At 53.2% G+C, this 219,043-nt stretch overlaps 2 protein-coding genes across 2 annotated transcripts; both read left to right on the forward strand.

Moving 5' to 3' along the window:
* Positions 1-6,768: 6,768 nt before the first annotated feature.
* GAS7 (growth arrest specific 7) lies at positions 6,769-199,794 on the forward strand (the record flags this gene model as incomplete). The annotated part of the gene is made up of 14 exons (XM_080827220.1): positions 6,769-6,951; positions 121,954-122,074; positions 145,653-145,733; positions 158,990-159,075; positions 168,083-168,136; positions 174,353-174,442; positions 177,340-177,455; positions 179,854-179,928; positions 184,973-185,051; positions 190,336-190,464; positions 190,807-190,930; positions 195,334-195,413; positions 197,141-197,239; positions 197,825-199,794. The coding sequence occupies 14 exons, from the start codon at positions 6,769-6,771 to the stop codon at positions 197,936-197,938; spliced, it is 1,431 nt and encodes a 476-aa protein (XP_080683346.1). The 3' UTR covers positions 197,939-199,794.
* Positions 199,795-207,914: 8,120 nt separating this feature from the next.
* RCVRN (recoverin) lies at positions 207,915-213,869 on the forward strand (the record flags this gene model as incomplete). Its single annotated transcript, XM_080826609.1, has 3 exons — positions 207,915-208,295; positions 211,045-211,156; positions 213,754-213,869. The coding sequence occupies 3 exons, from the start codon at positions 207,915-207,917 to the stop codon at positions 213,867-213,869; spliced, it is 609 nt and encodes a 202-aa protein (XP_080682735.1).
* Between the last annotated feature and the right edge of the window lie 5,174 nt (positions 213,870-219,043).

Raw genomic sequence — 219,043 nt, forward strand, 5'->3', positions numbered from 1 at the left:
AATAGACATCGTTTTCTGACAACAGCCTTGAGTGATTCTAAGACTCGCTGTCAAAAACCGAAGTCTGCATACAGAATAAAACAACGCAGAAAGCGGTTTACTGCAGTACTTGTGAGGGCAAGTTAGGGAGCTCGGGAATGAGCTCAGTGTTGCTCACAGACTAAGGGGTTTTTAGGGGTAAATGGACAAGCCATTTGATCTTTTCCAGCTCTTTTTTTTTTTTAAGATTTTTATTTATTTATTTGACAGAGAGAGATCACAAGTAGGCAGAGAGGCAGGCAGAGAGAGAGAGGAGGAAGCAGGCTCCCCGCTGAGCAGTGAGCCCGATGTAGGGCTCGATCCCAGGACCCTGAGATCATGACCCAAGCCGAAGGCAGAGGCTTAACCCACTGAGCCACCCAGGCGCCCCTGCCTGGTGATCTTCTGTCTTGTTTGGGTGAGGGTAGCAGAGTCAGGTGAGAATAGCAGCCCAGAGATGGTGTGAACAGACTTGGCATTTGGGGATTGGCTGGTGTTCTCAAAGAGCCATGAATTCTTGGAAGGTCAGGTTGAGTTTTCCTTTACGTGCCTACGTGGACCGTTTCCATCTGGTCCCTGACAGAAGTGACTCCATTTTAGCTTGGTTCTACGACACTGACGTTTCCGAGTCTTTGGCTGGGCCTGTCTCAGCTTCCAGATGGGAGAACTGGGGAGGAGAGGAACAGATCCGTCAGGCCCTGCGCCAGGTTCCTCCTAGACTCCAGGAGGAGAACTGGACCCAGTTCTTTTCTCCAAAGTCATGATTCCAAAAAAGCTTATTTCCAGTACACTAAATTCCTTCTCCAGCTCACTGTCTCTTCAAAGTTGACTCTCAACGTCCCTGATTCCCAGGACATACAAAAAACATCCACTATCATACAGGAAGACAATATAGAAAAACCTCTTTTTTTTTAGATTTTAATGCAACCCTTTTAACATTTTAATTTTGTGTGTGATGTACCTATTTATTTAGTGGTTCATGTATTAAATTATAAATAACAGAAGTACACCCATTTGGGGAGTTTTCCTGAGGGAGATCTATACCCAAGGAAGTTTAGAGAACCGTACTCTAGAATCTAGAATCTAGATTATATGTTCATTGAGGTCAGGGACTATAATATTTTCTTTCCTTTAATTTTTTTAAATTTCTTTTAAAAGATTTTATTTATTTATTTATTTGACAGACAGATCACAAGCAGGCAGAGAGGGAGGCAGAGAGAGAGAGAGAGAGAGAGAGAGAGGAGGAAGCAGGCTCCCCACTGAGCAGGGAGCCCGATGTGGGGCTCGATCCCAGGACGCTGGGATCATGACTGGAGCTGAAGGCAGAGGCCTTAACCCACTGAGCCACCTAGGCGCTCCTAATTTTTTTTTTTTTTTTTAAGTAAGCTCTGGACCCAATGTGGGGCTTGGATCCAGGACTGAAAGATCAGGAGTTGTACACTCTACTGACTGAGCCTGCCAGGCGTCTCTTATCCACTCTACCGTTGGTGGACTGGGCTGTTTTCAGCTTTGGGCTATCATACGTATTGCTGCTATGAACATTGTATATGTCTCTTGGTGAACAGAGGAACACATCTCGGTTGGGCGTACACCTACAAGGGGGACTGATGAGTCATAGGGAATGCTATGAATCAGATTTGCTGACTATCTCGTTTTCCAGCGGGCTCCGGCCAGCCCTGGAGGAGAGCTCCAATGGCCTTGGGTCCTCCTCAGTGTGTGGTATTTTCTCTTTTGTTTTGATATTTACCATCCATTTTGTAAATTTCCATTTTTATTTATAAATACACCCATATTTTATTCTTTTTCTTTTCTTTTCTCTTTTTTTAAAAAGATTTTATTTATTTATTTATTTGACACAGAGAGAGACAGCGAGAGAGGGAACACAAGCAGGGGGAGTGGGAGAGGGAGAAGCAGGCCTCCTGCCGAGCAGGGAGCCTGATGCGGGGCTTGATCCCAGGACCCTGGGATCATGTCCTGAGCCGAAGGCAGAGGCTTAACCGACAGAGCCACCCAGGCGCCCTCCTTATTTCATTTTCCATTTCTTTTTTTTTTTTTAATATTTTCATGGGTGTATATTGCAACCTGCTTAGGATTTGGATTTGCTTTTCTTGATGATTCACAAGGTTGAGAACCTTTTGAGGTGTTGTTATTATTGGCCCTTTGGGTATCTTTTTTGGGGAAATGTCTGTTCAAGTCCTTCACCTTTTGTTTTTTAAGGACTCACCCCTATCTTTTCTGCTGACCTACAGGAATTCCTTATTTACAGCGCGGTGGGCTATGTTTGTGTCTCTGCCACCAAGCCCAGCCTCTTGTCCCGCTCCTAGTCTGTGCTTAATGGTTCTGCTGTTTAGGTTGTTGTTGAATGAAGGGACAGGGAAAGGGAGGTGGAGACCCTTGACGCATGAATGAGGCCTTTATAGAGACTTGTTTACATTTTGGTTTATGTAACAGCTTTTTTGAGGTATAATTTACATACCAAAACCTTCCCTTGTTTTATGTGTCCAATTCAGTGATTTCCTGAGTCGTGCAACCATCACCACATTATATTCTCAAGCATTGTCCTCATCCCAGAAAGAAACCTCGGGACCATTTACTTATTCCCTCTTCTTACCCCCAGCCCCGGGGCAACCGCAAATCTATTTACCGTCTCTTATAGATTGGTCTTTTCCGGAATTTTCTTATAAAGGCAATTGTACATTTTTTTTTAATTAATTAATTTTTGGTAATCTCTACACCCAACGTGGGGCTCGAACTCACAACCTTGAGATCGAGCGTCCCGTGCTCCTCCAACTGAGCCGGCCAGGCGCCCCGCAGTAGGTAGCTGTTTTTTATCTGGCCTTTTTCCACTCTGTGGTGTCTCTGTGGTTCCTGCATGCTGTAGTCTGTGTCAGTGCTCCAGTCCTTTCTGGGCTGAGTGAATGTTCCACTGAAGGAGGGGCGCCCGGGTGGCTCAGTCGGTTAAGAGTCTGCCTTCGGCTCAGGTCAAGATCTCAGGATCTCAGGGTCCTGGGATCGAGTCCTGCTCCCCAACAGGGAGTTGGGATCCCTGCTCAGCGGGGAAGCTGCTTCTCCCTTTCCCTCCCCCCTTCCACCCTGCTCATGCTCTCTCTCTCTCTCCTGCTCTCTCTCTCAAATAAATAAATAAAATGTTAAAAAAGAAAAAGAATATTCTACTGTCTAGGTCTACCATGTCTTGTCGCTGTGTTCATTAATAGATGGACAGTTGTGTTATTTCCACTTTTTGGCTCTTCTAAATAGTGCTGCTGTGAACACTACAAGCCTCTGTGTGGCTATGTGTTTTCATTTCTCTTAGGTAGATACCTAGGAGGGAATTGGTGGGGTCAGATGGCAAATTTATATGTAGCTTTTTTTAAGAAACTGAAACCGTGATATTTCTCTGCCATCCATAGGCTGATGATGGAAAGGCATCGACGACTGTCTTGGATAGAAAAGAAATCCCCGCCAGCCCATAGTTAACAAATAAATGCACAGTGTCGAGAGAAAGCTAAGAAAGAGAGACGAAAGCCTGCTTTTAGGAGTTTATAGTCTAATCCAGATGTTCTAACACGTGTTTATGGAGTAACTTGGCAATATGGAAAATCTGAAAACGAGCAGGAGTTCAGACCTGTTCATACTGCAAAATGAATTCAGGAAGTACCAAATGCCTACTTTTTTTTTTTTTTTTTTGCAAGACTCCATGTTAGCCTTTAAGAGGGAAAGAGAGAAATTAAAACAAACGTGCTTGCCTTCCCCTGAGTTACTAAGAGACCACTCAGTAAAATACCTTAGTTTCAAAGAAGTTAAATAATTAAAGATTTCAAATAGAATTTTAAGAGTGTACTAGAAGATCAGGGAAGGGGCGCCGGGGTGGCTCAGTAGGTTAAGCATCTGACTTTGGCTCAGGTCATGATCTCCGGGTCCTGGGATCGAGTCTCACATCGAGGGGGTCCCTGCTCGGTGGGGAGTCTGCTTCTCCCTCTGCCTGCCACTCCCCCTGCTTGTGCTCTCTCTGACAAATAAATAAAATCTTAAAAAAAAAAAAAAAGATTGGGGAAGAGGAAAGCAAGGGAGGGGGTAATAGATAAGAAACTCATCTTTCCTTTAAGATCCTATGAGAAAACAGAAACTCAGAGTATGTTTCTTTAACATTTTTGGCATCCCAAAGATACAGCTTCCCACTTATTATTGTCTTGGAAATCTTCACTCGAAATAGGTGTTAGACAATAAACAGCCAGGACCATTGGACTAGAGCGATAACAATTGCTAATATTTGAGAACTTAATATGCCAGGTATTGGCATAGTTTACATTTTTACTGATTTAATCCTCTTAATAACGATGATATAGAACTACTACCATCTTCTACAGATGTGTAAAATGAGGCTCAGAGAGGTTGAGTCCGTTGCCTAAGGGCTCACAGCTAGCAAGTGGCAAAGCTAAGGTTTGAATACAGGGAGGCCAGAGAGGCCTCACTGAGCCACTAACTGGGTTTAATCATCTCAAGGCCCAAGTTCCAGCTACTGGATTCAGACGCCAATCACAGATGGGAAAATAGACCCGAAGGTGTTGTCCAAGTTCCTTCATGCATAAGACATCGGGGACAGGAGTTCCACTGACTGCTAGGACGGTCAGTTCTGTCCAGACTGACCTTGGGTATTGACCAGAGAGCGATTATCAATCTTGCTGTTGCAGAATCATCTGGGGCAGGTTGCTTGGAGCGGGAGTGTTTGGGATGTCCTGTACGCTGAGATTTCTCAAAGGCCAGACTGGGTCGCCGGTGGTTTGCAGGCACCGTGGAGGATTTGAGGTTGCAGGAAGGCTCTGGACCGGCTGTCCTAAATCGAGTTGGGCCTTATCATCAGATGTGAAAGCTGGGGTCGGTCTGCTGACACTCACGTATCCGCTCCGATACAGGGAATTTGAGGTCCTTGTAACTGATCAGGTCCGTTACTTTTAGTGACTGCTTCCTATATCAAATTTTGCAGCTTTGCCTTAAGCGATGGACGCCCCGTGGTGACTGTGTCCAGAGTTTGTTCCCCACCCCCTCCGTTTCGAGCCAAGTGAAGGGTTCGTGCATTTGCAATCGATGGGGTATGATAAGCAATCTCTGTCAGCTTGCCCGTGGCCAGAGGCCAGGCTGAGGCAGCTGAAGGTAAAATGGTTTCAGTGCAGACTATGGCTTAAAGTGTATTTTCCAAAGCTAGGGTGGGCCTGGGCATAAGCATCTAAAGAAGTTACTCAGGTGATTCTAACGGGCAGCCAGGATTGAAAACCACTGAGAGATCTTAAGGCTCAGCCCATCCTTAAAACAAGATGGTTTCGTAAGAAGGTATCCAAGCAAACATCCTGAGAGATGAGGCTAGGGGAGGTGTTGTGGAGAGTCTGAAGGGCACAGGCTGAGAAGTCTGTACTTAATTTAATAGGCAACAGGGAGCCAAGGAAGATTACTGAGCAGAATCTAAGGGGAGGCCATTAGAAGCATGCAGGGAGATTAAAGGGCCGGGTTATTTACAGCTTAGGAAATAGGACTTGAAGTTTTCCTTTAGCGTAGGCCAAAGAAGAAATCCACTTTCTTTTACTTCTAAACCCTCTGTTCAAGGTCGTTTCTTCAGCATCTCGGTCCTCTGGTCCCTGGAGAGCTGTCCAGATGATGGTCGTAGCTACCCGGCTCCTTGCAGGGAAGGTGTGGCAGCCTTCCACAGTTTGTCGACCGAGCAAATGAGTATAGAGCTCTAGAGCCTGGCCCGCCTGGACAGCAGGAGGACTGGTACCCTAGGGCCGGCCTCCCCTTTGCATGCACCTTGGTGGGGGCTGCTCCTCTCACCTTTCCCCCTTCCTCCATCTGTCCTCATCGGGAGGCTCCCAACTCCGTCGCCTCCCCGCCCCGTCCCTCCAGTGTAACACACTGCCACCCGGCCTCCCGGCTCTGGCGCCAGGCTTCAAACCTGTCCTTCACCCATTGTTCAGTTTCCGGTGAGTCAAGTTCAACCCCAGGTCCAACCCCGACAGGGGCGGCCGCAGACGCCTTCCCTCGCAGGCACCCCGGAGGAGGCGCCCGCCGCCCGCGGGCTGCCACCGGACCCACAAAGCCCGCACGGAAGGGCGTTTCTGTTCCAGCGGCTTTCGGAGGCGGGGGTGTGAGCGCCGAGACCCCTCCCCAGCGACCTGCCCCCTCGGCGAGGGAGCGCCCAGCCTTCCGCGGGCGTGGCCGCCCTGGTCCAGCCCCCGCCCCGCCCCCTCGCCTCCGCACGAGCCCCCGCTCGGCCACCCGGCCGCCAGCCCCTCTCCGCGGACACCCGGCCGCTCCCTCGCCGCCGAGCCGGGCCCCCGGCGATGCTCTGGATCCCGCCTCCCCCGGGAGCTGCGCCTTTCCGCGCGCCCGGGCGGCTCCGGCTCCGGCCGGCCCTCGCGGCCGCAGCCCGCGCTTCGCGTCCCCGGGAAGTTGTCTCCGGAGCCCGCGGCGCCTGGGTCTCCTCCCCCTGAGCCCCGCCCCCCCGCCCAGAGCTGGATCTGCGAGCTGCCCGGCCCGGGGGCGTCGCCGCTTGCTCCGCGAAGCCTGCGAGTCTGCGCTGCCCTGCGCGGAGCGCGCGTCCCCCGCCTGGCCGGGGACCCCCCGCGCACCCCCGAGACGGCGCGCGCCCAGAGCGCGGGAGCCCGGAGCGCCGGGCGCCTGGGACCCCGCGGAGCCGCTGCCCAGCCCGCGGGACTCGTCAGGGATGCAGGCTGCGCTGTGAGCCCGGGCGCCAAGGCCATGTCCGGCGCCCGCTGCCGGACCCTGTACCCCTTCTCCGGGGAGCGGCACGGCCAGGGGCTGCGCTTCGCCGCGGGTGAGCTGATCACGCTGCTGCAGGTCCCGGACGGCGGCTGGTGGGAAGGCGAGAAGGAGGACGGGCTCCGCGGCTGGTTCCCGGCGAGCTACGTGCAGTTGCTGGAGGTAAGGGGCGAGGGCCGGGGGCCGGGAGACCCGGGGCTGCGCTGCTCGGCGCGCCCGCGTACCTGTTGCCCGCACCCGGGGACGCCGGAGCCGCCCCTGTCCGAGGGGCGCCGCGGGACCGACCCGGGGCAGCCGCTGCGCGCCGGACACTGCGGGCGGCGGAGGCAGCCGGCGCCCCTCGGGGCTGGGCAGCGCGGGGATCGCCCCCGGAGCCCCCCCCGTGCCGGGCCTCCCGAGCACATCGTGGCCGCCCTGAGGAAGGACAACTTGTTGCCTGTCTGAGTTCTGGAGCTAGCGGGCGGCCGGGCGCGCTCCCGGCGGTGGCAGGGGCCGGCCGAGGGCTGCGGAGTCCCGCGCTCTACGGAAGACGCGCGGAGGATCGGGATCGGTTTAAAAAAAAAAAAAAAAAAAAAGTGCTATCGATCGGGCCCCGGAGCCCGGAGCCTGCCACCGGTGGACGGTCGTGGTGCCCCGGGTCAGGCTGCCTGACCGCCTGCGAGACACCCAGTTGCTGGTCAGCTGAGCCTGGCTGGCCACTGGCCCCAGCCACCCGCCCGATCAGGGGTGCCGCAGCGCCCCTCTCCTGGTCCGGCTTCCCGGGGCTAAGTGGCCTGTTCCTGGGGGTTCTGGCCTGCCCCCAGGACTGCAAAGGACCTGCTGAGCCAAGTCGGCTGGCTGTTTATTGTCTGGGTGACAGTTGGGAGGCCTCCCTGTCCTCTAATCGCTGAGCTCATGGTCACAGCCTGAATGGGCTCTGAAGTTTCAAAAGTCCTTTGGTGGGGGCAGAGTGGGGGAGAGGAGTGACCTCATAGGACATCCTCTTTCGTAAAAAACTGCCCAACCCCAGGATTGTTGTACAGACTTCAATAGGCGGTTATCCACAACTGTGTTAAGGATAGACCAAATGTTCTGCAGAAACACCTCCCAAATCACGGAGTCTGAATTTATTTATAATTTGACCCTTGACCTACTTCGCAAAGAACAGGGTAGCAAGTTTGGAGAGAAATTGCTGGGTGGGACTTAAAGACAAAAAAAATAAAAAGGACAGAGAGAAAGAAAGAATGATGGATGGGGCTAAGTGATTTTGGGTGAGTTTGCTGGGAAATAGCCTGTGAAAATATTACCAGAACGAGAGCGTGGCCTCCTAGAGGTACAAAATCCCCCCTAAAGGGATTAGTAGCATTCGAACAAAATTGAGCCTGAAAGAGATTTTCGTGGCCTGGCAGAAAAGTAGGTTCCAGAACCCTCCCGGTTGTGTATTTTGAGAAACCGGTGTGTGTCAGGCAGGCTCAGGTGTGTGTCCCTGGGCTTCCCTGGTTCCCTTCCCGGGATTCAGATGTGAGAGAAAGCACGTGTATCCCTTCTTAGGAAGACCCGCAGCCTTCTGGTTCCTGGTTTCAGAGTTCCTCTGGTGGCCACACTTTTTCCAGGAAATCCTGATGTGGAAATTTGGCCTTTGGAGGTCTCTCTGGTGAGGAGCGCCCCTGGCTGGACGCAGCCAGCTGTGTTGTGGGGTGGGGGTGCCCAAGGCTGGTGGGTTGATAGGCTGTGTTCACCGGAGGGGATGGGCTCTGCTTTTTTTTCCTCTGGGAAAAGGGAGGGCGGACCACCCCGGAGACACACACAGCCATCTGCTGGGACAGTCTTGGATGCCTCGGTCACAGCCCCTGGTGCTTAGTAAGGGTCTTTCAGACCCACTCCCAGTGGGGACATGCACGGGAAGTGCCCGTCTGTGGGAGCTGGACTGCTGGGAGGGGCTTCCGTTTCTTGAGCACCTACTAGGCCCCCGTTCCCCTGACAGCTCTGTGAAGGGGAGGCAACCTCCCCATTTCTCAGGCAAGCATGAGAGGTGAAGGCATTTGCCCCAGGGGAGACTTGCCTGAGCGCTCAGATGGTTGAACTTTCCCCTCTGTGGCTGCGTCTGTTTTAAATATGGCCCTGTGGGCTCAAGCGCTAAAAGGCAAGTGAGGGAAGGGTCTGGATCCTTGTGGGAGAGGCCACATGCAGCCCTCTAGGTCAGCGTGCTGATGACAGCAGTCCTAAGGGCAGGGGGCTGCCTTTGGGGGCCACGATGAGTGCAGGGGCTCCTTCCCACCTGGAGCATCTCTCCTGCTAAGTCTGAAGAGGGAGGCTGCTGGCTTTCCCACCGTGGGGGCAGGGCTGGGCCTGAGCCCTGGGACTTTTCAGAGTCAAGGCAAGTGCAGTTTCCAGAGGATCGGAGATCAGGCCCTCTGTGTCTGGGCACCTTGTGGGTGAGCAGGCTGGACCTCCAGGCTGAGGGCTGGAGGATATGTGGGTAGATGTCCCTTGGGATGGGGAGAGTCCTCAAAGCCAGACTCAGTGAGGTGACAATGGAGATCTCCCAAGGGAGTCACTGGCGGTGAACCGGCCAGTATATGAAATTGCGAGTCTGGAGAAGCAGCAGCCAGGTGTCCTTCAAGGCTGGAAGTTGGTGCAGCAGCCAGGAGCCTGGAGAGGGGAGTCTGGAGATGGACAAGCCCATGGGATGTCGGCCAGCAGGTGCCTGGCTCTGGGCCTGCTGGGGGCGCGGAGATCAGAAGACCAGGGGGGAGCTGTTGGGGAGACAGGTCCGGACAGAATGGAGGGCACCAGCCTCCTGGGGGAGGAGTGCGATGTGGGGGGCACAGCTGGGTGCAGCAGACCTTGGCTCTTTGGTGTAAAGAGTGATACCAAGAAGCCCCATCTTGTCGGAAGGGTACTATGGGTCAAGGGCAGTGTATGCAAAGCGGACACTCTCTGAGGATTTCTGTCTTGTTCATACGAAGAAAGGGGAACTGAGAGGCCCTGGCTTTGCCAGAAGTGTACCCCAAGGAGAGGAGCTGGGAGCTAACTCTGGCAGACTGAGATCTGCCTTGGAGGCCCGCCAGCCGGGGGAGATTCTGGTCCTGGCTCCCAGGGGAATCTTCTGGATCAGGCCTCCAGGGAAAGGGTAGAAGGGTGCAGGATATCCTTGGTTTCCAGAAAGCAGCCTCCAGGAAACTGTCAGCCCAAGCGAGGAAGTGGGGGCCGGGAGAGGTGCCACCCTGTGGGGTCAAGGGCTGGCCCCAAGGATCGGGGGTCCTTGGGATGGTGGAGCTTCCCAGAGGAGGAGAGCAGCAGGAGGAGGGAACCCTGTGGCTGGGTAGGTTCGGTGGGTGGAGGGCCGGGAATTCCCTGTGACCTGCTCTTAACCGAATGGAGAAAAATCTGGGACATGGAAGATAACAGGAAGATACTGGCAGGCATCCTCGGAAACCCCCCAGAGGTTCGGGGAAACAAGCGCCATCTGGCTGTGAGGTGTAGACCTCAGAGGTGCTAACGGTGGGGCCCTGTCTGCCAGCAGAACCAGGTGGCTGCAGGGGTCACCCTTGAACCCGGTCTCCTCCTCTCCGCCTTCTGTTCTCCCATTTTGGGCTCCCGGGATGTGCTGCTGGAACGTTCAAGGTGTGGCCCTGGGAGAGAGATGCAGAGATGGGGAGCTGGGCTGGGCTGTGGATATTGCCGTGGGACAGACCACCCCAAGACTTTGTGTCGCCAGACACCCATTTCCTATTACCTCACACGTCACCGTGGGTCGACAGGGCTCCGCTGGGTGGTTCTTCTGCCCTTCTGTCTTGGCGTCTGTCCTGCATTCACAGTCAGGTGGTGGCGGGGGTTGGGGTCCCCGAGGGAGAGCTGGCCTGGAACTCCAAAACGGCGTCTTCACACCCATGTCTGGTGCCTCGGTGTTCTTCCAAGGGGGTCTTTCTCTCCGAGTGTGTCTTACTCTCCAGGGCCTGTCCACATGGACTTCCTCTTTAGCGGGGAGTTTGGAGTCTTTCCCTGGGGGCTGGCTTCCAGGAATGCAAAATGCAAATTGCCAAGCCTCCTTAAGGCTTGGGCTCACCACCAGCACATCCCTTCTGGCCCATTTTATTGGCACAGTGAGTCACAGGACCCGTCCGGATTCTGTGTGGGAGGGAAGTGCCTGCAGGTGTGGATACAGGTGTGGCTACAGGTGCATCGAGGGCCGTTTTGCAGACTGGCAACTCCAGAAGGGTCAGGAGAGCCCAGCTGGGGACAGTGATCCATTAGAGAGGAAACAGCGCTAGCCCAGACATGAGAGAGAGAGAGCGAGCTCCCAGAGGGAAGTAAAGTGCAGGAGATCTGGCTGCTGTTCTGCTAGAAAATTCTCCATTGCTATCGTCAGGAGATTCTCTCTCTCCCGCTTTTTTTTTTTTCTTCTTAAGATGCCAGGAATTTCTCCATAAAGGCCACCTGATAAATGTTGCAGCTGAATTTGAAACCGGATTGTCCTGTCCCTAAAGCCTGGGTCTGTCCGCTGGGCCATTGGCATGGCAGTACAGCCTTTTTGGGTGGGGGGCGATCTTTGATGCTGGTGATTAGTAGACACAGTGTGTCTGAGCTGCCCGACATGTAGTAGCCACTTGCTGTGTTACACACACTGATTTTAATACCAGGCCTTGCATTCTGGAACGTGAGAATTACCTACAGTGGGTGTGACCTTGTCCCTCACAATAGGATTTTTCTGTAAGGCGGTTTTTAGCTCTGTTTGCAAAGCTGTGATGAGAGCTGGGGCTCCCAGTGGATGTGACCGTGACCGAGTATACCCAACAGGCTTTCTGCCATCGTCACTAAGTCATCCTGTCCTTTGATTTGGGGGCCGCTACCCGCCTTTGTAGCTCCTGCTGTTTGGAAATCTACCTTCAGCTCACCCCTCTGCTGGGGAGAGCCTCCCTCTCTCATCTCTGGTCAAGTAGCCACCCCACCAGACTTCAAAGCCATGGGCAGGGCTTATGGATTCTGCGGATTCAGGGCACCTTCACAAAAGTTCCCTTAGCAACAAGTCGGCAGGAATCCCCGACATGTGTTCACCACCACGTGAGTCCCTGCTGCCCGTTTACCACCTAGAAACATGAATGAGACGCTGACCTTCTTGGGCTCTCTCAGCTTGGGGTGGGGGGGAAGAACCCAGCTTTCATCTGACGGTCTGATTGTCCTCATCGGCGAGTCCGGGTGCTGGGACCCCCATTTCCTGGAGAAAGGAGAGGTTTGGTAGACCAGGAAGCCCTGTATCCAACATGAGGCGTCAGGATTTTTGTGCAGCTGCTTGGGTGGGGGAGGGGATGTGGTCCTCACCGTTGGCTCCCTGATTGCTCACAGCGGCAGGGCAGCCCACGACGGGCTTTCCAACAGAATGCCAGGACTGATCTCCCATCCCCGCTCCGAGCTTGTACTTAATTGCAAAATTAGTATATTCTTCTCTCCCTGCAGGGGTGAAATTTGTGGCTTGGTGTTTACACCTGTGAGAGAAATAGAAACAGTGGCCGGCAGGGGGTCCGGCTTGTCCTTTGGTGGGATCAGAGCACATGGTGACCGCGTGGTGGGGGGAAGTGCAACAGGTGTATGGCTTGTGAGGGGGTTTTTGTGGGTTCCTGGGGACTCACTACCTCCTCCCTGCACACTTTGTGTCTCCCCTGTCTACTCTCTGATGAAGATGTGTTTTATTGGGTGAACCTTCCTGGTTGAATGTATTTATTTCACTTCTTCAGCTGGTAGCTAGATTTGGTCCCCAGGGACTCAATGTCCTTTGTCCCAGCTAAGCTCATAATCTCTCTGTCCTCTTCTTCCCCTCCTACCCCTACCTGCCAAACCACAGGGAAACCACCATCTCTCTGTCCCCCACCTTGTCTGCCACTGTCCCCCTTAAGCTTTACTTCTTCTTTTTTTTAAAGGTTGTATTTATTTATTTGAGAGTAAGAGCAGGAGAGAGAGAGCATGAGCGGGGTGGGGGGGTGGAGAGGAAGAGGGAGGAGCAGACTCCCTGCTGAGCAGGGAGCCTGATGCGGGATGCAGGACTCAATCCTAGGATGCTGGGATCATGACCTGAGCCGGATGCTGGCGCCTAACCGACCGAGCCACCCAGGCGCCTGTAACCTTCTCTCCTCCCGTTCATTCGGTTAGTGAGCCTCGTCTGCTCTTCTGGGAAGATGTCTCTCAGAGACCTCCCCTCCTTCCCTTGCTCTGACATCTTTTCTGTCAAGGGCTAGGAAACATCTTCGGTTTTGCGGGCCAAGAGGCAAAGTGGAGTTACAGCTGCGTCTCTGGGATTCGCAGAGCGCCAGGGGCGGTGAGAAGCCATGAATGTGCCCCATATGGGCTCTGTCACAGCTTCTCGGCTCTGCTCTTGGAGTGTGAAGCCGCTATAGACGGGCTGGGAACCAATGGGTGTGGTTGAGTTCCAATAAAACTTTATTTATAGATACCGAGATTTGACTCTGTTCCAGTTTTTCTGGGCCCTTGCGGCGTCCTCCTTCTTCGACTTTGTTTTCAACCCTTTAGAGATGCAAAAGGCTTTCCTAGATCATGGGCTGTATGTAGTTGAGAAGTTCAGAAGTCGGTCACTCATTCATTCAACAAACCCTCAGTGTCTGGGATGGGCTGTGAGTTCTTGGGTTAGGTGCTGGATGGGAAGTAGTGAAAGACATTGAGGAGAAGCTTATACTTAGCTGGGGAGAGGGTACACTAGAAAAAAAAGAATTTTTAGGTATTGTGGGGCCAATAACATAGGGTACTGTGGTGGAGTGGGGTGTGGGGTGTGGGGGGGTTTGAGAAGACCCTCAGGGAAGCTTCTCTGAGCAGAGATCTTGGTGATGGAGGGCCATGGGAGTGGCTGGGGAGAAGCGATTTGAGGCAGAGAGCATCATGAATGCAAAGAACCCTGAAGAGGGGTGTATGGGTGATATATTTGCGAGAACCAGAATATTCTAGAATGGTTAAGAAAGCAGTGAGCGGGGGGACGAGAGGGGAGTGTGACAGGCAGAGAGGCAGGATATTTGGGTATTTATTGTTGTGCCCCCCACTATTACATATATACATATGTATATGTATATATGTATGACATATATATATATGACTTAATTTTTCTGTAAGAGTCCACATTGTGCACAGTAAAAGACATGTACTACAAAATCACTTGGATTTCTTGCCCTTTCCCCCAGGTTTGCATATCTGGGGTAGCGACCCTCCCACCATGGCTGACTTCAAGCCTCTAAGGTTTTTAAAAATAGAACCCATTTGACATATAACATTGTGTAAGGTTAAGGCGTTCAGCACGCTAATCCGATTTATTTCTGTATTGCAGTCTGATTGCCCTCGTAGCGATACCTTGTGGCACGTTGCATAATTATCTTTTCGTGGTTGGCGGGTAGTTCTCCAAGTGCCGCAGAAAGCCTGTGGTCCGATGGCAGGGGAGGGCGTGCTCCGGTTCGTCTTGGAAAGCTCTTCTGGGCTGTGGTGCAGAGACTGGCCATGTTGAGGGTAGGAAGGGAAGCTGGCCTGTAGCAGTGGAGATAGAGAGGCATGGGTGGGTCTGGGGTGTATGGGCAGGTTGAGTCAGAAGCACTTGCTGGTGGGTTGACTCTGGGGGGTGGGGTGGACCTTGTCTCTTGCAGGTTGATTGATACCCTTCTCCTACTCTCTTCTTCTTATCTGTGAATGGTCAGTCCCTTCTGCCACTGGAGACCTTTTCCTTAAAAACATGAGGCAAAGGCAAATATAGATTGGGAAAAAGTTAATATCCTTCATGCAGAAAGGGCTCTTATAAATGATTAAAAGAGAAACCAAGGATCACATCTGTATGAGAAGGGGCAAAGACCTTGGCTGGTCACTTGCTAATAAAAGGTAGAAAAAGTCATCAGTGTATTAGGTCTCCCTAGTCATTTCAGTCTTTGATGAAAGAATGGCACATTTTTAATTATTCAAAAAAATTTGAAAAGTTTTTTATTTATTTAAGCCCTGCCCGTACCCAACGTGGGGCTCAAACTCATGACCCTGCGATCAAGAGTCACGCACCTTTCCGACTGAGCCAGCCAGGTGCCCCAGGGTGGCACATTTTTTTCTAAAAAGGATACTTGCTTTAATGAAAACTGTCACAATTTAAAAAGAATGAGCATTGGCAAGGAATGGTGTAGGAAAATTGTCCTAGGCTCCCTGGAGGGTACTTTTTAAAAAGATTTTATTTATTTGTCAGAGGGAGAGAGCATAAGTAGAGCAGCAGGCAGAGGGAGAGGGAGAAGCAGGCTCCCTGCTGAACAAGGAGCCTGATGTTGGACTTGAACCTGGGACCCTGGGATCATGACCTGAGCCAAAGGCAGATTCCCAACCAACTGAGCCACCCAGGCGTCCCTCCCTGGAGGGTAGTTGGGCAGCATACTTTAAGAGCCTTCAGAATACACATGCCCTCTGATCTAGCAATTCCATTTCTAGAAATTTGGGCTCAGGAAGCATCTGATAGGCAAGCTGTGGGCGTCAGGAATCCCACGTTCCTAATACCTGAACATAAATTGGCTGCAACCTGTCCAGCCAGAAGGAACTGGATAAAATGAGGTTCCCTTGTGCTTAGCATGTGGTCCGACAGGCAGAAGGGGTGCGATAACTATATGGAGGCTAGATTTAAAAAAATAATTTGCTCAATGATGCTGAATGTTTCATGGAGTTAGCATACTTCAGATCTCGCCCTATGACAAGACAAAAAGAAATGGTGTGTCCAGGAAGGAATTGCTTTTTGAAAGCAGGGACTGTGTGTACTAGGCGTTCCGTAAGTATCCTTTCGTGGGGAGAACAGGTTGAAGGAATACTTGCTGGCCCAGGGCCATGTTCTTTTAAAATATCCTCAGTGACAGCAAATCTTTGTCTTTTGGGGGAGGAAGGGTGGTTTTGATTTCTTTCTTTCTTTCTTTTTCTTTTTGGAAACAACCAAAAGTCATTTGGAGCCAAGTCTGGTCTATCTGTACTTGTGATGATCTATTACCTTGTTGCAAGAAGGATTTAAAGCAGTTTATCGAAAAGCGTACGGCGCAATAAGATAAAAGCATAAATGGACAAGGCAACCTAGAAAGGAGAGAAGAAGACGTTGGCGGAGGGAAGTCTGAAGCGTGAAGAGGGTTGTTGAATGAAATGATGCTGTTCGGGGTTTGGGAGAAGTCCCACCCCCAGGTAATGATGCAGCTGAGTAGTTCTTAGTGGGCAGTTGCAGACACGTTCTGAGAAAGTACTGGCATCGTGGGTGATGCACTGTATCGGTCAGGACGGGTTAGGATGTGCTGCCGTAACAAACAGCCCCCAGGTCTTGGTGAGTAATACAGCCTAGGCTTGCTTCTTCTGCACGTTGGATGTTTGTGGCAAGTTGGTTTGGGGCCGCGAGACCCTCCAAGACCCAGGATGAAGGAACCACCACTGTCTGGAATCTTGCTGGTGATCACATTAAACAGCATTTGGTCCCTGAAACGTCAGCCTGGAAGCGACGTGGTACTTGTGCTCATATTTCGTTGACCAAAGCACACCTAATGTGGTGGGTAGCCGTCCTACTGTGTGCTCAGGAGGAAAGGGGCAAACTAAACATATGTGGATGTGCTCTCACTTGGGAAGGATGCCCTAGTTCTGCACTGTCTCAGGCTCAGTATTTTCTGGTCCTACCTTCAGCTGTGCTTCTCAAGACTGAATCCAGTGCTTCTAGAACAAGGTTCTCCCAATGCATTCCATTCCTGGGTCTGGTTGGTTGCAGATCCTGGCTCAGTAGGCCTGAGAGGGGGCCCGAGGTGCTGCGTGTCTGACCAGCTCCCACGGCTGCAAGGTCTTCTTCATATTGCAGACCTTATCAGGTCCTCCTAGCTCCTCAGAGCCAGGATGAACTCTTACTGTTCTGGCAAAGCCGCTGTCCCCTTTTCCAAGCCATCCTGTCCTGTAGCACTCTGCAGGGCCCAGGAATCAATACTTTGCCTATCTGTTTTGAACAAATGCGATCATTTCCTGACCCCCAGACTTCCTATGATTTTTTTTTCATTATGGTCAATACATTTGTCACAACATCTGGTTCACTAAAGCCCAAACATTTACATTTGAGCACCTACTGTGTGCCAGGTCTCCCCAGGGCTCTGCGAGCTCCAACGGAGACAGGGAGCTGAGGTCAGCGACTCGTTCTTGGGGAGCCCTTAGGAATATGCTCTCCCCCTAGGGTGACTCTGGCAAGTGACCTAAGAGAGTTAAGACTCACACGAGTTCTGTTGGAATGAAAACCCTTCTGGGTGAAAACCCTTCTGGGTGTTTGGCGTCCAAGCTTCTGTCTCCGATACCTTAATCCCTCCTTCCTTCTCATTTGCTTGTCAAAGGCACAGACAACTCCAGGATTAGTCAACAACAAAAGAAAGTAATTAGGTTGTAAAAACTCTTTAGAGCTGATATCTTAAAAATTCTACAGCAAGGAGCCCTGGTCCCAATTTAATCATGATAGAGGATCCTTATTTTAGGAGCGCTCAGGGAGGAGTGTCACCGAGTCCATTTGTTTTTGATTCGTAATGTAATTTAGAAATAGAAAGAGGAAGTTTGAGTCTACTGTTCTCATTTAGCATTTTTTTTTTTTTTGATAAAAAGCTGCTGCAAGCCTTTGTTGTGCTCGGAGTGAAAAATAAAACTAAATTGCATTGTTGATCACCAAGGACACCCTCAACACGGGATCTGCTTATCTGGTACTCCAGTCTGATATTTTCATGTATTTATTTGTTTTTAGAGATTTTACTTTTTTTAAGCCATCTTGACACCCAGTGGTGGGGGGCTTGAACTCACAGCCAAGAGTCACGTGTTTCACTGATTGAGCTGGCCAGGAGCCCCCTCCTAGCCTCGTACTATAAAGGGGTGGGGGGGGCACCTGGGGCTTGCTTCTTGTCAGCACATGCTTAGAACCTACCTGTCCAACGTCATCTCTGATTCGGTGGGTCTGGGGTCGGGCCCCAGACTAGCATTTTCTAACTATCTCTGATGTGATAATGGTGTTGTTGGTGTGGTGGGCCACAATTTGAGTAGCAACACATTTATTTTTTTTTAATATTTCATTTATTTTATTTGAGAGAGCAAGAGAGCACAAGTGGGGGTGAGGGGGGAGAGGGAGAGGGAGAAGCAGGCTCCCCGCTGAGCAGGAAGCCCGACCCGGGGCTCGATCCCAGGACCCAGAGATCATGACCTGAGCCGAAGACAGATGCTCAATTGACTGAGCCCCCCAGGCGCCCCGAGTAGCCAAGCATTTGAGCCACCAAGGGCGTGTTTAAGTTGGCCTGTGAGCCATGATGAAATCCTGGAATTAGAGTGGCTTTTGTTTACCTTTTTAAAAATTTTCTTATTGTAGTGGATTATAGGAGGCGACCCAGGGGAAGAGAAAGAACACAGGCTTTGGAATGAGACCCTGTCTTTGAGTCTGTGTAATCTGAGGACAGAGAGAGGGAGGTGGTAAGAAGGGGGGATGGGGAGGGTGGTAGCTGGCATTTCTGTTTGCCCAGAGGGGTCCCTCCATCTGTCGGTGGAGGGGGCGCTCAGGAACCCCGATGAGGGCCCTGCAGAATGCCGGGCAAGAGTGTGGCAGCTCTGGGTTCAAATCCTGGCTCAGCCCTTGCTGCCTGAGACCCCAGGCAAGCCTCAGGAGCTTTTTCAGTCTTAAGGGAGCTCCCGTGAGGGTCTGGGAGAGCCCTGATAACTCGTAGACACTCTGTAAATGGAGTTTACACCCCTTGAGCTCTGGGCATCATGCCAAGTTGAATGCCGCCTGTTCCCTGGGCCTTCTGCTGGGGGCGGAGTGGGGTGGGAGCAGCCTTTTCCCGTGGGCCCCTTGGAGGCCCGTGGGCCTCACAGTGCGGGACTGTCTGGTTGAATGAAGTGCTGAGGTCAAGGCCTTTGGGCCACGGCACAGAGCGCCCACCCGGGGATCTTATTACATGCAGATTCAGTTTCTGAAGGTCTATAGGGTGGAGTCTGAGATTCTCAGTAGTCGCTGGCTCCCGGGGGACGCTGTCGCTGCTGGACTGGGGCACACACTTGGAGTAGCAGGACACAGGTCCTACATGTGCAAGCAAGGAAGCCTGCAGACATGAGCCAGTTCAAGTGGATTTGAAACCGCCTCTAGATGGTTGCAGCTGCTGAGGCCGGGCTCATTAGTCGGAATTGCTCCTTACCTGGATCTGATGGTTCTCTGGCGCTGGATTCCAACCATTCCCCACCCACCCACCCAAGGGACCCTTCTTGCAATGAGGGAAAGGCGGAATGCAAGACACAAGACCTTTTGTAGGTTTCTCATTGCCTTTATGATATAATAGGCCTTAGCTTTGTTTACGAGGCCATTCAGGACTGGCCTCTCCTTGCCTCCCCAGCGGAGTTTTTAAGATTTTTTTTTCCCATGGGGGAATAATGCCACTTAATTCCGGGACGAAGCCTTGCTTCCTTTTTGCTGTGTCCTCCTGTGGGCCGGCTCTTTTCCTCGAGATCACCTTCCTCCCCACCCTTGCTCCATTCCCTTCTCTGTTTTATTTATTTAGTGTTTTTTTTTTTTTTAAAGATTTTATGTTAAGTCATCTCTACCCCGAGCCTGGGGCTCGAACTCACAACCCTGAGATCAAGAGTTGCACGATCTTCCTACAGAGCCACCCAGGCGCCCCTTAGCGGGTTTTTTTTTTTTTTTTTTTTTTTTTTTTAGCATATTCACAGCACGATACAACCATTGCCATGGTCAGTTTTGGGTCATTTCATCACTGTCCTTGCCCACCAGCACTCACTCGGGTCTCCGCATCTCTCCTGCCTTAGGCAGTCCCTGATTTACTCTCTTAGAGATTTGCTGGTTCGGGACAGATCGTAGACACGGAATGGAAGCGTGTAATGTGTGGGCCTTTTGTGTCTGGCTTCTTTCACTTAGCCTGATGTTTTCAAGTTTCCTCCATGTGACTCGAGACTTCGTTCCTTTTTATGGCTGAGTAATATTCCACGGTACAGACCTACCGTATTTTACTTACGCATTTTGGTCGGTGGACATTTGGGTTATTTCTCTTGTTTGGCTCTTAGGGATATCACTCCTATGAATGCTTGTGCACAGATTTTTGTATAGACGGGGGCGCTTGGCCGGCTCAGTCGGTAGAGCACACCACTCTTCATCTCGGGGCTGTAAGCTCGAGCCCCACATTGGGGGTAGAGACTACTTAAAAATAAAAATCTTTATTTGTTTAAATTGTTTGTATTTTTTAAAGATTTTATTCATTGACAGAGAGAGGGCGAGAGAGGGAACACAAGCAGGGAGAGTGGGAGAGGGAGAAGCAGGCTTCCTGCGGAGCAGGGAGCCCGATGCGGGGCTTGATCCCGGGACCCTAGGATCATGACCTGAGCTGAAGGCAGATGCTTAACAACTGAGCCATCCAGCGCCCCCCAAATGAAAATCTTTAAAACAAGTTACAAAGGAACATGGTTCAGTCATTTCCACTAATGTATACAAAATGCTGGGTTTGCTGCCTATGAGAGTTGTTTGGCTTCACACGGGGGAGAAAAAAATCATAAAGTGTTTGGAGAGGGACATTCTTACATAATCTCTGCTGTTCACCCACGCATCTCACGCCTGTGGAGTGTGGGTAACAAGACACTGGGGAACGTGGGGGGACGTGTGCACGACTCAGCTCAGCCTCCCCGCTGGGGAAGCAGGAAACCCCCGAGTCCATGAGCTAGGATTGTCACCTTGTATATGAAGGGCAGCAGACTTTTATTATTTCCTGGCGAGAGGAAACAGGTGTTGAGGAAATTAGCCTCCCTCCAGGCTGCTTTGATTCCTGAGGTGCTCCTAGAATCCCAGACTGGGAGAACCCCTCGGTTGGTGGTAAGTGGGGAGGTAGTCAGGTGTCACGCCTTCGAGGGGTGAACGGATCTGGTTTTGGGCGCACTGATCACCTGACCTAAGACCTCAGTTTCCCTGTCTTTGAAATGGGGACATTAAGGCTCTCATCCGAGCATCCTTGCCAGTTAGAACTGTCTTCTTTGGGGTAGATGTTCCACAGACGGCAGTGGTGTCCAGACTCCGTATGCCTTGGTGGCCGGTTCTGTTTCTTGCTTCCCATCACCCTGAGTGCTGGCCGTCGGTCTTTGCTTTTTCTTCATGAAAGAAATCCCTTGGTTACGCTTTTTGGTGACCTCGTCTTTCTGGTTTTTTCTGGCTTTTGGTCACTGTCACCTTAACTCGTTTTATTAAAAAATTTTTTTAAGAAAATTTATTTATTCGAGAGAGGGAGAGAGAGAGAAGCAGGCTTCCGCTGAGCAGGAAGCCTGATGTGGGGCTTGGTCCTGGGACCCTGAGATCATGACCTGAGCCGAAGGCAGGTGCTTCACTGACGGAGCCCCCCAGGCGTCCCTAACTCCCTTTATAACTTAGATCCTCCAAGTCCCTTTTTGCCAGGCCTAGCATCACCGAAGCTGTGCTTTCCAGAGACATCATGGCCCTTACAGGGAATGATCTTCAGGTCTGTCATAGTATATATTTTAGACTGCGGACTTAGGCAGAAATCCTAATTTTGCAGTGTTTTCTAAACCTCCTCGCAGGAGGACCCTCCCTAGAGACGATCAGCCTCCCTGGGTGTGACCAAGATTAGAATCTTAGCTCTGGGTCAGTTGTGAAGGGGAGTCTTATCCTAGAGCACCGGGCAGATAAAGTAGCCTGTAAACACAGAAGATTGCCTTAACAGTACCCAACGCCCCCCCCCCTCCCCCTCTGCAGACCTCTCCCTGACCAGTCGGGTTAGTTCCCAGAGCGAGGGTAAGTGCCCTCCTCTGGATATTTTAAAGTTGATGCCTTTCGTGACATTGCAGAGGGGACATGAAGTCCTCCTTTTGGCTGGCGAGCTGCAAGGGTTCAGCATCGTGTGGGTTCTTAGAAGGGGATAGAAGGCCGCTGCTATAGTGGGAAACTCTGCTATGCCCCAGTTCCTGTCAGCCCTGGGCCAATGATCTGGTCCTTCAAGGTGGCCCATTTGAGGCTTTGTGCCCATTCTCGGGCTCCGGAGGACAGAGGAAACATCTGGGCTCACAGCAGCCCACCCAGGGGAGAAGGCAGAATCTTCCTGTGTCTGACTCCCTGCTTTGAACAGAGGAGGCGCTCTTTGGTCTTTAGGACCAAAAATAATAATAATAATAATAATAATAATAATAATAATAATAGTGGTGTCGGCTTTGCCACTCTGACCAGTGATGGATGCCTGCTGATTGAAAGTTTGGGATCCAAGAGATGGTGAGCTGGGGTTTGCGGTGCTCTGGCGGGGAGCAGGATAGGACACCTGATCTGTATGTGCCCTCGAGGAACCCACTGGTAAGCAAGATCCAGATAAAGTTTGGAATTGCAGACCGGACCTCCTCAGCCTCGCCCAGGACAAAGTAGCCAGAAGGGAAGTAGAGCCAGGCGGCTTCCCCATTCCGTGTGTATTTGGTGGGTGGGGCGCCCAGCCCTCAGGGAGATGTGGAACTCGGGGTTTGGCCAAAACCAGACACTCCCGAGGGCCTGGAGAGGCTGCTGTGGCCCGAGTCCTTTGCCCTTGACCAGGACCATGGCCCCAAGAGACACCTAGGCTTGAGCATGAACGGGAGCTGGAAAGTCTGTTCCCAGACCTGGAGGTCTGTGTGCCAGGGCTGCTGTTCCGGCCCCACACCCCCTCAGTGGACTCCATCACTCCCTTTCCTCTTTGGGCGACTCCTCCAGGAAGCCTTCCGGGGTTCTGTGGAACTCTGTTGGAAAAAGCCTGGGATTTTGTGCCGTCAAATGCTCGCATTCCTCTCTGCCTGGCAGCATTGCTCTAGGAGTTCTAAACTCAAGTGCAGCTCTGGTTTGATTCCCAGAGGCTCCCTGGGGGCTGGTTGGGGTGCTTTGTTGCTCTAGGTGGCCGGTCCGTTTCATTCTCAGTCTTGGGGAAATGATTTCTCTGTGAAGCAGGAGAAGCTGTAAACTTTGCTTCACTGCGAATCATCGCGACTGTAGATCTGTATATTCCGGTCCAGCGGCGCGTCTTGCACATGAGGACCGATGTGAGATGCGGGAAAGCTGGAGAGGGTTGCCGTGTGGACCTGCGCCTCGGGCGGGATTGATAACCACAGAGTTGCCTGTCTTCGGGTTTCTCCTGTTGGAGGGAGGAGGGAAAGTCGCTCTGGGAGGGGTGGGCGTTCTGGGAAGTGAGAAGGGCGGAGGGAGGCGGTGTCAGCGTGCTGGACCTCCCCCTGGGACTGGGCAAGGCTTCCACGAACTGGATCCTTTGAAAGTATTTCTGAGCTCGGAACCCCCAGGGCTGGTGTTTGCACACTCGCACGGCCATCCTTGATGTTTGATGTTCTCGAAAGCCCGAGTGCTGCAGACTCCCATCCAGCGGCTCCCCATTGCCCTGAGTGCCCTGGCACCCCGGGGACGGCCCCTGACCTCCCTCCCCAGCCTCTTTGCTTGCTCTCCTGGCTCAGGGCCCTTTGCACCTGCCCCTTTGCAGAGCCCCTGCCTCTGGCCGGAGTCCCTCCGCTCCCTGGCCTTCCCACAGGGTTGAGCATCTCCGTCCAGACCCAGGACGGGCCATTCTTCCCTTGGCTTCCGCGGGGTGCCCTGCCCTGCCGTTCACTTAACCACATTGGGTCTCGGTGACTTGCCCCCACTGCACTGTGAGTTCCTGTGGGGCTGGACCGTCCCTGGGTAGTCACTGCTCCAGGCTGGCACAGTGCGTGGCCTCGTCGAGGTCTGGCTTAGGAAGCATTTGATGGCCGAGTGCATGGACAGGTGTCTGAAGAGTGTAGAGGGAGAGGATTGGGCGAGTCTTGCCCTGGTTTTGACCCAGGGCTTAAGCGCTCTTTCTCCTAAAGGTGTGAATGGCCTTGTCATCGGGTGAGGTTTGGGGTCGAGGAAGGCCAGGGTTGGAAGGGGTCGGGGAGGGTAGCCAGGTGGGCTCAGAATGGTGAACATGAAAGTAAGGCCGCTGGGTCCTGGCGAACACGGCATTTTGTTTTCCAAGAGTGAAGGATGGATGATGAGAGGCTGTCCCGTGAACGGCTCTTCTCCCCGCCGCCCCTCCTGCTTCTTAGCTGCAGGGACAGCTGGGTGTAGCCGAGGGGTCTGTGGACGGCCATCAGGAGCCCTGGAGTCTAATTGGAGGATCCCCTCCCCCCCAACACCTCTTGGCTCTCTGACCTTGCAAAATTCACCTAAAGTTTCTAACCAGCTTCTTCATCTAAGAGTGGTGACTCCCATCCCGCGGGCTCTTAGGTGGACCGGAAGGGTTTTCAAGGTGACCGTGGATGTGACCCTGGTTTGAAATTCCAGGGTGAACTGATGCCGGTGCATGACCTGCTTGGAGAGCATGTGCAGGAAGCGGGCAGGGACCTGGTGCCTGTGGACCCCCTGTCCGCACCCTCCCTGGTGGCCTTGTACCACCCGCTCAGCCCTCTGCTGGGTGGTCCGCCCCCCTCGGGCCTCCTGGAGCTTAGTTCTGAGGCTGCCGCCTGAGACCTCCTTGTCCTCTGCTCAGGCAATTAGAAAAGCTGTTGAAATTCTTGTCCCAGACAGACTTGAACTGTTGGTCCTAAGGGCTCTGTCCACCTTGTTGTTCTGTGAGGTCTTGGGATTGGAGGGCTCTTGGTGGGGGCGCTCTGGCTGCAGCCAGGGGCAGGACGAGGCGGTGGAGGCCCTCGGGGCTCGGGATGGGCTGAATCCCGTGGGCCCCCACTCTGCCCCCAAATTCATGTGCTGAGGCCTAACCCTTAGCACCCCAGAAGGGAACTCTTCGGAGGCAAATTCCTTCAAGTGGTAGTAAGTAGTTTAAAATGAGGTCCCGTGGGTGTTCCTATAGGAAGAGGAGGTCAGGACACAGACACACACGGAGGGAAGGCCACGTGAAGACATGGGGTGGGGAGGGGCAAGGGGGCCAAGGAGAGAGCCCTCAGGAGACCCCAGCCCTGCCCACACCCGTATCACCTACTTCTGGCCTCAGAAGGGGGAGACGATAGATTTCTCTTGCTTCCGCCTCAGTCCTGTGGTACTTCCTGATCTAAGTCCTGTGGGACCTTTAACCTGGATCTGCGTAGGACACTAGTTTTTTAAAATATTTTACTTATTTATTTATTTGACGCAGAGAGAGCACAAGCAGGCAGAGTAGCAGGCAGAAGGAAAGAGCAAAGCAGGCTCCCTGCTGAGCAAGGAGCCTGATGTAGGGCTCGATCCCAGGACCCTGGGATCCTGACCTGAGCCAAAGGCAACCATTTAACCGACTGAGCCACCCAGGTGTCCCTAGGACACTAATTTTTTAAAAAGATTTTATTTTATTTATTAGAGAGAGAGCAAGCAGGAGTGGGGGGAGGGGCAGAGGGAGAAGCAGGCTCCCCGCCGAGCAGGGAGCCTGATGCCGGGCTCGATCCCGGGCTCGATCCCGGGACCCTGGGATCATGACCTGAGCCAAAGGCAGTCACTTAACGCACTGAGCCATGCAGGTGCCCCTGGGTAGGAGACTTCTTTACGTGGTTGTGTGTGGGATCAAAACCTTGCAGTGACCAGGGGTACCATGCCTGTCCCCTTTTTCTCCTTCCATATGTCCCTCGTGGGTCTTCTGTATGTCTCCGTGTGTCCTTCATTAGCACGTGAGACCCACGAGGGTGGAGCTGTGTGTCCAGTTCCTTCCCGCAGGGTCCCCAACACGAGCACAAGAAAGACCCATCGAGGCCTGGGTGTGTGTCTTCTGGGAGAATTCTCTCAGAAACGGTGGCCTGAAGTTACATTCCTTACTCTGGCCCTAAATCCAGAATTTGTAGTGAAAATAGCTGGTTTTCTGCAGGCGGGTCTCTGCTTAGCGCTCCGTGGGGACCATGGGGACCGTGTCCCCTCTACTCCCTAAGCTCTGCTGAGCCACCCCATGTGACTCACATACATGAAAGTCAGGAAGAAAGCGTCGTTGATGAATTTCCGTTTGCCTTGGGTGGACTGAGCTGCTGGAGACATTCCTCTGGCCCCGAGGTCATACCAGCCGGTGAGTCTGAATGTGGCCAGCCTCCGGAAGGTGGACTCAGAGAGGCCGGGGGTTTGATCTCTGCGGTGACTGGTGACAGGGGCTGGCCCAGAGCTGGGGACTCAGTCCCGCTTGGGGGATGAATGATTCCGTCATTGCAAAGTGCAGATAAGTGAATGCTGAGTGCTTTCCTGGTGGGTCCGCCCCTCTGCCTCCATGTCCTGTCCCTCTCTCTGCCGGCCGCTCTGTTTTCCTCCCTAGGCTGCTGCGGGTTCTGTCTCTGTCTGCAACCCCGAGGAAGGCATCCTGTTATCCGTTCCCTGGGAGAGGAGAGGCCTCCTTCTTTATCCAGCAGAGCCCCCCTGCCGGCTTGACACGCAGACGGTCCCCGATCTGGGGAAATTCTTGTCTTGCCTGAGGATCTCTGGCTCCTTCCCATTTCTCCTCCTCTGTATCCAATTTTCTCTTCATTTGACTCTCTGTCCCCTCCCTCCTTCAGATTTGTGGTAAAACTCCTATAACAAAAGTCAGCAGGGTGACATGCTCAAGTTCACAGCTCAGGGACGTTTCGTGCACATGCTTCTCCCCAGAAGGGAACCGCAGGCCCAGGAAGCAGTCCCACCGCATTCCACTTCCTCCCCTCCCCCCCCACCCCTCCTCCCGGCCCACCACCCATCTGTGGATTTGACTGCTCCGGGCCTTTCGTGTCCCCTGGAGTCCCACAGTGTGTGTGGCCTTTTGTGTCTGGGATCTTTCACCTAACGTGTGTCCTGCCTTCACGCCTTGTTGCTTGGTTTCTGCCCAGCCTCGGTGGGCTCATCCCCGAAAAGGACATAAAAGCCTCGGACTCCCCCTGACTCAGTCCTGCGGGCCGTTCTGGAGGCCCCGCCCTAGGGCGTGAGTGCGAATCCTTCACCAGCCGGAAAGGCAGATGTCAAGCGGTTGCTCTCCCCGTTCCTCATTTTTTCCTTTGATTTTTTTCTCACTTTCTCCACTCCTTCCTTTTTTCCCCTCGGCTCCTGCACGGCTGCCTTTGAACTCCCCTTTCCCTGGCTCCTGCCATCCTGTCTCTTTAGCTGGGCCCGGGGATGTCTCGCCAACGGGGTGAGCGGGCGGGCATCCTTGTGGAGGGTCTCCATCCGGCTTGGCGTTAGAACATGCGTTGGCACGCAGCTCTGAGGCCCTTCGTGGGCCAGGAAGTGGCCAGACCGATGGGCAGATATTAGAATCCACATAAGCAGACCCTAGGGACACTTGGAGGAACGTGACGGAGGGAGGCGTGCACTTTTCCCAGGAGGTTGCCTCCCCGGGGCTGCATCTCCGGCCGTCAGGTGCACCTTATCCTGGGCTCAAACTTCTCGAAGGCAAGAGAGCAACAACGGCTGACTTCCGTTTCTCCCGCTTTGTGCTTCGGGGAGCCCTCCCTAGCGTTCCGAACATACGTGATCTCAGCTTCGCCTGCTTCGTCCGCTAGTGGTTACAGAGGGCTTTCGGGTATCTTCCCAATAGTCTGGCCCGGTGGAGTCCCAGCTTCTCAGAACTGCACACGGAAGGCTCAGAGACGTTAAGGAACCGGCCTAGAATACACAGCCAGCCAAAGCTCTCTGCTTGGAAACCAGCACTTCCCACCGCCTCCCCCGTCCCTTGCAGGGGGTTTGCATCAGATAAACCATGTGGTGGCCCTTCTTAGGGGAGATGGGAATGTGTGTCTGTGTGGTTGGACTTCCTTCATTTTGGCCATTTTTGTTTTTCAGCCTCTTAAAATTTTCAAGTCCGGGAGAGGCTGGATTGATTCATGGGGGACAGATTCCTCTTTTCGCAAGAGAAGCTTTAAGGAAAACCGACTTCCTGCTACGTTGGTGTGTTCCTCATTTGCTACCAGGGGGTCCTATGGAAGGAACTCTTGTCATTCGTCTGAGCCGGCTCAGAATGCCGTTGCCGCTCGGGCTCCGGGGTCTGGGTTCACGGCCGCAGCTCTGTGTTGGACAGAGTCACTGAAAAGTCTGGCTCTATCCAGCTGGGTCTGGCAGGAGGGGTGGGGGGTGTCGGAGGGAGTGAGCCCGGGGAAAGCTTGCCCGGAGGAAATTCGGTCAAGATGTTCCATTTTAGCCCCTCTGGTTTTCTTCCAGATCAGAAGAGGAAAAGATTCTGACTTAAGTTTTAGGGTTTGCCGTGCATGGAGCTCAGAGATGGACAGAGCCTGGCTCGCGGGGAGCTCCGGAGAGAAAAAACGGGTGCCCGGCGGGTAGGATGGGGCTCTTGCCCTTGGCTGGGCCTCCGCAAGTCGCTGGGTTTCAGAAACCTGTGACACGAGTGGTATTTGCTGGCTCAGCCACAGAAAGGGCCCACTAGCCTCTGAGCTGTTCGGGGACCTGTGGTGGTGGTTTGTGTGTAGGTGTTGGGGCGGGGGCGGGGCAGGAAAGTGGTGTTTTTAAGCCTAGAGAATTCTCTGAGGTGAGAGAATGGCTGGATAGAAGCTAGAAGGTTAAAAGGGCACTTTGCTCACGGTGGAAGCCTTGGGCACGTTAACGAGATGAGTTCATTCACTGAGAGAAAACTGAGCCCCTGCAGCTCGCGCCCTCCAAAGCCAGCGATCCAGTAGCAGACAGAGTTCACCTTCTCCGGTGAGGGCTGCAGATAGTCAACAAGACTGACTAAGCTGGGCGGAGATTAAGGAGATCTGTCACTTTAAATGGGATGGGCAGGGGAGGACCTCTGAACAAAGCCCGGGGAGATCTGTGGGAACAAGTGTGTGTAGGTTTCTGGCACAAGAGCATTCCAGCCAGAAAGTAGAAGGCAGAGCAAGTGCAAAGGCCCTGTGGCCTGGGCGGGAAGACTTTGGAGATCCTCAAGAGGATCTGAGTTCTTTTTATTTTTTATTTTTTTAAGATTATTTATTTATTTGACACAGAGAGAGAGAGAGAGCACAAGCAGGAGCGGCAGGCAGAAGGAGAGGGAGAAGCAAGCTTACCGCAGAGCCGGGAGCCGGATGCAGGACTTGATCCCAGGACCCTGTGAACGTGACCTGAGCCAAAGGCAGAGGCTTAACCGACTGAGCCCCCCAAGTACCCCAAGAGGACCTGACTTTTTCTCCGCATGCCGGGAAAGTCATTGGACGGGCCATTGAACAGAGGACCGTTACACTGACTTGGCATTTTCGAGGATCACTCTGCTTTGTTAAGAAGGGATCTGGGTGGGGGGTGCCTGGGTGGCTCAGTTGGTTGAGCGTCAGACTCTTGATCTCAGCTCAGGTCTCGGTCTCAGGGTCGTGAGTTCAAGCCCCACGGATTCAGGGGTTGCAGGCGGAGTGGGGAGCAAGGATGGAAAGAGGATGAGGAATGAGTACAGAGATGGTCACAGTAACACAAAGGAGAGATGATGGTGGCTTGGCCAGGGCAGTAGCTGTGGACGTGGTTGACGCAGTTGGGGTTTTGGATGCATTTTGAAGGTAAAACCCATGGGATTCGGTGATGGATTGGATGTGTACAGCTTGAGAGATAAATTGAAGATAATTCCAAGGGCTTTGGCTTGAGCAATTGGAAAGGAGGAGCTGGTATTAAATGAGAAAGTGTGGGACGCCTGGGTGGCTCAGTTGTTGAAGTGTCTGCCTTTGGCTCAGGTCATGAGCTTGGGGTCCTGGGATCGAGCCCAGTGTCTGGCTCCTTGCTCAGTGGGGAGTTTGCTTCTCCCTTTCCCTCTGCCCCTGCCTCCAGCTCCTGCTCACTCTTGCTCTCAATCTCACTCTCTCTCAAATAAATAAGTACAATCTTAAAAAAATTAAAAACAATAAATGGAAAAGTAAGGATCAGAAGGGATGGGCTTTGGAAAAAATATCCAGAGTTCGTGTTGGCATGCAAGGTTTGAAATTCTTCCCTCTCTTCAAGGAATGATACTGAGTAGGTGTTTAGAAAGGTGAGGCTTTGCCCAGGGAAGGGGGCTGCAGGTACAACTGAATTTGTCATGGTGGCTTCGTGTTGGTCTTTAGGCTGCCATATTGGATGACATCACCTAGGGAGTAGGGTGGACAGAGAAGAGAAGGTGGCCAGGGACGGGGCCCAGAGGCACCCCAAAGGGGGATGAGGGGAAAACCAGCTGCAACAGAGAAGGTTCAGCTACAAGGTGGGAGGGAAACCAGGATTCCAGAGCATTCTCCCTGGGGTCTCAGAAGGCGGCTCACAGTCCCTGGGACATGGGGGCCCTGGGGGCTTCGACACCAGGCACACCTCCAACAGTATAAGGCTTGCAGCCTTGGATGGATTCGAATTTTCTCCTGCAGTCCGTATCCTTTCAGTACAGATGCAAACATATCAGCATGGCGCACGTCCATGTTTGCATTTCTGCACGAAGTCCGTGTTTGCATTTCTCCATAATCCCACCCAGGCCTCACTGGTGGTCCCATCCGTGGATAGTTCGGGGCAGGAGACACGGTCTCACTGTCTCATGTGGTGCTGGGAGGGGGAGACTCTCTTAGTCACATAAATAACGTATGAATTAGACTACACATCTGCCATGGGGAGGGGTTGGTTCTTGGACAAAATATCCTCGCTCCGACCACTGATTGCTGGTGGGCCCCCGGAGGGTCACAGTACCCAAACAGATCAGAGATTTATCTGTGGCATTAATTAATTTTCACGGTGGTCTGCGAGGGATGAAGAAAGACCACTCTTCAGCGACCCTGCGATCGTGACCTGAGCCGAAATCAAGGGTCGAATGTTTAACCGAGCCACCCAGGCACCCAAATAATGTATTTTTTTTTAAGATTTTTATTTTTTTAAATTTATTTTTTATTTTTTAAAAGATTTTATTTATTTATTTTACACAGAGAGAGAGATCACAAGTAGGCAGAGAGGCAGGCAGAGAGAGAGAGAGGAGGGAAGCAGGCTCCCCACTGAGCAGAGAGCCTGATGTGGGGCTCGATCCCAGGACCCTGAGATCATGACCTGAGCCGAAGGCAGAGGCCCTAACCCACTGAGCCACCCAGGCACCCCTAAGATTTTTATTTTTAAGTCGTCTCTACACCCAGCATGGGGCTCGAACCCACAACCCCGAGACCAAGAGTCATGTGCTCTACTGACTGTGCCAGCCAGGCACACCCACAAGAAGGTATCATTTCTCAATTTCTTTTTTTTTTCACTCTATATCTTGAAGATAATTGCTTGTTAGCACTTGTCCCTCCGTGGTTGTTTGTAAAAACTGTGTGGTGTCCTGCAGAATGGATTGAATGTAGTGTATTTTGTAGTTCGTGTTGACCAATAGAGGATTTCTAAGGGTTTCTTTTGCTCCCCTGCCTCTACCCTTTGTTGCAATTAAAGATGCCATGTAGTAGTCATTTTGCACGTGTGTGTGTATGTGTGTGTGTGTGTGTGTTGACTGTTTCTTGAGGGTCATGGGGGGAGGGGACTCTCTGGGGGATGGGGCCCGCAGTCCTCTGAACGGACTGTAGTCTTAGGAGTAGGGGATGGTGGGGCGCCTGGGTGGCTCAGTGGGTTAAAGCCGCTGCCTTCGGCTCAGGTCATGATCCCAGTGTCCTGGGATCGCCTGCTTCCTCCCTTCTCTCTCTGCCTGCTTCTCTGCCTACTTGTGATCTGTCTGTCAAATAAATAAATAAAATTAAAAAAAAAAAAAGTAGGGGATGGGGGGCGGGGGGGGCAGGACAGGCGACCAGATTGCTTTAGGCTCTATGACAGGCCCCCGGGCCCCTTGTCTCCTTAATCTTTATGACAGCCACAGGACAAGAGTGTTTTTCGTGCTTTACGCTAGCTATGCAGAAGTCAGAGTTTTAAGAGTGGTGGAATGACTCGTGTAAGGCACGCAGCAGGTGGTGGAAAAGGGGGGACGTGGACCCGGGTCTCTGTCCACACCGCATGAGGTGGCAGGTGGGAATGACCGTGGGGGTCCTTCCGGACCGACTGAACCCCAGAGGGGCTGTTGGACGGAGCTCATGGTGAGCCGGCTCCTGGGTTTATCCGTCATAACTCGTTCTCTTTTATTCAGAGAAGCGTTCCTTATTTTTCGAATATTAGAGTGCACGAAGTTGCTTTTATCAGAATGTGCTTTCACTCACGAGGCAGGATGGGCGATAATTTTCTTTAAAAAAAAAAATCAGTTCATTGTGTATTAAGTAAAAAAGCAAGCCAGAAAACACGCACAATAACATTTCGGATTTGTGTAAAAACAGATGTGTGTGCTTGCGCGCGTGTGCGCATATAGAGGAAGGTCTGAGGGAGCTTGCGCTGGAATGCTGATGGCCGTTCTTGCTGAGTGAAGGGACTGTGGGTGCGCATCGTTGCTTTTTTGGGCTTTCTGTGGCTAGCCACTCTCCCCGCTTTCCTTCAGATAATATGTATGAGTATCGTAATTGGAGAAACAAAATGCATTGTGAAAGAGAAGTATTTCATTCACAAGTAAAAGGAAGCACCCCAGGGGCGCCTGGGTGGCTCAGTGGGTTAAGCCTCTGCCTTCGGCTCAGGTCATGATCCCAGGGTCCTGGGATCGAGCCCCGCATCGGGCTCTCTGCTCAGCGGGGAGCCTGCTTCCCCCTCTCTCTCTGCCTGCCTCTCTGCCTACTTGTGATCTCCTTCTCTGTCAAATAAATAAATAAAATCTTAAAAAAAAAAGATTCATTAAAAAAAAAAAAGGAAGCACCCTGTGTTCATTGCCGAATTATTCACAATAGCCAAGATGTGGCAGCAACATGAGGACTCATCAGTGGATAAAGAAGATGTGATTTACGTGTATTGTAAATGTATACATTTAAGTGTGTATATAAATATAAATATATATATATATGTTCTCTCTATATATAACCCCCCAAGTTCAGCTGTGAGAATGAAGGAAATCCTGCCATTTGCAACAACATGGATGACTTTTTTTTTTAAAGATTTTATTCATTTGAGAGAGAGGGAGCATGAGCTGAGGGAGAGGCGGACTCCCCACTGAGCAGGGAGCCCGATGCACGCAGGACTCGATCCCAGGACCCTGGGATCATAACCCGAGCAGAAGGCAGACGCTTAAGCGACTGAGCCACCCAGGTGCCTCTCTAAAGCCTTTTTCTATCTAGCTATTATTTCTCTGCACCTTGTTCTTACGTTGTCCTATCTGAAACATTTTCACTAGCTGAATAGACTAAGCTCTTCTTTTGTAACGAGTCGTGGATTCATAGAAAAATACGGATTGATGGGTGTGGGTCGGTTTTCCCTCACGTTACACCGACCTGCAAATGCATCATGACAAACGGTCAGCAATATAAAAAATTCGAATTCTTTAAAAAAAAAAAAATGACCCACAGAGCAAACTGGGCCTTTGGCAATTCCTAGAGTTTTTTTTTTTTTTTTCTTCCTACTTCTTTTTCCTTAAAAAATCCGACGATACGAACTCCCCCCAGAGAGCTTGTCAAGAGTGGCGTGATGGGGACCCCAGGTTGCTGGAAGGATAAATGAAGTTCCTTAGCTACATTCAGGAAGTGACAGCCAGAAATGGTTCACACCATTCATAAAATATGCAGCTCCCTGCTAGAGAGAGAGAGAGAGAGAGAGGATCCATGTGATTTTTCCCCCTCCTGTGAAACAAGTCCACCAGCCCCCCGAACACGGGCTGTGTGAGTCTAACGCTGGGGGCTCCCACTTGCTCAGACCTGGCTGCTAGAGCAGAGATGGTCCCAAGCCAAGTCCCTGCTCTCGAGAGGGGCCCAGCCTGTGCCTGGGGATGTTCGCGCCTTCAGCGCGAGAGCCCCTGGAAGCATTCCGCAAGGATGCTGGGAAGGCATTTTAGGGGGCAGGTTGGCAAATTTGACATTTTGTCTTAGCGTCTCTTTGTTTCTCGCTGGATGTTTCTGGCGGGGACCGGAGGGCACGGTTGATGTGTGTGTAATGCTTAATCATGGAGTGGAACGACGAAGATCTGTCCGGACTCACCGTTGGGCGGTCATAGAAATGTGTGGGAATGTGAGCTTGCAGGAAGCTCAAGGTCAAATTCTGCGACCTTCCTTCCCGGTGACATGGCGGCATTCTGTTGTAATGCAGAAGTTAGGGGACAGGGAAGAAATCTACTGCAGTAGATGTCTGTTATGTGTTGTCTCTTATTCTCCTTGTTTGGGTGATCCCTCAGATTTCTATGGAGGACTGAAGGTGTAGTCGATTCACAGACTGAATGGTTTGGTCGGAGCCAGTGCTACCCTTGAACTCGTACACACATGTCCCAGGCTTGACCTAACAACCCCCTCCCCCTGATCCAACCCCTGTCCCAGCCATCGTGATCCAGGAATGGGTATGTGACTGCAGCTGGTCCCCCTCCGTGGGACTTTTTGTTGTACATTAGGGAAAGACATGCTCCTCCCCTCCAACTCCGACATTGTTAAACGCTAGGTTATGAACTTGGAGCAGCCATGACTGCTTTTGCTAATACTTGGGGAGCATCTGAGAATGAAGGTAGCATTGGAAAAAAAAAAAAAAGCAGAACTGAGGTAACATTGTTTGAGCACCTAGATCCATCAGTACCTGAAGGCCATGCACACCTGAGCTCCCAAGTTATGTAGGCCGGTAAATACTGCCATTCCTCTATTGTGTGTGTTTATATGTGTGTGTGTGTCTAAAACAATTTGATTCTGGGGCGCCTGGGTGGCTCAGTCGTTTAAGCATCTGCCTTCCGCTCAGGTCATGATCCTGGGGTCTTGGGATGGAGCCTGTTAAGCAGAGGAGTCTGCTTCTCCCTCTCTCTCTGCCCCTCCCCCTGCTTGTGCGCTCTCTCTCAAATAAATAAATAAAATCTTAATAAAGACAATTTGGTTCAGGTTTTGAGGCTTACAACCCCTTGTGTCCTGTCTAAAACAGCTACATCGTGAACTTTCCACATAGTCGGGGCGGGGGGGATACCATACTGTGAACACTGATGGGCTTTGCCCAGTGACAAGGATGGACATGTGATGGGCAGTGGAGAGACTGCTAGAGGAGTTGGGGTTTAAGGTTCTGGGGTGCCCTTGGCCTCATTGGCTGGGTAACTTGGGTCAGTATCTCTCAACCTTTCTGAGGTTGAAGACCCAGTTGGGCTTTGAGGCATCTTTCAGCTCTATATGATCCTGTAACAGTTGTCGGTTTTATTTTTTATTCCTTTTTATTTTATTTTATTTTATTTTATTTTATTTTGGAGAGAGTGCATGTGTCGGGGTGGGGCGCAGACGGAGAGAACCTCAAGCAGTCTCCACGCTCAGTGCGGGAGCCCCATGCGGGGCTTGATCTCATGACCCTGAGATCGTGCCTTGAGCCGAAACTGAGAGTCAGACCCTTAACCGACTGAGCCATCCAGGCGCCTCTTAATGTCTGTTTTAAACAGACAGCTGGTTGCCAGAGGGGAGGTTGGAGAGGGGCCAAAATGGGTTAAGTCGGGGCGGGGGGAAGTACAGACTTCCAGTTACAGAATAGAAGCCATAGGAATAAAAGGCACAGGGTAAGGGTATAGTGATACCAGAGCGGTGACGTAATGATGTATTGGGACATACAGGTTAAAGAGTAGCTACCCTTGAACATAGTATACTGTGTAAACTTGTCTAGTCACTGAGTCATAAGCCTGAAACTAATGTAACATTGTGTGTCAACTATACGTAAAGAAAAAAAAAAAAAGAATCTTAAATCTTGCTCCTGGCATGAATGGATGGATGGACGGACGGACGGATGGACGGTCGACATAAGTAAAAAATCCCAGAGCAAACCAATAAAAATATCCCCAAACTCCAGAACTCTACAGATTGCTGGAAGAGCCATCCTTGATTTTTATTAGTATTTATTTATTTTTATTAAAGATTTTATTTATTTACCTGAGAGAGAGTGAGAGTGAGAGAGAGAGGAGAGAGGGTCAGAGGGAGAAGCAGACTCCCTGCTAAGCACAGAGCCTGATGCGGGACTCGATTTCAGGACTTCAGGATCCTGACCGGAGCCGAAGGCAGTTGCTTAACCAACTGAGCCCCCCGGGCGCCCCTCCTCTATTTTAATTTTTTACTGCAGTTCCAGTGCAGTGAACCTACAGTGGAGTTTCAGGGGTACAACATACTGATTTAGCAATTATACATCACCCCATGATCCTTTTTTTATTTTTTTATTAACGTATCCTATATCCTATATTATTGGTTTATCATATATATATATATATATATATATATATATATCCTATATTATTGGTTTCAGGGGTACAGAATAAGAGACAACACATAACAGTCTTACACAATTCACAGCACTCACCATAGCACATACTCTCCCCAGTGTCCATCCCCCAGCCACCCCATCCCTCCCACCTCCCTCCACTCCAGCAGCCCTCAGTTTGTTTCCTGAGATTAAGAATCTCTTAGAGTTTGTCTCCCTCTCTGGTTTCATCTTGTTTCATTTTCCCCTCCCTTCCCCTATGATCCTCTGTCTTGTTTCTCAAATTCCTCATATCAGGGAGATCATATGATAATTGTTTTTCTCTGATTGACTTATTTCGCTCAGCAGAATACCCTCTAGTTCCATCCACGTCATTGCAAATGGCAAGATTTCGCTTTTTGATGGCTGCATAGTATTCCATTGCGTGTGCACATGCGCACGCGTGTGTGTATACACACCACATCTTCCTTATCCATTCATCTGTTGATGGACATCTAGGTTCTTTCCATAGTTTGGCTCTTGTGGACATTGCTGCTATAAACATTGGGGTACAGGTGCCCCTTCGGATCACTACATTTGTATCTTTGGAGTAAATACCCAGTAGTGCAATTGCTGGGTCATAGGGTAGCTCTGTTTCATGATCCTTTTTTAAAAACATGAACTTTAGGGGCGCCTGGGTGGCTCAGTGGATTAAAGCCTCTGCCTTTGGCTCAGGTCATGATCCCAGGGTCCTGGGATCAAGCCCCACATCGGGCTCTCTGCTCAGCAGGGAGCCTGCTTCCCTTCCTCTCTCTCTGCCTACATCTCTGCCTGCTTGTGATCTCTGTCAAATAAATAAATAAAATCTTTAAAAAAATAAAAAATAAAAACATGAACTTTAATTAATCAGTCTATCGCTCAATTAATCTATTGAGAGAGAGTGTCAGGGGAGGGGCAGAGGGAGAGGGAGAATCTTAAGTAGGCTCCACGCCCAGTGCTGAGCCTGATGATGTGGGGTCGGCGTTGTTGATCACCGTTTAATATGCTTCTTGGCCCTTTGGGTTTCCCATCTTTGTAACCTGTCTAAGGATGCCTTTTAAAATTTTGGGGTGGGGAGGCATGAGGGAAATGGTCCGGTTGATTCGTGGGAGGGCCCAAGAGTGTATTCCTGTGTCACTATTATTCTGGGGTGCCTGCTCTTAGTTGGGGATGCGGGCTCACACCTTGAAAGGGCTTCCCAACAAGGAAGTGCTGATTTGTCTAGAAACTCATCCCCAGACTGGGTAGAGCAAGCGAACTTTTGAAGCCTGTCGGGTGAAGCCTTCTCTTTTCATCATTTCCGGTTTTGTAACTTTCTTTTCAATGAGTGTCAGTGGCGGAGGAGGACTCAGAATCGTTAAGCAGATTCGTAAGGGGATCTGGCCCGCCAGAGGACAGGACGCGTGGCTCCAGGCTCCCCGCGTTCCCATCCACCTGCCCTGTTACTGAGGAGTGAGGGGGGTCAGAGCAAGGGCGGGTTTTCTCGGGGGGCGGGAGGGGGGACGCAGGGATCTTGGAAACATGACTTCCCTGGTCAGTTACAAGGTTGGTGGGTCTTGAATTTCGGGACCCGTTCCCGGCCCCGTCAGAGGACTAGCCCTGTGGGGTTGCTGGCGTGACCAGGTACGCGTGGCCTTATCATAAAAAATGGACTCAAGGGAGGATGGGGGCGGGGGTGGGGTGGGGAGGGAGTGAGGTTGCCTATGGCTTCATTGAGCTGTTTCTTATCAGTTGTCACTTGGGAAGGGAGCTACTGGGTAGGGGGAGGTGGTCTCCAGGATGCGATGGCCCCCGGGCTCCCAAAGAGCCTGTCGGCCGGTCCCGGTGTCTGATTTCTGCCATTGGAGGGTGTATCCATAGGGTCCAGAGGGAAAAGAAACAGTTGGCGGAGGTAGTGGGGGATTTAAAGAGGGACTGTTTGCGGAGGTGTGGGCGGGATGGGGGATGGGAAGCAGGCCTTGGGGGGACATGATGGAGGAGCAACTACAGGAAACTGGGGAGAGAGATCGGTGGGGGGGAGGGTGGGATGGGGAGCAGCAGACTGGTGGGGACAAGTCACAGCCACCCCACAGCCCGCAGACAGCTTCCTGTAGAAGTGACCCGGCCTTGTTCCCCTGCTCTCATCTGTCTGTCTGCCCATTGGCTGAACTGCCCTTGGAAGCTGGTGGACAAGGGGGTCCTCAGATGTATTCCATACAGGACAGCCTCTGGTGCACAGAGCAGGCAGGAGAAGGGCCAAGTGTAGACCCCAAATATTCAGTCTGGAGGAATATGTTCTAAAACCCGCCGTCAGTTTGGAAGGGACCTTTGACCCAGGGGCTGAACTGAAAACAAGTGCAGAGCTGGTGGGGAGGGGGGCACACATTGCAAACATCGAGACCCTTCCTCTGCTGAGCCTAAGTCAGGAAGCTGGGACAGGGGTAGTCCTGGGTCTCGGCACCAAGCGGAGAGGGGGAACAGAAGCACCTTGGAGGAATTGTGGGTCCGGGAGGTGGGGAAGCCAGAATGAGCTCCAGAGGATGGAGGTACCCGAGAAGCGTGCTCGCGAGGGAAATATCATCGGAGATGGAGAGAGAGGGAGATTGGTGTAGAGCCAAGGATGAGCTGAACAAGGAGCATCCGCTCAGAGTTGGAGAAGAAGCCAGCCAGCTTGTGGGGCGAGAAAATTCCACAAGTGCAAGGCTGCGCAGTGGGCTGAGAGTAAGCCAGATGCCGGTGCCAGGAGACGGCATGCCCGTGGAAACTGACCTCTGGTGATGGATGGGGCACTCGCCCCTGACTTGTGAGGCCGTGGTTCAGAGTGTGGATGCTAGAGCCAGAGTGCTAGCTGGGAGACTGTGGGCAGATTACTTAACCTCTCTGTGTCTCGGATTTCCCATCTGGAAATGGTACCTCTATCATAGCTCTCTCATGGGGGTTGTATTTAGGTTCAAATGAAGAGACCAAGGGAAGCTTTAGAATAATGCTCAGCACAGAGGAGCTGGACAACCATGGTTATCTATTAATATGATTGTTAATTAACAAAATACCCATCAGTCCGGCCCCATATAAACCAGCATATCTTGGAGGCAGGGTGTAGACATCAGCATATTTTTAAAGCTCGCTATATGTTTCTAGAGTGCAGTTAAGAGTGGAGAACGGCTGCTTTAAGGCTCAACCTTCAGGCTCTCTGACGCTGGGAAGGACTTCGTGGAGCAGTTTTTGGGGGAAAGCGGGAGGGAGGCAAGACCGACCACCAGGGCAGGGAAAATGGGAGGGAAGCCGTGATCCCAAACCATCCTTGAGATAGCTGTGGGCAACGAGCCAAGGGAATTGGCTTGAGTTCGCTTCTATTTGGAGACTGGCCATTTGTCAGAGAGACAGCTGTTTGGAACTTACCATTTACACATTAGTATGAATAAGTTTATTAGGACCTGGGTGTTCTTAGTAGGGCAGAGTTGGACGAGAGCCTGAGGACATGGGTACCGGGAAGGAAGGGGGTTGGGGGCAGGGGAGTGGAGGGAGGAAAAGCCTGTTCATTTCAGTGTTTTGTTTCTGGTCTTGATAGACCTTTGGGAGTAGAGGGTCCCATGAAGCATTGTGGGGCTACTAGCTGTGTGTTCCTGTGAGCAGCCGAGGGAGGGTTGATGGTGGCTCTACCTTTTATGAAATGTTTCTCCAGGGCGGGTTTTCCTAGAACGATGCCCTGAGCATCTCTTTTCAACAGTCCTGAAGATGTTCTCTAGCTGGCTTGGAGCATCTCTGAGAGGCAGCAAGTGCAGTCATCAAACACACAGGGGACCCGAGGGGCTCAAACTGGGTTTGAATCCTCACTTGGTCCCTCTCCCCTGCAGCAAGCGACTCATGCCTCTCTGTGCCTCCGTTGTCTGATCTGTAAAATGGTCATAATAATGGGATTGACTTCATAGCATTATTGAAAGCATCAAAGGAGTTAATACACGTAAATAATTGAGAACCGTGGTTCATGGGCTTTCTTTGTCTTCTTTATAAAACTTAGTTAAAATTTTTTTATGTATGTGTGTAAGCTTTCGTTCAATGTGGGGCTTGAACATGTGACCCTGAGATAGAGGAGTCTGATGCTTTACCCACCAAGTCAGCCATGTGCTCTGGGTTTTCTTTCCCAGTGCCCTCCCCCACTCCCCCAGCTGATTTCTTATGGGAACGTCCTGTAGAACTCTGACACGTGGCCACTCACGTACTCTGGCCTGGCTTGTCTGGTCCTCCTCTTCCTGCCTCCTACAAGGTCCACCTCTTGGAAGTCCAACAGGCTGTCCAGCTCTTAACAGCCTGTCCTTCCATTGCTGGAAACACCTAAGAGGCACCTGTCGTATACCTCCCTGAGTTGGCCGTTGTAAATTGTCTTAGGTCTTAAGACAAAGAGGTCTTTGAAGGCAGAGATCAGATCTCTCTCTCCTGTGATCCCAGCATAATCTTTAACCTGGTCTCTTGGACCTCGAGCAGTGAAGTGTGAAGCGCCAAGAGATGGGGACCGGACCCCGGTTCCCATCTTGGCTGCGGGTCCTTGAGTGAGTCACTCCATGTGGGTGGGCCTTATTTCGTCCTGTGTAAAATTACGCTGTTAATACTGGGAGCTGTAGGGTTAAGAGATGAGTGTGTATGGGATCAATTCTTCACTTGGAAGTGATATTCTAGAAACTCAGGGCCCTGTTGTTAATCCTCCCCTAGTTCACCAGAATGCCTTAGCCAAGTGCCGAGCACGTAATAATGAGAGATCATCACTGCCTTCCAGGAGGGAAGGGAAAAGGGGCCAGGACTTTAAGTTGCAAGTGGCAGAAATCCAATCCATGAGTTTCAGCCAAAAGGAGAGGGGAGGGAAGGTTAATGTATGAGCTCACATTTTGGGGGTGGAGTTCAGGGATGACTGGCTCCAGGAGCTCACATAATGTCCACAGGGCACCATCTTTCACCTCTCATTGGCTCACCTCTGCGAGTGGACTCTCCCCAGTTACGAAACAACCAGTAACGTCCTCCCAGATGATTGACTTACCTTGGGGGGGTCCCCCTGCAAAATGAGAGGGTATATTACTCAGTAGGCTGATCAAAACAAAATCTGCAACAATTCACTTTAGAAAACCACCAGCTCCCCCCAAAGAAACCCCATACCCATGAATAGTCAACCCCATTCTCCCTCCCTTAACTTATCCCCACCCCAGGCACCCCAAAGCTTCTACTGTCCGTCTCTGTGGATTTACTTGCTCGGGACATTTTGTAGACACGGAATCCTACACTATGTGGACGGAACACATTTTAGTTACCGTTCCACCAGCCGACGGCCATTTGGGTTGTTCTCGGTTTTGGCTCTGATGGATAATGCTGCTGTGAATGTGTGTGTGCAGGTGTCTCTCTGGGTGTGCTTTCGTTTCAGTGACTCTATGCCGAACTGTTCCTAGGTTTTTATTTAACCTGTTATTCCTTTTTTTTTTTTTTTTAAGATTGCTTGATTTATTTGAGAGAGGGCGAGAGAGTGTGAGTGGGTGGAGAGAGGTGGGGAGAGAGGCAGAGGGAGAGACTCCCAGGCAGACTCCCTGCTGAGTGCAGAGCCCGACACGGGGCTCAATCTCATGACCCTGAGATCGTGACCTGAGCCGAAATCCAGGGCCGGATGCTTCACTGACGGAGCCACCCGGGTGCCCCTAACCCATAATTCTTTTTTTTTAAAGGTTTTATTTATTTATTTGACAGAGATCACAAGCAGGCAGAGAGGCAGGTAGAGGGGTGGCGGGGGGAAGCAGGCTCCCTGCTGAGCAGAGAGCCTGATTCGGGGCTTGATCCCAGGACCCTGAGATCATGACCTGAGCCGAAGGCAGAGGCCTTAACCCACTGAGCCATCCAGGTGCCCCCTTAAATGTCATTTATGGTAGTTGCAGAATTATACCTATGAAGAATGATTTCTTCATTCTTTGGCTGCAGTATACTAAAATGCTACCAGATGGGCTATGGTGTACCCCCTTAAAAATGGAGCCTCTTCTGTCGAACCTTCTGGAGCAGGAAGTTTGCTTGTGGGTTCCTGAGGGAGACCCCTGCCCCCCTCCATGGTGATTCTTGACATTGGAGGGATGGGGGGAGGAGCCCAGGTTAAGCGAAACCAGCAAAGCCACCTGCCCCCAGCACCAAAACACAGTCAAGAAATCAGGAAACACAAAAACCAAATGATTTTGACTCTTTCCCAAACTCCCTGGTCAAAAACTCCTGTTGTAGGTAAATTAAGGTTTTCGTGAGCTCCAGGGGGATGAGTGCTGGGCCTTCACAGGACGTCTGTGAGCTTGGACCGGCACTTGACTCCTTCCACTGTCTGGATTTTATGGCTGAGGACACGGGAGACTTGGGGTTTGGGATTTGCTCTGGGTTAGGAAGTGGCCGTCAGATCAGGACAGACTGAACATTCAGATCTTTTAACTCAGAGTTCTGTCCTGTTATGAGCTCTTGGCAGTGTTTACACTCATTTTAAAATCTAGATAAAGGTACTTTGATTTATTTTTAATTTTTATTTTTTTAAATTAAGAATCACATTAGAGAGTTGGAGCTCGTTTTCGAGATGCTTTGATAAAATCACAGTTGGATCTTTGGCACGAGAGTGTGTCACCCCACTCCCCATCCCATCCCATCCTGTGTGTACAAACACAATTATCCAATATATTTTCAGAAGTCTGTCATTCTGTGTTTATGCAGATGAGTTTTCTTACCCTGCTTGGCTGGTCTTAGAGTCTCACTTTAGGCTGTAAGAGGAAATATAAGGAGGTTTCCTGTTACTTTTAAGTAGCTAGTAAATTCCAGGGTTGCCTGGGTGGCCCAGTTGATTAAGCATCTGCCTTTGGCTCAGGTCATGATCCCAGGGTTCTGGGATCGAGTCCCGCATTGGGTTCAGTGGGGAGCCTGCTTCTCCCTCTCCCTTTGCTTCTGTTCCCTCTGCTTGTACTCTCCCCAACCAAATAAATAAATAAATAAATTTTTATTTAATTAAATAAAGAGCCAATAAATTCCAGACGGATAGATGGTCTCGGCTGTGTGATTGAAAACCATTCACATAAACTTTTGGGATGTTTCCTTCTGTTGGAGTGTTTTTAAAAACCAACTTATCTGAGGTTCTCTTGAGAGTTTTTGCAAGTTCAGGGAGGCCGTTGTCTACTTAAACTTCACTGAGATTAAACGCATGGACACATACATTTCTCCTCTACCAAAAAATAATACACACCAACCCCAGTGCTGTGTCTCTGCCTGGAAGTGTGGAAACAGCTGTTTATTCATAAGCCAAAATGCGTCTGCCCAGTGGATCTTGTGCAAGTTTGAGAAACTCTCCTGATGAAAATACTTTAGAAAATTTTCAGGTGAATTGGGTAGGTATGGATACGTGTTTTTGGCTTCCTCCGTGATTACGGAAATTCTTGACTTGATAGGTAAATCTCGGTTTTGCACGCCCACAGGAGCATGGATTCTAGAAGAGCTCAAGTCCTAAAATAAGGACGTTTTATTGTCTTGCTGCAGGAAAAGGAGCGGTCTTTGAGCCGTCGCCCCTCGGCAGTGCTGTGTCCAGGTGGTTCTGTACTGAGTGGTCGGTTTCCAGCCGCAGTGCGCTGAAGCCCAGCAGGCCTCAGAGGCACCCGGGGGCCTGGGAATCTGCATTTCTGGCAAGTTCCCAGGGACGCTGGTCTGTGGCCCCCTCTCTGAGGAGCCCCGTCTCTCTTGAGACGGTTTTGCTTTGTAAAGAAAGATAGGAGGATCCGTCCCGGTGCTGAAGACGTCCCTGAGGTCCCTTCCGTGATGAATGTCAGCTGGTTCAAAGGGCCTGGTGGGGCTCACGCCCTGGACCTTTCCCAGGAAGACCCTGGCTTGGGACCAGCAGGGGCAAGTTCTCATCCTCGAGGTGGCTCTTCTCGCTCTCCCACCGAGGTTGAATAAGGTGCCTGTCTGTCGCCTTCACTGAGCCCCAGGGCTTTGCTCTGGGATTTCTCCTCCTTCGAAGGCAAAGAGACGGCCCTCATTTCTGGGGGCTTAGAAGGCATAGCCAGGCGCTACCTCAGGCTGCCCGTCCCGACCCAGCCCCACCATCTGCTCAGCAAAGGTTGGGGGAGCAGTGTCCTGGCAGGAACAGAGGACCCGCAGATGCCCCTCTTCCTCAAGCCAGGATCAGGCCACCGATCGGGTTGGCATGCCCAGGTAGGAACTCAGATCGTGGTCCTGGGGCCCGTGGGCTCTGCTTAACCCCAGTGCTGACCCAGCAGCAGGCCTTAGGGTTCCTCCAAGCCTCTGCTGCCTCCCCCCTTAACTCACTTTATGAGCAAAGGGCTGCTGCCTGGGCTTCCCCGGGCACCTTTCGCTTGGGCGAACCTGGGCATGACTCGCTCCGAAGGACTACGGGAGTTCTCTTGTTCTTTGCACACATCCTTCCCAGTGCTTGTCTGATGCGTAGAGATGGTGTCTTTCCATTGGCCGCACATCGGAGCGTTCCTTCCCACTTCTGTCCCCGTGCCCCTGGCAGCACCCCAGACACCGGCGTGAGCACAGTGCCCGCAACGGGCGTCGGTTTCCTTTCGGTCTTCCACCCTCTGTCCGGGGGAGTCTGGCCTTTCTTGCGTCGTCTCAGTGGAAGGACCCGACCATACTCCTTTTCGGGAACTGCCTAATGCATTTCTAGAAAACACCCGTGATCTTTGACACCAAGTGGCTTCTGTTGTCTGCTTTCCCCACTTCCTCGCCCAGTTGGCTGTGTCCGTTGGGGACGGGGGTTGTTTCTAGAAGGTTCTGCTCAGGAGGCAGGCAGGAGGGATCCATCTGGCCGCTTGCGTCTGCCGTATAATTCTCTTCTCTTCCCACTTCAAGAAAGACTATTTTTTTTTTCTTAGACATGTAACCTCCATCACTATGCACATTTATTTCTAGGTCCTTTCTCATGCGGTGTGAGGGGTTGGGCAGAGATGGGCTGGCTGCTTTGGACCCATGTCTCAGTTCGACATACGATTCACTCTGGTCTGATAGACCCAGGCCCCCAGATGCATATCCCGGGGCTGGGATGTGATCAGAATCCTTCCCCCGCAACCCGGGGCTTTTTTCCTGGGTGCAGCCCCTAAGAGGTGGGGTCCCTCTGTCCTCCTGGGCACTTTTTGGTGGGCTCCTCAGCCACTGTGGGCAGGACACACTCCTGACTCTTGTTTTCGGAACAGCAGCAGATTTCCCAGCTTTGAACGGGACGCCGAAATGGGACCAGTCCCCTGTGTCCTGCGTCCTTGGTGTCACTGGTACTAGGAGAGTCTCCTGAGGTCACAGGCCAGGAGGGCCCTGGTCTGCTTCCCCTGTGCTGCTGTGGTGTGGAGCCTGCTGCCCCCGGGGGGCCCCCGACCCCCTCTGCCCCCGGCCGGGTCAGGGTCGGGATGGGCTGGCTCTGCCTGAGCCCCCGCTCCGTGGGCTCCTTTCCCTTCCAGACTCATCTGCTTGAACTGGGACACTGTGTCCATGGCACCCAGCAGACACCCTGTCCTTGTTTGCTCCGGCTGCCGGAACAAAGTGGCCCAGACTGGGGAGGCTTCCGCAAGGCTTTATCTCCTCTCACCTCTGGAGGGTGGAAGTTCAAGGTCAAAGTGTCAGCGGGGCTGGTGTCCTGGAGGCTTCTCTCCTTGGCCTGTGAGAAGTGGCTGCCTTCTCCTTGTGTCTTCCCCTCTGTACCCAGGAGTCCTAACCTCCTCTTCTCTTGAGGAAACCAGGCCTGTTGAAAGAGAGCCTGCTCTGATGACTTCATTTTGACCTAACCACCTCTTGGCAAGTATTTACTTAGCTAGCTAGCTAACTAGCTGTCTTTTGGGGGGAGAGCAAGAGAGCTGGGGGTGGGGGGAAAAGGCAGAAGGAGAAGGAGAGAGAGAGAATCTCAAGCAGACTCCGTGCTGAGTGCAGAGTCCGACACAGGGCTCGATCCCACGACCCTGAGATCACGACCTGAGCCGAAACCAAAAGTCAGACACTCAAGCAATGGACCCACCCAGGCGCCCCAACTTCATCCCCTTTTTAAAGGCCTGTCTCCGAATAGGGTCTCATCCTGAGGTCCTGGGGGTGAGGACTTCTGCATACACAAACTTTGTGGGGTTCACAGTTCAGCTCTTATTACCCACTCTGCTGTGCCTGTCTGCACCCCCGTGAATTCAGCCTGTGCCCGCACCCAGAACTGTAGCGCTTGATCAAGTTGGCCTGCAGATTTTAGAAAATAGGGAAACTCATACACGTTTGGAATGCACGGGGGACCTCCGAAAATCGTTTTCTGTAAGAATTACGATTGCTTCAGCGTTCTTATTTTATGTTGGGTTTTCTCATTTCAGTCTTTAAAACTACATAGTTAACTTGCCGTGTACTTACTATATAGTCTGTTTTATTGACTTCATTGTGTGTGTGTGTGTTTCTTCCGATAACTTGAAAGGTTTACAACCTGCTTTTAGTTCTAGCAGTTGTCTTGGTGACTGCTATACGACTTTATAATATACCCTGTCCCTGGTTCTTTCAGTATACTTACTCACAGACCACCGTGAGCTGTGAAAAAATTATTCTGAAGAGTGGTAATCTTAACAAAAATAACGCCTGTTTAGTATTATGCTTTATTTAAAACAATTTTTTAAAAAAAATTTTAGCCATCTCTACAGCACTGTGTTGGAAGGACTTCATTATACCCATTTTAAAGGAGAGGGATTCACAGAGAGCCTGCCCAAGACCACTTGGGATCGTACTTTTTTTTTTTTTTTAAGATTTTATTTATTTATTTGCGAGTGCAAGAGAGAACATGAGTGGGGAGGGGCAGAGGGAGAAGCAGACTCCCCGCTGATCGGGGAGTCTGACACGGGGCTCGATTCTAGGACCCTGAGATCATGACCTGAGCCGAAGGCAGATTCTTAACCTACTAGGCCACCGAGGCGCCCCTTTTGGGTTAGTATTTAGCAGAACTGGGATTTAATCTGGAGTCATGGTGATTCCAAAGCTCTGTCTCTAATTCTGTCTTTTTAGGGTTAAACATTTGGGGTGAAGCCTCCACTGTCCCCCTCCCTCCCTTTGATTTCTGGGGAGCTGGGCTCTCTGGAGGAGAGAATTCAGAGCTTAAGGGTGTGGACCTGCCCTGGGACATCTGTAGGGTCTGTTCGGGGCTGCCTGGGCCCTCCCTCAAACACAGTGACTCGGATGTCCCCTAGGTGTGGCCTGTGGGCAGCCTCCCAAATCAGGAAATTCCAAAGGTAAGTCAGGGCCGGTAGGAGACACAGAGATCGACATAGATGTGTGTCTCTACACACAGACATACACGTACGCAGAAACACAGGTACGTGTGTAGACAGACACACATACACACGCACAGATACACACATTTTTAAGGTGAATTTTTAAGGGAAATTGGCCACGGGCTGCTGTTGCCGCATCTGATGCTGGAGCTCAAAGCCCACAGGGCAGTCAGGAAGGGAGACCTGTGGGAATGGATTGAAGTTGCCCCTGATCTTGTCAGTGTGGACGTCCTGCAGAAGCCAAGACTCTTGGTCACGGAGTGAGTCCCACACACTTGGCCCATGAGTCAGAGAAGCTGAAGGAGGGTCTGGGACAGGTCAGCCGCAGCGTGCATGAGCCAGGGCGTGGTTGCTGCTTCCCTCTTGCCCTCCAGAACTCCCCAGAATCTTCCTATGGTGCACTCTCACCCAGAACGTTCCAGAAAATGAGCTCTGGCCACTGACATTCAGCCTGGCCAGGCTGATACCTTAGAAGTGATAGATTTGTAAGTGGTGGGAGGACAGCAGCGGGGGGCATCAGAACAACCTCAGTTTAGGGAAACTGGTCTGTGCCTCTTCCGTGAAGGGGGGACTAGATGCCAATACCCTCTCTGAGGAGGGTTATTAATGGGTGTGAAGGGCCCCCGTGTGCTCTTGGATGGAGGGTAAGAAAATCTCAGGCTTCTGTAGTTCTTGACACTATCCAGGAGTGTAATATCTCCACATAATTAAGTCTCACTTTATCTCCTCAATAAATGGTTTCTCGTGTATCTCGTGCATCAAGTTCATTCCCAGGAAGTGGATTTGCCTTCTTGTTATGGTGAATAAAATTTAATTATGTTTTCAAATTGGTTATTGTTGATCGATGGTTCCAGAAGGAGGTTAATAAATAGTCACGTTCTGTCTTTAATGGGAATTCCCCTGGAGTTTCCTCGTCATTCTGATACTGGCTGTTGGTTTTAGATAGCATGCATATTTTCTGTTTAGCATTCTAATATCCTTTTTATGTGCGTTTTCCCGTATCCTTATGGGGAGTGTAAGACGAGGCTGGTCCCAATACCGAGGAGAGGTATTTTTGAAGCTACGAACAGCTGTGGAATTTTATCAAAGGATGTGTTACCAGCATCTCTCAAGGTGATCGTTTATAGTTCCATTTAAAAACAATATGATTACCAATATTAATAGTTTGCCTAGGAGGACAGAATGTCAGCATCAGAGGCAACTCGGTAGAAAGAGCAGAGGACAGAGTATCTAGAGATGTGGATTCTCGTGCTAGTTTGGTTTTTGATGACGAATCTGACCTTGGACAAGGCAGTATGTTTCACCTCCCCCTTAACAGTGGCCAGGCCTACGTTCTCTTAGCTGTAAAATGGGCATAGTTTTGCTTTCCTTTCCTACCATTGAGTTGGAAGGAAAATGATGAATCTGTAGTCCCTTCCCCGCGTTGATTTAAATGCTTTCCCATCTCTAAAAGAACCATGGAAAAAGTGTGAAATGAGGGGGCATAGTCACCCAATTCATTTCTCCTTCACTCGTTCGTCCAACAAATATTAATTGAGCTAACGCAGCATCTAGGAATTGTTCCAGACACTGGGAACACAGCAGTGAACAAAGTAGACCAGTTCCCTGCACAGTAGAGCTTATATTCCAACAAACAGATAAACTCTGGAAAGATCGATAGAGAAGGGAGAGGGGTGGAGCATGAGGCAGGGTCCAGGGAGGCTTACGTTTAAGTGGGGTGGTCAGGGAAGACCTCGCCGAGGTGACTTTTGACCAGAGGAGGGAATGAGCTGGGTGGAGTCTGGGGGAAGACTGTTCTGTGCAGAGGGACAGCACATGCAAAGGCCCTGAGGTACAACAGCATGGCCAGTGCAGCTCAGGTTGGGCAAGCAGGCGGGAGGAGAGGGCAAGAGTTTGAGGTTTGAGAGGTCGAGGAGAGTCAGGTCACGCAGGACCTCGTGGGCTGGAGCAAGGACTCTACCTCTTTTAGGTTTGAAGGGAAGCTGTTAGGGGTTGTGAGCCGTGGAGAACATGACCTGGTTTCCCGTCCTGAATCACTCTGGCTGCCTGTGGAGAGTGGATGGAAGCCGGTGATGGGTGGAGACGGGCAGACCCGATGGGGTGGTGGTCCGGTGCGGGAGGACAGCAGCCCATGTGGTGGGAAGTATCAGTTTTGAGGCCCAGAGTGGTGGGGTTTGTGGCTGAGTTGCACGTCCCCTGTAGCGACAGCGACTTGGCTCTTGCTGCGAGAAGAAGATGTGTCCGCCACCCTCGTTACAGCCTGGGGCGCCGAGTGGGGGAAACCGAGGACCCCCAGCACGTCTCCACACCTGTGGCTGGGTTTGGATGTCCGCGGGAGAAATCCCACTCTGGGGCCAGGCCCGGGAACGCAGGCCCCACAGAGGGGCAGCTCCCCACGTGCCCCCTGTCCCTGAGGGTCATTGGGCCCTGTGCCACCCCCTTAACCGTTGGCGTTAGTCACGGCATACTTGGCCGCGGTTGACACCGTGATTCATTAATAAAAGACAGACAACATTTGGGAGGCATTTGCTTTAATTCAGGGCGTCTCGTCTCTCTCCGACAGCCTTTGTGTTCTTATGAGGCGGGACCCACCCACGTGCTCCGGGCCGGGTGTGTGTGGGGGGGTGCCAAGTTGCTCATTCTATACCCTCGTGCTCTCAACTACCCCAGTCCGGGTCTGGAAAAAGTCTCTTCTCTCCCTCGGGGGGCTTCCCCACTGTTTCCTGCTACTCTTCCTCCCTTGGATCGAATGCTGAAAATGGATTTCCTTCCCAGCGCTTGTTCGGCTGGGAGCGGTGCAGACCCCCTCCCCCTCCCGCCCCCACTGGGGCTGGTGGGCGCCCTGTCCCCACGCTTCCCTCCTCTGCCCCCACCCCCGGCCCCAGCTCGCCCGGCATGGAGCTCAGAATGCTGTAGCAGAGCCTGTGAGTGCAAAAGAGGGAAAAAGACCAGATTGTTTCCTCCACGTGAAGACAGGAAAGCACACGTTAAAAATAACACTACCGGGCGAAATCGGGAACACAAACAATCGTAAGCCAGCGGGGTGTGATGGGGCGTTCCTAACCGCCTGGCCTTTAGGAGTTTGGGAGAAATCTTTCTGGCTGGCTCCGTGTCTGGGGAGCCTTCGCCCTGGGGAGCCAGTCTGAGTAATGGGCAGAGGCTCACAGTCGGAGTAAATCTAGTTTTAGTTTTTGTTTATTTTTGTTTATTTATTTTTTAAAGGTCTTATTTATGTATTTGAGCGTGTGAGAGAGAGGGTGAGTGCACAGGCAAGGGGAAGGGGCAGAGTCAGAGGGAGAAGCGGACTCCGGTTGAATATGGAGCCCGAGGCGGGATTTGATCCTGCGACCCTGGGATCCTGCCTGAGCCGAAGGCAGACGCTTAACCGACTGATCCACCCAGGCGTCTCTGCCACCCCCCCCCCAACCTTTTAAAGAGACTTTAAGGATCCAATCCCTTTTGGGGCGCCTGCCTGTCTCCCTCAGTGTAGCGTGCAGCTCTCGATCTCAGGGCTATGAGTTCGAGCCCCACGCTGGGTGTACAGATGACTTAAAACTAAAAAATCTTAAAAAAAAAAAAAGAAACAAAACCAAAAGATCAGATCGCCTTTAAATAGTTTTTGGTTGACCGAGTGATGTGCCTTCGAAGGCGATGCCGGCTGGAGACCGGACCACGGCTGCGTGGACGGCCTTTGAGGACAGGTGGCAGTCAGCGGTGGGTGTCCACGTACGTGTGAAGGTATGCAGGGTGAGGTGGGGTTGAGGGTCACAGATTCGGTGGCTGGGTTATGTGGTAACTATGGTTAACCTTTGGAGGAACTACCAGAAGATTTTCCAAAGCCGCTGGCCGATTTCCAGCCCCACCTGTACGAGGGTCTAATTCCTCTGCATCCTTGCCAACACTTGGTAGAATCTGTCTTTTCCATCATGGCCGTTCTAGTGGGTGTGATGTGTGTTTTCATTGTGGTTTTGATTTGCATTTTCCCGGAGGTGAATGATATTGAACATCTCTTCAAGTGCTTACTGGCTTCCTGCATCTTGGGAGAAAGGTCTTGTTAGAACCTGTAACCGTTTTTCCATAACTGATTTAAATTACCGATGTCGTTTGCTTTTGTTTTTTTTTACTGAGTTTGTAAGCATTCTTTCTATATTCCAGATAGAAGTCCCTTATCATGTAGATGATTGGCAGAAATTTCCTTCTCTGGGGGTTATCTTTTCACTTTCTTTATGAAGGTCTGCTTTGAAGCACAAAAAGGTTTTTAATTTGGGTGATGGCGACTTTATGTATTTTTCCACTCTTGCGTGTGGCTTTTGTTGTCGTACCTAAGAAACTGTGGCCAAGACGAGGTCGTGAGATTTACACCAGTTTTCTTGTAAGAGTTTTATAGGTTGGGCTCTTACATTGAGAATTTAGATCCGCCTGGAGGTCATGTTTGTAAATGGGGTGACAAAGGGGTCCAGCTTCATGCTTTGGCTTGTGGCTCTTTTGTCCCAGCGCCAAGGCTGTCCTCTCTCCATGTTATGGTCTTGCCACCTTTGCCATCAGGGTTTAACTATGTTATTTCTTTTAAGTCTCTGGGTGGAGAAGCATCTCCTGACCCAGAGGGAGAAAGCAAATCAATTAAGGAACACTTAGGTTTTAAAAAAAAAATGCTTTTGTTGGGGATTCTAAACAAGATTCCGATGGAAACCTTCCCTGGAAATGATAATCGGCAACAAACAATGCGGTTGAACAGATAGAAGTCAGGAAACCCAGAGTTTTATGGATCTGGCCTAGTGAGGGAGGTTGGTGAGTGGGGGAACTGGAGGGGCGAGTGGGGAGGGAGCAGGGGGAGGCCCTTTGCCGCAGCTAGCTCTGGAATTCCACGGATCGAAAACCAGAGCTGACTGTGTCAAGTGTGGGAGCCCGGGCTGGGGGGCCGGGAGCATGGGGAGCCCCGCGGCCCACCCCAGCCCATGCTCCGCCAATGCCTTCTTAGCGGCAGGAGGTCAGCGCCGGGACAGCCGGGCGTGGGGAACAGCCGGCTGTGGGCCCCTGTGCGAGTTCTTTCTTGGCCTTGATTCAGGAGGGGGATTAGGGAATGACTGCTTCTAGAAGGCTCCGCTGCAGAATGGAATCCTGGAGCACCGAGGCCTCTGCCTCCCACGCGTGGGTTGGGCAGTTCTGTGGCCCCGGAACTGTGGATGTGGGCCGGGAGGACGCACGCTTGGCCTCCTCTGTGACTCAGGGTCCCAGCCCCGGGCAAGGTCCTGTGCTGGGGTCCCAGGCCTGGCCACATGCCCCTCCGCCGCCTTCCCCTGTGGGCGCTGCTGCTCCTGGGCACCCACCCCGAGGCGAACCCCCAAGAGCAGGGGATTAGCTAATCCCAGCTGTTTCGATCCCTAACTCAGTGTTAGTGTGTGCTCTGTCCAGAGCCTCTGTGCTCCCTGCGGTGGTCCAGGAGTTGGCTCAGATCTTGGTCTGGTTCTCGTGGTGAATCAGCATCTTCGGGGAGAGGCTTGGCGGCTCCAAGATTTATTCGGAGCTCCCTGCCCTGGGTTCCACTGAGCCCGGGTTGGATCCTTCACGGGCTTGGGGCTTAGGGCTGCTGGAGACAGCAGCCCTCTTCTTGGAGGGGAATCCTTTCTCTGTCCTGGTTCAGGCTAGTGCTTTTCAAAATCAAGTTTGCAAGCTGTAGCCTCCAGCCGCCAGTCCATCCCTCTGTGAGGACACAGCTGAAACGCTTCCGGGGACGCCGGCTGGGGCTGGTGGTGGTGAGGGTTCTGGAACCAAGGAGAAATGAGCATTCCCGGCAGTACTGCAGACCCTGGTCTCTTCCAGAGCCTGGAGACAGCTAACAAAAGCCCCAGCCCCTGGCCAAGCCACCCCCAGCTGGCCCGCCTTCACGCTACAGACTGTGCAACCGAGGGAAGGCGAGGCAGTGACCCCCGGAACCCAGGAGTCCCCCTGATGGAAGCCGGAGCCGGTCCAAGGAGGGGCTCGTGGGGGCCGTGCTGCCTCCCTCCCAGGGTTCCCCACCTAGTCACTGTTGATGAGTTAATTTCAGCGTTCAGAGTGGGGCCAATACCCACAATCCCGGGATGTTCGATCATCTCAGGTGGTGGTGACGGGTTAAGATGTCAGGGGCTAGGTAGGGCTCCCTCCCCTGCAGAGATCCCAGGAATTATGTGCCATTGGAAACAGGCAGCGTCAGCCAGTTCAGCCAGTCCAAGGGATCATAGGCCCAGCTGGAAATCCCAAAGGTCCCCATCTTATAATGTCAGTATTGATTCAAATGGAAAACAGCAGCAGACCGCACAGTGCGCTGGCCAAAACCCACAACAGCCTCCTTGTAACCCTTCTCTCTGCATAGGAAATGGGGTGCTAGGGACGGGTGGTGACTCACCCAAGGTCGCCCATCCGGTAAGCAGCCTGCATGCACACCCAGGTTCTAGACTCCCAGGCTCCGGTGCTGTGTCTGGTCAGCCTTACCGGTCACCCTCCCGTTGAGCAAACAGAGAGACCCCACGAAGTGACGGAAGATCATTTAGCTTAGCTTAAGGATCCGAGCTGGGATTTGAACCCAGAACCAGCTGGCTGTGTCTGTCCTGCTATGGTTGGGTTGAGAACTGGCGTCTGGTCGGTTCCGGAGCCTGTTTCTTCCCACAGCCCCATGTCGGGTGGGATCGGCCCCAAACCCTCCAAACACAGAGCTGCTGCTTGACTAATGAATAGCTTCCCCGAATTCTGGGGACTTTTTGGGAACAGGAGGAGATCGCGAGGGCACACGGGTGTGAGTGTGCACGTGAATTCCGTCCCTCTTCCTCATACCCATTCACCGTTCCCGGTTTCCCTCCCTGAGCGCTCTGACGAGTTCCCCAGGAGGAGCAGTCAAAGCAGATGCTTCCCCTGGTCAGAGGAAAACAAGAAAGACCCACTTAACCTGCGCCCGCCCTGAGCCACCGCCTCGGTTGCCCCTGGTGGGTTGGCGTCTCCAGGCTCAGCCCCTACTGTGGGGTCCCCTGCAGATTTGGGGGGTGACTTGGGAGGCTGAGTCAGGACCACAAACTGGCAGCACCCTCAGCGGGGAGACCCAGGGAGCTCCTGGGGTGCACCTTGTCCAGCTCCCCAGGAGTCCTGTGTGTGTGTGTGTGTGTGTGTGTGTGAGTGTTGGGGGGATAGGGCAGGAAGTGTTCATAAATACAGCAGGGTGAACGGGCTTCTCAGAGGTTTACTAGCTAAATATTTTCCGGATGTTTTCATCGTCCTTTAAGGCCGATCCAGAGGAGGACGAAATAGGACTTAGCCTGACCTCTCCAGTGGCTCCCACCATCCACGTCCCCTGGACCCCCCTCCTACCCTGGCCTCCTTCCCAGCACCACCCCAGTGCCACCCCCATCAGCCTCTTACCCTTCCCTCCTCCTTTCGTCCTGCTGGGAAAGAGGACGGTCCCCTCTCCCTCTTAATCGTATTACGCATCTAGTCACGCAGCCTGGTTTCTTTCTTGACGCTTAAAATTTATCGACGATCTTTCTATCTTGATGTGCGTCTCTAAAGCATTCTTTTTGGTGTTTGCTATTAGTTCGTTGTTTGGATGAACTGTTTATTATTTGTAATCCCCTAGTGATGGACACTGAGGTTGCTTCCTTTTTGTTTTTTTTTTTTTTTGGCTATTAAAATCCCTGGTACCGACCATCCTCATGATGACATCTTCTCGCCTTGAAATTGGTTTGCTCTTCGGAAAGGTTGTACCGATTCACAGCCCTTGGAATGACTCAACGCCCCGTTTGTTGGCCAAGACTGGGATTGGCAGGCCTACACAGAGCTTTTTTCTTTTTTCCTTTTTTCCGCTCCCCCTATTTTTTAGAGGGAGAATGTAAAAAGGGAACTCAGCTTGTAGTGACAAATTCGATCAGTACCCTGATCAGTCACACTCTTCCCAATGCCTCGCTCCTGTGTGTCCTACCGCGTCCCGCGGGCACCGAGCAGGGGGCCGCTGTCATGGAAGTGTGCTGGATTGAAGGCCCATATGCCGACCTGTGCTCTGACTCAGGGACGTGAGGAACAGCTCTTGTCTTCTTGGGGCCTCTGCTTTCTAATCTTTACCATGGGAATAATCATACCAGAGCCACAGCCTTGGCATGGGGCAGGTGACAAGTAAATAGTTATTTTGAACCCTCCCCCCGGCAACTCTGGCTTCTGTAGCTTCTCTTCTGTCCCCCCCGGCCTCCAGAATTTCCTGGTACCCCCACCTCCCCCCAACTGGTTACTGAACCCCCCCAAAGGGCTTTCCTACTGGCAGACTCAGGAGATCGTTGACTTGGATCTCTGGGTACATGTGGCAGCTCTGGCTCTCCTGCGGGTCCTTCGTCTGCGCTCTGAGATCTAGAAGTGTTGGATGCATGAAGGTCGGGGTCACGCGGGCCCCTTGAGGTCAAGTATTCCCTGTGCAGATGGTAACTGGGGGAGGCGGGTGGGGGCATATCTGCCGCAGGGGGGTTGCGGAGCATAGCTGGACTCCTTCCTTTGGGACTTGGCAAGCTGCATTTCCTCGAGGGCCCTCTCCTGTGGGTCTCACCTGGGAGCTGGGGGTGCGGACCGACGGCCTGCCGTGGGGGGCGGGGGGCAGCGTGCCCGGGGCGGTCCAGTTCCTCGGCTGCCGCCAGTCTGGCCTGTCCTTGTCGGAAGCTGTGCAAGGCCCCGCCACGAGGGGCTGGTCGGAGCCGGGAGCCGTGCGGGGAGCCCTCCAGGGCACAGTGCCGGCTCTGTTTCCTCCTCCGCCTCGCCAGGGGCCCCCATTCACGGCAAGGAGGGTCACGCATTCCCCCTTGAGATAAGAATAGAGCCCGACTGTGCCCCAGGACAGAGTCCAGCTTCTTCTGCCGGCCCTCCGAGGCCTGGCAAGGGCTCCCAGATGGTACTGGCATGAGTGGGCCCTGGCTGCCTGCCCCGGCGGCCCCTTGTGCATTGTGCGGCTGGACACTGGGTGCAGTGTGCGTGCGTGCCCGCCCCCCCCCGCCCCCCTCCCTGGAAACCACTGTCTCCAGGCTCTGCTCAGGATGGAGGGGTTTGGCTTCCACTCAGCTGTCCTGGGGCTCTTCTGTGCTCCCTCCCTTCCCTGGGGTCCTGGTCTCCACCCGCCCCACCTCAGTACCTCCCCGAGTAGTCACTGCAATTTATTTCTGGAAGGGAGGCACGGAGCCCTGGCTGGGAGGGTAGGGAGGAGAGCGGGCTGGGTGTTGAAGGTGGCATCTTGGCATCTCTGTGGCCTCCTTCTGCAAACCCCAGGTGCAGGAGACAGGAACCGGCAGGGGCTCCCGGTGGTGTGTGCTAATGGGGTGCTGGGGCTCCTGTCCTTAGCCCCGCCTGTGACCGAGGTGGCAGGTGCAACAGCCTCGCGTCTGACACTCCAGCCTTGGGACCGGACCAGGCCCTCTTAAGCCAGCTTGGCCCTGGGAGTGTTCCTGGGCTCTCCTTGGGACCACGCTGGGTGATCCTTGGGGTCGTTTCCAGCCTCCCGATGTGGAGGGCGGGGCTTCTCGAAGTGTGGTCCCCGGACCGGCCACAGGAGCCGTGGCATGACCTGGGAGCTTGTTGGACATGCATGACCCCGGGCTGCACCCTGGACCTTCTTGGGCAGAAACTGGCCGCGGGGCCTGGAAATCTGGGTTCGGTGCCTTTTCCAGGAGGTTTCTGATGCACACGGGTGCTGTTTGCAAACAGGTCTTAATGCTCTCCCCGATCCGTCAGGGGACTCCAGTGTACGCCAAGGGCCATGGCCTACCGCTGGGTACCTCGTCCACCAAAAGGCATTCAGATCGAGAGAGATGAAAATATGTTTGAACACGGAGTCTTCCATTCAACCTAACCCCCCCCCCCAAAACAAAAAACCAAAATCAAAAACCTTCCAGCTTGCACATGTTCACAAATTTCAGTTGATTCTGCAACCGGATGAGGTCACGTTCTGGGTTTCTGGGTGAAGACACAGAGCTCTGTGTCCGTCAGGAGCTCGTTGGTGCTGCAGAGCTGTGATGGGAGGCCGGGGTTCCCCGCCGTGAGCCGGGGGCTTTCCAGCAGGCATGGAGGTGGCCGTGAGGCCAGTGGGGCGAGGCTGCCCCTTTTGGTGGGGGCTCCTCGCCTGATCTGAGAAAACAAGTATATTGCTGAGTGTTTGAATAGGGCCGTACGCATGCACGTCTGTGTTTGGGGAGCGTGCCCCTGTATCTGGGTCTCTGGCTCAGCCTGAGAGGGTTCCTGAAAGTCTCTGGCTTGGGCACCAGCTGCTCTACCAGGAAGAAAGTGCTCGAAGGAAGTCTCCCAGGGCAGGCAGGATGCACCGACACAGCGGCTGGACTGTTTCTGAGGCTTTTGGGGTTTCTGCGGTGCGGTCCCCTGGGTGGGTGGGGGGAGAGCGGTGCTGCCTCTGTTTGCAGGTGAGAACGCCTCCTCTTGGGGGATTCCGATCACAACTCCCTCCACCCTTGTGTCAGGGCACCCCCTCCACCTCCGCAGGCCTCCCCACGAGACCCAGTCTCCGGGGCCTCCGAGACTTGGTTGGAAGGAATGGGGTGGAGAAGCGTAGGTCAGAGGTTGATGTCGAGGACCAGGCAAGCAGTCTCAGGAGACCGGATGAGATCCCTAGATTCTCGGACGCGTGCTCAGCCACGTGTTTCCAAATGGATCTGCTGGTTCAGAAATACGTAGTAATGATAGGCAACATTTATAGACAACCCACTGTCTCCTAGGCGCCATGCTAAACACTGCTCCTTTCTTCATTAACTCGTCGGATCCTTACAACACGCTCATGAGGTGTGATCAGGCTCATTTTACAGATGGGAAAGATGAGAGGATTTGTACTTGGACCATCTCACGCCAGAGCCTATGATGGAAGCCGCTGGTTGCTTTTCCTGTAGTCCTTCTGCATCCCCATCCCGTAGAGGGGAGTGGGGACCCCTCAACCCCTCTACTTACCCCATCCTAAACGTATCTGCACACCCAGTGTGGCAGTGAGGTGAGGTGAGGTGTCCCCAGTTTGGGGTCCCAGGAGGCCTTTGCTTTCGTGGCAGGCAGGTGGTGGGGAGGGAGGGGGCGGAGGGGAGGGGAGGTGGGATAGGTTGAGATGGGGAGGGGAAGTGCCCGGGGCTGCCGCCTTCTCTTCATATCTCCTTTCCGGGTCCCCCCCGCTGCTGACTCTGATCCCTGTGCTTTTGGGATCTTCTGCTGGCCACGTGGGGATCGAGTCCCGGTCTAGCTGAAACATTTGGGGGAGACTCTGTCGTGGGACAGGAGGGAGAAGCCGTGATGTTCCAACTTTTCAAGTGCTCACAACTCTGGGGTGGGGAGGTGGGGGTGGGATGAGACCGGAAGACTTTAGGGCGAGGCGGAGGGAGCTGGACGTCGGCTGGACCAGCTCCCGGTGGCTGTCTGTTCCACTGGAGCCTGAGGCCAGCCCCAGGCCAGCTGGCTCACAGCTGGATGCGTCGTGGGAGGAGACGGGAGGGTCCACAGGCCGGGACACAGTCAGGGAGGTGTACCCAAAGTCAGCCTTGACTTGGCTCCGAACGGGAAACCCTGGGTTTTCCGTTCACTTGCTCACTTGCATTTCCCTTGTGTGGTTAGTGCTGCCGGTAAGAGTTCCAAGTTGGGGTCAGAGGCATGAGGACCCTAGGTGTGACCTCCCCTCCTGCCCATCCTCTGCCACCAGGCTGCCACGGGCCTGGGAGCGAGCACAGCCCGGCGAAGCAGTCACCCAGCCCAACAGAGATGCTCCGATCACGGCGGAGGGTAACCTGCGGGGTCCCCTCAGTCCTGGGGTGGGCGCTGCCCCCCGGCAATGTCGCGAGTGGAGTGTGGAGCGGACCGGTTAGCTGAGGGAGCCCTGAAAGCCAGTGATGCTCTGGATGGCAGCTGGACCTGCTGCAGGGACATTCCGTGGGTGGCTTCCAGAGTTGCGGTTTCTGGTGGTGAGAAGAGCGCAGTTTCCGTGAACCTGGGTCACGGTGGTCGCGGTGGTGACGACGGGGACGGCGGAGGGGCCGGGAAACGGGAGGAGGGAAGCGGACCAGGGGCCTTGACCAAGAACCAGACACTCTTGGTAGGGTCCCCCAGGGCTGTCCTCCATCCAGCAGGCTTCCTGTTCCGTGGCGATGGGCACGCTCACGGGGATCCCACGAGACACGTTTCTGCACCTTTGGACCCTTCTAGAATGAGCTGTCTTCATGTCTACCCCTGAATAAAATGCACGTTTTGTGGAAGCAGCGTGCCTGGGGGCAGGCCTGGGGTGAGGTGCAGGAACTAACTGCTGGGTGAGCTCGTGAAAGGCAGAGGAAGGAAGGGAGCGGGAGAGCTGGAAAGATCGTCCGCCGTGAGCATCTCGCCCTGTTGAAAATTGCCACCCACCCTTCACTCTCCCCCAGACTCCTGGCTCCCCTTACCTGGTTCTGTTTGTTTCCTTGTCGTCGCGTCATGTTCTTTACAGTTTCTGTATCTCTTATTTTAATTCTCTGCCCCTCCCCTCCCTCGGTCCTGTGCTGGAATGAACACTGAGTGAAGGCAGAGGTGGTGGTTTTTTTTGTGTTTTTTTTGTTTTGTTTTGTTTTTTTCCTTTCTTTCTCTTCTGTTTTGTCACGGATGTGCCCCAAGTGTCCAGAAACAGCGTCTGGCACTTGGGAGGTGCTCACTAAGCATTTGTCAGATGCATGATCGGGTGGAGGAGCCCCGGGAGCGCTTGCAAGTGTCCGGTGGGAGGGGAGGACCCGCGTCCCCCGGGAGGAGCCCACACCTCGGGCCGCCTGCCCTCGGCCCTGCTCTGTCCTCGTGATGCGTGGGTCCCCGGAGGAGGATCTCGCTGGTTCCGAGATGGAAGAAACTTCCTGAATCCCCCTGCGAGTGGCGGGGGGGCCTCAGGGGCTGAGCAGGTAGTGAGTGATTGGAGCTGGGAGCTGGTGTAGCTCAGGATTTTTGGAGCCTGTTAGGACCACATTCCTGAATCCCGCCCGCCCCCTCCCTGCCCTGCAACTCGGTTCCCGCCCTGCAGGCCGTGGGAAGTGGAAAATCCTGGTTGAGCAATTGAGGGCGAAGGCGAAATCCCTGTTTACTCAGCCTCTGTCATCTGCCGTCCAACCAGTGCCCGGCTCGCCGGCTTTAATCCAGGGTAGTCGCCGCCGTCTCCACACCCCGGGTGCTTCCCATTCCTCTCGGGGTCACGGCCAGACCCAGATTCCCAGCCCAGACCTCCGGCAGCGTCCCCTGGCGGGAGTCTGTGGCTCTGGGGACCGCAAGCCTGCTTCTGGGTGCCGCTCAGTGGTTTGCTCTCGGCCTCCTGACTCTGCCGAGGATGCCGTGGCTCCGGACATCACACCTGGTCCTTCCCTCCAGGTCCGAGCCCCCTGCAGCCTTCCAGTAAATGGCAGGTGTGTCCTTATAGCTGCTTGTGTCACAGCCCTCAAAGTCTTTGACTCCCCGTCGTCCACCCCCGCCTTCCCATGTTCAGTTCGCAGGTACACGTGTGGACTCTTCCTTCCAAAGGGATTTATAGAAAATGCAGCCTCTTCTCGCCACTCCCCGGCCGCCATCCTCTTGGTGAGCCGAAGCCACCGTCCTTGGGCCCCCGGACTCTTGTGGTCACTGCCTGGCTGCTCTGCCAGGGTCCCATCTGTTCTTAACTAACAAGTCTGGTTGTGTCCCACGTCTCCTCAGGACACGGTGATGGTTTCCCACGACGGTGGAGTTGAGCCAAGGAAGCAGCCCCTGTGGCTGGCGGGGCACCATGTGGCCTCGGCGTCTGCCCCCCGCCCCCATCCCGCTCCCCTTCCCCCTGCCAACCGGCCTCCACGTTTGCCCCTGCAAACGTCCCAGGCATGCTTCCTTGCGAGGGCCTTTGCAGCCCACGTGGGCCCCCCGGAGATGTCCAGTCCAGAGCCCCGGACAGGTACCTCTCTGGGGCAGGGGCTCAGCGAGATGACAGAGCTCCTTCATGTAAGAGGCAGGCAGGATGGCCGGTTCAGGAGTAGCTGTGAGACTAGAAGTGGGAGGTTGAGCGATGCTAGGAAGGGGCCACATGCCGAGGGACGACACGGCAGCTTCCGGAAGCTGAGCCAGACTCCGCCGTTCTCTCCCGGGCCTCTGGAAGGGGCCAGCCCTGCTAACGCCTCGGCTTCAGACCCGCGAGACCCCTTCAGGCTTCTGACCCCCAGAACCCTGAGACCATAGATCGGTGCTGGTGTGAGCCCCCTGGTTTGTGGTCCCAAGTTACCCCAAGCAGGCGTGTCTGCTCGGGAAGTTATTTGTTGGGGGATGAGTGGACGAGCGTTCCCTGGGCTGGGATGCCCTCTTCTTCTACCCTGTCCTCTGATAGGGCCGTTCCTGGGTCCCTTCTGCACGAGCCTCTCCCCAGCCAGGGCTTTCTGTTGGGCCCCCTGAATGTCCATTGGCTTCAGGGGGCCTGGCTGTTTGCTCTGCTCTCTGGGGGAGGCTGTGGGGTAGCTAGGCATGGCAGGGCACGGCTTTGTCTGCGTGTTTCTTTCAGGTTTTTTTTTTTTAATATAAGGGAGAGAGAGCATGAGTGGGGGTGGAGAGGGGCAGAGAGAGGGAGAGAGGAAGAAGCAGGCTCCCCACTGAGCAGGGAGCCCCAGGCGGGACTCGATCCCAGGACCCGGGGATCAGGACCTGAGCTGAAGGCAGACATGTGTCCGACAGAGCCACCCGGGTGCCCCTTGTCTGTGTGTTTCTCATGGAAGGGGGGCCTGTCATCAGAGTCTGAGGGCTCCCCTGGTCCCCGTCCTTCACCTCCCCTTTCACCAGAGCAAAATGAAGATGCTATGAGGCATCGTCCTGCTCAAACCCAAGGGGTCCGGCTGGGCTCATTTCCAGAGCCTCCCGGGCTCAGACGTCCCGGGGCTTCTGTGTCACTCACCAAATCGCCTGATTAGGGGGCTTCTGTCTCCCCAGCCAGCCCCAGGACCACCAGTGCCTTGCACACAGCCGGCACTCAGGACCTGCGGCGTTGGGGTGTGAGGCAAGGTCTTAAGAGATGTTGGGAGGTTCCCCCCGGGGACCGGGGACTGGGGACCGGGGACCAGGGAGCCTGAGGGGTTTGGCTTGTCAGCAGCAGCTTGTCTGGAGGCTGGTGTGTTTGCAAGAAGGAAGAGAAGAAAAGATACGAAACAGCACTAAGGATGGGTGCGCGGGGGGGGCAAGAGCTGTGTGCCTATGATGGGCACTGCGGGCGGGGGGGCCCCCCAAAGAGTACGGGGCCGGTTGGGGGGAGCCGCGAAGGACAGGGGGAGGCGTGTGCTCCCGGGTGAGGGTTGCTTCCCCAGGAAGCAGCTGCAGGCTGTAGGGGGTGACCAGTTGGCTGTTGGGGAACGCTCCTTCCCGCTGTCTTCTCTGGGGAGGACACGTTTTTGAAACACTTCCTGCATTGGGGAGGGAGGTGCTATTTTGCCCCCCTCCCCCCGGACTGCTGATGAAGTGTGCTTAAGCTAGAAAACCCACAGCTGTGTTTTTGCACCACTCCCGCGGCCACCCCGCCCGCCCTGGACACCCGCCCCGTCCCACGGGGGGGCTCCCCTCCCTGCTGCCACCGCCTCCTCCCTCCCCAGTCCTCCCCCTGCCGGCTGGTGACTCACTCCACTCTTGTGCAACAGAGGCAGCCGCCTGCTCTCCGAGAAGGGCTGTTTTCCTCTGTGCCGCGAGCTCCCCTCCTGATTTATGTCTCTTCATTTGGCCTAATGCTTTCCACATTTAGGTCTGAAGATGAGTGTGTGGCTCGTCGATGCCACCCCCGAAACCCCAGTGCCCTGCCTGGGTCTGGCACCGAGAGGACAGGCAGACGGCCAGACGGAGGGACAGGGGGGCGGGCCACGTGGAGCGTCCTGCCTCCAGCCCCCCACGCTCCCCTCCCACCAGCCTCCCTGCCTCCAAAAGGGAGGCGGAGGGAAGAACACAGCCTCCACTCCAGGCTGGCCTGGGACGTGTTCTCGTGCCTCTTTTTCCCGGGGAGGGCACACATCTTGGGGTCGTGTGGAGACCTCATGGCTCCGAGCCTGGCGGGTTAATATTGAAGATGCTGCAGCATTCGGAAGTGAGAGGCCCCGGTTGCCGGGTGTGGAGAAACGTTATCTTTGTGGTTTTAAAAGCCATCGCACAACGCTCTGTGTGTGTGTGTGTGTGTGTGTGTGTGTGGTTTCTTCTTCTTCTTTTTAGAACAATAATATTACCTTTGTTGCTATGGTGGTGTTGTGGGGGTGGCTAATTGGACCCAGACCCGATGCAGGCTGGTGTCTGGTGTCCATAGCGATTATCAGACGGCAGCCCTGGGACTTGTTTTATATTCTTCCCTGGATGGAGGCGCTGGCTGGGGAGCGGTGGCTGCGGGCACCCGGCCCTGTCGGGGTCCCTAGGATGTGGTGGCACCCTGGTTGGGGACGGGACCCCGAAGGCCAGCTGGAGGCGGGGTTGGGGGGGGAGGATACCCCTGGTCATTTCCTAAGGTGGGAGCATATCCCAGATCTGCCGAGGGCCTGGAGCTTGGGCATGCCTCCTTGGAGGCTCTGGCCCGTGGGGCGGGGGGTGCGCACTACAGGGAGAGAGGGGATGGAGGAGCCTGTGGGGTACGGTGGGCCCACTCACCCGGCAGGCGCCATTTTCCCACTGAGCCTCACTGCAGAAGGGTGCCTTTTCAACTTTCTGCGGAGTCTGCATACCAGAAGCATGTCTTCATTTGTTAATTTGATGCTTATCAAATACGGATCACGTCTGCTCTTCGAAAGGGACTCAAAAATTTAAAGTCAAAACTTGGCCTCTTTCCCACACCTGACCTCGACACCCGTCGCTTCTCTTCCCCGGAGGCAAGCACGTTACTGGCTTCCCTTGGGTCCTTCTAGAGGCCGTGCAGGTATCTACAAACACGTACTAGCTGTGCTCTCCCTCCCTCAGGTGCTAAGCACTCCCCCTCCCCCTTACTCTGCTCTGGCTCCTGCTGTGAGTTTCAAAACTGAAAACCGTCTCTCCCAGAGTTGAGTCAACGGAAAGGATCCTCGTTCTCCTTCCTGCCTTCCCGAACTTGTTTCACTGATGGGTGTATGGGTTGCCTCTGGGCTTTTCCTGGTACCTTTACCTGCTGTGGATTACCTTGCTGTGTCCATCGTCTTGAGCAGGGGTGAGTATCTCTGAAGGATGAATTCCTGAGGTTGAAAAGCTGGAGAAAAGAGGATGAGCATCTGGAATTTTTTTTTTAAAGATTGATTTATTTGAGAGAGAGAGAGCAGGGGGAGGGGCAGAAAGAGAAAATCCCAAGCAGACCCCCCGCTGAGTATGGAGCCGGATGTATGGCTTGATCCCACGACGCTGAGATCATGACCTGAGCTGAAATCAAGAGTCGGATGCTTAACCGATTGAGCCACCCAGGTGCCCCATTGTCTGTAATTTTGATGGAAAATGCCAGATTGCCTCCAAGGGGGCAGCTCTGGCTTAACCCCCACCTCCCGCCCCCTGTACCACCAGCAATGTCTGGGACCCCCGTGTCCCTACAGTCTTGCCAGCCCAGGTACTTTCAAATTTTAAAGATTTCTGTACAGAGGAATTTTGTGTCTTTGCTTTCCGTCGGCTTCCTATCCCTGTCTGTCGCTCTGGGGGGCATGTGAGTGGATGGGGTTCTCCAGCCTCCCAAGAGCAGCACAGGGAGTAGACTGCCTGCCTTGTGGAGCCTTCTGAGCCGTGGTCTAGCGCCTCTGCAGGCCAGTGGCTTGCCTTGCGACTTCTTGGGTCTCCAGGGAGGCCTGCCTTCCGCGTCGGAATTTGCTGCTCTCGATAGCATTCTCAGAATCCGTTTCTAACCTCCACCTTCCCCCACCTCACCCCTGCATGAGGAGGTTGCCTCACCTGCTACTTCTTACATCCCACTTTCCAAAGATAGAGTCTTTGCAATGGGCCGGCGGACCTGGCTGGGCCAGAAAGCTCCAGACACCACGGCTGGCCGTTGTGTCTTAAGACACATGCTCAAGCGGGAGTTCTGGGGTAGAATGGGGTGCGCTGGCTGCACTTTTCTCCCTCTGGGCTTTTCTAGGCAGGGGCCTGGCGGTGGACCTGGAGCCAAGCATGCTCGGAGAGGTGGTCTGAACCAGCACAGTCCAGTAGAACTTGCTGTAGTGGCGGAAATGTTCTGTGTTTGTGCCGCAAAGAGAGAGGGCCGGGGAGGGACAGAGGAGGAGGAGGAGGAGAGAGAGAGAGAATCTCAAGCAGATTCCTTGCTAGCCCAACTCGGGGCTTGATCTCATGACCCTGAGATAGTGACCTGAGCCAAAATCAAGAGTCGGACGCTTAACTGACCGAGCCATCCAGGCATCCCTGGAAATGAGTCTTGTAAAGCTGAAATGAAGGTGTCAGGGTCTGGTTCTTTCTGGAGGCTCTGGGGGTACGTGGTGTCTTTGTCTTTCTTCTCCGTGTTCCGGAGGCTTCTTTCTTCGCACACATCGTATTACCTTTTCTCCTTGACTCTGACCTCACGTGGCGTCTTCCCTCTTTGCTCTTCCCGTCTCCCTCTTAGAAAGACCCTCGTGATCGCATCTGGGGCCCACCTGGACAATTCAGCGTGACCTCCCCGTCTCAGAATCCTTGACTTTATCACACCCACCAAGTCGCTTTGGTCATAGGAGATTTCTACTTGCAGACTCCCAGCATCAGAATGCCCCTGTGTTTGGGGGACCATCTTTGGTCTGTTGCAGGCAGTCACTTTCAAGATTTGAAAGAGCATGTACGCGTGAGAGGAGGGCGTATCCCCTGCGTCGGTCACCTCCCAGACATTCTGAACTGGGGGGAAAGGGCAGAGCTCGCACAACTGTGCTGTAGGTCTGAGGTTCTGAAAAACAGTGAGTCTTCAATCAAGTGGGTCCACAAGTCACTTGGGAAACATGGGAAAAGGACAGAGGCCCAGAGCCTGTCCCACTTTCATGAGCCTGACCTTGTGTGTTCTTACCAACTTCCCAGGCACCTCTGATTCTCCGTGAAGTCTGGACCTGCGACTCTTAGGAGTAATCTGTGGAGAGTTCAGTCTTGGTTCCCATGATCGGGAATCACTCACTGCTGACTTCTTTAGATGGAGTGTTCAAGGAGGACCTCCCCGAGGAGGTGACGTTTAAGCCGATGCCTAGACCCACCATGGGAAGAGCTGGGGGGAAAGGCAGGGGGACGGCCAGGGCCAAGGCCACCAGGAAGAACCAAACCTGCCCCATCCAAGGAGATGCTAGGTCAGCATGGTCCGTAGAGCTTTCTGCCAAGAGGGGGACGGAATTGGGTGTTTTATTTTAGTTTTAGCGCATTTAAATGTAGCTTTCAAGAGCCCGGTGAAGCTGATGCCATCTGTGCTGACCAGCACGGAGCTTAAGGTCTGGGTGACAGGTGCGAATCAGGTGAGGTGAGGTCGAGACAAGGTAGACTTTCTCGCTTCGTGAATTAGGCTCCGTAGTCTCTGTATCTCTCTTCTGCCGTAGTGCAAAGCCTTTGAATGGTTTTACCGAACGGTTGATGTAAGGTGATTAATGCTATGTAAGGGCACTCTGGCTGCCGTGTTGTGGAGTGAATTGTAGGGGGTAAGTGTGGAACAGGAGACCGGCGAGGTCCTTGTACTGAGTCCGGGAGTGCTGCTGGTGCCTTGGGGACAGGGTGGTGGCCACGGAGACAGAGCTGTGGATGGATCCCAAGTGGCTTTTGGAGATCAATCCAAAAGAGTGGACAGGGAGGGGATGGGGAAGGTGGGAGAAATAAATTTTTTTTATTTTAAAGATTTTATATTTATTTATTTGAGTGAGAGAGAGAGAGAGAATGTGCAGGGTAAGAGGGAGAAGCAGGCTCCCCGCTTAGCAGGGAGCCCCACGCAGGGCTCGATCCTAAGACCCTGGGATCATGACCTGAGCCAAAGGCAGATGCTTGACTGACTGAGCCACCCAGGAGCCCCAAAATGGGAGAATTTGATGATCTTAGATTTGGGGCTTAAGGAGCAGGACCAATCATGGGCCATTTGCCAAAAGGAAGTGTCGAGAGCAGGTTTTGTTTTGGTTAGCTTTGTATTTGGAAGTGAGAAATGGGGTTCTTTGGGGGGATTGTTAGAGATTTCTCCTGAGGATCCCTGGAGAACGGCAAGGAGCTAGCCAAATGGGCACGGGGAAAGGTCAGGGCTGGAGATAAGGATTTAGGGTCGTCAGGGAGTGGAGGGTGGGAAATGCTGTGGGACAGGGGCAGGTCACTGAAGAGAGTGAGGATACAGGGTAGCAAGGGAAGGGCAGGAACTTGCTGCCCCATTTAAGACTAGGCATAGGGGGAAAGATGGTCATCCAGAAAGATGACCCGAGACATGTGAGATGCTGTAGAAGCCAAGACGAGTCATGGTTTCCGGAAGGAGGAAATGCGGTACACCGCTGATGGGCCAAAGAGACTCGAAAAGATTCCCAGGTGAGCAGCATGGCAGACCTGGGTGGCACCGGGAGATCAGGCCCAGAGGAGTGAGTCTGAGGGCGTAGGAGCTAAGAAAGTAGAGCTCACGGCCACGAGCGACTCTCCTGGTGAAAATATTTGCTGTGACGAGACGTAGAGGAATGGGCAGGGCTTGGAGGAGTGGGGTCAAAGGATATATTTCTCTCTCTCTCTCTTTTGAAAGCTAGGTGTAATGTGCTGCAAGGTAGGACACAGGTCGTCGGCCTTTGATAGGAGGAGGAGGAGGAGGGCCTTTCCATCCTCGTGATGGGAGGGAGGACTGTGCACGAGCCAGTGGGGAGGATGGAATTTGAGCCTCGCGTTGATAAGCAGCTGCCGTCAGATGGCTCCTGTCTTTCTCAGCGACGTGTGAGGCAAGACCATCCTGAGTTGTTTTGAAGATGGAAGACAGTCCACGGTTTAACTCGAGCACAGTTCCTCCGTGGCTTGAGCTGTGCTTCTCGAAACATGAAGGTGCGAACGGATTGCCCGGGGGTTTGTCACGAGGCGGATTCGGATTTCCGAGGAGCTCCCGGGTCGTGTTCCCGCTGCTGACCTCGGAACCCACTTTGGGTAGCAGGATCCCCCACCGGCGCTCGCGTGTCCGAGAGCCACCTAGATGATTAGCCCGCGGAGTTTATACTTAGGATAGAGGAGCGAGCATTGAGTCCCCACTTGAGATGCGTGGCCATCCATTTAAAGCAGGTCTTCTCGATGTTCTAGAATGATCTGGGGAATTTAAAACAAACGAAACAAGACAAAACACAAAAAAATGAAAGAGCAGGGCCTGGGTCTTTTGATTTTAATCTTTTTTTTAATATTTTATTTATTTATTTGACAGACAGAGATCACAAGTAGGCAGAGAGGCAGGCAGAGAGAGCGAGAGGAGGAAGCAGGCTCCCTGCTAAGCAGAGAGCCTGATGCGGGGCTCGATCCCAGGACCCTGGGATCATGACCCGAGCCGAAGGCAGAGGCTTTAACCCACTGAGACACCCAGGCGCCCCGGGTCTTTTGATTTTGATTGAGCTTCCATTCCCAAGGCATCCTGTTTTTTAAAAGCTCCCCTGGTGATTCTGATGTTGATCGGGGCTTGAGCGACACTGATCTAGACAGCAGGTCAGGGGGGTGACCATGGAGGTAGGTGGCCGTGGGGAGGTGTGGGCTCCTGTCCATATGAACAATTTGAGTCACCCCAAGTCAGCATGCCAAGGGTGTCTGATCTCCCATAGGCCTACAGAATTACGACGTCAGCCAGCAGGAGCAATGCATGCGTCCCGCTCACCTGGAATCTTCATGGGATCCTGGGATGTGTCCTCGGGACGTCTGGTCTACCTCATGCATGGACTTCGTGGGTCGGGGGCCAGTTTGGGCCTGAGGAGGGAGTTGCTCAGCTGGTCTGGCAGTACACCCCTCCCCCATCCTAGACCCCTCAGACAGCTTCAGAGACGCCATCAAACCAAGGGGCCCCCTTGAGCCCTACAGCCCAGTGCAGAGCAAAGGTGGTTGAAAACTGAGAGCCAACTTGTACCATGAGTTGTCGCATCCAGTCGCCCAAAGCGATGACGGGAATCGCGATAGAACCCAGGGACCAAAGCGTCTCTTCATGGGGCAAGGGGTTACCGTCTCTGCAGCCGGCATCTCGTGATCAGACTTGGAAGCGGGTTCTCTGCCCGTTGAGCCCCAGGGTCACTGCAGGGCAGTGTGGAAGAGGGGGCAGGGGCAAAGGGGAGCCCTACCCACCTGGGGCGGATGGGGACTGTGGTTTTCACGGGTGCCAAGGAAGACCTTCCTGTTTTCCAGGTGAGGACCGGGTGGGGGGTCCCCGTGCGTCTCTCTCCTCCAGGTCCCTTCTCCTGCAGCAGCACTGGCTGCCCGGCCCCCCAGAGGAGCTCCCCAGGAAGGACGGGGGCACCGTGAGCATCCTGATACAGGAGACGGGGACACCCCAAGGTCTCACAGGCAGAAGGAAGTGGCTTCCCATGCCCATCTTTACGCGGCCTTCCTTCCTGACCCGGAGTGAGGCTTGACATGGCCACACGCGGGCCGCCGGGCCCACCTGCAGATTCGACCGAAGGCACGGAGCCGTGAGAGCTTTTCCGGGTCTGAGGTCAGGGGTTTATAAAAACCTGCAAAGCAGAGCAGCCTGGAAGGGAGCCCACGGAGCTCGTGGGGGCCACGGCTTGGCATGTGCACCAGTGCCCTTGGAGACCTTCGGACCAGCTTCGCCTGCCTCACACGCCCAGCGGGTTCTGGGGGTCCCAGGGAGAGCGGCCTGGGGAAGGTCGAGACCCGGCAGAGACGCCGCGGAGTGTGTGAGCTCACTGAGACGGGAGAGCACCCCCTCGGCTCTGCTCTCTTCCTCCCAGGAAGCATGGACGGAGCAGCTCCTGGGCGAGATGCAGAGAAGACCGTGGGTGGCCCTACCGTGTCCGTTTTCCCAGTCCTTGGCGGGGCGTGGGGGGAGGCCACCTGTAAGCAGGCGTCAGCAGTGAACATACGCAGAATGTCCCAGGGGCTCAGAACAGCCCCAAGAGGGCCACACTGTGGAAGGATTCGCAGGATTCCCAGAGGCCAGGAGGGAAGGGCAACTCAGACCCAGGAATCAGCATGAGCAGAGGCACAGAGGTTCCATGGGGCTCTCGGGAATCTGGTGAGGGAACTGGCTTTGGTAGTGTTCGTTTTGGTTTGGTTTAGAGAATGTCCAGTCTGGCCTGGTGGAGAGATGGGAGATCGAGTCCCATCGAGTCCGGTGGCCTTCCAGAGCAGAATGCTGTGGCCAGGGCCGGGGACGTACTAAGTGGCTGGTTCGTGGGCCCTTGCCCTGGGTCTGGGGTGGGTGGTGTTTCCTACCCCTGGGAATGGAGAGGTCTGACTCCCCGTGAGAAATGGGGTATTCGCGCTGAAAGAAGGAAATGGGGATAGGTAGGCAGAGTCAACAACGTTCATCACTCATTTCCCTGAACGTTAAAGAGCCTGGGAAGTCCTGTGGGTTTTATTCTGAGTGCCACGCAGGGCCTGCCAGCAGCGGTTTGGGGTAGACACGGACGCTGTCCCGGCAAGCGAAACGGGGACAGTGGGGAGAGAAAGTTCAGAGAGATCTAAGTGGGACAGGCAAGGCTTAGGACGTCCCTTCCTTAACCTGCTCCCAGATGTGATAGTTTCCCTCCTGTTTTTACTTTTTCTACTCGCCAGCCCTTCGGGAACACCTGGGGTGTGGGAAGTGAGCTGGAAACGAAACCCCAGGGACAGCTTCTTAATAAGGACTTGGTTCAAACCGAGGGTTGAGATAAACAAGCTGTATGAAACACGTGGTCCTTAAAGACGACATCGGAAGTGACACGGAAGAGGTCTGATTTGGAGTTCGGGCTTCTGGGGGGCTAGGAGTACATCCATCCGTCCTTACGTATGTACATACATAGATGGGAGGGCGTGGCTTGGGAACGGAATTTGGTTTTGGACCTGTTGCATTTGAGACATCAGTGAGCTGTGTCTTGGAGGACGAATGTGGTTTATCCTGTGAATCGGGGCCAGGATTGGAGAGGGATCCACAAGGATGCAGAAGAGGGACTATAAGAGGCTGATCTTGGAGTCACCGCCTTAGGCTGGTGCTTAGCTGCCCATGGACCCGGCACCATGTTCTTCTTGGTGTCATGGCTGCTGTTGGGGACCACCTTCTAAACCTGGAGAGAAAGCCAACCAAGGGTGGTCCCACGTGTGCAGGCTGGTGTGGTGCACTCCCGTGCCCATCACTTTCTGGGTTAAGGATGTGTTCCCATTCTCTGCAGGGCAGAGATTAGAGCGATGGGACCACAGCCAATGGATGTCTGTAGCCCCCAGGAAATCTGGAAGAGGCAGAGAACGATTATCCCCAGGACCCACAGAGTGAACACAGCCCTTTGACTCTGTGAAACTGATTTCTCCGTGAAACTGATTTCTGATTTCTGGCTTCCAGAATTGTAACTGGAAAAAAACAAAACAACATGTGTGTGGGTCGAAGTGACCAAGGTTGTGGTTATCCGTTACAGCGGCCGAAGGAGACAGAGACGTGAGCATTTGTCAAAGGCAGCGTATGAACACCTGTGTGTTGTGATGCCTCTTGGGAAAAGAGTTTCCCTGGTCCAGTAACTTTGAACTTGGAACACACGAACATGGATTCATTCTTGCAACACGTTTTTGCTGACCATGTGTTGCATGTAGGGTTCTGGGTGCTGGATATTGATAATGGAGTCCCTTCCTTCACTGCTTAGCTTTTCCTGGGAAGGGGCGCCTGGGGGGCTCTGTCGGTTAAGCATCTGCCTTCGGCTCAGGTCACGATCCTGGAGTCCCAGGATGGAGCCCCACATCGGGCTCCCTGCTCAGCAGGGAGTCTGCTTCTCCCTCTGCCTCTGCCCCTGCGCCTCCCCTCACTTCTGCTCTCTCTCTCTCAAATAAATAAGGAAAATCTTTTAAAAAAATAGATTCTCCTGGGGAAAGCAGACAGTAGACTAACTATATGATGGGGTGTCGAGCTAGTGTGGTACTGTTTTCCTCTCACAGAGCAGAGGGCAGCAGGAGATACTATTTTGGTGGGGTTGACGGGGAGGGTCTGTGGTCGCTCATGTTTCAACGGACCTGGATAAAATGAAGACACAAGCCTCTGGGTATGTCTGAGGCATGAATGTTCCAGGGGGAGGGGAAGTCAGCGCAAGTGGGCTGAGAGGTGGGCTCGTCCCTGGCCCCCTCCCCTGTATCTGGATTTGAGGGAGGGAGAGACGGGACGGCCGTTCAGGCCACTGTGGACACCGGCTTAGATGTGGACATCTTCTGTGGAAGATGGGGATTTGCTGGAAAGATTTGAAGCCGGTTGTGGGGTTCTTTTTTCTAATTGAGATGAGATTCGCCCAAGATAAAATCAGTCACGCTAAAGCGTGTAATTCACTGGCGTTGAGCACATTGGCGATAAACATTTTCATCGCCCCCGAAGGAGACCTCCTCGTCCCCGTGAAACAGCTGCTGCCCACCCCCTGGCGCTCACCAGTCGGGTCTCTGTGTCTGTGGATTATCTGTTGTGACGTGATTGTGGAGAGTCGCTCTGGCTGCTGGACGGGAAGTGGTGGCCGGCGTGGGAACCAGGACGCCACGGAGGTTCTTGCTGTGGCCGAAGGTGGAGGTAACGGAGAAACGTGGCGAGTACGAATTCGGATTCAGGACCCGTTGGACGGTGGAACCCCCTTTTTTTAAGGAATGTTCCCGAATAGACGACGACAGTCTACGGCCATACCACCCCGAACGCGCCCGATCTCGTCTGATCTCGGAAGCTAAGCAGGGTCGGGCCTGGTTAGTACTTGGATGGGAGACCGAATAGACGACGACAGTGGAGGAGGAAGAGTATTGGTTTTAGAATTCTGGAGAACCGAGTTCTGATGTCTCCACCTCCTGCTCCTGACCTCAAGTCCTTTTACTTTTGGGCGCTCCAAAATCTGCAGACGTCCCTTAGCTTCCAGATTCTACAATTCCGTGATTTTGCACCTGAGGGGAAATCGCTGTCGTCTGTGAAAATGCTCCCGCATCCGGGGAAAGTGGGCATCCTCTTCCTGGCAGCCCACCTGGATTTCTCCCCACCCTCCAGGCTCCCAGAGCCAGGAGGAGGAGGGTCTGTATACAATCCAGATAGGAAGCAGACTTAGTTTGTGGACAAACCAAATTTGCACAAAAGTTAGGTGACTTGAGAGAGTTGGGTGTCGGAAGCCTGCACCGTTGCCCCCGTCCGAGACTTTCAGCGTCTCTGTCGGTTGGGAGGTGTGTTGCCAGAGATCCGTTCTTAATAACCCGGAAGCTTGCAAGAGATTGACTTCGGTGTCTGAACGGGAGCGAACTCAAGGTTATCCCCATCACAGCACGCCCCTCCTTGTTTTTCACTCCGTGTGTGTGTTTTTCCCTCTTTTTTCCGTGCTGTAAACTCAGAAGCCTTTGTTTGAATCTTAGGCGAAAGCAATGACCTGCACGGCGTTGAGAACAAAATCAAGTAGGCACCCAAGTGCTGAGCAGGCAGGGCAGCCCTCAGGAGGACGAAGCTGGTACCCAGGGATGGCTTCTTCTTAAGGACTTGGTCCAAACCAGGGGTTCAGATTAACAGCCCTATGAAAGTCATGGTCTTTGGGGCACCTGGGTGGCTCAGTAGGTTATGTGTCTGTGGCTCGGGTCATGGTCCCAGGGTCCTGGGATGGAAGCCTGTGTTGGGCTCCCTGCTCAGCAGGGAGCCTGCTTCTCCCTCTCCCTCTGCCGCTTCCCCTGCTTGTGCTCTCTCTCTCTCACCCAAATAAATAAAATATTTATAAAAGAGAGAGAGAGAAACTCATGGTCTTTAAAGATCTTTTTTCTGTTCTCTTTCCATAAGCCTATGGGAGCCCTTTCTTTCGGTGTTCAGGCATGAACTTGCCCTGAGCTGGTGGCTTCTTTTGAGGGGACACCAAGGACCATTTAGCCAAACGCATCCCCCTCCTCGCATTGGCTGTGAAGCTCTGTCCCAGATTTGGGGCCGACATCATGTGCTGGGAGATTGGACTAATGGGGCCCCAAACTTCTCCCAGATTTATGGTGGTTTTTTTTTTTAAGATTTTCTCTCCCCCTCCCCTTTTATTCAAGTCTAGTTGACGCACAGTCTGACAGCAGTTTCGGGTGTGTGACTCACGTGGTCATTCGACAGCTCTGTACACGTCGTGCTCACCCCAAGCATGGCCACCCCCCGACCCCCGCCGTCAGCGCTATTAGAACCCATCGACTCTACTCCTTGTGCTGTTCCTTTCACCCCGAGAGGCAGCAATGGCCACGACCCCTGATGCCTCCTTCCTTCCTTCTTCCCACATGATTCAGTGAAGCTTTGTTGAATTTCTTCAGTGTGCAAGGAGGGTCTTGCACAAGCAGTGTGGACACTTAGCTGTCTGCGTCCCCAGGAGCTTCCAAGCTCACTGTTCAGCTGGGACAGACCCGGGCCACGTCCCAGCAGACTCCGACGGGGTGGTGGTGACCAGGGTCCCCGAAATAGCCTCTTGGTCCGGGTCCTTGTCAGCACTCCTGTCGTCCGGCGGAGGGCTGGTTGCCGAGCAGACGTGGGGCAGTCTGTGTGCACAGTCCTGCCGGGGAGGACTCCGAGCTCCCCGCACTGAGCTCCCCCTGCTGCCCGCGCAGGTGGGACCTCCCTCTACTTTGAACTCTCCTTTTCCAATGGATTGTTCCCTTTGGGTTTTCTCCCCCACGCATGCCTGAACCTTGTGACGAACTCTTGAGAAACTAAGTGGGAACCGCGGCTTTTCTGTTTGCTGAGAGGGGGAAAACGGTTTTATGGAACCACTGGGTTTTAGGGATCCTTTGCAGTACCTTCTGCTGCCTTTGTTGAACCGATAACGTCATCTCATAGCTTTGGAGCCAGTTACGGGTTTCCAGGGCGGTATGCTGGATCTTGTAGTGTCTAGTCCCGCTCCTCGTGCTGGGGTCTTTTTGGCGTCCCTGTCGTGCCCCTTACTGCCCTGTCCCCTTTTCTCTCTTGTGGTCACTCAACCGGGCCATGACGCGCTCCCCAGAGCGAGCGGCTACGTGGCGTCTTCCGAAAGCTGCCTCTCGCCTCCTCTGGACATGTGTGTGACGGGACCCAGCTCAGCCTGGGAGGATGCCTGGTCCACACTGCAGGATCTCCCCGGATTACTCCTTCCACAGGCCGCCCGTCAGGATTTATGAATGAGCTCCCATCTGAAATCTGCTGATTTCTTGTTGATTTTAAGCGCTCACGCAACTCCAGTGTATCCCTTTCCATGTCCTGTTTAGTTCCCTGCCCTCGGCTTTCCCTGGTGCTCTGTGACCAGCCCTTCTGTCTATGGGGGTCGGGGGGGGAGGACCCAGGTCCCTTTTGATGCTTTGGTCTGCAGGGACTGGGCCAGGCATGGTGAATGCAGTGTAGACAGGCTCGTAGCTCCCAGAGCCTGGGAGGAACCCCTCCCCCCTGCCCCGCACCCTGTGTGTCTCCCAGGTGTGATCAGCTCCAGAGTGCAAGTGCGTTCTAGGCTGATTAGTTAATGACTTTGGACGGGGCGAGGGCAGTGCCAAAAATGGGACTCACTCAGTCGCAGGTAGGGACAGCCATGGGCATGCTCTGTTGCCATGGGAACGTGAGGACGGATTCATGTCTAAAGCAGAAAGAATTTGCTGGCGCTGCTCCGGGAAGCGGATGGTTCTGCTGTCCCCCAGGCTACTGTGTGCTTCTCACCCCCATCCCGTACACCCCTCAGTCCACTGTCGCTCCCTCCTGGTGGGCGTCCTGTCCCCCCTCGCTGCCCCGAAGCTGCAGCCACCAGCTATCCAGTCACGCCTCCCATGCCACCCCGGAAATCCTGGTGACCTAGTTACAGGGGAGGAGAAGCAGACATCTGAATGCTTTCTTGAGGCACGGCCGTGTGACAAGGTGACAAGAGCCGGGCTTTGTAGTTGGACAGATTTGGCTCCAGTTTCTGCTGTCACTCAGGAGCTCTGTCACCTCGGGAAAATATTCTTCCTCCTCTTCGCTGTCCTCAGAGGCAAACTGGGGCAAGTCCTGCTTTACCGGGCCGTGCAAGGACGCGATGAAAGCGTGTCATAGTGCTTGGCCGCACCGCTCAGGGAGCAATCACTCTCTTTTCCTTCTATCATCTGATAGCCCCGGCGGGCTTGGGATCGGTGCCGAGGATCCCGTGAGGTCAGCAAGGAGGCTGACCCTCGCGGGGACACTCGCCCAGAATGCATAACTCTCCGGGCTGTGGACCCTAGCATCTGTCTGCCTTGAGCCCGTTGGGTGTCCTGTCACAAACACTAGAAACAGATTCTGGCTAATGTCAGCAAAGTGAAATTTACTGCAGCCATACCTCAGCTCCCAGAATGGACAGGAGGCTGGGGGAAGCCGAAAACAGAAACCGAGGTTGCTCAGGTGTGTGAGGCCCAGAGGTAGGGTTCGCGAGGGGACAGTCTTACAGCAAAGGTAGCGTGCTCAGGTTTGGTTGGGACGGATGAAGTCCACCCATCACCCAGAGTGTCCGCCAACAGCATCTGGAAGCAAGCATGGGTCACACACACACCTTTGTCCTGTGAAGGACCCCTTTGGATTTGTGGTGGCAGAGCTGGTGCCGGGATGGATGGTCCCGCAGAGGAAGTGCCTGGTGGGGGAGAGAAAATTCCCTAAACAGAATGGGGCACTGTTGAGAGGGGTAGAAGACACTGGGTAGCTTTAGCAACAGGTGACTGGGGCAAGGATCTTGGACCAAGCTCACTTTGGGCTTCTTTCCTGAAGACGAGAGATTTGAGCTACATGATCTCCTAGCTCTTCATTCCTCCTTCCTTCCTCTCTTCCTCTCTCTCTTTCCCTCTTTCTCTCTCCCTCCCTCCGTCTCTCCCTTCCTTCCTTCCTTCCTCTCTCTCTCTCTTTTAGAGATTCAGTTTTTAGGGAGAAAGAGCATGAGCTGGAGGCAGAGGGAGAGAAAATCTCAAGCAGACCGTATGCCGAGCACAGATCCCTACGTGGGGCTCGATCTCACGACCCCGACATCATGACCTGAGCCCAAGCCAAGAGTCGGATGCTCAAGTGACTGAGCCACCCAGGCGCCCCCCACCCTGTGGTTTCTAATAGGACTGCTCTGATGACCGTTGGCATCTCTTTCCACAGGGACGGAATATGAATGAGGATAATTAGGCTTCTTGGTCTCCATTCTCCCCCCGAAACTTCCTGCTCCCTAGTCCGTGTAATTAATAACTGATGTTTTCCAAAATCCACTTAGTTTTTAATAAAATATGTCCACAGAAGATTACAGAGATTGCAACAAATGTATATATTTATTTATTAGAGAGAGAGAGAGAGCGCGCGCGTGAGTGGGAGGAGGGGCACAGGGAGAGAGAGAGTCCCAAGCAGGCTGCAACTTGAGCTGAAATCAGGAGTTGGATGTTCAACCAGCTGCGCCCCCCAGGCACACCGCCGCTGCTCCCCGCATCTTTTTAAATCCACTTTCCTGAGCTGTAACTTGCTGTAAAGTAAAATTCATTCATTTCATGTGGGCAGGTCCACGACTCGACCACTGTAAACACCCACTAACCACCGCTTTCGTCAGAGCCCAGGGCGCCTTTCCAGAATGTTCTCCCTCGCCCGTTGGCAGTCAGTTTCTCTCCTCCCTCGTCTCCTCAGGTCACCTCGGATTTCTATCGCGTGGATCCGTTTTGCCGTATTCCAGGATTTCAGACAAGCGAATCCTGTGTTCTGGAACCTGGCCTCTTTCAGACCAGGTAATACCTGAAATTTACCTATATTGTTGTATCAGTGGTTCATTCCTTTTGATTGCCTGGTAGAATTCCGTTAGTCGACTATACCATAATTTGCTTCTCCATTTGTCAATTGATGGGCATTTGGGGCTTTTCCAGTGTTGAGTGATAGTGGATAATTTTATCGAGAACGTTTGTGTCTGAGTCTTTTGGACCGTTTTCACCCATCCTGCGTGATTATCTAGGCCTGAAGTTGGGGGAATCACAGGTGAGCAGATCTGTGACTTTCTGAGATGTGGCGCAACCATGACTTCCGTGCCTTGTGCTTTTTAGGTCTTATTTAAGAAAATGTTTCGTACGCTGAATTAAACCCTAAAGTGGTCTAAATGGTTTTCTACAGGTTTTAAAGTTTTGTGTTTGACGTCCCAATCTTTGATCCATCTGTAATTCCTTTCTCCTGTTGGCTCGAAAGTAGGGGCTCATTTGCACTCACGACCCTGCGATCAGGAGTCACATACGATGGGGACTGAAATCAACCAGGCATCCCTATGTGGTTATTTCTCACTCCTCCCCAGCTCGCTGTCCTCTCTCCCCAATTCCCAATAGCACACATCTCCTTTTGAATTTTTTTCTTATAGGAGACTAGACCTGTTCCTTCTACCACCACCATATCCCACCCCTGTGCCCCCACATGTGATGTAACCTCTTTCCTTACCCCCCAAAACTGATACCACGATGTTTGGTGATAGTAGAGTCTGGTGTCTGCATTAGTACATCTGTGGAAATTAAATAGAGCTGAACTCCTTCTCGGTGTCTGCTTCTTTGATGGGACACTTTTTTACTTCCCCTGCGTAATCAAAGAAATTCAAATAAATTAAATAAGTAATTGTCTTTTTATTGCCCTGGGGTTCTCGATCTCTTGGACCAGTTCTTCCCTCCAGACGCTTCACCAGACCTGTAAAGTTCCCCTGAATATTGTCAACACCGTTGGAAGAAATCTAGGAGGTCTGCCTGGTCACCAGCCATAGGTGAGGAGTCTCTGCTCTGGTTTTGATCTGTTGTTCTTCAGGTCAGTGGTCTCCTGTCATCCTGGGCTATTCCTTCACCATAATCCCATTACTTCCCTTTGCTTCTGTTCTGCTTTTGGCCATTCCCTGGGGTCTCCTGCTTTCCTCTTACTGGGGTTTCTCCCTTGTTCTCCCCCAGTAGCTCGCTGGAAAGGAGATGGGTCTGATCTTCAACCCACAGTATGTAAACGTTTGCTTAACTTGCCCTATTTTTAATATGACTTGTCACCCGGTCCTGTAGGTGTCCCCGAGTCTAGGAGCTCTGAACTCCTTTCCCTTGAGAATCTTGACATTTCCTGCCCTGGGCGGTCGGGGGAGTTACTCGGTGGTCAAGAGTGGGGAGGGATCTAGGGAGCTGTCCCTCTGCCTCCTTTCGATGTTTCTACTTCATCCACACCTCGTGCCTGCGAGTCTTCCTGGTTCTGCGTCATGAACTGGTTTGTTTCTTGTTGATGCCTCCCTCCCCAGGGAATAAAATTTTCGGTTTTCCTTTCTAGCGTAAGTCATGACCATTTATCCATTTGTATTCCACTGTGCAAAATGTGAGTGTGTCACAGATTGCCAACTCTTACTTCCTTTTTCTCTCGGTGGCTTTGTCCCTTTTCTTTTTTTTCCCCCATATTTAATGGGATTTCAGGAAAGCATGGGGGATAAACTGCCTGGTTTTGTCCGCGATTTTAGCCGCACCTGTATTTTATGTTCGTTGCTGATATTTAAGAATACTGTTTGTTTTTATAAAAAGAGCTTTAATGGTCTTATTCGTTGAGATAGTTTTTAGAATTGCTTGGATTTTAGGGGCGCCTGGGTGGCTCAGTGGGTTAAGCCTCTGCCTTCCACTCAGGTCATGATCTCAGGGTCCTGGGATCGAGCCCCGCATCGGGCTCTCTGCTCAGCGGGGAGCCTGCTTCCCTCTCTCTCTCTGCCTGCCTCTCTGCCTACTTGTGATCTCTGTCTGTCAAATAAATAAACAAAATCTTAAAAAAAAAAAAAGGAATTGCTTGGATTTTGGAGTAGACCATGAAATGGTATGAGGATGTCAGCAGTTTCTTACTTGGTATCCCTTATAGTTTTCTCTTTTTATTGGCTTACTATGTTATGGGATCTTCAGTAAAGTGTTGAAAAGAAACAGTGGTGGTGACCCGACTGGTCTTACTCCTGACTTCAGAGGAAAATCTCCCAGTGTGTTCCATTAAACATAAGATTTATTCTAATTTTGGATAGTTACAATTTTTCAGACAAAAAAATTTCCATTCTGGTCCTAGTTTGTGAGGCATTTTAATTTTCGGATGTTTTTCTGTATCTAGATCATCGCTTTTTTTTTTTTTTTCTTATAAGCTTTTAATGTGCTGAGTTTAACTAGTGAGCCTTCCGACACTTTAATATCCCTCCTTTCTCAGGATTTAGAAATGTTTATTTAGGATTTTTACAGTTATGCCCTGGTGAGGTTAGGAGGTGGGCTTTTAAGTCTTTCAATTCTTACATTGTTTTTCTTTGAAGGTAGATGTGAGGTCCTATAAGAGGAACTGAGCGTTTTTCTCTCTCGGTGTTTCTCTGAAAGGGAATTTATAAGACAGATGTTATCTTTTCTCTCAAGTGTTGAGAAGACTTGTCGGTAGAACTGCATAGATCTGCTATAGCTTTTTAAGGTAGATTTTAGACCGCTGGATCAATCCCTTTGAAGGTTATCGATCTGTTCAGGCTTTCTATTTCCTCTTGAGTCAATTTGGAATTTGTCATTTTTCTGGAAAGCAATCAGTGGTGGAAGATAGCAAATGACCAGCCAGCTCCAAGACTCGTGGGAAGATAGCATCTTCGGCGATCCCTGCTACCGACTCCTGGGAGGTGGGGGGGAGGGGGATCAAAGTGAATGTGTCCTGTTTTGTATTATTCAGGAGGAGAAGAGAGTTATTGATCGTCCTTGTGCTTAGAGTCAGGAGTACATGTTAAAAATGTCCGTGTAACCACCTAAGTCACCTAAGTGATATGAGTAGACTGTCAAGGTCAAGTTTGCGGGGGCGGGAGGGAGATTAAAGAGAAAGCAATCAGCCCCACAGAAAGCCGGATAGAAGGAAGCAGGAAAAAACAAAGAAAAAGGTCTGGCGAGGAGAAGGCGTGTCATGACAATGACCTTAATGTTTTCCCCTTAGTGGCGGATACCCAGGTCACTCTGCTCTGGGTCTGCCTGTCTGTGCGCTCGCTCGCTCGCTCTCTCTCTCTGTCTCTCTGTCTCTCTCTCTCGGGAGGCAGACTTTTCCCAGGACCAGGCTGGGTCACTCACCTGTGCATTCTCAGTGCCTGATATAAGTAGGTGTCCAGTGAACGTGTCTAACAAATAAATACATGGACAGGTGGGCAAATGCACCCTTGGAGACAGCTGCTTCGGCAGCTTCTGTGGTCCCAGCCAGATGTCCTACTCTGTCCTTGCCTTGGTCGATCAGCAAGTTAGGGTCTGAGGAGGGAGCTGCAGCCTTGGATTTGATGGGGAAGGGGCAGGAAAAGTCACTTTGAGCTGTCTAGACGGGAATCAGCAATAAATTCCTTGGCCGTGGGGCTGTTATTTGCTTGTTCTGGATGAGGGTGACCCGTAGGCTGCAAACGAGTTCTCGAGCATTAACACAGTGGTGATTCCCCCGGAGGGCGCTTGTTATGATGCACAGGTCTGGGGAGGGACTGGGGTGCTGCATTTCTGTCAAGCTCCGTGGGCCGTGCTTTGGAGCAAAGTTTTAGGCTCCTACCTACGCTGAGGCTTTCCCTGGGTGCTTGGGGACAACATGGTGGCACTGTGCACAGAACATAGGCTCAAATGGAAACCACTCTAACTTCTGGGGCTGTTAGCCGTGAACGAGAAAGCTCCAAGTCCACGCTGGCCGGGCAGGGGTTACCCCTGGGCCTCCACCTGTGCATGGGGGATGGGGCCCGACTCCAGCTGTGCCCGGGGCCCCGGGGCGGGAGGAGTTTGCCGAGCTCTGTGCGCGGTGAGCACGCTCGTCCTCATTTTCCCGTTTCTCAGGCTGAGCCACATTGGCCTGTTCAGACACATCCTGGGAAGCTCTGGTCTCCGTGATTCACATGTCACTTGTCACCGTTCTCCGGCACTGGCGCGCTTTATCTGTGCAATCAAAATCCCATTTCCTTGCCGCATTCCTGCCAGGCTGCTCCCCGCCGTCACTCTTGTCCCCAGGTAGGGAGGGCCTCCTCTTGGGTTCCGGTTGAGCTGTCTGCCTTGGGCAAGACAGGCAGCCTCACTCCCGACCCTCAGAATCCCCACTCGGGCTGGAGACAATGACGTCCCGAGACCCACTTTTTTTCCTTCCTTTTCAGTCTCCCTGTGTTTAGAGGAATGGCACAGAACCAGTGGGCAGTGCCCGCAAATGACCGCTAAGCCACTAATGCACTAATCCTGGGGCCAGACAAACCACGGGCGCCAGCCCCGGGCTCAGGTCTCTTTCCCCGCTGTCCCCGTCACATCTCAGAAAGGGTGCAGACAAGTTGTCCGCTCTCTGCCTATCGACTCTGGTGCACCCAGGAGGCTTGTGGGCAGAACAGTCTTCTATCAGTAAGTGACGGAACCTGGGGTTTCTGTGGGCATGGTCTGGCTCCTGTGTTTTTGCTTTTGTTTGTTGGTTTTAAGATTTTATTTATTTATTTGACCGAGAGAGAGAGAGAGAGAGCACAAGCAGGGGGAGCAGCAGGCAGAGGGAGAGAGAGAAGCAGGCTCCCCCTGAGCAGGGAGCCCAACACGGGACTCCATCCCAGGACCCTGAGATCATGACCTGAGCCGAAAGCAGACGCTTAACCCACTGAGCCACCCAAGATCCCCTGGCTCCAGGGTTTTGCAGAAAGTGTATTTTTAAGCCAGAGGAGCTCTGACATAGTGGGACAGTGTGAAACTGGAATGCCTTCAGGGCTGTCCCGAGTCTGTGGGCAGGGGGAGTGTGCCTGTGTGATGTTGTGGACCCTTCCTAGGACGGGTAGAGGTGATGCAGCCTGGAGGGATGGGCTCCTCACCCCCAGCTGGGCTGCTGTGACCTGGGCTGTGGTTAAAGCAGGGGGTTGCCAGGGGGGTTCTGGATGCCTGCTTTGGTTTATGGGGCCCCCGCCTTCCCTTTTCTCTGCACCTTGGCTGAATAAGCTGTCTGCCCAGGCAGGTGGCGGAGCCGAGTGAGGCAGTGGGAACGTCAGAGCAGCCCTTTTAGGTGAGCCCTATGTTAGAATCACCCAGCAAATTTGAAAGACGGCCATCTCCTGGTCTCTCCCCTAGAGAGCTTTTTAGGGGTCGGGCACTTGTGGGCACCAGGGTGATTCTTAAGCTTTCAGATGGTTCTCTTGGGCGGCGAGGGTTGAAAGCCACCATCTCGGAGGACGGCGGAGAGGGCGGCCACAGTTCTCGAGATCCTATCAGATGCCACTTCAGCAGGTCCTTCTAGGTTTTTTGGGACATGGTGGAAATTTTAACTTATTTTATGGGAAATTTCTGGGGTTTTATAGGTAGGCTCCTGGTCTGTGACACGTAGTCTGAGGGGCTGGGCTCCACCTGTCTGCCCCTTGACCACACATGTGCCCGAGGACATGTGCTTCTCACGTCCTGCCCCTGTGGGTTTTCTGTTCTTGGCCTCGGCCTTGGACACAGAGCCACGCTCTGTGAGAATAGCACTACAGGATGCAGACCCTGAGTGATTCTGTTCCGTGTTCTTCAGTACCCGCTGGCTTGCTGATGCCCCACTGATGGCCTCTGAAGGGGACCCTCTGACTGGCCGAGTAAGCTTGAGTTTGGGTCGGACCTGACGGTGTCGAGGTGTCTGGGAGGGGTGGGGAGGTGGGAATCCGGAGTCTCGTCCCCGCGTGAGAGAAACGGCACGTCTTGTGTGTCCTTCCCTGTCTCCCCATCAGCCTCTTGATTTTGCAATCGGGCCAGAGGGATGGCCTCTTTGCTGGTATTCTCTCTCTCTCGGGTCAGGCCAGAAGCCTGGCCAGCCGGGTGCAGCCCGTGGAAGGCAGAGACTGGGAATGACAAGGGAGCAAGGAGCCAGGCTGGGAGCAGAAGGGGCGGCTGACCTGGCCAGGCGTCCGGGAGTGGGACTCTTGGGGAGGACGGAGCGGGCCTCTATATGTCCTTGGTCCCTGGTGTTTCCAAACCGACCTTAACGAACATGCAGCCGTCCATAAATCAGGCTCTGAGGATGCCTGGGTCCTCTTGTCTACCGCCAGAGGGAACCATCTTGGGGGCCGCCAGGGTTATGCGGATGTCATGGGGGAGTCCTGTGTCCCTGCGCTGTTGCACCACCCAGGCCTGCGAACCGCAGTGGAAAGCTTCCGAGTCTGGTTTTGGTCCCCATGTGTCCCTAGCGCTGCCGGCCCTGTGTTGTGCATGTGTCCTGACACAGCATTTCCACGTGGCTGACACTCGGGTTGCGGTCAGAGCAGGCGGGGGACGGGGGACTAGGGGACTATCTCCCTGCCGCTCTGTTCTCTTTTGGGGCGGGGTGCTTAGGGCCGCGTCTCCTTGACACCTTTGGCTTGTGGCTGTACCAGTCTGACCCCTGCTTCCCTGACCAGAAACCCCTTCTCTTCCCCGTGTGATAAAATCTCCCTCGGCCTCATTCTTCTAGGGACTCTTGGGATTGCATTTAGGTCCTGCCTGGATAATCCGGGATCAACCTCCTCATTTCAGAATCCTTCACCTGCAAAGACACCCCCCCTCCCATTTTCCAAATAACAGAATTAATCACATCTGGCTCTGGGCCCTGAGACTGGCAGGACCCACCCTTGGAGCCCACGTGGGTTCTAGACCACGGGCTCAGCCGTGGCATGGTTAGAAATGCCAAAGCGTGCCATCGAGGCTCTCCTCATGCCCCGGCCTCTGCTGCAAGGATCTCAAGTGTGACAGCCAGAGTCACAGTCCCCCCAGGTCACAGAGACGCTGACCCAGCAGGTCCCAGAAGGTGGGGATGGCGTGAGGGGGCAGAAACGTTGCCATTGGAACTGCTACCGTCGGCCCCTTGTGGTTGAAAATCCCATTATCTGAGCATCTTTGGACTTTGCTGGTATTCACGGGACTCACGTGGGGCGGATGAAAGCTGTGCTGGAGAAATGAAGAAGGAAGTGAGGCCCGGCAGGCCCAGCAGAGAGCGGGGCTCTCTCTGGCCGTGTCTTGGGAGGGAGGGGGCTCACTGGGGGTTGGAGCAACCAGGGGTCTTCTGTGGCTTCTCTTCCGCCCCCCAACTGCCCCTTGGAAGTGGGAGCCCTGGGCTGGGTGTCCCGAGGGAGGCGTTCGCCCGTCCTGCTGCCGTCCCTTATGAGCTGTCTGTGTGTGCACCCGTGTGGGGCACACAGCTGACCGCTGGAACCTCAGTTTCCTGCCCTGTGAAATGGGTGCAGTTATGAGACCAGCCCCGCCCCCTCGCAGGGTGAGTGAAGAGTGAGAGGGCGCGCATGTCTGCAAACGGACAGGAACCGTCGGGTCCGTGCTGGGTATCACGTAAGTGTTTCCTGCCGTGGTTGTAACGATCTGAAAACAGGGGCGGTTTAAGGTCCCCTGCCTCCCTCGTTGGCGTGGGCGTTGCAGGGCAGGACGCACATCCATGCTTGGAGCGGGGCCTGCCCACTCTCCCCGCATTGGATTCAAGCTCCCGGTGGGCAAGGCCCTCTGTGTTCCCCGCTCTTGAAGGTTGTGTGGCTCGTTGTAAACACACAGCGGGCATTTGCCGGACAGAGGATTGAATAAGGCCATGTGCGTGGCAGGTGGCAGCTTGTGGCCGGTGGTCCCAGGTCCCAAGGTATGTCAGGCATCGCATCGGGCTTCCCTGCCTCGGGGCAGACATGTGGCTTTGGCAGAGAATGCTGGCGGTTACGACAGAGGAACTGAATAACCACTTTGCTGTATCAAGCAGAGACTAGAACAGCAGGGGCTCGCCTGGGGTAACGGGCACAGGGACACGTTTGGGGGTACACATAATTACGCCAGCTGCCGCCGTGCCTCTGCTCATCGTTTTGGTGGGGGCGGGAGGGAGGGGGGACTCCTTCTGTCAGAATGACACCGAAGTGTCTTAGGGAGGCCCTGCCTACCTGTCCTTGCAGGGGAATCCCCAGGAAACCATCGTAGAGTCACCCTCTGGGAAACCCAGGCAGCAGATGGGACCTCGGGCCGTGTGGAGGTTGTCCCTGCTGGGGACCCAGCCTGGTCGGGGGGATGAGGGGGGACAACCCCCTGCTGTCTGCAGGGCAGGGCAGCCCTCCCCTTGCTCCCCTTCCTGTCCTGGGTCACCTGCGGGAGCCCAGAACTGAGGTCTGCGGGTTTCTTCAGAAACTCTCATCAGCTCGTGGTGGGTCCGCTCCCCCGGGGGGGGGGGGGAGAGCGGGAGCGGGGACGTGAGCAGCTGGCTGGCTTGCTAGTTCAGCAACTTTGAGACCAGAAAGCAATGCACCTGCAAAGCAGAAGGAGCCACGTCATTTGAAGTTACTCACATAAAGAAGTTTATTATTATTTTTTTTATCGAAGGAGAAGCGACGTGCCCTATTATGTTCCGGGCGTGCGGCGTCGTGCTCTGATATTTTTAGACGTTACAAAACGACCCTCGCCATAGATCTCGCCACCGTCCGCCATCACACGAAGTGACTTACTTATTTTATAACTGGAAGTTTGTACCTCTTAATCCCTCCGCATAAGGAGATTCAGATGATCTATGCCCACCGCGTTCATGTGCCTTCTAGAAGCAAGAAGCATGTTATGTGTTTTTCAGGTCTTGTGTGTATGTTCTGTATATCAAACGAGCAGCATTGGAGGGTGATTCTGGGTTAGAGAATTCACATGAAAGCGTTTAATAGGATGGTAAAAAAAAATTCCTCCTTAATTGTGGGTCATGGCTTCTTTCTACAGTTGACCTCTTTGTGGGAAAGAGACTTGAGGCAGGGTCACCGGGACCAGCTTAGGTCTGGTCAGCATTCGGCGGTACCGTGGTTTCTCAGCTTCGGCACGACTAACATTTGGGGCCGGGTCATTCTTGTTGTGGGTGAGGGGTGTGTTTAACGGCATCCCTGCCCCCTGCTTATCAGAGGCTGGGAGCTCCCCTCGTAATAATGAGCACCCCAACCCTCATCCCCATACACGCACATCCAAGATATCCCTGTGTTTGTCCCTGCCACTCGTGGGTATGTGAGGTTACAGGACTACAGAGACTTGAGTTTGTAAATCAGATGGCTGTGGGATGGGGGAATTTATCCTGCATTACCCGTGTGGGCCCAGTACAACCACAAGGGTCCGCGTGGAAAGGACTGGACAGACCGTTGCTGGCTTTGAAGATGGAAGGAGGGGGCCAGCCACCAAGGAGTTCAGGCTGTCTCCAAAAGCTGACAAAGACAAGGGACTGGATTCCTTCCTGGAACCTCCACAAGGAACACAACTCTGCCGCCATCTTGGTTTGAGTCCAGTGAGACCCCTTTCTGAGCCCTAGAATTCTTACGGTAACACATTAGTGTTGTATCAGACCACTGAGTTTGTGATTACTTGTTACAGCAGCCAGAGGGGGCTGACCCATCACCCACCGCTCCCACCCCCATCGTGGCAACTGGGAAAAGTCTCTGGGATCCTCAACGCTGGCTCTGTGGAGAACCACGTTGATTCCCCCAGAAGCCGCGAGAGGAGAGGGTTTTGTGTTCTGCGCTGAGAATGAGGCTGGGGGTGAGTGTGCCCAGCCCACCAGGGTTGGCTGTGGGAGGAACCAGTGGTATAAAAAGGGGGGTGGGTGCCACAGCCCCTCCCCCTCCCCCAGAGGCTCCTGGAGCTGTCCCTCTGTCATTAACGGTGGACTCTTCCTGTTCGTGCTTGTGCATTTTCGGACAGGACTCGAAGAGAAGCTGAGCTGTCGTCAACTGCACCATAAAAGAGAATATAAAAACTCCATAAAACCCTGAAATGTCAGCCAAAGCAGCATTGCTCGCGGAGGCCTCAGCTAGGAGGGCCGGCGCGCTGGGCGCCTTTGGCACCGTTCGTGGGAGTCGTGGGCGGGGAGGGGAGGCCAGGAGCCCAGCCCACGCTGGGGGCCACCAAACCCAGGCTCTGGGCCAAACACGCAGCCCCCTGGACCCAGCCCTGATGCTGTGATTCTGTTTATTTTGCTGAATATGACATTCATATGGTTCTGATTTCTTCTCCGTGATCCGTCGTCTCTGTGTGCCTTCGGAGCCAGAAACAAAGCCAGGCGGCTTTGAAGTTGTTGTGCTGGGGTAAGTAGGGAGTCGTGCTTGCCCTGGGTTCTTTGGGACAAGCACGAGGTGCCCTTTGATTCGAGACACGCTCCGGGAGTTGAGAGGGACGTGGACTGGCTGGCAAGGTGGGGTCCAGTCCTCGCCCGGGAGTGGGCTGGATCAGAAGGGAGGAAGGGATTTGTGCAGCCACGGGCCCCTCCCTGGTCCTCAGTTTGTGATGACCACTCTTCCTTGAAGTATCACGGTCAAAACAATGGGTGGTTCCTTGTTGTACCTGCTGCTGGCTGCTTGAGGGGCTCAGACGGAGCTCTGGCCCGGGCCTCCTCCTCCTCCTCCTCCTTGCAGGTGCATGGGGACAGACCAGAAGCAGGAGTCAGAAGAGGGAAAAAAAAAAAAAGTTTGAGGCCAGCAGTTAGAAGGATATGGAGAAAAACATTGTCTGTTTCCATAGCGTTTTGATTCTGAAGGGACAGGGTCCAGACCATTCAGTGACCGGCTGGCCTAGCTGAATCCATCCCGTAGCTGGAGGCCAGTGGTTTCCAAATTTCAGGGTACATTAGAGTCCCTCCCCAGGAGGCCTTGTTAAAACACACTGCAGGACCCGCTGTCGCCTGAGCTTCGGGTTCGGGAGGGCTAGGATGAGACCCAGGGGTTTGTACTTTCTAACAAATTCCCCGGTGGGGCTGATACAACGGGTCCAAGGTTGAGAACCTCGTGGGTCTAGGACAAGAAGAGGGTCTTTGTAAGGAAGGATGGTGCTGGTAACGAACGGTTCTCAGAACTCTACAGTTTATGCATGGGGAGCCCTGTGTTTGATGCAAATACTGCTACAAGGAGACTGTGCCATCCTGATTCTTGCCCCCGCAAGGTGAAAAATCTTTTTTTTTTCAAGATTTTATTTATTTATTAGAGAGAGAGAGTACACGCACATGAATGGGGGTGGGGAAGGGGGGAGAGAGGAAGAGGGAGAGGCAGACGCCCCACTGAGCAAAGAGTCCGATGCGGGACTCAACCCCAGGACCCTGAGATCACGACCTGAGCTGAAGGCAGACGCTTAATGGCCTGAGCCACCCAGGTGTCTCAAAACAGACTTTTTCGGGTATATAGTTTACATCTATATACATTCATGGAACCACACCCTCAACCAGGACATACAGTAATTCCGTCACCCCAAGAGCCTCCCTCGTGCTCCCTCTCTGCTCTCACGCCCTCCCCTGCTCCCCATGAGCCATCCATCGCTGTAACTTTGTCTTTCTGCGCACGTGATGTAGATAGGATTGTACCGCATGTAACCTTCAGAGCCTGGCTTCCCAGCAGACACCTGTGAGATGCTCCAAGTCACTACACGTACCCATAGTTGGCTCCTTTGTTTCGGGAGTCAAGACTCGCCCTGTGTGTGGACCGTGGCTCGCTCTCCATTCCCTGTTGATGGTCTTTAGGCTGGTTCCGGTTTGGGGTCACCGTGAATAAAGCTGCCACACGCATTCGTGCCCAAGACTTTGTGTGGACATTTGTTCCCTTTCTCTTGGTACATCCCCGGGAGAAGGACCGTTGACTCATAGGGTGAGTGTGGACGTTCACTTTCTAGGAAACCGCCATGCTGCTCTCCAGAGGGCTGGCGCCATTTTGGATTCGCACAGCACCGCTGCGGAGTTCCAGATGCCCCGCGCCCTTGCTGGCACTTGGGCTTGGCGTTTTAAATTTTCATCCCTCTAGATCAGGGCTGATCTTTAAAATGTGTGAATGAATTGGAGAAAGGCTGGGGATTGTCCGAGGCCCCCCCAGCCTCTCGGAGGCTCCTTGGATCCAGACCTTTCGCCTTGAAGGCTGGGAACATTCTGGATGGTGGCCGTGTTGACCAGGAGCTACGAAGCCAGAGCGGGAGCTTCTGAGTGTGCATGGAGCTCCAGCAACTTCCAGGGCCCATGTGGCGGAGCAAGGGATAGTCCCTAGGGACTAGGGAAACAAGAAGAAAGTAGAACAAAGAGATGACCCAGAAGGAAAGACACACATCCTAGCATCAGAGAGGTGGAAGGCACAAGGCTGCTTCCCAATCCCTTAGCTCCCCACCCCCCACCTCTTATTTTTAGGCTGAGTCTTGGGTGAAGCAGCCCATCAAGTGTACTCACTCTGTCTCTTGACTCTACGCCCGTGGTGGGCCACCTCTGTTTCCAGAAGCATCCTTGGCGATAGCATCAGGGCCGCTCGGTGCCTGAGGAGTACAGCTTTTGCAAATTGAGGTGTCCAGTCAAGATCATCATCTTCTCTCAGTGCCTTGGCCTTGGGGCCGCTCTAGGCGGGGATTTGGCTTTAGGAAGGGGCTTGTGTGGGGGGAGGTGGAGGGGGCGTGTGGTCATAGCTGCAGCCAGAGCTGGTGACTTAATGGGAAGGAGGGAGGTGCACAGAGGGCAGGTCCTTTCTCTAGAGGCCGTCCCACCTACCCTCGAGGGGACCGGGCGAGCTGCCCTGGAAGGCTGTGGACATGCTTTCCCGCTTGCAGAATACTTCTTTTTCATTTTTGAATATCATTTGTTTGGTTGCCACGGCAACGGCAAGTCTCTATTTTAATGCTAACCTGCGTGGCTGCAACTTTCTATATATAAAGGCTGCTTTGCACAGTGAATTAGCTGATGCCACGAGAGGCAGCGGGTGTGGAGACGGTGGCAGAAAATGACCAGCGCGCCAGCTTTGCAAGAGGAGGGACTGTGGGGCTGAGGTGAGTTGGAGCCCCGGGCAGGTGCTCGAAGCTCATTGGAGCCCAGCGAGAGCCAGGGGGCCGGCCGTGCCCCGCAGCAAGAGTGGGGAGACAAGGGAAGCCACTGTGGGCAGGTGCTTGGCTCTGTGATGGAGGGACCCAGGCTGATGCTTCTGTTCACACACCTGTCTGCCCTCTGCATTCCTTCACTGAGTCTGGGTTGAAGTGGGGACCCCAGGGCTTGCTAAAGTGCAAGCCACTTGGGTATCCAAGGTGCTGAGCTCAGTGAGAAGCGAGTTTTTCTTGTTGCCTTCAACTTAACTTGTCTCTCTCTTCTGGATCTTCGCCTCCTCTGTTTTGCTTTTTTTCTGAATTCCTGAGTGTGGCCAGGCCTTTTCAAGGTCACATGGTTCCAAATGGTGCAGGTAGAGTGCTCAGAAAAAGCCTGGAAGGAGCTTTTGGGAATCAGCAGGGTCCCGCTCCCTCAGGCTCTAGATGAGGGAAGAGCCCAGAGAGGATCTGTGTTCTGCCAGATGTCACACAGCTGGTCAGGGACAGAGTGGGACAGCAACCAGGTCCACAGGGATCTTCCAGCTGGGACACCTGTGGCTTGTGGGGGCGCATTCTGTCGTGGGTCAGGGCGGCCCTGGGTGTTCAGAGCTACGGGGGCTGCAGAGCGGGAGGCACAAGTGGGGGGTAGGTAACAAACACAGGATTATGTAACAGCGTCTGAAGCCACTTAAGGCTTCCGGAAAGCGCATGCAAGCGGGAGTCTGGGAAGCTCGGCTTCGTGTGGATTCAGCCACTTCCCGTGTGACTGTTGCGTTCGCGTCTGTGGACTTCCCCACTTGAGCACTGGGTGCTCAGAATCTCTTTCTCCCCCAACTCTTCGGTGGTAAGTCAGTGTCACGGCCGGTGTGGACCTGTCGGGATCTGTGTTGGGGCTCTGAGGGGGGAGTGATGCGTCGGTGCACAGAGCAGTTTGGAACCACATAGCTCCGTCTCCCCCCGGGGCAGGGAAGGGGGATGCTGCCAGGAGCAGAGGAGTTCTCTAAAGATTGGGCTTTGTGGCGTGAAACAGAATGCAGAGCAATTTTACCGTGATTAGGAAGTTGCAATCGGGCTTCTCTTTTTTGGACATCAAGCATTTGACAGGTTTTAAGTGCTCTGGATTCAGAGACTTGGACCCGGTTCTCGGAAAGAGAAGACCCAGGGATGCCAGGTGCCCATGAGTGGCACACAGTCCTCAAGGGCAGGGAGAATTGGAAGCATTTCTCTCTACTGTGGTTGGTCCAGCAAAGTGAAGCGAAGGTAACCTGTATCGCCATCTTTGACAGAGAGGGGGGTCAAGGAGGGGATCCTTCTAAAAGGGGATCGGGACCAGGTAAAGCAGGGTTTCTCAGAACCAAGAGTCACGAGCCACACAGAGTCTATGATTAGTGTTAATCAGCCTAAAAAGTCGAATGACAAACTCTCAGAGTGCCTTGTATGCCGTAGGGTACGCATCGCGACACGAAATTTGTGCTTTGTGTACATGGGCTTTTTACTGTGGGTCAGACTTGGAAAAACAAGAGTTGGGGGACTGCTGGTCTGAATAAGCCTGAATTTTTTCCTGCAGAGAGATGGCTGTGACTCTCCTTTCCAGGGAAAAGCCGGAAGGAGGAAGGAAGATTTCGCAGGGGGAGTCCCGTGCAAGCATCATTTCGTGATGCTGTTGTGTTGCTGTGTGCAACGCTCATGGGACAGTGGGGCGGTTGGAAGTGTGAGGTCTGGGGACGGGGAGGTGGCAGCCCTTCTCCCAGGGTCTGAGGTCAGGAGGAGAGCCCCCTGCGGGCAGATTGAGAAGGACATTGTGATTTCTTTTTCTTTTCTTTTTTTTTTTTTTTAAAGATTTTATTTATTTATTTGACACAGAGAGAGATCCCAAGTAGGCAGAGAGGCAGACAGAAAGATAGAGGGAAACAGGCTCCCTCCTGAGCGGAGAGCCCGATGTGGGGCTCGATCCGAGGACCCTGAGATCATGACCTGAGCCGAAAGCAGAGGCTTAACCCACTGAGCCACCCAGGCGCCCCTGACACTGTGATTTCTTCATCAACTTCCCCATTCACCCTGTAGTCATCCTAATTGCCCCAGAATACATGTTCCCAGGCCCCAGAGCCCTGCAGGTTTGGGTTGTGCAGTCCTCCCACGACCAGGCGTCCAGCCTTCCTTCCCGCTCAAACTGTGGTGCAAAGCTGCTGGCTTCTAGCTGCTTGGTCTTGCTGCCCCGAGGGAGCCTCTCTGCTCATGGGGACAACTGCGTCATCTTGCCTTTGGACACACACTTCTGTCCTTCCCAAGGCTTCTGTGCCTGGCTCACTCCCTCAGTTCCCAAATCTCTGATCTTCTGTTAAGATTGCTCAATGCGTGGCTTTGCCTCCGACCACATTCTCTGCCCCGCTTCCCAGCTGGTGGTGCATGCCTCATTCCCCAGGCTGTTTTGCTCGCATGCCTCCTCCCCTTCCAAGCCTTCTGGTCCACGGACGGGGAGCTGCTTTCCCATAAACAGAGTGGGATGGCCTTTCAGCATCTCTCCTGCCCCAGAAATCTTGTCCCATGCTTCCCTTCCAAGGAAAGTGAGACACACAGGCTGGGGCCCCTGGCCCTGGGGTGAGAGGAAATTGGCCACACATTTGCAGCTCTTGGAATCCCTGAACCCTGGCATCCCGCTGCACCCAGCAAGCAGGAGGTGTTGGTGGTAAGAGGTCTCCACAAAGGGATGGTTAGCATAGGGTAGCAGCAACTAATTCATACTCTCCATCTAGGATGGTAGCATTCAATTCTGTAAAAACCAGGGAGCCCTCTCTGGAAACAACTGCCTAGGCAGATACCAGCAGTTTTGCAAAGAGCTGCGCCCTGGAGGCCAACGGGCAGAATCAAGGACCGTAGGAGGTTTTGTTGTCATTTCGTTGTTGTTTTTGCCCATGGTTTCATTTCAGAGTTGTTGAGTTGGTTTGCCAACGTGTAAAAATCATCAGATTTCACATTAGAAATTAAGATACCCGGCATTTCTTGCATAAATAAATAAACAAATAAAGTGTAGCTTTGGTGACACCAAGTCTTGGGATCCTGCACGGCAGCAACACGCTGATGCCGAGGGTGACTTTTCCAGTTTGCCGTAGTCCCAACCCGTCTCTGCTGTTCACCAGCACCAAGACCAATAATGGAACAGTGGCCATCATTCCTTTTTTTTACATTGGGGTCACATTGGTATGTAACATTCATAAGTGTTGGGTGTACTGTGTTCTACTTTGATAAGTGTGCTACAAGGTGATCACCCCCAAGAGTCTATCCACCGAACAAATAACCCCTCTACCCATTTTGTCCCCTGCCCCCTACCCTTCTGGTCAACATCAGTGGGTTTTCTGTGTCTGTGATTGCACATATCTCGGGAAATCCTGTGGTGTTTGTCTTTCTCCTTCTGCCCTAAACCACTTAGCATGATATACCTCTAGGTCTGTTAGTTCTGCTCTGTTCTTTATTATTTCTTCCCTTCTGCTAACATTAGGCTTCATTTGTTCTTCTTTTTCTAGTTCCTTTAGGCATAACGTTGGATTGTTTGAGATTTTTCTTATTAACTGGGTGGGCCTGGATCACTATGAATTTTCCCCTTAGAATTGCTTTTGCTGCATCCCGTGGATTTTGTTACATTGTGTTTCTGATTTTTTTTTTCTGTCTTTAGGCGTTATTTGATTCCTTCTTTACTTCTCTGATGACCCACTGGTTGTGCAATGACTTGTTGTTTTGTTTCCCCACATTTTTGTGGTTTTTCCAGTTTTCTCCTTGTAATTGATTTTTCGTTTCATACTGTTGTGGTTGGACAGGTTGCTTGATAGGATTTCCGTCTTCTTGAATTTTTGATTAACGTTTGATCTCTCCTGGAATGTGTTCCATGTGCACTTGAGAAGAATGTGTACTCTGTTGCCTTTGGATGGAATGTTTTGCGTATCTGCAGCTCAGAGCATGAATAGAGTGCCTACACCTGTTATTGTCATGTTTGGTCCTTTGAAGACCAAGAGGGGAGGAAAGGCGGGGATCCCTGGCCAAAGAAAAGGAGTTAAGGGTTTCACCCCGTACCACTCCTGGTAGAGTCCCATGCATGCTCCGAGGGCTGCAGGAGATTTTCTGTTTGTGGGATCCCAACACATCCTAATCACTTTCTATCTGTCCGTTAGCTATTTAGCACTTCTGTCTGTGGGTCTTATCAGTGCAACAGTAGTGAGCAGACCCCAGTGCCTTTGACCATCCTAGAGAAAAAGATAGTCATTGGGCTCTCTTCTTATGGGAGAAGGGCTGTGTGACCCTAGCAGACAAGGCAGTGGATTGAATGATGTTGAGAGAGATCAGGTTGGCTGCTTAAGCATATCAGAGGTAACCATGTATTCATGGGCTGGGAGTCCTTGGGTAAAAATAATATACCAGTTCTTTAAAAAGTTTGGGTAAGAGCCAACCATATGTGTACATTTCACATCAAGCATTGGTCGCTTTCATCATAGGTGATCACCTCTGGCCTCTGCCCACTTTCTCTCTGGCTAAAAAACTTCAAATACATTTGCAGACAATTTAGGTGACAGAGAGAGTGAGTCTTTCCTGAATGTATTTACTTGGAGGGCCCTAGGCCCATGAGATTCAGAGACCCAGGCAAGTTACTGATGACCCTTCCCCAAGCCTGCCTGGTTCATTTGTTGTGGTTTGGGAACCCCTGACAGGATTTCAGTATGGAAATAGGGCTCCATGCCCTTGGTGGAGCCCAGTGCAGGACTTGAACTCATGACCCTGAGATCAAGACCTGAGCTGAGATCAAGAGTCAGATGCTTAACCACTTAGGCACCCCTGACTCTACCTTTTTGTCTCCTACTCTTCCTATACCCTTCCCATGGGTGGCCAGGTGACACCAGGAAGATAAGACACCCACTGTCTGCGGGGGGACTGACAAATCCTACTCAGAGACTTGGGGGCTCTCCATCAATTCCACATATGGTCATTGGGTGTGTTTTCTGTGTTTGCATACACATTTGAATAGGACACTCTTACTCCTCTTAGGGAGTGAGGACCACTCATTGTAGGCCAGGAAAACTAGAGCAGCCATGGGGGTAGGAGTGGACTGGGTCACACGGGAGGGAAAGTGGGGCTAGAGGCAGGGGTTATATCTCCTGGAGGACCACAAGAAGTGAGGCGCAGGGCCCACCAGACAAAGCAAGGCGGGTCCCCATCCCAGCTGGAGCTTTGAACCCAGGTCAGACCTCCACATTGCCTCGGCTCTTTCCTGTGGATGGGCAGGGGCTGCCCGCTTGCATGGAAAACTGCTCACAGTGACTCAGTTTGTGGTGCTCAGTCAATATCTCTCTTGGATGTCATTCACCCCAGCTGCCGGTCAGGGCTCTTCTCTGTGGAGATGTTTATCTTGGTACTTCCCTCCCTTCCTCCAGCTCCTCTCCCTCCAGTTAGCTCACAAGGCTGTGGGCCACCACCTTCTACCATGGGAAGCTGGTGGTGAGGGGCTTGGCCAGTCTTGGCCTCCCTCAACGGTAACTTCTCACTGGGGTATTTTGCCCTTGGAGAGAGGATTCTTGGCCACTGCAGAGGAGCCTTGGGTGTGTGTGGGGGTGGTCTGCGGGGAGGGGGGGGGATTTGCATTGTTCTTGGAGCCAGGATACTGAGCTCAAAGTGGTTCTGTGTCTTGTGAGTCGTAAGACCTTGGGGACAACCTCCATTTACTCAGTTATGGAAGGAAACTAAGGTTATGTCTCTCCAGCATTCTCTTGAGGGTCAACTAGGCTAGGCTATGGGATGTATAAGTATAAGTCACCAGCTTTCCAGAGACCCCGGCAGACATGACATGTGCTTGGCTCCCTGGATTTTAGTGTTCCCTTCTGGTGGTCCTCTAAACCCTCATCTTGTCCACTGAGTATAGGAATTCCATTTCATGTGCCGTCCCTCTCGCTCCTTTGGTGAGCTTGGTCTGTGTCAGGAAGGTTAGAAGGTGTCTATCTACACAGATGAGTCCAGGCTATTGGGAAAACCCAGTTGGTGCCATGGGAGTGGCTCAGCACAATGACCTTAGTTGTTGAAGACTTTCCCTCAAGGTTGCTCAGTGACTTAATGGGGATGGGAACGTATGGGGCAAAGCTAACATTCATGGAATGGTTTTGACCCTCGGGGCTTTGCAAGAATTTTGTGAAGGAGATGGTGGTATTTCCATTTTTGCATGCAGGAAAGAGAAAAGATGAGTTTCCAGAGAGGTTGAAGCAACTGGCCTGAGGTTACATGGCTGGAAAGCTGCAGAAGGCATACTTGAACTTCCTCTGTGCCTGGCTGAAGGTTAGAAGCTGAGGTTGGGGACAATCCAATGGATGCCTGTGGCTGGTTTCTGGGGGTTGCATCTGCTATTTATCCTTGCCCACAGCCCCAGCACATCCATGCGGACCTTGTTTTGGGAATCCCTGTTGCAGAGTGGGGTTGTGGTTTCTAGAAGTTTCTGGAATCTTCCAGACCTCCTCACTGGAATGGGGCTTTGCATTTCAATGAGTGGAAAAAGAAGCCGAAGAGGAGTTGGCAAAAGGAGAATCAAGTGCGTTTATTCACTCCCCTTGTGTGCACAGATGTTTCCTCTCTGGGCCCCCTCCCTACACAGGGGACTCACTGGCCACAAACAGATGGAAAATGGCTCGTGGTTGAGCAGAGAGCTGGACTCACTGGTCTTTGTGTTGGGGTCAGCTTGGGAGCCTTCCAGGGGGGCTTTGGCTCTTGCCGTGCTGTGTGACCAGAACTAATCCTCTAGCCATGCCAGCAACATCAGCACCAAGACTTATGGCGGCTGGAGAGCAAAAGGAGGGGGCTCTGTGCGGGACTGTGGGAGACTTGGCACCCAGTCCCCATCTGTCTCTGGGCTCAGTTTCCCAATCTATAAAATGGCAGCATGGGATCAAATGATCTCTGGAGTCCCTTCCATCTCTAATTTTTGTGTCCAACTTGTATTGGACCAGAAAGTTTCTTACTATTGCCCGTTTCATCTTAATTCCTTTTCTTAAAAATAAAGCCCTCCAAGTCTCCTTTATCATATGAAAGCTAGTATGATGAACCCTTCATTTTACGGGATGGCAACTGTGAAGGGAGATATCAAGGGGGATTTTAATAACAGATATTCTCTACATATTCTAAATAGGGCTGTATTCATATGTTAGTTCATAATGGAATAAAATAAAGATTTTTTTTAATTGCATTAAAAATGGGGCGCCTGGGTGGCTCCGTCAGTTAAGCATCTGACTGTTGATTTTGGCTCAGGTCGTGATCTCAGGGTCGTGAGATTGAGCCTCGTGTTGGGCTCCATGCTGTGTGTGGAGCCTGCTTGAGATTCTCTCTCTCCCTCTCCTTCTGCCCCCCTCCTCTCAAAAAAAGCATCAAAACGAATATGCTCATTATAGAAAATGGAAAAAATACAGAAAAGCAGAAATAAAAAAGATTTTGCATTCTTTTCACCACCCCCCTTTTTTGGCTGTATATATTTGTCTACATAATTGGGATCATATGGTATATTTTAGAATTGGATATGCTGATTTGGGAGGAAGGCAATGTTTTCCCGATTGTAAAAGTGATTTGATGGTTGGGTTATGGACACTGGGGAGGGTATGGGCTATGGTGAGTGCTGTGAAGTGTGTAAGCCTGACGATTCACTGACCTGTAACCTCTAGGGCAAATACTACATTATATGTTAATAAAAATAAAAATAAAAACATTAAAAAATTTTTGACTTGTACAATTAAAAATAAACAACCATTTTTAATGTGATAAAATGAGAACAATTAAAGCAGCCGGAGAAATCCCAGAATATAAAGATGACCTGCGTTCCCATTTTCCTGTGTTCCCTCAGTGTTTCATTGGGGGTGGGGGTGGGGCAAGGGGTGTGGGGTGTATCCTTTTCCACCTTTCACACTGTGGTGGAGACCCTGGTTCTTAAAGTGGGAGCGGCTCTTAGAAGGTGATACAGAAGGGGGTCTTGGTGACAGAGAGCCATTGGGTAGCTGATTGGGATTTCTGGATCTGGGGAGGAGGGAAGGCTTGGTTCGTTCAATGGGAGTTTTAAATATGCAAAAGGTCATTCTTCCAGTTCCTTAGCAAACAGAGTGGTGCTGTATACAGCGTAGTGACAGAGACTTTGTCTAGTGATGGTCCCAGCGCAGTGTCCCCAAAGGTCGAGGAGCTACCCCAGTGTCAGCCCATGCTTGGGCAGAAAAGACAGCATCGACAAACAGTGCTCTGCACGCGTGGCTGGAGGCGTCCCCTGTCCTGGCCTCGAAGGACATTGCAGGAGACACAGGTAGCCCCTGATTCCAGGATGGACACAAGGCTGAGGGAGATTCTGGTCACTGGGCTTCACCCCCGAGCTGGGAAGTCCGTTGGCTGCATTTCTGAGCTGGGCATCTACATTGAGTAAGAAATGCCTCGCGGATGCGTTTATATGGCGACTCCCCATTGACATCAATCTCATGTTGATCTCTGTTTCTCAGTGCCTGGAGAGCACGTGGGTGGTTTCTTTACCTGTGTGCTTAGAGAACCCTTTCTGTCTCTTTCATTTTTAATACAGCTTGACAGGATGCGTACGTCTTGAATCTCAGACGTCCAGAACAGAAACTCATATTCACAGCTCTGTTTGGTCCTCCCTTCAGCAAATGCTTACCGAAGTTCCATAGTGATGAATGAGACACTGACTGTGCCTCATGAAGCTTTGACTTGGGTGGGATATGTCTTCTGCACTTTCTAGCACTGTCCGAGGGCTGATGCCAGCCCCTTGGCGAGTCCCGGCCTTACAGAGCTTTGATTCCCATGGGAAGTGGTCGTAGTAGGAGCAGAAGAAAAGTCTGAGGAAAAAAGGATTTCCCAGGCAACGTTTCTCTTTGCCCTTTTTTTTTTTTTTTTTAAGATTTTACTTATTTATTTGACAGAGAGGGAGAGATCACAAGTAGGCAGAGAGGCAGGCAGAGAGAGAGGGGGAAGCAGGTTCCCCACCGAGCAGAGAGCCCAATGCCGGGCTTGATCCCAGGACCCTGAGATCATGGCCTGAGCTAAAGGCAGAGGCTTAACCCTCTGAGCCACCCAGGCACCCCTCTCTTTGCCTCTTGTTGGGCATGATTTTTAAAATTCTCTTTTGTAATTTTTGCAGTTGATTATTGATTCTCGTCTACATGGTCTGGTCTTTTCTAATGGAACCCTTCTTGAACATGCATTACTTTTTCATTTCCTTGCCTTTTTTTTTTTTTTTTTCTTTTAAGCCTTTGCAGTTTGGGGAGATCCTTTGAAGTGTAGCCTGCATTTTATTGATGTAACTTTTTCTTTTTTAATTTTTATTTACCCACAACCACTAATGTGGATTCAAGTGAGCCATTTTGGTACAATCCTAACCTCATCTGTTTTTGCCTTTGTGTCATCCTTCTTATTTTGGCCGTCTTTTTCCGCAATGATTTTCTGTTCCTCTTTCAAAGAGGACTTCTTGCTTTCTAGCTGTTTCCTGATGTTGTCTTCTGAATTGCCTTCTGAGAGGCACTCTTGCCTTAAGCCCTTCACATGGTGCTTCCTCAGCCTTTCCCCGAGTTCCCGTGCCCCTCTCTTTCCTCCTTCTCCAACAAGGCAGTGTCTGTGTAGACATTGCATGTACTGTTGGATGGAATATATACTGTGTGTCGTTGGCCTTCGCACTGTGTCCACTTGGGGAAAGTTGAATCCCCTTCACAGTTGCTGACCTGCGGGGTCGTTGAGGCACACTCCACGCACCCAGGACTGTCCCATGGCCCTCACCATGAGAAGTCCTGTTTCTCCCTTGACTGCCCTCCTGGGCCTCCCAGCAATGACTCGGGCACACACGGGCCACCTCACTCCTGCAGTTGTGGGTATGTGATCAATGGAGAAATCGAGCTTGGTTTTCTAGGTTTCAGAAAAGAAACTCCCTAGACCGTTTCATGCTCTTTGGTAATTTTCCACATAGCCTGAAACTGTGTTTCTTCAAGTGGGCCGGGGTTATCTCTAAGGATATTGTAAGATCCTCATAGACCGTGTCATGATGATGGTTTTTAAGTTCTGTTTATGTAAGTGTGCAATAGGGAGGACGATCAACCATGTCAAATCCATTTTTCATAGCTATTCCTGCTTAGGGTCAGGCTAAATTCAAGCTCATTAGAAGACAGTTAAAAAAAAAATTCTGGGTAAATGGTAGGGCTGCTGATATGTAGCAATGCCAGAGTTGGGACAGGGGGTACGTGAATGGCTGGTGTTTGGGAGACGTTGAATCAAGACTTCCCTCGGGTCTGGAACCAAGTCTGTTAAAGTAGGTGCCATTTCTAATAAGTCCACTTGGTCTTGGAAGTCTTTTATGGAGTGGGACACATAGTAACCTTATGCGGGGCCTCAGACCCACTCACGCTGAGGGCAGACCCTTCCTAGGAGCCATCTATGGACCCAGTGGGCCTGGGCCAGCCCCTGCCTACTCACCGCTCTGTCCTCTCTCTCCACCCTTTTCTGTAATGACACCTGTCTCAGTATCTTACCTCCCACCCCTGTGTATCCTCGGGCTCCCCAGCTCCTTATATGCTCAGGACCAGATTTCCACGCCCACCTCACTCCCCTGCTCCTCTTTCTGGGATTGACAGGAGGCGTATCCTCTCTGTCATTGGTGAGGGTCGTCTCCTCTCTCTCTCATGGACACCGCTACCTGTTCTATAATCCCATCCTTGTTTGCTTTCTGGAACTCATTCCCAGAACTCGCGTCCATTCCTTGCCCATCATGGAGCCAGCCCCTGAGTGTGAGGCATGGGGCTGCATTGAGGGGAGAAGGACAGAGATCTGGTTCTTGCCTTTGAGGGTCTTGGAGAGGGGCCCAAGGGGTGCTGCATGCACTCATGTGTGTGGGGCGGGGGCTTATGGGAAGGAGAGATTGGGTCCAAGTAGGGCCGGGGGAAAGTGAGAGCATGTCTTGAGGCTCAGCTATCCATTCTTTCTTCATAAACTGAGTCCACCTGTAGGATTGCAGTCCCATCTCTATGGGGCAGATATCCCAGCTGGGATAGCTGAGATGCTCCAGCTCCATATGTCAAGGGCCACATGCAGCCCAGCTGTACCCTGATCAGGCACTTGAAACTTGAGTATGGAGGCTGTGAGCTCTACCGTGTATCCCCAAACTGACTTCTACCATGACCGGATCTCCCTGGGTACTGGGTCCAGCTTCTCTCATCCCCTTCAGGATCACCTTTTACTTCTCCCACTCCCCCAACATCTGCTCCATCACCAAGGCCTAGTCTGCTTCTCACTTACTGTCCCTCCATTCCAGTCAGGCCCTCCCTTTTCATCCCTGCTGTCAGGCAAATGCTGTATCTTCCGAGAAGCCTTCTCTGACTGCCTCCGCTGAACACGATCTCGCCCTTCTCTGGATTCTGAAAGCTTTCATCGTCTGCCGACTTATCGCTTGGCACTTATGATAGACTCCCTTGTGTGGTTATTTCTGCTTTTTCCCTTGTGTCTGTGCCTTATCTTCCAAACTGTAGAAGCCAAGTCCCTTTTGTGTTGCACGTGCCTGCATCTCCCACAGCATTTGGGAAGAGGTTGCGGGTGACTGTGAGTTGTTTGATTGATCCCGTAGGCAAGGGGCTGCCTCTGAGAGGGTTGGGACCCTGTGAGACCCTGTCCCACAGAGACTACATGGTTTGGTGAATAATTTTTCCCTTCATGACTATGAAGCATTTAGGAAAAGTGAGTCAATGCCATACCCTGTCTTTCTTATTAATTATCATTATATGGCAACGTGACTCATGGTACTGAGGACAAGGGCCCACAGCAAACGTGGCCTCTTTTGGTTGGCGGTTTTCAACTCAACGGAGACAATAATAGCAAGAAGGTTGGGTGCATTGGACTCCATGAAACCTGGGGAAAATGGAACTCTGGGGAAATGATTGTCGGACTTTTTTTATGTGTGGATTATGGGTTTCCTACTGTCCCTCGTTTGTCCACGTGACCCAAGGTGTAGGAACCTACCTGTTTGCAGAGACCAAAAGGGGAGCAGTTTGTGTTGTTTTTGGTGCCAGCTCAAATGACAGAGACGATCCATACATCAAAACTCAAGGGACTTCTGGTTTGAGATGCTAGGATTGCCCCAAACCATAAACCCCTGAGAATGTGTTTATGAGTTTTACACATCCCGAGATACTTGTGTTGGTGATTCCTAAAGGATAAAACTTTTGCAGGCCCCTAGTTTGTTCTGCTTAGCTCAGGTCAGAGCAGATTAGCCTTCTGGTTCATGAAGGCCCAGAAAGGTGTCTCACCATTGGCTGGAGGGCATCCTGGGAACCATGACGACAGTCTTGTGTGTTACCTATAGGGGTGCGTGATTGTCTGTGATTTTATCTATACATGTGTGGGATGCAGTGTCAGAGTGGTGTCAAGGCTGAGTAGCCTATAAACTGTCCCCTCTTTGCTGCCATAAAACCAAAAAGTTATGGGCTGCAAGAACGCCCATGGGGACTTTTAAGTCCACGAAACCTGAAGGACCCAGGGTGAAGGTCTTGGCTGCCCGGGATGCAGATGGAGTTTTGCTTTTACCTTCTTGTGGGTGGGAGCCCTTTTCCAGGAGCAGAGAGGCCCCCGTGCTGCTCTCTGGGCCTTCCACTGGCAGGGCTGATGACCTCCAAGGTCAGGGTATGGTCACCACCAGACCCCACTTCCCACCCCACTGGGGGAAGAAGCCAGTAACTCAGCCCCCGGAGGACTCCTCACCTCTCACTTTACAAATACAGATCTAAGGCTTGGATTTCTCTCGTGTTTCGGAAGAGAGAGAGAAAGGAGGGGAGAGGTCCCATAACCAGTTTTCTCCCGGACATTGGATCTTTTTAATGCCCTGGTGTTGGGATGATATCTCCAACATTGGAGAGCACAACATTCATGGTGTTTCCTCCCCCATTCAAAACCCATCAGTGTTTTCTGGCTTATAGAAGGGAGACCGCTTTCTTAGCCTCGGTGCTGTCATGGTCTCCCACAACGGGACTCCATCTGTAACTATTCCTTCTGTCACCTTCTGTGGCCTTGAATCCTAGGCCCTTGAGCCCTTGAATTCCTGATGGAAGTGATCTTCATGCCCACTCACACGACTTTCTCTCTGCGCCTTTGCTCCTTTGGCTGTGTCGGGCCCAGAGTATTATCCCCTTAGCTCATTCCTCCTGCCCACACTTCCTGATCCATCCTGAAAGCCTCTGTTCACTCCTCTGTTAAATGGGGACCACACTAGAAACCTCCTCGTTGGGTTTCTGGGAGAGTTACGTGATACAAGGCACGGGACGTGCTTAGGACGGCGTCTGGCCCAAAGTGAGAGTTCAGGAGAGCTCATTGTCACCCCTGAAGCCTATCAGAGCCTGATAAGCAGAGAGGGGAAGTAGAACCCCTTGAGCAGCCCACTCCAGGCTTTGAGAAGGAAGAGATGAGCTCTGCGTCTGGGGGTGGAAGGAAAAAGACCAGAAAGGTAGAAGTGGATATGTCCAGACAGAGGCATGTTGCTATTGGCCCTCTGAGTGTGTGCCCCCATTATCGGACAGGCCCGTGGTTGACATTAGGATGCTGGCTGTGCTGCCTCAGTTTCTCCAAGACTGAACACCAAATGGACCACACAGCGAAGCGTCTGGGCTGCCCCAGACTTGTCTTCTCATTGGCTTCACCACTAGGCTGGGGAGACTTCTCTCTGCGTGCATGCATTGCCTCCCCTGGAGGTTCTGTCCCTGAATTTCTCATGATGTGGCTTATATCACATCAGGCCCTTGATCAAGGTCAGGGGCCCTTGATCTAAACTATCTCTGTGGATCCTAGACGTGTTGTGTATGTTAAAACAGACATGACATAAAATCTACCATTTTAACCATTTTTAAGCGTACAAGTTCAATGGCATCAAATGTCTTCACAATGTCGAGCAGCCATCACCGCCCGCCTCCAGACTTTGTCATCTTGCTGACAGACACTCTGTCTCCATCAAACACTAATGCCCCATCCCCCAGCCCTGTCTCCCCCTGGCCCTTGGTGATCGCCATTCTGTTTTTTGGTCTCTATGAATTTATTCTATTCTTGGCCCCCTCCTAAAGTAGGATCCCATGGTATCTGCCTTGTCGTGACTGGGTTATCTTGCTTTGCCTGAAGTCTTTACATTCATCTCCACTGTGGCCTGGGTCCGAATTTCCTTTCTGAGGTTGAACACCATGCTGCTGTGTATATACATGCCATATTCTGTTTATCCGCTCGTCCATGAATGGACGCACTTGGGTTGTTTCCATTCTCAGACCGTCAGGAAGAGTCCTGCAGCACGCCGGTGTAGAGAGTGGAGTCCCTGCTTTCCGTTCTCTTGGGTGTAGACCCAGAAGCGGAATTGCTGGAGCCCGTGCTAAGCCTGTGTGCAACTCTTTGAGGAGCCGCCATATTGTTTTTCATGGCATCTCCTCCATCTCACATTCCCACCAGGAAGGACTCCGGTTTGTCCGCATCTGCACCAATGCCTGTTCTTCTACTTGTTTGTTGACAGCGGCCATCCTCATGGGTGGGCGGTGACTCCTTATTGGGGTTTTAATGTCTTTATTGGGGTTTGTGCCCTTGTGCATTTCCCTAGTGATGAATGAGCACCTCTCCCTGTGCCCATTGGCCATTTGTATATCTTCTTGGCCCATCTTTTTGTGTGTGTCCAGGGAAACCTCACCTCCTACTCTTTGATCATAACAAAAACAACTGGCTGTATTGGGTACTTTGGTCCCTTTTGTTCTCTGCTCAGGGTTTATGTGGATTTCCCCCCTTAATCCTCCCAACAACCTTTTAAGAAAGGCACTGCCAGTCATCTCCCTTTTACACTTGAAGAAATCCGAAGCTTTGAGACCCCACGCGAGGCATCACAGCTGATAGGCAGTGAACCCACAAGGGCTCTAGAGCCGGCTGACTCTGTCCCCAGAGGATTGTTCTGATTTCCTAGCCCACCCCAAGGATCAGGCACTGAACCCTCTATAAATACACAGTTTATCCATACATTTGAGAGAACGCTGTTTATAAGAAATCATCCAGATCTCTCGACTTCGCGGTCCCTTGGGAAAACCATATTTACTTTGATATCAAGGCTCGTTTCCTAGAATCACCATGGTTTACACTGAAAGCAGACACAGAAATGTGTGGATTTGAAGTGCTTAACCCTTCAGCTCCTCCAAAAAGCTGTCTGAGTGGAGTGATTTGATATATCCACGCAGGATCCAAGTCTCTTGCTTGAACTCATTTAGTTGATGGACGCCATATAGTGCTCACGTCCTCCACTTGCAACTGAGAGCTTTGGGATCCTAAACCCTTTTCTTCTGAGATGCATGGCATTGCCCCCCTGGTCACCCGCCGTCTGTTCAGGTTTGGAGGTGGCGAGGGCAGAGCAAAGGCAGGGGACGCTCATCTTGCCCCCCCCAGGGGCCACCGGCTTCTCAGCCCTGGATGGGTCTAACACAATGGTTCTTGGGGGAGCATTTCCCATTCTTTGTAGGTTGGCTTTTATCTGGCCTTGGGTTCACACAGCTGGGGCTGGGGCTGGGGCCGAGGCCAGAGCCGTGACTTCGGGTTGGGAAGAAGTTGGCGGAACATTCCCCAGCAGGGCTGGGGCAGGCCCAGGGAGTCCCGCCTAAAATATAGTGGACAAAGGAGCTCTTGTCCCCAGGCCTGGGGGTGGGAGGCATCTGGTCAGTGACACAGCTTGGCCATTGTATGTCGTGACCTTGGCCAACTTTTTTTTAGCTGAGAAAGGGGAAAAAGAGAGAGAGTGAAAAAAAAATCATTAAAAAAAAAAAAAAGCCTCCAGAAACTTCGCAACTGGAAAGTCCAGAATGCGTGGTTGATTTCCTCACAGGACCCGGAGCAGATTTGGAAGGAACTGTGCAATGTAGCGTGTTCTTTGTGAAAGAACAGTGGGGTGCAAAGCCACAGGAACGCCTTCCGGGGTGTCCCCAGCACTGACCCTTGGCACGGTTGCTTGCTTGCATCAGGCCCATTTCCCGCAGAGGGTGCCATGGAGAGGAAGCTGGCAGGGGCCTGGCCCTGGGTCTGGGGACTCCACGCGGGACCCAGGACTGTCCTCTGAGTTAATCAGCAGCCCCACAAGGAAGATCGGCTCTTCTCTGATGGTAAGAATCCATCCGACCGGCTCAGCTTTTTCTAGGTGTTTCTGAATGAACCTGGATATTTTAGAAAACGGTTCTGAGGACCTCTGAGATGGGAGCTTAGAAGCCCTGGGGGGCCCAGTGTGCTGGGGCGGGGGAGGGTTCCCGTAAGGCATGAGTTGGGAGAGAAGAAGACTTGAGTGAGATCGGGAAGGGGGGAGGAACGAGAAGTGATGTGGAGGGTGAGGGGGGCAACTCCCCGGTCACCTGGGCAGCTGTTCCGGGGAGGTGTGTGACCCTGTGGTGGCGTGGCTTGTGGGGGCAGGAGGCCGCGTCTCACCTCCCTCACTTCTCCCGAATCTGAAGCTTGGCTTCTTTCTGCCTACCCACCTGCCGTCTCTGTGGCCTGGTTCTCGCTGGGACTGTCTAAAGGGAAAGCCTGTTGGGGGTTCCTCCCGGGTAGTCAAGTTTCTGCCAGTGTCTCTGCCGTGGCTGCAGGTCTGAGCTGGGTGCTTCTGTCCAGTTTGGGGGTGCAGGGGTGGGCTTTGATAAGGGGTACTCTCCTAAGACCTAAGAGTAGGATAGCCTTCTTTTGTCCACCCTCCTGCCTCTGGAAGTTAGACACCCCCCTTTCTTGGAAAGTCCCATCAGCCAAGGCTCTAGGGACCACACTCTGGAGGCTCTGGGCAGCCCAGGGGGCGTCCAGTTCATATGGGAAGGCTCGTGTGTGTGCACTCGTGTGTGTGTGTGTGTGTCTGACTGGGTCACACAGCATCTCTGATTTTGGTCTGGCTTCTGATGGAGGCCTGAGCCTGTGCCGGGAAGAGGGAGACGGTGCTTATCACCCAGGGGCACCTGGAAAGTTCACAGGAGGGCTTCTCAGAGGTTAAAGCGGATCTGAATTGCCCAGGGACCGTCAGAATACGGAGCCTGGTGCTCAGGTGGAACCTGGGACTCTGCATTTCTAGCCTAGCCAGAGGCTAGCCCTGCGGCAGGTGCAGGGTCTACACTCAGGGGAGGATGGTGTGTCGTGCCCAGACCAATCGGTCATGTTCTGATGGATTGCTGGTGAGCACTGGCGGGTTCTGGTGGGTCTGGCCTGGGCTGAAGAAGGGATCAGCCCAGAAGACGTCCCCGGAGGGGCATTCAGGGAGTGGGGTGAGAGCCCGGGGAAGCCTCTTGGTGGAGACGGAGGTGTGCCCAGGCTGAGGGAGAGTGTGTGTTCAGGTCCTACCGTGCATGCGTGGTGAACAATTTATCTGCTGGCGGGCTCAGAACAAACCTGTGTTGCCAGGGACACCTGGGTGGCTCCATCAGTTAAAGTCATGATCTTGGGGTCACGATCTCAGGGTCCTGGGACTCAGGTCATGATCTCGGGGTCCTGGGATCCAGCCCCGCGTCGGGCTCCCTGCTCAGCAGGGAGCCTGCTTTTCTGTCTGCCCCTCCCCCTGCTCGTTCTCTCTTCCCATCTCTCTCTCTCAAATAAATACATAAAATCTTAAACAAACAAAAAGAACAAGTGTTGGGCGTGGGACGAGTTCCAGCTTTGGACACAGGGAAGGCCGGGATGCCAGGACAGGAGTCTGGTCCGTGGGCAGATAGAGCTCACCCGTGTGTGGCTCTGGGAATGACAGGGAAGGGGCCGACATAGGCCCATCAGGCCAGAAGAACTCACTGGGACACGCCTCGGTGAGAGGAAGAGGCACAGTCCAAGGCCCTGAGGCAGAATCCCAGTGTTCGGGGCTCTGTCTGCTGCCCTTGAACCCACATCTACACTTGAACAAGACTTTGCCTCTCTTCCAAAACAGCACGTCCTTATAAAGCAGGTGGGCTAAGACCAGCATCCAGAATCCTTGAGTCTTAGAAAAAAAAGAAGGAGAAACCAGAGAAAACCCTAGGAGACCATCTGGTCCAACTTCTGTATTTTTGAGATAAGGACACGGAAGCCTCCCCACTGAGACAAAGTGGTTGCTCAAGATCTCCCAGCAAGACAGCGGCAGCCCCGGCTGGGCATGCCGGCCTCCCCGCTCACATCCTGCGTGTTCTCTACAGAGCGGTGGTGGGTCCCCACTCTCGGTGATGGTGTCCCCAGCTGTCACCATCAGTCTAGGTTTCTATGCACCAGACACAGAGCTTCAGAAACGTCCGCTGCCTTGGGTGGGTTGGAACTGCTCCCCTTGCTGATTCTCGGGCAAGGAGTTCAGCCTCGATTAGCCTTCATCTCCCCGCAGTGCCCGTGGCTCAGAAGCATTAAGGACGCGCTGGGCAGTCAGAGCCCTGATGGGAGTCCTGCCTGGTCACTGAGATGAGTCTCCTCGGTGGGGACACTTGCTGCTCCCCACTTTCTGGTGCCCGGGGACCTGCTTCTAGTGGCCACCAAGCCGGGCCGTCCAGATGGCAGCCATAGGTGGGCATCAGATGCCCACCTTGGTGACCTAAGGAACTCCAGTCCTCCCTTCTTTTTTTTTTTTTTTTAAGATTTTATTTATTTGACAGACAGAGATCACAAGTAGGCAGAGAGGCAGGCAGAGAGAGAGGAGGAAGCAGGCTCCCCGCCAAGCAGAGAGCCCGATGCGGGGCTCGATCCCAGGACCCCGGGATCATGACCCGAGCTGAAGGCAGAGGCTTTAACCCACTGAGCCACCCAAGCACCCCCAGTTCTCCCTTCTCTAGAGGGGCACCGACTCCCTGAGGACACAGCAGGCCCCCCAGGGCTCTGCAGGCAGCAGTCGTGTCACCCGGCCTTGGAGCCCCTTTCTGGCGGGCAGGGGCTTGGCGGGAGGTTCCAAATGTATGATCTCACCCGAGCTGGGGACTTTCAGTTCCGTTCCTCTCCTCTGAACTTGCAGGGTCTGTTTGGAACGGAATGGAATGCTTGATAAATTTGGGTAGGTGGGTTTTTCTTCGGGGGCTTGAGAAAGTGCCAGAAACCCTGGCCATGAGGCATTCTGGGATTTTGTGCCTTAATATGAAAGGGGGCTTCAGGGGCACCTGGGTGGCTCAAGGGGTTAAGCCTCTGCCTTCGGCTTGAGTCATGATCTCAGGGTCCTGGGATCGAGCCCCGCATCGGGCTCTCTGCTCGGCGGGGAGCTGCTTCCCCCCACCCCCCGCCTTCTCTGCCTGCCTCTCTGCCTACTTGTGATCTCTCTCTGTCAAATAAATAAATAAATAAATAATCTTAAAAAAAGGGGGGGGGGCTTCATTAGGATTTCCTCTTCTACCTGTTCCCTCCACCCCCTGGCTCCCCCACCCTCCAATACCAAGTGTTGGCAAAGTTCGCTTGTTCCCCGGCTCTCTCCTCTGCAAAGGGAAATCGGAGGGGTCCTCCCCCTCCCAGGAGCTGCCTAGGGAGCACGCTGCTGGTGAGTGGTTCTCAGTGTGTCCTCCAGAAGCATTTCCAAGGGCAGGATATCGAGATCTTGATCTGTATATACTAGTGTAAAGATCCAGACTGCAGGGTTGGGTTTTTGTTTTTTAAGATTTTTAAAATTTTTATTTTATTTATTTGTTGGGGGCCGGGGAGAGTATAAGCACAAGCAGGGGCAGAGGGAGAGGGAGAAGCAGCCTCCCCGCAGAGCAAGGAGCCTGAGGTAGGACTCGATCGCAGGACTCTGGGCTCATGACCTGAGCCGAAGGCGGGTGCTTAACGCCTGAGCCACCCAGATGTCCCTCCAGGGTGTATTTTGAAATCCTTCAGGATGAAGGGAAGTGCTCACTTCACACCCACCTTCTTCTTCTGACGGACAGGGACATCAGAGCCCTAAAGGGGCCGGGACATTGACTCTTGGCACAGAGGGGGAGAAGTCAGTGTTCAGCCTCCCCGTACGGGTTTGCGGTAAGGCTCACGATGTTGCAAATCCTGGCTTAGACGTACATTTGAATGGTTTCCAAGTTTTGTTAAATCGGTTTGCTTCACTAGTGTCTCAGACATTCCAAGTTGGGTTTGGCTGAGGAAATAGTCACTCGCTGGACCGAAAAAGTTTGGGGGACACCTTCGGGGGCAGGGGAAGGTAATGGGACATGGACAATCATGTTCATCCTTGGAGGGCTCTGTCCTTTCGTGTTTATGGGGTGGTTGCTTTTGCAAGCGTGTGTGGTCATTTAAATGCCTTGAAATGTCCCCTGTGGTGGCTTTGGGCCCTGTTACGTGACATGACCCTCAGGTCACAGGACCCCGGTGTTGGAGGGCTGGCAGCCCCTGGTTTTATAGATGAAGGGACAGAGGCCCAGAGAGGCCCAGGGAGCTGTGTATGTTATAGCTTGCTGTCTGGGAACACGGTCTCCTTATGCCTAGGCCTGTGTGCTTTCTGCCGATGCTTCCAGGGTCCCGAGGTTGGAGGTAGGGTATCAGAATGGCCCACGTTATTTTTATCTGCCGGAGAAGGGGTAGGAGGAAAGGCAGCCAACATTCCTCAAAGTTGAGAGTTTGAGTAAAACATCTCAGTTCATCATGAGCTGGTGAGCGGATTCATTCAGGTTTTCCTGCTGAGAGGCCAGAAGCCCAGACAGGCTGGCGGGAGCTCACTGCCTCGCCCTTTATAACCCTGAAACATCAGGGCCTGACAGATCTTAGAAGTGGGACCGAAGTTAGGGGCTTTCTTTGGGATTCCCCAAACTTCTCCAGGCTCCAAGATACAGAGGCAGGTGCAACGTCTCATCTTCTTCCTAGAGCTGTTCTCCGCGTTCCCGAGCACCTGTGGGAACTGCCTTGCCCCACATGAGCGTGAACATGGCCATGAGGTCATCGGGCACCTGCTCTAAACCTCGGTACAGAGCAGGACTGACTGAGTTGTCGTTCGGTCAAGCCAAGGGACGCTGGAGGGTGGGTGTCTCTTAGATCCCTGTCCTGCTCTGTGCAGATGCCACCAGCAAAAGCACGAGCCATCTCAGATAGATGTCTGCTGACGTCCAGAGTTCCTCATTTTGTGCACTGTGCCCTTTGGGACCCTGTTTATCAGCCCCTCTGTCTTCTCTCTGAACGCAGGTGCACCAGTAGTAGAAGTGTCTTTGTCCGGCGTCTGTGAAATACGGGGTCTCGTGGGAATGTGTGTAAGGCCTGAATTGGAGTTATTTCCTCCAGGACAGATCCCTTCCTGTCCCCTGCTGCTTGCCCCGCAGACACGTCAGGGCCACGGAATGGCTTCGGACGCGGTGGGGGTGCGGCGGGGTGGGGGAGGGGTGCCCAACTCATCCCTGCCCTGCGGTCATGGTGGCGACATCGTTCGTCCGCCCTCGCCCCACTGGAGACCCCGTGTTTTCCAGCTTAGCCGAGTTTCCCCGTGAGGGTCGACTTCCTGTGGCCTCACAGAGACGACGTCGTGATTGTGTTCATCAAAATTCCTGGTTAGCCAGATCACTCTGTTCCTTTTTAGGATCAGAAAAGAGAGTGTATTGTTCTGTGTCCTCTCCCCGCCCCGTCCTGAAAAACAGCCCCCAGTGTGTCGACTGGCCCCCGGGGAGGCACCGGGGGGCTTACAGATGGCTCTTCAGGGTGGCTGGGACCCTCGCCATGTCCTTTAGGAGCTAGACAGGTGAGGGGGCATCACAGTGGGTTGGGTGACAAGCACGTGGCTGGCAGGTCTGGAGGGTGACAGGAGAGAGTCCCCAGGGTCCAGAAAGGGGCCTGATGCTAGCAAGCGTGAGTATGAGACACGCTTCATGGGGCTGGAGCTGGGGAGCCTGACTGAGTCACCCTCTGGGCGCTTGTCATGGGGGCCAAGGTCTGGCACGAGTGAGTGACAGGGGCCAGCCCCTGGGATGTGGATCACTGCTGCAAGCAGGACCCCTCCCAGCCGTGCATCCTGAGCGGGAGGCCCAAGGACACGGGTGGTATTGGGTTTGCAAGAGTCCTGGGGATGTTTGCATTTAAGTGGTTGAAGCCCGATTTGGAAAGTTCCTTTAAGGGACCCAAAGAAGCCAGGCCAAAGGTGACCTGTCCAAGAGCAGCCTGAGTACACACGTGAAGCGTTCTGGCAAACCCTGTGATGAGTCGGTCCCGTGTACCGAGGAACCTTGCACTTGGAGGAGTGGGAGGAGGAAAGGCATCCTGCCTGGCTCGCTTTGGCTTCTTGTTGGGGAAAGTTGGAGGTGGGCCTTCCGTGCTCGATCCCGTCTCCATGCAGGGGTCCAGCTGGAGTGGCCCAAGGGACACAGAGATGCTCAGGTCAGGATTCCCTGCGGAAGCTGATTGCCTGTGGGGGCCAGGAAAGGGGGCTGAGAAGTCAGACTCACAGCACCCTGATCCAAGAAAGGTCTGTGGTCCCCGAGGACCCTTCCCTTCTGTCACAGCCCCTCTGGCTAGAAACCTGTCATTCCCCAGCAAAGCAGTGAGAGCAGATACTCGATGCCAGGGGTCAGGAGCAAATGGGTGAGGCCATCGGGACGGAGAGGAAGAGGAGCAGCCCCTTGTCAGAGCAGGACGAGAGGCGTTGATTTCATTTCCCTTAGGTGCCGGGGCTCTACTTTGTTCGGCCTCATAATCTTTTCTAGTAGTGTCCGGAGTTTGGGGTCCAAGCTCTTCCCTTGTTTTATACCATATATGGAGAATGTTTTATATTTTTCTTGCAATAAAAAATATATTTTTCTTATAATTTTCCTTTTATACCATATATGTGTACGGTACGTACACAAAGTCTGTAACTAGATTGGTGACGATGATTTGCATATTTTTAAAGCTGCTTTTGGTGGTCAGCCTGGGACATTTTTGCTTTAGTCCTTCACCATTATTTGTCGTCCTCTCTCCAGCAGCTGTGGTGCATCTTCTAAGCACTTCTGAGGAGGACACACAGGTCCCCCCGGACCCGTGGTCTGCGGACCTATATTCCCCAAACCACGGTCCACAGAGGAACGCCTTTCCTTCCCTCCCTCCCACCCGCCCTCCTTCCTTCCTTCCTTCCTTCCTGTTATTTGAGAGAGAGAGAGAGAGCAAGAGATCGAGCACGAGCAGAGGGAGAAGCAGGTTCGATGCGGGACTCGATCTCAGGACCCCCAAGACCACGACCCAAGCCAAAGGCAGACGCTCACTGACTGAACCACCCAAGTGCCCCGAGGAACGGCCACATAAAAGGGTCTCGGCATTTCCCCGTGACCATCCAGAAGCATCTTTTGAAATGCAGTTACAGAGAAGCCTGTGACCAGCTATCTTTTTTTCCTCATTTACTGGGGACACCCTTCTCCCACGTAAACCATTACGGGACTTTCTCCTTATCTTTGCCGTGTAAATCCATTGTTCATGGTGTGCCTGCCATCGGCTTATAAAATCCATTTTGCGTGCAGCAGCGTGGGACCCACCATGCTGCTCGTATGTGTCTTCTTTTAGCTGAAGACCGTCCCCCCGGCCCCACTGTCTCCATCAACCACGGTCTTATCATTTCTTTTCTCTTCTTCGGGAGCACCGAGCATCTGTATCCTGCCTTCTTCTTCTGACCCTCTGTTTTCATTTTTTGGTGTGTATTTCCTTTGCATTCCAGGAAAAATTCTTGCATTGGCTTTGTACAGAGCGAATGCGTTCCCTTTTTAGTTCTCTTTTCTGCAAGACCGATTCCACATTCTGTGGTAACCAACGTGGATGTTCCTGTCGCTACCTCATAAATTTCCCTACAGTTTTGCTTATTTCCTGTCCCCCTTTTTATAGCATTTGTTTCCTTTTTCCAGGCGACTCGCCTTGTTTGCATTAGTTTGTCCAATCCTTATGTTGTTTTTTTTTTTTTTTTTTGCTCTTGTATCATAAATGCTCTCTCTTCCTGCCTTCTATCGAGGTGGCTAAACAGCTTTCCTGGAATTTTCCGTCTGGATACCATATGAGGTCATGGTTAGAAGTTTGTGCCTCCCGGGAGGCTTCTGGATACTGTTCCTAGATTTATTTTCTGCAGTGAAAGAAACTATGTTATCTTGTCTTCCCCCGCCTCCCTGTACTCAAGGTTGAATAGTCCATTCATCGGGATCCATTAAGAGCTGGGATTTGTTGCAGGTGGGGCGCAGCGCGCGTTGCTTGGGCTTTCATTCTTTCTGCTTGTTTGGGAGAAAGCCTCAGATCTGTTTGGAGCCCGTTTCTAACGATTCCAAGTTTCCGTTGGTCGCTCCATCCCTCCGTCCCGTGTTCCGGGCACTGTGCCGAGACTCATGCTAGGGACAGCATGGACGTGGCCACGTCTTCCTGAACCTTCCAGCCCGTTTCTCTGTTGTGTGGTCTCTCCTCCTCCTCCTCCTCCCAGAGAGATGTTCTCTCCATCTCTTCCCCCTTAGAAGAACATGAAGACGTTGCATGGGTCCATCCTCTCCCCACCAGCCTAGAAAACTACCCGTGAGGACTTCACTTCCCAGGGTGCACTGAGCCATCACTGGGTCCCTTACTTCCTCCCCACCTCTGCTCCCTGAGTCGCTCTCCGACGGGATAGGAAGGCAGCCAGAGCTGGAGAGAACGGTACTGCCTCATCTGTGAGACAGAGGAAAGGCGCCCTACACTCTGAAAGGTGCAGATCCTGAGGCTGGCAGATCACCCTGAGAACTTGGTCCCTGCTTCCTTCTTTGTGCCTTAAGCCATGGGCAGGGGAGATGACCTTGCCTTTGGTGGCCATTCCCAGCTTTGTGTCGGACGGAGTCTCTCCACCCGGAATGGGTGCCCAGCCGCAAGGTGTGGAACAGATGTGACTCTCCAGTCACCTGGCCCAGCTGGGTGGCTCGCTCGCAGCCCCTGTTACTACTGCTAATTGGCTGACCGCCCCCCCCACCCCATTGAGGGACAGTGAGGCCATCCCTGGCCCCTGGGTCCTGGACTGCTCAGGGAGCCCCAGTTCCAAAGCCGTTCCCGGGGACTGATGCCTCCCAGTCCCACCTGGCCATGCCTGGCTGCTTCTGGGGGTCCTGGCCGGCTGTGCGTTTGGGAAGAGAGAACTTGCTGGAGAGTTCTTTGTGGAGGAGCCTTCAAGCAGTGCCAATCACGGCACCCGGCTCATTAGCAGTCATTGCCATGGCAACGGGTCTGCCAGAAAGCGGCTCGTTAGGCTGACAACTTCAGAGATGTTATATATAGATCTGGGTGTGGGGGGAGTGGGGGTGTGGGGCCCTGTGGATATGCCTTTCTCCAGAGTTCCTATTGCTTCTGGGCTTGGGGTGTGAGAAGACGCAGAATGGGGGGACCTTAAAACTGGCTGATTTGGCTGCTAAAGGGAGTGACGACCGCCCGTGACCATCTCAAGTCTCGTTTGCTCACATCTGCAGAAGGTAAGAGTCAGGTGTTCCCAGAAGCCTCCTGAGGAGGAAGGAGTCCCGGGCTGAACTTGACGAGGGGAGGAGGCGGTGGGGGGCTGAGTGTGGGGGTTGCTACTGCCTGGAGACTGCAGAGACCGGATCGAATCCCTCTTAAAAGAAGTCTCCTTTGAAGGGCTTGGGGATGGCACCCTTTTCCTTAATAAAGTAGCCATGCAGCTAAGCGCTGTCTTTTTATAAATTGTGCTTATTAAAATTTTATGTTCCAAGTTTCAATTTCAGAAGCACGCTTTCTCTCGAGTGCTTTCTCTGAAGCTGCCTGCCAGCCTGTTCTGAGTTCAGTGGGCCTGAGGCTCCCCCAGGATGCACGTTGAAGGGCAGCTTCCCGGGCTCCAGGTTGACCTGGCGTTTGGAGCAGGGCCCCGGAATCTGCATTTTTAAATGCACATCCCAGGGGACTGACACAGGGTTCCAGGGACCACACTTTGAGAAACACTGCTCTAAGTGGGGAGGGGATTTTGTCTTCAATCCCTGGGTGCCTTTCCTTTGCTTGCCTGCTCTTTTTTCCTTCGCCAGGGAGGACCAGTAGCCATCACAAAGAGGAAAATTTCTTTGGTGGTGCTGTTTTAAATAAGGAGACAAGGAAGTTAGCCTGCAGCCAGGAACGTGACTGCTTGGGTGTGGGTGGTGGTATTTCTGTTCATCTCCCGGGAAGGCATATGCTCATTTGGAGACTGTGAGACGGGCAGGAGAAGCAGGCCTGAGTTGTCACCCACCTTGGTGGGAGCTGGGGTCAGGAGGTCCAGGTGAAACAGAGCCTCCCTTGGCTAGCTGGGGAGAGATGGACAGAGGGTAGCCTGGATGTAGGTAACTGGACAGAAGTCTCTAGGGCAAGGGGAGGATTTCAAAGTTTGGGCTGATCATTTGTTTAGCTCTTCAGTGTGGGATGAGTTATTACATTCTCTGAGCCCCAGATTCCTCGTTTCAAAATGGGAACATGGCAGGTTTCAGTTGTCAGAACTGGAGATAAGTGTGTAAAGCATCTGACCCAGTCCTTGGAGCCCATCAACATTTGGTGCTTGATAAAAGTCATTATCGATGGATGCATATGGGATCTGAGCTGTGTGTTTCTTGATTACTGTCTAGATTAGGGCTCTGAGTCATCTAGAAGCCTCCTAATACTCTATAGGAAATAGGGTGAGGGTGTACATGAACGCATGACTCCATTTTGCAGGGCAGGAGATCCACAGTTACCTTCAGATTCTCAGAGGATGGGTCTCCATAAACAGTTGAGCAGGTTGTTGACTGAACAAGGGAACCCAAGGGAGGCTGACATCTAGCCTGGCACTCAGGGCGATGGCCCATCTGGAGGAAGAGGCAGCATTTAAGATTCCCACAAAGCTGTGATGTGCATGAGGTTAAGAATTTCTAAGTTGGAGGAAACTACCTTCACCCTCCTACCCTCACTCCCACTCCCTCGGATCTTGCTCATTGTCAATAGGGCCCCAATCTCTGAGCCCGTATCACCTCTGCTGCTTGTTCCTCTTCCCATGGGAAGGAGCTTTCAGAATGGAAGGGGAGAAGGCACTGGACTATGGAAGGGAAGGGAAGGATTTAACTTGAAGGAAGCAAATTAGGAGAATAAGTTTGACAGAGACCTTAATTAATGGGTCGTTATTCACGCTGCATTGTCTTGATGGGGGGGGGGGGCGGCGAGCAGCTCTCCCAGGAGGCCAGTCCCCCCATGACCACGAGCGATGAGGTCATGTGGGTTGCTTTGTGCCTTTTCAGTAAGAGAGCCTGCTGCAGGTAGAGAGTCTTCATTTCTGCTCCCTTGCAGCTTAAAAATGATGTTTTTTAAAAACTTGCGAAATACACATGAAATTAAAATATATCACGAGTGATATTTATACATTCATACTATGGCGCAACATTTATATCAACCCCAAAGAGGAACCCCTGGACCCGTCCTTCCCCCCCCCCAACCCCTGGCGACCCACTCATCTGCTTTCTGTTTCTGTGGATTTCCCTCTTCTGGGCATTTCGTATAAATGGAATCATATGCATGGCTTCAAGGCTCATTCACGTGGTAGCTGCAGAGCCTCCTTCCTTTTGACGGCTGGGTATTTTTCTGGACGCCCAGCGTTTTGTCGAGCCCCTCATCGGTTGATGGACCTCCGGGTTGTGTCTGACTTTTGGTCTTTATGGATAACGCTACTGCGAACGTGGATTCACAAGTGTTTCGGTGCCGTTTTCAGTTCTCTTGGGTACGTTCCCAGGGGTCTCTGCATTTTTCTACTCCGGATGTGTCTCAGGCCACCACCTAAGGGAACTTCTTTCTGGGAGAGAGCCCAGGCAAGGGAACTGTGGAGCCTCGGGGGATGGGGACAGAGCACAGGCAGGTGACAGGCAGAGCAGGGAGCCGAGGTCATGCTGGAGGGGGATAAGGGGACGGCCTTGGGTGCATTAGCCAAATTAGGGAGTAGGCTGAGTTGGCCCTGGTGCCCTCGTCCCCTCTGTCCCTTCTCTTCCAGCGCCCCTTGGCCCTTTCTGGCTCAGTAGCAGAGATCCCTCCCCCGCAACCACCTTCAGGAGGGTTGGGCTTGGAGGGTCCAGCATTTCCTAGATGGGCGAGACCTCAGGGTAGGTGGTCACAGTGCCTCCTTGGTCATCAGTGTCCTCCGATGCAAGCCAGAGCTTGTTCTGAGCCCCCAGAGTTACATAAACCCCCTAGAGTCATTTTCAAGAGGAAAGCGCCGTGGAGACGGGGCAGGTGTCCCCGTTTGCTCTGTCCCAGGTGGGGCGGGGAGGGTTGGCAGTTCAGTCGGCTCCCTCAGCCAGCCCCGCTCGGATGGTGGCCTCCTTGCCACCGACCCAGGCTTCTCTGCAGATCCGGCTGGTCAGCCTCCGAGTGCGTCCCCTCCCCAGCAGGTGTGTGCTTGCCAGCTGAGTTGCAGAGTTTTGGGAACAGAGGCCTGGGGAGAAGTGGCAGTTACGGGTGACATGTCAAGCTCGGTGGAGCAGGCCGGAGCGCGGGGCCCCTGACCTTCCCCTCTCAGGGCGCAGAGGCTGTATGAAGCCTCGTCTCACTGGGCTCTTAAACACACCCCCTCCCGCTGTCACGGAGCGTTCCTGGTGGCAGGTGCCCTCCTAGGAGCCTTCCCCAACAGGGCTCCTGTCCTCCTCCTCCTCTGTTGTGTAGACACATGGATAAAGGCAGTCGGCTGAGTCACTTTCCTATCATGTGTCCGCTCAGGGGCTGAGTCAGTATTGAGGCCCAGGCTGGAGGGCTGTGTCCACGGTGCTCCTGGGTCCCTCTGCCCTCTGTACCCTATTTCCGGCCGCGTCGGTATCCGGCCCTTGCTTAATACCCTTTAACAATTTCCCATTTCCTCCCCGGCTGCTGGGAGAAGCACCAACGTAGCCTTCCCATCTTGGATGCTCGAAGACATTGACTCTAGCAGAAGCGGCCCGGCATCATATCCTCTGGTTCTAGAATATTCGTCTCTTAACTTAAACCTCCTAACCTCCCTATTTTTGTGTGACCCCCAGCCCCACTCAGCCAAGATACACTTCTCCTGTGTGTGGGATGCTTCCTACGTGCATGCACACGACTCATCGTGAGACTCTGTGTGCGTGAAATATTTGGACCACCTTGCAATCCGGGAGACACCAGAGCAGGTGTCTGGAGACCCAGGTGGACACGCTCGGGTGTGGGTTTGGGCCCAGCACATGTGCTCTGTTGGTGAGAAGATCTCCTGGTTGGCGTCCGGTGCCCGGTAGTTGAAAGACCACCTTCCATACTGATACTGCGGGTTAACAGCCATGAACCACGTTGGCCACGGGGAGGCCGTGGTTCCCAGGATCCCGGGAGCATCTAAGAGGGACCCGATCCCTGGTGAGGCCGTGCCACAGGCAGAAGTAGCTGGTTTTGCAACCTTCAGACAATAGGAGGGCAAGGCGGGCTGAGAGCCGCTGTCCCTACTGCTTGCTTCGAATCTTTAGCTGGTTTTCCTAAGTAGCCGTCCTCAGTGACCACAAGTGCCTTGGTGGGCAGGATGGAGAGGGGCTGAGGACACTGAGAAGTGGATTTGTTTTTAATGCATCTGAACAGAGCCCAGCTTTGCTGAGAAATTCATGGCCCCTCTCCCTGCGTGGTTGAATCCACTTAACTATCTTCAGAAGGCACAGCCGCCGCGTGGACTAATTTGGACCCTCTTTCCTTATTTTTAAATGTTCTTTAGCTCACCGCTTATTTTTGTTGTTCGAGGGACATTTAGATGCAAGAGAGAAGTAAAAAGGAGAGGAGAAAAATTTGCCCATCGTGCCGCTGCCGGAAGTCACCTCTCTTGGATCTTGGGTTCACTGCTTTCTCTCTCTTATGTATATATATTTTTCTCTGATTTGTATTTTTAAAAAGAGTACTGTTCTCGGGGCGTCTGGGTGGCTCAATGGGTGTAAGCCTCTGCTTTCGGCTCAGGTCATGATCCCAGGGTCCTGGGATCGAGTCCCACATCGGGCTCTCTGCTCAGCAGGGAGCCTGCTTCCCCCTCTCTCCCTCTGCCTGCCTCTCTGCCTACTTGTGATCTCTCTATCAAATAAATAAATAAAATCTTTAAAAATAAAAGAGAAGAAGAAGAAGAGTACTGTTCTCTATGGGCAAAAGATGAAATCAGGGCACCTGAGTGGCTCAGTTGGTTAAGCATCTGCCTTCAGCTCAGGTCATGATCTCAGGGTCCTGGGGTCAAGCCCCGCATCGGGCTCTCTGCTCAGCCAGGAGTTTGCATCTCCCTCTCCCTCAGCCCCTGCCTCCTAATCATGCGCTCGCTCGCTCTCTCTCTCTCTCTCTCTCTCGCAAATAAATAAATAAAAGTCTTTAAGGAAAAAAAAAAAAAAGATTAAACCACGTATAAGTGCACAAAGTGCCCATGATGGAAAGGGAGCCGTGGTTTGGCCGTGGGTCCTGGTTCCCTCCAGATCCCCCAGAGAGATTTGGACACTGGACCAGAAAAGCCCCATCGAGCCCTTCTTTGGTTCTCGGCGTGGTTATGGAAGGCTTTAGATCTCGCTCTAAAGAGACTTGCTGAGGGCGCCTGGGTGGCTCCGTGGGTTAAGCGACTGCCTTTGGCTCAGGTCCTGATCCTGGAGTCCCAGGATTGAGTCCTGTATCAGGCTCCCTGCTCAATGGGGAGTCTGCTTCTCCCTCTAACTCTCCCTCTCATGCGCTCTCTCTCTCTCTCTTTAAAATAAATAAAGTGTTAAAGAAAAAAAAAAGAGACTGGCTGAGACTTGTGTTAAGTTCTGGTGGGTTTGCCCAGCAGGCCCAGGGCTGGGCTGCCTTGTCTGCTGCTGTCTGTGGTGGTCCTGGGGGTCCAGGCTTTGGATTCCACAGTGTGCATGCGCAGAAGACGGGGGCCCCTGCAGCCTGCCCGGCGAGTGCCATGCGGGGGGCTGTCCGGGGAGAAGACCCAGCTCTGCTAACTGTCCTCTTTGGGAAGCTGTCCCTTCCACGGTGGTACGCTCAGGCAAGCTCCCAGATCCCACGTGTGTGGCCTGTGACCTCCTCCCCCCAGGGAGGCCAGCGGGCCACCTCCTGTCCCCCCGTATTCCCGTCCCCCCAGTATCAGCTCTTCCAAAGTGACTTCACCTGCCTCCGACTTCCTGGTCCCAAACTGGTTGAAACCCAGTCGTCAAAATGCCGGGCACGTGTGACCTTTCCTTTCCTCTTCCACAGAAGCCTGGAATGGTCCCCCCTCCGCCCGGAGAGGAGAGCCACATTGTCGTCCTTCCACCGGGCTGGCAGAGCTACTTGTCTCCCCAGGGCCGGCGCTACTATGTCAACACGGCCACCAATGGTGAGTCCTCGCGCTGGGGAGCGTGTTACATGGGCCCCTGCGTTTCTGTGTCCCTCTGTCCTCTCCCAGCGGCAAGTCGTTTGCCTCGGAAACCGGCCTCGGAGGCTGTGGTGGGTTCTGGCTTTCCCCCGCGGTGCTGGGTGGTGGGGGTCCGCGGTGGCTCGGGAAACCCACCCTTCAGGGTCGGGGGTCCTCCCTGGAAAGTCACCGCTGTCAGCACGCATCGCTTCCTTTTCCCCAGAGTAGCTCACTGGCTGGCATTTCTCGGAAGGTCCTTTGGGAAATGCTGGGGCTGCTCAGGGGTATTTGTTCTAATAGATAACGCAGGTCCCTTGTGCATTTCTGAGTTGAGTTAGGACCCCACGTCCTTGTCCCCAGGGATTGTGGAGTTCCTGGGCCTTCATGGGGGCTCCAGGACCCCAACAGGTGGGCTCTCGAGTGGTCTGCGAGAAGGCTGGAGGAGGTTTATAGGAGTGGCACGTTCTCTAACAAGGTGGTCTCGGGAGGGCAGAGCCCACGTAGCTAGGAGAGCTCTGTCCTTGACCTTCCTGCCTCCTGGAGGTTGGAAACCCCGAAGGTTAGATGTCGGAGGGCATCACAGATCTGTGTGCCGGGGCAGGATGTGAAATACAATCCCATTCACGTGTTGACTCAGCCTTGGCCCCCTCACTTCCCTTGTCTACACCCACCTGACTTAACGGTCACCTCTGCCTACCCAGGGGGACTGTAAGTGGGGCTGATGATGACAGGCCTGCACCCCGGGGGCGTCCCGGTACCTGGAGGACCAGCTGCTCTTTAGAGGGAACGGCCCAGAAGGCAGCCGGCAGCTGCCCCCTCGGGGTGGCTGGCTCGTTCTCGTCCCCTGGGGCTCGAGGGGCGTGTTCCTGCCGAAGAGGTAACTGGGGTTTCTAGGAAAAGGGAAGTGGGACTATTTCTGGTCATTCACATCTTAAACTTCCTCAAAACAAACACACAAGTAGCTTTGCACTATTACCGGACTTTGAAGTTTCGGAGGGAAAGCATCTATAGGCACAGCTCCCATCTGTGAAATGCAGAAATTGGACCATATGATCCTGAGATCAGCAAGGCTTTGGGCCCCTTCTCGTCCGGAATTAGCCACTCTGTTGCAAAGGGGCTGGAGGTGGGGGAGTGGTAAAAGAGGCTTTCTAAAATCTGCATTTTTGTCTTTATTTATTTATTTTTTAATTAGAGAGTGGTATATTCTTGGTTAAAAAAGAAAATGTGTACCAAAAAAAAAAAAAAAAGAAAGTAAAAATCCCTGGTTTTGCATGTTACGAAACTTTCTTCTTTTGATTCTTTTTCAAGGACTTTTTTTTTTAAGATTTTATTTATTTATTTGAGAGAGCATGAGAGAGGGGTGCGGGGGGAGAACACAAGCCAGGGGAGGGAGGGGGAGAGGCAGAGGGAGAAGCAGACTTCTCGTTGAGCAGGGGACCCCACAACAGGGCTGGATCCCAGGACCCTGGGACCGTGACCTGAGCCGAAGGCAGATGCTTAACCGACTGAGCCGCCTGGGCGCCCCCCTCTTTTTCAAGCACTTAAGACGATCTTAATTCAGGAGTTTACGGGCTATGTGGTAAGCGGTGCGGCCGGGGAGGGGGGTGATGTGCAGAGGGGCCTCAAGCTACTGACTCCTACTCTGGGATCTCTGTTATCTCTGGTAGGACTGGCCCTCCTTTCGCTTCCCCACCTTCTCTGATAATGCTCACCATCCTCCTGGCTCCCATTCTAGACACAGGGAACTTTTATTCACTTATTGATTCATCCTTATCTGTTGGATTGATTGACTCATTCATTCAACAGACACTGGGCCTCACCCAAGTCCCAGGTAGACTTTTGGATGCTGGGGATGTTATAATAATGATAGAGAAGCATCTCCCGCCCCTCAAAGAGCTTATCTTCCTCACACTGGAAGCAAATTTTAAATGAGTATGTATTTGATTACCCTTATGAGCAGGGCTGTGAAGAAGTCCTGGGTGTTTTGAGAGTGTGTTCCTGGAAAACCCCGGAGAGATCCAGGAAGGCTTCTTGGAGGAGGTGACACCCTGCAGCTAAGATAGGGAGGGCTGAGGAAGGGGTTGGGGATAGGAAATGCCTTTCCCAAGGCAAAGCCAGTCAATGCTAGGAAGGATTGTGTGGACCCCAAATATTAAAGAGTTGTTCCTTAGCCTAAGGGCTGTCTTTCTGATTCTCCCCTGGTTGGCTTTCTTAGACCCATTTTGCATGGCTGCGGGCTGCTGTTTACATTTTTGGACCTGACCCCCTTTGGGCAGGGAAGTGCCTATTAGAGCAGGTGCTTGCTGTCCTCATGCTGTGCCTCTGTGACCTCCTGACTCCTGGGGTCATATGAGTATGTGTCTCCGCCTGGCCGGGCTAGCCATATCCACCTTCCTTTCCGCTCTACCTCTGGGGCCGACCCAGGCCAAGGCCGTGCACCCTGCTCCAGCCGCTGTGCATCACTCCTCTCCGTCTTCCTATCCGTCTCCCTCTCTTCCAGATGCTTCTCATGTCCCTTAATCCCTGGTCTCTTCGCAGAACGCTTGGGCACCGTAAATGTTCTGTCCGTGTTTCTGCACTACGTACAAATGTAACTAGTTTAAAGCCCAGGTTACACTTGCAGTACCTTGCTCTGGCTAATCTGCTTATTTTCAGACCCGTTTAGGATTTTATGGATGGGGATGGTCCTAGTGCTGGCCGCTGTGCGGGGTTGGGGGGTGGCGCAAAGTCATATGGGAGGCCGTCTCGGTCTTGGAACACTGTCGTCCTCAAGGAGTCGGAGAAACCCAGATGCCAGCAAGCATTGCGGGTGTTCGTGTGGACATCCGGGGGCTCAAAGAAGAGGGCCAGCAGCTTTACCGGGTGTCGGACACGTCTTGGAAGAGGGGCCCTTGACTTAGCGATTCCACATAGAGGTTCCTATGCAGCAAAGGCCAGACAGCAAGGGAACAGTGACACGTTCGGCGTGAGCAAGGAGCAAAACGGTGAGAGGGAGTTAGAGATCTGACCCACGGGTGACCCCACGAGGCACTCTAAGAAGCCGGGACTTTGTCCTCTGGGCAGCGGAAAGCTCTGAAAGGAATCAAAGTAGTGGCCTGACATGAGCAAAATACTGTGGCAAGATTGCTTTTGCAGCAGAGTGAAGGATTTAGGGACTGGTAAGCATGGGCCGGGCAGATGAAATGAGAAGATAAGTAATGAGGTCAGCTCCTCATGCACAGCTGTGGCTGGGGAGGAGGGATGGAGTCCGTCAGACAGGAGACGGCGGGTCGGAGACGGAGAACGCTCAGGTTCTTCTGAGCTTTCCGCTTGGTGTGATGGGGCCCTGCGCTGAGCGCCAGGGACGCGAGGGAGTTTGGAGGCGGCGAGATGGATCCGTGTTGCATGTGTGGTTCCTTGGAGGATGTTCAGGGAGAGGTGGCCAGCCTTGCTTGGACCAGATGTCTATGACTCAGGGGACACCTGAGCTAGAGATGAGAATCTGGGGAGCCTGTGGGTGCCTGTCTTGGCCCACGGGGAGCAGAATGGATTTCACCGCTATTTGCCCCCTTGGCCTGGCACCATTGTGCAGTGACCAACCTATACAATCACACATGGCAGCCCAGAATTCTTCATTTCATCAGCAGAGAAACTAAGGCCTTGAAATGCAGATCACCCATGATGAGCATGTAGAAGAGAGCCCTGCAGAAAAGCATTTAAGGGAGGGGTGAACGAGGCTTTGAAATAATTGTCAGAGATAAGAATCCAGAAGTAAGGTAATATCACAAAAGGCAGAGGAGAAAAGATTAAATAGTGTTGGGCCAGATGGCTAACAGGAAGTTCCAGTGGGCAAGTTAATGCAATAGTGCTGTTGTTTTTGTGTAAACTCAGCAAGACCATCAAAGCAGGCTTTAAGAGATTCTGGGAAGTCCCCAACTCCCCTTATCTCCCCATGGTTATATCCCTCCAGGGTGTTTTGTCATGCAAGGGGACCCTGAGCTTGGGGCCCAGGAGCACCAGGGGTTCTGGTATCGGGACAGGCTTGTGCTATATTCCTACCAAAACTTGGCTATTGCCAAAAATGGAGTTGTGTCTAGTTTCTGGATATTGAGCTACTGCTAATATCCTACCGTTTTCAGGGACCTAAGTTAGTGTTAAGGGGGGACCTCTTATTTGCACAATAGGTAATTGCATTTCAAGAGATGGTGCTCGGTGTTGTTTAGTTCCACTGATAATTGGAAGGCCAGAAATGCACATGTGATCACTTAGCGGTGAAATGGTCATAGGTATTCCGGTCCGGTCCTCTTTTTGGAGAGATGCTGACTTTAGATACTGCTTAGGATTTTATTTATTTATTTATTTATTTATTTATTTATTTTTAAAGATTTCATTTGAAAGCAAGAGGGAGAGAGATTCAGCACAAGTTGGGGAGCAGGAGAGGGAGAAGCAGGCTCCCTGCTGAGCAAGGAGCCCGATGTGGGACTCGATTTCAGGACCCTGGGATCATGACCTGAGCAGAAGGCAGATGCTTAACTGACTGAGCCACCCAGGTGCCCCTAGGATATATTTTACCATTTGGACGTTGAAGGGGTATTTCAAGCCAGTAATGAAGGCCAAGGTTAGTTTTGTGTAATGTATGAGTCATATTTTATCCCTTATGTATTAGTTTTTGTACACTTTAAATCCAGTAGCTTCATTTATTTATGTTTTTCATTTCTAAAGGAAGAAGATCACTTGAGGGGGATGTCTTAGCTTTGTTTCTCTAGAAAGCAGAGCCTGAGGCAAGGATTAAGCATTAATACTTTATTTAGGCTATATAAGCCCAGAGCAGTGAGAGTGGGTGAGAGATGGAGGATGTCACGTGATGCTGGCTAGTGTTAATAGTGAACTGCAGGGAGCTCCAACAGGTCTGTGTGGGTCTCACCTAGCAAGTGTGTTCACTTCTCTAGAAGGGTTACAGAGAAGAGCCATGCCTTTGAGTAGGCCATGGGAGAGCCGACGTGTCTGATCTGCTTACCTCCCTCTCGTCTCCTGTTTCCCATTGACCAAGCCTCTCCCACTTGGAGAGCTATTTCTTCCACCCTTTTGGGTTTTATCATCTGGCCCCCAGAAAGCCTGACTCCAGCAACCCAGAGTGATGCTTCATCCAAGCCCTAGGTTGGATGGTCAGTGGAGGATGAGTGAGACATCAACCAAAATACAAGGACGCAGTTGATGGGAACGTGAGAAGGAGCCCAAGGTCTTTGTCCCAGTGCGTGGATTCCTAAAGCACTGAGTTTGTGGTGTACGTGTAACTCTTGTTGTGTCAAATTGTAATGACTCAAGTGTTTACAGAGTTTCATTGGCCAATGACTTTTACTCCTAGGGAGGACCTTCCAAGTCATCCCACATAGCGGTCAGCAAACTAGGGCCCTAGGGTCAAATTCAGCTCGCCACCAATTTTTGTCAATAAAGTTTTATTGAACATGGCCATGGGGCCAAATTCATCCTGCAACCTATTTTTGTCAATAAAGTTTTATCGAACACAGCCATGCTCTTTTGTTTGCCTGTTGTCTAAGGCTGCTTTCTCACTATGATGGCAGAGTAGAGACAAGACAAGGTGATCACAAAGCCAGAGTATTTACTGTCTGGCCCTTGAAAGGAAAAGTTGGATGATCTCTGGTTTAACAAATAGAGGAAGTGGAGTGCTGACCCGTCCCCCCTACGACGTGGTATGGGATCTTGATCCAAGTTAACCTGGCTTATTCATAGACTAGGCTATGCCTGGCTCCCATCTTTCCATACTTTTTTTTTTTTCATTGCCTGGGTATTCAGGAGCATGGGCATAGGGGAATTTGCAATAAGGATAACTGAATTCACGAATTAGCAGGAAAAAAAGTCCCAAATGACATTTATTTTTAAGGAAAACACAAATATCTTCTTAGACCCTCAACTGAAACCCAGGGGAACTGGCAGCTGTTTTTCAGCACTTTTGATAAAGCATCCATATGTATAAAGGTTTTATTATGTTTATGAAAGAAGCTTGGAGGAGTACACTAGGATTTCAGCTTTTGAAGTCATTTGCCGAATAGCCAGTACTTCTCTTGATTTCTTGTTTTAATTTTTCTTTAAATGAGTAGATTTCCATTTAACTTTATTACACCAGGAGTTAATGTGAGTTTCTGGATAAGTTTTCCAGTAGAACACTTTCTAAAGCATTCTTTGAGCTTTTCTTTGTTCCAAATAATTGGATACTTTTCCAGCTCCCTGGATAGAACGGCCCTAATAATTCCCTGTTGGTAAAGGTTGCCCTGAGAAACTTCTACGCTCAGAAGCATCTATCTGGTTTTTTCTGCCCATCTGTGTTGAACAAATGTGAGACAAGAAAGATGCTTTTGTTTGGCACAGTTAGTTGATCGAGGTAGCTCGGCATACGTGTGTGTGTGTGTGTGTGTGTGTGTGTTCATACGTGTTTCTTATTTTGGCTTTATTAATTTTTATTTAACAGACTCTGGTGCAAAGCTATTAGACCTCCACGCTTACTATTCATCTGCTCGTATGTGGGTTTCATTTTTTTCTTGCAGAGAATCCATTTTAATTTGCAACGTTAAGGTCACACTTACGTGCACGACACATTCCTCGTACCTCCGCTGTTCTCAAAACTGGAAATCTCTTGGAATTTCGGCAGATGCCGAGGAAGGCATGCATGTTGGCAGTACATGGAAGATCCATAGAAATAAAAAAGACCAAGGAGACAAAAGGAATTTATTGTTTGTTGTATTCCCGGAAGTTGAGTTACTCTGAAAAGGCTACTTACCGGTCAACAGTGTAGGCTGTTTGGTGGGGTCGCCAGTGAGCAGCAAATCGTTCAGATACGGAAGTGGAACTAGAAGGGAAAGTGTGGGTTGGACTCAGCAATTCCTCTCCTAGATACGTACCCAAGAGAATTTTAAACCTGCACACGAAAGCCTATACGTGAATGTTCGTAGTGATGTTCTTCGTGGTGTCCAGAAACAACCCAAGTGTCTATTGCATCATAAGTAGAGGAACAAAAATACGCTGGACCCTACAGTGGGAGATTACTGAGGCATAAAGAGGAACAAAGTGCGAGCGGATACTTACTGCGACAAGGGTTACTTTGAAAATATCACGCAAAGTGCAAGAAGCCAGGCGCATAAAACCACATACTGTATGATTCCATTTACGTGAGATACCAGAACAGGTGAAAAAGCCATAGACACAGAAAGTAGATTCGTGGTTTCCAGGAACGGGGAGAGAGGAGAGTGTTAGTGGCTTCTGATGGGTATGGCGTTTCATATTGAGATGATGAAAAATGTTCTAAATTTAGGTAGTTGGTGATATTTGTGTAATTCTGTGAATAGGCTAAAAATCACTCATTGTGTGCTTTTGGAGGGAATTTTATGGTATGTAAATTATATCACAGTGAAGACAGTCGTGTGATGTCTTAGTTGGGGATTCCTTCTGCCTGATTCCCAAACTTTGGTGGGCATTAGAAGCACCTAGGGAGTTTGTTAAAAGATATTACAGACCTAATGGCTCCACATCTGTCATTTTGGAAAGAGTGAGAAGGTCTGCTTTCTATTTTTAAGTATTTTCTAACGGTTACCACCTTTTTTTTTTTAGACTTGCAAGGAGACAATAAACTGATGAGGGCATTGTCAGTGGGTCAGATATTATGAAGTTGAAGAGTAAATTTAAATCCCATTTTCTTTTACCGAGATAAAGCGAAAGAATACAGTTTTCTTCAAACAAGTAAACACATATTATAGTCCCAAGGTTAGAAGCTGTATCACCATAAACTACTATCATTAAGGTAGAATCTCGAGGAGGAACTCCTTAAAGAGAGATCTGTCATTTTTACGGTGACAACGTACAGATTGAGCACAAAACTCTGGAGGGGAAGACCCTTCAACCTGGCGAACGTTTTTACATCCTTCAGTGTTGTCAAGGTAACTGACTCGTGGAGGTTTTCTTGTCTTTCTTCTGATCCTGTTATAAAACAGGATATCGTGGCAGAGCTTTTCATTTCAAGGCTTTTGAGTCAAAAGCTCAAGAAAAAATTTTTTTTAAATCTCAGCATTTTTGCCTTTTTATTTTTTAAGATTTTATTTATTTCACAGAGAGAGAGAGAGAGAGAGAGAGAGCACTTGAGCAGGGGGGAGGGACAGAGGGAGAGGGAGAAGCAGGCTCCCCTGCTGAGCTGGGAGCTGGAGACAGGGGACCCCGGGATCGAGACCTGAGCCAAAGGCAGATGCCTAATGGACTGAGCTACCCAGGTGCCCCAGCATTTTTGGCATTTAAAAAAAAAAAGCCAAAAACCTGTGGGGACGCTGAGTGGCTCAGTCAGTTAAGCCTCTGCCTTCGGCTCAGGTCATGATCCCAGGGTCCTGGGATGGAGCCCCACATCGGGCCCCCTGCTCGGCAGGAAGCCTGCTTCTCCCTCTCCCAGTCCCCCTGCTTGTGTTCCCTCTCTCGCTGTGTCTCTCTCTGTCAGATAAATAATAAATAAATTATGAAAAAAAAAAAAAACCTATGGCCTCTCATTTCAACTTTCCTCCTAGCTACGGTTCAGTCGACATTTGGGGCTTATACTCTTTTCATTCTCCCATTCTGTAGAGCACTCGGACATCTGGTTGGAATGAACACCGTCCTTGTCTTCGGGGAACTTAGAGCTAGTGAAATAGTTCAGGCCTTGGATATGGCGAGAAGTCGTAAGGTTTCTACTTCCATGTTGTTCTTCTCTGGAGGTTGGTAGACTGGGACTCCCCGACTTGCCTTCACTTTGGTTAGGAAGCGAGTGCCAATATAGACTTACTATGTCCCCTCCTCACACCCTGTGACCTAGCAGGGTTCAGCGGCTCATCTGTCCAAAGCTGGTCAACCCAACCGTATCGGTTGGCGGGATCTCCACCAGTCATTCGCTTGACTAATATTCTATCATTAAAGGCCAAAAAAAAGTACAAGATGGGTGTGAGTTGTGTCCACGTAAGGCATGATGTTTGCTTGGCTGAATTCTTTAAAATACAGTCCTGATTCACGATGACTGAATCTGGAGGGCAGTGGTGTTATCACGCCCCTGTGTGCGCTGGGCAGGGCAGGAGCAGAACCTTCCAGATCCTGCTGAGCTGTCCTGCAGAGATGCAGACATAGCGGAGGTCACCTGCTGGACAGAAGTCGGAAATCGGGAAGCCTTCCATGAACATCCAGTGCCTTGTCTTCTCTTGGAGAATCATGAAGTGTGGCCATGTCGGACCCGGGCCTGGGTGATGCTGAAAAGGTTGCCATTGCCCCTGACTTTTCTTACATTCCATTAGCTTCACGTGTGCATTGTACGCACCCAGTTCCCGTGGGTGTCAGGAGTTTTGACCCATGTTCAGACAGAGCCTTGTGGTTTTGTACCCAGGTACTAAAGAAGAGAGGTGGGATGAGGCACCGAGTTGGGAAGCTAGGTTATAAATGCTTTTGGGAATCAGAGATTAAGAATGGGGACTGGGGGCACCTGGGTGGCTCAGTGGGTTAAGCCTCTACCTTCGGCTCAGGTCATGATCTCAGGGTCCTGGGATCGAGCCCTGTATCGGGCTCTCTGCTCAGCGGAGAGCCTGCTTCCCCCCGCCACCCGCCTGCCTCTCTGCCTGCTTGTGATCTCTCTCTGTCAAATAAATAAATAAAATCTTAAAAAGAAAGAAAGAAAGAAAGAAATACAAGAAAGGGGACCGGGGAAGAGAGGAATCCAAGGAGAAATGCCCGGCTGGTATACAGCGATGGAGCATCTGTTTCAGCGAGGACCTGCCAGGCCATCTCACGCTCAGCCTTTTTCCCGCAGGTGTTCTGTGCACCTGACTTTCGGGGTGGGAAGCTTGCCTTTCTGGGGCTGCTGGAAGGCTGGCGTGTGTGCGTGTGTGTGTGTGTGTGTGTGTGTGGGACCGTGGGAGCCCGTGGCTACAGCAGGAAGATGGGGTCTGGACAGGGGCAACCAGGTAGCTGTCTAAAGGGTGAGAGCCCATGGAGTCCGTCGGTGGAGTTCTTTGCAAAAATGGAAAGCATCCGCAGGAGGCATTACTGATCAGTGAGTGGGCAAGGACGGCATGAATCGATTATCAAGCAACAAGTGTTTGTTAAATGCCTTGTCTGTGCTCAGCTCTAATTATCCACTTGGATGGCTTCTTGTAGGGGCGGTGTGGGCGAACACGGTGCAAATGGCTACATGTTTGCAAAGACCGAATGTTTCCTGAAGTGGAGAGGAGATTGTTAAAGGGGACTTTCCTTGTGGGCTGGAGTCCGTTTTCTTTTCCTGCTCATGTAGATCTCTCCGAAGGTCCTTTCCGGCTCAAAGATTCTATGAAACCAGGAGTCGCAACACTAAATGCTCCTCACCCACCACGGTTTGGGAACACGCCTCGGGTTGTAAAGCTGGCGTGGTTTCCCAGTGATCAGATCTGTAATATCGGAGGGGAGATCTTGGAGTGGGGTAACAGCTTTTTTGTTATTTCAGTCCGAGTCGGATTCCAAAGTAGGCAGTGCTCATCCAAGAGGCGTGGGAGAACAGGGGGAGAAGTTAGTCATGCAAGACACATGTGTTTACTGTATGCCGCTCCCTGGGAGCAGCGTGCAAGGCTGGGCACGGGGGCACTGAGACCCCGAACTGGAAGGATCTCGTCCTCGCACATGGCAGCCCCTGATCATTGTCATTGCATGAATCTCCTGCCGTCTTGCCAGCTCTAGCTAATGCCTGTCTGCTTGCCCAAGGACACCGTTAGCCTGAGAAGCACTGGCTCCGATAATGGGAGAGAGTGGAAATAGATCTTGCGGTCTGGAACAGGGATGGGCTCTGGGAACAATATGCGGGAGGGGGTCCTGCCCCTTACCCCCACCCCCAGGCATTAAGCCTTCAGGGGCCATTGCGGGGACGTAAGGTAGGGGTTTCTGGCGACTGGGGACGCTTGGGTTGAGGAGGTTGGAACAGAAGCAGGTTTTTTGGACTCAGAGACAAACGAATAAGGGAAGATGATGTCAAGACCAAAGGAGGGCATTGTCTCTGAGCCCAGGGGTGACCGAGGTGATGGACTGTGGAACAGACTCTCCCTCATGGCCCTCAGAAGGAACCCACCCTGCCAACCCCTGGATCTCGGACTTCTGGCCACCCCTCCCCCCACCCCCGGAACGGGGACACAACACAGTTCCGTTGTTTTAGCTCTCTAGCTGGTGGTGTTTTCTTGTTGGGGCAGCCCCAGAAAACCAACACATTTCCAAGGCCCCCATGTAACAGGCCAGCAGATGGTGTTGTGTCCTCCAGGAGGCCGTGGAGAGGTGTCATCTGTCCCCTCCGTTCCGGACACCTGCCTGGCCTGGGGGTAAAGAAGCAGCAGCCGTGGAAAGGTAGCTTGCTTTTCCTGCTGTCTTGCCGGCCTCTTGGTGAACGCAGGGCGTGGGCTCCGGCTTAAAATAGCTCCCTGGGCCCCAGAATTCTGGTTTCTCCAACAGAAGGAAGTGCAGAAAAGCTTTTATGTAAGCCGCAGGAAAGAGACACGTAAAGCGGTTGATTTCCAGATACTGTAGATTCTTCTCGTTGCTGTGCTTGAGTGTACCGGAGAGGCCTGGGCCGGCGGTGATGGCCACAGCTCTGCCCCTTCCCGGGCTGGTCCGTCCTTGGCTCATCCCCATCCTCCTCAAGTCTGGATTCCCCCTCTCTACAAGAGCGGGTCAGGCTGATTTTGAAAGCCCTTTCAAGCTCCGTTGTTTCCCCCCACCGAGGGACAGACCCCACTGGCCAGGCAAGGTGGTCCTGCTTCCTGCCACCACCCCCGCTTCTGTCCCTGATGCCTGCTGGTTGGGGTGCCCCCTCGCTCCCGTGGTACACCTTGGGGGAGGTATCAGTCCATGGTGGTTCTTTCCCGGTGATGGATCGGGGAGACTTCTGTTTCCTTTTTGGACTTCTCTGTGTTTTCTAGCCTTTCCTCCTGGGACCTGTATTACTTTTATTAAGCAGGATAAAAATAATTCCTCGGAGATGCAGGAGATGACGGGAGCTGCCCATTCCCCAGATCCCAGCCTGTCCTCCTGGGTTCCTCCCCTTCTGCTTGCTTTCTCAGATGCCCGTTTCCCCTTGTCCTCTCCCTTCTCCTGCAGGAATCCTCTCGTGGGATCTTGGAGCATTGCTAACCTTTGGGATTTCTTCCAGGGCCGAGGCGCACACATCGGAGCCCTGGTCTCGTTCACATGAGGGTGAAGAGCACCCAGGGGTGCTGGGCCGTGTCCTCTCTGCCAGGAAGGGAGGACGGTGCCTGCCTGGGAGTCAAGGAGGGACTCCTCCCTCCTCTTCACCTCTGCATCCTCCCGGTCCCCGGATAAAGATTTCAATTGGTTTGTGCGGCTGGTATAGAAACGTGGTGTGTGTTGGTGGGGTGGGGTGGCTGCGAGAGCCGGTGTGCAGCAGACAGCAGGGGTAGAGCCTTGGGAAGCAGAACAGAACGGGCCAGGGAGCGCACACAGTGCTTTGGACACCCGGTCCCTGCCCTACAAAAAGCACATGACTGTGACCTCCTGCTCCCGCAAGCAGGTGTGCAAATGCAAAATCGAGGGGAGCTGCAAATGCAAAATCTTCTTGGCTGCTGGACTTTAGAGGCAGAGAGGAGGCCTGAGTTCGGGCGGTCCTGCTGGTCCTGGTGGTTTCTCCGTTGCTCTCAGAGCACTGGCCCCGCTGGGGTCATTTTTCTCTTTCTGGGTCTCTGGGGCCACCTTGAGTATTTGCTGCAGTTTTTCACAGCGCCACCTATTGGTTGTGGGGGGAATACCGGGCACAGTGGATGCTTTCCAGTTGGGAGGAGTCTGGGCGTTGTTTCGATGGTTGCATCTCTGAAAAGAAATTTATTTTTATTTTTGCTTATTTTTTTTAAATGGCCTTCCCTCCAACACGTGGAGATGGGAGGAAGTGCTTCTGCAGAGAGATTTCTGCACTTCCTTGGCTCCCCCCGCCCCCTCCAGTCCTGTGTGTCTCACAGTGGAGTTCCTGGACAAGCACCAGCATCAGCACCACCTGGGGACTTCCTAGAAATGCAGTTTCTCGGGCCCCACCCCGGACCTCCTGATTCAGAAACTCTGGGAGTGGGGTCCTGGGGTGTGTGCTTTGGCCAACCCACCTGGTGATGGAGAAGCACTACTGTACATTCAGCCCACCTCGAAGGCTGGCCCTGTTGGTAGCCTTCTAGAATTTTCCTTAGTGGACAAGACTGCCAAGAGGCAGAGAGGTTCCTTCTCAACCTGCTGGTGCTGCTTCTCGAAGAATCTTATTTCGTCAACTCGAAGATGCTGTCTGTTTCTTCCCCCATGTCGTGTGCTCCTGTCTGTCCTGAGTGCCCTTTCTTGATGTTGCAGAAGAGCTTATTTGGTGTAGGATTTCCATCCGTGTTTTGCACTGTTGGCTCCTGATAAGGACCTCCCCGCGGAGGGGGCCCTTTGTGCTTCAGGGTCTGGATGGTTTTCCTGGGGAATCCAGCAAGGCTTGGAACGTGCCTTGGTGGCCGCAAGGATGGCTTATTTCTATGCCCCGAAATAACCACGGCTCTTTCTGACCGTTTCCTGTCTTGTGAAAAGCAACACTCTCCACGATTTTGAGCATTATTTATAAACGTACAGTCACACCTTTTACTGGAAAGTCTTCTAAATCGGGATGAGCAATGCAGTGCGGTTGAAGTTCACAGATGCCGAGTTTCTCAGAAAACAGGATCCTAAAGGTGGTGTGTGAGTGGAAGGTACACGGAGCGGGAAGGGGAGCTTCTGGACCGTGGAGTGGGTGTGATTTTTCCGTGGAGGGATTATGGGAGTTCTCCTTGGCGGGGGGGGGGGGGTGTTAAGAAGCCTCCGTTCAGCATGGTCACAGAATTTTCCAGAACATTCCAGAAGAATGTCCCAGAAGAACATTCCAGGATCTAAGGGCCGCAGGGCTGGTGTTGGCTGTTCATGGGGTGATGCAGTTTGGTAGTTGTCTGTGGGTGGAAACAGAAGCCCACTCAAACTGGCTTATGGGGGTGGAAATGGGTATTTATTATAAGGATATAGGGCAGGGGTGCCTTGGTGACTCAGCAGTTAAGCATCTGTCTGCCTTCGGCCCAGGTGATGGGATCGAGCTCTGCTCAGTGGGGAATCTGCTGCTCCCTCTGCCCCTGGCCCTGCTTGCATTCCCTCTCTCGCTCTGTGCTCTCTCTCAAATAAATAAAAATCTTAAAAAAAAAAAAGAAGAAGAAGAAGAAGAAGAAGGATATAGGGTATCTCATAGAAGCCCCCGCCAAGGAACCAGAAATCAGGTGCTGGGCTCTTGGTCCAATTTCTGGGACCTCACAATGTCTTAGGCCCGCTTGTTTCTCTGGGTTTAGTTCATATCTCTTTTTCTCTGCAGGCTTGCTTCTTTTTCTTAGTGGCCATTTAGGAGAAACTGGCCACTGATGGTCGATGTAGTCTTTCCAAGCCCTGCTTTGTGCCTCACTCGCTGGTGCAAACAGTAGGGGCCAAATAGACACACCCAGATGTGGGTCTGCAAGAAAGAGCGCTGGCGTTTGGACCTTTGGGTCTCGATGGGGTGTAATAAGTAGTTCTGTTTTTAAAAAATGATGTTTTAGGATTCTGATGGTGATTTTTTTTTTTTTTTTTTTTTACAGAGGGTCTAGTCAGTTTAGCTTTTCTGATTCTTTCCTTTCGAGGTCACACTTAGAAAGGCCCTTGCCAGCAAAAAGATGGGAACGTATGTTTTTAGTACTCTCGTGGACTGTTTTATCCCCCCTTAAAATTTTTAAGCCAGAAAAAAGGTAATTTCAGAAAATGCATGAGAAATGGAGCCACCTTAATACCTTTCAGGTTGTCGGCCTCGTATCCTCCCAGCATTTATTGACTGGTTCGGCGTTTCACGGTCGCCCTGAAAAAGCCCCACTTGACCCTAGTCTGCTTGGCTTGTTTCTTGTTTTTCTTTTCCTATCTGTCTTTTTGAGTTCATTCTGACACCAGCCTGACACAGTGTTGTCTCTCTTCCATGGGAAATTACCGTGTACTTGGCGAAGCATTGAAATGGGGTACACTGTAAAAATATAGTTTTCTTACTTTGGTTTGACTTATTTTATAAAATTTCTTTTAGAGTGAGCAAGCGTGATCCGGGGGAGGGGCAGAGGGGGAGAGAGAGTCTGGAGCAGACTCCCCGCAGAGCACAGAGCCCAGTGCAGGACTCGATCCCATGACCTGAGCCGAAAGCAAGAGTCAGACTTGTCACTGCCTGAGCACCCGGGTGTCCTCTTTGGTTTGATGCTTATGTAGTAGCCAGCATCAAGTGCTCCCTGCATATTCTTCTAGCAATGTTCCGTGCATGTACTTTTGACTTCTGTGCTTTCTAAGATGTGTCTGAGAACCTTTTGTACAGCCTCAAAATTTGGGGGGTAAGCAGGACCCTTCCCCACGTTACATAAAACCCCATCCTTCATCCTACAGCTAGTACAGCTGGTCGAATAAAACCTTAGCCGAAGCTGGAGACAAATGATTAAAAATGCTCCTCTTTTGTACGCTGGTCACTTAGCAGTGTGTGTTGGACGTGCCCTCCCCATCAGCACTCCCAGATGCATCCCGCCCACACAACGTGGTGCTCCCTGGGCATTTGCAGCGTTTCTCTGGAGATCTCCCCCCTCCGACAAAAGATGCCCCCAACCACCTCTTTACGCTTAGATCGTGCACACCTGAGACTGGTGTTAGGTGGCAGGGTCTGTGTGTTTGTGGTTTTGATCACTGTCTCCCTGCTGCTTTTCCAAGACCTTCCCCAACCTGTTTCTCCAGATCCTTCCAGATAATAAGGGGTTATCAGTCTGATGTCATTATGTCCAGCGAGTCTTGTCATCTTAGGTTGGGTTCCTCCAGCTTTGAGGGAGAACGAACATCTGTTCCTGGGGGTTATCTGCTGTCGTATTTCTTTAAACTACCCGTATGTATCGCATTTTAAATTGGACTCCTTGCAGAATTCATAATTCATGCTATGTGGGGGGACTCGGTGCTCTGTCTCTTCATGCTGGTCTTTGTCTCCCCATCCCTCTGTTTTTCTTTTTATCTACACACACTCATTTTTTAAAAATAACCGTTGGCCGTATGACCTCACCCAACTCTATTCTCACGGTCTTACTTTGATCTGAGTCAGCATTCATTCATCAGACACCCAACTGCTTATGATACGCGGTACCCGGGAGACGGGGATACGTTGATATGACACAGCCCTAGAGTTTTGGGGGGCCGGCTCTGAGAATCTGTTTTTACCAAGTAGTCCCAATGATCCTGATGAGTAGCCAAGTTTGGGAAATAAGATTGGAGCTCAGGCAGATGCCTGTGCTTACGTCCCGGACCCCGGGGGTCCCGGCTTTAGTTTTGATAAAGTCTTGGGACCTGCCTGCATTTTCTCCACCATAAGATGGGAGGTCATAATATCCGTGAGCAGCCCCTGCCTATTAGCTCATGACAAGACACCTGTTCCTATATTGCGATCAACACTCATTACCCCACAACCCAAGTTCAGGGATTCCTGGGGTGTTGGCCCAGATCTGAACTGTGTAAGGAGCTTGGTACACCAGGGATCCTCAAGGGTTTGAAAGACAGGCTCAGAGAGTTCCAGGTGCCCTACTCCCCATGTCTAGAATGCACTAGAATTCCTGTGGCTACTGCTGGTCCTGCCACTGGCTACCTCTTTATCCCATTGTTATCACCAGCCTCTGTGAACCGGCCTTAAGAGCCTGTGCCCCTGGGCTTGCTAGAAGGATCCTTGGAGCTGCTGGTAGACCACCACTAGTTAACTGAGAGACAACCCTAGAGCTCAGAAATGCTGCAGAAGGCATTCTAGGACCAGAGGGAGCCTTTCCCTCCCTCTCCCTTTGGGAGATGTGTTCTAAGGGGTGGACTTGGGATTTCAGTGTCTATGACACCAATGCCTGAGCTCCTAGGTGCCTAACAGCAGCTCTGGGCTGAGGAGTGTTTTAAGCACCAGGGGCGGCTGTACAGTCCATTTCTTTCCCTTTCCAAAATAGCAGAGTCCTGGCGTCACTCCTTCCTCAGAGCAGGGGGACTCTCAGTGCTTGGGGGCGGGGCCTCCCCAGGGCCGGTCATGGTTTTGTGGGTGCTGCCCGCGACTGTTGGGTCCTGGGCATTGGGGGCCATTAGTTAGCACCTCCCCACTTCTGCTCCCATGCCCCCAGATTTGGCTCCTGCCATGCAGTTCTAACTACAGCTCAGGACTCAGACTGTGGGGTCCAGTGGCCGGGGTGAAGTCTTCCCATGCTGCCCGAGACTAGAGGTGTCGCCCAGGCTCAGTCTCCATCCTGCTGGTAGATCAGACCTAGGGGAGCCCACAGAACGTAGTTCTGCTGACGGCCCGCAGATGGCTGTTTACAAAAAGCCCGTGTCTCTGTTTGCTGAGGACCCGAGCCATGTGAACGGGGCTGGGGGCTATAATGCAAGTCCCCATGGATCTTCCCAAACAAGAATCTCTTGGGTCAAGCTGTCCATCCTGGGTGTCACTCGACAGTTCAGGAATTGTCTCTCAGCCCATGGGGTCTGAAGCCAACACGGAGGTGTCTGGTTCGAGAGCTCAGGGCATGAGGCAGGAGGCATCGCCTGAACACCCCCTTCCCTGACCCTTCCCGAGTGAGACATCCCCAGATCCCACCGGTGTCCCAGCTCTCGGTGATGGTGATGGTGGTGCTATCCTCATCCAGACGGGCCCTGCCCCACTCATGCCACGCTCCCCAGCTCTTCCTGCTCCTTCTGGAGGGAGTTCTGGAAGGGCCCAGGCTTGTCTCAGTCCCCAGAGGACTGACAGGGTTGACAGGGAGAGGCAGCATTCACAGATGACACATCTAGGGCACCAGACGTGCTGAGAGGACGCATGGTGGCTGAGTCTAGGAAGCCTGCTGGGATGCAGGGCCTGCCATAGCGACCACCATTGGACCATGCCGCTTCTCTGCTTCAAACCCTGCAGTGGCTGTCCCCACATCATGGGCTGCACCCCCAGAGTGGCTGATTCCTGAGGATTTGCATTTCTAGAGATGCTCGTGCTGCTGGTCCAGGACCCCGATGTGAGAGACCCTCCCACGTTCTTTCAGCACTGGGCTGTGTGATCTGGCGCTTGTGATGGAGGGTCCTTTCTAAGGCTGGGTGATGAAAGGCATCGTGGCTTCTCCCTGTTCTGTCGGCACACACAATGTGGGGAGGGATGGCAGTGCCACGGTGTGAGTGGCCCCATGGCAAGGAACTTTGGCCCCCACCTGCATCCGTGTGAGTGCAGCATCTCAGAAGTGGCTCCTCCAGCCCCACTCAAGCCTTCAGATGACACAGCCCCAGCTAACACCCTGACGGGGACCTCATGGGAGAGCCTGAGCCGGAACCACTCCACGAAGCCCCTCCTGGAACCATGTGACATCATCAATGCTTGTTCATCCCGTCTGCTGAGTTTGGGGTGGTTTCTGATGCAGCAAGAGATACTTAGTACTTTCCGAACTTGGCTCACATGTGCCTTTCCTGGGGAGGCCTCGCTCGGCCACCTTTCCAAAGTTACACCCCTGTCAAATACTATTTTTTATTCCCCTTCCCTGCTTCATTCTTTAGCACATACCTCCGTCTAACCTGATCTGTTTCACTTACTTACCCTCCTAGCGTGACTCCCTCCCTCCATTCCCAGCAGAAAATTTTAAATTTTCATTCATGGAAAATTTGATGTGTCGATATTTCCAAACTAGACAGAATAGCGTCATGACAACTAGAATGTAAGCCAAGGGAGGAGGGTGTTTAACCCGTTCTGTTTCCTGCAGTGTCCACGGGGCGCAGAACACAGCCAGATGCAGAGTAGGCCTTTGAGTATAGTATAGTTACATTCAATAATAGAATTTATTACATTGTAGCAAGTATTTACCATGTCATAAAGATTTCTGATATTTATGTGAAATCAGTATAGTCACACTTTAAATTTAGAGGACAGTTCTCCCACAGAGAGTGGCATATAGAGGAAAACAGTGCTGTTTTGGGGGTAGCTCCTGGAGCCCCAACACAGAGCCTTGGGGGTGTTGGTGTCACTGGCACGGTGGAGGGTGTCCCTGCTGACAGAATGAGTCACAGTTCTGCTGCTTCTCACTGAGGCCTCAGCATCTTCCTTTAGAAAATGGAAATGGGGGATGCCTGGGTGGCTCACTGGTCAAGCGTCTGCCTTGGGCTCAGGTCATGATCCCAGGGTCCTGGGATCCCAGGCTCCCTGCTCAGCGGGGAGCCTGCTTCTCCCTCTATCTGTTACCCCTCCCCATGACTCGTGCTCCCTCTCTCAAATAAAGAAATAAAATCTTAAAAGGAAATGGAAATGATAGCACCCATTTTGTAGTAATTCTGGGGGCCCTGAAGGAGATGCCCAGTGTGGAGGGACTTGGGGTAGACCAGGCAGGAATGGGTGTTCAGAGAGCAGTGGTTCGTTTCCTGCGGAGAGTCTGTGGTTGGAGGTCAGGTTTCATTTAATTATAAGAAGGGGCTGGGAATGTCCTGTCGCCAGAGACCCCTAATTGCCATGATTGCAAAGCCAGGAGCACAGGAAACAGTGGGACATGGGAGGGAACCAGTGTCTGCTGCTGAGATCCCCAAGGGAGAGACGAGCAGGACCCTCTGGGCACTGATTTGGGCTCTGGCCTACTGTACCTTCTCTTGGTGGAGGCTGGCCTGATTGCAGATTCTGCACAGCTGGCCTAAGGCAGAACCAAGGTGCAGGGGTTGGGGGTGTCCCCTGTTGCTCCTGGGACCTGCCTTCTTGGTTGGGATGCAGGACATGACCAAGGAGACCAGGGCAGCCCCGGGGTGGTGGTAGGGGAGACTAGCTTCTAGGATGGTTGGGGCAGGGGCTGGAGAAGGGAGCAGCAGCGCAGCTATCGGGCTAGGAAAATCTGAGCAGAGCCTAGCAGACCCTCCCCATGAGGAAAATGGGGGGAGGGAGATGGGGTCTAGGAGAGAAGCCAAGGTTGGGGCCACCCCCAAACAAGGGAAAGGGAGACTGGAAGTAGTGGAGAGAAGAGAGATGAAGAAGCACAATCAGAAAGATTAAGAAGGAAGAATGTTGGGGGGAAGGTAAGGAGGAGGGGACTGCAGGAATCTCAGAGCCCATCCAGGACCCAAAAGGGCCCAATATCCCCAGAGCTGGTACCTCTGGTAATTCATCTGGTAGTCACCAGGGGCAGTAGAGAGCCACCACACAGGAGAAGTGGGCGGGGGCGGTCAGGGTGGGACTGGGAGGGGCAGGGCTGACACATTGCCCAAGGCAGATCACCAGGACCAGTGGCGGAGATCCAGGGGGTCCTTGTGGCTTTCCCACTGGAAGCCGCTATTTCTAAGGCAAGCAGGATATAGTCTTAACCAGGACAATGCCGTCCAGAAGTAACGTGTCAGCTTAGTAACTGGTGCCTCACTTCCTATCTTAGGATCAGCATCATTATCACGGTCATTATTATTTTAAGGAGGGGCTGTCTGTGCTTTGAACCCCAGGCTTACATCTCTGTCCGCCTTTCAGCTATACTTACCCCCAGGAGTTTTATTCTCCGTGGCAGTCATTGTCGTCCACTGGTGGGGAAATTAAAACTCTCTGGCCCGGAGCGTCGATGGCTAGGAGAGCATCCTCCCCGAGCTGGATAAGTCCACGGGCCGGTTGATCTGTGTGTGTGTGTGTCTTTCCCAGTTTGGGTGTAGGAAGTCCGAATGAGTTAGGGTTGCCCTTGGGGAAGAATGTGTTTTTCATGGATTGAGTTGGATGGGCAGTGTCTCCAAGAACACGTCTCATTTCTTCCGCTCTGACCTTGCTGTGTGCACTCTCCCTGCCCCAAGCCTTTGGGGCGTGCCTGGCCACGGTTCTCCTAGTAGGAGTCTGGATGTTTCTGGAACCCTCTGAAACCTCAGGGATAGAACCCAGGGTTCCATCAGGCCCCAAGGTGCTATTTCAGTTTTGCTTGGTGGAGGAGCCTGGTGTGCTGTAAACAGATTAGGGAATCTTTTATGGGAAAAGGCCTAGAAATGGCTTCCTCTCCATGGGTGGTATGGTCCTCTGGGGTGACGTTTCCTGCTGCTGGTGAGGTCACTCAGCCAGAGTCCCTGTGGCTCGCTCCAGACATCCGCCCGGCCTGGCCTGGCTGCATTCCTGTCTCAGGCTTGCGGGGGTCTGTTTTGGGTTGGCTGGAGTGGGCCAGGATGGGGAAGTGGGCTGGGTTGAGTCCTTCAGTCCCTTCTCTTGCCCTGATGAAGTTTGGCATGACAGTTGTGGTTCTTGTGGGAAGGAGGCGCTCCAGCTTCTGGGGGGCCTGGAAGTGACCCCGGCCAGCCAGGGGCAGCTCAGCCATGCCACCGTCTCCGTGCTGTGGGTCCCCTCTCCCCGCAGCCCTCTGGGGTTACTCCATTTGCCGCCAGAAGTCACTGTGGTGTTCTTCTCTTGGGACCCATGAATGCAGCTCCTGCCCACATAGAATTTGGTTTCGTCTTGGCCGAGAAGAGCTGGCGTGCCCTTGTAGACAGCCCAGCTGACCTAGGAACCCAGCCTCCCAGGTTTTTGCCGCCCTGCTCCCAGCCGACTTTCACAGGCTCCAAGAGGGCAGAAGGGACTGCCGGGTCTTCTCTGAAATCAGGTTGGTGGCATCAGCCACCAAAAGGGTTGGAGGAAATGGTCCCCAGGACTCAGCTAGGAGGCTCTACAGCTGGAGACATCTGGGTGATGCACCAGGGCATTGACTCTAGAAAGTTTGGGCATTTGGCAGCAGGGGAGAAATGCAGTCTGGGAAGGCTGCATGGTGGAAGAGGTATTTTAGTTGAGGCTTGACTAATGAATAAGATTGATTCGGCCATCCGGAGATGGTGGGGCGGGGGGAGGGAAGGACTACAGCAAAGGCATGTTCTAAGACCAGCAGATGTGCGGGAGTGGACTGAGTGGGAGGTCAATGTTATTCTGGGTGCTGGGTGGGGGAGGAGCCTGCAAAGGTTTGTCCCCCTGTGTATGTGTGACCTGTAGGGAATGCAGGGCTCTGGGGGAGACTGCCGGCCCCTCCTCCCATGGGAAGCCAGTAAGCCTGCTCTTCTGGTCACTTCTGGACATGAAGGGACCTTAATCCCTCCCTACCCCGGGTTCTGGAGCCCTAAGCTCCTTAAACCCAAACAATGGGTTTAAGGTTTTTAAGTCCACTGATCAAAGCTGGAGGCAGGAGTGTCGGGGCCAAAAAGACCAGTGAGCCCAACCCTTTCATTTCGGATGAAGAATCAGAGGACCAGAGAGGTGGTCTGACTTGCCCAGGGCTGCACAGCCGATGACGGGCAGAGTTGAGGCAGGAACCCGCTTCTCCTGACGGGGCACCCTCATGGAGAGAAGCCATTGAAAAGCTATGTTTATTTTTGTTTTTAGTCTCTGAGACCATCGAGATTTTAGTAATAGAATTTTTTTATTAAATAATGTCACGTCCACGTAATGGACTGTCTAAAAATAACTTTATATGGGCGTTTGGCATGAATACGGTGATTGCCTTGAGTGGGTACCACTATCGATCTCCTTTTACAGAGGAGGAAACCAAGGACCCAGGAGGACCGTGCGCTTGGCGGAGGTTCCGTGGGCAGGGAGAGGCAGAGCTCGGATTCCAACCCAGGCAATCTGGTTCCAGAAAAGATACCAGAGGGTTGATAGGGAAGACTTCTGAGCTGTGGGACTCTGGATACTACTTTTTTCTTCCTTTCTTTTTTCAAGATATTATTTATTTGAGAGAGCGAGAGCAAGCATGCATGGGGGGCGGGGCAGAGGGAGACGGAGAGGCAGACACCCCACAGAGCAAGAAGCCCGATGCGGGGCTTGATCCCAGGACCCTGAGATCATGACCTGAGCCGAAGGCAGGCACTTAACCAACTGAGCCCCGCTAGGGGCCCCGGATTCAGCTCTCTTCTCTGTGTTTTTCTACATTGCCGAATTGTATGGAGTAAGAAAGGATTGTTTTTATCACTGGATGACTTCATAAGAGGTCTCTGCTCTCCGGGGTGACGCGGGGGGAGGGGGGCGAGCCCATGGCTGCAAGTATTAGTTGTTTTCCTGGCTGGCCGGCGTAGCTGGGCATCTGGGGAGGGAGAAGCGGCCAGTGTGATGCAGGGGTTGTAATTCAGATGAGATGTGGGCCTGTAGGGCTGGGAAGGACTTGGGAAATCACCCCCATTTGACAGAGTACCCTCCACCCCCATCTCTATCTAGACCCCAGGCAAGGGCTCCTTCCTCTGGCTTGGGGGTTTCGGGTGACAGTGGGCACTTGGGAGAAATGCCCGGGCAGATGTGGAGGTGTGTGAGTTGGCAGCCTTGGGGGATTGGAGGAGGCGATGGGGGATGTTTCCGAGGGTGCTCCATAAAGAGAAAGTGCTGTCATGGGAGGAGGAAGGGGGATGACGTGGGGCAGAAAGCCGGCTCCTGCTTCCCGGGGGTTGGCCAGGAAGGTGGCCGGCCAGTCTCTACGTTTTCCAGCTCTGCTCTGTGACCCTCTGAGATTTTGCCCTATGAGCCTCTCAAGGTGACTGTGTTTCTTTCTTTGACCAGAGACCACCTGGGAACGTCCCAGCAGTTCTACTGGGATTCCAGCCAGCCCTGGCCCTCACAGGAGCTCTCTGCCTCCAACAGGTACGGTCAACTCACTCCTTTGGGGCAAGTGTGGCGGGGGGGTGGCATGCACCCACTTTCCCTGGAAAGGCCAAGACTCTGAGTTCTGGGGTCTGGAACCTGGCTGGGGATCTTACTGGCCAAACCCAGGGAGCGAGTTAGAGGGCTAGGAGGGTGGGCTGTCCCTGGCTGTGTCAGCAGCAACCTGACCCTCCCTCCCTGTCAGGTGCTTAGAGAGGGGAGATGGTCAGGGGAGGTGAGACCTCAGGGCAGTAAACTGTCTGCTGGTCTGGGTACCCGAAGTGGGGGGCAGAATTTCCTGCACTGTTCGGAAGGCATCAAGGAGTAAAAGTAAATAGAGACAGATTTTTACGGGGTAGCTTTTGAATAGATGTTCTAGAAGGCACTTGGAATTTGCTGGCAGGGTGTGAGTTCTCTGTCTGCAAAGGTAATCAAGTGGAGGTGGTTGAGGTCGACCTTCCTATCCAGGAGCAGGTTGATTTAGAGCCCCTGACCCATCCATCCGGATCCCAGCCCTCAGAGCACACCCACGCCGTTGGCTGTGGCACTCCCATGCTAGACTGTATGGTCCCTGAGGGTCAACACTTTGTCCCCCCTTGTCTTCTGTGGAATCCTCAGTCCCCAGATGCGGGCTGGCTTCAGTATTGCGGGAACTCACGAATGTCCCCACAATCCCAGGGGGCATGAACCCCGTTTGTTGGTTTTTGGATTTTATGCATCAACCAGGCAGCAAAGCCCGGAAGTCGTGGTTCTGGTGGTGGCCTGGAATTTAAACGCTGGCAGCTTTGAAACTGGTGGCCGCCCGCTGTAGCTGGACTGAGGCGGGGAGGCACGCAGGAGGGGTGGGGTGAGGAGGGGAGAAGCAGGAGCCCACATGGAGGGCGGTGGGGGCCTGCACAACGTTCACGGGACCCCAAGTCATCGGAGGTTTGCGGAGCTTCCCTAGCGCATCGTAGGTGACCAAGGCAAGAGCCAAAATAATGACTGAATGAGGGGCTGTATGACTGTGTGAGCGCATGTGTGCAGACTGGCGCAGAAAGGACAAGCAGCTTTTAACCTTTGGATCAGAGGAAGGGTCTCGGGTCCCGAGAGTGGGCTGCCTTTCATGGAGAGGGGTCCTAGATATGCTGTCCCACTGGTACACTAAGAACTCAAAGTAGATTCTATGTTGCATAGAATATAAAGCTGTATGACCGAAGTATATTATTTCTGGAAATGAGAATTGCTCCAGGAGAACTCAGAAAGCAACATGGTAGGAAAATAGAGGGCTGGGGAATCAGCTGAGGCACGGGACAGGGGGTGCACAGGTTTTCTAGGCTTTTTACATGTTTTTATTTACATCGTGTGTGTGTGTTTTACTTTAAAAAAAAAAAAAAGAATTTGAACAGAGAGGAACCTTCCTGGGCAGGAGGGAAATGGGGCATTTGCTCGTGATTCCCTAGGGACCGGGCGAGCACTGTATTGTGAGAACCCGTCTCCAGAGCCAAGCCCTTTTAGCCTTCCTACGTGTTGTGCGGACCACAGGCCGTTCCGGGCACGCTGCCTTCCTTGTTGTCATTCTGGTGTTTTGGTTTTGTTCCTTTTAACAACGGAGATGCCAGCGGGAATAACGGGGAGGCCTGGGCGTATGTGGGTGTCAGGTGTGAGCTGCCTTGGCCTGTTGTGGCCTGTCACGGAGGCCGGGCTGGTGGGGCTGGTGGAGCTGCAGGGGCGGGAGGGAACTTGCCGTCCATGCCAGTGGGGTCACCTCTCCCCAGCGCGGTCCCCAGCCGCAGACTATCCCCTCTGTGCTGTTTGGGGCCAATCCCCCCCGAAGGGGGGACTGGGAAGCGCTGGATGCTGGGGCTCTGAGAGGGGCTGAGAAGGGCAGGGAGATGGGCGGAGAAGGTCAGAGCCACGGATGGGAATTGTCAGGAGGACCAAGGCGTTCGACAGAGCGTGTGGTCACTGACTTGCCCTCCTCTGCCTCCAGCCGCAGGGGGCTGGGACCCCTGTTCCCAAGTCCGGGGGAATCTAGGTCTGTCAAGTTCTCTGCCAAAAAGGGTCTTGTAGCCACGGGCAGTTGGAAGTCCTGCCCACTCCCCGGCCCTGTGGAGGCGCAGCGGGCCCTTTAGCATTCTGACGAAGACCCTGTTTGATTCGTTGCTTCCTTCTGCCCTTGTTAGCTGGCACTACTAGTAGTGGTACTAGTTATGTACAAACTAGTTAGTTTTTACTGCCCCTAGTGCAGTGGTTCTCATCCCTGGGGGTGATTTTTCCAGGGATGCATTGCCCAGGGCAGCCTAGACCCCCCCACCCAGGGTTTATCCAGCCCCACGTGTCGGTAACAGCAGAGTTGAGGAGCTCTGTCCCGGGGTGACGCAGAACGTCCGTTTAGCACTGTTCAGGGAGCAGGTGACAGACCGCAGCCCGTTGACATGAGAAGCAGCAGCCTAATCCACAGAAACCTCGTTCCCTGCCTCCGAGCCCCACCTGTCGTGGGTTCCATGGAAATCCAATGCATCCCGCAGTCAGCGTGTGCCCCGCGTTCAAGGAGAGGCCTCCTGGTTTCCGTCCCTCCTGGTCTGCGTGTCAGGGTGCCGTGCCTCTCCCAGTTGTGGCATCTTCGGTTAAGATACAGAAATGACCGCTTGTCAGACTGGGGGCCTCGGGAACCCTGCATTCTCCTCGCCAGGCCTCGTTTGGCCAATTTACACAGTGCGAGGACCTGCAGGGAGGTCATGGCTCAGGTTCTGTCCAGACTCCGTGGACCACGATTCTTGCTTCTCTCCACCCCGGGACACGGACACCTGTCAACTCCGTGTCCACGCTTGGGGATGGAGGGAGGGGAAGAGCCCTACCCCTGAGGGTCTAGGAGCCTCCATGATATTTTGACATCTTTTCTAGCTTTTGAACAAAACCTGTACCCTAAAGAGTGAAACAGGATCCACACGGGCATTTCTCTCCATGGGGCACGCTTGGTATTTTCAAGATACTCTCTCATTCAGTTTATAGGCCGCTTTACGAAGATTGAAGGGCTTGGGGTCATGGGGTTGCTGGAGCTTAACCGTCTCCTGCCCCCACACTCCTGGGGTTGTCGGCTCCCCTCCTGGGGACCACTCAGGGACCCAGATTTTAGCCACCCTTGTTCTCAAGCTTCCGCAGATGTATGAGTGGCGGGGTTTCAAGTCTTTCCTTCAAAGACTATGCCAGATGCGATTCTCGGTACCTGAGATCAAGTCACAGATGAGCCACACCTGTGTTTGGACTGGCTCTCGGGAACCCACATTCTATCAGGGGACTTGGGCAAACAAGCCAAGGTGAAATGTGACAGATTGTCCTTGCATGTTCTTACGCGGGACAGAGTGGGACGGGAGAGTCAGGGATGGCCCCGGTGAGGAGAAGGTGGGTGTGTGTGCACGAATGGGGGAGTGGTGGTGAAGTATCCTGGGCCAGGGAGAAGCCAGTGCAAAGACCCTGGGGCAGGAGTGATGTTAGTGGGGTTTGGAACACAAAGCAGGCCAGTGTGGCTTGAGGGTAGGGGACAAGGGGGAGAGTGGTAGGTGATGAGGGGAGAGCAGTCAGCAGGGATAGAACCTGCTGGACCCCCCAAGCTGCAGGAATGTGGTGGGATTTTATCCTGAGCACGGCAGTTGGACTGAGGGTAAGAGTGACATGCATTAGGGATGTCTTGTCTTCACGAGACACTGCCTTCTCGAAGCTACCAGGCTGTACTTAGCTGTGTCAGGATGGCTCTTGGTTAAACAGTGACAGGCATTGCTTGCGGTGGAGGGTGGGAGGTAGGGAGAGAGAACAGCATGGAAAATTCCACCACATTCGTCGACCACAGATATCCTGGATGGTCGTTTCTGAAGAAAACCATGGAAAAGCAGGTCAGGAAGAATGTCCATGAGAACCCCTAAGGAACCCAGCCAAGGCCAGCTCAGGCAGCCTCCCCTTCGTGGAGGCAGAAGGGTGAGGAGGTCCCTGGTTCAACTCTTAAGCTGTAGCTTCATGAGCTCATGGAGAAGGCTTGAAGAGCACCTGTAGACAGCGGCTGTTTTCTTGGTGCAGGTTGGTCGGACGCTGGATGCAGAGCCCAGCCAGGTGACCAGCCGGGGGGCGAGATCTGGGAACACACCCAGCGCTCCCCCATAAAGAGGATTCTTCTGCTCTTTGAGTGTTGGGTGCCACTTAGAGGGTTATCACTGAGCTGGGCAATTTTCCTCCACCACCTCCTTGAAGACCACCGGTGTCGGGAGCTGTGTTTATCCCATAGCTTTATTGAAGGCGTTCCACACCAGGTTTTCTGGGTGAGGTCCGCATAACTGTAAAGTTGGAGCCCAAACAGAATAGAAAAGGCTCTATTCAGTCACTGCTGCGAATATTAAAAATGATCCTTGGGCTGATTTAATGTGCAGGGCGGACGCCGTGATTTATGGGCAGAGTGAAAAACAAGGTTCTAGGAGTTTCGTGGACGTGTCACTGGGTAAAATGAAGGAGAGTGCAAAGTAGCATGGTCCAGTAGGACTTTCCAGGATAACAGAAATGTGCTGTGTCTACGCTGTCCCCTGTGGTAGCGCTGGGCACATGGCCGGTGGACACGTGAAATGTGTCCAGTGCAGCCAAGGAATGGCATTCTTAGCTTAATTTTATTTAATATATTTTTTATAAAATTTTGGAGTAATTTTAGGTTTACAGAGGAATTATGAAGCCAGTACAGAGAGTTCTTACATGCCCTGGCCTCAGTTTCCCCGATGGCTAATATCCTACATGACTCGGGTGCATTTGTCAGAAGTAGGAAATGAACGTCATATGTCACCATTAACTAAATTTTACGCAGACGTTACCAGGTTTTCCCCTAATGTCCTCATTCTGTTCTGGGTTTTAATCCTGGATACCACATGGCACTTATATTTTATTTATATTTAATTGGTTCAGGGCTCCTGGTTTCGGCTCCGGTCATGATCTGAGGGTCCTGGGACTGAGCCCAGCATCAGGCTCTCTGCCCAGCAGGGAGTCGTCTCCTCCCTCTCTGTGCTCTCTCTCTCTCAAATAAATAAATAAAATCTTTTAAAGAAAATCTTTTAAAAAATAAATAAATGTAATTGGTTAGCATTTAAAGAGCTCCCTATGACTAGCAGTGGTCTCATCAGCTGGGGCAGGTGTAGAGAGAGAGTGAATTCCTTTCCGAGCTTCCCGCCCTGGAATGTGCATTTGAGCTTTCGTCTTTCTGTTTCTTAAAGGTGGGAAGAAGTCCCATCTTCTAATGAGTTGCCCTGCTGGTGAGGGGGTGGGAGTTATCGGGAAGCCTGGGTTTACAATCTGGCTTTGCCCGGCCTGCGGGCTTGACCCCACTGAGGGACACTTAGGTGAAGGCGGGCCTCCAGATCACAGGGGAGTGAGCGAGGTCCTTTGAGCACACGGAGCAGCCAGACAGGAGGAGCTCTCTGCTTCCCAGGGGCCTCTGCTCAGGGGGCTCCCCCAGTCAAAAAACCCTAAATCAAAAAACCGTAACAGCTGTCCTCTCCCACATAGTTGCAAAGCAGGACCCTCCCTGGCTCCTACAGAGTTAGCAAGTCACCAGACCTAGAGCGTTCCATGGCCCTTAGCCAGACCTCACCATTGACTCAGGAAAGGCCAGGGGCCCGGGCACCACCCACTGGAAGGGGGCTCATGTGTTCCTCACTCTGTCTCATCAGCTCTGGCCCCAGAGGATCTCACCGAAACCCCGGCTAGTAGCCACAGGCTTTCAACTGTGTACAATCACGTGGGCAGATACATTGTGGGTTCTATTTTGGGGAATATAGTTTACATTCTAGACAGTTGGGGAAGACCATGAAAAACCAGGTGGCCAGACAGATGTTTCCAGGCCCAAAGATTCTAATGTACCACTGCTCCCCCAAGCAGAGCAACTGGGTAGACGCAGCCTCCCTCGACCACATGGGCTATGGTGAGGGCGTGAGGCAGGGATCGTGCCCACGGGACCGTCGGAGGTGCTAAGCACAACACTGGCCCCGGCACGTGGTTCACCCAACTTCAAAACCCGCCTTCATACAGCCACAGCTGTTCCCAAAGTGGGTTCTGTGGTATGCTTGCTTTTCTGCCCCACAGGGGTTTTGCGTCTGTGTAAGTGTAGGAACACCACACACACTGTTGCCTTGTTTGAGGTTCACTGAGCACATCGGCATGCGCGAGTACCCGTTTTGTAGGGCTTCGCAGATGTTGGGTTTTCTGCAGATGGAAGGTTTGGGGTCACCCTGCATCGAGCGAGAATGTCAGCACCATGTTTCCCAGTGGCGTTTTCCCACATCGCGTCTCGGTGTCATATGTGGGCCATGCTCTCTATCTTTCAAGCTTTTTCATTCTAATTATATTTGTTGTGGGAACTTGCTCTGTGATCAGAGATCTTTGATGTTACTGTTGTAACTGTGTTGGAACGACCATAAGCCACATGCCCTGTAGGACAATGAACTTCACTGATGAGTGTGGTATGGGTTCTGACCGCTCCACTGACCAGCCATTTCCCCCGCCCCAACCTCCTCTCCTCGGCCTTCCTGTCCCCTGAGACACAACCATATTGAAATGCAGCCAGTCAACCCCACAGGGGCCTCTAAGTGTTCAAGGGAAAGGAAGAGTCACGCGTCTCTCACTTGAAATCACAACCTAGAAACGGTTATGCTTAGTGAGGAAAGCGTGTTGAGAGCCGAGATCGGCCGAAAGCTTGGCCTCTTGTGCCAAAGCGAGCCAAGCAGTGAAGTTGTGAACACAGAGGAAAGTTCTCGAAGGAAAGTACCCTGCTGCTCCGGTGAACACACGAATGGCAAGAAAGAGAAACAGCCTTCTTCAGCGTGGAGAGAGTCTCCATGGTCTGGACAAGGTCAAAGCAGCCCCAGTGTTCTCTTAAGCCAGAAGCCTAACCCAGAGCAAGGCCCTAACGCTCTTCAATTCCATGAAGGCCGAGAGAGGTGAGGAAGCCGCAGAAGAAAATTCTGAAGCGAGCAGGGGTTTGTTCGGGAGGTCTAAGGAAAGAAGTCGTCTCCCTGACAAGAAAGGGCGAGGTCAAGTAACAAGCCCTGCAGCAGGTTCTCCAGAAGACGGAGCTGAGCTAACCATGAAGGTGGCTACACTCGGCAACAGATCTTCAGTGTGGGTGAAACTGCCCTCTAGTGGAAGAAGACGCCACCTAGAACTTTCATAGCTGGAGAGGAGAAGTCAATGCCTGGTTTCAAAGCTTCAAAGGACAGGCAAGCTGACTCTGGCTAGAAGCTCGTGCAGCTGGTGACTTTCAGTTGCAGCCAATGCTCATTTACCATTCCGAGAATCCCAGGGCCCTTCAGAATGATGCTAGATCCGCTCTGCCTGTGCTCCATCTGTGCACAAACAAAGCCTGCATGACAGCACATCTGTTTATAACCTAGTTTCCTGAATATTTTAAGCCACTGTGGAGACCCACTGCTCAGAAAAAAGGATTCTTTTCAAAATTTGGTGGCTCACTGACCATGCACCCAGTCTCCCCAGAGCTCTGATGGAGATGGGAAGTGAGATCCGTGTCATTTGCATTCCCGCCTACATGACAGTCATCGGCACCCCATAGGTCAAGGAGTCATTTTGACCTTCAAGCTTCAGTATTTAAGAAACCTATTTTGTAAGTCTCTAGCTGCCATAGATAACAATTCCTCTGATGGATCTGGGCAAGGTACATGGAAAACCTTCTGGAAAGGATTCTCCCTTCTATATGCCATTAAGAACATTCATGATTCATGAGGAGAGGTCACAAAATCAACACAAACAGGAGTTTGAAGGAAGTCGATTCCAACACTCCAGGATGATTCTGGGGGGGCTGGTCAAGACTCGAATGGAGGCGGTCACTGCAGATGTTGTAGAAACAGCAGGAGACCTAAAATCGGAAGTGGAGCCAGGAGGTGGGATTGAATGGCTGTAATCTCATGACAACCATGGATGACAAGTGGCTTCTTAGGGATGAGCATAGAACGTGGTTTCCCGAGACAGCATCTACTGCTGCTGAAGTTGCTGAGATGACAACAAAGCATTGAGAATATTCTGTGAACTTTGTTGATAAAGTCAACTCCAATATGAAAGAAGTTCTCCTGTGGGTCAGATGCTATCAAACAGCATCACATGCTACAGAGGAATCAGTTGCGAAAAGGTCACTCGATGCAGCCAATTTCACTGTTGTCTTATTTTAAGAAATTGCCATGGTCATCCCAGCCTTCAGCACCCACCACCCTGAGCGGTCAGCAGCTGTCAACGCTGAGGCAAGGCCCTCTAGCAGCAAAAAAGGAGGCCTCAGATGATGGCTAATGGTTTGGTTTCGGTTGTTTTTAGCAATAAAGCATTTTTAAATTAAGTATGCACGTATTTTAGACATAATGTTACTGCACACTTGATAGAGTATAGCGTAAACATAACTTCTATGTGAACTGAGAAATCAAAACTTTCGTCTGACTCTCCTTCTTGTGATGTTTGCTTTATTGTAGTCTGGATCCCAAGGTGCAGTATCTCTGAGGTATGCCTGTATGTAGAAAGGCCTCCCTATAGTAAAGCAGTTTATATCTGAATAATGGGAACATTTGTCCCAAAGTCTTTGGATCATAAAACTTGACCTCTACCTTCACTGCTTCGCACGCGGAACAGACATCGTGCCATATTTGTGTCGTGTGTCGCACGCCCTGGGAAACACTGCGTTCCGCCACGTTGACTGTGTGAATTGGAGGAGGGGGTGGGTTTTAGGGGCAAGGCCTCGGGGCTCCCGGGCCTCTTCAGCTTGAGGAAAGAAGGTATGTGTTTATTCCAGAAAAAAAGAGATTGCACCAGACCCAAAGGAGGCAGAAAGGGGGCAGTCTCCAGGGCTGATTTTCTTGTTTGAAAGAACAAGTCTACTCTTGGGGCCTCTTAAGGAATGGAAGTGTGGACAGTGGGGTATGGAGGACGGAGCTTTCTCAACTGGGGGGCTGTAGCTGGAGGGGAAGCAGAGCTCCTGGGTGTGTGGATTCTGGGCAGCAGGCGTTGCTGGCTCTTCTCTGTTGCGTGGCCTCTCCTGACAACTCTTGCTATGTTCCTTTCCTGTTTTTACTCACAGGCTCTCCCTCTGCCCCTGGAAGACCTGCTTCTTTCCCTTTCTACCCCCGTACCTGTCCTCTCCTCTCATGACTCCTCTCAAGCCCTCTCTCTCTGTTTAACTGCATACAAAGAGGAATGAAATGTGTGCGTGTGTGTTTATATTTGTGTTTGAAATTATGAAAGTTACAACATAAGAGCTTTCGGTTCCCTTTCTCTTATCTTAAAAACAGCTGAATTTGACATTTTACTTTTCTTTTTTTTTTCTTGTATCCCCAGACTGAGTTATGTTCCCGTGGTTATGAGCAGTCCTTGACCAATTTTATTTGAATCCCAACCCTACCCCCTGGAGGCTGGAGGCTTCAAAAACACCCATTTCTGGCCTTACTTGTTTTGCATCTAACCCCTGGTAAGCTGAGAGAGCCCAGAGGACTAGAAATAATCAGGGATGCTCATGGGTGAGACGTATCTGTTCAGCTCTCCCCCGATCACTTTTCTGAGTGTGCCTGGGACTGGTAGCGGGAAAACACAGCAAATGAAGGGCAAGGGAGAGCTGCTGGTTGGGGAGACATGGTTGGATGGGAAATCATTTTTTCTTTCCCAGTAATTGTTTTGACATGGAGAGTAATTAGCCAGCAGCTGACAGCTCAGAACTGAAGTGAGAACAAGAGAATGGATTAGGAGCAGAATACCCCTGCGTTCGGCAGTTCCTGGCCACTGTTCGTGCGGTGGGCGGGGCGCCTGGGGGATGCTGGAAGCAAAGACAGACAGCAGTGTACTGAGGGTGCACTTTTAGGTGCCATGAGGGGAGGGAGTGGGGGTCAGAAGAAGCTGGGGACAGCCTTGGTGTACAGGGACCTAGGATCATCAAAGGTGATGACTGCTTCCAAGCTAAGACCTGCTCAGGTAAGAATGGGCGTATTTCGTGTTTTGTAGTCACACGGAACTGTGGTTTGGTTCTTCTGTTGTTACTTTTGATAGATTTTCAGGATCAGAGTAATGCTCACTTTTGTGTAATCAACTGAGAAATTGAACACATGTTTCCAAACTCTTGGTGTAGTTTGTGTCTAGGTATTTTTTTGTTGAGCGTTTGGATGAATTTGCCCATACAACCGTCTGGGTCCGGTGCCTTTCGGAGGGGGGTCCTTTTTCATTTTTCAAAGCTTTTACTCATTTTGGTGTTTCTAGTATCCTTTGAAACTGTTTTTGATCATTCAATTCTTTTTTTTTTAAGAGTTATTTATTCATTTATTTATTTTACACACAGAGAGAGAGATCACAAGTAGGCAGAGAGGCAGGCGGGGGTAGGGGGGATGCAGGCTCCCCGCTGAGCAGAGAGCCCAACGTGGGGCTTGATCCCAGGACCCTGACATCACGACCCAAGCTGAAGGCAGAGGCCCAACCCACTGAGCCACCCAGGCACCCCTGATCATTCAATCCTTATGGAAGGTTATGTATTCATTAGCCCACAGTCATAAATCCTGTGTTGTTGCATTTAAAAAAGAATCTTTTACAAGATCAGCTTATGTTTTCTTTCCAATTCTACATTCTGAGCATTCATGCACTCTTTCAGGCTCAGGTGAGATGGGCTGACCTGCTTTTTTATTGTTGTGATTCTGCCCCCGGCATAGCCACCCCCACACAAAGAGAACTCGCCTGAGTTGCAAATGTCATCCTGTTTCCTAACCCATTCATTTCTAGGGCTGTCTTGTATCCCTTTCTCATGTTTTCCCTTTTTTCCTGTATTGGCTTTTAAAAGTGTTTCTGCATTCTTAATTTGAGTGCTCAGTCCATTTATTTGTATCTCCTTGGTTTTGGTAATGGGGTAACGAAGGCTACGGATTTTCGTCCAAATATAATTCAAGCCTTATCCCATTTGTTTTGATATGTTCTTCCTGATTATTTTCTAAATATTGTGTTAATTATGGTTTTAAAATTTTCTTTGGCCTGACACTAGGAGGGCATTTTCTTGAATTTCCAAGTGTTTGGGAGTTGGGGGGATGGAGACCTTGTATATTTATTCTTTCGTTACTAATATTTGCTCTTATGGCTTTCTGGTCCAAGGATGTGGCTTGTATGATTTATGCCTTTTGTGATTTACCAGGACCTTGTTTGTGGCTTTGGTATATGCCCAGGCTTTTTTAAATGTTCCGTGGCTTGTTGGCAAAAGATGGTACCTTGGGCGCCTGGGTGGCTCAGTCGGTGAAGTGTCTGCCTTCGGCTCAGGTCATGATCTCAGGGTCCTGGGATCGAGCCCCACATTTGGCTCCCCGCTCAGCTCCTCTAAAAAAAAAAAGATGTTATCTTTGTTCTTGGCCCATGATCTTTAATACCTAGTGCATTCAGCCTTTTCAATGAATCACTGAGATAGTCTACATCCTCCCTTTTGTCTAACGACTGAAAGCACCATGCTAAGGTTTTCTCCTGTCGTCTTTAGATTCTCCGGCATATGCATGTTCTCAGTTTCAGTGCTGTGCTGTTTCATAAATGACAGTTCTCAAAGATTACACCTTCACCGTGGGTTGTACTGATCGTCAGTCTGTGCCCTTCCTGGTGTAGCTTATGTCAACAGGAGTAGCTTCTTCTCGATCCCCTCAACGTTCTCTGATGCTCTTGGGATCCCACGTCCAGCTTCCCTTACATCAGGGGGGCTCATGGAGAGCATCAGCATTTAACTGGCTGCCGAGGGACCTGAGTGCAAGCCAGGGCTGTGACTGGCCATGCGGGTTAATTTCTTGGTTGCAATGGGGGCCAGCCATGTGCCTGGTTTTCCGTTGCCTTCCTGTGTCTGTGCTCACCCTTCTCCCAGAGTATCAGGCCAGCCCTCCCGATCACAGAGATGCCCAGCTGCCCAGAGGGGTCTGCAGAAGTGGTCTGTGTTTCTGCTCTCAGGGGGTACTGGATTTTTTGCTGCTGATGGCAGAGAATGGGGGACACCCCCAGTATGAAAACAGTCCTGTGTGGGGCGGTCTACATCACCCCATTGCTTGCCTCCAGCAAATCAGTAGATGTCGGTGACTTTCAGCCAAGCTCTCCCCTTGCTTCCTGCCACACTGCAAGGCGCTCCCAACAAGAACCATGTGTTGGACCTCAGTTCGTGTATCTTCTCCGGACATCTGCACAGTCTATATGTTGTGGCAATAATCTCCAGGCCTCGGCATGCAAAAAGCATACTTCCCTGGTGCCTGGAGATCATGCAGGCTTAGGGCTCAAGGCAGCGGGATTCAGGAGCAGAAGCTCCTCTCCTCCCTCTGTCTACCCCTCTCTCCTTCTCATGAATTACTTCCTGATTCAAAGCCTCCTTTAGCAAGTACTGCCACCGTTTGATTTTCATGCCAAGAGAGTAAGTTTCGGGACTGGGTAGAATTATCCCCATCTCACAGATCTGGAAGCTGAGGCTCACGGAGGAGGAATGGCTCCCTAAGCTCACGCAAGCACATTTGCAAGAGAGCAGCATCCCTGCTCTGGGAACCAAGATCATGCCAGTCCCAGGGCATACTTGCAGCATCAAGAACATGCGGGGGTATTGTTGGGAGCTTTGAATCGGCATTGATGGAGACGCGCCGTGGAAACTGGCAAAGGCTACAAGCCAGGCTGATCAGCACACCTTGGGAGCACGAGTGTCATAGGGGTAGAACTTTTTCTTTCTATTTTTTTTTTAAACTTTAGGAAAACTGAGATTCAAAAGGGATGCCCCATGATCCCCTCTGGCTATTAATTGGCAAAGCCAAATTTCATGGAAATCAGTAAACCCCATGCTCTTTCCATTCTATACTGGTATTACAGAGGGCGAGGGTAGGGGGGGGTCCTCTGGGGACCTGCCGGCAGGGGGCGGAGGGGCCTCCGGACTCCGTGGGAAGAGCCCGACCCTGGATCAGCACCCGTGGCTGCTGATGTGGCATTTCCAGTGGCGGCTGTAGGACTGCAGTGACCTCCTATTATGAAGCACGTCCGTCCGTCCATCCAGTTCAGAAAGAAACACGGTCCCCCGAGAGTTCCGCTTTTGGGAGCTGGGGGTTAGCGAGATGCTTGTGGCCCATCTCCAGCTCCATGAACCCTGGAGAGATGGTCCTGGCTTAGCGAGACGTCTCAGAGGCTGGCAGGTAGTGACGTGGGCAAAGGGACCGCGGCTGCAGGCACTTGGCGTCACCCGCGTGTGCCCGGCGTGGCCTCTGAGCAGTGTTTCTCTCCCACAGTGAATGGATACCACGTGGCAGGGACCCCAGCGTACCCTCCCGAGACTGCCCACATGAGTGTCCGAAAATCCACCGGTGATTCCCAGGTAAGGGGTCGTTTTACGGGAGGTAGGGGTTGCCTGCTCGGCAGACCCACGGAGGTGTCTTGAAGACGGCACCAGACGGGGGTCCAGGTGACTGCAGCACAGGTCTGCCCCACGTAGAAAGTGGCTGTATATCTGGGTCATTCCCGTGTACCGTGCTTGGGGGAGAACAGGCAATGGTGGTTTGTTGGTTTTCTCTAGGGGTTGAGGGTGGGTGGAGTGGGGCTGATGGTGATGAATTGTAACCTTCGTTAGGGCAGAGGGGTCACCCCATCCTGCCGTCCGAATTCCTGATACACACCATCTCGGTTTCTATCACTTTAAGAAAATGGGTGGGGTCAGACCACTTTCCTTCTTCTACGCACCCCCTTCCCCCACCCCCAGACTTGTATATCCTTTCTGGAGAAGGGAATTCGGTAAAATATTTTCTCACCTTTAATAATCTAGCACAGAGACCATGATGGGATGGGAAAAAATGGGAGAATGGTTTAAGATTCATTCCTGTCCTGTTTTCTCATTCATCCTATCTCTTGACACCTGTGCAAACAGCTGTCTGTACCTTTCCCATCTGACAGGCGGGGCCACTGAGTCTCAGGCTGCTTAAGTGACTTGGGCAGGTGACACGAATACTGACTGGTCAGTCTGGACTCAGTGCCGAGCCCCGTGGTGTGCTGCGTCTGAGGAAGTGACGTGTGGCTTATTTATTCTCTCCATCAGTGGTATCCAGAAGATGTTCTTAATGAGGGCTCCGCCAGCCCTCTTCGGGCCTTGCCAGCCCTCTGTGGGCCCCAGGGGGATGACGGTGACAGTCACAGTCGCTGGTGTTCAGAATGAGAGTAGATGCTTGTTATCCACAACGGCGGGTCCCCTGCACCGGCCGCTGAAACAAGGACCTCGTGCTCTGTTGCTGCATTCGGCTTAAAATGTGACACTTAGGTTTCATGCAGGCAAGAGCGTTCCTTTTTGCAAACTTCCTGAAGTTGTCTTAGGAGGGTGAGCCTCAGGCTCAGCTAGCATCCTGTAAGAGAATTCAGACGTCCGCTTGGACCGAGCCTTCTTACATTCTGATGGACTCACTCATCGTGCCAGCCTCTTGTTAAAATGTAGATTCTGATTCGAGACGTCTAAGAAGGATCCTGAGGCCAGGCAGTCCCCGGGGTGATGCTTGATGATGCTGGTGATGCTGGTGATGCTGATGGTGCTTGAGGATGCTGGTGATGCTGAGTATGCTGGCGATGCTGATGCTGATGATGCTGATGCTGGTGATGCTGATGCTGGTGATGCTGGTGATGCTGATGCTGGCGATGCTGATGCTGGCGATGCTGGTGATGCTGATGCTGGTGATGCTGGTGATGCTGGCGATGCTGATGCTGGTGATGCTGGTGCTGGTGATGCTGATGCTGGTGATGCTGATGCTGGTGATGCTGATGCTGGTGATGCTGGCTGTGCTCATGATGCTGATGCTGGCGATGCTGGCAGTGCTGGTGATGCTGATGCTGGTGATGCTGATGCTGGCGATGCTGATGCTGGTGATGCTGGCAGTGCTGATGATGCTGGTGGTGCTGGCAATGCTGATGCTGGTGATACCAGTGATGCTGGTGATGCTGGTGCTGGTGATGCTGGTGCTGGTGATGCTGGCGATGCTGATGCTGGCAATGCTGGTGATGCTGGCGGTGCTGATGATGCTGGTGGTGCTGGCAATGCTGATGCTGGTGATACCAGTGATGCTGGTGATGCTGATGCTGATGCTGGTGACGCTGATGCTGGCGATGCTGGTGATGCTTATGGTGCTGGTGATGCTGGTGATGGTGAGGGGACTGTGTCTGAGCAAGGAGGGTCTGGGTCTGGTCAATAGTACACAGTGTATGTGGGTGTGTCCCCTTCATGCCCCTGCTTGGGGCACACATCACACACAGCCCTGGCACTGTGTGTTTTCTGCTGAGACCCCCGCCCCAGCCTTTCCAGCACAGCCTCTGTCAATCTATTTGGAAAGAAGCTGATTTACCACCTGGCTGCGGACTGCTTTCTGAAGCCATCGGCCTAATTTCTGCTGTGTTACAACATAACGCCCCCCCAAAAAAACAGTGCTCCCCATGCCCAGCCCCAAAATACTGTGCTGTTGTTCCTGAACTTTTTAATTTTTTTTTTTAACGTATATTGATTGAAACTTCTCAGAAGCTGCTTGGACCCGGGACTATCCCCCTGCAGCATCTGTTCTTGGAAGACATTCAGGGATTCTGATTTGTGTGGCCAGTGTTCAAGTATTAATTTACGGCCCTGCGGCTGGGGACCCAACAAAAGTGTCCAGTGGCGGGGGGAGGGGTACAGTGGCATCTGGCACCGCACAGCCAGCCCACTCTCTCGTGTGAACGAGAAAGCCCATTTCTGAAGAAAAGTTCACGAATTGAAGAAAAGACCGAGAACCTGGTGCCGAGCAGGAAGTGTGACATGCCCGCTCCGTTAGACAGCCAGTGTCACTCCGGAGGAGGAGACCCACATGTTCGTGAAGATGAAGGATGCGGAGAAAAAGAAACGAGAATGGTGATGTGGGTCCTCTCTGTGGCTAAGCACGGCGCTCTGTGGGGACGTTTGTCTGGAGACGTTTCGGTTGTCACCGCTGGGGACGGGGGCATAGTGAGGAAGGTTCTGGAATATGACCAGTCATCCCCCAGGGCACAGGACAGCCCCCCACCCCCCACACCCGCCGGCCACAAAGAATTAACCAGTTCGAAAACACAGTGGTGTTGAGGTCGAAAGACCTTGGTCTGAAGAACTTTCTCTTTATACGTTGCAGGATCTTTCATGTTTCCTAAAATGAACACATTTTACTTGAATAGGAGGCAGGTGCCCGGCGCCTTAGGAGAAGCAGGCTACCCATGTTTGGGGATATGGGGCCATCCCGCTGTGGAGACCCGGGAGGGGGCAGGGAGCGGCTGCTTTAAGGAACAGGGAGAGTGCATTCTTTCTGGACCCTAACGGGGAGAGTTGAGGTATCGTTGAAGTAACGGGAATAAATAACGCAGCGCGCGGAGAGAGCAGATACGGTCGCTCACCAGTTCCGGAACTGGGAGGTAGCGTGTTATTTTTTTAGGCCGTGGAAGGCTCTCCACAAAGGTGCTTGGGGCCAATCACAGAAACAGGATGGGAAGTTGTAGTGTTTACACAGAGTGCTGTCAACAGATGATCCCTGATCTATACAGCGTCCTTGAGCATGCGGTCCCGGGCTGCCGGTTGTAATGGACAACGATGAAGGCATAGTAATACTGGAAGAATGAATGAATGAGCAAATGAGCACAGGGCCATTTGAGATGCAGGGTTGGGGGCAGGTCCAAACGCTTGCCCAGGGTACGCTCCAAGCCCTGTGTGTTCTCTTTTCGGTGAGCCGGTACCCCTCAAGCAAGCTTATCAGGGAAATGATAATATGGGGGGGGGCGTGTCCCCCTGCCTCCCGTCTGGGGCTGGACTGCCTGCTCCTCCCCCAGTCCTGGGAGACCAGATGGCTGGGCACAGGTGGCGGGGATCTGGTGCCACCCAGTGGAGGTTTCTGGCCTGTAACCCCCCCCCCCCCCACCGGGGTTGGGCTGCCCAGGTACTGAATAAAGGGGGCCCACCGGACTGGGGGGCTGGGACATCAGAGGCTGAGTTTCGCTGGCCTTTGCAGAAGCATGTCCTGGCCTGTCCCTGCCCGCCTGCCCCATGGTGGGATCCCTCTGATCCCTGTGCAGGTGGAGTGGGCGAGGGACGAGCCCACGCCCTCTTGTGAAACCCTTTCTATATCCTATACCCTTCCTATGTCCTGCCTTCCTATATGGGAGAGGAGAAATGGGGTGGGACCAAGGGCTTGGAAACTTAAGGGTCCCAATGGAGAAGGGGGCTTGAGGTGGAGGTAAGATGCTGAAACTCACCCAACTAATGGGGACACTCCCCCCCGCTCAGTCCAGTGACACGTGTTCCTTTGAGCATGTCCTTCATGGCCCAGGCACTGAGTCATAGGCAGACAGAGCCCTGCCTTGGTTGAGGCTTGTAGCTGGTGCCAGAGAAGATTTCATGTCGGCCATGGTGAGCGCTGGAGGAAGTGTGTGCTCTGGGCACCTGCTCAGGTGGCCGTGGGGTGCTGGAAACATCAGTGATGAGCTATAGAAGACGACATGGTCAGCTAAGACTGGACAGGCGAGGGAGGGGTTAGCTTAGCCCAGGGTGGGGGTGGGGAACAGCCTTCCAGGTGGAGGGAACAGCACATGTGGATGCCTAGAGGAGGGGAAGGAGAGCAGTGGTTTCAACAAACCTGCAGAGGCTGACGGGGCTGTGATTTACTGAATCAGCAGGTGCGGGGGGGGGGGGTGGTCAGCTGAGGAGTCTGCACAGGCCTGTTGTGAGGAGTTTGGATTTATTCCAGTGGTGCCAGGAAGTCATTGAGAGGTTTCATTCTGTATCCCGCCTGCCGAGGAGGTGGGACCCAGGCTATTCACGGGGCCGGGAGATAGGGTCAGAAGACCCGCCCAGCCCGGGCTCGAGGGTCAGTTGTGAACAGTGCGCTCTAGTCCCCCCAGCTCTGTTTTGTAGGTCACCACCCCCCCCTGTGGGTCCTCACCTCACAGTAACAGCAGAGTGGCCCAGGCCAGAGGAGGAGACCAGGCTGGGGAGGGACTTTTAAGAAGGAAAGGAGTACAACTTTCTAGAATCATAAGCAACAGCCATGAAAAAACAAAACAAAACAACAACAACAAAAAGAACTTTTATTATGCACATTAGTGAACATTCAGAAAAGTAGAAGGCATGGTATAATAAAGTCCTAGGGACTAGTCATTTCACTGCGATGATTATTCATCCAATCTTGTTTCACTTATATCCCCTTTCCCTCCCCCTGCCCCCTCCCCCAGGATTATTTGAAAGCAAAGTCCTGACATACTATTTTATTTTATTTTACTTTACTTTGTATTTATTTATTTGACAGAGAGGACAAGCGGGGGTGGGGGGGGAGTAGCAGAGAGAGAGGGAGAAGCTGGCTCCCTGCTGAGCAGAGAACCCAATACAGGGCTCGAACCCGGGCCCCCAGGATCAGGACCTGAGCTGAAGGCCAACGTTTAACCAGCTGAGCCACCCAGGCGCCCCCTGACATATTGTTTTAATTGGGAACATTTCAGAGTGTGCCTAGGTAGGGGATTTAGCCCACGTAAGAAGACATTAATTTGGTATTATCATCTAATATCTATAATTCATATCCAAACTCCCCATTTGTCCTCAACATGTCTTTTATAGCTGCTTTTCTCCCCAGTGCAGGATCCATTCCAGGTTAGCATGTACGTTGATACATTTTTGGCTGGATCTCTTTTGTTTCCCCCTTTATTGAGATACTGAGGTCAAATTCACACAGCCTACAATTTGCCCATTTAAGATGCAGAGCGTGGAGGTCATGGAGTTATGCAGCCATCATCACAATTAATTTTAGAGCATTTTCATCACTCCAGGAAGAATCCCCAAAAGCCTTTGGCACCCACTAATGTACTTTCTACCTCCTTGGATTTGCCTGCCTCTTGATATAGGTGGACTTGAACCCCATGTGGTCTTTTGGGTCTGGCTTCTTGCACTTGCAACAATGTTTCAAGGGCCGTGAATGTTGCAGGTGTGTTAGCAACTGTGTTCCTTTTCTATGGCCCAATAATATTCCATCTGGGGATTTACTGTCTCCTCTCCTTTCTTTTAGCTTCTTTTAATCTAGACTATAGACGCCACACATTTGGTCTTCCGTCTTACCCCACGGTGACTTAATTTGGGCAGAGTCTGGGTCAGTTTAGAATGACCCACGTGCTTAGTGTAATTGTTTTCTTCTGCTTAGACTTGGGGCTAACAGCTCTGGCAAGAATGTCTACCACCTGGGGCCTCCCAGGTTAGCATCCTACCCTCGATGTTAACCGGGAGTTTGAGCTCCCTTTTAATGAGATGATCCCTTTGTAAGGGTACGCTTTCCCTTTCTAATTAGCCAGTAATCTGGGCAGGGGGCATGGGGGGGGGGGTACAGGGAGAGACCATGGGCATATCCTGTTCCTTCACAGGCTTTTCATTCAGTCCTTTGAGCATCCTTGGTGACCGTGGCCTGAATCCATTTTTGACTTTGGGGTTTGCAAATGGTGATTTTGGGGGTTGCCTGGATGGCTCAGTGGGTTAATTAAGCCTCTGCCTTCGGCTCAGGTCATGGTCTCAGGGTCCTGGGATCAAACCCCACATCAGACTCTCTGCTCATCGGGGAGCCTGCTTCCCCCTCTCTCTCTGCCTGCCTCTCTGCCTACTTGTGATCTCTCTGTCAAATAAATAAATAAAATCTTTTTAAAAAAATGGTGATTTGGGGATGCTTTATCCATTTTTATGGGCATTCTTCCATAAAGAAATACTGCCCCCCCCCGCCTTTTGAAGTTACTCATTTGTAGTCATTATTCATAATCAGGCTCAAATTGTCCCAAATTTGGCTTGTTGGAACTTCTCTCTGCTGGCGCCTAGGTCCTTTTGCGAGATCATATAATTCTTTGCACGGTCTCTAACCTCCCAGAATAATAAGATGTTCCAGATCTGGAACATCTGGAACGAGCCATTTCTCCCAAGGAGCCCAGTTCCTCTTAGTATGGAATAATATTTAGAAACCAACTTCTAACTAGTAGGTGGTCTCCCCGTGATGGAGGAGTCATTCCTTTGGGGCCCTTTCGTGAAGTGCTACCGGGATGTGTGTGTGTGTGTGTGTGTGTGTGTGTATGAGATATGTGGACATATATGTGTATGGCATATATATGACATATGTTTATGTGGATGATGCTGGAAGAAAGCCACAGGCCATCAACAGCAAGCCTAGAGCCCAGGGTGCCTAGAAGAGCCTGGGGTCATCCGCTGGTCAGCCCTGGCTGGGACCGCCCCACCAGGAGGGCAGAGAGGGGGAAGGTGGTCACACTCACACATTGAATGCCCCCCGACAATGCCATTACTTGCACTCCTGGCCCGGCCCGGCCCCTCCTGGGGAGGATGGCCACCTCTGTGTCCGGCTTCCTTCCATAGAGCCTCAGACACAGTGGTCCCCAAATCCAGGTTTGTGGGTGATGGAGATCTTTTCCCACCCCTGCAGACACGCTTGGAAAAGAAGAGGGTATCCCCAGCCTCCATGTGGGGAGCTGGAAGAATATGGAGGGAAGCGATATTCAGCCCGGGGCTCTAATTTCCTCCGCTGACCACACCGGAGGCCCCCTCCCGCAGCCCCCCCCCGCCCCGGCACGAATGAGCCTACAGGAGATCACCGCACCCGTCGCAGGATAGCAGCACCTGAGCCCCTACCTCGCAGCCTCCGTCCTCCTCCCAGGTGGCCCAGTTTGGGCAAATGCCCTGGGGTGCCACTGATAGCCCAGGAGGGTCCAGGGTAGGCGAACTGGATGCGTCGATAGTTTGAAAATGTCTGCAGAAGCTGTGTTTGGTCACAAGCCTTAGGTCACCCCAGAGCGTGCTGGCGCTGCTGGAGCGGCTGCTAGAGGTAGGGGAGCTTTGATGCAGAGCGTAGATCAGCGTGTCCCCAGCAGAGGCCCCCAGGCTCTGCTTCGGAGGCACCGGCCCCCCGGAGAGCTGCTGGGCCAGCTCTGGGAGGTGCAGCTGCGACCCGATTTAGGGCCAATTGCTGTTCATTCTCATGCCCTCCAAAACCCGTGGACCACTGAGAGCAACCAGCCAAAGTGAGAGAAGTCAGGTGACTTGGCAGGGGACTCTTGTCTGCGACGCTCTTAGGGGTATCGGGGTCCGTGAACTGACTTTCCTTACCAGCCCAGGTGGATCTGGACGGGAGTAAGGGGATGAGCAGACCGTGAGCAGGGCTCTGTCAGGCTCCCTGTTTTGTGTGCTGAGCAGAGGGGGGTCCTGAGGCGGGGCTGACCCCCTTGCCCAGATGTTCATCCTGCCGGTAGTCCAGGGCTGTGCTGGCCTCGGATGGGATGGGATGGGGGACCGCTGGTCCCCCGAGGCTGGCGGAGAAACCTCTCTGCCATTCACCCCCTGAGCTTCCACCAGAGAAGGAAGGCTGTGGGTCCCAGTACATGACTGTAGTGGCCTCCGACAGTGGCTTGGGGTGAGCCCGCTTCCCCACTCATCGAGTGGCTCAAGGTAGAGTGGCCAACGCATGCCCAGCTCGGAGACCCTCTTGAATTACTAATGAAACTGCTGCTAACAGGGCAACGAAGACCCAGAATGGACTGTCCTCCCCTTTAGGGTCACAGTCTCCTGTGACCAGGGTGGTGTCTTCAGCTGGTGATCCTTAACGTTCTGTCCCAGAACCATCCTGGGACTGGGGCAGGCTGCTCGGGACGCGTGGGCTCGGAGGCATTTGGGACAGTGGCTTATTTTCTGGAAGTGGAAAGGCATAAAAAGGTAATCCAAAGGCTGAATGAATGAAAAAAGCAGGAAGGCATCTGTGCTGAGAAATCTCTCCTGCCTCTCAGGGTCGGGAGAGCAGCACCTCACGGAGCTGGCCAGGGGCCCCGTGCACATTGCACGGTTGAGGTTTGGATATGTCGGACCCCGGGGGCGTTCAGAGTAAGAAGTCCTGTTCTGAGTCCTTGGTGCCAGGGGCTGGCTGGTGGCCTGCTTTAACTCTCTGCTCCCCCCGGGGGCAGCGTCTGCACATTGAGGCAGCGCGAGGAACGGTTCACCAGCAGAGGGCAGCTGACGTATTCACTCCCCAAATCAGGGGCTGGGAGAAGAGGAGGGAGACCTGGTTTGGAGCTGCTCCCTCGGAGCCTGTGCTGGAGGCTTCCTTGCACTCATTCACCTGCAAGCCCGGCCAACCCCCACCCTTCCCCCCAGGAGCATTGTGGGGTCAGGCGCACTCCCGCCTGCCCTCTTCCAGAATATGGTGACTTAAGGGTTAATGGGAGCACACGCGTCCCTGAACTTCCCCAGCACGGGGCTCTCGGGGAGCCCCGAATAGAAACCCGAAACGTCCAGTATGGAGAACAGCTTCGATGATGTCTCTTGCCTCTCTCCCCAGAACCTGGGATCCTCCTCACCAGGCAAAAAGCAGAACAAGGAAAACACCATCACGGTAAGCGACTTCTGGGGGAGGGGGGCCCACAGGTTGGGGTGAGCTGGGGCTTTTCTGCCGTGCTGGGCGGTTGCCATGGCAATGTGGACCGCCGAGTGCAATCCCAGCCTGGCATCTGGGAAGTTCCGAAGCTTGGATGTTGCCGAAATTCTCCCTGCCTCTCCCCTACCCCCAGTCCTCCCCCCACCCGTGCCCCACGTCTCCTGTTAATTTCACCTTTCACTTTTTTCTCTCCCGGGTTAACCGAGTGCAGGGGGGTGGGAATGATGCAGAAGCCATTTTTGCAGGGCGGGCGGTGGAGGGGGGGTACACATGCCCAGGCGGGTAGGAGGGGGTGGGCCTTGCTCTGCGCAGCGATGTGACATGTAAATTACAGCCACGGTGGGGTTGCTTTAGCACGGGTGACTTGCGGAAGATGTCAAAGTTAAAAACAAGAGAAAGCACCCTAAGAATAGAGTTCCGGACGGGAGGACAGGAGCAGGCAGCTCCTGCCTGGGGTGGCCAGCCCGCCTCGCTCCTCCAGAAGCCCGCCAAAGCCCCCACGGGCGAGCTGAAGAGGACCCCCCCAAAACACACACACACACACACACACACACACACACGCCCCGTGTTTGGGAAAGGGGGCAAACACCTTGTGCGGGTGCTCAGGCTGCAATAACTTGGGGGCATGAGAAGTGTGGTCCTGGGTGGGCTGCTTGGTCGTGAGTGCAGAGGAGTCGGGAATGGGGGCCCTGCTCCCCTAGGCGCCAGCAGCGGCAGGAGCCGTTCTGACCATCCCCACGGAGATGAGACCGAGGGTGAGTCCACTTCCCTGGCTCGTGCAGGCTGAAAATCTTGCTCTGAGAGAAAAGAGAGGGCTGGATACACGGTGACAGCAGCAACGATAATTGTTGCCCTTTTAGTGTGCATTGAGTATGCACCGGTAGTGTTCTGAGGGGCTCGCTGAGCTCTCCACTCGCTGTGCGAGGTGGAGGTACGGGACCAACCTCGTGTGGTGACTGTGAATGAAGGCTCTGGAGCCGGGGGGTCTGTTAAAGCACCAACTATCTGCACAGCAGCCTGGGGTGAGTTTCTCTGCCCCACTGTGCCTCAATGTCCACATCTGTACAATGGGGAGATGGGGGGTGTCTGTGCCCTGGGGATGGGGTGAGGACTAAATGAGTCTGTATACAGAAAACACTTAAAACAGAGCCTGGCACGTAGTAAGTGCTCAGTGCACACTCATCTTCTTGACCCTGTTTACAGATGGCAAAACTGAGGCAGGCAGCCATGCCTCGCTCAGCTGGGACGCATGGGGATTCAGAGACCTGTGCTCTCCCAGCCCGTGGAGGTTGTTTGTGGAGGAGAGTGGGGCCTGGGGCAGGGCGTGAGCCAGACCCAGGGACAGACTGTCTTCATAGTGCCACAAAATGCCCCAGGCAAAGCAGGAACCTCCCTATAAATTTCCCCCGAACGGTGCCGAAAGAGGGAGAAGGAGGAGGGGCTAGTCTATGAGAATTGCAGAAGAAAAGTAAAAAGAACAAATGCGGAGTGGAAAGCACTTTGCTGGTGGGGATGGTCCTGGTGGCCCTGGGGTGAGGCCCGAGTCACCTGCTGTGCCCTGGCTTTGGGCTAGAACTTGGCTCTCCGTCAGGGTCTCCTCTGGTTCATTGTCTGTCCCCGCCTTGCGCCTTCCCTCCTCCTCCCCGCTGACCTAAATCAGAGCTTCTCAGAGCGAGCCAGCAAAGCGGAGTAGGCAGCCGAAGCCTCTGGGATACTTGTTTAAAATTCAAGTTCCTTGATGGATTCCTAGACCGACACTTCGTTGATCTGGAGCCCAGCCTGGATGGACGTTTGCACTGTCACCAACACCCGCTCCCACCGTGGTTTTAAATAAACACTTAAGCCTCGGAGAATTTTTGCTGGAGAAACTGAGGACAGGAGGGACTGCCCAGAGGGCACAGAGCGGGCAAGGAGCAGAGATGATGTGTCCGGGCCGAGATGAGCGAAGGCCTGTGTGCTGCTGCTCCTTCCTGTCCTCATCGTCCTCCCTCCCCCCTGCCCCGTTCCCAGCCCTCCCTCGGGGCGCCTGTCCTCCAGAGCTCATAGTTTCCCAGGGAGGAGACCCTGCAGGGCCGCTGGATGGGGTAGGGGGAAGGAGGGATGTCCGGCTGCTGGGGCACTGGCTAACCTCTCCAGGCAGGTGGGGACGGAGTATGGAGGGGGGAGAAAGTAGTCTCCCATGTTGTCAGATCCCACAGAGCGGACATTTGCAGGCATTCGCTGAGTTGCTCGCTGGGCAGCAGACGATCTGTGCTGCCGGGTCCCAGGCTGCGTCCCGATAGAGTCCGGATTGAGCTTGATTCTGACATTCCAGCTTCCCCTCCCCTGGCTGGCCTGGAGTGAGCTCTGGGCCAGGCCGGGCTCTGAGTGGGCTGCTTGATTAGGACTGACAGGGAGTCGTGGCTTCTCCCAGCCCTCGGCACAGACACGGTGTGCCAGAAATCTAGAGGATTCTAGAGATGACTACAAAGCCGTAGTAGTAGCCATATTCCTCTCCTGGGAAGAGGGGTCTGAGGGACTCCTGTCATCCTCGGCCCCCGCTTGTCGTGTGGCTCATCAGATGCCCTGGATCCCTGGTGGGCAGGGGGAGCTGGTGGGCTGGAGGTGAGCCCTTGGGGTCTTTTCTGCTTGCACAGAACCTGGCTCTGAGTTCCACTCTTGCACACCCTCGCACATCAGCCTCCCTCCAGAAGCAAACACAGAGCTAGCTGCCAGATAGCTGGGCAAGGGATCATGGGGCAGGGAAGGGGTTCCGGTATTTATCCGCGGGTTGGAGAAAACGGTGTCAGCGTGAAGATGCTACTGGTGAAGGACGGTGACCTCAGAGGAGCGAGGGTGGGGGTCAACCCCCCTAGAACTGCTCCTCTCCCCTCTTCATGCCCCCTCTCCTGCTCCCTGTCGAGTACCTCTTCCTGCCCGAGCCCCTGCCGTGGGTGGGGCGTGTGGAAGGTAGTGTGACGAAAGCTAAAAACAGTCAGGTTGCCTGACTTCAGACATGGGCTTTGCCGCGACACACAGGCTGTGTGATCTTGGAGAAGTTACTTCACCTCTCTGTGCCTTAGTTTGCTCCTCTCTAGCATGGGGCTAATAATGGCATCTGCCTGGCGGGCACAGCAGTTAGGGCAACAGCTGGCACATTTTCAGCTCTTCTTAGAGCAGAAGGCGGTTCCTGAGCGGGGAGGAGGATGCCATCCGGGCTCTCGCTGTGCCCAGGAGGCCCTGGGAGGAGGGCAGGCTTGGTCCCAGAGGCGGTGTTAACCTGGAAAGTGGCTCTCCGGGGGGCACGGGACTCCACGCTTGGAAGTTTCCATGGGGAGAGGCTTCTCCCCATGTTCTTCTTTTGGGTGGGAGCCTCTCCGTTGTGGGCGGCGGTCCTGCATATTGCGGGAGGCTTATTACCAGTGGTAGGTTTATCCCAGAGCCATGCAATCACTTACGTACTTGTTTGCTTCCTCGCAAGGCTGTAAAGTCGCCGAGGACAGAAACTGTTCCGTCCGCCTCTGGCCTGCAGTCATTGCACCAGGAAACGCTTACTGAGCCCCCCACCCCCACCCCAGGGGCCTCCACTTGCCAGGGATGAGGGAAGCAGCAGGGAAAGGGCCTCCCTCCCCTTGTGGAACAGACGGTCTGGCTGATTCAATGGTCGTGAGAAGCGTAATTACAAATGTATGTGTGCTAAGTGCTGGAAAGATCTAGCATCTCGAGGGGCACGCGAGAAACGTTTGCACACGGTCAGTGGACGGGTAGCAACGTGACTGACGGCCGGGACGATGACCGATGACACGGCAATGCGTGCAAGGCTCCTGGCGGGGTCCTTGAGGATGGGCTCCCCAGGGATTCCCAGTGGTTAGGACTGCCTCCCCCCAGGGGGCTCGCGGGGGTGCAGGGCTCAGAGGAGCATTGGGGTAATTATCCCTGTGGGCCAGCCGGGAGCAGACATCCCCAAACCAGAGCTGGGAGAGGTGGGGACAGGCACCCTGGGGCCCCTGGCCGGTCCATACAAGGACTGGTGTCCCCACAAAGTGGTAGAAGCAGTGACAGGGATGAGACCTCACCCTTCCCATCCCCCCTCACCTCTAGCCCCCAACAGGGTGCTCTCAAAGACATTTGTGTCCACTTCGAGTACCTCCGTCCCCCTGGTTCCGTGATCCTTAATACCCAATCTAATGTCTCTGTTGATCTGTCATTGGATTTCGTTGAAATTTGCACAGACCCCATTATTAAGCAACACAAGGGTGTCTTGTGATCGCAGGTATTTGTAGAAAGAGAATAACCAGCTGGTGAAATAAGGAATATGCGAAACTTTGGAATCCGGCCCCTTGTTTCCATGATTCCTTGGGAGACCCACGTGGCCGTGGGGTTGTCAAAGCCTTGGTGGGAGACTCCCCTCTGGGCACCCCTTGAGGGTGTCAGCCTGAGAAAAGGTTTGGGGAGACCGTTGCCTGAAGCTGGGCATCATGGAGAGGCTGGCCCTCCCCCACTGGGAGGCACCAGGAGGAAATTCCCCACCCTGGGGCCTCCCTCCTTGACCTTGGGAAATTCCATGCTCCCCATCTCCAGGGTTCTCTGGGTCCTTCATGCCCCTGGTCATTCCTGCCGCGCCATGCTTCCCTCCGGACGGGGCATCTCGGCCCTTCCTTCCACCAGGGGTGTGTAACCCGGAGGAGGGCGCTCCTGTCCTTGGCTGGGACTGTAAGAGAGACCCCGGCCCCTGGCAGCCGGGGCGGGATGTGGGACGATGTCCACGCGACATGTGCTCAGCATCCCGTGAGCCCCTGAACCCCGAAGTCAAGGCTGGGGGCCCGTGGGCCTGACTTAGCTTGCAAAGGACTTTCTTTGCCTGACACGCTGCTGTTGTTGATGTCCTCGCCGTTATTCCCATTAACTTTAAATTACATGCCAACCTTTAAACCTGGAGACGCTTCACGCAGTCATCCCGATTTTCAGCCTCTCTTGGGTCGTGTCACCCGACTGGCGACCCACCGGGCTCCTCCTGCCGGCTTGCCAACAGTTTGCAGGAGCAAAGAGGAATCTGCTCGTTCGAAGGATCTCGCAGACCCTGCCCCTTCCCAGAGCGGAGGCCGGTCACCCCCACCCCAAACTGGCGCTTCTACACAGGCAGCCCCTCGCCCATTTGCATGGCTGCCTCGCATTGGAGTTTGTGGCCTCTGTCCAGAACCCCAGGGCTTTCTGCACAGTTCCTCCCACATCGGCAGGTGCAGGCTCCCCAAGGTTCTGCAGCTCCCACAAAAAAACTCCCCGAACGGGCTCCCCAGAAGCGGATCCCGGGCTTGAAGCGACACCAGCAACAGAAGCGGCAAAACCATTTCTACCTGGCGGGGAAAGCCAGGACGTCGCGGACATGCTTGGGCAGGATGGTCTGAGACGGGCCCCAGCAATGTCTGCACTGCCCTCTCCTGGGCAAGGGCCAGCCCCAAGCACCTGTCCTGCGTGATTGCTTTCAGCTCTTTGTCTGTAGAATACATACAGTGATGAAAACGCACACGGTAACCTCTGTGCTGCCTAGTTCTTGTCTCTGAAAGCCGGGGATGTTGTCAGCTTCCAGAAGGATTCTATACATAAATAACCAAATGTGTCCATATTTTCTCTTCCTACCCTCCCTCCACAAATGGTAGCAACTCTAAATACTATTCGATATCTTGCCTTTTTTCCTCCCTCTGAGTAAATAGGACCTAGACTTTCTCCCGGTGTCTTCGGCTGTCCATGCAAACCCCAAGAGGTGCACCCCTTCCCCCCCACCCCCGCCGCCACCGTCCTGTGCTCTGTTTCGCCACTCCCCTGCTCCTGGGGCTGTGTTTTTCTGCTACAGATGGTCTGAAAGGCCGTGTGCATGTGTCATTGCACACACACGCAGATACGTCCGCAGAGCGCCCTTTTCCGAATTGCAGTCCCTGGTTGGTGGGTTTGAGAGGTCCTGCCACACTGCCCTTCAGAGCACTGGGACCGGTTCCGGCCCCGTTGGGGTGGGGGTGGGTGCTGTTGCCCCTCACTTGAAACGTGAGCCCCTAGAGCATCCCCAAGACTTCAGGGCACATTCTCTCAAGCTGGTGCTGACGGGAGACCTCGGCAATGCTGTGTTCTGGGGGCAGAGCCGTCCCGGCGGCTCCCAGCCTTCCAGGCAAGGCATTTTCTTTCCTGTTCTGTGCCCTGCAGATAAACTGCGTGACGTTCCCTCACCCAGACACGATGCCGGAGCAACAGCTGCTGAAACCGACCGAGTGGAGCTATTGTGACTATTTCTGGGTAAGTGTGCCTCAGTTTCCCCCACTGTGTGACACCACCATCCCCTCCCCCCACCCCTGGAGGACACCCAGAAGGGGCATGAAGGGTCTGGAGCTCAAAAGAGAGGGTCCGCTCCTGTTAAAACCTGCTGGTAGATTGAGCATCCACGGGAGAAATTTAAGACCCTCTTTTGAGTCCAGATCGTTCCATAAATCTCAGAGAATCGACAGGGCTTGCGTTCAGAGCAACATGGAAACCCCGGACGGAAGGCAGATAAGCAGGAGGGTTACTTCCCGGCTGCTTGGTAAGGGCAGGAGACTAGAGCCGACTTGAGTGGAGGCGCCCAGGCGGCTCCGTTGGTGAAGCGTCCGACTCTTGGTCTCTGCTCAGGTCTTGATCTCAGGATTGTGAGTTCAAGCCCCGTGTTGGGCTCCAGGCTGGAGCCTACTTGAAAAAAAAAAAAAAAAAGATGATACATTTTATCTTAGGTGTATTTTTGCACAATTAAATAGGTATCTTTTGACAAATGCACGGCCCGCCTGCTCAGAAACTCTAGGAATAACCCTCGGCGTGCACGTAAGTCCGCAATGACTTTCAAAGTGCGATCGCCTCCTTCTGGATTCACACAGTGCTGACAGTTGCTCAGCCTTGTGAACATATTAAAAGCCAGCGAATTGTACACTTTAGGAGGAAAAAAACCCCCAAACACAACATTTGCAGGGACCCCGAGGAACAATAAATAAACAAAATAAAAGCTGTTTGTTTCCCCACCGTGCAGGACGGATTGCTTCCCGTTTTTAGATTTGCCAGCCAAGCACTGGACGGAAGTGCTGTGTTCCGTTGACAAGTCACTTGGGCTCTCAGAGATACCTGGAAATTCTTGTTGGCCGCCCCCCCCCGTGTTTCTTCCAGGTCTTGGGGGGATCTGTGCGGACAGGGGCTGCAAACGCTGTGAGGAGGGCTCTGTGGGGCCGCTGAGGTCAGAGTGTACGAGACTCTGTAGGTCCCGGGAGCTTGCTGGGTTTCCTTCTGTTTGCAGTCGGAAGCTGTTGGAATAAGATGTGATGTGGTTTAGAAGCAGCGTGCGGGAAGGGCTGCGAGGGGGCACAGGTGGACGTCAGCTGCAGGTGCGGGAGTCAGGGAAGGATGGTGGCAGCTACAGAGAAGTGGCTGAGTTTAGAGACGTCGTCCCTAACGAGGGGCGCAGGAAGGGGGGCATTCAGGGGAGACTAGCTGAAGCCTTGGGAGTGCCCACCACAGGAGCTGGAGATCAGCATGCATGGGGTTTCACGCGGGGCTTTTGGGGAGCCCTGGGGATGATGAAATGTACAAAGCTTAAAAGTACTTGGAGAAGCTTTTAATTGTCCGGAGTAGGCGCCCCATGACTTGGTGTGTCCTGTGGGATAGTGATCTCCCCGTCCCAGGAGGTATTAGCAGTATGGCCCAGTGGGTTTTGTGTCAGGACAGCTAAGGAAAGGGGATCCCACGTTGTGGGGGGGGGGGAAGGGGGTTGGTGGGGGGATGTCCCTAAACTTTTTAAATGCTTGATGATAGGAAGTGGGCTTCTCTCCATGCATCACCCACCCCTTTCCAGAATTCCCTTTTCCTATAACTGCTCTGGAAGGGGTCTTAGAGATGCAACTCAGTCCTATTGCAAAGGGGGGAGGGTGGGCGGGGGACACAGCCTAGGATTAGAAAGGCCTGACTGGGTCACCCTGAGGCTGAGCCGAGACAAGGACTAGGTCCTTTGGACCCTGGGACAGGGTCCTCACTGATGCACCTGCTGATATCAAAAGATGCCTTTTTAACCCCTTCCATTAAGTACCAAAGCATCTCACTCTGCATTCCTGATAGGGAAGGGCTGTAATGGGGCAGACCACAGCTTTAGGTGGGGTACCCGAGAAGTCTCAGAGCTGAGATGAATGTCCTGCAGGGAAGGGTGAACCTAGGGGCTTCTGGGCAGGAGGCAGGACGTTGGGGGGAGGGGCGGGCACGAAAGAGGTATTCGGGTGTCCTTGAGGAAAGCGCAGGCAAAACGAAAGAAAACATTTAGTTTTGAAATTTCGAGAGTATTTGCTTGCAAAATGGACCCAGTACTGAGCTCTCATTTAATTGACTTGGCCATCTTCCCCGAGCCCCAACTTACTTAAAAGCGGACTAATATTAGATAGCACTTACCGAGCGTTTAGTGTCCGACGAGCACTGTGCCAAGCCGTTTCCGGAGGTCACTTATCCCGAAATGACCTCTCAGGAGGCGGGCACCAGCATTCCCCCCCTTCACCGATGAAGCCGCTCGGGCTTGGACCGAGGGGAGAGCTCGCCCCAGGCTTCCCAGCTGGGATGTCAACCCTGACACCCTGCCCTTTTCCAGAACTCTGGCCTCCCTTCCGTCGGGTCTCTCCCGGAAGCCCCTGTGATCTGGTACGAATGTGAGAGGATGCCACTGCCTGGCCAGTACAGGGGGCTGACAGGAGACCAGAGGGCTTATGGTGAGGGTCACTTGCCCCTCAGGCCACAGACTGTCCCAGCTGAGTGTCGGGCCACCAAGTCTCCCTGGAGCTTCCCGCCAGCCTCAGGAGCTACCTGGAGGGAGGCAGTAGGTGTTGGCCACTGGGAGCTGCTGTTCCTGGCCACTCCCCTTTCTTCCTCTTCTTTCCCAGGTTGGGAGAATGGAAGGTCATGGGTGTGGGGGAGGGGCAGCAGCTTCAGGGCTCAAGTCTGAGTGTGCCCGTGAAGGTGGGGGTGGGGGCAGCAGGAGGGACACAGGGTGGGACAGTGGGCACAGCCTCCCTCTTGGGCTGAGGTCCTGTCTCCAGGGACACCCGGGTCCCTTTGGGGACGGCTTTCCCCACGTTCCATTCCCTGCGGCTCTGGACACCCCTGTCACCTAATGTCTCGTGCTTCTGTGTCCCTTCTAGGCTGATAAGAAGGACCCCCAGGGCAATGGCACGGTGGCTGGGTTTGAGCTCCTGCTTCAGAAGCAACTGAAGGGGAAGCAGATGCAGAAGGAAATGTCAGAATTCATCCGGGAGAGGTGAGGCCCACGCCCCTCCCAGCTCCCACGGCCACAGGCCGCGCCCCCTGGGCCACTCTGAGCCTGAGGTCGGGGAGCGGCCGGGATGAGCCCTGGCCGCCCAGCCCTGGGCCTGGCTCGCGCCATGGGGAGCATGAGACCCGGGGCACCAGCTGTGACTCTCGGGACAGATCTAACCTGCAGATGTGTTGCTAAGACCTCTGATAGGTTTAAGGTTTAGACCAACATTTTTTATTTTTTAATGGGTAGATATTACCTTACAAGCTGGCCAACCGAATTGTCTTGAGAAGGCCAGAAGTCTGGCAAGAACGGCTCACACAACAATGGGCCAGAGCCAGATGGCAGTGCCCCGGAAAGGGAGCCTGAGGTCTGGTTTGCTGAAGTCTCCACCACTCCCTACTGTCTCCCCACACGGACTGCTTAGCTCCTTGACTTTCCTGTGTGGCCCTCATTGGAAGCACTGTCCCTGTCATAACAAGAAAGGAGAACGTTGTCTTTTAATTCAGCTATGAACCCAAACTGTGTCCCAGACCTGGGCGTCTAGAACCCACTCCCCCATCCCTGCATTCAGGGCGCTCCCTTGAGATGGAAGCATCAGGTGAGGTCATTGTGACCAGTGCAGGGGTTACAATAATGGTTTTGCTGAAGGATGGTTTGTCTGAATGTAAAAGAGGAAGCAAATCCAGCCTGATAGAAACAGGAAAAAGTATAAGGAGAAGAAATTCCTTCTCCACCTTCCCGCCTGTCAGTCCCTCCAGGGTCTGAGACCCTATAAAGTACACACTTACCAGCACACACGTGCACACACGTGCACACACCCCACGTGTGCACACGCACATACACACGACTTGCCACCCGGAGTTTCCAGTGCACACTGGAAATATTTACAGCAAATGGCAACGTATTTAAGAAAGCTTTTTAATGATAACAATAATGTAATAATAACTCTGGCATTTTAAAGCACCTCTTTTCCTTCGGAGGCCTACTTTCTATTTGTATCATCAAATCTCTCTTTTATGAGCCATTAACGCTGGCAGGGAGTGGAGTGGAGTGTGAACACACACACGCTGAAATGTCCCGTGAGCAAATAAATGGCATCTGCCATTACAGAACATGCTGGCCTTCCGTGAACAATGCAGACTTTCCTTGGGAGGCCCTCCTGAGCTGGGAGAGGCGAGAGCTTGCCAAGGCCCTGGCATAGGGCAGTTGGGCAGGGCTTGGAGGGGAAGGCGTGCCTGGCGGGTGTGGTTGGCATCGAGGCAGTTTGGAGGTGTGAAGCTCGGAGAGAGATGTGTTGGCCGTGGGCTGGAGCTTGCATGCCGGCCACCCGCGTCACCCTGGGGAGGACAGAGTGATGGCAAGGGAGTGACAGAGCAGGAGAGAGACTCCACCGGGCCCCGGAGCCCGGCCGGAGGTGGCGGGGAGGGCAGAGCCATGAGAGAGGGAATGTGGCTGTGGTCTCTAGGGGCAAAGCAGAAAATCTTACTCAGAATGATGCCAGGGGGCTCGGTGAGGACCCCCGTTCCACATCACCGCACCTGTGGGCCATCAGCTTCCGAAGCCGCTGGGAGCAGGTGCTGCGGCCCTCGGAGTGTCTCTGGGGCCTCCCCATTTGCCGAGTGACGGGGCTTGGGGCTTCGGAGGGGTGGCCCCGGGTGTCCCAGTGCAGCCCAGAGGAGCAGTCAGGCGGTGAGCGTTGCCTTTGACAACACTCGAACACCACGGGCCAGATAAGAAAGAATGCTCCCGAGAGAGTTGCCTGGAAAGTGTCAAGGGCCCCCCTGTTGGAAGTGAAACCCAAGGCAACTTCCCTCTCTAGGGAAATGGGATCAGCCCCAGCTCTGGGCACTGCCTGGTTTCCATGGAAATACTTGTGCCCTGCAGGCTTGACAGCTGGAGGCACAGGGAGGGGGGAGGGGCACTGGGAGGCAGCAGGGGGGAGGTGGTGCTCCTGCTTCCCAGGGGCTGCCACCACTTAGGAGGGTCTAGGTCCCGGGTTCTGGGGCCTGCAGGGAAGCAGCCCTGGGGTCCCTGTTGGTCCATCATGAGTTACATCATTGATCTGAGGGCCTCCTGTGTGTAGCCCTGGGCTAGGAGCCGTGTGAACAGGAAGCACTTCTTCATGGCCCAGGAGATAGGTGGAAACATCTTTTTTTATAGATGAGGAGACAGAGATTCATAGAAGTTCGTCCAGCCAATGAAGATTTTTTTAAGCACCTGCCGTGTATTGTGTGGATAGACAAGGGCCTTGAACTCTCAGAGCCTGTGGTCTAGTGGGTTCCTGTCTGTGGTCAGTAAGCGCTAGGACTGTAGGTCAGACCCACGGAGGCAGAATGAGGTGGGTGGTTGCCCAGTCTGGCCCTGGAGAGCTGACCTGTTGGGTTTTCTCGTTTTGCAGGATAAAGATCGAAGAGGAATATGCGAAAAACCTAGCTAAGCTCTCTCAGAACTCATTGGCTGCACAGGAGGAAGGGTGAGTGGGGAGGACGGTGATGGGAATGGAGAGGAACCACCAACGGGAAGGGGGGATTTCTTCCTCGTCAATCCCTGATCCCTGCGCGGTCCCGCTGAAATGGGGAAGTTAGCCTAGACCTGGCTCTGAGTGGGCAAATTCCACATTATCTTCTCTCTAGTGGACAAGGGCCTCCCACCCCCTCTGCCCTATTAGCTGGATACTGCCCCCCAGACACTCACCCCAGCACCCCTCTCTCTGAGGGCAGGCTGGTGAGACACAGGGTAGGAGAGGATTCTGGACCCAGGCCCTCATTTAGAATTCTCTCCCGTGAGCCCAAAGCCCAGGCTCCCCTCCCTCTCCAGCTACAGTGGTCCAGACCTCCTTGGGTCGAGCCTGGGCTGAGGGAGGCTCAGCCCCATCCTCCCAACCACAGAGGGGTCCCTAGCGGTGGAAGTCTTAAGGCTTCTCTGCTCATATCTTGACAAAGACTTGCAGCCTGCCCTGGGAATGTAAAATGGTGTTTCCCACCATGGAAAACACTTCCGCAGTGGCTAGGAACACGAACCGGGATTACCATATGAGCCAGCAATTCCGCTTGTAGGTTCAGATCCAGAAGAATTGAAAACAGATATTCAGACAAAATACATGTACCCACATGTTCATAATAGCACGATCCATGATAGCCAAAACGTGCAAACAATCCAGAGGTCCATTAAGGGACGGACAGATGAACAAGTGGTGTCCATGCACGCTGGATATGTGATGGAATATTATTTCACCGTAAGAAGGGAAACAGCCCTGACCCAGGCTGCCATGTGGATGAAGCTTAGAAACGTCCTAAGTGAAAGACGTGGGATGGAAAGAGTGCACGTGATAGGATTTCACTTATGTGAAATGTGCAGATAGGCAAACCCAGGGAGGCAGAATGAGGTGGGTGGTTGCCCGGGGAGCGGGGAATGGAGGGTGACAGCTTCATGGGTTTGGGGTTTCCTTCCTGGGGTGCATATTCATCTGCTTGGGCTCCTGCAACAGAATCCTACAGATCGGGTAGTTTCAACGACACAAATGTAATTTATCCTGGTTCTGGAGGCTGGGAGGTCCAACCCTGCCAGCAGGGTTGGGGGGGAGGGGTCTGGCACGAGCACTCCTCTTGAGTTGCAGGTGGCCGCCTTCTCCCTATGGTCTTCCCTCCCTGTGGAGAGAGAACAGACTCCCTGAAGTCTCATAAGGACATGAATCCTATTGAATCAACCCCTCCCCTTGGACCACATTTGACCTTAATTCCTTAGAGGCCTCATCTCCAAATAACAGCCACACTGGGTGGGGGGCTTAGGGCTTCAACATGTGACTTTGGGGGGACACCACCATTTGAATTTGGGGTGGGGACTTAGGGCTTCAACATGTAACTTTGGGGGAGACACAAACATATGAATTTGGGGTGGGGGCTTTGGGATTCAACATAGGAATTTGAGGGGCCATACTGGGGTAAAGGGCTTAGGGCTTCAACATATGGGTTTGGGAGGACACAAACATATGAATTTGGGGTGGGGGCTTAGGGCTTCAACGTGTGACTTTGGGGAGGACACAAACATGGAATTTGGGGTGGGGGGCTTGAGGGCTTCAGTATATTTGGGGACTACACTGGGGTATGGGGCTTAGGGTTTCAACATGTGACTTTGGGGGGACACAAACATGAATTTGGGGTGCGGGTCTTCAGCATATGGATTTGGGGGCTCCATAATGGGAATACAAGTGTTTAGGACCAGGGTAGAGGTGAGGGTTGCACAGTCTGGTGAATATACCTAGCACCCTTGGATCGCCCTCTTTGAAACAATTAGTTTCACCTAAGGTGGATTTTGCCTCCATCAGGAAGGCGACCGGACTCGGGAGGGGACAGCGGAAGGGCCCCGCGAGGTCTTGCCCCCAGTGCCTACCTCGCTCCGGGGCGGGCTGTGCCGGAACCCCTCCTGCAAGGGGAAGTGAGTCCCGAGGACGGAGGTCGTCCTCTCCTGGGTGGCTGTGGCCATCAGAGGGCCGCCCGCGCGTCTTGAAGCCGTCAGCGGACCGGCTGTGCCAGCCCCGCGTGGCTTTCACTCCGGCCTCTCTGCGTGGACTGACTATGCAGCCGAGAGGCCACCTCCGTGTGGTTTGCTACCGACCCGGTGGGCCAGGGGGCGGCCCCGGCAGGCCCAAGGGGCTCCTCCGCAGAAATGAGCCCACCCCGGTGGCCCCCTTCCACTCCGCACACTGGGCCCCAAGACGGGGGCGGGAAGCGGGGGAGGGTATGGGGGTGCCCCCCTCTGCCCTGGCATGGAGGCTTTCCTGGATGTCCCCCTGCCCTGCAAATGCAATGCTGCTCTGGAGGCTTCCGGCTTCTACCTCCTCGGCCTGGGCCGCTGCCAAGGACACTGCAACCTGCCAGCGGGCTCAGCATATGCTCCCAGCGGCACGCGCCAGGCCTGCGCCGCCACGCCGTGCACACACATGCCCTTACAGACACGGGCCGCGCAGCACACGCCCGCTCGCCTGCATGCACGCCGTGCCCCTGCAACACGGTCATGAACGCATACCCCGCCGTCACGGCTGCAAGCACGCACGCCTCCCAGCGGGGTGTGTGTATGGGGGGTGAACACGTGCGGTCTCCCCCCACAATGTGCAGCGGTGCCGTTTTGCACTGACACCCAGCTTTGGACATGAGCGGGGTGCTGGAGCCCAGAACCCTGGGGCAGTCCGGGAAGATGCTGGTGGGGGAGGGGCGGGCATCGGGCGCTGCGCCCAGGTCCCATTCCACAGGGTCTGTGCGCTGGTTATTTATTCCGTCTTCCGTCTTTCTCGCCTGTGTGGAAAGGAAATGGGATTTGGGCCTTTTCTCGTTGGTAATGGTGACGGTGGCGTGCGTTTCCACTGGGCATGCCTCAGACTGCGTTGCGATGGAAATATATGTCAGGTTTTATTTCTTTCATTAACCTCTCACCAGATGAAAAAAACCTGTCTTCGAGTGAGAGAATCTCTAAATTGCTTTTTTTTTTTCTTCTGAGTTCCAGGGGGCCTGGAATTCTGAGGTTGGGGGGGTGGAGGGCGGAGTTCTGGGCGTTTGCAGCAGTGCCCGCCCACCTGTGAATGCCCAGCCGGGGGGCGGGGCCAGGACCTTGACCAGAGCCTGGCACTGGGCTTCCTCCTTCCCCACAGCCTCCCCCAGGTGACATTCTAAGGCCCCTAAGGCAGTCCTGGGGCAGGAGGTTATGGAACTCGTGCCCTGCTGACAGTCAGCTCAGACTCTGGACCACCCAGGGCCCTTCTGGCTTCCCAGCTCTCCCTTGTAGGCTCGCGGGTAGCTCGGCTGCAGGGACAGACCCTCTCTGTCCGCCTTCTTTCGAGTTCCCATTCCTCCCAGGCCTGCTTTTGCGTGGTGCCCGGCTCTCGCTCTAGGTCTGTGATCCATCTTGACATAATCCATGTGTAGGGCGTCGGGTGAGGGTCGAGAGTTCTCTTTTTTCCCCTGTGGATATACAGTTGTCTCTGCCCATTTGCTAAGACCATCCTCCGTCCCTGCTTGGCCCCTTTGTTACGCGTAACTTGCCTGTATCTGGGTGTCTGTGTCTGGACCCGGTATCCTGTTCTCCTATCTGCGTGACCCCCACGACTGTTCTTCCCCGCTCCTTTCCTTTCCTTTCCCCTCCTTCCTCTCCCCCCCCAACCCACCCATCTGCCAAATCGGGGGAGGGGCCAAGCCCCCCAGCTTCCAGAAGCTCAGGCCCTTGCAAACCAGCTTGGAGCGCCCCATTCCTCACTCCCACTCTCCAGTGAGCTCCCCAGGGATCCCCAGCCAGGACCACCCCAGGAAACCTTTCTCTGCTGCCAGACTCCTAGGAAGAATTGCTCAGTCCTTTCCCATGAGCCAGCGCCACAACCAGACAGGCTGGGACAGTGGCCACAGAGACTCGTTTTGTTTTGTTGGGCGATTCTCAGCTGCCGGTGGCCCCGCTGGAGGCCCCTGCTGCCTTTTTAAATCAGCTTTGCCACCCCACTCACGTTTTATGGATTCTCGGGGGGCAAGTGGCTTTTTGATGAAATGGAGGCACCTGCAGGGTCAGCCTGGGTTTACTGGCTAGGGGAGGAGGTCTGGAGCCAGGACCCATCGGTGTTGCTAGAAGCCCAGCGAGGCTCAAGGGTTCCAAGTAGTGAAGGACACGGGGGTCGCTTGTGAAAGCCTTGGGGATTTCAAGAGATCGCTTCTGTCTGAGACGTCTCCTTGGAGTAGAAAGCGATTAGCTTTCAGGACTCTGTCCTCCTCCGGGAAGGTGTGGGCAGCACCAGAGCTCCCAGCCCAGATTCAGGACTGGCAGGAGCCCCGCCTCTGTGGAGGAGGATGGACGGCCTTCCCTGCTGCGTGGGTGTCTGTGAGAGGCAGCCTGGGGGTCTCTCTGTCTGCTTCCCCTTGGCAGTCTGGCCACTGGAGGCTTATCCGCAGGCAGGGCTGTTGCGGCACCTTCTTTTTTTTTTTTTTTTTAAGATTTTATTTATTTATTTGACAGATAGAAAGAGCCAGAGAGCACAGGCGGGGGCCAGGAGGGGAAAGGGAGAGGGAGAGGGAGAAGCAGGCTCCTGTCTGAGCAGAGAGCCTGGCACAGGACTCCATCCCAGGACCCCAGGACCCCGGGATCACAACCTGAGCCAAAGGCAGACACTGAAACAACTGAGCCACCCAGGTGCCCCTGCGTGGCACCTTCTGTTGGCAGACGGCTTCTCCCTGAAAAGGTGCCTGGCGTTCTTTCTGGATAGACCAACAATCATTTGCACTGTCCATCTATGAGCCAGGGGTGGGCCCCGGGAAGACACAGGGACAGTAACACGCACGTGTCCAGGCCCCCTGCCTGCGGCTGTACCCCATCTTCCTCTTGCCTCTCCCCGGCTTCTCTGAGTTTCCAGAGGTTTCCCCAGCCTCTGCCAGCACCTGCCCCTCAGCTCGGTTTGGGATGGCTCACGTGGAGATCTGCTATCCCCCCCCGGGGGGGGTGCTGAGATCTCTGATCCGGGTCTGATGTTCTCCCTTGTGTTGTAGGTCCCTGGGAGAAGCGTGGGCCCAGGTGAAGAAGAGCCTCGCGGATGAGGCAGAAGTCCATCTCAAGTTCTCTGCCAAGGTAAGGTGGCCCCGAGGCCTCTCTGGGTGGGCCGTGTGCAGCCGTGCGCTGCTGAGGGGCTCGCCGTGGTCTCTCCAGTGTGTCCTGCCGGCCCCTTTCCGTGGTCCATGGTGTAGATTTCTGGTGCGGGGAACCAGAGGCACAAAAGCAACCATCAGCCAGGGTACCCACTGTCCCCAGACAGTAGCATCAGGAGGCATAAATGTCCATCAGCATCTCGGAGAGTCGTAAAAGTTTGATAGGGGTTAGTCGTTATAAGTACTCATTGCCTTTGTTTTTAATATAATTTGCTTAGTGTAGACCATTGCATTTTTAATGCTGGTCATCTTTAACAACCAGCTCAGAAAATTCCTCCAAGTTTAGTGTTCAGCTCTGTGAGGTGAGGGTGGGTACCCCTCAGTCCCTCAGGGGACCCTCACTCTCCTTTGCTGGGCATGTTCTGTTTCTTCATTCTGTCAGGAGAGACTAGACTGTGCCCCAGGGAGAATCTGCTGGTTTCGTTTGTGACCTTGAGGACAGTGGGGTTTCTGTCCTGTTCACTCTGCATCGCCAAATTCCATCTCAGGCTCTCATCTACTCTTAAGGGGAGAAAATAAACCCAGTGTCTAAAGGAAATAATTCATACTAACGTGTGAATGACTGGTGGGGCGACCACGAGCATGGTTGCCTTTTAAAGGAAGAGAGACCCCTTGAGGGTAGCACCATTCTCAGGGACCTTTGTCTCCTGGGGTCCACGCTTATCCCACTGTCCCCAGTCAGACACAGCAGCCCGACAAGGTGCTCGGGCAAAGCCTTAAACTCTGAGACCCCGTTTTTAAATTGGAGGACACACTGCCTCCTTTATTACCATAGGAAGGTAGCATCTCCCAAAAGCGGCTGGCTTTGTACACATCTCACCACCCTGCCCGGTGATGGTCCCCCTGCACAGAGAGGGCACAATGAAGGGCTCACACGATTGGGACCCACAAAGGGGCTTTACAAAGATCTGGGGAGTGAGGAAAAAACAGTGCTGTTAGAAGCTCCCCACTTTGGAAGGATGTTAGCTCCCTGAGATTGGGTTGACTCATGACTCAGCCGTGAGTGAGACTTTCTGGGCTCACAGTGGCACCCTAACCCGGCCATGGAGCCCTTGGCGGGACATTTTTACCAGTCGAGCGAGGCATCTTTTTTCCTGCCTTGCACAAAGCAGTTATTTTCAAGCCGCCGATCTGGAAGTGTTCCCTTCAGGCCTCCCTTCTCGTGTCCCAACCCCAGGGGGGTCTCCGCTGCTGGGGGAGATGGCCCGGGGAGGCTGCCTGTGTGCGGGAGAGCTGAATCCAGCCTCGGCAAGGTTACCTGCTGGGTCCCCAGGAACCCCGGTGCACCCGGTGTTCATCAGCAGGACGCTCCGGTCTTGACTGTTTCCACAGTGCTCAGCAGGTGACAAAATGCTCTCCAGCTCAGATCCCAGCGGGGAGTGGCTTCATCCCACAGGGTGTCCGTCGTGAATAGTGGATTCTGAGGTGACCCACACTTTTGCCTGATGTAGCTGCAAATCAGGGCCTCCCACAACACCCTCCGCACGTTTGATAATTTGCCGAATGGCCCCCGGAACTCGGGGAGACCTATACTTAGGTTACCGGTTTATTCTGTATTAAAGGACATCATGAAGGATACAGATGAACAGCCAGGTGAAGGGGTGCGCAGGGCGAGGTCTGGAAGAGCCCTGAGCTTAGGAGCTTCTGTCCCCATGAACTTGGGATGCTCACCAACCTCAAAGCTCTCCAAACCTGATGATTTATAGATTTTTGTAGAATTCTTATCCCGTGGGGATAATTGCTTGTTAACTCCACCTCCGGGTCCCCTTCCCTCCCCAGGGGTTGGAGGAGGGGTGGGAAGTTTGAAGCTTCTAATCGTGGCTTGGACTCTCCGGTGACCCAGCTCCCATCCCGAAGCTCTCCGGGAGACACCAAGGTCACTTCATTAGAACGAACGATGCTTCTCTCATCCAGGAAAAGCCAAGGGATTTAGGAGTTCTGTCTCAGAGACCAGGGTCAGAGACCAGATACTAGCACAAAAGATGCCCCTCGCCCCGCAACCGCTCAGGAAAGTTATAGTGCTTGCAGGAGTTCTATCCGGGAGCCGGGAACAAAGGCCAAAATACATGTTTGTTGTATCAGGGTATCCCAGTGGGTAAGCGTTCTAGAAGGTTCTGTGCAGGGAATCACTCCTTGGCCTTGGTTTTATCCACCATCTTGCCAGTCAGCATCTGCATTTCACAAATGAGGGGGGACAGAGAGGCTCCATCGAGGCTCGTGGTTACACAGCCTCCAGCTCTGCTCCAGGGGAAGGAAAGGGCGAGACTTAGTCAATCAGCCACTTGCCCCCCCAGACCTTCTCTCTGGGCAGACCAGTGGCATTTAAGGCACAGGGGACTTCAACATGCTGCTGATGGGGGGTGGGGGTGGGGGGGACTTGGGACCAGTGTTCATGGAAAACCAGATGTCCGATGAGACGTCTGCTGCCCCCAGCCTGTCTGTCAGTGTTGGTGGCCTTAAGGAACCAGATAGCAGCCCTGTGGGAGGACAGTGGTTCCTTGAATGCAAAGGGGCTCCGAGGGTTTATTCCTCGTAGGGCTCCAATATGCCCGAAACCCATTTTAGCATCTGCTTCCAGAGGGCTCGCTGAAATTCCGCTCCGAATGTTCCGTGTTGGGGGCGGGGGCGGGGGGTGAGCACTCTTTAAGAGATGCAATTTCGTCAGGGCCGTCTTTCAGGCTGTGCTCGTCTCCTCGTTCCAGCCACCGATCCTGGCAACAAAGCTCTTAACGAAACAAGATTGCCGTATACAAAGGAAGTAATACCTGGCTTCAGCCGAAGAAGGGAAAATGGGAAAATTCTTTCTGATGGGAGAGAAGTCTAATCCGGCAGGAGAGACCATGCATGCAGACGGGACATTTTAGGGGGACAGTGGGATCAAGAGACATTGGGTTCTATGTTGGGGCTTTCCCTAACAAGCTTTGGGACCTGGGGCGAGTCTTAGCATCTCTTGGCTTCCCTTTTTTTTTTTTTTCATGTGTGAAATGAAGAGTTTGGACCAGATCAGTGGCTTGAAGATTACTCAGCCGGGACCCCCAGTCACACATTTTCCACGGGCAGCCAGAACATGCAGGTGCCCATGCCCAGATAGCCACATACAGATACGCACACACGTGCATCGCCAAGACAGATGCTTCCCGAAGCTGCCCTTGTCCTTCTGCCTAAAATGCACTCTGATGCTCTCTTTCTAATCCAAAAGCTGGTCCTGACCCTACACTCCCTGCTAAGCGGATTTCACAACTCTCAGGCCAGCTCAGGAGGTCACGAGGGCAAGGGTCCAGGAAGGCCTTCTGGCCCTGAGCAGACTAAGGTGCTCAGACATGAAGAACAAGTAGGGACAGACACCCAGCCAGCGTTAAAGAAACAGTTAGTCTTTTGAAAGCACACTTAAAAATATAGGAGAATCCGTGGGTTTCTGTTTATGGGATGGCGTGCCTGTGACCACAAGTAGCATTACGTTTCCAGAAAGTCGGTTGGAATCTGGGGGGACACATTTTGGTGTATTGGCAGGTTCTGGGGCCCTTCCCCAGACCACAGGACCTGGGGCTGGGACCCAGGAATCCTGAATGTTGAAAAGACCCTCTGGGTAGCTCTTGGGCACACGGAATTCTGGAAATCAGTTCATTTCCTAGGCCCTTGGAAAATGACCCCCGAGTTACTGAATCAACAGGCTGAGTTCGCCCTCATCAGTCCCCCACCCCCCCCAAAAAAAAATCGGGAGCAGGTTTCCACGGCAACTACGTGAAGCCTCTTCTCTGTTCTCTGCCAATACCTGATCTATATGGGAAAGTGACCTGCGAGTTCTGGGCAGCTCCCAATGTGTAATGTCCCGCAGGCTGCCAGCAGGTGGGGCTATCTTCCTAGGCAAGGTCACTTCTGGGGGCTCAGAAAAATGAGGCATTTACATGGGGGGCATGGTGTTTGGTTGGCTTGTGCTCTTTTAGCCTTTGAAGGTCATCAACAAAGGCGTCCACTTCTCTCCCAGGCATCGGGCACTGAAGACTGTGTCATTCTCCCAGGTAGTAAAGGGGCACCCGCCCCGCGCCAGCTCCGACCGGACGCTATGGACATAGCGGGACAAAGCCCGCAGGTCTCTGCCCTCTCGGAACTCACAGTCACGTGTATTTGGTGGTCTAGGGCTACAAACACGGAAGTCCTGGGGGCTCTGGAGAAAAAGGGAACGGGGCAAGAGTCTGGTGAGGAGGAAGAAAGAGAAGTCGTAGAACCCGTGTTGGGAGGCCCCGTGTTCAGGGAGGTTCAGCGGAGCTTCCCAGAGGTGCTTCACGGACAGGTGCAGGGCGAGGGAGCCTGGACAGCTGTAAGAGGGTCGTAGGAGGCCAAGTCGGGGGCCTCCGGGAGGCTGAGCCGAGGCACTCTAGGAATCTGAGCCGAGGTACTCTGGAAGTCTGAGTCAGAGGGCTCTGGGATGCTGAGTCGGGGGCTCCGGGGGGTGAGTCGGGGGCTCCGGGGGGTTCGTTGGGGGGTTCTGGGAGGCTGAGTCTGAGAGCCCATCAGCTGGGCTCTGGGCTGCTCCCCCGGCTCTGACTGCAGCAGGTCCACACTGATCTGTAAAAGCTCTCCTTGCGAAGGGAGTGGAGTAGGGAGAGGAGAAAGTGCTTGAGAAACCAGCCCCTCTCTGGCTCTCAGGAGTAGGAGGCCGGCTCCCTCTGGCTAGAGGGAAGGTACACCTGTCTCCATGTGGGCTGGAGAAGTAAGTTCCTCCCAGCCTTGGGCGGGGTTCCCACCACGGCTTCCTCGAGCTCTGAGCCGTGTCCAGTCCGGCCTTGTCGCCTCGGGCACCTGGCCCATAGCAGACATTGAGCAAACAGAACTGACCCGAGCTCATCTCATTCAATGGCCCTCACGTGGCAGTCACTGTGTTCCGTGCTTGGGGATGAGGAGATGGTGGCTTGGTTTCTGCCCCCGGAAAAATCCCAGTTTGGAAAGTCAGCAGCGTCCGCTCAGGACCCGAGAAAAGTCCCATGAGAAGCCGTGGGTGCCCGGAGGGGCAGGAGGCCGCCGGCAAAGGGCTCGGAAAGGCTTGGACACCAAGCCCTCGGTCCGTTGGTGTGCATGCTGCGGTCTAGCCAGCGAAGGCGACCCCCCAACCCGAGACCTGATGTGTGGCTCCTTGCATCTTTCCTCCTGCACCGCTGATGCCCTGGGGTCCTGAGCGTGTCCCCCCCGCCCCCCACTGTCCTCAACAGCTGCACAGCGAGGTGGAGAAACCCCTGATGAACTTCCGAGAGAATTTTAAGAAGGACATGAAGAAGTGTGACCACCACATCGCCGACCTCCGCAAGCAGCTGGCCAGCCGCTATGCCGCGGTGGAGAAGGTGGGGGCCTGGGGGGGCCGGGCCTGCCGGCAGAGGCCTTTGTCCCCGGGTGGTGGGATGAGGGTGGGAATGGGGGGGCGTGATAGCCTCCAGCTTCCGAGCGGGGTGCGGGACAGGGGGCGCATCCAGCCCCTGCCCGATGCGGCCACGGAAGGGCCCCCCTGGCCCCAGAATGGGGTGGCAGGTGCCGTCATCCGCTCGGCACTGCCGGGGAAAAATGTCCACGCACACGGGGAGAAGAGAGGACCCTTCTCCAGCAAAGGGGAGGCCGGGCCGCGGAATGCTCTGGGCCGTCCTGGCCTGGAGCCCCGTGAGCAGCTTCCTTGTGTCGTCGGACCCCAGGCCCGGAAGGCCCTCACGGAGCGGCAGAGAGACCTGGAGATGAAGACCCAGCAGCTGGAGATCAAGCTGAGCAACAAGACGGAGGAGGACATCAAGAAGGCTCGGAGGAAGTCCACGCAGGCTGGTGAGTGTGGCCGCGGGCGCCCCGCCTCTCCGCCCCTCCCCCGGGGCCTCGGAGGCGCAGGAAGGGGGGGGGCTGGCAGGTGGGGTGCCCGAGAAGGTGCGTCCCAGGACCAGGCTGGGGTGGGGGGCTGCGGCGCTGTGTCCAGGCCCTCCTGGTGTCGGGGAGGTGGAGAAACTCCTCCCCGTGCCCAGAACTCAGGCCGCCTGTCCACCCCGCGGTGCCATGTCCCCAGCGAGTGAGGCTCCAGGGCTGGCCCATGGTGATCAGGGGGACCCCTGCCCCCACCACAGAGGCTGACATTTTGTCCCGCAAAAGAACCGGATTTCAGAGTCTCCTGCAAAGATTTCCCCCCAGTGAGTCGGTTTCTGCTTCCACCTTGTGGTAAAAATTAGCCGATGCACAAGGAGGGGGAGGACGGCCCGTTAGAACCAGTTAAAAAAAAAAAAGAAAGAAAGAAAGACTTAGTCCGTATTTCTTCAGTAGAACCAGTTAAAAAAAAAAAAACAAAGAAAGATTTAGTCCATATTTCTTCAGAACGTCCAAGTTGAAGGTCACGCCAGGACAATGCTGTTTATGGCTTTCTGGGATTAAAGCGCGTGCTGTCGTTAGGGTTTGATCAAATGGTCTCCCTTCTCACCTGAGTTTCTGGTGATCTGGCACAGTTAAACTCATTACAGGACGGAGCAGCCGCCGTCTGGACAGGACGACACGGTGGTGTAGAAATAGTCACAGAGCGGTGTAGTGTAGACACGACATTTGATGGACAAAGATCTTAACCTGGTGGCGATAACCGGATCTAGAAATAGAAGGTGTAATATGCTTAACCGGGGATTAGGAAGGCAAACCCGGGACAGGGAGAGCCTATTTTAATTCGTTCAACTTATTTCATTATTTTAAAAATAAAATTAGGTCGCCGCTTGGCCAAAAAAAAAAAAAAATGTAACCAGCACCTAATATAAAATCTTTTCCACTAGAGGATAAGCGCCATCAACACTTCCTTGTGTCTGAATTCTTAAAAACGTTTTCTTAATGGGGCGCCTGGGTGGCTCAGTGGGTTAAAGCCTCTGCCTTTGGCTCGGGTCATGATCCCAGGGTCCTGGGATTGAGCCCCACATCGGGCTCTCTGCTCAGCAGGGAGCCTACTTCCTCTCTCTGCCTGCTTCTCTGCCTACTTGTGATCTTTGTCTGTCAAATAAATAAATAAAATCTTTTTAAAAAAAAGTTTTCTTAATATTTAAATGTAGACTCATTAGATTAGCTTCTTGAGAAGTCTATGTCCCGAACTTGCATTTTTACCGATGTAGCTTTGAGATAGTTCTGTCACTTGTATGTTTATTTACCCATCCGATCCCGTATGTCAGACTTTCTCAGTGGTCGAATGATGTTCTCGTGCGCTGAGATCAGACCCCCAATTTTTTTTTTCCATGATTCCCCTGATGGACTCTTCTAGGACTTTGAGATGGTCGGTGGGTGTTCAACGATGTCGTCACTGTAGCTGCGTGTCTGTCTCAGTCTGCGGAGTTAGAGAGCGTGGATGTGAGTTTCCAGGTCAGGGCACTGGGTTCGTTTACGTGGCGGGTTCCAGACTGCTCTTTGGAGAGGTGTGTCCACCCCTAAGCTCTGGTCCGCACTGCGTGAGACCACACTCCGCCATCCTAGCTGTCTGGTGAGAACCACTATTTTGTTGGCGATGTACGTTCCTTTTTGAGTGAATTTGAGCTTTTCGAAAATCGACTTCTCTGTGTCATCTGTGACTTTTTTCTGTGAACCGAACCAATGAACTCCCGTCCTCTCCCGTGTTTCTTTTATTCTGACGGATGGATTGGCAACAATGAATGATAGGTCAGGAAAATTAACCTCCTGTGGTTTGAATTGCAAATATTTTTCCAAGGTTGCCATTTATCATATATTTTTTTTCTTTATATTTCTTTCTTTTCTCTCTGCCACCGCCCCACCCCAACCCCACCCCGGCTTGTTTTCTTCTCGAAATTTTTGGTAGAACAGTCTTTTCCTCTTCTTATAAGTTCTGGGTCTTGTGATTTAGAAAGAACTTTTTCAATATATATGTATTTCCGATCGCGTTTTTTCTTTGGCTCCAGATTTAAGAAGTAAATACATGCATATTTGAGCCACCAGGTGTTTCTTTGAACTCACACCACTGCTTTTGGCCTTGGTCCTCGAGTTTTGATTTTTTTTTGTGTTTTCATTTCTCTCATACCCTAGGTATTTTGCTGTCCTTCTCGTAGTCTCGGTAATTAGCTTTTTGTTTTCATTTCTCTCTCATTCTACATAATCTCGCTCTTTGCACTTTCTAGTCCATTTCCGCCAATTTCAGAAGAATGTTACATTTCCGCCAGCCAGGACCCTGCCTAGCAGTAGAGGTTTCTGGTCTTGTTCTTTGTGTCTCGGGTTGTTGTGGGTTAATCAGATAATACGGTGTCTCAGCTCTACAGTTAGGAGTGACGCTATGACAGAAGTGACCCATCCTTGTCCTTGGATCTCACTGTGAAAAATTCTACCTTTCCAAAACCATTTCTTCGTGCCGGGTGCCGGGTCCTCTGCCTCAGGGCGTCCACATCCAAGCCCCCAGTCTTCCAGCGGGGGGCGGGGATTGTTTCTGTCCCCTTCACAGATGGTGACAGCCCTGGAGCTCTGGGGCCCAGAATCCCACCATCTCTTCTTCCAAAGACACTGCTTGTCCCCATGTTGCTGGATGGCCCGTCCCACGGAAGACGCTGCCTCTTTTTCCCTGACTCTGTCCCTCCCTTTCCTCTCCTCCGTCCTCTTTCCCGAAGCCTCTGGAAGGGCACACCTCTGGGTCCTCGCGGGGCTGGATTGCATTTTGTCATCATTGCCATCACTGTAGCTCATGTTACTCTTGTGCCAACTCTGCCGGCGTCCGTTGCAAACACTAGACATGTAACGACTTCTTAATCTTCCCGTCACTCCGTGATCATACCGTTGCTCTCCCATTTTGTAGGTGGTAAGCCTGAGGCACACAGGCAGGTTAACTGACTTGTCCACGATCGCACAGCTACCAGACAGTGGAGCTGGTAGGACAGCCCGGATATTCCGGATCCAGAAGCCGCGACCCTAATTCCTTCTGTTCCGAAGGATACCCTCGGGCTGGCTTCGTAGACAGAAGACACCATCTCCTACAGCTACCCGATTTCAAAGCACGTTCTCAAGATCAGGGTCGACGAAGAGGGCAGTGGGGGTTTGAGTATTGTAGGTTTGTAGAGGGACGTGCTGACCTCTCCCCGCCGCCTTTGGTCAGGCCCAGGCTCACGGGCTCCTGGTGGGAATGTGTTTGCAGTGAAGTATGTACTCTCTTCTCTCCAAGTCAGTCCTTCTTGAGGTCAGGGACCCATTCACTGGTGATGGATCAGGACCCCTTGGTTGGGTTCTGTTCCTCAGGCTCATCTCCCAGCTAGCGGGGTGGTTCAGTGGAGGGGGCCGCTGAGCTGGGCCCTGGGTCACATGGACGTGCATCTCCCCGATTTCTTTCACTTCCATTTCAGGATACACATGAGCCCCAAGGGATGTGGTTAGAGGTATAACTTTGAATCCGCTGCAGTTACTAGGTTTAGAGCGAATAGGTTAGTTTGGGGCTGGCTCCCGAGTTTTGCCCATTGAGAACACAGACTGTGATTCCTCCCCGTCTCTGGAACCCTGTGACAATCAGAAAACCAAGGTTCTTGGGGCTGGCGCGCGGCGGTCACGCTTGCACCTGTTGTACGGTTCGTTTCCTTCCTAATTGTAAGATGTTTCACGTGTACCTGCCCTTCCAGAAAATAGCGGACAAGCCTTCAAGACTGAAGAGTTCAGTGGGTTTCACATCTCTCTTTTGTGAAATTAAATGTGATGGGAAGAGCTTACTCCCTCCCACCCATCCCCTGTCGCCCAAAGTGCCCACTGTCCCGGGCTTGGCGCGTAGCGTACCTGTGTGTGTGTGAGTGAGCCGCAGACCGTCAAACACATTATTTTGTGTTTTGGAATTACGTTCCGGCACGCGTACGCACACACGTGCAACTTCCAGACTCTTCTTTAACTCTTAACTCCTTCTAAGTTGCTTATAACACGTTTTAACCGAGGACTCTCCAGTGTCAAATGAAAGTGCCATCTTTAGAGAGGGAAGGATTTCTTGGGTTCATGGTAGGATTGGGGGGTTCCTAGGAGCACCCCCCCCACACACACACACATACTGAGAAACCTTCATCCTGAATTCTTGGTATCTGGGGTCAAGCTCAGATGAACACTCATGGTACAGGGGTTTCCCCCTTCCTCCACTTCCCAGTGGCCTCTGCGACCCAGGGAGAGGAGAAGGCATGGGGCACGGATGGGGCAGGGCAGCCATGGTGAGGACAGGACGGAGTGTGATGGTGGCTAATGGTCTTTTCCAGGGGATGACCTCATGCGCTGCGTGGACCTCTACAACCAAGCCCAGTCCAAGTGGTTTGAAGAGATGGTGACCACCACGTTGGTGAGTGAGCAGAGATGTGAGAGCTTGTCAGCGTGGGGCTGGTGCTCCGGATGCCCTGGGGGGATGCTGGCGGGCATGTGCGGGATGGGGCGGAGGCAGCCACAGAGATGCCCATTAGATCTCTCCACCACTGAGGTCAAGACCTTGACTCTGGGCCGGTCTGTGGATTCAGATCCTGCTTTCACACTTCTAGCTGTGTGAACACAGGCAGGGGTTGGGTCTTACTACTGTTCTTGGGCTATCCCCGGAGGGATCAGGGTCAACCAAGGATGCCTTCAGCCAAACATACGGTGGAGCCTTTAGGACAAATAGTCAAGTTATAGGAAAAGTTATAGGAAAAGCGCCCACATCTTGCACCCCGAAAGTGGTCACTTGGCCAGCAGGGGACAAGTTACAGGAAAAGTATCCACCCCCGGCAGGGTTGCCCGTCCTAGACAGAGGACACATATGGAGTGAGGTTGGGATAGCTGTTTAGAAGGAAAGGGAGTGGAGGCCTCTGATCAAGGAGTACAGGGAATAGGCATCAGACTCCGTTTTTTGTCTTTCTGAGTATTTTTTTAAAGATGTATTTATTTTAGAGAGAGAGAGAGAGCGCGGTGGGGAGAGGCAGTTGGGCGGGGGGGATCTCAAGCAGACTCCACCCTGAGTGCAGAGCCCAACCTGGGGCTCAATCCCACGACCCTGAGATCTAGACCTGAGCCGAAACCAGGAGTCAGAACTGACTGGGCAGCGCCCCCCCTGCTCCGGGCGCCTCCCGAGTATTTCTTATGAAGAAACAGCATCTCGTCCTCAGTGAGCTCCCATTGGGCTGGACGACGAAGTGTGCTTGGCACTTGGGCCAAGTCCACTGCATCGTCCACTGCCCAAAGCCAGCCTCGTCCATCGAGCACAGGATAGACTAACTCTCTGCATGCCCAGGTGTCCGCCCCCCAGAGCAGATGAGAGGCCTCCCCCAGGGACCATGACCTAGTCTTCCTCCTGGTTAATCTCCTAATTAAGCCCCCCGCTTTACCCTTCTTCCCAGTTAATCACCTGGGCAGTGACCTACTTGTGCACAGAATAGCAGCCTGATCCCCTAAATTCCAAAGACGCAGAACCATCTAGAAACCGAAGGACAAACCCTCTCTCTTCCATTTGACCATGGCCATCTGACTTCTCACCCACCTGCCTCCCCCACCCCCACGTCCCCGGCCTGGTTTCTAGTCTGCACTTGAACTGGACAGAGGAGAGGAGGCAGAGGCCCAGGGACAAAGCCCCAAGAGTCCGAGGCACAGAATCTCTACATGTGACTCGTGTCCAAACTGACAGGGACCCGGGGCCAGGGCTGCCCTGCGGCAGAATCCAGACCCTGGTTCGAACCCTGCTCCTCCCATAATGCCCTGGGCTTTGGGCCAGGGATGTCAGATACGAGCCTCTCTTAAAATGACCGAGGGCAGTTAAGTAATGCACGCGAAGCTCTTAGCAACCCCCGCGTCCCGCAGAGCAGGAGTCGGGAAACCGCAGCTGCTGCATCTCCCCTCCCCCAGCCTCTCCCCTGCCTCTTTTCCCTGCCCCCTGCCCCCTGGATGCTGGGTGAGTTTAGCCTCCAAGGGTCCCCTGGGACCTGTTCGAAGCAGGCGGTGACTTGTGCTGTGTGGCTGGGACCTGTGCCGGGGGAGGGTCCCCCACACTGTGGGCTCAGGCTCAGAGGTGTGTCCGGTCTCTCCCCTCCCCGCCACGCTGGGCAGGAGCTGGAGCGGCTGGAGGTGGAGAGGGTGGAGATGATCCGGCAGCACCTGTGTCAGTACACACAGCTGAGGCACGAGACGGACATGTTCAACCAAAGTGTGAGTTGCCTGCCCAGGGCCGAGACCAGCAGGACCCCCGCGGGAGGGGGCGGGGGAGGGGCGCCGGGCGGCAGCTGGCTGAGCAGCCCCTCCGAATGCCTCTGTCTTGATGGTGGGGGGGTGGCAGGTGCATGGGCCCGTGGGATGGGCTCACAGACTGTCCTGGGTACCCGCGCGGGTCCGTCCCACATGCCAGCTGTCAGCCCAAGGGCAGAGAAGGTTGTGACTATTAAAAGAGCTGAGACCTTATCGCCTCCCCTGGCAAATTTCTTGCCTAAAAATAAATAAATAATCCAGAAATGTTCAAATTCCCTGAAGCTAAGGTTCCATCGGCCCTGTTCTGGGATGTTAAGGTGGGGACAGGTGGAGGGGGTGGTCCCGGGCCTGGAGCCCTGGGGCCCCCTGCCCCGTCATGCAGGCCTGCGGGCTCGCCGCACAGTGCAGTGAGCAAGACGCAGCGTGGGGACGGGAGCCCCGGGGTTCTCCGCTCTCACACCCCCGTGCACCGCCGAACCTTGCAGGAGCCTTTGTTGTCCCCGGCACGGCTGCCGGCTCTGACCGTGTCCCCTTCTCCGTCCCTTGCAGACAGTTGAGCCTGTGGACCAGCTGCTTCAAAAAGTGGACCCAGCCAAAGACAGGGAGCTGTGGGTCCGAGAGCACAAGACAGGCAACATCCGCCCCGTGGACATGGAGATTTAGACGGGCACGCATGGCCCCGGGGGGTCCTGCCGAGGAGAGGGGCTGGGGGTCCCATGGAGAGGAGGTGGCCGCGCCCGCCACGGGGCCCGCTGCCGAGTGCACCTGCCCTCCCACCCACTGTCCTGGTCCTGGTCCTGGTCTGCCGAGCCGGGGTGATTCCAGAAGGGAGGCCCTGCTGGGAGCGGCCAGTACGCCCGGGCCGAGAAGACAGATCCACAGCCCCGCCCTTGTCCCCAAGGCGGAAGCCCCCCGACTCCTGTGCTATGTTTGCTGCTCCAGGGACACACTGAGGCTGGAGCTTGGTGGCCCCTGCCGAGCCCCGCAGGGGTCACCTCCCCACCCAGAGCCAGCCGCGTCACCCGTGTATGCCCCTGGAAGCCCCGAGGCCCTCTGTCTAGCTGGTCCCCCGTGTCCTGGGCTTTGGATGGTCCTGGGGGAAAGGTCCCTGTCTCCAACCAAGTATCAGGATCAGGATTGTCGCTCGAAGGCACCGCTCAGCTCAGCAGCCCCCCACACCCAGAATTCTTTGCAGCCCAGCCCAGCCTCTTTTATTTTTTTTCCTGTCACGTTCTGGGAGCCCACATCCTGGCTCTTGGCCCCTTTTCCATCAACCGGGGTCTTGGGAATAAGGCCTGGCTCCTCTCTGCGCAGACGGACCCTGCCTGGAGAGGTCGGGATGGCACTACCTCATTCAGCACAAGTCAGAGTGTTGAGTCATGTCTCACGCTAGGTCAGGCGTCTTCTGTCAAGTCTCCGGGCTGGAAACCCCATTCCATCCCACCCTTCACTGCTTCCTCAGGGAGGCTCCCTCTGCCCACCCCTGCCCCCTCCCAGGCTCCTCACAGGGCTGGCTCAGTCCCCAGTGGGAGACGGGTTGGGATGGCTCTTGGCCACCCCCGCCCATCCCCCGCAGAGAGCTCCACCTGTCTGTGTTTGGGGCAGGGGGGGGTCCCCATGTGGCTTTCTCTCCCTGGTGGGCATTGCATAGGGAGGGCAGACTCTTGTGGTCTCAGCGGGGTGTCCCCTTCCAACCAGTGTCCTGCCACCCCAGCCTCATCTTGTCCTGCACGTTCCAGAGCCCCGCACGGAGCCCTGCTTGGTGCTGGTACCACCTTCCCCTTTCCCCACCTCCTAATTCCTGGGAAACCCGGGTCTGGGCCTGACACGAGAAGCATTCAGGACACCGCTCATCAGTCCCTCCCTTTATAGAAACACAGCAAACCCTGCTCTCCATCGTGTCGAACCCTGAGAATCCACACCAAGGGACCAGAAGAAGTAGTGACACCCCAGTCCCTGCCCACACCTCACACCCCGAAGGTGGTCACTTGGCCAGCAGGGGACAGATTCTAGCCCAGAACCCACGCCCTGAGAACCCATCCTTCTTCACTCGCTTTTCCCCTTGATGACTTCGGACGTCCAGCACCCATACGCCCCCTATAAGGGCACGGTCCTAAGAGCACAACTTCCGGGCCCCTTGGTCTTCGTGCCAAGAATTGACAATTCACTCATCTTGAGTCTTTCGGCACCTCTTTTGCTGAGACAGAATTAGGCTCTTGCGGTTTAGAAAGATGCCCAGTGTCCTAGAGTAAGCCACACTTTGTCTCTTGCCCTGTTGAACCATCCCAACCAAGAAGGTCAGTGTGGAGGTTGGATCTGTCCCTGGCAGGGAGGACCGCTCCTTCGGGATTGGGGCTTAGGCCATGACACCAGCAACCGATTTTAGGATATTATGTCTTGGTTTGTCTATGAAAAATGGGTGCTGGTAGGAATTGCCTTGCCGAGTGGACTAATTTGTGGGTGATTTTCAAATGTTCAAAGCCAATAGCCTTGTTACTAACATAGATATTTTGAGTGTGATACGGCTCATTGGTTTTTTTTTTCTCCTTCCCTGGCAAGGATTCCCGAGTCTTCTGGTCCTCCCTGAGACAGGGGGCGGGGGGCTTTCTTGCCTCTCCAGGGGAACCTGAATTGGCCGGTATGGGTTTTCTGAAGTCGTTCTTCCCCCCCTCCTTCACCCCCTTCTCAGCCCGAGCTCATTAGCCTCCTCATATTATTTTCTTTTTTCTCTGTGCTCCTTCCTTCATCAAAGAGCTTAGTGAGTTCCGGGTCCAACACAGGGCAGGGGAAAGCCCAGCATCTCTCCTTTTGGCATAGACGTATGTTTTCTCCAGGAGTCTGGCAGGTCAGTAACCTTGACCTTCATGTATGAGCGCTCTTTGCAAAATTGCGGTTTCTAGGGATTCTCTCCATTGGGCTGGTAGACCTGCATTCGTTTGTTCCACTGAGCAGATACTGGGGTCAAGCCAGGCATCCTGTGGGCACAGAACTGTAGCTACATGCAGGACACACGCTCTTTCCCCGTCTCCTCTGTTCTCCGTGTAGGCGGGGGCTCTCTAGATCTCTGCGGAATGAGAGCGTGGCACCCCTCCCATGTTTAACCCACTCGGAGCCTGTCATCCTAACACGAACCACCACCGGGTAGTGTTTCCTGGCCGGGTGGAAGGCAGACCATGAGGATGGAGTCCCTTGGTCCTCACAGCCTGGATCCAACTCAGATCTCAGATTTCTCTCGTTTCTTTTAAATAACTCTCCTCACTTGACAGGAAAGAACGAAGCCCAGGGATGGCCGATGAGCCCAGGGAGTGAGGAGCGGGGTCTGTTAACGGGGCTCCCGCTCAGGGTGAACCAAGACGAGGCTGAAGTCTAGAACATCCCAGGGCTCCGGAGTAGCCCTCTATCCAGTTATTTTATTCTGGCCAATGTCGGTGTTCAGGTTAGAAGAGCATGTGGCCCGGCTTGTTCCGAGTGTCTGGGATATTCCGGGCACATCCGTGGTCCTCTAAGAACAAGTGAGCCCTTTCTACCTGCCGCCTGTAAGATATGGATGCACATAGTTTTGTGTGTAAAAACCTGATTTTGGGGGGGAAAATCTCTAAGATAAATGGTGTTCAAAGTGCGTTGGTTGGCGCAGGAACCTCCAGGCAAAGCCACTTGTTCCTTCTGTCGCTTTTGATCAGTCTTGCCAAGCCCTGGACAACCGGACCACGAGGCCGGCTGCCCGTGGGACCACCGTGGGCCTTCTTCGTGGCCCCCACCCGGTGCCTGTCGGGCCAGGAGGATCTCTGCCCCCAGAAGGCACTTCTCTCTGGGGCTGGTTCATGACCGGAGCGAAAAAAAACAGTGTCTGCGCTCACAAACCAGTGGGGAGGACGGCTGTTTCTCTTCCCTTTGTGAAAACCAATCAATTACTAGGTTAGTGGATGGGTACGAAAGAATTTTGGCGGAACCAAAGTCCCTTCTTGGAAATACAAGCCATAAACTTCAAAGGACGTCAAAGACTTTGGCTTGTTGAAGTGATTTTACTTCCAGCCGTGAGTGGCCTTGACAGGGAGAGTTTAAACAGGATTCTGTAGACCCGCTGGTGGTTAGGCAGGTAGGGAAAGCACTTGAGGCGTGTTAAGTGGGGTACAGACCAGCGTATCCCCCGAATCCTCCCACCCCTCCCAGACCTATCACCTTGGTTTTTTTTTTCCCAGATTGAGGATTTTAAACATACAGTATTGAGGTTTACTGACCTACAGTGGAATGCACCCTATTGAAGGGTAGGGGTCCGTGAATTTTGACAACCCTACAGTCTTACAACCACCACCAAAATCATCATCCTGTTTCTCTCACGCCTGAAAATTCCCTCCAGCTCCTTTAAGAGCTGATCATCCACACCCGCTCCCCTTCCTGCCCCCACCGCGACCCCCGATGGATTGTCGCACCCTATGGGGTTGCCTTTTCTAGAATGTCCTATGAAAGGAGCCCCTGATGTAGCCGTCGAGTCTGGCTGCTTTCCCTTGGCTTCATGCTTCAGGTCACCCACGTTGTGTGCGTCCCTAGCACGTCCCATGTCTCGTGGAATCGCACGCTGTCCCATGGGCGAGCCACGGGCTTCCTCGCTTGTGAAATGTGTTGTTTGGCTTGGAGGCTCCAGGCCTGGGGTCCTCGGCTTGTGTGCACGGCTGCTCCCTGTGCTTCCCGAGGCTCCTCCAAATGCCAGCCATGCCCGCCATGGTTCTTGGGGCTCACACTTGCCCTTGTGGTTCATTATAGGTTTTTGTGCGGAAGAGGGCTGGGGGGCTGGGGGAGGGGCGCCTCCCACTTCTGCTGTACCCCAAAGCTTACACCTTGGCTGGTAGATCCATGCACTCCTGGGGAGGGAGGGGGGTTCGCTTCAGCTCACATGGCTTTCGGCTTCTACTGAATCTCGTCGGGGGGGGCGTGGAAGGCGGATGGACAGTGCGGGTGGAGACGCAGGGGGCGACCTTGGGCTGGCCGTGACCTCTCCCCGGATCTCTGTTCCTCCATCAGCAGGCCGCAGCTGTGCCTTCTGGTCTCCCCAGTCTCCTCCACCTACTGCTCTCCCTCCTCCCCGTCTCATTTCTCCAGGTCTGTACCCAAAGCTGTCATGCCTGCCCTGAGCCCCGTCGGCATGCTTGTGTGTGGTGGTGTCTGATATCCTCCCCAGAGGGATCCCCTGGCGCTTCTCTCGTTTAGACACGAATGGAGCTAAAATTAAGAGTTTCCCGAGCTGTTGAGAATGAGGGAGTTCCTCCTAGGGCCCTGGAAGGAACACTTGTACGTCATTACCTTCGGGGTCTCCCCGCCGACCCCGATCTTAGATCTCATGTCCTGAGGTCTATTTCCAAGGACCAAGGCAAGCAGGATGGAGACAAAGCCTCTTTCCATGAGCTGCTTGGCACGGCTGGGCCCTTCCTGAGCTGGTGGTCACACCAAGCCAAGCCTGTGCCTGCAGCCCCCGGGAGGGGGAGGGGAGCGGCACATGGTGGCAGAGATGAGCCCAGGACCCAGCCAACGCCAGGCAGGCAAGGAGCATGATCCCCTCACCCCCCGACCCAGGTGACGACTCCTCCCAGTCAGATCTCGATGGTGCCCTGCTGGAGGAGAGGTGAGCCCTTGGAGGCAACCAAGTAGCCCTCTGAGCAAACGGAAGACGTTCCCGGGGCCAGGCCGGGGGACAGGTGTGGGCCGTGGAGCCCAAGTCTGTGGGATCCCGTCCTTGGGCACATCTGAGTTGAGTTTTGCCAGGGACGAGTCTTGGCATCCCCCCCCACCACCCCCATGGGAGTTTTACTTCTGTCTGGCCTTTTCCTGAAGGTGAAGGACCCCCTCCTGCTGTAGCAGGTCTGGGTGAGAACGAGGTGGCAGGAACCGCTGTTCTGTTTTCCCTAACCCTTTTGATGCCAGGGCTTAGAAAGGAGTCTTCGTTGGGAGGTGCTTCTGAGGGGGCTGGGGGCGTCTTTGGATCTCTCTTTGGGCGTGGTTTGCGGGACGCTGATCCCTTGTGTTGGAGAGCAGTCCTAAGAGGATGGCAGTGGTGGGTCTCCAGAGGGTCTGGGCACACAGGTGCCGTCTTGGGGATGGAGAGAGAAAGCATTCGGTGCCAGGTTAAGAGCACTGGATTGGCCCCGGTCCACCACCTCGTGGGTCCTGTAACCCAAACTAAAGTCACTTTCCCTCCCAGGACCTCCTTACTCCCTCTGTCTGTCAAGCAAGCGGAGACACGCCCTTTCCAGCATCACACGCAGCAGACCAGCTGCTGGGAGCTGTGGTCTCCAGGCAGCCGTGTGGACCCAGGAACAGACATTCAAAGGGACACCAGCCATCCTTGGCGACGGGGTCCCAAATTTGCATCTCTTCCCTTCCCTGAGGAAGGAGATGATAGCGGGGTGGGGTGGGAGGGTAGGGGGGCAGTCCTTTCACAGACGAGCACATCAGCAAACCCTACGACAGTGGGATTTTCTAACAAAATAAACTTGCTTATTTGGTCTGTTTTCTGTAACTTTTGCTAAATACTTTATACATTTTTAATGTTAAAAAAGCCGTGTCTCCTGCCAGCATTCCTCATCCCGGTATGAATGTGTTTACTCCACATTGTATATCTTTCCACCCTCTGGCTGCCTAGATCAGTAAATAAAATTGATGTACTATAATTTATAAGTAACACTGTTGAAACTCCGATCCCTATAGAGGCTGTAACCCGCCCTTCCCCCTCCCCCCCCACCTCCCGTAGTAGCATTTGTGTGTATTAATGCTAAAGAATTAAATGTTTAAAGGGTTTAAATTTTGAAGGCGTTCGCTATATATACTTGTTTTGCATTATTCTAAAGCGTTTTCAGGAAGTGAGATGCTCTCTCATCCCCCCCCCCCCCCGACTTTGGCTCTGTGTGTACACTCAAGATGGTTAGACTCATCCCATGTAAAATAAACTGTCCGGAGACACTGGGTCCTGCTGGGTGACCCTCCTTCCTGGAGGCGCTGTCACCCTCTCCTTTGTATAAATGGTCTCAGCAGTCCTTCCAGGCTCCCAGGGGTGGCGATAATTTTGTGCCTGATGTCTTAGCTGAGGGTGTCTGGACGTGGACCCCACCCACCCACCTACCGAGATGGGCACCGTGCTGCCAGACCCACAATATCTGGCCCCTCTCGGCCCCCTCCCCTTGGAGACTTCTGTCCCTGTGGACGGAAGGGGTTCCTTGCTATTCCCTCTTTCCCCATCCAACCATCCATCCATCCATTTATCCATTCGTTCTTGCAACAATTAAGCACCTACTATACACCAGTCATGGCTTTGGGGAGTGTGAACACGTCAGCGAGTGGACCAGATAAAGAGCCCCACTCTCCTGGAGGTGGCTTTCTAGCAGGGAGAGAGGCAACAGTCCACAGAGGGACTAATCCAGTCTGGTTGGCGAAGGTGTTCAGGGTTAGGGAGACAGAAGGACGGGGCAGGGTGTAAGGATGGGTGATTTCAGGGAGGACCCTGGGTAAGATGCATTAAGTAGGGCGGATAGGGACAGCCTCGTTCGGAAGGTGACGTTTGCTCAAAGGCAAGGGGACCTGGGGTGGGGGGCGGGGGGATCCCAGGAGGTAGCTGTGGGAAGAATGTTCCAGGCAGGAGATGGCTGGGTTATAGGCAGTGGGGGTGGGGGAGGGACACCTACTGGGTTGGGGGCAGCGAGGCCCGAGTGGAGGGATGGTGGGGGTGGGGGGAGCGGGCCCTTGTAGGGCTTTCACGCTGGGGGGTCCAAGCCAAGGAGCATGTGGCCCGACTTCATGGCTGGAGGACTGGCTGCAGGACTGCTGGGGACAAGGGCGGAGGCAGGCAGGCAAAGAAGCTGGGCCGAGAGGGGACGATGGTGCCCGCAGGTCACAGTCACAGCGGAAGAGTGGGGGAGGGTTCAGGGTCTGGATGCGCTCTGAAGGTAGCCCCAACATCTCGACAGATTGGGGGTGGGGTGTGACGGGGGTACCGAGGATGACTCAGGATTTCTGCCACCCACCCACCCTCCTGTACCCCCTTTCCCGGCTCAGTGCACACTGGGGTTCAGGCCCCGGTTCCAGGCCACGGGAGGAAAGGCCATCTTGTCCTTCAGCCCAGAGTAGGGGCAGGTAGGGGAGTGAGGGTGAGCGCTGGGGGCTGGGCCAGGCTGGCAGCCCAGACCAAGCTCCTGGCTTGGGGGGGATGGGGGGGGTGGCGACAAGGCCAGCCCCAGAGAAGAGACCACGTCTCCCCACAGCGAGGCCGGGAGGGGGTGTCACAAACTGAGGTCCTCTGTTTGGGGGGCGGGCCTCCCCCCTGCAGCCTTCCTTTGGGGTCTGAGGAGAGTTTATGGCCCCAGCTCAGACTTAACAAATCCGTTCACAATACATCATCTCCAACAACTTGTTTGGCTAAGGAGCATAAGTATAAACTCTCCCACTGATAGAAGATGTTTATGCAGGTTTTCAAACAAACCCCCAGGTCCTGACCCCTCTCTCGGCAGCATCAACACAGCTGCCTGTGGTCCCATCACGAGGCCGGGCCCCTCGGGGGCGCCGCAGCCTGAGGAACTCCGGCCTAAAGTACAAGGCTGCGTCCCACCTGGGCTGGCTCCTTCCTCCTTGCCCTCAGCCAGACAGAAGGCCCTGGGGCGGTGAGGGGGAGGGGCGGGGGAGGAACGGAGGAGGGGTGGGGGGCGGCCTCTAGCTGCCTCCTGCATTAACCCAGGGCCCGTCCCCCATCTCGCCCACCTGGTGACCCCGGGTCCTCACCCACAGCCCCGTCACTCAGGCCTCCTCGAGAAAGGAGTTGTTGTGATGTAATGAGAAGACCCCGAACGGGGAGCCTGGCCGACCAGAGCTTTCCTTCTGGCTTTGCCATGTAGCAGCCATGGGACCCCAGCAGGCTGCCTGCCTTTTGGGGCTCCATGCCTGTAACATCGGCCTCCCCCGATCTGCAGACTCAGTATGAACAGGCTCAGCACCAAGAGGCACTTCTTTTTTTTAAGATTATTGATTTATTTTATTTAGAGCATGCAGTGGGGGAGGGGCAGAGGGAGAGACTCTCCAGCAGACTCCACACGCGGGGCTGGATCCCCCCACCCTGAGATCATGACCTGTGTGGAAACCGAGAGTCTGATGCTTAACCTACTGAACCACCCAGGCGCCCCACCAGGGGGCGCCCCAACCACCTCGGAGACAAGGGGTAAAGCCCCCCGCCTCACTTTTCATGGGCTGGGGTGGGTGGGGGGGGGGGCGGTTGGTTAGTTTCTGACTGTGGTGACTGTCCTTTCTCAACCGTTCTTGAGAACAAACGCTTTGCTACAAGATACTAAAAGTCTATAACAAAAAAAGGAAAGTCTTTTATTAAGAAATGATACGCTCTCACAAACTGATGGGAAAAAATACTAAGTACACACAGACCCTGAAACACACACACACACACCCCTAGCATTAAGGCCTCCTGAGAAATCCTCTGGAACCACAGGGGTCAGGACTGAAAAATCTAGAACCACTGGGCCATAATTCCAAATGACCACACTCAACGGCTTTGAACATGGGCAGCCCCTTCCATTAGGTGGCTTGCGCCTCACCACTCCCCGTTGTCCCCGATTCACCTGCTTCACTCAGTCACTCCACCTGCTGGCCCCCGCGGGCCCTTTAGGCTTTGATTTCCATCCCAGATGAACAATACCAACAACGAACATGTCTTTAGTACCGACCGTGTACCTGGTTCTGTTCTAAGTGTGCTGTACATATTAATTCAGTTTAACCTCAACATGACAATGAGGTAGACACTATCATTATGCCTGTTCAGTCAAAGAATATTCACAGAGGGTCCCATCCTGTCGGGCACACTGCTGGCAGTGGAGATGCCGTTGGGAACAGAACAGATTCCCTGCCTTCTCTGAGATTTTGTTGGGATGTGGACACACACAGCACACGGGCAATTCAGAGAGAGTAAGAAGGTGTACCTGAGAGGAAGAAAAATCAAGCGGGGTTTAGCACGTGCGGATGGTTGGGGACGGGAGTGTGCTGTTGTAAATGGAGTGGTCAGTCCAGGCCTTGCCAAGAAGGTGACATTTGAGGAGGTTGAAAGATTAGGAGAGCATTCTAGGCAGAGAGAGGGTAAGAAACACGCCTAGGGGCACACAGACAGCAAGCAGCAAAGCTGGGATTTGAACCTGGGCTGTGTCCAAAGCCTGGCTTTTAACGACTACAGTACAGGGCTCAATTCTTGCCCCTGGGAGCCTCAGACTTTGGGGGGAAGACAGGCTCTGAGCAGCGTGGTTCCCGGAGAGCTGGAGTAGGGGAGGAGGGACGGACACAGGGTAACAGGGAGGGCCAAGGCTTTGGCTCTGAAACTTCTGACCTGCTGTCCTGTCCTCCCAGAAGGCCAAGATGGATTGGCCCCCCTGCTGTCAGCACTTTCTTTTAATCTCAGGGGGGGTTCTTGGAGCCTGCCCCCACACTCCCACCCCGGCCCCTCCTCCCTCCAAGTACTGGGGTGAAGCGGCCACAAATCCTCTAATCCGCCAGCACCTCGGCGACCGTCTCCAGCAGCAGCCGGCCCTCGGCGGCCAGGAGACCGCGTCCCTCCCACCCGCCGGCCCAGCCACCGCTGCCCGGCCGGGGCCCCGCGGCCTGACCCATGGGGAACAGCAAGAGTGGGGCCCTGTCCAAGGAGATCCTGGAGGAGCTGCAGCTGAACACCAAGTTCACAGAGGAAGAGCTGAGCTCCTGGTACCAGTCCTTCCTGAAGGAGTGCCCCAGCGGCCGCATCACGCGGCAGGAGTTCCAGAAGATCTACGCCAAGTTCTTCCCCGAGGCCGACCCCAAGGCCTACGCCCACCATGTGTTCCGGAGCTTCGACGCCAACAGCGACGGCACCCTGGACTTCAAGGAGTACGTCATCGCCCTGCACATGACCTCGGTGGGCAAGACCAACCAGAAGCTGGAGTGGGCCTTCTCCCTCTACGACGTGGACGGCAACGGGGCCATCAGCAAGAGTGAAGTGCTGGAGATCGTCATGGTCAGTCTCCGCCTCCGCAGGGCGGGCCTGGGCTCAGCCGGGGTCTGGGGTCCTGGACACAGTGGGGGCGGGGCTGGCCAGGCAGAGCTGGGGGATGCGGCGCTGGGGCTTACGGGCTCCAGGTGCGTGGGGTCTCCAGGACACTGACTGGAATGGAGGCTGGTCACTTCCCCACAGCTTGACCGTCCTCCTAAAGAAGAATCGGGGTATTTCCTGTTAATTACACAGTGTTTCCTCCCTTCCCTTCCTTCCCTCCTCCCCTCCCTCCCTCCCTCCTTCCTTCCTATCTTCATTGAACTGTCCTCCCAAACCTCCATTGGCACCAATACATATTCTTCCACAATTAGTTTTAAGTACATGTTTCCAACACGGAGTAGAAAGAGGCTAACTTTGGGGGCCATGAAATGTGGGTTCCCAGTCCTCAAGGTCTGCATTGCCTGGGGCAGGCAACTTCACCCCCCGGGCTTGGCTTCCTCACCCGCCAGCTCCGGGTTCTGGACGGAGCCCCAGGCTCCTTGCTGGCCCACGCTTTCAACACACACCCTCCTCCCCGTCCAGACAGGCCCCGAGTCAGATCATTTGTTGTGAAGACTTTAGGGGTCTTAGGAAAAGTTTTACTTAAGAGGTAAGTAATTTGTGAGACGTGGCAGTGTATGAAGCAGACAACTGGCATCGCCCTTAATCCCATCACCTGGAGGGAGCTCCTGTCAAACCTGTTACTGTTTGTCTTCCCGGCCCTTTATCTGTATATAAATTTAAAAATAATTTTGGAACTGTGACGTATCTGACCTTTCTTCAGTTGCTGTTTTATGTTTTCGCTAGGAAGGTATCTTCTTCTTCAAAACCATCTTGAACAGCGGCTTAGCATTCCGTCTCATGGAAAGGCCATAATGTTACTTAACCAGCTCTGTATTTTGGACAATTGGGACGTTTCTGTTTTTTTTTTTTTTTTTTCTGAGGTCATTTGTGTTTCCCTTCACTTGGTCTTTTTTCCTGGCATCTCTGAGCACCCCCCACCCAAGTCCTTGCTTCATTCCCCCAATTCTCTTCCCGGTAAGAGGGGAGAACGTCGTTTGCGTTTTATCTCATCTTTTGGTGCATTTGTACACCTGCTTGCGTTTGCACGGTTCTCCCCCTGACGAGGAGAGACCACGGACCAAGTGGCCAGGCAGGGAGCCTGTGGGCAACAGACTCGGCTAGGGCCTCCCGTAAAGGGCGGGAACGTCACCTGCATCTGGGCACACCCCACCCCCGGACTGGCAGGTGGCCGGGGACAGGGAGCAGGCCCTCAGAGCCACCTGCAGGATGCCAGACCCAGCAGCGGCCTAGAACTGGTGCTCCCTGAGGAAAAGGAAGAGGAAGGGGAGCGGCAGGGAGGGGCAGGTCCCATAGAACCCAGGGCTGAGGCAGCGCAAGGTGATGCCCAGGTTCTGTAATTCACTAGATCACAGGCTCACGGCCCTGGGAGTCCGAAGATATGGGTTCTAATCCCAGCCCTGCTACCAACTAGCTACCTGGTCTTGGAAAAACCTCTGGGGCCCGGGGTGGGGACCAACGGCTCCTTCTCCCAGACCCTGACCGTCTGTCCTTGGAGTCAGAAGGCAGACGGGGCAGGCAGGCCCTCCCAGGGTTTAGCCCTCAGGCCTGCACAAGGTTCCCCTGGCTCAGGACCGAGAGAGACATTAGGGGAGTCACCCCCCTACACTTCGTTGCTGGGCACCCCCGGGCTCTGAGCGCTGCCAGCCCAGCCTGCGGCCTGGAGCTGCCGGCTTTGCTCCTCTTGCTATAGCATGTTGGGGGGGGGGTGCTAGTTTCACAGGCATTCCTGCCCCTGCATGAGTATCCACAAGCTGCCCCCAACTCCCACCCAGCACGCCTGTCTGCACCCCGAGCTCGCCCCCACGCTGAGCATGCAGGCTGGCACAGGCTCGGGACCACCGTCTGAGTGCCCACTCCGGCCTGGCCACGCCTGGAGTTACTGAGCTGGTGGGATCCTCATAACCTGGAGCAGGGAGGGCACACGGAGACCCCACCTTGTCCCTCTCCCTTCCCCAGCCCCTAGGATGCCCTCCAACGGTGTAGTCCGAGAATGAAGGTTCTAGAACCAACCTGCCTGGGTTAGAATCTCTGCTCCTCCGCTTCTAGCCGGGGAGACGTCCAGTCGGCCAGTGTGCCTCGGTTTCTTCATCTGTAAAACGGGACCGATAACATCCACCTCGTAAGGCTGCTGCGGGGGTGACACGTAAAAAGGCTTAGAAGGGTGGCGTGGGTTAGGTGTTCAACAAAGTTTAGCTGTTATTACCGCAGGGGGACCCGGCGGGACAACCGAGGCACGACCCGGACCCCGAAGAGGCCGGCTGACAGTCTAACACTTCCGGGCGGTAGGGTTCGCGGTAGTGGTTCCCCAGCTACCGCCTTGGGGGCTGCTGTGGGATCACTGTCAGAAAGCTTTCTGTTTCTTACTCTCATTTTTTTAATAAAAGGGAAGTAATGTGTCTACATGGGCAGGAAATTCAAAAGGTTCTGAAAGGGACAAAACGCCCGATAGCAGCCGCCTTCACCCCTCCACCCCTTTCCCTGTCCCTTCTGGGGATCTCAACAAGACAGGTGCCCTGACCCCACTCCCCTCCCCCTAGGGGCAGCCCGGGGCCTGGGCATCTGCATTTTAGCCTCTGCCACTGAGGGGGCAGGTGGGGGGATGCCCGGTCCCTGCTGCTCCTTCTGATAATCTCCTCTTTCTTTGGTGCAGGCTATTTTCAAAATGATCAATCCTGAGGATGTAAAGCACCTCCCGGAAGATGAAAACACGCCAGAGAAGCGAGCCGACAAGATCTGGGGGTTCTTCGGAAAGAAAGACGATGGTGAATTCTTTCCCCTTTCACAGCCTTTGGTTTTACAGTCACAGGCTCTCTCCCGGAGACCCCAACGAGACTGGTCCTCCGAGGACCAGTGCCCAGGCAGGACCAGGGACACTTCATCCCAGCGTGCACTGAGGGGCTGCCTGAGGTCCTGGGGTGCCTGGGGGGTGGGGTGGTAGGGGTCAGTAAGCAGCCAGGCCAGCTCTGCTGCTGATGGGGACCGATGCCATATCGCCTTTGCTCTTCCAAGTCCATCACCGCCTGAGCTCTCTGGGGCAGAGGAAAGGCCCTGAATTCTGGAGCACTGGGGAGGGAAAGGCAACTTAGAACAGAGTCAGCGTCCAGGGAAGGCACTGGTCAAAAGTCGGGACCGCAGCTCCGTAGCCTTGCGTGCATGCGTGCTGGTGGGGCCAGAGGCACAGCAAACCACTTTCTGTTTAAACGGATTGCTCATCTGTCCTAGACGCTGGGGTGCACTTTCCTTGGTTTCCAGAGTGCTTTCTGTGTAGCTGGGACAGGGCAAACTTCAGCCCGGTCTGCGTCTGGATTAGCATCAAGTACCAAGGAAGTGGGATCTCAGTTTACCCGCTTTCATTCCAGCGAGTTAGTCTGGGTCCCCCTGAGAAGCAGGGAGGTTCATTGGAGAAGGGCCTGGGGGTGGGGAGGGAGCGGGGAGGGAGCTGGAGGAGGCTGGGAATGCCCAGACTGCAGAGCAGGTGGGACCCTGGGCACAGAGAGGAAGAGTTGAGGCCAGAGTACCCTTGAGGGAAAGCTTTGGCAAAGCCCTGGGGGCATCCTTGAGCCCCCTTCTTGCAGGGGCCAGCCTGTCTCGGTCAGCTGCCTTGGTCCATCTTGGACTGGGAGCAGCCCGTGGGGAGCTGGTCTCTCCCTGAAATTAACAATGGATTCCAGAACAAAGCAGCTGGTCTGCCGGGGCCGATGGTCATGGCCAAGGCAGGGAGGATACTGTAGAGGAGGGTGGGGGTGGAGGGGGCTGTAAGCTCACATGGCCATCAGGGTCCCCAGAGGGTGAAGGGAGAGGAGCGGACAGGAGCACTCTGATGAGGAGGGACTGGCCGGTCGTGGACAGTGGACATGTGGTCTGGTGGCTTCCTGCTGGTTGTTGCCACACGGGGGATATGAAGCCCACCGGGGCTTCATCCCCTGGTTCTCTAACAAAGAAGTTGGCGGAAGATTTTGAACATCTGAAGTGTCTCACTCCAGGACCTACATATTGGCTCCTTTTGTGAGCTTGGGGGCGGGCCTGAGCAGGACGTTAGCTAAGGGCAGGTACAGGTGGCCTGGGTTCCGCTAACCTGCAGTCCAGGAAGAAGGCTGAGAAGCAAGGAGCTCACTGTCACTGGGGCCGAACCTGGGGGAGGCAGGGGAGGTCTGGGAAAAATATTTAAGGTGGCACTCATTCTCAGCTGCTACTCCTGGGCTCACACCACCCTGAAAGTGAGCACCTCCTTAATTTTCGCTGGGTAGGTGTAGTAGTACCTGCCCCGATGTTACCCACCCCCAACACCTTGAGGACCTTCCCCTCCTCCTCCCTTGCAAACTGTAGCACCCCTGCCCCCCACACTGGCTCTTTAACCCAGGTCTGGCAGGTGTCAGGTCCCCTGTTCTACTTGCTGACCTGAAAACTGACCCAGGTAAAAGTCAGAGTCAAGGGAGACCGGGAGACCAGGAGACCGGCGGTGTGTAGGGGCTGCTGTCTTCAGAGGTCGCCTCAGGAGACGATGCCTCACTCCCCAACTGGGCTCTGACTGTGGGAGTTTCAAGCTCTGTGTGAGGTTGATAGGGAAGCTGGGGCTTTAAAACCCAAATTTCACTGCCCCGACCAGTGCTGGACCCCGGAGGGATTAAGGATGTCCAAGTGGAAATCCGGTTGGGTTCAGCTAAGCTTTGTTAAGCTTCTACTATGTGCAGGCACTCTGAGCATCGCCGTAAGCAGAAAGGAGCACCTGTCTCTTCCCAGAGTTATTTGGAAGTGCAGCTGTCGTCCCCATCAGACCAAGAGTCTCCCCAGGGGCAGGGGCTTTATCTCACTCCTTCCTTCACTTCCCCCCTGCGGTGGCCTCAGCCCCCAGCACAGTGGCTCTGGCACAGTGAAGCTGTCAGCCCTGTGCTGGGAAGGAGGTAGAGAGACGGCTCTCCACAAGCCAGGCTCTCCCTGGACCACGCCGGACCCCTCATTTTTCAGTCCCTACTCCCCGGATGGATGTTGTTTCCCCTCCTCCACAGAGAATGTTGGCTCTGTTCCGTCCCCCAGAAGTTTCCCCCAAAACTCCAAGCTTCAACACTAGGGTAATAGTCAAAATATTTAAGAACCTGGGGGGGGGGGCAAAGGCACCGACCAATCAGAAGAGGCCGTCACAGAGCTCGTCATTAACCCTCTCGCTATTGGTTGGTGGGGAGGTCCAGGGGTCCTGGAGAGGAGCTGGGTATGTGGGTGGGGGTCAGTACCCTGGGAGGACACGGAGACTCAGTGTTTTCATAACCGATACCTCTGCACTGGGCACCCTGGCCACCGTCAGCCTCGCCACAGCTTGAAACAGCTGATCCTGACTGCGACCTTTCTCCCCCCCCACGCACAGATAAACTTACAGAGGAAGAGTTCATCGAGGGGACCATGGCCAATAAGGAAATTCTGCGACTGATTCAATTTGAGCCTCAAAAAGTGAAGGAAAAATTGAAGGAGAAGAAAACCTGATGTCCACTGCTCAGCCCGGCCCCCACTCCTCTCCCGGCACAGAAACCCTATGAGCATGCGAGCACGCCCCAGGGGCCAAGGGGGCTTCCTAGGCCATAGCGTCCCTCCCATTTTATCCCACCACCTCCTCTCCCCTGCCCACGGCCCAGGCCTCCATGATAATCCCAGGATTAGGTCACAGGAGTCCTCAATATCACCCCCGTGTAAGCTCCTTTGTGGGTTGCTGGGTAAGCAGTTTCCAATAAATGCGAGAGGAGCTGGGCACCCAGCTGACCGGTCGTTCTTGAACTGGAAAAGGAGATGTTTTCTGTCGGCTCAGCCTCAAAGACGAGGACAAATTGCCCCTGCAGTCATAGGCCAGGGTGGTGGGACCGAGGTGGAGACTGGAGGATGCATGGAGTGGGGGTTGGGGGGACTGTGGACCTAGAAGAAGCCACTCCAGGCGGTGTGGTGACCCTGGAGATGTGGGGTTTGAAGTAGGAGGGACTTCTGTTTGTGGTGGAAATAAGTCAGAGGGGAAAGGCTGGGGGCAGGGAACCTGGAGACTAGCTTTTATAGTCATCCCAGGGGTCCTCAGTGGGGGTGGGGGGAAGACTAGAGAGAGTGGGATGGCTCTGGAGATACTTAGAAGGTAGCATCTTCCTGAAAGGCTGCAGGGGGAGGAGGGGGGGGCGGGATGGCACAGGTGTGTGTGGTCCAGGTGCTGGGTGAATAGAAATGCCATCTACCAAGATGGGAAGGTCAGGGAGGGTCCCTGGTTTCAGGCGGTAATGGCAAGTTCAGGTTTGATATGGTGGGAGAGGTAGGGGTGCTCATTTTAGAGGTGAGGAAAAGGAGACCCAGGGACAGCAAGTAGTTTCCCCAGGGTGAGCCAGCTAATAAGCAAAGGCACGCCAGGGATGCCCACAGGCCTACATCACCTTGGAACTCCCCCAGGGGGCTCTCAATATCCTTGTTCTCATTGTTGTGAAGGCCTATCTATTCTCCAGCCTTAAGTTCCAAAATGAGGTCAGAAAAATATACAGAGGTCCCAGGCACTTGACTGAACTGTATGCAGCCGCACCCCCTCCCCGAGGCAGGGGAGTCTCTACTTGTGAGTGTTGTGGGTGATCCCCCTTCCTCCTCCTTGCTGGTTTGAGTTTAAAAGCAGAGACACTGCATAGTAACCTTGTGGGTCTATGGTTCAACGAGAGACATAAAGGGGCCATTGGATCTTCTAGGGCCAATGGAGAGCTCAGCAGTGCTGACGTAACTAGCATGTCTTCTGTTAGTTTGGGGTGGCAGGGCCACTCGGGCTGGTCCTGTACAGCTCTAGGGTACTCTGTGGGAAAATTCTCGGAGAATCCAGAAGCAGTGCAAAGCCCAACTAGACTGAAGAGAGGAGAAGGATGTGGAGGTGGTGTTGAGCTATGTCATCAGGACTCTTCCGGATCCAAGGGACAGAAGACCCAACACAGACTGCTTGGAATTTATCGACTCATGGAACAGAAATCCCAGGAGTAGCACCAGCTTTAGGTCTCGCTTAATCGAGGGGCTCCAACAACATCTCAGGGTTCCTCTCCATCTCCTGGTCCTGCTCTCTGCCATGGTGGATCCATTGTCAGGCAGGCTCTCATGGTTCTGGCAAGATGGCCACCAGCAGATGCAGGCTTACTTCTTTATGGTTCCAGCGTCAGTTAAAAAAAAAAAAAGAAAAGAAAAAAAGAAATGGCTTTCTGTTGAGAGTCCCAGCCAGAGTTGGGCTCTCATTGGCTCATTGGCTCTCATTGGCTCTCTCATTGGTGAGAGACCATCTCTCAGTGGCTCTCATTGGTGACATGCCCATCCCATTATCTGATGCCAGGGGGAGGTCCTGCTGGCATTGGCTAAGCAGATTTTTGTGGCCAGCCTTGGGGCTGAGGGTGGAGTTGAGACAGCTCAAACATCATGAACTGGGAGTCGGGAGATGTGAGGTTCCCAAGAGGAAAGTTTGGATACTATTAGTATAAAAGGAATAGATTGTAAAAATAGAGGTCCATTCTAGGGACCTTGGGGAAATCACTTCACGTCTGAACTTCTGCTTCCTCATGTACGTGTAAGCTCCAGGGTGGAAATGGGTCTGTTCAAGAGCAGTAGCCCAAACTGTTCTCCCAGGCTCCAGCCTCTTGTGCCATGACCCCTTGGTATATCTTAGCAATCCTAGGTGGTGTCCCCGACAGAGTCACCTGTAGGTCCGTCAACGCCAGGTGCCATTGTTATACCAGACAACACATTCTCACCACAACTGAGGCTACAGTATTTCTGAAGTGCCTGAGCTATGTGCTGGGCTGCTGGTGAACCTTCTGGATTACAATTTATGGTTTGGACTATGGGGAGCCCCATGTGTCACAGAAAGAGCTTTTGTCATTGTCTCCCGGCAATGGCTCTTTTAGATGTCATCTGTGGCTTCCCTTTGCTCACCAGGGCTCAGACCCTGTCCATGGAGCCAGATGGGAACACAGACACCATACTGCCCACTCCACCTCCATTTCTGTCCCTTGGAGGCCACACAGATTTATCAGATGAGCCCAGGGAGGGCTCAGTTGGGATGCCCACCCTTCAAGAAACAAAACAAAACAAAACTGGACCAAACACACCTACATCGATTATCACTCAGAATTGTGAGAATCAGTTAAGTCTGTTCTTAGGGAAGAATTTCTGAGCTGTATATGTCACAGGTGGAAAGACCTGATTATTTGGACTTCAGAGCGTTGTGAGTTTTTTTGGCGGGGGGTAGGGGGGTTTTCACCTAGAAACCTTCTCTGATGTCTTCAACCCTGGTTACATATGAAAATTAGTCAGGTGGCTACGGCCCCGCAACACAGGCAACAGAAAACCAACAGATAAATTGGACCTCATCATGACCAAAAGCTTTTGTCATCAAGAGAGTGAAGAGACAGCTTATATAACAGAAGGAAATATTTGCAAATTATATATCTGATAAGGAATTAAAATCCAGAATAGTCAAAGAAATTCAACAACTCAACAACAACAACAAATACTCATACAGCCTGATTTTTAAAAATGGGCAAAGAGCTTGAATAGACATTTCTCCAGAGAAGACAGGTCAATGGTCAATGATCACATGAAAAGACACTTAATATTTTTAGTTACCAAAAAAAAAAAAAAAACGCAAATTAAAACTACCCTAGCTATCACACCATACCCGTTAGAATGGTGATTATCAAAAAAGTAGAAAGTAAGCGTTGGCAAGGAGATGCGGATAAACTGGAACCCTCATGCATCCTTGGTGGGAATACAAAATGGTGCCGCTGGTGGGGAGAACAGCTTGGTGGTTCCTCACAGTGTTAAACAAAAGGACCGTATGACTCGGCCGTTCTCCTTCTAGACGTCTATTTGCCCTAAGAATTGAAAACAGAGGCTCAAACAGAATCTTTTGCACACACATGCTCACTGTGGCATTATTCACAGTAGCTAAAATGGGGAAGTGACCCAAATTTCCATCAACTGGTGAATGGATGGAAAATTTTATCCATACGATGGAACATTATTTTGCCTTAGAAAGGAAGTTCTAGTACGTGCTTCAACACAGATGACCCTTGGGAGCATTGCTCTGAGGGAGATAAGCCAGTCACAAAAAGACAAATACTATGTGATTCCGCTTATGTAATGTGTCTAGGGTTGTCACACGAGGAGGCAGGAAGTACAATGGCGGTGGCAAGGGGCTGGGTTGGGGACATGGGGTGTTGGTGTTTAATGGGGACAGAGTTTCAGTTTGGGAAGGTGAGAAAGTTCTGGAGATGGTTGGACAACAGTGTGGATGCACTCAGTGTTGCTGAACTGTAGACTTAAAAATGGTTAAAATGGAAAATTTTGTGTTACATCTATTTTACCACAGGAAAAAAAAAAAAAAAGAACAGACGCACTCAAGAGTTTATAAAAATACCAACGCCCAGGCTCCTTCAGACCAATTCCGTTCAGAATCTCTGGCTCAGTTCTAGGTGTCAGTGTTTCTAGAAAGTTCCTCAGGGGATTGTCATGCCAGGATTGAGACTCACTAGGCCCGATCTTCAAAGCAACAAGCCGAGTGAATGATCGAGACAGTGGTTGAGGTGAGGGGAGACATTTACCTCCTGCCATTTTGATCTCTGACCTCTGTCCCTTACCCCTCTGCCCACTCCTCTCTGTCCCCAAAGAGGCTTAGTGCCACAGCCCTTTCTTCCAGTCCTGTCGGGGAACAGCACACTAGGTCTCCAAGGCAAAAGAGACCTTTACCAGCAGTGCAAAACATGTGTCAAAGAATCACCCAATACAAACCAAGTTAAATAAACTTGTTACTTTAATGTTTAGCAAGACAAGAGCAAGCGGTGTGTGTGTGTGTTTCTGTGTGTGTGTGCACGCCACCCCCATTTACGGAGTGATGAGTGGGGAGGATTATATTATATATTTACAGATGTTTTGGGGGTAAAAAAAAAAAAAGTTCCATCGCCTATCTGAGGCTGGGTAATGGACCCTGGACAACATCAGATGTTCCCGAAGACATCTCTGTCCTGTGTCACTGACGAGTGTGTGCTGAACACCGACTCTGCACCCGTTATGCTGGGTGCAGACTAAGAACACAGCAAGACCCTAGATCTCTAGGAGCTAACGGACCTGGCCGGGAAAGGCAGGGACATTGTGAACAAGGAGAAATTAGAAGGACACGTACTTTAATGATTGAACTAGGGATAACCTGGGCACCGAAATAAAGCTTTGCTTGGTTAGGCACTTGCCTAATGCTTCTGCTTCGGTTTCTCCTTTGGGAAAACAGAGCTGAGATTCAGGGCAGGGAGAGGGCCAAAACACGCAATCACCAAGAGAAATCATATTTTGGTGCAATCGTCGAAAAAACAGAAATTCACGCCCAGAAGTCCATGATAGGCGAGATAACAACATTTTCAATAAAGTCAGGGTCAGACTGTGCCTTTGCCTGAGCTCGCCTCGCTGGTCTTACCCACACCCTGGCCTTGTTCTAATAAAAAGTTATCTTTAGAAATGGCCCATCTACTGTAGCTTGTGGATTTCAGTGTTTAAAATGTCGTGTTAAAAATATTACCTATCTCGACAATGGGCTGTTGTTTTTGTTCTTGTTGTGTTTTCCTGGTGCTGTTTTAAATCTGGTACCCAAACTGAGTTCCTCACTTGCCTCCCCCTAG

This window comes from Martes martes (assembly GCF_963455335.1).
Source record: "Martes martes genome assembly, chromosome: 16".
In the NCBI taxonomy this organism is placed as follows: Eukaryota; Metazoa; Chordata; class Mammalia; order Carnivora; family Mustelidae; genus Martes; species Martes martes.